Source organism: Gavia stellata, chromosome 4, assembly GCF_030936135.1.
Source record: "Gavia stellata isolate bGavSte3 chromosome 4, bGavSte3.hap2, whole genome shotgun sequence".
NCBI classification, from domain to species: domain Eukaryota; kingdom Metazoa; phylum Chordata; class Aves; order Gaviiformes; family Gaviidae; genus Gavia; species Gavia stellata.
The window spans coordinates 80,277,642-80,563,635 of NC_082597.1; the positions used below are offsets into that span (position 1 = coordinate 80,277,642).

Below are 285,994 nucleotides of genomic sequence, written 5' to 3' on the forward strand. Positions count from 1 at the left end.
TGGAGAACAGAATGATCCATAAACCAGAAAAACTTGCCAGCACTGATGTGCACACCACAAAAGTGAGCGACAGCACTCAGCTGGGACGTAACAGTGGGACCGATTTGGGGCAGAGGGGGTGGGGGGAGCAGCAGTACTGCCTCGAAGGCTTATCACGTTTTCATCCCCACTTCTCCGCAATTTTTCAACAAAAAAGTTATCAGCTATCCAACGATTTCTTTGCACCATACTTGCCAGCCCAAGATTGGTGAATGGCATCTGGCATCTTTGTCCGTCCATCCATCATAACAAATGTTGAGAATAAAATAAGCCATACGTCCTACGAGTAAAATAATTTAACAGATTTTGTTTCTCATGCAGGTGAAATACTTTCTTCAAGACAAGACAGCATCAACAATTTTGCAAAAATATGAAGGATTCACCCTGAACTAAAAAATCGTTTTATAAGAGAAAGGGAATAAAATACTCACAGTGCAAGTTTAAAACAACTTCCCATCAGCCAAAGGAAAAAAAGTTCTCAAACCAAAATTACACTTTGAACAGTCAAATTCCTAAGACTATTAAGATTACTACAGATTACATAATAAATAACAATTCCAGTTCAAATGAACAGTTAGGGACTGTTTTTTAAAGGATAAGGAAAGATGTACACAAACCTCAGGAATTTTGAAAATTATTGCACATTTGATTTTTTTTGAAACACAGTGGACCTACATGATTTATTTTATTTTTTTAACTCTCAAAAACACTCACATCCCAGCACTATTAATGTCACATCTTCAACAGGCTTACATTAGATGTAGTGACACATGAAAAAAAAAACAACCCACAAACAACAAAACAAAACATACACATGCAGGATCCCTTGAAAAAGGTGAACGATCTGGTCTTTTTCATATTGAATAGGACTCATTTCTGGTAATCCGAAAGAAAAACAAACAAACACACACATAAACAGAAAACCACCCAATTTGGAATTATTTTACTTATTAATTTTCCAATTATCTACAGCGTAAAGGCTAACTGTTGAGCCTCAGTTAAGTTTCTGAGTTATTAGAACACCAGTACATTTTCCAAATGGACATAAGTCACTACAAGGTTTACAAATTCCTACTCTTGTTATTCTTAATATTCTTATTCTATTAATTCATGTGTGGACAAGAGGATTCTTGGATTTCCAAAGTGTTAAGATTTTAATTAACACCAATACTATGAGTACAAGCAAGAGTTTTATTCATTGCTTTGACAGAACAACAAAGGAAAAAGTCTAAAATCCTACAACACTTTACATTTCTGTCACCTTCCACATACCCTGAACTTCCAGAATTCAAGCAAACACATCAGCCACCTTCTAGAAGCCTGAACTCTTTGATGACAGAGGAAAATGCCTATTATTGAGGAGTTCTGGAGGAATAAACAGTTTTAAAACAAACAAACCAACCCCCCAAAATCCCCAGAAACATGCGAACTATGTTTTTCCTCAACAGACCGGGTGGGGAGGAAGAGTAAGAAGAAAAATATAAAGGAGAAAAATACATTTTGGTATCAGAGAGAAGGAAAACAAATGATTTTTGATTAAGCAAAATTACATAGCTCGTTGATTAAGATTTTATGTCTCAAACATGATTACTTTTCAAATCTGACATCAAGAGCCCACACATGGCCCTCATAAACAGAATTAAAATTATAATCCCATTTCTACCACATTGATTATGTCATGAGGGAGTAATTCTATTTAGGTAATGTGATCCTGCAACAAGATACTAAGAAAAAAATCTGTATGAATGTTGCCATTTTCCATGTCTGCTTATATTAAAAACATTTTCTTATTGTTCTCTCCATATAAATAATGAAGCTCGAAAAGCATTCCATCTTTTAAACTGACATGCTTCTTTCTCCAAATTTATACCATTTTGCAAAGGAAACAAAGCATTACTAACTAAACCATCGCTTCCTTTAACCTACACTTTGAATAGTACATTCTTAAAACAGTATTCTATACCATTTTGCAAAGGAAACAAAGCATTACTAACTAAACCATCGCTTCCTTTAACCTACGCTTTGAATAGTACATTCTTAAAACAGTATTATAAATCAAATGGGAAAAGGTATTACAGTATTCCCGTTCTGTTCATAGACTGGTAGGTTTGACACCATTTCAAAATTGGTGGGGGACTGTGCCAATTACATTGAAATAGAAAAGTCTGTAGCAAGATAATCACAAGGAGACAAAAAACCCCCACCGTTATTTTTGTAACCATTTCACAGGAGAACATAGCGAAAAGGAGAAACAACAAGCTCATTTCTACTTGCAAACACCATCACAGTGTTCAGACCAAGTTCTGTCCACGAGGAGCAAAGATCGAGCCTGCTCACATTGTGAATCTCTTGCCATAAATATTTATAAACTACAAGAATATCTAGAGAGCTTAATGAAGGCTCTCTGTGTCAGCTTGCCTGCCAAATACATAAACAGGAAAAAGTTACTTAGTATTTAGGGTGTCAATACCTAGCATTTACGTACAATCCATTAGAGATGCAACGCTTTCCCCTTCCAAGCCTTGGACAGTTACCACAAAAGAACACCACAGCTTCTTTGTTTAGTGCGCTGCGTATTCTGTAACTCTGCAAACAGTATACTCTGACACTACACAAGTGAGGCACATAAAGGTTATTACTAGAGACTGTATTTCTTTCACCTAACAGCAATTACCCTCTAGAAGAGCCATCACTACAAAGCGCTCGGCACAGAAGAAGTGGAAGTACTCACTGCATGCTCATCCTAAACCTCATGTCCCCAACACCAACAGTCACCCTTGGCGAGCCACAGCGTTTAAGTTCAAGGGCTCAACTTCTAAGTAAGCAATGCCAACTGCTTTATATGAACGTGAACAGACCATCCCTGATGTCTGCAAGGCAGCAGCTCCCCTCCACATCTTTCTAAGCAACTTATATCACTTACCAGTAAAAGTCCATCTGTGGGAAATCCCTTACCAACATAAATTCCGCTTCACTGGCAACAACTGCCTTCCAAGTACAAACAGCCCCCACATGCCATCAAAGAAGTGGGTGGCAACAAAGAATTTCACCAGCCACGTGTAGTTTGCTAACCAAATCTCTCTCAGTTGAGCTGGCCGAAGCGTGAGGGCTCTCCCCAGCAGAACTGGGAGAGGAGCTGAGCCCGCTCCCCAGCAAGGCAGAGCCTCCGGCTCAGCCAGAAGCAGGAGCATGCAACAAAGCTTTAGTAACAACTGCCTTGCTGGTGCCACACAACAATAACACGGACCCTTCCCTATAGTACAAGGAAGCAGACTCTTTTCAAGAAGCCACCAGCAAAGCAATCCAAGCATTAAGCAATTCATAGTAAATTAATGAGGTTAAATATGCTGGGGACAAAGAATATAGTGTTTAAGTCTGCAGACTGGCTGCCAGAGGAGATAAATGGGGACAGATCACAAACTGAGACCCGTTTCTCCCTGTTTTCTTCCCCTACCACCAATCCCTCAGAAGGAAAAAAAATTATCTTTGCTCTACTTGATTTGAACTAAAAAGTAAATCCCATATTACGTGCACTGCAGCAGATATTTTTGAAGCTGGCATTTTTGAGATGCGACATCATCATAAAGGTGGATTACAGATGTCGAAAGGAATCAGATTTCTCCAGCTACCGAAGACAGAGAGTTTAAAAGGTTCCTATGCTCCAGATCCTGACCTATCTTCCTACAAAAAAAAAACCCTCTACCCATTCTACAGCTCCTAGCCAAATTCCTTACCTAGAACTCGGGGAATGCAGATGTAATCAATTCACTAGGGAAAAAGGAAACATGAATATGGTTAATGCCTCTCTAACCAGTATTGGTGTGAAACATGAACAAAGCTTTTTCACCTGAATATCTTTATATAAACTCCCACTGAAGGATACAAGAAGCCCGTCATGTGCATACACCTCTGACCAGATATACACAGCTTCACCCATATACCGGGAACTTCCCTGTATCTCCAGCGTACCTTGCCAAAAATGCTACTTCATCTTACCTTCAAGACGTAGCAAAAAATTCCATCAAACTTTCCAAGTCCTAATTTTTCAGTTTTAAAGAAAAGCTAAAGCAATCTGATGATAAGTGAACTATATCACAGAGATGCAATTGCAAAAACTATTAAAGTAATGGTGGATTTTGTAACACCTTAGATCACGCTAATTTTAGACTGTCCTCTGGAAAGATGAAAGAGGAAAATGCATTGGAAATCATGGCAGACAAAGGCACACTGATTTCTGAGGAATCATACAATGAAGAAACATGACTAGAATATGGTGATTCAAGCTCCGGTGAGGAAATAGACTGTGATGATTACCAACAAAAAAAAAAAGATATTTCAGTCTCATTGTCAAAACTGAAGTATTGTACAGTCCTAGGTGCAAAGCCCCTTTGCCTGAAGGGCAAAAACATAGCTCCAGCTGGAAATGCCACACTTCATCTCCAACCTGAGTGATTCGGAAGTAAAAAGCCTATTCCTTGTCCCCTTCTCTGACTTCTAGTACAAAAATACGTGTAAACACCTCCAATCACAGCTTAGCAAGTCTTGAACATTAAGCTCTTCTAAACTACATGCAAACGAGTCTATCTAAAAAGATACAAAAAAGCAAAGAAGATCTGTTTATCAAAAGCAAGTAACAACAGATTAAAACCAATTAAAATAGTAACAGATTAAACCAAACCCTCTTCTGAAAGCATAAGAGGGAAGCAGTAGTTTAAAAATGCCTGTTACCAAACAGGCATTTTCATTTCTTCACTAACTGACCTTAAGCACGGAGGTCTGCAACGTTCAGTATGTCTGCACAAACATCACTTACAAGATTCCTATTCAAACAAGAGCTTTATGCACTGCCTGCATGATCAGGGTTTAAAACCAAAACAAAACAGCAATTGCATGCTGACTGGAGAGTTATTTTTGGAAGAAAAGTAAGCCATGAATACTTGCAGAGGAAGAACTCTCTCTTTATCACTTATTAAAAAGTTGAAACCTCAGTTTCACACTTATCTGTAGCTCCCTGACAGATGTGATGCCGCCGCTATTGCCTCTTTGCAACTGTCAATTATCAAACAAGATCTTGATTGGTTTCACAGCTGTCATGAAGAATACAGCAAAGCTGCCATGAAGCAGCTCTAACTCACTCCTCCATACGTACCCTCAGGGAGCAGCTTCAAGAAGCACTGTTGATGGTCAGAGAGGAAGAAGCCCAATCCCCCAAATCAAGCCAGGGGCCGGGAGAGGAGAACAGAGAGTGTGACAAGGGTCAAGAGGTTCCAGGAAAGCGACTCCTTGCTTCCATCAGCCAGAATATGGAAAAAAAAACCCAACCCCAAACAACAGAACCTCCACAGCAAGCTGGCATGACAGTAACCTCCTGCCTCTTAGAAAGCCAAATACCTGCCCTGAAAACATCAGTAGGATCTGGCTCATCGCAGTCCTTGGATGACTTTGAAGGACAGGTGCCTTGCCCCGTGCATCCATTTCTGGCTAGAAACGGCCTGGTACTTCTTCAAGTCCTTATTAGTTTACAGGGCACTGCTCTTCCAGGTTACCAATTTTATTCCTTTCCAGGTTGGCAAACAAGTCTACCATAGTTTCCTCAGACTAATGATCACAGTTCAGTTGTTTTAAACCTCTGTCCATTTGCTTTTTTTAAGTCAACGAGAACAGGGAGGCTAGTTCTGCAAGCAGAGAGGATGCTGCAATCCACGAACATACGCTATTATATTTTCTGAGTTTCAGTCTCCAGCACTGCTGGCTTGGCATCCTTCACGGCACTGAATTCACAAACCAAATAGTGAACTTCATAACTTCACCTCTACTTTCATGTATAAACTTATTCATACTCATGCTGGCACTGCCTCTGCCTCATTAAGGAACTGCTGACACCTCTTCTGAACTCAACACATCTTATTCAAACCAATTCTACTTGCAAAGCTGTTGTTTATTAGGGAGGATGCATGCATGAAAATTTTATTTTTGTTTCTTCAGAGTTCAGCTGTTCCTGCTGTTTATCTCTATCTAAAGTAACAATTAGCCAGTAGGGAAATTACTATCATGTCACAAACAGAAGATTACGACTTCAGGTAGGTGATCAAACAGCAGGAGACCACGAACACAGAAGAAACGAAAATGCTGTTCGGATACAGACGTCCTTGGCAATAGACAAAGATGAGAGACGAGAAAAGAAACGACAGTCCGGATGGTTTACAAACTGAATGTTTCTTCAAAGTGACTTATTAAGCATCATCAAGTATACAAAAATTTGCAAAAGCACACGTCACTATTTCCAGATTTGAAGAAATTACAGTGGCAATATTACATGACATTAGGCATGACAGTGACTTCTGTGCTGTCATTTGAACTAGGTTGAACAGCAAGTTCGAGCCAAACGAATGGGTTATTAAGAATGGGTCTGTTCGTTACTTAATAAAATGAACTAATCGGGAAACAGTTTCTCTCTGTACTCCAGACACAACTTAACTTTTGAAAATTGAGGTTTTACTGCCACAATAGGAGTACGAAGTGTCACACAGCCCATTTAAGTAAGTATACTTGTATCTTTGCAAACAGGATACAATATGGCAAACAGATGCATAAAAAAAAAAAGGGCATGGAGGAGAGGAAAATTTTTGTTTTCCAGAGTACGGAGCAACTCGAGACTGAGCAGTTACTTCAACCTAAACCACCTTTAGTCTAGCTTTCATCAAAACACACTAATGTTGATGAATTTTCTAAATCAAAGTGTGATTGATTAACTGTTAGCAATTAACCTCTTCACCCAGTGAGTATGAAAAAAATACAAGTCACCAGCAAAACGATGGATGCAAACACCGCAGGTGATTTCTTCCCAGAAAGGCTGAACACAGAGAAATAGTTACTGTAGTTAAGTTTACAGCATTAAAAAAAAAAATCTCCTCGGTTTTCTTATGTCTTCTAAGACAAGAAATTTTGTTTGAGAGGGGAAGTGGAATACAAATTCTCAGCTGCGTTAAGTGACATCCCCTTGTAAGGCACTCGACGGCCGATTTAAAGCTGTATGAACACCCGTGGCAGTTCACCAGTGAAACACAAACTTCTCCCAAGTCCCAGCGCAGAGCCAGCACAGCTGAGAGGAGCATTCACCACTCTTCTCGCCAGCTCCGCACGCTCCCTTCGCTGCCAGGAGGCTTTCAGGGAAACACCAGTTCACGGGCACTTTCCAACCCCCAGCACCCCCCCAACGCTGAATCCGCGAAGCTCCGCGCTCCCCCCAACACCCGGCAGGATGAAACCCCACTCGGGGGGGGGGGGGGGGAAGGAGAGGAGCCTGGCGATAGGAACAGCGGTATCAGCCTGACACTGGCGTGGCCGAGCTGCTGCCCCGAGAGCTGCCTGCCGCCAGCAGCCAGCTCAGGGGGTGCGGGGAGAGACGGGGGGGCGTGTGCTGGTTTGGGGGGCTTGGGTTGTTTGGGTTTTTTTTTTAAAAACAAAGTTGAAAACAACAATGGGGCGGCGAGAGAAGCGGCCGGGGGCCGCTGGCAGGGCGGGCTGCTCCCCAGCGCGGCTCGGGCCGCCGGGCCGGGCCGGGGAAGTTGCTCGGGAACCGGGGAGGCCGCGGCGGCGGCTGGGCGAGAGCGCTGCCCCCGCGCCGGGCCCCGCGCCCCGCCGGCAGCCAGGCCTCTCCCCTCCCGCACGCCCAAACATGGCCCCTCGCCACCAACCCTGCAACTTTTCCCCCGGCCCCCCCCGCCGCCGCCGCCGCCCCGCTCACCTCTCATCAGGGAACAAAAACTGCAGGCAAGTAGGCTGCGCAGGACGGCCCCCATCTTCCTTCCCTCCTCGCTCTCACCGGCGGGGAGGCGGCGGCGAGGAGCAGCACCTCCGCTGCCAGTTCATGCTTCCAGGCGGGCGGGGGAGGTGGCGGGGAAGGGGAGGGGGGGGTTAGGCGGGGAAGGGCGGCCACGGAGCTTCCCTCCTCGCCGGTCCCTAGCAGGCCACTTGCCCCGCCGCGCCGCCGCGGGAGCGGGCGCTGCCCTCCATGCCGGCCGCCGCCTCACCGCAACCGCCGCGGCCGTTCCCCCATCCACCCCTCCGCTGGCTCGCCCGGCCTCCGCCTCCGCCGGGCGCGCACAGGCGCAGGGATACAGTCCTCCCTCCTCCTCCTCCTCCTCCGCCTCCTCCCCCGGCCCGGCCGCGCCTCCGCCTCCCCGCGCCGCGCCCGGACGGCTCCTGGCGCCCGCCCCCCGGCACCTCTCCCGTCAGGGAGGGAGCGGGCGGGCGGCGGGGTGGGGGCGGCCGCGCGCGCAGGGGGGCAGGCGCGCGCAGCCTCTCAGGGGCGGGCGGTCCCACACGCACGGCCGACCGCCCCGCGGCTGACAAAAGCGCGGCGGGCTCCGCGCCCCGGCGGGGCCGGGGAGGGGACGGTCGGGATCTCGGCGCTCCCCCCGAGGCGCCCGCCCGCGGGCAGGGTGAGGGGATGCGGCGGGGGGCGGCCGCCGCTGTCGCATTCCAGCGGGACTACTTGCTGCCCTTCACCCCCTCCGCCGGCTGAGAAGCGGCCCGCGGAGCAACACCGGGGCGGCCGGGACGGGACTACTTTCTGCCACAGAGCAGAAGCGGCGGCGGCGGCAGCACAAAGGCGGCGGCCGCTCCTCCGTCAGGTGAAGGCGGTTTTGGCTGCGGCTCGGCCGGGCAGCGCAGGGCCACCGGCTCCTTCCTCCTCCCTCGAGCCTTGCCCACCCGCCCGCTCTCCGGGAGGGGCTCGCTGGCACCTCCGAGGCGAAGGCGGCCAGGCCGGGCCACGGCAGCCCCTCAGCGGCCCCTCGGCCCTTCCCCCGGGCCCGGCGCTCGGGCCAGCCGCGGGCTCACGCTGGCGTTTAAGTATTTCTCGGCCTGCGCTGCCCCGCCGGTTGAATCAGAAACAAAACTGGGGGGGAACGGGCTGTATTATAAGCTTATCGCCCGGGGAGGGGGAGGAACGATACGGTAAAAGTAAGTTACAATTAATACCCCCGGTGTGGAGATCCACGAGCAGTAATCTTGGCTTTTTCCCAGAGCAGCGCTAGCAGGCGTTCCTTATCAGTAGAACTTGCTGCTTGGCTGATGTAATGGTGTTGGATTTGTTTCCCAGCGCTTTTTTTTTTTTTTGGGGGGGGGGGTTGGGTTTTTGTCCCCCTTGCTAAATTAAATGTAGTAGGCTGGGTTTGTGCTGCTTGGAGCAATAGTTACAAATAAAAAATAAAACGAGCAGCCAATGATGTGCTCTGTTTAAAGGTAACTTACTCTTTTCCCCTATTGCATCCATGTAAACACACCCTTTTCTTTCCGAAGAAGCTAAAAAGTTACGATTTTGTAATATACCCTCACGTAAAAAAAGCTTCCCTCCTTACCTACTTTCTTGCGTTTCCTCTAGATTAGAAGATCTACTTCAGGTTTTCTACAAGGAACATTAAATGTCTCCCTCGCGTTCTCCCTCCCTCATGGAGTATGACAGCTGGTTAGTAGGATAATGACATGAGGCAGAACAACATACAGCAAAATTTGAGGTCTTTACGTTCAGAAGTCTATTATTTTCAGAATTATTAGAAACTTACGGAAACATTTAACTTTTAATTTCATATCTGTTGAACATATATTTTCATAGCTTTTCTTGTGATTACAGCAGGAGATAACATCTGGGCCAGATTAAAGGCCCGGGCATTGTAGACTGACTCTTAACATCAGGCTCTTAGAGTCATATGATAATATCAGACTCTCAGCTTTTACTGGGGAAAAAACAAAAACAAAAACCACCCAGAACTTTTTACAAAAAGAAGTGTATTTCTAACCTTCAAGGTTGCAAAAAAACATTTTGAAAATGTAAACAATGCGACTCAACAGCAATACCTGCCCGAGGCCAGGTCTGCATTACAAAATGTTGTCCTTGACTCTCAGCTGGATGAAATCGCCTCCTCTGTTACTGCACTGTCGGCTGGGAGGATTAGCAAACTCGAGTAAGATCCACGTGGATAGCAGAGGGGAAGGGCTTCCCATGCAAAAATGTACGTAGACGGTAGGTAACCCACGTCTAACCCTTGCTGTCACCACTAGATTTTTCAGGAGCTGGCAGAAGGAGCACACCATTATATTTATTTTCACTGTTTAATTGGAGTCGGAGAAGAAAAAGAGGTTTGTGGGTTTATTTTCCTTATACGGTACACTCATAATGTTGCACAATCTGTGATTAACCTCTTAAGAAGTATGGCAGACCTGTCATGAATTCTTCTTAATCGCGCAGTGCACCGCTGAGGAGAACCTCAAGCTTGAACCCCCGCATCACAGAACACATTTCTTTACGTGCCGTTCCCTCTCGCTTCTTACCTGTTTTGCTGGAAACACTCTGGTGTCTTGACTATCCCCCTTGGGAGCCTGATCTGGTTGCTGTTACTCCTAAAGATGTCTTCCCTGCTGTCCGGGCTGACTGGTTTTATTTTTAGCTTTTGAACATTATATGCTGTCACCGCTCACACTGGTGCATAATTTGAGCCCTTTCCTTTCCTGCTAGGATTTCCTCTGAGCCATTTAATGATTATTGGCTTCACCCCCCTCAGCCTAGACCCTTTCCCCCACAACCTGCATATTCCAGCCCAGGGAGCCTTTTTTGAACCCATTTTTCCATCAGTATTTAGGATTCAAGACCAAGCCTATGTCGTAACTGTTTCTCAGCTTTACTTCTATTTCATACACATAGGATTAACTCCATGGCAGAGGTTTTTACAAAGTAAAATAGGAGGCAAGATTACCATACGCAGAAAAGCCTCCGACAGGCAAGGTGTCTCTGAGATGGTTATGTTCCTTTATTTGAGCTTAAAGTCAAAGTAAATGGAAGTGGAGAGGGAATGTCTCTTTCATTTTAGTAGGAACCCCGCCTTGTTGGATACAGTTATTTTCAATAACCTTGGAAAGAGAAATCTCGGTTTGCCAGCTTGAATCCCGTCTGAGGCTCCCACTGCTAAGAAACCTGCCCAGCCTTACCCTTACCTCCAGACTTAGACAGTGGCTCAATGATACAAGAGCTTTCAAAGGGTTTTTTTTTTATATTCGGGTTAGTTCCCTGGTTTGGTTGGTGGCCCAGCCTCACAAGCAGTTGTGTCAGCACACAGGAGAGCAAGGGACGGCAGCTGGAGCTCCTGAAACCAGCAGCGACTGCCAAAGTCACTCTAGCTTTGAACTGTGCCCCAAGTTCCAGTGGAGTCAATGGGATCTCTGTAGGAACGGGACTGAAGTCCCTAATGAGCAAAAGCTGTTAGGAGAAGATGGCTGCTCAGCAAATGAATTTGTGGCTGCCCACATCACAGAAACCACTATCGTAATTAGCGCTCTCGCTGAATGTCTCAACAAGAATTAATGGGCATGGCGTGGTGAAATCCTGGTCCCTCTGAAGTCAATGGCAAAACTTACCGACTTCAAAAGGGCCAAGGTTTCATACTGAAACTCTAGCTCAAGTCCTCTCTTGCCCCCAGCAGGAAAGTCTGCAGCACCGTAGCTTAGGAAATGGGACATGAAGTAGTGATAACTTCACCAATGATGCCTGTTACAACCATTGCGCAGATAAAATAGGACACCCCGACTCGCAGCATCATCACCTCGCCGCTTTGCCTAGGTCATACAGTTTATATTTACAAAGAAAAATGCTTCATCCAACGCTTCCCCAAAACAAGGTCAGCTCTAATAAATGTGATAGATATGCCTGACGAGGTGTATCCTGTTTCAAGAGTGCAATGGGTTCACCATGGTCTTCCTCCTTCAATGCACAGAGTCCCAGATCCTCTAGTCCTTTACCTAAAGTTCAGTAACCAGCAGACATACTTTTTCCCTCGCTTTTACTCCCATACCGTACAAACCGCACCATTTCACCAGGACATAGGCAGCTTACGAGCAGATTTCCTTGGACTGATGGTCGTGTCTCTATTCCAGAAATTTTCTCCAGGCCATGAGACCTCATTTGTCTTTGCTTTTACCGTCTGCAGGGTCCCGTCCCCCCCCCGCCCCGGTCTGTCAAACCACAGCAAAAACTAGCACTCCCGCTACTTCTGCGGCAATTTTCCCATCAAACATCCCATCAAGTCCCTTTTTTATCACATACAGAGCTGTCTCTTCTCCTTGCATTTCAGTACTACCTTATTTTCCCCCCTGGTAAGTATAATACCCATTCTTTCTTTCCCATCTCCTCTACCAGAAGAGGTTGCTTGGTGCCCAGGATGAGAACTGCGTTTCTTTGTGGCTAAAAAAAAAATCCTTACAACAAAAACTTCACAGAGAAGAAGGTGCTGGAGTTCAGCAGCCCATACAGGCAAGCTAGTCCAACAGCTATCCAGCGATATCCCCAAGGGGAAATATGAAATAAGATGACCTGAAAGGCTTGGGCATTTTCTTTATGCCTTTGGAGGAGCGTTTGGACTCCTGCTGATGGTGCATCCAAGGTCAGGCTGTCTACCTTCTACGTCTTTTCTCCTCTTCCATCTCCCAGGGAGTTGAAAACAGCACTGCCTGAGGATACGCTTCTTCAGTGGTCCTGTTTTCAGTGTGAGCCTTGCAGGATTCTGATTTTAATTTGGCACTGCCCACCAGACCACAGGGCAAGCCCAAGACTTTCCTTATGAATATTTAGCCGTGGCTACATTTCAAAGCCAAATTATAAAAATGTCATCTGAGAAAGTTACAGTTCTAAAATTTGTAAAGTATTTTAATGCTAGGTCGATACAGCGAAAACATCCTTTTAAAAGAGCTCACATTTCAGGCTGACAGACACCAAAACACTATTTTGTTTTAGTTTGCTCAAATTTTCAAAACTAGTCAGCATCTGGGCTCTATTAACCATAACGTGCGTGCCTTTTAAGCAACAACAATTTAAGAATATTTCCTTTTCAAATCCCTTTCATGGAGTTCAGCGTTTTGCAATATGCATCCATAATATTTAACAATTCTGCTTTGCACTGCAGCCTTTGAAGTTTAAAAATTAGTTACCGGTAAAGCGTTGTACATTTGCTCGCACTCTTTTAGTCACAGGGATTAATGACTAGAATTTATGCCTATGGTCAAGAAAGGTAAGTCACTGTGTCAAGGTAATTAGCAATCTTTCCTCCAACAATTTTCAATCTTTATGTAATGTACACAGTGTGACACACCATCTGTGCGTAGGAAAGAGCTCATTTGCAACTTGAAACAGCCACTTCTGGCCTAAAGTGCTGTACCGTGGAAGTCTAGTTGACGGCAAGCAAAGAGGCTCATCCCTCTCCAGTTCAGACTCTGGGAGGAAGATTCATATTTGTGTTTCATATTTATTTTTATATTTATATCCATGTTCATGTTCAATTTATATTTATATTTATATTTATATTTATATTTATATTTATATTTATATTTATAATTTGTATTTATATTTATAATTTGTATTTATATTATTTCTAGTCATACACAAATTAGTCTGCAATTCAGCCAAGACACTAAGCACCTCAAGAACGTGGCTATGGATCATCAACCGTGATACCTCTTCAGGGGTGTTGGTTTTATTAGCTCTTAGGTAAGTTCTCAAAATAGGCTGGAAAAGCAGGATGAATTCCTCAGAGCAGAAAAGCGTGCCCTCTAATGGTTAAACTTTAGGTTTAATGTCTGCCATGTTTGATGAAGCCTTCCTCTTTTAAGAGATTTGTAAGGTAAGGTCACACAAATACAAGATGTTGGAATAATTTATTATTTCAAGGAAAACACAAATCTTTTTTACCCTCTTAATTGCTTTATAGGTAGTAATTAAAAATAAGGGTGGAGGCATATCCTTGGTAACATTTTCATTAAATTACCATTACCCAGGATTTCTCAGAGAAAAATCGATGCCTCTGACAGTTCAGAACTATTACTCGTATTCTACTCGATAAGTTTTATGTTTCACTGTGGGAAGAGAGTCTCAAGGCCTGGAAAGGCAGCGTGCAGGACATAGATAAGTCCCCGGTTTATTTCAGAATCACAAAAATGATTGTGAATGCCCTAGAGCATGATACCACTCTTCAGTGAGTAAACTTCAAGGATAAAATCCTTACCTTTTTTTTTTTCAAATCTTTAAATCAACTAATAACAATGCAGATAATAGTTTTAATTAGTCCTTGCTCACTTCTCAACTAATGAAATCCCAAGCTCATCAACAGTGGCTGATTCTACAGTCTATCCTTTTTTCACAGGCCTTGCCAGTGATTTAGTTAGTGAATTTCTGGTTTATTAGAAACGCAGTGATCTTTGCATCAAAGCTATAGGACTTGGAGGGAACAGCTGAAGTGGCAACTGAGTGCCAAATTCTGCCCCCTCCCCGCTATCAACTGGCGGTGGTCGTAAGTGCAGGGTATGCTGAAACCACCCGTGCCTCCACAAAAGATACTTTAAATACAGGCACAGGACAGCAAAAAGCTCGGCGCACATTCACCCCGGCCATTAGCTGAAGTGTCTCCATTGATTTCATTGCGTGGTAGAGCAGGGATGAATGTGGGTCCTTAAGCTTGCACTGGCTCCGTATAGAAAGGTTTCTGTGGCTTATGGCCTGTAACTCATTCTTCATGTGATGAGGGGATGGAAGAGGCAATTATATATGATTGAAGCCTCATCCGCTGCTTTTCCATCTCCATTAGTTCTTTGAATAATTTCCTTACAGTGTAGACCTCAATAAAGACTCTTCCAGCACAGCTGGCAACTAAATGTAGGTAGCTGACAAAGGAAAACACAAAGACAGACCCACTCCCCAAATACATTTGTTAAAACAGTTGTGCCTGCTATAAAGATATTATTGAAGGATCATCGTATTCCGTTTTGGAATAATTAGATTATATTTTCTCCTCTCAAGAAAAAATAGTGATTAGCGTGAGGCTATCCAATCCATTCCTCCTCCTTCCTTCTTCCACCCCCTCCCCAGTCAAACCCACAAAGACAGTATTTGGTCACATGGTTCTTTGAATAAAAGACAGCGAATTGTGTCTAAATAGCCCTGACTCATAAAGCTCCTTCCAATGCCTTTTTCAGTGTCAGAGCTTTGCAGTTAATGCAACTTCTACTAATTTTTTTCCTTACTACAATTGTGAAAAATCTAATACCTTTAGAATGATCTGAAAAGAGCTTACACAGAACAAAATCCCCATTTAATCTTGGCATATTAAGGAATCTTTTCTTTGAACAATACATTTAAAATGCTATTTTCCCCAAACACTTCTTTTTTTTCCAGATAAGTAAAGCTCTAAGTGTTGAAAAAAATGATGATTTAGAGTCCTATCCTTCATTTGTGGTTTAGGAATCCTGGCACTTTAACTGGAGCAAATGTTAGTGAGGATACGTCCATCTTCCTATGGTACACTGTGGCAGTAAATAATTAATTCAGTACATCAAAAGGTGTTCCAGGCACCATGTTAAAAAAACCAATGGGATCCGCAGACCCAAACCACTTAAAGATAGGAGAAAAAAATGTTTGCAGAGAATTGTATATACCAGTTGTTTAGGTGTTGCTCCCACTTTGTGTACTACTCCTCAGTTAGTCATAGAACCATAGAATCATAGAATGGTTTGGGTTGGAAGGGACCTTTGAAGATCACCTAGCCCAACCCCCCTGCCATGGGCAGGGACATCTTCCACCAGAGCAGGTTGCCCAAAGCCCCGTCCAACTTGACCTTGAACACTTCCAACGATGGGGCATCCACAACTTCTCTGGGCAACCTGTTGCAATGTCCCACCACCCTCATCGTAAAAAATGTCTTCCTTACGTCCAATCTAAATCTACCCTCTTTCAGTTTAAAACTGTTGCCCCTTGTCCTGTCACTATAGGCACTGGTAAAAAGTCTCTCTCCGTCTGTCTTATAAGCCCCCTTTATATATTGAAAGGCCACAATAAGGTGTCCCTGGAGACTTCCCCAGGCTGAACGACCCCAACTCTCTCAGCCTTTCTTCACAGGAGAGGTGCTCCAGCCCTCTGACCATTTTCATGGCCTCCTCTGGACCTGCTCCAACACGTCCACGTCTGTCCTGTGCTGGGGGCCCCGGAGCTGGACGCAGTACTGCAGGTGGGGTCTCACCAGAGCGGAGTAGAAGGGGAGAATCACCTCCCTCGACCTGCTGGCCACGCTTCTTTTGATGCAGCCTGGGATACAGTTGGCTTTCTGGGCTGCGAGCGCACATTGCTGTCTCTCATCTGTCATCTACCAGTATTCTCAAATCCTTTTCTGCAGGGTTGCTCCCTATCCATGCATTCCCTAGCCTGTATTGATATTGGGGATTGCCCCAACCCATGTACAGGACCGTGCACTTGGCCTTGTTGAACTTCATGAGGTTCACATGGGTGCACTCCTCAAGCCTGTCAAGGTCCCTCTGGATGGCATCCCTTCCCTCCAGCGTATCAACTGCACCACTCACCTTGTTGTCATCTGCAAACTTGCTGAGGGTGCACTCGATCCCACTGTCTATGTCATTCATGAAGATATTGAACAGTATCAGTCCAAATATGGACCCCTGAGGGACACCACTTGTTAGTGATGTCCATTTGGACATTGAGCCATTGACTGCAACTCTCTGGATTCGGCCGTCCAGCAAATTCCTTATCCATGAAATAGTCCATCCATCAAACCCGTATCTCTCCAGTTAAGCAACAGGGACATTCTGCACATTCTATAGCTTTTACAAAACAGCAAGGTTTGGGCAACCTGCATTTGCTCTCACTTTATTTATTTGTTTTACCCCACTGAGTGATCACAATGTACAAGCAGAAGAGCTGTAGCTCTTGGTCTCATTCAGTGTCCCAGCAGCTCCCCCGATTTCTGCACAGAAAGTTTAGAGTACTCAGCTATGCATCTGCCAGTTCTTTTTATCATTCTTCCCATTAAATGTGTCATGGTTTATAGTTACTTGAAGACAAAATGTTTGAGACTCATGCCCATGGTGTAGCTGGAACACTTGTCATGGCTTTTTGAGACAAACAAGGGACAAAATCTGTTTTTGTCTGAGATGCTGGTTTTTAGTTCAATAGCTTCAGAAGGACCTCTTCATGAGCAAAAAGCGCTCAACGTTATGTAGCCCTGGGTCACAGAATCACAGAATCACTAAGGTTGGAAAAGACCTGTAAGATCATCAAGTCCAACCATCAACCCAACACCATGTATACTGGTTGGATGGTCAAGGCTCCAACATGTGACAAAAATCTCAAGGCCAAAACATGGACTTAAAACACCCCTCTCCATGTTTGCAGGAAGTCTAAAATGTAGCCGTGGTCATCCCGGAATGGAAATTAATTTCTTGATCAATGGTTTCTGATGTAAATAGCTTTTAGCATTAAAAGATGCCAGGTTTGGCTATCTTGAAGTTACTAAACTATGAGACTGAAATGATCACCCAGTAATTATTTTGCTACATAGATACCATTTCAAAAGAAAGTTTAGAACATCAAAATTCAAGATTAAAATATTCTTCAGTTTTAAACAGGAAGATCTGAAAACTAAAGCAAAACACAACCTAGGAAATAGAAAGGCAAATTCCCATTTTCTTTCCCTGTGCAAAACCTCCACTCTTGAACAACGTTGGATAGACAACAGAATGGCTGTGCAGAAAAGGAAGGTAGAGAGAGGATAGATACTGAAATGTCACAACTGGTGATAATAGGGTAAAATAAATACAAGTTGAGCTGAGTTAAAGATTGAAACAAGATTTCTTAAATTTAGGTCAAAAGCCAAATAAGAAATATGCAAGGTCTTTCCTGGAAAGACCTGTCTTGTTTTACCAGGTCCATTACGAGACCTGCAACCAAGGCAGTTTCTAACTAGGACTTAATCAACATTCAATCAGGTGAAAATTAACTAAAGGAAAAAAATAATCTGAGTCAGTTACAAAGTTACAAACTTTACCCCAAAAACAAGACTCGTCTTTTGAATTCACCTTTCAAGCCTACTTTCCTTCTGCGGTCTCAGCTGGAACGTAGGTGTCAGCCGGCAGCAGAGCTGGTACAAGGACCAGCGCGTGACTTGCCCTCTGACGCACGGTGACTTGCTGTTGTGCAAGGCCACGGACCCCAGCTGCTGCATCTGCCCACTTTAACTCCATCTGGATTGCTGCCCAGGACAACCTTCTTCTAAGTTCCGAACGCCTGATGTTTTACAAAGCCAGGAGACGCTCCAGACACAAGGAAGCAAGCTGCACTGTAACTACATGTAGCATGTATGTACTGTATTGGTTGCTCTTTTTGCTATTGCTGGGTTATGCAGGCTGAGTTCCTGGAAATCACTGTCATTACCAATTGATGGGGTAGCCAGTGGAGATGTCTGCTGTCACCAGTGACACCCGTTTTTGCGACTGCAAAAACATCATGGCACTTGAACTACCCTCAAACTCACCCTTGAGAGTGAGTCTCCAATGTATTTCTGGGAAAGCTTACGTTCTCTCTACTAGATGTAGCACGTGGACAGACTTCAGCGTTCAGGCCTGTCTCTTTTCAAACTCTACCATCCTTTACAATGTTCACTTGAATGGCATATACCCTTGCTTTATGTATTTGTCGGTGTAGGAAAGCCGCATGTGTATCTTGTGAAGTTTAGTAGGGAGCAGCGTAGCGTGAGCTGCTCTCACTCGTTTAAAACTATACCTCACAAACAATATCTTTTGCCCTTTCTAAAACAGAGTGCTCCATAAAGACAACATATAGCATGTGCCAAATCTGGAGTCTTTCCAGAAATAGTGCCTGAGTTATCACATGGTGGAAAAACATTTGAACTCCTTATTTCGTGCCCTGAAACAAAACAAGGACAACATTGTCGTAGTTAAATAATCAGAAGCAGCTGGGAAAACTGTCTTCAGATTCTTTCAGAAATTTTACCTCTGGGCTGAGAAGTCCTGTCATCCTATAAGGCAATTGTTTTGGAAAGTTCTAAGCCACTAAGGGGGAGGATTTGACTTACAGCCATAAACTCTGTGCTGGAGGACCTCCCACGGACACCAATGGGAGTTGCACGCACAAAGACAGAGCAGCACACGGCCGCTGAAGTAAAGGGATCATCTCATCCATAACTTACTTGGAGGATCCAAACTTACTTGGATCTTTACTTGGAGGATCCAAATAACTTACTTGGAGGATCCAAATCCTTACACAGAAGGATTTCAGTAGTGTCAACGGGAACTTGGATTTAGGGGTAGGGAAAAAAAGCTCTTTCATAAAAGCAAACAGAAAAACTTACTCAGAAACTAACTAAACAGCAGGCAAGCCTATAGGAAATCTGCTTCATAGTGAGGGTTTTTCTACCGTCTTCCTAGCACAAGAATAAATGTTTGAACTTTGTGCAAATTTTCAGTCTAGGTGTTGTTCAGAAGAGATGCAAAAGTCACGGTGTCAAAGTCTAAGCACCACTGATCACATCCTTCTTTCAGTGGAAGTGGGGGCACAGAGAAAACCCGGTGCTGCTCCCGGTGGCTTTTGAACATACGGCCGGAACTCAGCTGTTTCTCTGATGTGGCAGGTACCAAAGCACCTTAGAAGTACTTTGACCTTATTCAGCCATCCTTACCACCCTAGCATTTTGAAGAAACTCCTTTCAGGTCTTCAGAATGACTGCTTAAATCAGCCAATGTGTCAAAACGTGCCTATGGTTTAGCCAGTCTAACCTACAACATCTTGAAGTTGTTCTGGATGTTAACTGCTTGTTAAATTTCTTTGAGAAAATACAGACTGCACAAATTACCTGATGACTATGCCTGGGTGTTTCTTCTGTTGTCTGTATGATGGATTTTTCACTTTTCTATTAAAAACAAAGCAAAATAAAAATGAGAGTGATCAGAACACCTCGGACATGGCATATCTAAACTCTTTTGCCACTTAAGACAATGACATTTTATAGGTCGGAAGGAGAGGAGTAACAGGACAGAAGTTAATACACAACCCTCAGGGTTGTTTTTTTTTCATGAAGTGAGCCAATATACAGGGAACAGTGATCCAGTGTAGTTGTACTGAAACTTAAAAACACATTTATTCATTGTTTATAATATCTACCAAACACAAAGAGCAGCAGTTTTATGCTTTGCACTTTGATATCCTCAAGAAGTGCAGAGACCTAGAAGAAATAAGCAAATTTAGACTGTGAGATTAAGAGTGAGTGTAGGCTTCCTGAAGATGAAGAAAAATTTTTAATATATCCCAATCCTTCAGGGGACCTACCCATTGAGAGGCTGGTAAAGCATCTGGGAACAGCACGGACACCCCTGAAGGGATGTGCAAGACTTTGAAACGATGAGGGGATGCAGCTATCCCATAACTATCAATGAACAGGGAGGTAGAGAAGTATATTGCCTATATGAGAGAATGAGTAATGCATAGGAAGGGCCCAGCAGTCTAGGCCCATTTCAGGAGTGTGACAGAGCACAAGGTATAGCTCCTCTATATGAAGGGGTACTGGGTAGAAACTGTTGACTGCAATAATGGCAGCTGAAACTCTATCTTTGTATCAGCGTGGAGTATGGGATGGTGGGATCAAAGTGGTATCTGATGGTGTCATCAGATTCAAATCCACTAAGATGGTTTTGTAGGAGGAAGGAAAATAAGATTCAGTTTTGAAACCGCTTTCTTATGTAATTATTTTTTGGTTTTTTGTTTCTGTTGGTTGGTTAGTAATTTACTTGAAAGAATCCTGAGTATAAGCATTTTTTACAGTTGGACTTGATGATCTTAAAGGTCTTTTCCAACCTAAATGTTCCTGTGATTCTATGATTTCCTACTTGTACAGGAATTACAATACACTGAAGCACTATTTGAAGAGAATATGCCATACCGAGTTTGCAGCCCTTTGAGGTAGGGACTATGTGCTCTTCTCGTTCATCTCAAATAGATCTGCGGTTTATTTCTTTATGATTGTTTGCAGCAGTTATAAAATTTGGGCTTTCTATTTGCCTTACTGTGTAAGATCACAAACCAGTTCTGTTCACGACAGTCTATATTTACCTTATGTTTGCTCAGCACTATAAAGCAACAACATGAAAACAAGTCACTAAAGCATTTATTACACTCTCCGGGTGATTAAAGTCAATCAGCTTTGGGCCTCGAGCCATGACATAACTGGTTACCTTCAGAAAAAGCCACCCCAAGTGCACAGGTTGTCATCATATCGCGACGGCTGATGATCAAGTGACATGAGTGCGGTGCATGGTTAAGACCATAGCAGATGTCAATGGAAAAATAGAAAAGCGCACAGAAATTTTAGATAAACAGTGTTGAAAAGCATAAAAAACTGGATGGATTTTTTACAGTTACTATGTCTCACTCCCTTCTCTTTCATGATACAAAAACATTATCCAGACAAATAAATAAGCTCTGAAAACGCATATAATTAAGCAGCATAGTTGAAAGAATGATGATAGGAAATCTCTCTCTCCTGATCTGTTAACTGGCAATGCCAATACGTAACTAATAATGCAATCTGATTTAACATTATTAAAATAGAGAAGATAATATGCTGAGTTTTGTTGTCTTCTGCAGCTGTTCACTACCGCTATATGATACACTAAGAAGTTTTAAAAGAGTGCATACATAATCCTCCACCCAGAACCCTCCAACAAACGAAACAGCTTTCCTATAAAACATTTTTGCAACGAAATAGCCATTGATTGGAAAGTTAAAACCCGAGGTGATTAAAATGTTTTTAAATTGGCATCCTCAAAACTTGTCATTTCTATTTAATAAACTGTTGTTGCCCTCTAGTGTTCAAAGACAGCTTGGAAATGCCCCTCTAGAAAGATCCAGACTGGTCACCCAACAATTCCCTCTTTGCTCTTAATCCAACAAGACAAATGGATGGCAAAAAAAAAAAAAAAAAAAAAAAGGTAAGTGTTTCAGTACACCTGCCTGGAACCTACTTTTCTTTGCTCAAGCATAAAAAAGGATTTTTAATGGAGGAACATTTAAAGTTGTTTGTTTCACTCAAAAGTTGTGAAAGGCCACTTAGCTCGGCATCCTCACCAAATTAGTCACGGGACTGTGCACCTCTCTGCTTTACTTCTGCCATTCACTGTTCCTGATATACATTGCTGTTTGGGTGGAGGGCAAAGTTTCTAATGATATTAGCCAAATACATGCCCAGTGCTCTGAATGACTCTGAGATGTGTCTGCCTGCCTTCTCTTGAATGTATCTCTACTGTACCGTACCGTATCAATTAATACCAACCATCTCCCCCCTCAACAAATTAGTTATTAGAGCAGAAACGCACCATGAGGATTCAGGGGTTGTTCTCAGCACCTCTCCTGCAATGAGCTGCTGCGACAGCCTTAGCAATGTAGAAGGCGTCTCACAAAGTTGTAGTTCTTTTGAGAGAAAATTACAGCCAACCTCGGATCTGCGCCTATATTTTTACAGCCCACAATTGGGCCTAGTACTTAACATTTTATCAACTCATTTCCCAGAAATGTCATTCCCTCTCGTCATGTTCCTTGACCAGAAACCTTTGAAAATAGCTATTAAAAAAAAAAAAAGGAAAGAAACTAAGGTTAAACAAAGTGCAGTCAACAGACAAGCTGATGAACTTGAGATACTTTTCTTTTGTAATTTTGTTCACTTCTAAGAGGTTATCCAGTATGTTTTTCATTTAAGCATTGTCAGACTTAAACAGTGTAGAAGACCAGCTGGTTTTGTATCTATAAAGCAACTTGCAGCCCCCATATAGTAAGAATTCAACTTCTTGACATAAGGAACACTGGCTTTTCTTTGATCTTTGAATAATGGAATTTTCAGAGAATTTTCTGCATAAAGTTATTGTTAGAGCTCTGAGAAAACTTGCCTTGAGGCCATTTTTGGATCACGCCTGCTTCCCACTGCACGAAGCCTGACAGATCTAAGAATCTCTTGGACATGAGTCACGTTTTGTATTTTGTAATAGAATTATTTCCTTGTATTCATGAGGCACCCTTCCTTCTCTGTCTTGATGTTTGTTGTTGATTATGCTGCCTGCCACACGGATACTTTGAAATCTAGTCTTTCATTCTGAAAACAGGTTTAGACTGGGTGTACGTGAACAGAAACGTGAATAGTACGAACTGGAAGTTGTGTAGGGAGCAGCAGATGCTCACACATACTCTCACTCATCTCTTGTTGCAGAGGCGGGGAAACATACGGAGCTGCTATGCTTATTGCCGGTCACACGAAAATGACCCTAGAGTGAAGAAGGTGAGCTTTGAGAGCTGGTAAGAGCTCTGTGTCTTCAGGAGGGACAGCAAGTCCAGCACTATTGCAAGCAGCAATTTCAAGAGCCACCAGGCTGGTGAGGGAAGTACGAGAATGCCGGAAGCATGAAGGTAATTCAACCTTGTTCGTCTGCTCCTGCTGACTGTTGGAGACTTCTTTGAGGTTGGCACCCTCCTACAACAGAGCCACCATTTTCCTTTAAAACTTTCTTACTTCTCTTCAATCCCTCTAGATGTTCAGCAAATGGAGACCACACCTTTTCTGTGTCTTCTGCCAATAATACAGCTGTTGTCTTTGCTAAGCCCCCTCACAGGTTTCTGCCTGCTCTGCGATGAGGTGTTGAGTCTCAACTGTTAGGGATTTAGGTGTACTACAACAGATTCTCTCTCATGCATATGCCAAGACACTTGGTCATGACATTTGTCAGGAAAGACCTTGACTGCAGCTTGCTTTACTTTGGTATGATAAAAACTCTCTCTGAAACATACCACAGAAACCCAATGTGCTACAGGGTGGCGAGCTCTTTGGAAAAGGCAAACTCAAATTTGCAGCTAGTGGTTTTAAGGATAGCTTGCAACGTATGCAGAAAAAACCACTGAAGATACATATATACCCATAAACTATATGTAGCTAAGGGAAATTAAGCCAACTATGTTATGCGTACTACAATTTTTACTGTTTGTACCTAAAACCATTTGGATGCAAAGCTCTACTACTAAGTACTACTTTAAGGCTACAGATAGAGTAAATAAGCTTGCCAGACACCTGTTTAACACTAGGGTATTTGGGTGCAAATAGCATTGAAAACACTCATGCGCTGCACAGGTACTCAATTTATTAGGTGTACTTCTATGCCACTAATCTTGTCACAGTACAGATTAAGCTCTTCAAATGCTTCTTAGCTTAACTTGGATTGTAGTGTTTATTTTCCAGATTTAGTAATAAATCAAAAATGATAGACACTACAGTTCAGTGTAAAAAAAAGCAGTTCTCTTCACCAAAGCCATCTGCCGCTTTCCTGTTAGTGGCCAAAAAAGGAATCCATCCTCTTCTGAGATTTCAATATCTACAATTCCATTTCAGAGTTGTCCTCTCGAAGACAAGAGATGCTCCTCACAATCTTATCCCCTTCAACCCATCACACATCAGCGTACATTCCATTGATCAAGTAATCCAACCTGGTATAATGTCTCTTCTGAAGAGATTCGTGTATTCTCTTCCCCGTCAGTGTAATAACTAGTAAAAAGAATATCACCCCAAAAAGCAAAGCTGCTACAAGGCTGCTTTTTTCTCCCAGCTGAATGATACCTTTCCCTCTCAGAACGCTCTCTGGCAGGTAGCTTTCTGAATCAGATGGGTCATAACCCTGAGGGTTGTTTCGGGAAGCCGTAGACAGAGTGAAGCCTGAAAAAGGGAGGAGGGTAACATGGCTGGTATCGTTGGAAGAGACAACTGTTGGCTCGGGAGGGATGGCTGGAGTTCTTAGCCCTGATGGAGCAGTAGCAGATCTGGAATTCGTGGTCACCTGCTTGGTTGTAGAAGTAGAAGCAGAAGTTGTGGGACTGGAAAGAGGAACATGAGTGACAGCGATGCTGGCGGCAGGGGTACCAGGTTTAGCTCTAGCGGTCGCAGTAGGCGGAAAGGTAGCGGTGGTGGTGGTGACAGCAGTAGGTTTAGCACCACTAGGATGCAGAGAGGTTGTACGAGATTCCAGTTGGGTGGTACTTGTAGGCAGGGGAGTAAGAGTAGTACTGCTGCGTTCAGGAACACTAGACTGAGTGGTGGGGAACAAAGTAGAGGGCTTTCCAATTCGAGGAGCAGAAGACGTGTTTAACAGCCGGTTAATTACTTTCTGCGTCGGGATGGGGTCTAAGCTCTCAAGATGTTTTGCCCTTTGAAATTCAGGAAAAACTGCATGAAATTCGGTGTTGTCTAAATGCTTGGCCACGTGATTCTGAGGTTCAGATGCCTGATGAAAGACAGATTGTTGCAAAGCAACGGTACGATTCTGTCGGCTAGTCTGACTGCGAGAAATAAAGGCTCCAGCATCTGAAGACAAAGAATTTCCATTTGAAGAAAACTCCTCACTTTTGAAGGATGTCTCCTCCAGGTCATGGGTGTCTGGAAACAGAAAGGAAATACCAGTATTTAATTATTAAATCTATTTTTGACTACCACAGGCTTACTGTAACAATTTGTATTTCTTAGTGAGAGAGATGTAAGGGGGCTCCAGAAAGTAATGACTAATGAAACTGAGGCATCACGATCTTCCTTTCTTTAAAATATGCAGAGTGACTTTTAAATTCTGTGTCATAAGACCTGTCAGCCTCAAGCCTGGGCACACCAGACCCTGACTGCAGCTTCTTACAGAATTCACCTGTGCAGAGCGATCATCCCAATCCGATTGTTTTATACTCATATTGCACGCATGTACACGTTTATTTAGAGGTGAAAAGCAGAGTGAGTAGGCCCATTGCCTTCAAACCATTCTCAGCATCTGTCAGTTAAGAAGTACATATTACCAACCTCACTTGTATTTGCCAGTTGTACACATTTCCACCTAGCCAAGATGATTATATACTCCCCTTTCTTGTAATATCAAAGCACCCTGCGATCGCTCGACATAATTCAGTTCACATAAAAAACTGTCTTGTGATACAAGGTGGCAGTACTATCCCCATTTAATAGGCCATTTTATACACCTACTGATCTGTAGGGAAGACCTGAACTCCTACTGTGATGCTAGAAGAAAGACACTGCTCCAAGAGTCTCCAAGGCATTTGCAGTGAAGGCCTTTACAAGAAGCAGACTACACTTTATAATTTCTCCAGCAGTCAAAATGTATTCCTTGCAAACCAGGTGGGTGAATGTCATTTACTAGAATATGGAAGTGGGACAACAGCATTATGTGGCAGAACTTCCATAGGAATGATAATCCAAGCAGCTACTTGATTCTACACAGGTATTAAAGGCAGACTTTGTGTGAGCATGAGCTCTTGGGAAGACTGGCTGTTATCATTCAGATTTTATAAATGTATACATGCATATATATAATATATGCATATATATACACACACACAATCGTTATCATTCAGTTGCTGCACAGAACATTTAAAAGGGAACGTCCTCTCAAGTAGTTCTGACTCTCACTCATCTCTTTTTTTATAGAAACACAGAGGTTTGTTAACTGCACTGGAATTGAAATAAATAACAAGATGTCCATGACATTTTCACCGTCACTTTTTTCTCAAGTAGGAACTCTTATCTAGAGGGGTGGATTTATTTCAATTTTATTATACGTGCAAAGAAGCCTACTTGGCTGCTGTTTTAATATATATTTCCAAGCCTTAAGACTCCACAAAAAAATGAAACGCAAAAAAACCCCCAAACAAACCCAAAACCAACAAACCAAAAAAACTGGCAGTGCTTTAAACAAGAGCACAGCAAATACTTCCCTTGAATCATAGACACCAATTTTTATCCTAACCTTCCAGTCAGGCATCAGCTTGTTAGCAAAGTAAGATCCTAGATAGAGATAATGGACTCCAACCACAAGGTCTGACTTAGAGAAAAGCCATACTCTGTTTTTAGAAAGTGGCTTTAAATAATGAAACGTTCAGTTCTTACAGAATGAGAAAGTCTGTGGTCAAAGACACCCAAACTCTCAGCTGCTTCTGCAGCTCTGGACACATTTCGACCACAGAGTCGGTCCCCAGCTCACTTTTCCCCTGTTCCCGATGCAGTCCCGCGGACGCTCCCCACCGTGCGTTTAAACGAACAGCGGATGTAGCGTGACAGCTACAAAGCACTTGCAGCATGCTATGTCTTCTTCAGTTCGCTCGCCTGGGCAACAGCTAGAAAAGCACGGAGCATGCACGCAGCGTTGAAAGGACGGGTGGAGGGAGCACAGGGAGGCTATGTGACGAGTCCCATACGGGAGTTAAGTATCACTGCTACTCTGCAGCGCTCGGATTAGTTAACTGCCTGCACTAACTAATGCTACTCCACATTTTCAGCATCAAACATTGATTTTACAGTATTCTTTGTCTCCATTTGAGACTACAAGCTCCCAAATGCAACTGCCCCAGACTGTCACGTGCAAGATATAGCTGGGGTACTAGAAAAGATATGCTTGCTGATAGGAAAGAGCAAGGCACTACATAAATCAACCTCTAAAAAGAGATTAAAAAAACCAAAGTGGTCCTGCTGATATCTCAAATCCAATAAGCTGCATTAGAAACCAAACTTCAGGGTTGTCGCTCTTAAAAACAAACTAAGCACCTCCTGAGCATACTTTGCTAGAACCCACCGGTATCTCAGTGGGGTGGAAAAGGCAAACGCCAAAGTAGTACATGAAGAGCAGAAATCAGAAATGTTACTTCTTTTCAGCAATAGTTGTTTGCAACTGGGACCAGGAACTGTTTTACTTCCCGAGCCGTATGTTGTTTCCATTAGTTACCAAGCCACAAGAATAGTTAAAAAAAGAAAAACAAAATCTTATTACTAACATAGCATCAGTATTTTAAGTTGCTTTATTACCAACAGGGTATCTATCCCCCTTTTCATTTGGTTTTCAGTGTAACCACATGAAGATCCTCATGTGAAAAAACAGAGCTTGAAATGTTTATCAGTACCAACACTACGCAGGTGCTACCTTTGAAAGCTTGTTAGGAACATAAGGTAAATAAGCTAGCATAATCTTTCCATAATTCAATGTTCACAGAAGCTAAAAAATGCAAAATGAAAAATAGATGCTATGTGCAATCATGTTTTTAACTGAGCATTGCACTACATGCAGGAGGAAAGCACAAGCACGATTACATTTGTTGTTTCTTTGTTTGAAACACCCATATTCTTCTAAGGGAGAAAGAGCCGGAGAAAAGAATCATTCTAACGAGAATTTTACAGGCATGCAATTCATTCCTTGCACATTGCTTTTGCCCAATTCCTGTGTGATTGTGCTTGCACAAAAATATTTTGTAACATTATGTGAATAATCTTTCTACATATCCTGCTGTCCTTCCCTGCACAGTTCCTCTTGGAAAAGTTCTCTGTTTCAGCAGAAGTTCAGTCTCTGGAAATAAAAAATTTCCGCTCTCTCAAGCAGCCACACTGAAACCACCTTGTGAACTCTTGGCAGGACAGTCTTAATTATCAGTTTCTTATCTGAGCCGTTCAAGCAGGTTTGGTGCAAGTCAACGTCAGTCAACAAGACTTGCTATTAAAAATCCCACAGCACATGACAGATAGCAAGAAATTTCGCTGTGTGCAGCCCACATGCCATAAAGCTTAGAGCTTAGTCCGTTCGCACCTGCGCTTCAGGTTCCCTAACTGAAAGCAGAAAATAATGATTACTATTGCCAATTACTCGGTAACGTCACAGCGGTGCTCCGAGGCTTGCCCAACATTTGCTCGGTATTTCTGCTTGTGTGTATGTGGTATTCATCAGTGTAGCATGGATCCCTTGAAAACGCAGAGGGCTGCAACGGCATTGTTATTTCCATTGCTTTCAGCGATACCCTTCAGCATTACGTACAGGAAATTTTCCTTCTCGAATATATCAAGGTGGAAGCAGCTTCTGAATTCTGAGTTCTGAACCGCATGTGAAGGAATGTGAAGGAATTTCATAAGGGTCGGGATCTTATTCCAACCGGGAAGCTGGGCCCAGGCAGGAGCTCACCACACACTTGCCCATCCACCTCCCGCAAAGCCAAAGAGCAGCGTTTTCAAATTACAGTGCTTGGCTTAGAAGATTTCACTAAAAATGCAATCCCCAAACATTTTCTGGTCGCTACTGAAAAGTCACAGGTGCAAAAGTCATCTAGCGTGGGGATCGGCGGCTTTTACTATTATTTACCTCTAGTTATCTTGTAGCTCACAAATCCTGTCGCAGGTTTCATTGGACAAGCCTCTGTGCTAGGGCAGTAAAACAGGTAGCAGTTGGGATGTGCGCTTGTCCTCTGAGCATCAAAAATCATCAAATTACACTTCTTGCCTCCTGCAAAACATGATATATGCATATTTCAGCAAAAAGAACTTTCATACCATCTCGATAATAAGCTCTGGTCTGTTAAATCAGTTTTTCCTCCTGTGAGTAAGAGGAAAAGTACTGACATATAACATTCCTACAGGAAAAACAACCCAGGACTGCAAAAGAATGGCCCAGGGCCAATATACGAAAGGTCACACCTTCCTCTTCCTGTACAGATGAACTTGGGGAAATCATGAGTTTAATCCCTCATCCCCCCCTCACCTGCACCGCACCGGCACCACTTTATAGAGTAATTTCTCGCTTACAAATCCCGATAAATCTGAAAACCTCCTTGACATACTTGTGGGGAAGGAAATTATTTTCACGCTTTTCCCATCACATCCCAGGCATCTCTTGGCTTGTTGCTGCTTGGGGGGGGGGTTGCTTTTACCACTCTCATTTCTACTTGCTGCTGTATGTCCCACTGCTCCAAGAGCTTGATGCAAACCAGAGAAGGGTAAGCACTCTCATTTTTGGGTAAAATTAAACATCGCGCAAAATATCAGTTACTTTGTAGCGCGTCTGCTAAATACAGCTCACCATCTTGGAGTTTGGGGGTCTGAGAGTTTTTAACATTTAAAATTACCGCTGTTTCTTCGCTGCGACTATTTTCCTGAACGCTCCGGGGTCTTGAGTTAAGATCTAACGTCACACTTGGCAAAACGGGATAGCAGCCACAAGCTGTTTGCAGCGCGGATGAAAGGATAAATTAATGCTTCCGCACTGAATATAGAGAGTACCCTTCTCCCAGGCAACTTCAGAAGGCATTTCCCAAGCGTTGGCAGGCGGTAGCGGAGAAGACCGAGGAGGAGCCGGTTACCTGACAGCTCTTCCCCCGAGCAGCAAGCGCGGACACAAGCCTCTGGGGTTGGGGCGTACGCTGGCTCGGCGCCCCTGATGCCTTTGGGCAGAGATAAGTTTATATCCACGATGGCATTTGCCATTTTCTCGGCGGAGCACTCTTGGCTCAGGGAAGGGCCGGGCACCAGGCAGGCGATCAGCAGCAGGCAAACGGGCCAGCGGCTGCCGGCGGGAGACATGGCCCCTCAGGCGGGCTCTTCGCGGGGCAGGGGACGACGCCGGCCTCGGGGCGCCCCTTACCACGGACCTACCGGCCCCCCCCGGCCGGCAGCCGGAGCTCGCGGCGAGCTGGAAGCTGGGGAAGCCGCCGCCGAGAAACCGCCTCTCCTCCCGGGGCGGGGACGCGCTTCTGAGGGCAGCGCCGGACCGCCCCGCGCGGGCTCCGGGGCGGGAAGGGAGGGCGGGGGCACGTCCGGGAGGAGGGGCCGGGGGGGAGGCGGGCCTGCCTGGCTCCCCTCTTCCCGCCTGGCTCCCGGCTCCCGCCTGGGTCCCCCCTTCCCGCCTGGCTCCTGCCTGGCTCCCCTCTTCCCGCCTGGCTCCCGCCCGGCTCCCCCCTTCCCGCCCGGCTCCCCGGCGGGGCCGTCCCCACAGCGCAACTCCTCGCCGGTCCCGCGCGCTCCTCCCGAGCGTCAGGCGCTGAGGAGAAGCCGCCCGGCGAACCTCTGCGGAGGCGGTGGGCTGAGGTCGAAGCCGCGGTGAAAGCGATTAATCCGCGTCTCCCGGTTTAAAAGGATATGTGCCTATTGGGATGTCCGCGCAGGAGGCTGGGGGCCGCCCAGGCGGCCCTGCCCAAAGCACAGCCGGGCACGGGGTGTTTGCAGAGTGGGAGGTGTGCGGACGAGCCCGGCTGCTGGCGGCTTAGCCACTCTCCCCTCAACAGCCTTAGGGCGATTGCTTGCTTAAGTAATGGTTTGACTTGGAAATTTTTCATTTCCTCTGTTTAATTTCTTTTTTTTCCTTGTTTTTGGGGCAGTGTGGAGGAGTACAAGTGGCCCAGCGAGTAAGGAGTGCAAGGAGTAACGAGATTGTAAGATACACTCCTTCTTTTTTAGGTCTCTCATCCTTAGAGAGAAGGATGAGAATACTGTAAGTACTTAGAATAATTCAGTTGTCTGTAAATAAAAGACATTTTCTTTTTAGGGGTGCTCCGTTACCTGACGAGATACCAAAGGGCAGGTTATTTTACACATTGTAATGGTTAGGGTAGAATAACAAAAACAGAGAGCCTGGTTGCACCTCTGGCAGACATCCGCTGTCTACTTTAAAGAAACAAACCTAAATTGAGGTGCGATTTCTTGCTTCTCTGAGATCCTTCCCTGGAAGGGGCACGGTGCCAGCAGCAGCGGGGGCACATCCTGCTCCACCCTGCCCTGCTGCCGGCCCCGCGCTGTGCCTAACACCATGGACCCACGCCACGGGACGGGCGGCTGACTTGTTCTTCACACCCAGTCAGTCCCCGTCTCCTTTGTTAATCCAGCTGGGTGTTGGCTTTTATTTGGGCGTAAGTGTTTTAAGAAACTGAGCCCGTCATCTCATTTCACATCAAATGGCCGTTTTGGGGCAATTCCTAATGTTTCGTTGTGATTCTTGCACGCTTGGTGCTTTTTTCGGAAATTTTCAGCTACGCTTGTTTAAGAAAATGTTTATTTCTAGCCTCTTTTAGTAAACTGGTAAAATTATCTTCACCGTTAAAAGAAAAAGCTGTAAGAGAATGCAAACGTTTAAGGTGTCACCTATTAACCGTATCACACCTGTGCTATGCATTAGGCAGAGTCCCAGCTGCCACCTGCCTTTGCTTACATAGTGTTGGTGGAAGAAGCCGAGCTTAAAGAAGCTCAAAAAAAAGGCTGAAGCTCTGGCTGGGGTGGTGGTAACTGGAGGGTGAAGAAAATGGTTCTTCACTGGGACTGTTGGAATAGCGTTAAGGGTCGGGGGTGTCGGGGTGCTGGAACGATAGTGAATGTGGAGACCTGCACAGAGACTACTGTGATGACGCAGGAGTAGATGATTATGGGAATACGAGAAGGGCTGATGTGATATGTGATATGAGCAGGGTGGAAGGGATACTACAGGATGACACAACTGCCCTGGTCCAGCCACCGTGGCTTCTTTCCCCCCTTCCTATCTTTTTCTAGGGAGGGCACCCAACCTCCCTGAAGAGAGCAGAAGCAACTCAGCCAGGCTGCTGAGGTGCAGGGAAGCTGAGGTCCATCAAAAGCCACGCAGAAACCGCTGCTGCTGGCTAGGCGAGGGCCAGCCTTGCCCAGGGGCTGCTGTCCTCCCTTCCCCACTGAGATGGGAAGGAAGGGATGCCGAGAGAGGGGAGGGTGGTGGGACCGCATCAGCCCTGTGTCACGGTGCTACATCGCTAAAGGTGTTTTCCTGCCTCTGTAGAGCACTGCTCTGCTTGGGGGCTGGTGGCCCACAGGGTGAAACACCTGGACGCAGATAAGAGGAACTTCAAATATAGGTATTTGTACATTTGTGGGTATTCACACTCAAATATGCTACATGTACAGTTAACCCCCTCGCCCTCAAACTAGTCATTGTAAGCCAGTCTCAAGAGAGTCCACGAGTGTGGCGGTCGCGTTTTGTAAGGCTGGGTGGCAGCAATAAGGCCAAGGGGACTACCCCCGTCTAATCGGGACTGCACACCAACGGGTCACGACGCAGGGCCGAGTGGGTCAGGGCTGTTCCTGTGCCGTGCTACCCCCGTGCACAGCTTCTGCCTTAAGCCCTAGCCAGGCCCTTCTGAGGAACCTGCAGCTACATATTTAATACACCAGACAGTTTCAAATAATCCACTTATGTCAAGCATTGAATGTACAGAGTAAGTCATAAAGGAAAAGCAAAACTGATAAGAAAGTCTATAAAATATTTGCCAAGGCCCTTAAGTTGCTTGGGTCAATACAAACATCACATTTATATATTCTAATGTAGATATGTACAACCGTACACTGCTTCAGGTACATTAATTTAGTAGCTGCAGGACGCTACAGAGGACTTGTGTTACGTCCACATTAGAGGCAAAATAAAGAATTCACTTACACAACTAACACATTGAAATAGACCTTCATTTAATAATATTTTCAATGATCAAATTTCACATGGTAGACTCATATCTTGGTTGATAGGTACATCGAAACTCTTCCAGGTGGTGATATACCGCAAATTCACACTTTCACAAAAATAAATGAGAACGCTTCAGAGAGGAGTGAGAGGCCCATGACACAGAAGTGGAAAGGACGCAGGTTGAAGTTAAATGTGCTGATCCAATAAAGCTAATTTTAAAATTTGTCCAAGACTGATGGATAATGTTAAATGACATTATGGCAAGCACTGGTTAGGCTGCAGTCCTACAGACATGATGCGTTTTATCTTTAAACACTGTATTTATCTTTAAACACTGCCAGTCCTTCCTAAAAACCACTGAGACTACTCACAGGTGTGACTTTAATCATTTGTATGCATATTGCAGATTAGGAACTCAAGTTTGTAAACCGAATTGCGTCAACAACAGTTTGTTCTTCCCCCCAAACAATTACATTGCTTTCATACTATTTGTTTGTTATTCTGGCAGGAATCAAGCAGTTGTTCAGGTAGTTGAAAGAAAGGTCTATTATTATCAGGTTACAAAAGCACACGGCACAGCCTACAGCTGGCAAAATGTGGTGTCGGGTTGGGATTGCCTTCCCATAGCCTTGGTCTCAGTAACGGTTGTGAGGCACGGTTCCCACGAGATAGGAGCATTATTTTTGCGTTAATTGAATCTTGGTGGCAATTAGCAAAGGCAGCCAAGAGAAACGACGCTGCGTTCGGCGCAGAGCTTTCAATGAGGCTGGGCGTCGCGCGTGAGCCGAGGCTCGTTCAGAAGCTGGCACGCACCGGCGCTGTTCCGGATGTATAGGCAATTCTTCTGTCAGAGACAACTGCGTGGCTTCTTTGCTGATTTGACTGTCAAATAGGAAAATACTAAATCTGAAGTCTCAAAGTGCGTTTCCTTCTCCTTTTCACTTGGTTTTTTTTTTTTGCTTAACCCAAGTTGCCTGTGAACTTTTGGTCCGGGCTGCTTTTACCTCGCTCCTGGCCCAAGGATAAAGGTAGCAGCGAAGGACTCGCTGCCCTGCGGCGGACAAGGGGCTGCGCTTTTGGGGGTGCGATGCCTTCGAGCCCACCAAGTCAGAACAGCGGCAGAACAGCGTGGCCCTGCCGGGAGTGGCTTTATGGGGCAGTCCGCGACACAGACCCAGCGCTCTGGGGTTTGGCGGGTTTGCCTTAGGACAGAAAAATTAATATCCGTAATTAAAATAATAGATTAGCGCTGTTTTGCCAGCCCCCAACCTGAGGCTCGCTGCCGACTATGGCGGGGCAGCTTCCAGGAGGGCTGAGGCCCCGCGGGCCGGAGGCAGCAGGGAGCGGCCTCCGCCTCACAGCCGGCCTCCGCCTCACGACCTCCGCCTCACAGCCACCCTCCCCTCCCCTCCCCTCCCCTCCCCTCCCCTCCCCTCCCCTCCCCTCTGCTCCGCTCCCTTCCCGGCCGCTGCGGCCTCGGCGTTTACGCGGAGCCCCGCCCGCCGCGCCGGGCGGGGCTTGCCCGTGACCCGGGCGCAGACGCCGGCCGGTGCAGCCGGAAGCCCCGTCGGTGGGCGGCGGTGGCGGCCGCGGCGCTGCCCCCCGCGCTGCAGCAGCGTGAGGAGGTGACCGGCGCCGCCGCCGCCGCCGCCATGGGAGCGGAGCAGAGCGCGGAGGCCGAGGGCCGCCTGGGCGAGCCCAGCGCCTCAGGTCGGTGCTCGCCGCGCTGCGGGGCGGGAGGGGAGGGAACCGCCCGTTGGCGGGAGGCGGCCGGGAGGGCGAGGGCCCCCGCAGCGGGTTCCCCGTCCCTCCGGCGCGGCGGGGGGGGGGTGTGTGCCTGCGGGAGGGGGACGTGGTTCTGTGGCGGCGCAGCGGCCCGCTGCAGGGGCCTGGCGCAGCGGAGGAGGCGAGGGGCGGAGGCGGTTGCTGTGGAGAAGGGAACGGCTTTTTCTTCGTGAGGCAGCGGCTGGCGGCCGCCCGGCCCTTCCTCTGGGGCGGGCGGGGACGGCGGCGGGCCCGCTGCGGGCGGCGAGGGGGCACCACCCGGGTGGGGGGAGGCAGGGCCGGCGAGGTGGGTGCACCCCAGGGCCCGGGCGAGGGCCCGTCTGCCGCTGGCGGGGCGCGGGAGGGAGGGAGAGTAAGGAGGGGGGTGTCAGCGGTGCAGGTGTTCGGTCTGAATGTCTCCCTGCGAGCGATAGCAAGGAGTGTACAATGCTGAAACAAGCGTCCCAAATCTACTGGAAACTAAGCTGTTGAACCCACCCTTTTCTGTGTAAGATATCTGATAGCGTAAAAGAGCCTTACTGCGGTGGGATGCTGACAAATACACAGTGTTTGGTGGTTTTACCTTCATCGTTAAAACAAAAGCACGTCGGATTATCCCTGGAGTGAGAAGGCAAAATGTCTTTCATCAGCTGTTACCTGATTTTGAAAAAAAATTGCTGAACGTAATGGATTCACAGAGAGAGGGTGTGAAGGGAGAGTACCTCCCTTCAGTGATCTCAGAGATATGTTCGTGCTGTAGAAAATGTATCTCTGCTATGTTAAACATGGTAACATTTGCTTAGGGTTAAATTCTGATGGAATCTGCTTACTGATTTGGTCATTCCCTTTCCCCCGTATCCTTCCAGCATCTCCATCGCCAGCCAAGCAACGAGCAAAAATGGATGACATTGTGGTGGTAGCCCCAGGAACGCAATCCTCCCGGAATGTCAGCAATGATCCAGATGTCATAAAACTGCAGGAAATTCCAACTTTCCAGCCCCTTTTGAAAGGTAAGCAATTGTTTTTCCTCTGTTTTCAAAGGCCTTTCTTTTTTTTGTACCTAATGGGAGTGTGTGCTTTGTATATCCTGAGGTTCCTACTGAATTTCGTATTTCTGTTGATATTTTTCACTACCCCCTTGTTTTAAATCTTGCTTTCATTTGTTCTTTCATAATTATTCCCAGCCTTCTAAATGGCAGGTGAGCTGGTTTAGAGGCATGTGAGTAATGTTCTCTGCAGTCCACTGCAGAGGCCGTCTACTGTGGAGACAGTGCAGCTCCAAGCATGCCAGCTTGCCCTGTGCCACTGGTTGATGAGAGATGCCGTGTTATATTCTAACATATAATGGACCGCAGTCTCCAGTTTTTCTCGAGGCTCTTAAAACCATCTGTGTGTTACTCTCTCGGAGTCATAGCTACCTGTGTATGGATTCAGTTGCTTGAAATCAAGATATCTTTTGGGGGTTTCCAACCTAGAGCAGATTTTGTTCTTGTTTTTTGGGGTGGGGTGGAGGGGGGTGGGGTGGAGGGGGGTGGGCTGAAGCTTGTGTGGGTCCTTAAGCCCTGTGTTGACAACATCTGTTTATATCAGTGGTCTTCTTAAATTCCCCCTGTGTCTGTCTGTCTTTGTTTCTTTTGCTCACAGTTGTTTTTTCCTTTCTTCCCCTGCACCCATTCTTTGTTCCTCCTATTCTGTTCAAGGGGAAGTGAAGATTTAAATCAGAGTTGTCAAGCCTACAGTTAACCAAAAACTGTTTGTGGCCTGGCTTCTAGCTACCTCTTTTGCTGGAGGCTGCGCAGCGTCCTTAGTATCTGAAAGTCCCTTAGGAAGGAAGATGTCTGGAGCAGCCTGTGTGAATTGATTTGGTAAAAGCAGCCTGCTCCTGGGCTCCTCTCCCTGGAACGGAGTGGCTCAGCGAACTTGTGTGAATGTGCTGCGTAGTGAACACTCAGCAAGCTAATGGTTGGGTTTTTTTGTTTTTTTTTTAAATTAAAGGCCTACTGTGCATGTATACAGGCTGCAGCGCTTGCTCATGTCTTGTAGGCCTGCTATGACGAGAGGAAGGAGCTGGGATGTTTAGCCCTCCCTGCTGCTGGAAGAAATGTGTGGTCTTGTACAGCTGAGGGTTTAGGCACGACTGGTCTGAGTGTCACTGATTCATGCATGGCTGCTGGGAAGATACGGCAGCCACGTTGCCCTGCAAGCGTTACTAGAGGTGACCTAACATTACAGCATCACTTTATGGACAGGAAATCTTTACTACTTTTTTGTGTGTGTGTGTCTACTGCATGAGGACCCTGGAACATGACTGAACTTGTGGACACTATGGAAGCCCAATGGGCCAGATATTTGGCATTTTGTTGGGTACTGCTGGATAGGGGTCTAGATGTGCACAGCACTGACTACTGTTTCCAGCAGAAGGGGCAGAAAGATAGGGAGGCCGCTAAACTGGAGAAAAGCAAACATGGTTATTTTTTGGGCTGGTACTGCAGTCCCTCTTGACTGGGGAGACTGTGTGTGTGTATTGATTATACTATATATTTTTTTTCTGAAACTTTACGGAGGGTGATGTTGTCGAAATCTGTATTTGATTTGTTCCTGATGCTTTCACTGCCATTTTAGAATGGACTGTAAGATGCTGATGTTGGCGCAGTGTTCACGTCAGCAGCAGGCTGCGTCATTACCTGTGGACAGAGCATGCTTTGCCTGAGTCCTGCCTTGTCCGCAAGGCAGAACCAGGATCTTGCCAGTGGCAGTTCGGAATGTAAATGCTAGAATCCAAATCCACAAAAGAAATAAGGAAGTTCTAAATCTGGTCTCTCAGATTAAAAGATGCATTAACGTCTGGCACCGAGGTGGTTGTGCATGTATAAGAGCGCAATGACAAAGAGTTTCATTTCCACCCAGCCTCGAACTATGGTGAGCAAACCTGGTTGCATAAGAGCTGTGGAAGTCCTGGGAAGCGTGACTGGTGATCGCTTCTAGAGGTAGTGTTCCTGTATGGGTGGTTGAGGAGCAAGGATACAGGGCTTGAGGTGGGAAGTGAGAAAGAAGAGATAGCAGCAGCTATGTGGCTGAGATAGAAAGGTTGGAAGGCACTGCCTTGGATGGCCAGTCCAGGTCCTTTAACTCCTAAACATGCATGCGTTAAGTTGTTTGACGGGAAGTCGTCTTGGTCACTCGGTTGCTTTTTCTGGTCTTTGGACCTGAAGCTGTGTATGTATGGTAGAAACCTTCTTTTCTAGTTCTATCACTTGGCCTGCTAAGAGTTTCCCTATGAGTCTCTTGAGATGTGGTGACATCTGGTGACTGTTCGAGAGTATTGCATGCTTGATCACGTTCACTTTTGTGAACAGCTCCTTCAGCCTCAAATAGTTGTTAATACTTGAACAACAAGGCTGTGATACTTGTGTTCACTACAGAATGAAGTGTTGACTGTTGAGTCAGTTGGGTCTTGAGAGACGCCAGATCTGTCACAGGCCCACTCGAGAAGCTGTTCTGTTTTGGACCGGTCTCTTATCTGTATTCTTCACATGCAAGTTCATGTTCCTGGAATGGATGAAGAAGGGTACTATAGATCTTTAAGGACTTAATCTTAAAAATGTGTGTCTTGTGATCTATCAGCTTGCAGAACTGAAGGGGTAAACTTGTAGCCCTTGTGGGCTTCATTATTCTTTTCAGTTTCTCCTTGGCTAAGCAAAGCCAAGTGTTTTTATTTTGCTTTTAAGTCTCAAAAGGAGCCTAACAGTTAAATTAATGGACTGGGGAAGCACATGGTCATGAAGAGACTGCATGTTCTCGAGAGGCAAAGCACTTAAGAGCCGAAGCACTAGTCTCTTCTAGCCATATTGAGTTGAGTTTGGGACCAATGAAGCTGGAGGTCTTTAGCATTGTGCAGTCTCACTTGGAAGAAAATGCCGGTGTTATGTCTGTTACATCTTTTATACTAGGCTTTCCCTAGTAGGTAGCTTTTTCTACAGCAAAACTTGCACCTCAGAGTTACAGCTATGACTGTGTAGGGTCCTGAGTAGTGTTTGCCTTCTTCGAAGTTGTGTCGTGGTTACTGAGCATGCATAATAAGCAGTGTTTGAGAGGTCAGCATTTAAGCATCTGCTCATTCCAGTGTTTGAACCTGCCGGACATAGCCGTTTGGTGGGGTAGGTGCTACTGTGTTGAAGTGGTTGGGTAGCACCTACTATGGTGAGTCAAGGACTGGAGTGGCTTTTTTTTTTTTTAATGCCAGGGAATATCTTCTCCAGTGCTATATTCATGTGGATAGAAAGGGGAGAGCGTCCCTGATATGGTGGGGTTAGGAAAGCATTCCAGTTGGATGCCTGTTATTGCCATTTTTAAACATCAAATCCCAATCCCACCCAAATGGAGAGGAGAGGAAAACTACTCTTATCGAATGCACCTGGGAGTGAAGCGCCTGATGGTTGTTCTCCAGAAACTGCTATATATTTGGGGGTACAGAGAGGTCGTGTATGAATATTTTTTTTTTCCCCCTGAATGCAAAAAATCCTTCTAGTAGAAATGCTAGCAGAGAACGTCACTGTTTGATGAAACAAGAGGGTTTTTTTTTAATTATTTTTTTTTTAAAGTGAGAGGAAAGTGTGTAATCTAGACTCCTGGGAGCAACAGAGGAAGTCTCCAACTTCTCCCTGGTCACAAGCATTCCCTGTAGAGACCTTTTTGTAAGCAACACAGAACAAAACGTGATGTGCTGTTTCTTTTCTTTATGCAGCTTCCTGACGATATTTGCATGAAAATGAAGCTTCTGTCTGTTTTGTGTCCCTGGTTCTTGCAGTCTGTTCATAGCATGAAGTCATTGTCAGCTGTGCATAAAATCAAAGTCATCTTCTCTGTGTAATCCAAAATGGTGATACTTTCATAGCTCATGAACAACGCAGCCCATCTTATGAAGGTGTTTGGAAAAAACCTAAAAATGCAATTTTCCGTGTGGTCATGATTATGGAAGGTTGAGAAGGTATTAGTGTGGGATTTCTCTCAGGAAGGCTCTTACTAGGTCTGTAAAGTATCACCTCTGACCAGGGATTTGGCTTTTATGACCAGGAGATCCTTTTTTGAGGACCACTGGCAAGAGACAGGATCTGTTTGACAAAGTGCGGTTAGAGCATCTTTACCAGCAGGTGGGCTAACCTGAAAACAAGAGCGTTAAATTAGGAATGATTATGACCACAGTTAAGTAAGGAAGCAGTAGACAGGGTTGGAAAGCAAAAGGTGAATATTCTGATTTTTTTTTTCTATGCAGTTTTTCTTGGTAATTAAAGTAAGATGGGTGGGGTAAGGAATTAAACGTTGTTGCAAAGCTTCCCAAAACCTTTTGAAAAACGGTGTTTAGGCTTTAAGTTTGCATTGTGAAAACAGAATGCTCATTGCATTGTTCCAGAGGGCATCAGCATCTCTGTCGAGCCTCAAGAAGGATTGAGGTCTGTCTTTCTGGTAGCAGTGAACTGTTACAGTAAACAAAAAAGATGGCTGCATATAAAGGACCTATTAGTATGTGTTAGTGATATAGGAGATGTTCAAGAACTCGTCATCCACTACAAATATATTTCCTAATCTGTGCCAAGGTCAGCAAAATGTTCCCAAACAAAATGTTGGGAGCTTGATAGTAGGAACAAAAACTTGACAGGTGTATCTGTTAAATTAAAAGTCAAATTAAAATGGGATGAGACCCAAATTCTTTCTTTCTTGACTGATCAGTTCTGAGAAAGGGAGCAATACGTGGGTGAGGGTGGAGTGTGTGTGTCTGGGGCTCTGTTTTGGGCAGCTGTCTTATAAGTGGCATGCTCTAGATTTTGTAAGACAAGGTAAATCTTGTGAGTCTTTTTGAAGGAAGTCAATGTAATTGATACCCATTTGTGACTGTATCTTCTTGCAGGAAAAATGATTTAACTTTCGTTGCCAGTGGGTTAAAAGAAAAGCAAACGGTTCCAAAGTTTGTATTAGCAGAAAAGTCTTGTTACTTCTTAGCTATTTAGCAGAAACTGTGTCACAAATATATTCGAGGCTACATCAGTGGTTTCTGACGGTATTTATTGCCCGGTTGGTCATTTGTTTTGGAAACTCAAGATAAAAAAGGGTATGTTAAAGAAATGGACTTGTCTGTATGATGGTGACCGAAAGATTTCCAAGCAGCAATCCTTCTTCCAGGCATGTATCTAAAACAGAAATTTGAAAGAAATGAAGCCTAGAATGGAATCACAGAACTATAGAATCGTTTGGGGACCTTTTGAAGATCATCTAGTCCAACCCCCCCTGCCATGGGCAGGGACATCTTCCACTAGACCAGGTTGCTCCAAGCGCCGTCCATCTTGACCTTGAACACTTCCAATGATGGGGCATCCACAACTTCTCTGGGCAACCTGTTCCAGTGTCTTGCCACCCTCACCATAAAAAAAAAAAATAATTCTTTCCTATGTCCAATCTAAACCTACCCTCTTTCAGTTTAAAACCTTTGTCCCTTGTCCTGCCACTACAGGCCCAGGTAAAAAGTCTCTCTCTGTCTTTCTTAGAAGCTATATTTGGTCTGTGGAGGCTTTTTTTTGGAAATAAACTTGTTCCTGCTTATGACTAGAATTCTGTACTGGTAAAAGGTCTTCAGCATGAAGAAGCAAAAGAAACAGGTTACTGTCTCACTCCAAAGACACTGTGTGAGCAGCGCAGATCTTGTGATTAGTTTGCTCACCAGTCTCATTTCATGGTTCTTCTGGTCACCCCGCTGGTGTTGTGAGCATTTGAGACGTCCTGACTGGCTGACAAAAGGTGCCAGAAAGGCTGTGCCTTTCTGCTTCTGCTGGGCAAGCTCTGTCAGGTGTTAATTTTCAAGTGTCTCTTGTCATTTCCAAATCCCGTGATCAGTCCCGTTAATGTTACTGTGTCTACTGATGATATTGTACAGAGGACTCTCTGATGTAGGTTGTGAAGTAGCTGCTGCCGGTGTGATTAAACTGTTCCTGGGCTGTGCCTGGGTTGTCTGTCCAAAGCAATGGTTCCTGAACATATCTCTTTACTGTGAGTCTGCGTGTAGCTGGAAACTAGTTCTGCATGTGGGGGCCTTCCATCATAGCTGTGTGCTGCAGTTGTGCTTCGTTTCCTCTTGCTTTAACGTTTTGGGGTTTTTCCAAGGTGACAGACTGTTTGCTGCTGATGATGATTATACTGTATCAGGGACAACGTCCTTTTCAAAATCTAGGAAGAAAAATTCATGCCTAGATGGTAACTTAAGTGCCTCATGAAATGGAAACTGGACTTGGTTCTGTGTGCTGGGCAGACACCCTCTGGCTCTTCCTCAGCTGATGGCAAATGCCTTTGTGATGCCTTTGGTTTGAAGGCCGGCGCTGCGGTCTGTCAGGGCTGCTGCCCGCCCGGCACTGCAGGGAGGACTGTGACCTTCCTCTAGCTGGGTCTGGTACATTACAGTTAACTTGTAACTTGAAATGAACTTTTGCTAACCAGTCCCCTGTAAATACGAGCAATTCTTTTGTGCTGCCGTTTTCCTTGTCCTTTCCTCCTCATTTGGAGGAAGCGGTTGCCAGTATGGTGGTAGTACCCCTTGGAAGCATTAGTGGTACTGAGTACTGAGCATAAGTGGTACACACTGTGAGTTGACTGAATACGGGCTTGTGGTTATTTAGAGATAATTCAGCAGCCCCATCTGGTGTTCTGCGTTATCTATGGAGGCAATATTAATTAAACTAAAAAAAAATAATTTTTATGCGGGATATTTAATTGTTGAAGCTATTGCTGATCCCTGCTTGGCCTGCCGCACAAGAATGTGATGATACTGTTCTTTTTGTGGGTTTTTTTTTTTTGTCTGACAATCTTTGGTTTGTTGTATGCAGGTTCCCTTGAGAGCAGGGATTGTTTCTGTGCGTCAGGCAATGTGCTGATGTGTAACTGGAGACTGTGGCATTTGAACAGTTCAGGTATGGGTCCTGCGCTGAGACTGCTGATTGCATTTGCCATCATATGCAGGATGTCTTCTGTCAGAGGAACTCCTGATCCCTCCAGCACTGAGAGAAACAAAGTGAGCAAGGGATGCTGAGGCTCTTAGTTCAGGCTCACCCGCATTCCCAGGCATATCACATAGGAGAGAGGTGGCTTCTCTGCAGACCTATGGCAAGTTACTTGTGGTGCACTCCATTCCTCTGATGTCAGACATACCTGGTGTGCAGCTTGTAGCCATATGAAGGTTTTGGTGTGCATCCCCTAGCCCAATATATCTGGATTCTTGTCCTACAAATATTACTGCTGTTTTTGTCAGACTAGCAAAGCATGGAAAGAGGTTGCTCAGTAGGTACATTTCTGTCCTCAATGTTTTTAAGGACACATTAAGCAAAGATCCGTCAAGCATGAGTTAGAAGTAAATGAATAGATTGTGGCTAACCCACTGAGCTCTTTCCTTACTATGCTGCCCGTTACCCATATTTATGTTACTCCATTATTTATCAAGACAGGTATTTCACAAAGGAAAAAACGAGGGTTTTGCTCTGAAGAGTATAGTTTACCTGGCAGTAGTGTAAGAAGGAAACTGAAGTTACACGGCAGAAAGAGTCTTGAAAAGATAGGTCCAGCATAAGGAGTGTCCTTTTTGTCTCAGTATGGTTTAAAGTGAAAACTTGGCAATGGTATTTTTATTATAGCTGGTGCACGTCTTCAGTAGAGAAGCATAGGGAGATGCTGAGAAGTCTTCTGTGAGAGAGAACAGTGGTGAAACTTGTGCTGCTGTACTGATGCTGTGCCGACCTTTTGTTGTCCTCCGATCACAGGAAACATAAGCTTGTGTTAGGCAGCTTGAAAGGATTGTTTATCCCTTTGTAACTTTTTTGATGAGGTCACTTTTCAGACAGGAAAACTAATTATCTGAGAAATGTCAATGTATTTATCTTTCTGGCATAGGGCGTAGAGGAAGGATGAATGTTTAGAGTTTATTGCCTTTAAACATCTCACTCCTCAGTATTTTCTGCTGACTGACTTACATCCTCTCTTCTTTCCCTTACCTCGCTGTATGCTACTTCATCCATTTATCATCTAGGGAATTTAGCTAATAGCACACGTTAGTGAATTTTGTTCCTATAATTCTGTATGCATTGCAATACTTCAATCCTTGTTAATTCTGCCCCTATGCCTTACAGAAAGGATCTGTGTAGTGCAACACTCGACAGCATTGCTGAGCGTATAGGGCTCTAACAGAATTTGCAACATCCAGGTTTGTTGGATGGACCCCATGCTCATAACAAGGTCTGTGAAAATGAGCATGTTGGGCAGAAAGAAATACCAAGAATGATAATGTGAGTGCACATCTGCCTGGTGGGGTTTGTTTTGGTTGATTTTTTGGGGGGGTGTTTTTAGGCTTTTGGACCAGTATTCTGCATTACAGAGAGCTGTATCTCCATTTTGGTTTCATGACTCGAAACTAGCTCCCAAAAACAGAACGTAAAAGATGCCTCAGTTTTGAAGAAAACAGCTTTCCTTTCAGAAGACAGTTGGAGGACAGAAGGATGGTGGTGTCCTATTTCCATGTATTCCTCAGTGGTTTGTTGAGTATTTGGAGACCTGGACTAGCTCAATTTTGTGTGAGAGAGGATTTGGGTCTGTGGTTAGGTATTATCCAAACAATATGCTCAACAACAGCTGGGAGAGTATTAGGGAGTGTGGGTAGTCCGTTGCCTACCTTTCCTTCCCTGTCTCTTAGAAAGCTGTTCCACACTGTGTGGTATAATTTGTGTATTGTCAGATAAAGAATGAGTGCGAGCGTATCTGCCTAGACTATTAGCCCGGCCTCCTCTTTCCTGGATGAGTACTCTTAAGCTCCAGTTTCTGCTAAGTCTAATAGCTGTGACTCCTGTCTGGACCTTACAGCTCCTCAGACATGTATGGCTCTCCCCACCATCTTGCTGCATGTAAATAAGCTTTCGTGGTCATCGCAAGTCACCTGCAGATTCTCCTTCCTTTACCTTCACAGAGCTTCTGTGACAGATCTCCCCAGCTGGTCTGTACAGCTCTTGGGGTGCAGCTACCCCTTGGATACATTAGAAGATGTGCTGAGGAAAAATACCACGTGGTAAGGAGTTAACTGTGTCCTAGCTTACAGATTTGCCACACACTTTGATGAGGAGTACCTCCATGTTGGCCAGTGTACCCTGAAATCACTGTTAACTGGTTAAGGTGAAATGAAATTAATTATTTCTAACATCCAAAATATGTAGTGTAATTACAAAAGTTTATGGTATGTGTAATCTCTTTATGCCAAGAGGAGATTGGAAATCAGATGCATCTGACTGATAAGGTATAGGAGCTAGTGTGCTCTACTGGAGGTTAGCTGATGAATCTTTCTAGGACAAGGGTAAGCATGTGATGGGAAAGCACTTACAGAACATCTCCTTTCTTGTTTTGTTTGAGTCCTCAAAGGACTTCAGGCATCTAAATCTGGATAGACTTTTTTCTTCTTCCTTTCTCCTTCACATTTGTGTACTTTCATTCAGCATTACTGTCTCTGGCTTGCTCCTAAGTTAAGGCTTGCTCCTAAGTTAAGGCTTGCTCCTAAGTTAAGGCTTGCTCCTAAGTTAAGGCTTGCTCCTAAGTTAAGGCTTGCTCCTAAGTTAAGGCTTGCTCCTAAGTTAAGGCTTGCTCCTAAGTTAAGGCTTGCTCCTAAGTTAAGGCTTGCTCCTAAGTTAAGGCTTGCTCCTAAGTTAAGGCTTGCTCCTAAGTTAAGGCTTGCTCCTAAGTTAAGGCTTGCTCCTAAGTTAAGGCTTGCTCCTAAGTTAAGGCTTGCTCCTAAGTTAAGGCTTGCTCCTAAGTTAAGGCTTGCTCCTAAGTTAAGGCTTGCTCCTAAGTTAAGGCTTGCTCCTAAGTTAAGGCTTGCTCCTAAGTTAAGGCTTGCTCCTAAGTTAAGGCTTGCTCCTAAGTTAAGGCTTGCTCCTAAGTTAAGGCTTGCTCCTAAGTTAAGGCTTGCTTGAGTCTGTGACTGAAGGCCTAGTGAAATTTCTCTTCCTGCCTTCCCTGTTTGGTGTGTCTGTGGATATTTTTCTCTGATGTATATCCCTCTGTTGAACCTGATGTTTTATATTAACGAAAATTGCACACAAAGAAACATTCCTGTTAGAAACGTGTGTAGGATATATGTATACACACACACGTGAGTGTGTGTATGTGTATATATAGAGATAGATATTTGGAGTGATTACTTTCCAAGATTGCTCCTGCAGGGGTATTGCAACAGTCTTATTCAGTGGACTAAAGTCTGCAAAGTAAGTTTTCCCTCTGTAGGCTGGATGGGGTTGGAGAAAGAGAGGGGGACCTAATGGAAGCTCCCTCCTGGTGCCATTAGTTTTGTTCTCTCCTCTTTAGCGGGCTGCTGTGATACCTGCTGCTCCTTTCACTTTTGCTGTATTCTTCCAGCCATTAGCATCATGAAGTATTTCTGTTTACTAGATAGGAACTGCTGTATTATGTGTTGGACACTTGGCCATAGAGAAACAATAAGATTGTGTCTGGGACATGTCTGTCTTGCTGGGACTGAAGCATGTGATGAGACCTTGGAGTGGTGACTGAGTTCCTGAGGGAAACTCTGACACATGGACAGAAAATTTTAGTGTCTTTAGTTACTATGGCGATGAGCAATATAGATGTGTTCAGATAGAGATGCACAGGAAAAGGCCATGGGTGCTGCAACAAAATAGCTGACTCTTACTGAGAAATGTCTGCCATGTTGGAGGAAAGGATGAATGGTAATTATATATTTGAAACAGCACTTTAATGAGGAATCTGTGCTTATTAATATAACAGATTTCTCTGTTGCCATCATCAGTGGTCACTTCAGTTATGAAGAAATCTTACTTCCCTATCTTCTGGTGTTGAAAATCTAAAATAAATTGTAAGAAGAAAATGAGTTAGATGTACCAAAGATCACTTTGCTGTTACCTCCAGGATAGGTCTGCCATTAGGAACCAGTGAAACCGTCAACAGAAAGCACGAGGGAGAAAAATCTAAAATGCTTCTGAGCTATTCACTGCATCCCTAAAACTCCTACCTCTGTCCTCAAAAAAACCAACTCCAAAAATCCAAACCAACCAACCAAACAAAAACCAACCAAAAAACGAAAATACCCCAAACCCACAAAAGAACCAACCTGAAAGTATTTTGGCCTGCAGTTGCTATTCTAGAGCCCTGTTGCTTGACATACTTTCTTCCAGGTGCCTTCCCAGCAAAGATCAGTGAGCTGTACGCTTCCCAGTGGGCACAAGGCTGACGGACGGAAAGCAGCAGCTAAGCGCACTGTGCTGTTTAAACCTCATTCGTTCCCAGTACTGACCTGTAGTTGTGTGTGGTGGCAGGACATTTCTTTTAAATACTTTTTTTTTCTTCTCCCACACTGTAAATGAAAAGCTGAAGATGCACCAACGCACTCATTTGCCAACAGTTTTTTGTTTTTCTAAATTGTACCTACCAATATATGCCTTAACTTTGAATACTGTTCACTTTAAAATAGATTTATATATGTGTCTGTATGTTTGCATACACTAGACATACATGCTATATATAGTATGTATATACTATACCTACAAAGGATGTGTATATATAATATGTATTTTCTGTACATAGAAACTTTACATGTATAGTTTACTTCTTGTGATGCTGCTTGGCCCCCTGTTAATGTTCCTTTGCTTAACTGGTGGCTGTTTCTGGAATGCATGTGTCTTGCTGCTAGATCAGCAGCAGTCTTGCAATGAATTGCTTTTGAAAAATGAGTGTTTCTGTTTGATGTTAGGTTTTATAGGAGTTAATTAGTTTATCCAAGTCCAGAAGATTATTTGGTGTTAGGCCAATCAGTTTCCTGAGAAAGATTATGATTAACCAACAGGCACAGTGTAAATTATTAAACCCTAAGTCCCAGTTCTTGATATTTTTCAATTTTTTTTTTCTATGGGTGCTGATTCAGTTAAGTAACCATGGTCAAGGTAAAGGATGAGTGGATACTTCTATATCTACTGCCTGTCTGCAGTTAGCTGCACTTTCTATAACATCACATCATTCAAAAGCTCTGCTCTTGTCTTTATTTCCTTGCCCAGACACTGTTAGCAGAATAAAAAGCAGATTCCAGAAAGTCTTATGTATAGATAATACCCCCCTTTTCTAATTAAGAGTTTGACTTACTAAAATTATATAAAGATAAAAAGGTTATTAAGGTAGAAATGAAAAAACCCAAGTCTGCTCAAGCCCTAAACCTTGTTATCAAAGCAGCGTGGTGGGAGCTTAGCTTAACCATGTTCTCTGTGGGATTGTCTAAGATGGGATCAACAACCAAGCAGTAAAGCACAGGTCAGCAAGCTCATTGTTATAAAACCTTGAAGTTTAGAATCAAATTTGATCTGCCTCTATTCCTTTCTTAGGGCAGCTTAACAAAAAGGAAAAATAGGAGTTTTGTGCTTCATTTGGCTTGAACAGTGAGGTTTGACGTACTGAATTTTGTAATATTCTCTCTATTTTCCATCTGAGGCCAGTCATGGTATGCTTGTTTTAGTTGTCAGCACCCTTGCACACGTAAACCAGAAGATGCATAATTGAAGATTACGTACTGAATCCTGGGATGCAGATGATCTGCTGGAGATGCTGCTTTTCAATTTGCAATAGTAACAAAATTACTGGTAGTAATGTTTACTAGGAAGTGGAATTGCTGCCTGTTGTAGTTGTGCGGAAGCACCGCTCTGCCAGCGTGCTGTACAGCTGAACTTGGAAGCCTACATCATCCTGAGGCAGTGGTCAGTGAAGGGACTACATTAGTCATAGGATAAGGGGCAGGAGCAGACGCACATGCTGTAAAGCAACGGTTTGTTTCAGTAACAGATGTTCAGGGTGAAATTGCGACTTTGCCAAAGTAGAAGGCAAAAGCTCCTGTCAGCTCCAGCAGAGCAAAGATTTTTGTCCCAAAATAGCATGCATTTCTGTATAGTTTAAGTTTGTATGGTAGAGTGCTAAGGTTGATGTTTGAAGTTTAACAGTGATAAACACATTCTGGAGACAGTGTGGAAAGTTGCCCAGTAAGATTGTTAGATCTGACACTCCCATCACCCTCCCACCCGTAAGCTAGATCCACAAGGGACTTGGTTGTTCAGAAGATGGGGACATCCTTAGAGGTTTTGTGTTCACCTCTCTGTTTATACACTCTGTGTTAAATAACCACAAGCTAGAAAGCATTTGTAGCTCAGAAGAAGGGATTGGAGACCAGGATCTGCACTAATTCCTTCACTCTATCTCTCCGCCTTTTACTTATCCACCTCCCTCTTGGTTATTCCTTGGCCACACATACTGAGCTAAGGGGCTCCAGACAGCCTTTGGCATGAGAGGGGTGCTGCTGAGATGCTACTTAGCCCTCATAAATCCGTGGCATACTCTGTAGCAGGATTTTAGCGCCTGGGGAGATTATTATTTTTTTTTTATAGTGGAAACTTAACTTCCAGCAATCTTAAGCCACTTGAGAAATTCTGAAGATTGCACTGCAGTGATGTGAGTGCCTTTTCTGGGCTGATGTCTTGGATGCTTGTGGAAATTTTTGTTTGACGTTTTCTTCGTGTGTGTGTGTGTGAGTGGTTGAGTTCCTTGGGTACTTTTCCCTGTGTTGTACGTGTCTACTTCTCTGATGTTCCAAAATGTTTACTAACTGTAATTCTGGCACATTATTTCAGAGAAGACGCGTGATATGCCCTGGTTGGCCTTGATGCGTTCATTAAATGTAAAATGTCATGCGGTGCGACATCTCCTGCCTGAGTGACTCTTGTATTAGAGATCCACTTGGAGCTGGTTTGAGGTGCTGTATCCAACACATTTTTTCACTTGGTAAAGAGTTGAAGGGCAAAAGTAAGTGCACATGCTGTTATGAGAGGTATTTTTTTTATGAGGTTAAGAGCAAACAGTGAAAATACTAGACTGCTGTTTGAATTCACTTGTGTGTGGGTTTTTTTTTTCCTTTCAGTAGCTGGTGCATATAATTATACTCTTGAAATTTTAGGTGAGTTTGTTCTAAAGCAGTGACAATTGGGACTGTACGATTGCCAGTTGCAGTCCTCTAAATGATAACAGTGCGGATATCCCTTAGAAGTAACTTGTGTAACTTGCACAGACAGAAATACGGAGCGTGGAATGCAGTTAGGTGTTGCGGTAAAAGACCTGAGAAGCTCAGTCAATAAAGCTAGATTCTTTCCACCATGTTCTATCAGCCTGGCAATGATGTATTGAGCCCCAGGGAAAGGTGTAATAGCAGGTGGAGTACTGCCTTTGAATCTGCGTGCTAAGCTGCGGCCGGGAAGTCAAGGGGATGGCATCACAGGCTGCTAGTAAGTAACTCCACTGCTGCTGTGCAAGAGAAACCCGTGCGTTTCATGCCTCAGGAGTAATGAGGCGCAGCAGCAACCCTTCAACTCAGTGCTGCAATGTCCTTTCTTTGTTTTCTGATTTGCTGTTCTTTACCCCTGTAGTCCTTTGTTAATATGAACATTGAGACTTGGAAAGACTGCAGTCTAGGTCACTGCCACAGGGTGTCACTGGAATACAAAAGGAGTAGTAGATGGGATTGAAAAGGGCTGGAAACCTTGCTGAAACCATGCGTTGGAAAACTGCTTTCTCTTCAAGCTCTTTTTATGAACGTTTGTGTTCTAGTTGCGTTCGTTGTATCAAGTGACCAAGGTCTTGATGGCCTGGCTGGCAAGCTGGCTTTGGTACCAGCTGGACCTGTGAGCTGAGCCACGCGGTGCGGAACTGAGAGGCAGCTACAGGCTGGAACAGTACCGGGTCTCTGGGGAGGAGATGGTGCAGAGATCTTCAGCTGGAAGTCTTTCAGAAGTCTTTATGATTTTGAAAAATAGAAATCTTGTGTGACACTTATTTTCAGTTGTTGATACTAGAAGTTTTCTAAGTTTGTATAATAAGAAAATGAAAGTATAAATTGACAGTAAATCAGATGGAAGCACTTGAGGTTCAGCTCCTGTCCATGGCTACTGATCTTTGCCTCAGCACACCATCTGTAACCTAGAGTTTAATAGTATTTTCTTGGCAAGACTCTTTTGATCATAGGTGTGTTAAAGACAGAGGTGTTCGCATCCCAAGATACTTGTGCATAGTAAGTTTTTCCCCAGTGGCCCATTGTGCTGGGAAAAATGTTCATCCAGCATAGGGAATGGAACTGGGGGACTGATGCGTCTAGAAAATAATTGTAACACCCTCTCCTTCCCCCCAATCTCAGCGCAAAAATGTTCAGCTCAATCAGATCTTCTTTCCAGTTCATCACCAGCCCTACAAAGCAGTGTTGCTGCCAGAGCACGCAACATGGTATGAACTGAGACCCTTTAGCCTGGTGGGTGAGGGGAGAGGGGTGAAACGAGAAAGGGGAAAAGGGAAAGAAATTATGTATCTATGAAATGATGGCCTAAAATTTCAGACTTTTACCCCACTTTCCTAGTGTGTGTGCTGTTGATCAGATATATCTATTCAGCTTAAAATCCAATGCTTTGCTAATTCCCAAGTTGTTTTTTAGGAGAGGGAGGATAGGAGGGAAATGCCTTGAACCTTCATCTCTGTTGCCTTGGAAATGTCATTAAGATATCTTGTCTCAAGTCTATCATGCCAGTAAAAGCCCTTTGACTTTGCAAGGGATTTATGTGGTTCTCTTTTTCATTAATGGGAGGTGTGTACCAAAACATCTGGACATCAGCGGGAGAGCTATGTCCTTCACTATATGCTGTTCAAACCTTTTGGTGCTTGGGAAGGTGTTGGTGCTCACCAGGAACTTGAGGCTATAACCTATTTGCATATAACTGTTTTTTAAAAATGAAAATGCTAATATAGGCAACTTCTATGCTTGCCTAAACTTGTTTTCAGTGAGACACCATGCAAAATTGCTTGTGCGCGTTCTCCTCCCCTTGATCTCGCTGTTCAAAGTGAGATTGCTGGCAAGACGTGCCTCTCCAGCACTCGGACTTTGGTATAAAATTACTCTGAGTTTCCTCGTTTAAAATTCATTGTTTCTGCAGACTCTTTCTAAACTCATGTGCCAGCCATGAAGGATGGAAAGCCATGTTTAAGTTAAACCAGAAGCAGAGTGCCAAGGAAAACCCTTCTCCTGAAGAATCCCTTTCTTTTTCAGGTATCACCTGGCTCAGACAAGTGATCATCTCTTCATACTAGGTTTTTACTATGTTATGTCCTTATTGTGGTGGATTTTTTCCTGTGCGTGTGGGCAATCCTTCAAGGACAGGTTGCTTCTATGACTGACCCTGCCCAATGTCCCTCGGCATATTGCACCTTCTCTATGCCCCTTGTGTGTAACTGGAAGCTGACCTGGAGTCCGCTGCACTGCAGATACCACTTGCAGTTGTGGCAGTGTAAATGGGATGTTTCCAAAGAGCTCCCTGGAAAGTGTGATCGTCTTATGGATCAGGGCATTATAAATCATAGTGATCAAGAGACTTCAAAAAACATTATAACTTTCATCTGGCTGTATTTCAAGGAGTAACCCTTTGCTTTTAGTCCTTGGTGAGACCAAGGAGATGGTGTGATGTGCTCCAAGAAGCAGGAGATGGGTGCTGCAGTACATATTATCCTGGTGATATGTTTCCGAAGTTTTAAATAAAATCGCTTATGTTTTAAAATGTTCTTTTCAACATGATACCAACCACAAATAAACCTGCTGGAAAGGCACTGCTAACGCTCTTGGTGCTGACTGATCTGTCTTTGCAGGGAATGGGTCAGGGATGTTCAGCCAGCTGAGGAGGAGGATGGGCAAAATGTTGGTGAGGGTTTTATCAATTCTCATCCTTCATAATAGCAGTCTTAGAGGATTTCTGTCAGCTAAACAAAGCCTGAACCTAAAGGGAAAGCTTTGATTTTCCTTATAATCCTTAGGTCTCTTGATTTCATCTGTGTAAACACAATTTTTAGCTGTAATAGGAAGTGGAAGAGATACTAGAGATTGGACCTTCTTAAGCAATGCATGCTGCTTTACCTCCTATGAGATTAAATCTTGTTTTTTCTGTGATGTGAAAGTAGCAAAAAGATGATGATTAGAATGGAAGCACATATTTGCATTTATACATTTGTACAAACAGGATGACTTAGAGTAGAATACTTACTCTTGCTTTTTGTTGCCTCCCATTGTGAGGAGTCTTGTCAGCACTTCTAGTATTAACTGAAATTTGGAGTCATTTGGGTGGTGGCTGAGTTGCTTTCATTGCAATAGTTTGAAATTCTCCACTGTTCTATGTTTCCTTAGTTACCCATCTGATTTATTAGATTCTGTGGTAGAGAAGGCAGTAAGGAAGCATACATTAGTCATTGAGATTAGAGGCTTCATTTCTTTTCTTGAGCATTTTCATAGATGGTTTTTTTTTTTTTGTTAACCGAAATCATTCCCAAGCTCTGAAGTGTGCTTGGGTGTATGGGGGTGTGGTGGCAGAAACAAAATTGCTCTTTTATCAGGCATAAATCTAAACTTTGTACAGCTTTGTCCTCTTTGGAGCCAAGAGCCCAGTGAAGCTTCAAAGTGGATTTGACTGCACCTCTGCTTTTTGCCAACACAGGGTGGTCCAGAGACTTGAGGTGCCAGCATGGATTCGCTTTGGCCAACCTAGCACATGAGGTGCTATGGGACCCTGCTTCGGAGAGGAAGGGGATTTGGCTGTGGCTTCAAATTCTGTGGGTGGTTTGGCCTCTTGCCGCACCCTTGGCATCACAGAAGTTACAAAAAGCGCAAACCCATGGGGGCTTTGTCCATGTTGTCTTTGACATCTCACCAGTAAAACAAAAAGCCTGGTAACAAATGCAGTGTCTGATGAGTATCACTGCAGGCAGTTGGTATTTGCTTGCTTAATTTCCTCATAAAGACACCAGGAGATAAAAATTAGACTTTGGTTTACGTATTGAATTAGTCTCGAGTTGGAATAGTTTCAGGGGTCCACATGGCTAGTTTGATGGATTTTATTTATTTATTTTTCCACACTGAGTCTAATTAAACTAACTGTGATCCTGGCTTGGACAAATTGTGTGCAGATACTATGCAATACTCACAGCTTCTTATTGAATGACCAACAAAAAGAGAAGAATAGAATGTCATATTAATTCATTTCAAGCTCTCGTAATACCTAGCTGCCAGTGAAGCAGCATTACGTAGATGTGCTGCCTACCTGCTGACCTGTGTTAGGAGATAAATGTGATGCTTCTGTCTGTCGTTCCTTAGTCGTCAAGTGTTCTGTCTTCAGTGCCCGGATATTGGAGCATCTGCTGGTACCATTGTGAACAACAAAGCTAACAGTAGTCATTAACAAACTTTTGTGCAAAAGTGTGTTTCTTCTGCTATAAAAGAGATTGCTGTTCCCTGTGACCTCCTAAACTGTTGCTGTGCTACTACTTTGGACAACAGGGGTTTTAGGTGTCTCACTTTTAAAAATTATCTGCTGCTCTGGGGTATTTATGTGAATATACCCTCTGTGTGAAAGACCCTGCTACTTCAAAACCCTAATTAAAACCTTAAGTTAGATTTGTGCTCCAACTAGGTGTTGGTCTTTGCTGTTGCTTTTTTTTTTTAAGTTTGGAAGAAGTAGTAAGGCTCACACAGTCCTGTTCCGTGTGTAACAATTTTATAGATGTGTAGAGGTGTGTTGCTGACGGGAAGGGGTAGGCATCGACTGTCACTGCATGTTGAAATGAGCATGTGAAGTATTTCAAAGTCTGTTTGTTAGAAGTTTAGAAATTTCTGGACGTTGGTGAGGAACTTGATACAAACACAAGTCTTGTATTCACTAGGTTGTAATTATTACAACTGTAGTAAATATGGAATTTGATCAGTACTGAAACGGACATCATAGCACTTAATGTTTAATGAAGACTAGCATGTTAATAAATCACTGTATCAGATGTCAAAGGTACAGTAGGAAACAAAAATTAACAGATTTGAAGGGATGAAAACAGGCAAATTCTTCTGATGTAAAATGCAGAGGCTGGTGAGCTGTCAGTTTTCAAGAATGGATTTGGACTAATTTTTAAAAATACTGGAAGTCTGTTTTACATGATCCTTCTGTTTTAAACATACTGATATGCCTGACTCTTGCAGTGGTGGAGGGAGACATGGGGTTTATTGAACCTGGAAGGCAGAGGTTTTCCATGACATTGGTGTTGAGTTTCTCCAAATCAGCTTTTAAATATATTGCTCTCAATACTTTTTTCTGAAAGGCACAGGTTTTCTTGTCTTAAGAAATTCTGACCAAAAGTGTAAAAGCATTTAAAAAATAAACAGACAACATAAAAACCAAACAAAAAAAACAACAAAAAAGCCCCGCTGGTTGCAGCTACTTGCCTAAAGTATGTTTCTCCAAAGGGTCTCTTAAAATTGCATGGCTGTCATAACATCTAACGGGTGAGAAAAGACATGGGTCCAAAAGTCGGGTACCACGCCAACATTGCATGGTTTTGTACATCAATCACTTGAGGACATAAATTATTTTTTTTGTCTAATGATCTCTCGTACATCAACTGATGATTGGGCTGTAGTGGTGTTTTAAAGTACCTGTTCTTTATTTTAAATGCCAAATGCCTTTATTGGTATCTGAATCCAGTGACTTTTGTTGTCAGTGTTTGCATCTGTATTTGGATGAAGAATGTGAAGAATCAACCTAGCCATTCATGCCAGGCAATGGGACAAGTGTGGGAAGAGTAGATTTATTTTTCAGGTCATAGCTCTTGTGCAAAGAAAACTGTGGTGTTGTGGCTACCTTGGTAGCCTTGCTTGTGGAGGCAAGCATCTACAAAGGTGCGGGTTAACGTTTTGATTGCATCAACTATTTAAAATCTAAATTAAAATAGTTTTCCTGTGCAGTGAATCGACAGGAGCGAGTTAGATATAGAGGCGCTGTACCGCGGCAGTAGGACTGATGTGAAAAAGTTGATCTCTCAAGAAAGATGCAGAAAACTGGTTGAGTGAGTTGGCTAAAAATGGACTGTGCTCATGCGTGCCATCATGGTCAATGTGCAACAGGGAAAGATAAGGATGGTGCATACAGGACAAAAGAAAAGACAGAAATCGTTAAATATTGACAGATCAGGTATAGTTTTGGAAAAAGGGGAGAAACTGAGGATGTTTGTTTTCCGACCTCTAATCAATTAATATTCAACCAGTGGACATGGGTGACTCATCTCTACTATCTGTTCCTTGTAAATGCAGTTTTAAGATGAAAGAAAAATAGGGGGATCAGCATAACCAAGGAACTATCTGGGAAATAAAAAAGGGAAAACATTTCAGGCAGGCTAGGAACCTCAACTGGCTCATCATGGGCACCGCGGCTGGCGTGGGGAGAAATACCACAGGTTGTGGAGTGCGGTCACATTGGGGCCAGCTGAGATCAGCTTTACCGGTTGTGGAGCCGCAACCTCCCGCAGTTGAGTAACACTGGAGCATACAGGCTTACGGCTGCGGTTGCTACGTCATTGTCCATAAATCCGTCACAGAGATTTCCATCTGGAAACATCTGGCACCATGCTGGTTCAAACTAGCTGTCCCAGCTAGGTACTTCAGAACTAAGGAGACGCTTATCTTGGTGGTTTTAAGGCGAGCACATTAGCAAATTAGGTTCTGGACTTGATGCGGGGAAGATAACATGCAAAGAATTTATTGAGGTGCACGGGTTTCCCGTGAAGTGTCCCGGCTGGATTTGCTTCTACGCTTTGCTGACAAGCTTATCCCCTCAAAGTGTGGCACAGGCTGGAAGGGCGGCCGTGCAGCGGCTCTGGGTGGTGGCACGGTGGCAGGAGCAGAGGTCCGCCTGTCTCAGCTGGACCTGTGGACTTGCACCTCTGTGGCTTTCTGTACAAATATTTGGTGTTCCACTCTTTGATTTCCTGTTTGATTTAGTGAATTTACCAAAAAAGCAGGGGTGAACAAAACAGGCTAAGCTAATGATTTGGAGCTTTCTTCCTAAAAGCAGCAGAATTGATTTTTTTCTTTGGAAAGCAGTCATTAGAGGGAACTGAGGTTGAAAAAGATTAAAAAGTGCTGAGACTGTTTACAGACTTCTTGTTTAGAAACTGTTGTGATACTTTTGATTTCCCCCCCCCCTTCCTTATCTTCTTAACTCAAGGGGCTTAACAGGAGAACAAGACCTGTACTACTTCTGATTTTTGACTTTATTGACTTTACTGAAGTTTTTCAGATAGCAGATCAGACTATACTGTGCTAAACTACCTCTTTATTATCCTGATTGCTAGGCTTATTTTTCTCACTTAGCAAAATAAGGTACAGTGAAATCAAGATAAGAGCGTATTATTACATTGTTCAAGCCCTGAATATCAGAAAATAAAATGAAATAAATCATACTATGCAGTTGAAAACCACAGAAATCTCTCTCTGTCATTTTCCCAGCTTCTAGTCAGTACTACCATGCTTTAAATGAAATTTGCAGTATGTGGGGGTTCCTGTCTCTTCGACTGAAGTCTCTGTGCTTGTAAGAACAAAATAAATGTGACCTCTTCTCAAGCGCTTTTCTCCTCCTGTGGCCCACCGCACCAGTTACTTCCCCTTTGAAATACTTCCTTCACAGAATGGAGCCACAAATGCACCCTTGCGTGAAATAGAAGGGATTTGGGTTGATGGCATTCGGTTTTAAAAAAATAAGAGATTTTCTAGTATGTGAATTCTCAGAAGCGGGGGCATTGCTCAGGCGTGAGATGGTTGAGAGAGGCCAGACTAACAGATAGTGTGCTAAATTAAGTGTGTCATGGTATGCTTAATGTTTTTGTTGTGTAAGACTAGCTATTGGGTTGTTTCTTGGCATTAAAAACAAGTTCTGTATTTCATTATTACTACTCACTTTATATTAGGTATAGGTGGAGTCAATGTCTCAGCAGGATTGGGGCAGGGAGGGGGAATTGCCTTTAGCTCAATATTTACCATGCCCAAAAGGGTACTATTCAGCCTCTATCTTTCGCTTAATAGGTCAGATTAAACAAGCACTCCCTTGGTACTTGTGGATAGTTTATTATAGTAAAAATGAGAATGATTTCACTTTTCTTTCAAATATATGGTAAAAAGTCTTTGGACCTCAGGGTAATAGTCTTTATGTGCACACATGTAATGTTTAGATAGTTTTTTTTTTTTCCCCAGGACTTTTAATGAAATAGATAAGTTTCTCCAAAGCATTTGTCAGATTGGTATTTTCTGTGAGCACATGCAGCATGTATATTCATTGGTGTGCTTTGATTGCTTTCACTCAGCAATAACATTTACCTTTGATATTTACCTCTCCAAACTTGCTTCACCATTCTCATTAATAGGGCAGTTTTTGGAGAGCTTCTCCGACAGAAGCAATTCTGCAGGCGTGCTGGGACTGTGTCCTGCGAGGCTGCCGAGGAGCAGATAGGTTGCCGTCTCCTGAGCCACGGTTAGCTGTGTGCCTTCTGCACGCTGTGGTGGAGCAAGCGCAGCAAAAAAAGCAAAAGCAGGATGGGGTGGGATGCAGTGGAAAAAGGCGCTGGATCCCCTTTTTGGGCACAAAGCAAAAGAATCTGTGCCAAAGTCCTAGCTGTAATATGCCTCAACATACTGGTGTCGGCTGTACTGTAAGTACATTTCCACTCCCTGTGTGTAATGGTAAAATAAGGTAATGTCTCCATTCACAAACTTGCCGCACCATCTACTCTATTGTCAGTTTAAAACGGTCTCGGTTTAATTTAAAGGAGGGGCAAGAGTTCTGCTGTTGAGAACTTAAGTGCTATTTCATTAAATGTTGGTATTTTGCTCAGAGCTATTGCTATCCCACTTCACATTCTCAGCTGTGGGACGTTTTCTCCTGAAATGAAGCCAGGATGTGCTCACTTGCACAGGGCTGTGTGCAAATGCCTTTTGTTCCCTTGAGTCTCAGTTATCAAAGTTTGGAATCCGCTGTACCTAACTTATATCTAATTCTGTTCATTTAACATGCTAGACTTGTTCCAGCCAAAATGTTGGTCATGAAACACAGGGATAAGAAAATTTTAAGCTTAAAAGAAAATTTTTAAATTCTTCCACAGGAAATGTAATAAATGACCTTAAAATAGTGCCTTATCTCATGTTTATACTAAACTTCAACTCTTGTTTGTCTGTTTTTTTTGTTACAAAGGGAATAAACATTCTTTGTATCTGTAAAGATCAGAGAGCTGAAAAGACTCCTGTGTTCATGTGTGTTCTTTTTCCTTTCTATTTTTTCTTCACGGTGACATTTTAGATCTTGCCTACCTGAAGAGCCTTATCCTTAAAATAATACTTTGCATCAGGATGTGTAGTGGTGGACGAGCAGCTGCTCCCTGTGGAGCTTCCTGTAGTTCCAGGAACGCTCGGAGCCCGGGCCTCTTCTCCGAGGCTGCTCTCTCGCAGGTGCTGGCTCGGGTATTCTAAAACAGGTCAGGGAATGGAGATGTGCTATTCTAAAAGTGCTACTTTACACTGGCGTAAAGGCCACGGTTTTGCTGATATTGTGGGTCAAACCAGATAATTCCTTTTCAAATTAGGTTCGTTATTGGGTTTTGGTGGGTTTGGGGTTTTTTTGTCTTTGGTTTCAACAGTGAGCCTTTGAAACAAGACCTGGGATTTCCAATGATGTCATTCTGCTTAATAAAAATGCAAAAAAGTTAAGTAGCTGGTTTTGGTTTTCATAAATATTTAGCATTAAGTAGAAATGGATCATCAGGACTTCTGCACACTAGAAAGCAGTAAGACAAGTGATAATGCCAACGTTTTGGGTTTTTTATCTTCTTATTCTTTAACTATATGCCCCATGAGGCCTATGAAGCAAAAGACAGACTCGGTTAATGTTCAGATGGCCTCAGGTCACGCCGTAGCAGCTTTTGATTCAGAGTTCAGACAGGAAGATCTCAGTATTCTTGCCCTTGCAAGTATGGACTTGGAATGATACTGTTGTGAGTATCTTCACTAGAAAGAGCTCACAGTAGGATGATTCCATCAAAGATTGCAAGGTTTTGAAAACATCTGTTGCCTGAATGTAGGTAGGGGTTAATGAATTGTAAAATGTACATTTTGGTCCAAGGGGATGCCTTACATTCCCATCCTCACGTGAAGTGGCAGTGTAAAGATATTGAGGTCATCTCTCCTGTATAGGAAGGCATACTGTCCAAAACTAAAAAGGGAGAAAGAATGGTTAGATTGATTCTTTGCTCTTACAGTACAGAAGGCAGTTAATTGCTGTAGCCCCAGAGAGTTCTGCTCTTCTGAGGTGTCATGGAGGAGTTTGGCCTGACATTAAAAATACTTGCCCTTAGGCATGTTCTTGTTACGTAGTTAATCACACGCTCTAAAGGTGACGCTGTAGCTAATGGAATTTTTTAAACTTATATGGAGGGTTTTGTGTTTAACTCCTCCTTCGTCCCCTGCTGTGGGATAATAACCATAGGTTTGTGTTAGAAAACTGTTCTGTATTGAGAAACATATTCATCAAGTGAAATAATTTATAGACCTTTGAAATTTCTGTGGTTAATGTCGTTACTTTGGGATGTTGGCATCTTAGGGGTGTTTGTGGATGTGTGTGTGTATATATATATGTAAAAATGTATGTGTATGTACATGTATACACATGTGTATATATATGTGCATATTTTTAATGCTTGTGGTAGGTTAGGTAAAACACTGCAGGACGCAGAGAGGCAGATAACGTTCCATGCACTACAACAGATGGAACAAGGCTCCGTAGCTTGTCTAGTTCTGGCTGTTTAGATGTTAGAAGCAGTAAACCTTGTTGCTATCTAGACACATGCCTTCCTTGTAGGAGGTGATTTAAAAAAGAATTTCCTGTATAAGCTTACTTTAAAAGTAAATGCTAATATTTTCAAGAGAAATCAGTTATTTCGGGACCCTTTGGTTTTTGGATACTCGATTTCAACAATGTCTTTAAGCAATGTCTAAAACAAAGGCCCCTTTCCTCAAGCTGCAGCCCTCTGTGGTATCCTAGTAGTGAACGCATCTCTGATGTGCTGGGCTGCAGCTCGGTGTGCTGTAGGAAGCAGATGTAAAGCTTGAAGGGGTTTATGCTGCTGGTGGCTGCTGGTCATCACACCAGCACAGCTGGTAGGACAGGGCTGCCGTAAGGGGCTGTTGCACAAGGCAGACCTAGCATTGCAGTCCTCTTAGAGTAGGTCCTACGCTGTCCCCACCATCCATTCATCCTTCCTTCCGTTGCTCCTGACCTGGTGGACCTGCAGTGAACTGAGGCAGCGAGAGCGGACGGGGTTGCACCTGGGCTGGGGAGTTGGGTTGGTTCGTGGAGGGGTCTAACGAGTACCAGTGAGGATGGGACCACCTAGTCGGGAGCACAGGGGAGGTGTGGGGAAAGAGGACACTTACTTTTGGTGGCTGTGGACAGTTGGGACTGACTCAGCTGGTGGTTTTTACTGGCAGGTAAAAGTAACTAGGTGACTGTACACTGAAACGCGTAAAGGGGACTCCTGTGATCTGCTTTGCTGTCTCTGCTTCTGGGAATAGTAAAGTCAAAAAAAGGTTATTTTAAGAACATCTGAAACCACTGCAGCCTTTTATTCACTGACTATCTGTCCCTTTTCAGTGAATGTTAAAAACATGGTCACAAAGTTGACTTTCCACTGTCCCCTGCTTCAAATGCAAGTAAACAGTCATTGCGTAGTTGTTTTCTGATGTCTTTGAAAAGAAGCTATTTCTGCAAAGTGGATACAATCTGTTACCTGAGCAGCAGTCCAGTGCGTGGCTGAACTGCTAATCAATTCCTGCGTGGAAAGGATGCCTGGAATACAGTTCAGTAATGTTCTAGATCCGTCATTTCTTAATGGAGGGATCAGACTGATGCATTAGTTTTGCTTTTTGGCTACATCTAGCGAACTAGCACCTCATGTAGGATTTGGAAAAGTAAAAGAAGGAAATATGCTGCTTTTTTTTTTTCTTTTTGTTAAATGAGCATTTGATTCCTATCAAAATGACATTTGTTGCCTTGAAATTGTATCACCCTCTTGTATTAAAGTGAGGCAATCACTGAAGAACTGCAGGTTTAAAGGGTATTTGCTCTGAAAGCTTGCAGAAGGCAAAATTTCTCTGGCCTGTGCTAGCAAAATGCTTGGCTTGGGCTCTACCTGTAGGATTAGTACCATGGGAATTGTTGTTCACTTCTTATGTGCAGGTTGCACCTAGGGTTCGTGTAGTTCATTTGCCTGTGCTGATGGATGGGAGAACATTAAAATGATGCTGCGCACAACTGGAAAATGAATGCAGAGACTGATGGAGAGAGGCTGATGTCCTCTCCAAGGCGAAGTGAGACAGTCTGGCTCCGCAGGGTCAAGTGAAACGATGTAGCTTGAGCTGATGTAATAGCTCCCTCCTGTCCAAAGAAGGCGAATACACCCCCTCACATTCCTCCTCTGCATGCTGTTCCCCCTCCAGTCATCCTCATTGAGTCTGACATTTATCTGACCCTATGTAAAGCTGATTGTCTTGCTAACCTGGCAGAAAACTCCTTTTGTGCCAAGTTAATTTTCCACCGTTAATAAGCTGATTTGATTTACTGCTCCATCAGGCGAGTGCCCGGGTTGGTACAAGAGAGGAGGAAAGCGCAGAGCCACCCCTTTCCGATAATGGTGAACCATTAGGAGTGAGCTGATACAACTCCATGCCAAGGCTTCACTCCTGTGCCACTTAAGACGGTGTTGCTGCTTGATGACCCGGTCCCTTCCCACCTTTCCTTTGTACTGGCTCCAGCACTTGTTGGATGATGTGCTGAAACACATCAGCATCTAAGCTGCCGTGAAACCAGTGTCTCCAGGTGTGATAAAGCAGCTTTACCTGTGTTACTCTTGGTGAAACACAGGTTTTGCGGAGGGGTTTAACTCCCTGCTGACATTAGCCTGGTGTGCGCATACTGGCATCACACAGCACACGTGTGTCACGCTTTGCCTGTGCCTGGATCCTGCTCAGAACTCCAGGGCACATCGGTCCCTTTAGATGAGGTCATGCCTTCCATGTCTGATAGCAGCATTTGCTGGTTAAAATCTGTCTAATAGTTAGAGAATACTTTTGCCATTTATGTTGTCAGTCTCATGTATATTGACTGTTTCAGCTGAACTGTTTGATTTTTCTGTTCCAGCAAACTACAGTAAGAAATTTGGATCCAACAATAAGTCTCTAGTGGAATAAAATTAGATTTTTTTTTTTTGGCCATGACTCCAATCGTTCTGGATATCAAAGTCTCTTACTAATTCTTTTTTCTTTTTTAATGTCATAGAATAGCCTGTTTGTTCTTGGCTGTTTTCTTCTATTCCCCCTCTTCTCAAGTGGTTGCACAACTTGATGTTAAAATCAATAATTCCTCATTGATAATTGCTCTCAGGCTATGACATCAGGATTTTCTGGAAATAAAAATTCATATTGCTGATAGCAGACTATATGATTTCATTCTGGAAACTGGCCAGTACAGTTGGGCTCCCTGATGTACAGGATGCAAGGGAGGAGATGATACAGCACTAGTGTGTGTATGTGTTGGAAACATTCAGTCTGTGTTTTCTGTTGCTTTCTAGGGACTGCTGTGTTACAAGAGCACATCTTTAATTCGGGTGTGCTCTGATAAAACCAGAGCATCTCCTTGCTATTAGTTGTTTGAATATTTTGTTGTTCAGATACAGCTTTCCTGTTTTCTGCCTTTGCATTATTTTCGCCTGGCAGAGTGAATTAATTGCTTCTTAAAAATATTGCTCCAGGGATTAGTCTGCCATAGGCATCCTACTTCTCGCCTTTCCGCAATTCCTGATGGTCTAATTTGTGGGTTTCAGAGGCCTGATGCAGACCTGCATTGAGGCAGCACTCTGCTCTGAAGCAGATGTGTTCAAAAGGATTATTGGGAACATTCTTCGTTTGCACGTGGGCGGAGTGGGCTTGGTGTTCAAGCAAGAAAGACCACGGCAGGCGGCTCCAGAAGTTAGGAATTGCAATTAGATGCTGGAACAGTCGACCACAGGATGCTGATGGGGCCAAGAATTTAACAACGTTCAAAAAGGAGTTGGATGTTTGCTTAGGGGTTAGGAATAGAGGGAGTTGTCAGAATAAATGATTACCCAACATTTTGGAGGGAGTATCAAACTTTATGTTTTTGAGTCTGTGCTGGTTTCTAGGTGTCAGGCTGGGTTACCCAGCTTCTGCTGATTCTGGGGCTCCTAATATAGCAGAGGAGATGCAGGACTAGTCAGACCTCTAGTTAGTGATCCCCTTTGGCAGTTCTGTGTTCAGAAAACTATGCCCGAGGCTTTTGGGGACTGGGAATATCACATCTGTAGGTTTGGATTGCAATGCGGTGTCCTCTTGCTTTCAAGCATTTTGGGGGTGGACTGTCTGTGGTAAGGGAAGATACTTGCACCCTCAGCAGTGATACCATTCCTGCGTGAGCCTCCAAAGTGCCTTGGTGAGGAGTAACGTATGTTAGGAGCTGATTTTAGGCAGTGCAAGGCAGTGTCAGGGAGACTCAAACCAAACCAGTGAGGCAGAATCATTCTTGGCTAATAAAGCTATTAAGTGTATCCCTGCGCTCAGGCTGTACGTCTCCTCCAGACGAAAAGCCTGTATCTTTTGCAAGAGACTATATTGGGCTTTGTAGCTGTGCCTGCTCGTTCAATGTTGAGCTGTACCTCTTCACAAAGCTTGTCATTTCTAAACATGTTTGCCTCACATACGCATTGTACACACCTGAAGCGCTGAAGTGGTCCTTGGGGAGTGGCATGAGCACAGCGGGTTTATCTCCTGACATTCCAGCTGGCTCACCAAATGCAGTTTGAGCTTGAAGCTGAGTGAAGGCAGTCGCATTTTCCCTACTTTGTGGTGTTATCCCTGCCTCTCATGTAGCCAGACAGGGAGCTGAACCAACTGAAAACCTAACCCTACCCTCTCTAACACTAGTTTTCTTTCCCTGAACTAGCTTTCCACCGAGCTGTAGGACTGCCGGTGACAAGGTAAAGGAGAGGTCGGTACAATATGGCCAGTTGAATATGAGGGAAAGGAGCAGGACAGCAGGTTTGACTTAAATTGGCTTAACCTGTATGCTGAGATACTGGATTTCTTCCTATAATCCTAAAACGAGATGCAAAGCAGAAAAAAGTGGGGCTTTTATCCCCTTTCAGTCATTGAGCTTAGGCCTCCATGAACTGACTTCATCTGCAGAGAGGTTATTTATTTATTTTGCTGCCAGTTTTAAGGTGAAAGGAAACTGGTAAAAATGCTGCCTGAATTATAAAGTTATCCTATGGGTTAATTCCAATGCTTCTGCATAAAAGTGAAAAGGAGAGATTTTTTCATCCTCTTCCGATGTTTGCTGGAAGAACCTGTTGCAAACAAGGGCAGTGATATTGTCAAGGAACAGTCATTAATGTTCTCTTTAGCAGCAACAGCATAATTTCTTGATATTTAAATGTTAGGATCTTATACTATGCCTCTACCAGTTTTAAAAAAATCTTTAGGAAATGACAATAGGATGGAAAGAAACTTCCAGGATTTTAGAATATACAGCACGATGGATGAACAAAACCTTGCAGCATATGGCCCAATGGCTGTTGGGAAGTTGGCATGTGTCTGTAGGGAATGTCATAGGTTTTTTTAATCGTCTGAGTGACATGAGTAAAAGACAATGTTACCATCAATAAAGTATGGTTAATGCCAGGAAATTTAAGACTTTGTTTACATTGTGATTTTTTTGTGTGTGTGTGCGCTTCAGCCATAGTTGAGAAGTGGCTAGTTTCTCTAGAGCAAGGGTTTTCTGCCCTGTGGTTTTCTGTGTTTTGAACTTGTCTAGCTATCTGGCAGCGGTCAGGTGAAGGCTAACATCTGGGATGCAAACTGCTTGCTGTCTTCCAGTTTGTCTACTGAGATCACCCCTCTCTCTAATGGGACTCTTGCAGTGAAACCTGGAGGATGCACCCTGCTGCAAACCTAACTCCTCAACCCGTATTCCACCTGGTTAAACCAGGACAGATTGGTTAAAGCATGCAGAGAGATGATGGGGCAGCTACTGCAAAACATAGAAAGACTTACTTTCTTCTTTTCAGATTGTACTGAGACATCCTGGTATTCTGATCTCAAAACCAGTGGAGCCTGCAAAACATGTTTTATGGTATTGGCCTGGTGGAGAAGTGAGTGTATTCTTAAAGACTGGAGGTGGGGAAGTTGGAGATAAATAGCTATGAAGTTTGGTGTGCTCTAGGAGGGTAGAGGTTGGGATAAATGAGGCAAAAGGAGTGGCTTTCTGCCCCAGAGCTTGGAATGCTCTTGGTAAAGAGGACCAGAGAGGGGCTTGAGGCCCTTCTCTTGGAGGAGGGGAGGGCAAAGCTGCTCCTGTTAAAAAGGTAAGCTCCACGTGATTGTTGAAGCCAGTGGGTGCAGGTGGCAGAAGTTGCATGAGTGGGGGGGTTAGTAGCTAGTTCCTGTGTGCCCTCGGGGGAGTGTTCCTCTCATGCATGATTTTTAAGAACTTACGTGGGCATCACAGGAATTGTAAGTTGAAACGTCTACGTTTACCTCAGTTATCTCTAAGGAAAGACTTGATGTGGATTGAAGTGTTCTGGTTGAATGACAGCTGTCTTTATTAGCCTCAAGCACTGAAGAGTTGCATGCTAATCACAAAAATTGCCACTTAGGAATTTTGCTTTTTAGACAGAAAATCAAAAGGCAAATGAAGTAGTATGGTAAGAACACGTGTTTCCAAGCTCTCTGCAGACAGCGTGTCTACAAGTACAGGGGATAGTCCTATAACTTTGCTAATGCTATAAGAAAAAATACTACACGTTGTGAAACTTGCAGTGCAGTTATAGAAGTAGCAATGAGTCTAAACACGTGGGGTGGGTGCGTGCGTACATTCACACATACAACAGTAATTACAATAGTCTAAAATTCATGTCCCGACCACAATGATGTTGCTTCATTTATCAGTAACTAAGAAAGGAATTTGGCCCAGTGAATGAATTTGAAATGCTCTCAGTTGGCCTGAGTGATCCAGAAGCATTCCTTCATGTTATAAGAAACATGTGCATTTTATGTTCGCAGGTGGTGATTGCCGTATAGCAGAATGCAGAGTACTACTCCTTGCGGCTGCTGCTTCTTCTCTAACTTGGGCTGAACTTGACTAGTTTACATGAACCAAGTGGGATAAAAGAGTCATAGTGCAAGCACTGAGTTAGAGCTGCGAGTAAGTTAAAGTCCTGTTCTGGTAGCGATTCTTTGTAGCTCTCTGTCAAAAGGATATGGTATGAGCCTACTGTAAGGGGGTAACATGGAGTAGTTTTATAGTGTTCTTTAAGAGTAGTAGGGATTACATAAGTGCTGTTTGCAAGACATTGGTGCTCTTACAAAGCCTTATTTTTGTATTTGCCTGTTGCTCAGAATCGCTAAGGGTGGCAGGTGCCTCTGGAGACAGCCTGGTCCAATTCCCCTGCTTAAAGCAGGGTCAGCCTGAGCAGGTTGCTCAGGACCGTGACTGGTCGTGTTTTGAGTATCTCCAAGAACGGAGACTCCACAACCTCTCTGGGTAACCTGTTCCAGTGTTTGATCACCTTCACAGTAAAAAAACAAACCCAAACCAAAAAAAGCTTATGTTTATGTGGAATTTTCACAATTTCAATTTGTGTCCATTACCTCTTGTCCTTTCACTGCATAACCCTGAGAGAGAAGCCTGGCCTTATCTTCTTTACTCCCCTTCACTGAGTGGTCCCGGCTCTCTCAACCTTTCCTTGTATGACAGATCTCTAGTCCCTTAATCATCTCTGTGGTCCTTCACTGCACTCGTGCTCGTATGTCCATGTCTTTCTCAGACTGGGAAGCCCAGCACAGGACACAGTTCTGCAGAGGTGGCTCCCCCAGTGCTGAGCCGAAGGGAAGGATCATAGAATCACTAAGGTTGGAAAAGACCTGTAAGATCATCAAGTCCAACCCTTGATCTGCTGGCAACTCTTCCCAATGCAGCCCAGGATCTGTTGGCTGTCTTTGCTGCAGAGGCATGCTGCCAGCTCATGTTCAACGTGTCTTCCAAGGCCCGTAAGTCCTTCTCTGCAAAGCTGCTTTCCAGCCAGTCGGCCCCCAGCATGTGCTGGTGCCTGGGGTGATTCCTCCCCAGGTGCAGAACTCTGCATTTCATCTTGTTGCACTTCATGAGATTCCCATCAGCACATTTCTCCGGCCTGTTGAGGTTACCCTGAATGGCAGCACAACCCTCTGGTGTTACCAGCTGTTCCTCCCAGTTTTTGTATACTCTGAAATCTGCTGAGCATGCACTCTGTCCCATCATCTAGGTCATTAATAAGCCTGTTAAACAATATTTGCCCCAGTATTGCTCTCTGCAGTAACACCACTGGCAACTGGCCTCCAGCTGCGCTTCGTGCTGCTCATCACAACCCTTTGAGCCCAGCAGCTCAGCCAGTTTTCAGTCCACCTCACTTCCTGCTCATCCAGCCCATTTAGACAGTTGTATGAGGTTAAAAATCTGTGTCAGTAAATGAGGACCCATCAAACTATTGCTAGTTCAAAAATCCAGATAAATATTGCTGGAAACAGGAGATTAAAAATACATGGTAATGGAAAAGCAGATAAAGAAGGCTGCAAAAGAACAAGGAGAGGAAAGGAGGTGGATAAGTACAGTTTTGGGTGGAAGGGGAGTTCTGCTGATTAGCTGTAGCTTAGCTTTTCCTTTGTCTGTAAGAGACTTTGGAAGTGTGGACTGATACTTTCTTTTTTCTTTGGCGAAAAATAAGTGAAAATGATAGGAAGGAAAAGTTCACAATCTTGTTTGGAGATCTCAAAAAGCTGCTTAAAAAACCTGAGCCTTGCCATGGCTTAGTTTCACAAGGACAACTGGCTGAAATCAATGTACTGGATTCAAACCCTTCTTGTCCCCACAGGAGAACTTTCCTTTGATTATTGTTGATTTATACAAACTCTTCTCTCTCGAGTATGGGAAATGATCCAGTACTTAATAATTAGGCATTGTGAACCTCAAGGTTATGCATGTTATGTTCACGTTTATCTCAGCTTGTTCTGTTTAAATTGATACTAATTGGTTTTGTTGAAAGCAAAGCTTCTGATAAGATGTCTTCTTATCAGTGTTCCTGCTAAGCTAATTAAACCCCTGAGACAGCACTGCTATATGTTTTTTCTTCCTGTCGTGAAAAAAAAGTGTTTATTTTATTCACAGGCATATGAATTCCTGTATTGCAACTATCACCTCTCTTGTTACAGAGGGGTTTATCTTACTGGGAGGACAGCTCTGGCAAATTCTGCAGTCAATCTATCTGTTGAAACAAAACAGCCAGACACTGCCAGAGAGGTGTTGGTAGGCCAAATGCCACTATAATTAGATGGTTAATTATAGTCAAGGTCGTTTGGGAATTTGTGTGCCTGTCAGTATTTCTGGGACCAAACATCCCATTTCCAGATATTGGAAATACTCAAATACTTCAAATATCATAAACTGCAATACCCTAGAAAAGAACTCAGCCCTAAACCGAGCACAGGTGGGAATATCACCCGGGTTTCCTATGGAGCTATGTCCCTATGTATCAGCCAACAATTGTTTCACCTTTAGGACAGTGGAGCAACAACTGATGCGGTAACATCAAATGGATGTTTTGTACACCTTACAAAAAATTCTGCCTTTTCTTTTCCACCAAAGCTCTGACCGCTGAGTTAAGATATGTTTCAGTGCAAGTGTTTGTAATGAATTTGGTGCTAAAAATGTGCTTTGTGTATTCTGGAAAATCACTCTATTTTTTTAATTGTATTTTAGGGCTGGCATGTGTTGTTTCTGTGTGTGTAGCTCTTCTGTGCGTGCTTCGCTGGAGTGGTATTACATGTTCAGTTATAGCTTGGTAGTGTTGTTTCTGTGTGAAGTGTTGGTGCATCTGGCTGGCTGTTCAGTTGTGAAAAGTGACAGGACAACCTTGAGGGCAATCTGTTGCAGTAGCGATGTAGCATCTTATTAGGCCTTCAAGGCAAGAGGAGAATTTCTGTTCATTTAGATGGCTGTCTTATTGGGATCTGCTCTCTCTTTTCAGTACGTAGCACGTAGATTAATCTACTGGACCCTTCTTTGCAAAATATGTATTTGCAGGCTAGCTGATGACTTGATTTTTTTTAATTACTACTACTATTGTACGGTTTCAAAAGGACCGTTATGTGAAGAGGAAATAAGACCTTGATCTTCCCAAACATCTTTATAAAAGATAAGCAACCTTCTCACTGGAAACGGATTTAAAATGGCTCTCATTTGTTGTTTGAAGTGTAGTTGAGAGCCTGTATGTTCCTTCTTCACTGTTTGTTTGAGAACACGTTTCTTGCCTGACCTTGACTATGGTTGTTACTTGCACTCTGCCTACTTGTTCAGGGCACTGACATGATGATGAACTTCAATGGGAGCAGTCAAGGCTTTTGGAAAATGAGGCTGTGAGCGGAGGAACTGTCTTGCTTGTTAACATTTTCTGTCTGCAATAGAAAACAGTAATAATAAAGGAAGCATAAACCCCAGAAACTACACAAGGACAGAGTTTGCTGCTGTGTGAGAGGATGTTACAGGTAGCTCTGTGGCAGCAGGTATTGCTAACGTGTGAATTCGCAGGAGCGGCTGGATCCAAGCGATACTAGCTCCACCACTGAGAATTGGAGAGGTTGAAAAAACAAAGGACAGGTTGACTGACCTGTCTGAACACTGGATTCCTATGCTTTATTTTAAGCCAGGTCATCGCCTTCCCTTTCTTTCTTCTAGTAGACTCCTCTAAGTGATGGTGGCAGGGGGTAATTTCCTATGTTGGTTTTCCCCAGTATTTATAATGCTCTAGTACACTTGGTATGTGCTAATGGTAACATTTGAAAGTAATTTTTTTTCTTCGCTTGCTTTCTGAAGGTAATTGACCTTCGTTCTGTCACATATAAGCTAAAAGGACATTGTTTTTATAAGCTGTTCAGAACAGCTGCAACCTTTTCACGAACACCAGAGGAGGTTTTAGGACTAGTTTCCTAGAAAAGCGGGAGTCTGTAGGTTGATGCTGTAATTGGAAGGAGATGTTCTGGTAGCAGTCTTTTTCCTTCTGGAAAACTGTACAAATGGATTTTTATTCCTCCCCGATGACCCAAGGGAAGATGCGCTTGTAGATGCAATGTATCTGTTGTCCTGTAAGTTGAAGTTTCTATAGTGCTGCTTCTTCAGTGGAGTTGTAGACAGGAGCCATCCCCAGGCTAAAAGGTGTCTGTTTTCATTCTTCATTCACTGCTAGACACTTCAAGGCTCCTGACTTTTACTAAACCTTTTTGGTTTTGTCAAAATCTTCTCTCTTCCTTGCTTTAATAGATTGTCCATGGATCCCACGTTGCTGGGACAAACAGTAATGCATTTCATTCAGTCCTGGTTGCCTGAAGGCACAGGTTGGTGTACTTCGGATATATGTCAGCTTGGGTAAAATGCTAGGGAAGTGCATGAGGAAAAGCATCATATGCTTCCCTTTGCTCCAGAAAGGTGGTGGCTTGTGAGGAGAGGATGGAAAAAGGAGGGAGGGGAGAAGAGGAAAGCATCTGAGGTGCTTTATCAGATGGGGGTGAGCCCAGAAGCATGAGACAGCATAGATGCCAGATTTGAGCAAATATTGCTGAGTCTTGGTGGAGAGTGCTGCTGTGCAAGGAGAGGAAGGTACGTCAGCCCAGTAATCAGCTGTGCCTCTTCACTAACCTTTGAGCATGCTAAGCAAGAATATAAGAAAATCTGTACAAAAAAAAAAGAGACAATAAAGGTAGAAAATCCATAGGTCTGGACTCCTGAATTGCTTTTTGCGCACGCTTTGTTCATTTTTTTTTTTGCGCTTCTCCGCAGTATCAGCTTTTTATTGTTCATAGAGAGACAAACAGACTCTTGTTCCAGGGGGACGGGGGGTGGCGGGAAGGCCCGGATAAGCGGGGAGGAATGTCCTGTTCACTGCCTCGCTCTGGCTCCAGGTCGAAGACATGGGGGGGGAGGATTTCAATGTATAAGGAACAGCAAAGTGTCAGAAAACAAGCGACAATGAAAACAAAATGCAGCCAGTAACCTTGGGGCTCTGACACTGAGCAAATGTTTATCAGAGGAAGATTCTGCTGGACATCACCGGATAAGAATGAGTTGATGTCACTCTTGGCAAGGGCGGGAGCTCGGTTTTTTCCACACAAACAGCACAACACAGCAAGGGGAAAGGGGTGGGAAGGAGGGGAGGGGGAAGAGGAAGAGGAGGAGAATGCTGTTTGCTATAAATTGGGCTAATAAAAATACATAAAAGCATGCCTTGTTTTGTTGGAAGGAGTCTCAGTGCTGGGACATAAATAGACAAAGGTTAAGGATGCTTCAGGGCTCCTCCTACACTGCGGCTCTGAAGAGCTGTACGCAGATTCCTGACAGACGTTGCGTAATTTGCTTTGACTTTCTCCCAGTTGAGAGCGTACTATGGGCTCATTCCTGTGGCCCGTATTCAACAAAACCTTATTTGGCTTTAATGGGAATTTTTGCTGGAATAAAGAAGTTCAGCTTTTGTGACCTCTGGTAGCTTCAGTGCCTGGCCAGTGAATAGGAGAACCTCCTCTCGCCCTCAACCCCTGCATATCCTTCTTTTAAAGCTTCATCGTATTTTATACTTCAAGAAATGCAAAGTTTTCTCTGCAGAAAGAGAGACTTACACCAGGCAGGCAGCAGAACAGCAAAAGCCGCCTTCCAACAGGTACCACGCTGAAGCTGAGAAGTAACTAGTGGTATTTGGTGAATTTGATGGTGAGCAGTGTTGGAAAGCACCTCAGAAAAGGTGTAGATATAATAAGTGAATGTTGTGAAAGAGCAGTTTTGGAAAAAACAGCTTCTAAACCCAAAAAGTCTTCTAAAACCAAAAAAGCATGGGAAGCCATTAACAGCATCTAAAGTACGAACTGTCTGTACTGGAACACCTACCTATGAATGCTCTTGTAGACCGTAGAGGTGACATGGCTTTTTATTTTTTATTTTTTTTTAAACATACGACTTGGTAGTGTAAGGAGGCAAAGCTTTACATTTGACTCTCTCGTTACATGATTCCCTCAGGTATATGTGACTCTCCGGAAGCTTTTCAATTTGATGACTTCCTCCTAGATCACGCTATCTCATTCAAAAAATTCGGCTAGCGTGGCATTAATTGAATAGGTTTGAGTGCTTTCTGTCGAAGTGACCTTACTAGACATGTGCACGTTTCAGACCTCTTTTGTGATGACTCGGCTCTGGGTATGAGCAAAGAACAGCGCATGAGACTTCGAGGCAAGCTGGACAAGGAAAAGCCGTTGCGTTTTTGCTGGAGCCATTTAGAAGTGCAGGCAGTGTAGCTGGTAAGGAGGAATGGTCAGGTTTGTTGTGTGCTCCACTCCTTTACTGAAAGCTCTCAGAATCGAACAAACCATTTAACTGCTGCTGTAAGTGCCATCCTCCTTTCCCTAAATTAAGTCAGAAGAAGAAGAGGGGGGGAAAAAAAAAAATCACGTATTCCTTAACTAGAGAGTTGAATGAAAACATTTAAGGTACTAATGCATTTCTAGGAGAGTCTTAAGAACTCAAGGCTCCGGACTTTCAAGTTTTAACATGTTCTAAATTGTTCTGTTCCTTAATTTTAAGGCAGTTGAGGAGTTAGATACTGTTGTATGTTACTGTCACTCATGTGTCTTCTGTAGAGTTAGTTTTCCTATTCTCTTTCTCCCCCAGCCCAAGAAGAGATTTGTACATGTCTGCGCTACCACAGTTTGTTTTCATATTGCTTTTAGACTTTTTTGTTGGAGTTGAGATGTGGAGTCAACATGTTGCTGTGTATTTATATTAGTGAAAACAATAAATGCTCCATGATTTCAGAACAAAAAATGGTAAGACTCTGCTGTCATCACCCCTTTGGTTACAGATTCTCAGATGATCAAAATTCTTCCCCTACAACTTCTATAAAAATTATGACTGATCACCTTCTGCATCCCTTTTCTGAAACCTACCCCTGAGCCTATTTTTATACAATTTGAAAAAGCAGTGCTAAAATCATTGCAGAAGTGGATATACTTTTATTTAGGACCCTATACCGAAAGGGCATCTGGAACAGCTACTTTCTGTTTACAGCTGTAGGTTGTACAGCCATCCTGATGTTACCGTTGAGGCTAATGTGAGCAAAGTTTAAGCACGCAAGGTCTATTAGGTTCATGAGAAGCCTAAGAAAGTGTAGATTGCATCCTGTAAAAGAACCCAACGTCAAAATCATCTTCCAGTTGGTGAATCAGTGGTAGATGTAATAGAAGTCACTTAGACCTGGATTTATTTTTCATAGGACTTTGATATTTTGCTGGGTTCAGTATTACACTGGGCCTGATGGAGGGTTTTCTGAAAGTTAAACTGAAGCTACTGAACCTGCACACTGTGCACAGCAACAAGCTGCCGCAGGTATCGAGTCGGCGTGGGCCGGCTGTTCTGCAGCAGCTACCTCTTGTAGACCGGCAACGGTGAAGCGAGGCAGCTCATCTCTCTGGTCTTGACAAGTAAGTCACTCTGCCGTGCGTTTCCCCAAGGGAGACAGCCTGCGTTCATGGCTTGGTGCCATGGAGCTGCTGACTTACTGCTGCACTTTTGATCTGTGTTCCCAGGCTCTGAATCTGACTGAAAACTAGGAGGATTTCAGTGTAAAAGCATCGCCGCTCCAATGTGCGGGTGGGCTGCTGCTGAAAACTTGTCATCTCCCGTCACGGTGGGCTTGGTGGCTGCGCAGCCGCCGTCTGCTTTGATTGGGTGGGACAGTGCGGAGGACAAGCAGATCTGCTGAGGGGACGTGACTTTTGCTCCATCAGTCAGTTTGAGCCACTATGTCCCACAGCCGTGTGAGTGCTAAGCCTGAGAACGGGGGTGCTGGGCTCAGAGCAGGACACAGCCCTTTGCGAGGGAGGTGGGTGGGAGAGCAAGGGCCCCTTCTGGGGCCAGTTGGGCACCCCTAACCCTGCAAATGCCAGGGCAGGAGCTGAGCCTGCGTCTCTTTCCATTGCAGTGGAAGAGCAACCCAGCTCTGGTTGGTAGTGCAACACTGAGTGACCGCTTGTAAGCATCAGTGTGTGATCCTTCCTGCTTTTCAGATTGCTGAAGATTGAAGAAAGTCTTAGCTGCTGTCTCACGGGAATGCTGAGAGTCTACGATTTGTATCATATAACTATTACAAGAGCTTTAAAGATGCCAAATGTAGTGAAAAATAACTTTCTCACCTCCGTTGTTTAAAACCAGCAGCAAATGCAGATAATGTCCCACCAAATGCTTAATTTTCAATTGTTTTCATGTATGATCTTGAAAACTTAATTTGGAAGCATTCTACCTTTTTTTCTTTCTTTTCCTCTCCCTATTTTTGTAACAAAGAAGAATATTTGCCTGGCAACAAGGCTGTCTTTGGCTTTACAGCTCATTCCTTCCTGGTATTTTATTTCTTATCTGAAGTCAGAACCTTCTGCACAGAATATAATTAATTGCTGCCAGTGTCACAAACAAAATTGTTGTTTCAGATAGTGAGTGAAGAGAAATTGAGCTTTATGGGCATGTATATATATATATAACTGTAGAATAATGTGATTTTTCTTGAGGTGCCTTTCTGCCCAGCAGCGCGTTGCAGAGGGAGAGAGGTGTCTGGCTCGTTCCCTCTCGCTCAGGGGCTCCTCCTGGATGCTGCGGGATCCCGGGACCCTGGGTGCTGCCAGCAGAGCAGTCCCGAGGCAGTCGGGTGCCTTGGGGCTGAGGAGGTGGGTGCTGCCCCTCAGCTGTGGCAGGATGCCTGAGCTAGGGGAGCAAGCCTTGTTTCTCAGCGCATAAGCCGCAGTGGCTGAGAGTTGTAGATCTGCGCTCCGATTCAGGCCCCTCGTTAATCATTAGAAAGGTTACAGCGCCGGCGCCTCGCCAAGAGTTGTAACTGGCTTTGTGCACTAGCAGTACCCAACGGAGATGTGTTCATTGAAATGCTGTTAAGTTTCACTTACAGTAAACCAAGTCAGAAAGACTGTGGTTTTTATTTTTTTTTAAAGCCTTACCAGATAAAATACTCGACAGTTGAGTAACTATTCAGTGCTTTTAGTTTTATTTGGCTATTGTGCGTATTTTCTAGTGTTACGAGCAGAAGGAATTGACGGATGTCCTCACGTATCCGTAATTAACTGGCAGTATTCTGATGCTGTATGCATCCATAACATGATGTATTTTTCTTTTTCTCTTAGTGTATTCAGAGGGTGCTGAGAGATAGTCCTGCGCCTGGGGAGGATCTTAATAGTTTTGCATGCCAGGCTCTGCCCCAGATGGAGGAAGAATGCTTCTCTCTCTCCGGGTCATCCACAGAATGGGTGAGCTGATCTAACAGCTGAGAGGAGGAAGGTCATACCCATGGCTGTGCGTTTTGTGCCACTTTCCGAGGCTTGTTGGCCCCTTTGTGAGCCAGTTTGGCTTGCTGGGCTGATGGGGAACTAACAGCGATGAGTGGGTAGTTTTCAGGTAGATTGATGAGGTGGATCCATCTGTGGAGGAGCTCAGTGAGAACCAGAACCGGTACAAGGACGGGGCCTGGCCTGCATGGCAAGGAGGGGTGGCAGAGCAACAAGATCCACCCCGTTTTCAGTGGCAGAGAGCCCTAAGATCAGCTCAGGATGTAGTTTTCCGAGGGTACCCTCTTAAACAGGGACAGGGGGCTTTTCCTGACTGCTGGGAGGCTTTCTTGTTATGAAGACCTTTATAGGTCTTGTAATGGACCTTAAGCACCTTGAGGGAGACGTGATTTAGGATGAGCAAAGCTCCACCTACCATGTATGTACTTAGAGATGTTATGGTGAGGAAGTGAAGTTTTACTGTAAAATGACTGATACTTTCCATGACAGACTTAGGAAATAAGTTCGTGCTGTGTGTGAGCACACCATCTGCAGACTGTACATTAAAAAAAAAAAAAAATAAAATAAGGGGGGGATGTTTTTACAGCTGCACTGTTGGGGGGGGAGGTTTAAGTGGAGGGAGAAATGAATCGCTATATTCTGGGTATCTCTAACCATAGAGGGAGTGATGCACGCGCTTGGCGGAGCTGGAATGTGGAAGTTGTTGGGGCTGGCTCCAAGATGCGTCTCCCCGGGCTGATGGCCCTTGTCATTGTCTTCCTGCCTGGGGAGCCGGGGCTCAAGAAGCTCCCAGGCTCGCTAACCTCGCTGTTACTTGTTGTAGCTGATAAAAGTGGTACTCCTAGATTACCGGTACCTACGGTTACCTATAAGCACAGGATCACACAAGTGTGGTCATTAGGTATTCAACGCTTGTAGCAGCTTACTTCAATAGTAAGATGATGCTTTTTCATAATATTTTACTAGTGAGTTCATTTACTGAAGTGCAAAGCGAGTGTAAACCGTCTACTACAGAAGAGGTGCAGTTTGCTTGATTCTTCCCCCCCCGTGCCCCAGGGATTTTAAAACACTTCATGCTAGGGATTCTTTGTTGTGCTTCGTCTTTCTTCAAGGCACTTTGCCACTTGACAGTATTTGACAGGAGATGATAAACATGGTGGTAATACAGAGCACAGGAGGCCACTTATTTCTGTGTAACTGTTGAATGTTTTAGGTGTCCTAATAAGCCCCGCAAAGCTGAGTGATTAGTCTTTTAAACACACTGTCAGAAGTAAATAGTGTGTGCGTTGTCTCCTCCTCCTCTCCCCAACTCAGCCTTTGAGTAATTTCAGTATCCTAAGTTTAGTCTTTATAACTTCATGCCAGGTCCCTGTTTCCTTCTGGCCATGGAGAATAACACCCTTATATTGCAATACAATGCTGGGAACAGTAATAGTTATTTAGATGCTAATATCGCTGGGAAAATTACATCCATTGTATCCCTTGAGTTACTTCTAAAATAAGTTCTAATGGATGCAGAAAAAGAATTAAAACAGACCGAGAAGGAAAAGTGAAATAGTGCTTGAGTTTGGCTAACTTGAATTGGGAAGGTAGGCAAAAAACCCAAATACTTAAATGCAGGTAGGAGGGAGGACAGGGATGAAAGCATTGGTTCGGACTTCAGCAGTAGGCATTCACAGAAGACATGTCAGATGGTAGGATCATTTAAATAGAAAATGGATCTCCCTGAATAATTTGGACAGTGGGGATGCCAAAGAAAGAAGTTGAATTGTCTGAGGGCAGCCAGGTTCCCAAAGCGATGCTTCCTTGCTTTGTACTGGAGAAATGCAGTGAGTAGACCTTTTTCTCCTTTACTCAGTTGGACTTGCTAGTAGATAACCACTTACGCTAATAGTCCAGTGTGGAGGAATGGCTTAGTAACAAGGGACACGATCTGATTCCCATGAGCAACCCAGTCACTGATGAGAGGGAAGGCTCGGAGGAAACCGTTAACTGTCCTTGAAAGCCTGTTGTGATAAGAGACAGTGGAATGGTAAACAAAAAGAAGGAGCTACATCCACGAAGAGGAGAAGTGCTCCTGTGCGTGCACAAGAGCACTGTACCAATGACACTTGGCGCGTGAACAGAGGCTGTAAGTCAATTATACAACTGTTGCGGACGCGTGTTCTTGGCATCTGTCTATATATACTCTGTAAGCTTGAATAAAGGGGAGAACGACTATACTCATATTGAGATTTCATCGTTACTCCGGGTGGTTCTCCCTCTCCAACATCTGGTAGCAGAGGATGGTTCAGTTCGACTGAGGTCTCCGAGACTGCGGTAAGCAGCTAGAGGAGGGGAGTGGGAAACCACGGCTGAGGGAGGTGCTGCTCGGGCACAAGAAGTGGGGCAGACACCAGTGTGTGAGGTCGCTCCTCACCCCTCAGGCGCAGCAATGGAAATAGAAGCTGCGGCCACCTTGCTTGCAGGAATCCTCTCTAAGCGAGGGATTGAAGCACCTGTAAAGCGGCTGGTTAAGTTAATTAGGTTGGAACAGCGATGGGGTCATTTTTCTGACACGCACATGCTGTTTTCTGTCTCGGAATGGCGCGACTTTGGAGGTTAAGAGGCGGCAGTGCTCAAGTTTCTCCGACAGTCCAGTTAAACTTGTTATAAGAAAAAGTAAGGAGCGGTTACTTAATTTCTGTGAATAATATGCTCTACGAGCTATGTACATATGTGTTGCATCATTTAAAAAGTTTCTTCAGCCCCTCTTAGACTTTTCCACTCCTGAGTAGTCCAGCCATTCGTAAGTCATGTCGGTAAAGCCTTCAGAGAACAACTTTGTATGGTCCCCAAATCAGGCTTTTTAAAAATACAGGGCTTAGGCAATACGAGCTTTCGGATCATCTTACCACAGCACACAGGAAAAAACGGACTATCTAGTTTAAGAAATAAGTATCGTCCAAATTAAAACTTGGATGTGAAATGGCAGCCCACATTGCTAGCAAAGTGGCTGAGTGGTAAGTTGGGTCACATGTGAGATGAGATGATAAAGTAGAAAATGTCAACTCTGTTGCATTTATTAATGACTCCTGTTCTTCGCTGTGTTTTCCTGAATGTGCATAGCAGAGAGAAATTACTGTTCCTAGTACCTGCGGCCAGAAAGTGTCAATAGTATGTTTTAGTTAGTGCTTCTTTAATGTATATTTTAGGTAGTGCTCCTGGAAAAATGGTCAAAGGCCATGACATGGCAATAACTCTTGGCCATGACACGATTTTTACTACGGCAGTGTGCCTTGGCTCAAGCCCTTAAGGTTTAGCGCTGCAGTTGTAGTTGAGGTTATGGTGTTTGTCAGAACGGAAGTGAATGATTTTAAGTCTAACATTTGGCTGTATTTTGACCCGATAGAGAAGATCCCTGTGAGGAAAGGGGATGAAAAAAGTCACAGGTGTCTACTTGTTTGTGATGATCCAAACCCCAGGAAATACATGAAAAGTGCTGCTACATGCCAAATAGAAACTGTGTATTTCATGTGTATAAATGATGGTTATACCAGAATCAGCACTGTGCTTTGTTTGCGTTTGTAAAGCATCAGTAAAAAGCTTCGTCAACAGATCCTATTACTTATTTAAAAGGAACTCTTTCAGTGAAGCTATCTTTAAAGTTTTCTCTGCCACTTTTAAAACAGTTTTCTCCGTCTCTGGAGAAGAAAACTGAAGTCTTGGACTTGCAGAATCTGTAAGTAAATGGCCTGTTCATCTATCTTGCTCTGTGCCGTGCTGTGGCAGCAAATTGCAAACAGAAAACTCTCAAATTGACATCTGAACTAAAGAAAGTGCCCGAAAGTTTGTAGAAAACCAACAGACAGCAATATCGATTAATCTAATAAAAGATGTTACTGGTTGAAGAAGCATACCTTATTTACAGGCATGTTGTAGATGTAATCTGACTGTGAGCCTGAAGTGGCTGCCCGTTTTGCCTCAAATCATCTTTCCTGTAACGTGGTCTCGGGCACAAGGCGTACGAATAAGTTACCATGGAGAAAACTAGGTTGTGAACTCAAGGCTTGCAGCACTTCAGCTACGCTGCAGTAATTGCCTGTGTGTGTGCTTTTGCCTCTTCGTAAAAGGAGCAGAGTGTACTCTGCCCCCACTGAATTTACTTGGGGTTAGTGTGTGTACGCAGGCTGGCTAGTGTGGATCAGCAAATGTGCCCCAACTTTGCATGGGTGCCCTTGTGCTCAAAGGTGACTTTAGATGTCACCTTTCCTCTAAACCACTGAACACTGTTTTTTGGGGTTTTCGTGCTAGTATGTGCCTTGTCGTGTGGATAAATATCCATGCACTTTTGCCTAAAATAAAATAAAGATTGCCATAAGGCTAATCTTTATTACCAGTAATAGAATCAACTAAATTTTAGCTTGTGATTTTTTTTTTTTAAATTTTATTTAAAAGAAATTGAGTTTATTTGCTCCCACTGTCCCTCTTCTCTTCCCGTCTACAGCCTAGAAAACTTCGCATCTGTGGCAAATTTCAACCAAACTTTGCAGTGGGAGAGATACCCAAAAGGTAGTTAAGGTCCTATTATTTCAAGGAAGATGGGTGGAGAGGTAAAGTTGAGATTCTCTCAATGCTTTGCACGCATAAAAAAATTGAAATGACAGCTTGCTGTTGCTCAGGTGGAGAAGTCCCCCTCTGTTCTTTCCTTCCATATCTCCCGCCTCTCCTGGGACTAGCTCTACTTTTTGATCTCCTGGTGCTCTGATTCCTTCTGCTACCCTGGAGGAAAAAGAAAACCACTGGATTAGTTCTCTGTGGTTTTAGTGAAGTGAATCGTTTTCTGTGCAAGAGCCGTGGTGAGGAAGATGGGAGTTGGACCATCCCTTTTGTGGAGCATGTATGTGTGGGTCAGAGGGAAGAAGCTGTTGATTTGGCTCTGGTTGTCTTATGAACCTTTATTAGACATCTGAGAATCTGCGTGGGAGAGACCTTGTCGGTGCTCAACGCTGACAGTGCTGTAGGAAAGCGGGCTCCGCTGCTGCCCGCCCAGCTGGCATTTGGTATTTGAGGGCGAGGGAAGGGGAGGGATGTTCTGGCAGCGAAGTCATTAGGCCGAGGGACAGCAGTTTCCATGTGGGCTCAGATAAATCATTTAATCTCTTGGTGCCTCAGTTCCTCATCTTATAAAATGCCGTGAGTCTTCTGGCCATTGGGTTTGCAGAGTACTTAAGATAATGGGGTCAGCTGTAGCCTGCGGATATCACATCCTTACGTAATCAGATGATGGTAGGTCTTGGGTCTTTCTTGACATGTTTTCCAAAAAAAAAAAAACTGTTGCTGCAGAGTAAATACAGCTTATTGCATGACACAGGACCATTGTCTCTTACTTCCCTGTAAATTATCCCATCCATTTTTACAGACTTGTGCTTATTTTTATACTTTGGGGTCTGCCGCAAGAAGCTGGCCATGCAATATGTCAAAACACTCTTTTCAATATTACTTCTGTGCTCTAAAAGTAAAAAAAATCAGTGGGGAGAGGGACTGGGTAGAATCTTAGCTGCTTTTAGTTGACAAAGTGCATCTGTGTGCTTTTCTTCAGAGAACGTTGTGTACCTTTATCCCTACCTGAAGCTTCAAAAGAAGGGTATCAGTAGGCATGCTTCCAATTTGATGGCAACCGCTGGCGACTTTTTAAAGGTGTAATGCTCAGTAATCTCATACTTACAGACTGAAATCTCAGTGCGTGCAGACTGTGCACCATTTTCTCCTTTTGTGCATTCAGGTTTCTAACAATCCAAATGAGAAAGCATTTCTGATTTGTTTCTGTTTTGCTGTGCAAATTTTAATTTAGAAATTTTTTGCAGCAGTCTTCAAAGTCCCGGTCATGATCAGGCTCTGTTGTGCTAACCGCCGTACAGATCATACAAAGCATGGAGCAAAAGTCATCACATCAGAGAAGCTGCAAGCTTCAGTGGTGCAAAGAATTGTGTGCACATTATTGATGTATAGCCATCCCTATGTGACAGGAGAAAGCTTTAATGGTGTATAGAAATCTTTGCAGGATCTAGTCCAAAGCAAAAATGAGGCTCAACAGGAAAGCAGAAAAATCATAAACAAATACTCTTTTAGTGTAATTAATGACAACAAAACCCCCTCTGAATCACAATTTCTTCTAATGTGAATTATGTGACCGTAATAGGTAGAAATCTGTAGATTGTGAGGTTTTTGTCTTAGAATTGGAGCAAACCACATTTTTATAGACGCCTAAATGTCTTGAATCTTCTTAATGTTTGTTTTTTAAGACAAATGGTGGAAGAACAAAAGGGGACGTGATTTATATATCTTGGTGAGTAATGTCTTTCAGGCAATAGCTTACACTGTGTTAGGAGGCCGAGGCGCAGTATTCATATTGAGAGCGTATTTGAGCTCTGCGATCAGAAAAGTTGCCTGTTAAACGATGTGACAAGATGAGAGTCTTCAGCCCATCTGTCACCCATGCAGAAGTAAACGATCACATGGTACCGACTCCAAAGTAGAGGGAAAATCTGCTGTTACAGCCAACATTCCTTGCCATAATACAAATATGTTCTTTGCTCACATAATAGCTATTCAGTTTGCCTACAGTCATTGTGTTTCCCCATTAAAGTTCAAAGGAATTGCAAATACAGAGTTGACAAAGCCAACTTTTGTCTTGGAGTGAATACCTATTTTATTAAAAGGTGTTTTTATCAGTGTGATTTTTAGAAAATAAACTGGTCTGTGAAAAAGATCATGTGGTCATCCACATTTGAGCTTAAAGATTTCTGAGTGACTTTATTTTTATTTTTTTTGAAGTTTTCTTTATGGTTGACTTCCAGTAATTCTGTGTTCTATGCCCTTTTCTTAAGAGCTGGCTGGGTTTCCAAATTTGAGTGTATAAATTTTGATGTTTCTAACTGAGGTGTTTTTTTGTTTTGTTTTTTTTTTTAAAAAAAGGCTATTTTGACTCTTCAGGCTTTACTGAAAATGTAGTCTTTTCTCAGCCTTCAAGCATAAGAGAGGAAGTACACAATTAGCATTGAAAGTATTTAGTCAATAAGAGCCCTGTAAATCTGATTACTTTATCTGCTTGGAAGTGTTTTAATGCCTTTTATTCTGCTGCACACACACGTGCGAGTATTTCTTTTCCATAGGTCATATTACAGTCCTCCTGCATGGAGAATATATGGAAATGAGCTCTTTATCTCAGCTAGTAGCAAGTTGCTGCCTCCGAACTTGTGCAAGCAGTAACAGTCAAGAAAGAAGACTCGATCTTTAGGGATGTAATTTCATCTGTTTCTTGTGTGGATCTTTTTTTGGTACTTAGTTTGCCTGAAGGTACTGGCAAGACAATCTCCTTATGCAAACAGCAACAAGAAAGGCGATGGTAATAGTTAACTGGTGGCCACTGAGGCTAGACTTCATTTAAGATGCTGGCCAGACTGGGTAGCTTCTACCCAAGAGCTTTAGAAATGCTTGATGAGGCAAGTTGTGGGGTTGATAGTTTTTTAAATGTTCTTGGAACACAGGAAAATTCCTGGAGACTTGAAAAACACTAGTGCTTTTTAAGCTAAAAGTCATGCTGTCTTAATGAGGGTAAATGACATGACTCAATGCTATTATATTAATAGTAACCATAGTCTACTCAAATTCAATGAGGAATAGAAGAGCTGAAAAAGTTTTACTGTCTTGGATTAAATTTATGAAGAGGAGCTTCATAAAAAATGAGGGTGGTAAGAGGAGAAGTTGGGAACAGCTGAAAAAAGGTAAGTTGCAGGCAGTACAGGTGATTTTGAAGGGTGGTAGAGGGAAAAATAGTGTAGTTAAAGCAGTGTGAAGGGAGCTGTAGGCAAAAAGATATCCACACGAAAAAAGGCAGAAAGAAACTTGTGTTAGAAGAGCAAAAGATCACGAACTCTAGCAGGTTAAATAGGAAGGAAACCGGAACAGAAAATCCTTGAAAACAGCTTTCTGCTAGCATATACTTAATAAAAGCTTTTTAGATTTTCCAGAAGCTTGCTGAAGAGTCTGTGGGATTGTCTTCAGAGAAGAATTTCAGAAAAGCGAAATCAATTAGTTGAATCAGCATTCACTACAAAAGTAGTACGTCATTCTTTACAGCGATGAATGAGAATTGTTCACAGAAGAGGTTTTAGAAAAAAATGGTAATGTACACAGTAATAAACCTCCAGAAACAGGTACCAGAACCAGGAACGCCTCTGTAAAGTCGACAAGCTATTGCTAATTGTGGTGTGTAGTCTGTTGCTTCATTTAACCTTGCTCTCTGGAGGAGAGTTGGTGATGTGTAATACACTGTAATGTATGCTCTGAGAAAGGGTGTGGCTGATTAGTAGGTCCAACAAAGGAGTAGTAATTATAGAAGCAACTAGATTGTTAGAGGTCTAACCATTATACATTGCAGAAGAATTGACTTAGCTTTTAAAGAGGGAAGTCAGGCCTCAGGTTAGAGGTATTTACAGAGGTAATCAGAGAAACTAAGTCTTCTGTGGGAGAGGAGACTGATCAGTGGGCTTCTTGAGCTTGGAAAGACGATGGGGAGAAAGTACACCCCACTACAGATTTCTATTGTGGCACAGGACAAAACTGCAAAGTAGCAAGTGTAAAGCAAGTGAAAAGAGTTTTCTTCACGCTGTGCGTAAATAAGCATCTTATTGCCACAGGTTGTTTTGGAGGTAAATGTATACCATTCTAAAAGAATTAGTGAAATCTGTATCACGGCTTCACTTAGCACAGTATTTTGTGCCTGAAATTTTTATTAATGCTTTCTGGAGGCAGGAAGTTTGTGGAAAAGGAAGAACAACTGATAAAGCCATTGTTTTCTAAATGTCCACTGTTGTCAAATGTTGGAAGCAGTATTCTGGGCAAGGTAGACTTCTGGTCTGATTAAATAAGGAGTCACTTTTATAGTCCTCTCTTACATACCACAGAAAGATTGGTTAGCTGATGACAGCAACGCTTTTGGGCCTTAAAATTAGTAACAAGACCACAGCATCATCTGCTTTGCTGCCTGTAATAATAAATTAATGACTGTGGACCTATTGGTTTTCTTTTTGTAATGTCTGCTGTTCCTGGTTGAAAAAGGGGATTGACAATTGGAAATACAGAAGTCAAAAAGAAGTATTAATACTTTTCAGGTTGGAAAGCGCTTGAGTTGTTGCTGGCATTGTCTATTAAAGCAGCAGTACGTAACTATGGTGGGTTACTATGTTCTGTACGTATGTAGAATCAATATAGCATGTAAAGCATTTTTTCAAAAACTTCTAGTCATAAAAATGCTTTTTAGACTAACAGCTTTCCTCTGCTCAGTAGGATGTGATTTGTTGGAAGTGTATGTTGACCTGGAACCAACAAGGAGATGACTAAGTAGGAGGAAAATGGTTTTAACATGCCTCTGCTTTGCCAAGGAATATGGAAACAATAACAGATTTGTCAAGTCTGTGGGTCAGCTAGCCTTGTAGTGATATATGATATTTCTCTATGCATGACATGCTTGGTGTATTGGGTTGTTTTTAATAAAGCACCATTTAGAAGCTGAAATGTGAATCTTTCTTTGTCCCAATTGCTGTTTATCACCTTCACGGGCATGCTGTTTACTGATCAGAAGTATACAGAGTAGCTGGGAGATCCTGACTTCTCTTCATTGTGGCAGGCGCATAATGTGGTCTGTTGTCTTATTTGTTTTAGGGTGTAATTTGATAGCCAAGACTGTGCGTGTTTGGCAGTTGCCAAAGCATTTTTTGGTCCATGCACTAAAGCTCTGCAGTAGTCCTTCTCCCGTTTCCCTGTATTTGTTTTCCCCAAGCCATGACATTCTCCATGCTGCCTTTCCTTCTCGCGCTGGGGTATGCTGCATCACTCATCATGTGCCACGCAGTCTCGTCTCGAGGTTTCAAACAGTGCAAAGATGATTCCTGGTGTTCTTCCTTCTTTGGAAGAGAAGCAACAGCCTCAAAAATGAGTATTTAATTTAATAATAAATTAAAACTTTAGATGCTGTTTTCTTCCCATTTAAGAGCAGATCTGTGCTCTTGGGCGAGGGGAGGGAGTAATAATCACACAGACAAAATCACAGGAACACCCTTTCCTTGGTGAAGAAGAGGTAATAGCTCAGCAGTTAGTTGCTCTGAGATGTACTGGTGACCAGGTTCAAGTTCTGGCTGTTTCAAGAGTGAGCCTGAACCACTCAGTGACCTCTGTCTCTCCCCTTTTTGGCACTTGTAAGACTGACCTAATAAATATTTTGCTGGGACAGATATGATCTCATATCCTCTTACAAACCGCGTATAGACCGGTCACTGAGGGATGGCCCTGTTCAGTGGAGAGTTCAAAGTGTTGGGACAAGGCTTTAAGAAGGAAGCAGTGATTTTCAAGAGGAGAGTTGTTTAATAATACCTGGACGTTTGCAGTGCTGGCCATCTCTCTGCTCTAAAAATGAAGCTTTCTCAGTGCTGGATTGCTAGAGACTTTTAGCTATCTCCTCAATGTGCTGTTAGTATAGGAAAAAAGGACTCGAGCAACACCCTTCTTAACTCACTATCCTTTTCTGTGTCTTACTTTTGGTTCAAGGTTTTTCCTGCAGGTCTCAAGTTTTTCATGTGTATGGGGAAGTATGCTGCTGTCTCTTGAGTGCAGAGCTCATGGAGGAGGTATTGCATTAAACCTGTTTGGGCTTACTGCCTGCTGCTGGCGAGAGGAGAAAGGGAAGAGATCTGGGTTCTGTGGCGCGGGGGGGTCCTTTCCAGCCTTGCATCTCTCTGTTCTACCCCCGGAGCTTCCCTGGTAAAAGCTCTCTGGGATCTGAGTGGTTGCAGTCTCTCTTCCATGAAGTTTCAAGATGACTTACTGTTGCCATCTGCTCTTTTGGAGCAAAGATACTGACTTGCGGGAAAAAAAAACAAACAGTGAGTTAATAAAATCAGAGATTCATAGAACGGTTTGGGTTGGAAGGGACCTTTGAAGATCCCCTAGCCCAACCCCCCTGCCATGGGCAGGGACACCTTCCACTAGACCAGGTTGCCCAAAGCCCCGTCCAACCTGACCTTGAACACTTCCAACGATGGGGCATCCACAGCTTCTCTGGGCAACCTGTTCCAGTGTCCCACCACCCTCATTGTAAAAAATGTCTTCCTTACGTCCAATCTAAATCTACCCTCTTTCAGTTTAAAACTGTTGCCCCTCGTCCTGTCACTATAGGCGCTGGTAAAAAGTCTCTCTCCGTCTGTCTTATAAGCCCCCTTTACATATTGAAAGGCCACAATAAGGTGTCCCTGGAGTCTTCCCCAGGCTGAACGACCCCAACTCTCTCAGCCTTTCTTCACAGGAGAGGTGCTCCAGCCCTCTGATCATCTTTGTGGCTCTCCTCTGGACCCGCTCCAACAGGTCCACGTCTGTCCTGTGCTGGGGGCCCCGGAGCTGGACGCAGTACTGCAGGTGGGGTCTCACCAGAGCAGAGTAGAGAGGGATGTTAATAAAATGTTAATATTTATTGCATGGGTAATAAGTAGTTACTGTGAACAACAAAAAATGGTGGATCAACTTTTTGGCAACGGGAATTTCTGCCAGGTGGAAGGCTGCATGGCCTTTTTCATCCTGTTGTTTACTTTTTCCTTTCTTGCAAGCTGAAACTCTAAGCTAACTTGTTCTCTGGCATTGTCAGCATGAGCCCAGAGGTCTTTGGAGAAGCTAATTCCTTTTACTTCTCCCTACTGCATCACCCAAAATAACACCATAGTCTATCTTTAAGTGGCATATGTGGTTTGTTTTTTGTTGCTACTCCAAACATTTGTACTGGATTGTTTTTCCACCTCTGCTTTCTTATGAAGGAATTCCAGCTGAACAGTTAACGTCTCCCTTCACTTGAGCTTGTGTTTTTCTGGATAGTGAATTAGAGGCTCCTTACAGTTTATTAATTTTGCTTTTAGCATTATGTAACGCGTACAAGGTTGTAAATACATATGTACGTTTGAGTAGCATGTTCCTTTATAGCTCATTTTACAGTCCTTGGCCTATTCTGCTTCAAAATTCTCATAAGCAGTGTAAGTTGGCCAGAATGCACACTTCATGGTAATTAAATCTCTTAAATAGAGTCTAATTTTCTTCCTCCTCTTGAAGTTGTTGAGAGATTAGTAATAAAAGAAAATTAGTTGGTTGATAGCATCATGTATTTGATCGGTGCAGAAACAGGATAACTGCCGCAGGTGTATGGTGAACTCCTCATTCCTATGTGAACTTTCAACATATTAAAAGTTGACAACATTAATTGAGCATTTATCCTGACAAGATAATTTTACAGAAGATCAGAATTAACAAACTGACGGAGCAGCAGAACATGTAATGTATACATTTAAAAAAAAAGTCTTCCTTCATTGGGTTTGCTCCCATTAAAATTTTGCACTTCAGCTGAAAGTAGTCTTGAAAGATTTGCAGTTGATATTGCTGGACCAAAGATTTTGTTTGAGCTGATTCTTTCTAAAAGGTAAAAGAATAATTTGACTATTGCTAATACAGGGTTTTGCGACTAAATGGTTAAATGTCTGTTTCCTCTCCTGACCTCTTGACTCAGGCAGCACAATTGTAGTGGGCAACAAGTCAGTAAAACAAAATTATCTTTTTTTTTTTTCCCCCTCTTAAGATGAGGAAATAAAAGTTTTTCTGTGAAGAGTAATTGAGAGCATCCTGAGAGAATAAAATGTGGAGTGTTGATGAAAAGTAAACCTACTTCATCGTATCTGATGAAGTTGCTGCCCTAGTTTTGTTTTCAGTTCTGTCTGCAAATGTTTTCAAAGAGGTTTAACTTTCTCAAATTCATAAGATACTTCTGACTTATGTCTTGGGTTTCTATCATGTTCTTGTGTTTTGGCAAGAACTCTATGTCACAATTTGTAGCGTCCAATAGGCATGGGGGCCATCCAAAATAGTTTCCATTTCCCACTGAGGTACGTTCTTAGAAGAACTTTTCCAATCCAAATAACTGGCATTTATTACTTTTTTTTTTAATTGCTTAGTGTGATACTTGCTTACATTTGCTGTTTTAATGTCTTTTCCTGTCTGTAAACTGAGCCCCCAAGGGCACATGCGTGTAGGCACTGAATTCGGTTTACGTAGCTTGACGGATGTTTTGGGAAAAGCAGATTGTGTGTATGTGCTGTTTGTCACAGATGGTGTCCCAACAAGAAAAAAGTCGTGCTAATGCTGAAGGAAAATGAAATGAAAGCAAGTAAATTAAATAGCAAAAAAAGGATGGCCTTAGGGTTTAGCATCATTTTTTTCCAGCAGCTTTGGGAAAAGCAGTCAGTATAGCACATGTATGCTTGAGCTCAGCAAAGTTTCTCAAGTTGCGCTATGTAGGCAACAAACAATGGGCAAGAGAAATTTCTCAGGACAATTTTGCTCCTCTGGATATTAACAGTGTCCTAATTTTAAGTCTAATACCTTTTTTGATGAGCTTTTTGTGAAGCCTGGTCATGTGGGTAGTAAGGGTCTTAAATCTGTATGTAAAAAGAAAAAAGTATATTGCTAGTCTTTGGAATTGTAAAGAAAAAGATGATGAAAGAGTTCTGAAGCTTTATAAAAGACAAGGTAGGCAAAAGATGGATGTTTCACCCCTAATAATTTAACTTAGGCAGGTCTTTTTTAAATTCAGTTTTGTTTTGGGGGACTTGGGAATTTCTAATGATTTTTAGAGCTCACTAGAATCACACTGTCAAAACCAGAAAATAGTTTGAGTCCTGTGCCCGTATGGGAATGCAGATCTCGGCTCCTTCTCCTTCTGGCGCACGTAAATGGGGAAGGAGGTTCACTTTTCAGAGTTCAGGATTGTTGAGGAAGGAGAAGAAACAGGACTCACTTCATGCAGCACATCACTGAAAACCAAGTTGATGTGCGTTATGGACCTGCAGTTAGAGTCTGTGTTTAAGTTCTGTTGAGGAGCGCTAAGCTGTATGGCAAACTGTTCTTAGCACTGCTGTAAATCCTAAACATCCATAAATCTTCAATCCATGCCCTTCCCACTTTTAGTCTTCACTGGACTATTACATTGCTACAGTCCATTCAATAGTCTAAGATCCTGAACTAGTTTTTAATTACCCCTTATAAAGCTTTTCTTCTGGGTTTGTTCTGTTGCCTCTCGGCTTGCAGCTGAACTAGTTATATGAACAGTCAGATTAACTCTGCTCCTTCCCTTGCCTTGTAGGGCTCCTCAGTGGACAGACCTCTCCGACCAACACCAAACTGGAAAAGCTGGACCCCCAGCAGGTGCTGCAGCTGTGTCTCCGGTACCAAGATCATCTTCACCAGTGTGCAGAAGCGGTCGCCTTTGATCAGAACGCGCTCGTGAAACGCATCAAGGAGGTACTGCCCGCGGCATGCCTGCTTCTGGTGGGGAAGGTCTCGGGGCATCGGCGTTGGCCGTCTTGCGCTATGAATGCAGGTGCTTGCTGTAGATGGCCTTGGGTCACTTGCAGCAGTCCGCTTCAAAGTAAACCCTGTAGAGAAACTCGGTGAGTGTGCACTTCAAGCAAAAATTCCTGGGTTTGGCTGTGGTTACTGTTAGGTGATGTGTTTATTGGTTATGCTCTGTTTCCTGGCTGTAAACAATGGGTGTTCCTCTGGTATGGCTAGTGCTGCAAATAACTATTGAAGAAGTAAAAGATGACTGGAATTTTTAAAGGCAACATTCCTTATTTAGATCTGTATGCTTAACATTTTATTATGCATCATGGTTAAGCTCTAATTTAAGGAAAGAAATGGTTATCATAACATCTTCTATGGTTGGAGAAGGTAGTATTTCTTTTTTCTTCTATGGATTTGTAGAGCTAGACTCTTTTCAAAGCCCATAACATGCTGCCTCTTCTCTGATCCGTATGGGTGCTAAAAAAGATCTTCCTCTGCTGCTGTTTTTACCACAAAACCATCATTTGAAAATCACTGATCTGCTTAAATATTCAATGATACTGTTGGGGAGGAAATTAATTCCTGGGCCGAGCATCCTGCTATTGGATTGTCTTGCTCATGTGTGTAACTACTGATGTTGGAAGCAGTAGGATGGCTGACAATTTCTTTTTTTCTAAAGTCAAGACAGATTGGCATGAGAAGAGAGGCTGTTTGAGAGTGTTTTCTCACGTATTCTCAGATGTCTAGAAGAACTGGTGAATGCTGCATATGTCAAAAGTCTGTGAGACCAAATACCTTTCAATGTTGAAAGAAAACTTTTTGAACAGGTGGTTAATTTTTATTCATGCACTATAAACAATGACCTTGATTCATTGTTGCTGTATTGGCTTAGAGTTAAGAAAATCCCACATGACAAACTGGGTAATAAATTTGATTCATGGGCTGTTTTGAGAAGCTGCTGTCATCATGAAGTTGTAAGTCCAAAATAACGTGGGAGCCATTAAAAAGGCCTTTTTACTTTGGTGTATCAAGATCTGAGGCCAGCTATTACACAAGATGTAAAGATATTTGCAGATGTTGGTGACTCAGATCACACAATCTCAGAAATGGGATTTAATTGCCAGCCTAATGACAGTGTACTGCATTAATCCAAGCACATTGTAATTCTTTTGGCTGTTACAGTGTGAGAGGGAATATCGACATGATTTAAAGTCATGGTAGACTCTACCAGTGCAATCTGCACTACTTGGATTTGCCTTCTATGGGGCAAGTTGCAGACTGTCTTTCAAATTAGCATTGGTGATGTTTTCTTCCCGTTCATAAGGCTTATGATTTTTTTTGTCCATGTGAAATAGATACAATGATGATATCGATATTGTCACTGACTGACTTTATCACAGGCTCCTCTCTGACAAGGTGAGGGAGAAATGGGTGAACCTGTGACTTGGACAACTGACAAGTCAGTTTGGTTTTTTTGGTCAAAACACTTAAGTAACTTCAGATGCTTTCAATCCCTCTGCCAGATCTGGTGGGTTTTTACTGTTAATTTTCCTAATAATTTTTAAATGTTTTTCTTGCATTGGTTGTTCTGCGTGTGTGTTCTGGAGGAGCCGGGTGGGACCCGCTCAGCTTAAATCATTCTTGCCAAATTGTTTGGGCTCTCCTTGGTACAGTAAATTGAACCGCTGTTGACAGATGTTGACAACAAGGGGTGCAGCTGAACTGGAGCAGGGTATGTCTCTCGTTACAAGTGTAGACAAAGGAAATTGCGTTTGGCTGCACCCATTTGTCAGCGATGATTTAGTTTTGCTGTGCAGACAAAGCTTTGGCCCTTGGTAAGGAGTAAAAATGAAAGAGAAAATGAAGTGTATTGTGAAAAGCATAACGTGTGCATGAGATGGACAGTAAATTCTTTTTAGCCTCGTTTTAGTAGTCAGTATTTCCCTTTTCCTCTCGCACAGTAAGCATTGAAGTGTTTTTCTTCCGATAACAAACAGACTTACCAAGTGATTGATGCTTTTAACTTTCCTAGAAAATGTTGGTGAGCTTCACTCCCCAAATCCTGCCATTTGTCTGAGGTATGTTTGCTTTTCAGACTGTCGCTGACTGTACTCAGTGTAGTAACAGTCCTACTGTATAGTATGCTATAGTCATACTGCCTGCAGCCAGGATTTATTTTTTTTGTCTTTCCTTGACAAAATGTCCCAGGGCAAATATCTTTTGCTCATTTGTCTGTGTGGCCAGAAAAAAAATTCCCTGGTTTCTGGCAAAACTCGAAAGTACTGTTGTAAATTTATTGGTCCTCGATAACTCATAATTGACTGTGGTGGTTTGTAAATCGGCACACAATCTGAATTAAAATGGTTCTTAATAGGAAAGCGAATAAGCTAAGGAAAACAAAAACCTTGTATGCCAGTAGTTAATGCAGATCTAAGTAGACCCATCTGTGCATTCCCTTACTTTGAGGACCAAAACAGTTTAGCTTTGCTCTCCATTCCATTTCCCAGTTTAGCCAGAATTTCTCTGCAGTGTGTTGGCTGGATCCATATCTGCCCTTAAACATAGAACCTGTGTGACTTCCAGGTTGCTGTGACTGTTCTCTCTCAAGAAGAAATACATTTACCCAAGTGTTTCCTTGAAGGGGAAGGAATTGAAGGTGTGATTGAAGGTATGATTGACTCAACCGCCTGTCTTCAGCAGTTACACTTACTTGTACCCAAAGTGTTGGTCTTGGAAGGGATTGATTTTTATCACAATAGGCTTTGTCTTCACTGCCAAAAAAAAAAAAAGTATGTGCTTGCATCTTTTTAGGGAAAAATAACCACTCTGCATTAAATATTATGTTTCATATTAATTTTTGGCAGCTGACTCACCATCTGTTGCAATACTGCATTAATTCTAGGACCACTGAAATATTTAGGATTCTTCATTTTTTCTCCTTATCGGTTTGAAAAACAACAGAACAGCAATTTGGGATTTATGTATGTGTTAATCCAGGGTTATGGCATCTCACAAAATTTGACAGTTTTCAAGAAAAAAGCCTGTGTGCAGCATTTTCTGGGTAATTTGTCTACTCTCTGGTATTTTGTAGGATGAAAATTTTTAGCTTACTGGATGACTCACCACATTATTGACTTCTGGGGGCATTCTGTTCAGATGCATCTGGGAATGGGATCTAGTCTGTCTACTGATGGTATGTTGGACCCACATGAGCTTGTTATATGTGTATGCTAGGAAAAAGGTGCATTTTTAAAACCCATTAGATAATGTGTTATAAAACACTGAGATATAAATGGTAATTATAGCTAGTTAACCGGTTAAACTGATCTTACTGCACCTTGGAGCTTTCACCGGTGTGTTTAATGATGGGGACAGAGTTGACAACGTGCCTTACGGAGAATGTAGTACTTCAGGCTAAAAATTGCAGGGGTGAACCATGACTTGCTAAGCCAGGATAAAACAATCTCATTCTGCCTATTCTTGGGTGTTGTATACAAAAAAAAAAATATCTCTTTGGTGTATATCTGCACGAGGACAAAAAAGCTCAACTGCAGTGTTCTTCCTTTGTTTCTGTGGTGGGTTTAGTGTCCTAGCTGTAGGCAGGAGGTCTTGAGCTGCGTGTGCTCTCTTTGCCAAGAGTGTCTGCCTCAGTTTTGCGATCTGTAAAATGGAGGCTTTCTGCCAAGACTAGTTTGAAGGCAAATGTTGACCAGCGCTAAATATTAGGTATGACTGGGGAGAAAGAAGCAAATGAAGCAGGAAGAGGGCTACTTTACATTAAGTCCATATCATTGGAGGATGTCTTTTTTGGGTGGCAGGGAGAGAATTTGGAAAGTCATCTGATAGGGGATGGTGAATAACAAGGAATGGGAAACAAGTAGGATAGCTAAAGGCTGGGGAGCAGAGCTAAATTTTCAGAAAGGACCCATGATTTTGTGTGCCTCCAAAATTGTCTAGTTTCAGTGTCTTAAAAAAGATTATTTTTCATGCGTTAGATGCTAAGCTTCTTAAAAATCACATCTTTCAAAATAGCTGAAGCTGAGTATCCAAAAATTACTAGTCTCACTTGAAAATGTAAGCCTAGCTCCTTTCTCTGAAAGCAGAAGTGAAGCTGAAAGCTGTCTAAGGTCCTTTCAAAGGTTTGAAAGAAAAGGTCTTCAGTATTTCTTACTAGACTTGCAATGTTAGCAAAGGGGGTGTGCTACTCAGAGGATCCTATATACCCTTAATACATTTCAAGCACAGTTGCCTTTAAGTGGATTACTAGGAGGGCTTTTACACTTTGCCTTAAAGCCAAATATCAGTGCAGTGTATCTGTAGCTTTTATTGCCATAGGCAACCCAGGCTGACCGTAATTTTGAAAACAGAACACTTTTACAATACAAAATGAAATTAAAAATATCTCAGTCTAAGCTGACACATGCCTATGGGAAAAAAATTAACACCTTTTCAAATAATAAATGTTAATTTTATATTTTTAACAAATGTGGTGGTGGAATAGTTAAACAACTTTTGTCCAGGCAGGCATTAATATCAGTAATTGGTTTGCCATATAGCAAATTAGTGTATGGCTTGTTTCATACCTGTAAATTCCTCTTTGGGAATGGCTCGTTATTTTGAAGAAATATTCCAGAATAAGATGTGTATGCATTTGTTTTCTTTTTTCTTTACCAGCTTGCTGCAAAAAGTAATTGTAATGGGCTTCTCTAGTACATAGTTAAGATGTCCAGAAATACAGCCCTTAATATTTGGAAAGTAAATAATTTTTGAAGACACGCATACACCACATTGTGTCTCCCAATACATTTTAGCTGTTTAAAATTACAGATAGGAGTTAAATCATTATTTTATATAAGTAACAAGTCTAGTGCATTTGACAGACCAACAAGAAAAGCCCTTTAAATACAAGCATTATATACAAGCACATTTTAGCTTATCCCATGCATTTAAGACTCATAAATTGTCATTCAGCCATTCGTGTCACCACATGTGTGAAGTAAAACATGCCCAGTGATTTGGGGATTTAGGAATTTCAGTTTCTTTTTTGTGAATGCCTTGTGGCTTTTTGACCTTTACAGCAACTACGTTGTTTCTGTGGCATTGAGTGTTTCTTTTATTGAAGAGACCTGTCACCTAGTGGGAAAACGTGCTGGGGAATGTGACCTGCAGAGATCATCAACGTGGTTTTGTTCCAGCCTGAGGAAGGATGGGTTTGCTATGGGCAGGGCCTGTGGCTTTGAACCCCTCTCGATCCAGAGGCGAGAGCGCTGGCAGCGGTAGGGACCGCTTGTAAAGGTTTGACATTCCCCAGCGGGAATTAAAGGACAAAGTACGTTGAAGGTGGTGATAAAGAGAAAAGCTCTCTAAGTGTGGGAAGCAATTCCATCACCGGGAGTGAATGGATGAATGCTGGGCCAGAAACCTGGGAAGGACGTTGCCTGGCTGGGGGCTAGGTTGGTGCAGTGCAGGATCCCATTAACCAAGGCGGCAGTTGGGCTCGGCGTGCGTATCTGCTGCAAGCACTCGTGGCTCATACTGGGCGATGCGCCACTATCGCTCTTCTTAGCTCCATCCCTCTCTGAGCAGAAAGATTTAGAGCATCTGGGATTCATCCCATGCTCCAGCCACAGTTGACCAGTGTCCCTTCAGAGAATGGACTCAAATGAAAGGGAAGTTTTGTGGAGGTGGTTTTTGGTTTGGTCTTTGGGTTGGTTTCTTTTACTACTCTGCTGAGTGAGGTGTTTGTTGCCATTCCTGTTAGTTACGCTTTTTCTGTAGGTGGTATCAGAGCTGAGTTTCGAAAACTATTTGTGAAACCTGTTTTCAGCAGACCTGCCCCAAAAATGATGCACCTTCTGACTAAACTGAATTAGGTCAGCAAAATATGAATGGCCTCACCAAGTCCAAAGTGCTTCTTTGACTTCAGGCCTTTGCTTCAAGGCCATGTGCTCAGATGGATCAGACCACTAAGTTACCTTCATCCCATTAAAGGGAAGGGCTCAGGGGATCAGAAGTAAGCCTGTTAAACGAAGCCTGGCAAAAGTGAAAATGGAAATGTGTTTAGTTTTGACACAACGTATAAAGACCTTCTAGATGAGGCTGTGTTAACTTGCAAGCAAAATTGAGCCTTTTGGTTCACGGACTTAAATTAGCAATGCCCCAAATCCAGGGAAAGAGGCCTGAGGATTCCTTGGGGTGCAGTATTTCTGAAATGGGTAAGAACCTGGGTTGAAATGCCACTTGTATTTTCAAGGGATTTAATGCCACGCTGCCATGCCTAGCTAGAAAAGCTAGGGAACATAGTGTTCTGCGAAACAAAAATCAGTACCTTAAATATAGTCTTTGGCATCTTGGAATGACGAGATTGATGAGGACCGTGGCAATCTATCAGGCTCTTTATAAATAACACTTCATCACAGAAGAGAGGAGAAATAAAGACTGGAATCTTAACTCAGCAGGCACCATCATGCAGCAATAAATGCGCAGGGTTGTTAAGCTGGAAACTACCTTCATGTCCTCTAGTTGATCTTGCTCATTTTTCTCCAGCCTGATGTGCAAGTAGCTTGAATTCTCGAGTGGTGGGGTGATGTCTTAACCAGCCAGCATCAAAATGGGAAACTGCTTTTGCAAAAACTTCACAATTGTTACTTTAATACATAGAATGAATGTCTTGCTGTGTATGCCCGAGGCAGATGGCCAGTGCTCTGTTGTATGTGAACTTTATGAAGTGATCTAGCAGTTATTAAGGAAGAGGAAAGATTGTTCGCACTTGTGACAGCCTGAAATCTGTTGTGCTAACGTGCGCTGCTTCATTTGGTGTCGTAAAAAAGACCAGTCCCTCCCTCCTAGAATATACGTGTGTAATCAGTTCCAGCACGTTCCCTTCTCTTGTGCTTTGGTTTCTTACGGCCTTTTGAGAAAAGATCAAAATCCTTTCCGCCACCAAATTTCCAAGAAAGAGTAGAAAATTAAGCTTAAACAAGCATCTAGCAGTCAGAAAGGTATGCATTATTATAGAACTTAGGTGCTTAAGAGACTGGCACGGAAGATTGGAAGTCTAGCATGCTAAGCCTTATATTAACGCTTTCATCAGGATTAGTACATGGAGTTTATGATTATCAGGTACCAGAAGGAGTAGAACTCAGTTTCTTCTCACAGCCTGTTTAAACTAGGAAATAGAGTTTCTTATTCTAGCTGTGTTTCCCCAGGTGGAAAAAAAACCAACAACAACAACCGAACAAAACACACACCACCATCACCCCCAAAACATTGTAGATCTTCCAATAGGAATAAGAAGTATTGAAGTCCATTCCAGAGTTAGCAGACTTGATATTGAATTTGTGCATGAAACAGATTTGAGATACGAAGAAAGCAAATACGAGCCTGGGCTGTATCACGCAATGTACTCCCACCGGTAATAGGAACATATTGATTGTATTGCACCAGGCTGTGAGACGAGCTTGCCTGACACACCGTGCGCAGCTCTCGCTATGTTCAAGGAAGGTGAGTTCATAGTACAACAGAAGGGCTATAAGGATGTAGGGGGTGTGGAGAACGTCTGGGAGGAAACTGGAAAACCTTTACTTGTTTGGCTTAGTCAAATGAAGACTGAAAATGGTGTGATTTCTCTTTCTAAATAAGTCTGGGGTTAATGTAGGTTGAATGTGGTCTTCTCCCTCCCTGCTGGATTGTGTTGATACAGGAAAAGTCACTTTACAGGCTTTCATTCTTAACGATTACCTCCTGTTTCAATGTTGAACTGAAATTTTCAAGGTGTCAACTCTACCCCTATGTGAGAATTGACAGGAGGTGTCAGGAATGTTAGCTAAAAGCTGTTCAGCAGTTTGACGTTCATTTTAGATAGGTTAGCCAGTATTATTTGCAAATATTTGGAGTTGCACTGATGACTTAAAGATGCTAGGTGGTAGGCTAGGGGAGCAGGGTTGACCTTGTGTTAGCAGCCCTATAATTAGCATTCTGATAACAATCAGATGTGATCTGCAGAGATGACTTCATGTTGAAAGTATTACAAAGCCTTAGTGCAAGTAATCTGTCCATCTTGCTTTTTATGAAGGGTAGGGTTTCCTTAATGTTTCTGTGCCATTGGGGCATGAATGTTTCTGTATGAGAACATTATTAGCCATTATTTCAACACTGCTCTAGAGGTATGAAACATATCATTTACTAGTAATTAATTTGTGCGGGCGTCGTTCCTGACTGGATGTGTCATCTACCTCTGGAAGCCTGGATAAAGTGCTGAATTATAGTGTAGTAGAATACCCTGTAATCAAGTGTATGAACTGTGCTAAACTGTGATACAGTGGACAAGAAATAAGAATTTTTTTTTTTTTTTCCAGAAGAGAAGGTGATGTATTTGAAGAGCAATTGCTGGGACTGGCAAATTATCTAAAAGATAAAATCCCAAATCAGATTAATTTCAGCTGAAAAAGGTGCTCAGGTAGTTGGTGTAAAACAAATCAACGTAACAGCAGTATATGTCAAGGAATTTATCAGAGTTTTTAAGGTCAGAAAGGATTCTTGGGTCATAGCCTTTCCTTTTGCTTAATCCAGTCCATAGAATTTAATTCTTGCTTATGCCTAACCTAGGCTCCATGGGAACTGAAGATGAACTACTTACTTTTCAAGTATAAGTTCTCCTGCCAGGTCATAGTGTAAATTTTCAAATACCTTCTTGCTTTTGATCAATTTGTTCTAGAGATCCATTTGTAGACATAAACAAGGAGAGAGAAATACTCAGCCTTCTGTGAAACTTGAGGCCACTGCAGCTCAATACAATAAAAATGGATGCTCACAGTGGATTAGTTACCGCTACTCGCTCATTGAACTTCTGTCTGAATCATTGATTGGTGGTGGTGGTATGTACTCTTGTTATCATATTTTGAACAACAGTCTGTAGCCACAGAAGAGCTTGCTATGGAAATGATCAACAGTGCTCAAGATTTCCTTGAGGCTTTCCTGAAGCCAAAGACTTACTATCGGATGTTGTGACCTCCAGAAAAGTGCTGGGACATTTGAGCTTCAGCACTGTGTAAGTATGGTGGAGTCAGTCTTGAAAGTAGCTTTTCTGGGAATGAAGGAGTAGATCCTCCCCTTCTCATCATCACTGGGAGGTACTTGGCTCATTTCATGTTCTGTTTGAACGTGAAAGAGCTGATGTAGAGCTCCAAAAAGATCTTTGAGAAATTTTTCAGATTCTCAATGGCTAACATTGTTAGAGCTGATACACCTTTGAGTTTCCCTGGTGAGAAGTTGATTTGGACATTTTGTATGAGAACTGTGGCTGTCAGGGAAGGAGCAAAAGCTTCATCTGGGCTGTTAGATGTCCAGAAATCCCTGATTCCTGACTGCTGGGCTTGTGCCCCTGCACATCTCATGCTTCAGCCTTCTTGCGTCTATACAGGCCATCTGCACAGCACATGGGAGGTATGTCTGATGCAACCAGATGTGTTGGACTGGCTGTGTAAATGTGGCCGGGTGCTTGAACCCAACTTTGTCTGCAGTTCCCCAGACAAAAAAAAAAGAGGGAGTCCTAGATAATCCTTTTACCACTTCACAAACTGTAGGAAATGGTTAAAACTCAGCTCCTTTGCATTCTCTAAGAACAGATTTAAGACCTTTTTCTTCTTAAGTAGTGTTCTCTTCTCGAAAACGCTTTCTTCTAGTATGTCTAACCCTGACTAAATATGGCAAAGGTTAGCATCCCCTTTTGAAAAATTTTGGAAGACCTTCTGTAGGACATCTGGAAAAGAAGACCTACAGCTATCAGGTCCGAAGTGTGAAGCTGAGAATAGTATCATTAGATCAGATGGCTTGCAAATGCTGACTATTTTAGATAGCACTTTTTCACTCTGAAATGAGAACAGTGGGGTTTTCTGAGAAACATCTCATTGATAGTGGTCATATCTTTTGAAATCGAAGCTTATTCTTGATAGGAAAACCAACTTGCTTAAAGCTAGTCATAGAATAGTTTGGGTTGGAAGGGACCTTAAAGATCATCTAGTTCCAATCCCCCTGCCATGGGCAGGGACACTTTCCACTAGACCAGGTTGCTCAAAGCCCCGTCCAACCTGGCTTGAGCACTTCCAAGGTTGGGGCATCCACAGCTTCTCTGGGCAGCCTGTTCCAGTGCCTCACCATCCTCATGGTGAAGAATTTCTTCCTTACATCTCATCTAAATCTACCCTTTTTCAGTTTAAAGCCATTACCCGTAAATGCCCTGTAAAAAGTCCCTCTCCAACTTTCTTGTAGGCCCCTTCAGGTACAGGAAGGCTGCTATAATGTCTTCCTGGAGGCTCCTCTTCTCCAGGCTCAACAACCCCAACTTTGTCAGCCTGTCCTCATAGGAGAGGTGCTCCAACCCTCTGATCATCTTCGTGGCTCTCCTCTGGACTTGCTCCAACAGGTCCATGTCCTTCTTATGTTGGGGGCCCCAGAGCTGGACACAGCACTGCAGGTGGGGTCTCACCAGAAGGGAGTAGAGGGGGAGAATCACCTCCCTCAACCTATTGGTCACGCTTCGTTTGATGCAGCTCAGGACACAGTTGGCTTTCTGGGCTGCGAGCGCACATTGCAGGGTCATGTTGAGCTTCTCATCAACCAACACCCCCAAGTCCTTTTCCTCAGGGCTGCTCTCAATCCATTCTCCGCCCAGCCTGTATTTGTGCTTGGGATTGACCCGACCCACGTGCAGCACCGAGCGCTTGGCCTTGTTGAACTTCATGAGGTTCGCACGGGCCCACCTCTCAAGCCTGTCAAGGTCCCTCTGAATAGTCATTCTGACATGTTAAAAGTACAGAACTGAGATTTGTGATAAAATAAACCCCTAAAGCTAAATAACATTTGCAAGTGCTGTTGTCCTGTAATGTTCAAGCTCTGGCTGGATATAGGAGTGTTCTGAATGAGTAATATGGCAGCAATGTGAAACGGGGAAATGAGGGAATTGAAGGCCGTGCTTTGTAGCAGAATTATTAGGTAGTCTGAAATAGAGTTGTGCAAGTTATCATGTAAGCAACAGCTCACTCTGTAACAGATACAGATTTTTCTTTCTCTCGGAGCAGCTAATTAAAGACAGGCTAGGAGTTTCTGATTCGTTTCTGTGGATTTGTACCCCACAAAAGAGAGGTTTTGTGAGGACGTTGTACACACAGTTTCATTTATCTTACGTATTGTCTGTGTGGTTTTTTGTTATTTATTTTTCTTAAACTTTGTCATTTAGGAGAGGTATGGAAGTATTTCTAACGCTTTGAATGTAACAAAACGTTTTTCAGTCTTGATAAATTTTAGAGATGACCTTTTAGATGGATGTGGATTGTTCTATGAAAGCAGTGATTTAAAGCTCTAAAAAAAAGTGTTCTTACTAGTTAAAGTCAATGAGCTAGAAATTGTTATAATCTTTTCTTGGTGACATTTCAGAAAACTTGCTGATAAAATCAGATACTTTTTTTTTCCCCCCCTAAGAATCTTGTGTATTTAAAAGTCTGACAGCAACAGCAAATGCTGAGTTAGGGTCCAGGAACACGTGCAGTAGGAGAGATGGTGCTTCTCTTCACATGGTGGTTCTGCCGCTTCTGTGACTGTCATGATGAAGGGTCAGGCCAGCGAGCGGATGGGACAGAAGACCAAACCACTGAAAAAAAGAAAGCCTGGGAAGACCAAGCTTGTTTTGTCCCCCCCTTCCCCTGACTTATGTGCAGAACCGATCCCATGATCATACAGCTAATTTGAAGGTGAGGCGTGGGACTGCTGCTTTGCAGCCTGAGGTTGCATTGGATTTTATGTAATGTGAAACTGTGCCCCGAGTTTAACTTGTTTATGTTATGGTTTAGCTGTTTTGAGAGAGAAGGATGAGAAGTAGCTGTGGTGTTGAGGGAAATGTAAGTAAAGAAAGTCCAGTAGAACAGGACTGCGATCTAAGATGTATCCAAGCTGGAGAGCTTGGCTGTAGCATCTACGGCACCAGATTCCAGATGGATGCTGGTTGTCGGGCTTTGCTCTCAGTCTTCTCCCACCTCTGTGAAGTGGGACCCTGCTTGTTCAAGCACTTGGAAGTCCACTTGTTCATTAGTGCTGGGTGAGAGGTAGGTATTGTTTTAATCGTAGCTTTAGGACTCTTTTTTTAGCAACAGCTAGCGATAGCAGTCATAACTTAAGCTTGGGGGACTGCCAGTTGGCAGAGGGATGCTGGTAGCTTTCAAGCAGGGAAGGCTCGAGTCGGAGCTGAGGGAGACCTGGTCTGCGGAGGTCAGACCGCAGAGTAGTGACAAACATATCCTGTCCCATAACGCAATGTGCAGGAAGGTGGAAAAGCTAATTTCAGGAACGAACCTTCTGATTCTTTTGAATTCTGAATTCTTTTGTGCAATCCAAGGCCTCCCAAAATAGTTACATCGATGTTTCAGGAGCAGCAGCCTATCTTACACTATCGTGGATCTACTATAGCTTTAAGGGACCAGGTATGGATTTAACTGTAGATCTTTTGAAGTAAGTAAGGGCCCTGACGTACCTGTTAACATTGCTAAAAGTCAGTGTTAGAGCCAGTTAAAATGGTTACTCTTCGTTCTCTAACTCAACTGCAGTCTGTGCAATGCTTAGACTGAATAACTCCTTGGCAATTGTTTACAGCAATGACAAATTACAGAAGGAGCAAAAGGAACGTTTTGGCATGGGATTAATTCTTGGATGTGATAAACAAAACTTAAACACAAATTATAATTGTTTACCTGACAGTGGTGCAGAGAAAGGGTACTCATGAGAACCGTACTCATGACCAATGCCGAAGAGAAGGACGTGGGATCTTTGGCTGGGCATCTCTGTTTTCTATCCTGGCAAAGATGCTACCCAGTAAGTTTATCACTTAGCAGTGTGTGGGATGAGTGGGAGAAACAGAGGATGTTCCCATCATCAGGAAGTCATCACGATCTATTGTGCTAACTTTGCGTGACATTATCAAAGAGAGAGGGGAAGAGAAAAAAACGCCATTCATTGAGCGCATTTGTTTTCAAGCAGTACAGAAAGAGGAGCTGTCTTCAGTTTTAAGTGCGTTGATTGAAAAGTATTTTCACACCAGCACATCGTGACTAATATTCCATGCAGTCATGTTCCCGCCTGTCACTTTCTGATGTGGTTTTTGTGCAGCTGCAGGAAGGAGTTCATTTAACCCCAGCCAGGCACCTGACAACGTGAACGGAGAGGCTGCTTGTGCTTGGAGCTCTGTTCTAGCAAGTGAACTTTCTGGAATAAGGATTGCGCCTGAATTGCCGTGGGTTTTTTTTTTTTTGAGTGGCAGTCATAGGGGATGGGAGCTAATGACAAATCGTTAGGGCAGAGTGGCCCAGGACAGATGGATGACTAGCTGAGCTCTTGAAGGCTGTTGCTGAGTTGGGGGGAAGCAAAACAACTTCTTGCCTTACTGGCATTTTAAGGAGGGAGTGGAGAAGCTGGGAATGACAGAGCATCCTCTTATGAGATGTATTTGTTTCGTTATGAATGTCAGCAGTGCCTCTTTAGAAATTTGATTCCAAGTTTAATGAACTTCTGATTGCGTTTGCACATTCTGCAACCAGGGAAAATTTGTCTAACTGCAATTTTCAGTCTCAGTCGTTGAACTAACAAGATGTGACCTCTGTTCCGGAGAGCGCAGGACACTTACATGCCCATGACAGAGGTGCTATAAAGCCACGCCAGGTAAGAGGTGTATATATAGGGCACTGGTTTGTTTTCAGCGTGGTCTCTTGAAAAGAACTGGGCAGTGTCCAGTGCTGACCTCAGTCTTTTTCTGGGCTAAATTAATGTCTTTATTCTGCTTGGCAGTGTGGGCCAAGAAGAATTCTTAAACGAATGCAAGAATTTGTGGTGTGCAAGATGTCTGAAAGTACCCTCAATTGTTTTTGTGTTTCATCCGTGTGGTGTTCCAGATGGGCCCGTGTAACGCAGAGGAGTGTCTGCGAGCCCTTACTGGATGACGATGTGAATGGTGTAGCAGGAGGGGCTGTGCTGGAGCCCTTTGAAGTGGGGGAATAGCCATCTTGGGCTGTTGTTGGAAGTAATTATGAATCTGTTTTCATTTGAGGAAAGAAAAGCCCAGTAGATGTCATTTCATGTTTAAAATGTGAAGCTGAGGCATAAATTAGTGTCCTGCTGCTACTGATCCACAGAGGAGTCACAAGCTTTGAAATAGAAACAGACCCAAATTCTGAATGTCACTGGCTGTACAAAAAAAGTACGTCATGCTGGAAGGTGAGTTTTAGGCTTGTCCGTTTTTATGATACTGTACTCCTAAAAGAAAAACTGAAAAAACCCTTCTATCCTTTTTGATGTAGGAAGGGGAAAAAAAATCCTGTCTTCTACTCTGGGCATATCCAGCGTCAGGTTTGCTGCTTTAACAGGAGGAATTATTTTTTGAAAGAAAGAAAATGTCCATTGGGAGCTTTCACCCCTTCACTGAGAACACATCTGGTTTTCTTCAAGACCAGACTGGGCAGAACCTCTCACTTTGGGGAGGATTAGGACCAGGACCTCAATGTGCTGGGCTCTGCCCTCTGCTTTTGTTCTGTTGCTTCTTAACAGGCTTCAGGTCCAGTCTTTTGGCTCTCTAAACTCGTCTGTAGCTGTAAGTTGGGGATGATGCTAGCTTGGTGATGTCTGAAGGAGAAATTGGTGATGGTGAAGCCATCGAGGGGCTGGTGACAGCTCCACATCTGTCATGGCTTATGGGTACAGGGTGGTGACCTGTCGATGGGGGAATCGCCCGCAACTGTGGTGGCCTGGAGTAGTGGGAAGCTTGAAGCAAGCAGAGCAGAAACAATGGCTCAAATAAACACTTGCAGATGGTTGTAGGGCAGTGGAAGAGCTGCTGGCTCTGAGGCATCTTGCTCTGCTTCCCAGATTGCTTCTCAGCCAGGGATAGGCAAGAAGGCTGAGACCTGAGTGTTTTTCAGAAGAGACTCTGGCAGGGCCATGCGTATGGGAGGTGGGAGTTGATGGGCGCTGCTCAGAGAAGGCAAATTCACTCACCTGACCCTTGAGAGCGTCTTGAAAAGCGTGGACTGCCTCGGCTGTAGGCAAGGGCGCACACTCTAAGCTCCCCTTCTCCAGATGCTTTTTATTGCTACTGTACGGCATTAAATAGATGAGAATTAAGCGGCTTCTTATGCGCGTTCCCTGTTCATTGCAGATTCCCAAAGGGCAGTTTTAGTCTCTGTGGTGGATAAATAGGGCTGACCCTCCGAGTCCTGCAACTGAAGTCCCCATCTGAGCGCCAGAGGAACAGGACTGCGTGCCAGGAGAGGTAAAAGCACAAGGTCTGGCACTGGAGGAGCTCGCTTGGAGGGGGAGGAGGCAGGAAGGATGTAAGTGTGTATTTAGGCCGGCTTCAAGGAAAGCTGCAAAGAGGCATTGGCATTTATATACGGGAGTTAACACACAGGGGTTGGGTTTTTTTCCTAGCTAAAAACACCGGGTTCGATCTGAGTAAAAATTGGTCTTTCCTCACACTCAACTTCAATCCCCCTTATTGTGTCGCTGGCTGCGCAGCCGCCGCGGCCTCCCTCAGCAGACAAACGTGAGCGCTAGGTGTAGGGAAACCATAGGAAACACTCACTTCCACCCTTTCTCTTTTTTGTGAGGCAGCTTTTTTTATAGCTATTGTCAATGTGTCCAAAAGTAGCAAAGAGCTTGGAAGACCGCTCCGCATTTCTTCCTTTCGCTGGTCAGCTTGAGCTTCTCCCCGTGTTCCCCTCCAGTAAGTGGACGTTACTGGTATTTACACAAGGAACCTAAAAGTCAACAGATGAAAATTATTGAATGGAGAGAAAAAGGGGCCTTTGGGGTTTTTTTGTTTCAGAACTCAGTAGAGGCACGCTTTGCCTCTCACACAGCGCTGTGAGGCCACGTGGAGAACCTGCCTGGGGAGGAGAACTTGAACACCAGAGGAGGTTTCTGCCTGGGTCCCCATGCTGCTCAGTTTAATGAGGCGTGCTGGCTTTTGGCAGGTTTCCGACTGGCTGCCACTCCACCCCACTGTCTCTCATTAGGTAGGACGTTTTTAGGCGCTGGATTGAATTTACTTCCACCCAGTGCAGACCTGGTGGTGGTCTGCTTTTTACACACTCCAATTTACAGAGCTAGCGCCAAGCTACTAAATTATTAAGCTGGGGTTTTAATAGAAACCCCTGTGTAGGCTTAAATTGTTTCCACTCTATTTGGAGTTTCCTGCTCTGCTGGTTTTTATTTTGTCCCGTGCATGAAAGCGTGGAGGGAGGAATTCACAGGAAAGCACAGAGGCAAAGAGGAAGAATTCGGCCTGAGAGCACTAGAAAGTACAGACAAAATAAAAGGTTAATTGGTACTGTATCCAGCTCTGATGGAGGTGATAGGAGAAGAAAAAAATGCTTCCTAATCCCCATGACAGTTCAGCGGAAACTTGTGTGTTTGTTTTCAATGCTGTTTGTAACTTAAGTTTCTCAATAAAATATTTTCTTGCCTGACTGTTTTTTGTCTTGACCCCTTCCCCAGGGCTTGAAAGGGACATTTCTCAGCAAACGCAGCTCCCCTAGTTTTTTCCCCCAGTGTCAAACCCCGCTGCCACCAGCGGGACGGCAGTGCTCGGTCAAGTGAGGTTTTCCCTGCTCGGTGGGGGATCCCCCTTCCAGCTTTGCACCCCTTCCACCCAGTCCTTCCCTTGCTGCAGGCTCTTTCCGCACCACTGCGCGCTGGGTCAGGATTACACTTGCTCATTAAGTGCTATGTAAGTTAGATCTGGTCAGCACGGCTTGTTTTTTAGCAGTGCACCCATAAATTTGTGTTGTCCTTGATGACAGGTAACGGTCGCTCTCCTCCACCGAATGGGTTGACTCTGTTACACAGTTCAAGTGGGGGATGTTGTCTGAACTGGGGGCTCCTGGTAGACCGGGAGTACTCAGCGGTGATTCCCTGAGGCCGCTTCATCGTCAGCGGTGACCTTCCTCTGGGGGGTAATTAGATGGGAGAGGTTAGGAAAAACAGTGATAAGAGGAGGCAGCGGGCTAAAACTGGTCAGCGTGTGCCCGCTCCTGCCCTTCGCTCGGCAGCCACTGTGGCCGGGCGCCAAGTCCCGTGCGAGGAGACCTCTTTCCACCATGACAGAGCGTGGTTGCAGGATGCGTTCCAACTGCTCAGACATACCAGTTTGAAGAACCATTATAGTGGAGCAACTGGGGTTGTCGAGCACAGCTACAGCAAGCCGAAGCAACCAGGCTTCAGGTGTGTGCTTGAGGGCTTGGAGCAGATCTATTACCAAGCTCTCTGAATATATGGTATAGCTTACAATGTGTAAACTGGCTTAAACCATTTGCCTTGGCTCACGTGCGTATGGTACTAGCAGCTATCGGCTGAATCCCGCCTGGAGTTTACAGGTCTGGCTGAAGAGAAAGTTGGGCTGTGAATTCTAAAGGCTACCTTCGTCACTCAGTGGCAGGAACAGCACTGCAGTTCCTGTCATTGTAATCACGCTAGAGCTGTGTTTGGGTACTTACTGTGTTTAATTGCATGGCTGATTTACTTAATGTCTCTCCTGGGGTCACTCATAACACATTTATTTTTAGGATTCGGGGAAATTAGGGACACTAGCAATCTGTTGTGGTTCTCTCCCAAGGCAGGAGTTTTCCAGACGACGATGGTAAGAACAGCAGTGGCTTAGTCGCAGAGTAACCTGGCTAAGCCGATGAAATTAGTACTGGCAACTATGGTAAAGCTTAATGCTTGCAAAGGAATGATCTCCACTGAAAATATACTAAAGGTGTAAGCGGAGGCCATGAGTTCTCTGGGTTTGGATAACTTGGAGGATATGCGTATAGTTTATTGGGAAATCCCTGGCAGTGCCTCTTGGCCTTCAACCCTGTAAATAAAGAATTTTCTGATCAAATACTCAGCGTTTGGGTGTAGAACTGAGGTGGTCCTATGTCCTTCCTGGTGCACAGCTATGAATCATTCTGTTTCACGACAAACTTGTGTCCCAACGGAGGAGCTCCTTTGTACCTGGCTGGTAGCTCCAGTGGGGCGTCTAACATGCTTCTTGGTTGCTTTTAGGAAAACCGACGTGCTGAAAAGCCTGTGGTAACAGTCGGCCTAATGTGCCTCGCTCTGCTTGTTGTTTTTAAACAGATGGACCTCTCTGTGGAAACTCTTTATAGCTTCATGCAGGAGCGCCAGAAGAAGTATGCCAAGTATGCGGAGCAGATCCAGAAGGTCAATGAGATGTCTGCCATCCTCCGCCGTATACAGATGGGCATCGACCAGACGATCCCGCTGATGGAGCGGCTGAACAGCATGCTGCCGGAGAGCGAGAGGCTGGAGCCCTTCAGCATGAAACCCGACCGGGAGCTAAAGTCTTAGCTGATCCGGCAGGCTCCCCCTCCTCACCTTCCATGCTCCAGCGTTCAGCACAGACGCTCTTCCAACGGGCTGGGCTGGCAGATGTTTGGAGCGGACGGCAGTGCTGCCTGACTCTCTGCCAGGGCATCGGAGGAAGAGCAGCGTCAGCTGCCAGAACTGCGCAGCCAGGAATCCAGGAGCTCCCTGGTCCCGTCGTCTGGAGGAGAAGATGATTTACCATTCTTTCATCTCCCTCCTCTTGCCCTCCTGTCTCCTTTACCACTACCACCGCCCGTGCCGAGACATTTGTTTCATTGCTGTGACTAGATTGGGGTTTACAGAGGAGTTTTTCTTTCATCTGATTTTTTTTTTTAACTAGAAAAATTCAAAGGGATACAGGGTGTGACAGATGCTCTAACATGGCTTCTGTGCCACTGGGGTTTAGATGATTAGATGGCTGGCAGGTATTTCTGAGATCCCCTGGCCTTGGAAATACGTGTGTTTTATAGGTGAAAGTGCGGGAGCAAGGAACTGGCTTATTAAAATCTGCCTATTATCATAATTAACATGGTTTGCATGGCAGGGTTTTGGCATGCCCTCCTCGAGGCTCCTGTTTTTATGGGCTCGCTAATTTATGAGGCTGTAAAGGAATAACTGTTCCAGATATGTACGTCTGCTAACGTTAAGCAAGCCTTAGTGTTCCTCTCCCCCTTGCCTTGGCAATGTCCCCATGCCCCAGCTGGTGGCATTTTGTGTCCCTCACCTTGCACAGTGATTCTGACAGGCACTGGCACTGACCTGCTCACTTTGCATCCCAAAGTTGGACACAAGGTGTCATTTTTATTGGGACACTCTAGTTATCTTGGTGCTGTCTTTTTCTACCAGAGGGATGCAGTTGTTTCTTTACCTTCAAGTGTATGGAGTTGGAGGAGGGAAGATACGAGAAGCCCTTTAGATCTTCTCCTCGGCTTAGCTGCCATCATGCCGAGAGCTTGCCTGAGCGCGGTGTTTAATGACTGAAACCCCATGGCCCTTTGGGACCGCGCTCAGCGAACTGCTCCAAAGGCAACAGGACGTTCTTGCCTTCTCCCAAGCCGAGGGCCTAGCTGGAAGGCAGGCAGCGTGTCCGTGCTGCCCGGGCGCTGGCCTGGCCCGTAGCAGATGGGTTGGTTGCCAAGTCCGCCACTGCTCTGCTGGCTGCAGGCAAGTTGCAGCACCTTTCTGAGCTTTGGTTTCTCCCTGTATAAAATGGGGGGATATTCTACACGCTGCTGTAAAAATATTTACGAATCTAGAAATGTTTAACAGCCTGCGTCACCATTGCGTGGCAGCTCTTGTCTGCAGCAGAAAGGGCATGAAACCAGAAGCGAGGAGTTTGCTGGGTCAAGGATAAGTTTGTGTGTGTTTATGTTAGTTCCAGGATGCTGTTGCTGGCGACGAGGCAGAAGTGTGCCCGTGAACCCCAAGGGTTGTTGTACATCAGGAGCGCAATTCCAGTGGTGAGGACAGCTGTCTGAGAGAGTCAGTGTGACAACCCATCTTCCAGTACAGCACAAGGCTAGGTGACTTGCCAAAGGTGACTTGCTTCGATATCTCTTAGTACTTAAGGGTATGTAATCAGCAAAAGATGGTCTCTAAGCATTTGGGAGTAAGAGCAAGGTAGGTTTTTGACAGTATTAATTGCTGCCTGGTGGCAGGAAGCAACAGCCGCGTTCTGTTGTTGCATTCCCAAAGGCCGTGTAGCCTAGGGTGAATTTTGTGACGCAGACTGCAGCCGACTTAGATGTGTATCTGAACCGTAGCAGTGATAGGACCCCAGGGCCTGCTGGACGCTGTCTGAAAGCAGGGTCCCATAGAAATGAAGCCCCCTGGAATGATGCCCGAGGAACAGCGATTGACTGCTTGAGAAGAGGGCAGGGAACGCAGCAGATTTTCTAGTAAAGGCAGCAGAGCGGTCCTGGTTGTCTACTGCTTCCACCCCAGAGTTGTTACATAGTTGTATATACATACGTGTATGCTGTATGTTGCACGGGATATAACATCAGGCTTCCATCCTTGCTCATGCGTCCTGCAGTATTTTGCACTTGGCTTGTTAAAAGCTTACATGAGACTTAAGCAGGTTTTCATGGGCTGTTGTCATAGCCATGGCCATGAGGGTCCTCATTGTCCATCACTGAATATGTCTCTGCCTCCGGCCATCAGACACACCAGAATATTCAGCGGCTTTAAATAGCAGCTGCAGGCGTTTTTGTCCTCCTCGTCCAGATGATGCTGTCTGGAAATTTAGAATGTGCAACATTCAGCCGTCTGCCAGACGGGATCATAGATATCCCACACCCTGGCGTGCTGGAAGCCTATACCAGTGGGAAGATCCCGATATTGGATCTTGAGGCAGGGGCTAGGCTGCAGATGCTCTCTCCTGTAAAGCTTCTAGGCATTTGGCCTCAAGCTATTAAGTATCAGATCAAAGCATTGCTCCGTGTGGTGCTAATGAGGGCAGGCGAATAGTGTTCCTGTCTTGAAAGCTGCAGGAGCGAGGGCTGCAAATCGGTCCCTTCCTTAGTTGCTGTAGAACACCTAGACATTGGGCTGATAATGGGAAAAAATGCTTCTTCCTATGAACACCCGCCTTTAAGGTTGTGGATGTGCTGCTGGGCCTCCCAGCTGGAACTTTCTGAGCAGAAGGGTAAGTTGTAAAAAACGGCAATAGCGTGACTAGAAAGAAATCAGAGTTGAAACGTGAAGGTTGATCTCTTCCAAAGCACGCAGGTCATCACCCTCACTCCCCAGGAGATAGTCTCTTGCATGGGTACTGTCAGGTAATGTGCACCCTCTAACTGTTCTCAAACGATGGTTTACAGTTTTATTTAAAACATTGTCACTGGCTTCGTTAACTCCAAGTCTTTGGACCTCTTGCTGAGGGGAAGACATACCCTGCCACGTCGTCTTGAGCTGCTTGGGTGCTCCTTGTTCGCTTTGCTCTGCACGCTGCTTTCAGCTTCATCTCAGATGCAGGTGATGCTCAAGGGGAGACTGGTGCTTTACTCCCTTTCCTGCTGTTTAGCAGGAGATTTGAGATGTGACTGGAATTACCTTTCTGCTTACGAATTCCCTTTTCCAAGCCAAACGCTGTTGGAGAAGGCCTCAGGTATCTCTCACGAATGTACTAGCCATTACTTCTACCACAAAATTAGCGCTGTGAACAGAGAATAAACTGCTGCGCTCCACTGAAAACAAACATTTCTGCCCTTTTCTGCTTTCTGGGTGGGGTGCGGTCTGGGGCGCAGGCTAAGCTTCTCGATACGCAATCTTCTGAAAAGCTGGAGAACAGGGTGAGTTTCGGGGTCTGCGGTTCCCCGCTGGCCTGAGCTGCTCGGGTTCTTCCCCGACTCTGCTGTTGCGACCCCCCCCTTTGTGCTGGCGCTTGTTGCATCCTACGCTGGTCAGTGTGCTACACCCGCAGAAGGGGTGTGCTTTGTTGTTTCCGTTGTTTTTGTAATTTAATGCATTGACAGGGTGCTAAAGTGCCAACCTATCTGCAGGGCGATTTCTGTGAAGACCCAGTGAAGGGGACAGAAAAGAATTGTGGGGTTTTTTTTTAAAATATATGTATTTTAAATTAAATATATTTAAATATATTTAAATATTTAAAGTGTATTTTCCCCTCCTTTTAAGCTTTTACACAGAAGGAGTAGAAATACACCTTTTCACAGGCCCACTCATTGCATGAGCCAGCCCCTCCCTCTCTGTCAGACTGCGTGCCAGGGGTTTCCTGAGGAACTATTGTAACGTCCCTCCTGTTCCGAGCTGCCAGAGTGTATTTCGATTACCAGCCTCGTGGCTGAGCGCTCCTTGGTTTATGGGTTATTATCCTGTTCGCAGACTTGCTCTGCTTTCGGCTGCCTATGTGCTATGTGTCCCACAGCTCCAGCATTAAAACGTTTGGTACCGCTCTTTTCCCAGTGTGTTGTTTCTCTGATTGCCTTGCCTATTCTTCATTTACAGCGCCCCACTCCTTGCTGCGATGCCTACGGACAGTACGCACACCTTAGCGTGGGAGGTCGTATCGTAGCTTTACTGCTTTGTACGCAGAACCCACCTTCGTGCCGTGGAGATGGCTGGTTTCAGCTGCCCTGGGGCTGCCTCTGCCCGGGGACTGTAACGAAATGTGTGTCCTGGAATGAAAAGAAATGTTGGGGTTTTTGGTTGCTCTCCCAATTCTGGTTGGCACTGATGCCCAGTTGAAATAAATGACGTGCGTGGCGGTGCTTGTGCCTTGCCAGCAGTGGGGTGGGACCGTGGTTCAGCTGGCTGCCTACCTTATCTGTGTGTGCTGGCAGCCTCTTGGAGATAAAGAAGAGGGTCTGGGATTGATGGCCTCAGACACTTGATAAGACTGTGGCTTCCCCATGCAAAGCACTCGTGGCGTGAGACACGCTCTGCCTGTTTTGTTAGGGCGCTTGCACCTTGTGTGCACCCAACAGCTTTCCTAAGATTCAGCAGGAAGAATAAACATGAGCAGCAAAGTATTTCTCATTTCTCCCCGCCCTTACCTGCCTGTCAAAAAGAGGCGATGTCCTGATAGATACTTTACATCGGTTCTTTGCCAGATCGCAGAAGGAACTAGAGCTGGGCAGCCTTGGGCAGCTTGGCTTCCAGCCTGGCCCCTACCCTGCCGGCGGCTCCTCTCCTCCCGATTCTTCGTGCATCGGGTTGGTTTGTACTTTTAGCCAAACTTCAGCCTCTTTTCAGCTGGTCTGTAGTACTTCTCCGGGGGTTGTCGACTTGCTTTCAGCTGCCACAGGTAGGTTTTAACTTCTTCGTAATGCGAGCCTGCACAGGACAGCAAGGGGACACGGAAAGGAGGATAGCTCAGCCGGGGTCCCCAAAGCCAGCCGAGGCAGCTCTGAGGTGGTCGCGGGTGTGCTCGGCATTCCTTCAGCATTACGGAGCTAGTCCTAAGGCAGGGGAGAGGAGAGGAGCGTTCAAAGGGCAATTCTTAATGTCAGCTGCCTCAAATAACCCTTTTGTCTTTTTAAAAGCTTTGTATTTTAACAGATGGAGCACTGACATGGGGAAGCTGTAGAGGTAATGAAATACAATGGCCCTACTGTAGGACAGTAACACCACCAGGAATAAATGACGACGGCTGTAGATTTTGTCAGGACCTTGCTGGGGGTGTTCCCGATGTAGCCTTCAAATGAAGCATTTGATTCTGTTCTCTTAATTCTGATGCAGGCTGAATTGCTGAGAGGCACAGCAATACTGGAGGCTCGATGGAGTGTCACAGAGGTTGTTAAAGACCAAGCAACCGGTTTTCAGCAAGATGATAGCAAAATTTTGGTTTTTAAAACAGCAAGGGGCAGGTGCTGTAAGAAGAGCTGATTGCTGTTTGCTGAGGCAAGCCCAGCTTTGAGAACATTCTGTGATGGAGTTGTTTCCTGCAGGAAACAGCTCCATGCTAATAAATTTAGAAAATCAGTGGTTTAGAGGAGAATAAGTGAACGTACCTGCAGGAGAACGCTCTTTTCCTGGCATTGGGAAAGCAAAAGCGATGATAGACTCTCACCTACTGCACAGGGGGTGCTGCACCAAAGAGAGAGGCAAACGTACAGGGTTTTGGGGGTGGTTTCAGTTTTGTTGTGCTTAAAGTGATCTGATGCCCCAGCCTCATCGCTGCCTGCAATACATCACACTTCGGCTTTGTACAGCAGTGCGCGTGGTGAGGGTCCCTGCGAACAGCAGCTGAAATCTGCACCTCAAAGTGAGCGTTCCCTTCCAGCGTGGCTGTTCTCTAAACGTCCGTTTTACAGCATTTAACGTGCTAGGAAAGCAGCCCCAGCCCAGAGGGGTGGCTGTTGCGGGCTAGAAATAGCTCCCTTTCCTTTTCTATTTATAGTGGCTCTCGTTAATATTCTCGAAGTGCAGAATAGCCGAAGGCTTCGCTGCAGAAACACTTCAGTTTGCCTTAGAGCAACCGTTTGGGCCCAAGAGCCAAGACGTTCTCTGTAGGCGCGGTTCAAAGGGAAAGGCCAGTTGCCAGGCTAAGCCGATATATTACGAACACCGTTATTCTACCTGAATTCCCAGTTGCGGTTTTGTGTGTATAGTATAACAGCGGTATTGTATTATAAAGCTATAATGTCTGAAAGTACTAGAATAACTCTAGTTTTATCTCAGAAACTTTAAGAACAAATACAGGCTAGCTAGGTGTTTAGTCAGGGTATGGCTATCTAGTCACAATGTCTAAGTAGGCAAGTTTGGCTGAATCTCAGTAATTTCAGATTTAAAAAGGGGCAGGAACAGCCTTACTAGGAGTCTGTGCTGTCCCCAGGAGAAGTGCCAGGCCACTGTTCTGGGCTTTTGACATTGCCACTTCCTCGTAGAAATCAATTTAAAACTTGTGCTGTGAATCAAAGCGTAATGAGCAGCTAGCCGATGAACGTATGGTGAGTAAAAACAGCAGCCCCCTCAAAAGTAGGGCTACCTGATCCATGCTGGGGCAGGTTTGCCCTGTTTTCAGTCCACCTCACTCTAGGAATTTAACTGTGATGGCTAAATCAAGAGCCCGGTGACCTCAGGGACCCCTTCCCAGTAATGCCAGTCAGTGAAATGAAAATTAAGCGTTGATGACGTTGCGTGAGACACATTGGGTTTTGGTGGGAGATGGAGTCGGACTGTCTCTTTACAGAGCTGCCTACTGGCAGGGGCAAGAGCGGAGGGATGGAGGAGCAAGAGCGGAGCGAGTCCTGCAAAGCAGGCAGGAGGAGGAGTGGTGAAAGTGGAAGTGCACGCTTCAAAAACCCGACCTTAAAGGGAACAAGCAGTTCGTATGAGGGCTAGTCTCACCTACTGAGATCAGAAGTGGACTTTGGAGTAGGGTGAGGGAAGCTTGAGCAGGTAAACCTTAGAAGATTGTCAAGTGAACCTGTTCTGTAGGACAACGAGCTGGTGCCATTTAGGTCTAGTATTGTGCGTGGTACTCGGTTTACCGTGCAACGGGTGCAAGCTTTCTATGTACTAGGTGGTACGTCTTGTTCGTCCAAAGCAAGCGTAACACCCCACGCAGATTGTTACTTGTGCTGTGGCTGACGGTATGGTCTCCTCCAGGGATGCCAAAGATTCTGCATTTCCCTTTCTGAGATTATGTGTTAAAATTATCTTTAAAAAAAACGCTTCTATTACTGGACCTGAGTTTGAAGATGCCATTACACAAACTTATAGGTCTGACCTTTGCCATTTAAGGATATAACCTTAGCAGCCATATTCTACTGCAGGATTTAATTTTAATGTATGCTACATTTGTATAAGCTATGCTCTGAAGGAGCAATGAGGGGCATACCCCTCCCTCAGCAATCAGAAGTCGCTCTGAATGCTTCAGGACTGGCCCAATCAGTCAAAACAAGTATTTAAACAAGTAACTAAATTCTTCTTTAAAGAAGAAGTATGGGAGGCAAGAAAAAAACCCATGTAGTCCATCCTAGATAACAATTAATTTGAAATACTTGCTTCAGAAAGACAGTCACGGGGGGGCAACGGCACGAGGCATTGTAAGGCGTTAATGCAGAGAAGTGCCGCTGCTGCTGTTGAAGGGAGCAGAAGAGGTGGGGTGAACAGGAACAGGTAAGAGGCTGGAACTGTTACCAGTGCTGTAAAATCACCGCTGCTCGCGACGAGCGGTCCAAAGCTACCCAGTCTGTGTCATTCGTTAACAGGCATGCATCTGCAAAGGATACAGAGGACAAGGACGAGCCCCCTGCTTGTCCTGTGTGCGGGGGAGCGGGTCCCGCTGCGGGCAGGTAACGCACACTCCACAGCCAGAGGCACACAGGCTCCTTCCTCAGCCGTTCTATATAAACAGGTACCATTTTTGATTTTATTTCATCATAACATACAGGTAATGCTCATGACACAAGATGAGAAACTCCCATCTCTCTGAACCATTTAAACAGCTTGCCATACACCAAAGAACGTTATATTCATATTGAACATGTACACATTTCCCCCCTCACATCCTCCACTTTGCTTTCCAAACTGCTACAAACCATTTCCAGCATTGTTCAGGTATGGGACACTTGTTCAGACAGGAGACAGGGGGTTAAGGCTTCCTCCTACAGGAACCCGTCCCCTAAAAATACTGAGCCTACAGCTTTGATTCAGTCAGTGACTATAGCGTATTGGCAATCACAAGGAGCCAGAAGACCAGGTTTCAGTTCCTCAGAAGGCGATTAACCAAATGAAACCCAAACGTACATATCTGTATGTATAGAGAGAAGGGGAGAACACACGTGTGAAGGAGCATGAAAGACAGGAAGATTCTGCTTCTGCCTCTAAGGATTGGTTTGTGTTAAGCCCCACTTAGACATGAGCGTTTACTGAAATCTGGCTGAGAGGAGCACTGCTAATTTGTTTACGTACATATATACACACGCAGAGTGTGTATATATGCTGAAAATAGCTGTAATGTAATCACTTTCACCTGATACGTAAACAGAGACAAGTGGCAGTATGTTTAATGAGCAGCCAAGACCTGACATGCTTTCCAGTGTGGTGTCAACCTGTCCCTGGCCCGGACTCCCCCTTCTTCCACCATCTCATACATGGGGCACGAACACAGCCTCTGGGGTCAGTTACTCCTGGTGCTGCCGCCTCTCTCTCTGTGTCTTTTGCACTCTTTACGACCAAGTCAATCAACGCTGTAGTTTACGATCAAGTCAATTAATGCTGTAGCTTTCAGTGCTATTTTCACCAGTCCGCTGTAGGAAGTTAAAGTCACATCCTAGCCACAAAACAAAACAATGACAAAAATCTTCTCCACTTTTCAATATAGTAAACCTGAGATTTGAGTCACAAACTACCTAAACTTACAGTAAAAAAAAAAAACAACAAAACCACAAACACCAAGCTGCTGACTTGAATTAGGGCTTCAGTTTGCTGCTGACAGTTTGTGTCTTTTTTTTAAAGTTGTTGGCCAGGGGTAAGTGTTTGTTACATGTGATTCACAATTTTCAGCTGCCTGCACTGAAAGGGGACAAAACAATATTAGTAATAGAGTTTCCCCCGACACGCATGTTCTGAGGGGCACTGGGGAAGACCGAGCTAACACGTGCAGCTGCCATGGGAGCAGGAAGGATGAAGCTTCTCGCTGTGCTTCTGGTAGCATCCCTCGCTGACCGCAAACCTCTTGCGGCAACACGAGCGCTCAAAGCAATTTGAGCGGCGGCAGCCCAGGTCCTGCAAGAATGGTGAGCTGGAGGGGAAGCAGCTGGTTCGCTGTCAAAAACAACACAAGAAGGGCTGTGCCTCATCTCCCAGGAAACACCCAGCTGGCAGCAGGGAAGCGACGACTCCTCGAGCCGGTGTGTTCCCTGGGGTGGTGAGGGTGAGGACGCGGTACCGGCCTGCAGCAGCACAGCTAGAAGCGTCTGCAGCCAGATCACGCATCAGCGTGCGGGGAAACTAAGGGGACAGAGGACAACGGCCAGGATCAGGATCCTTTGGAGCCGTGAGCGCGGGAGGTGAGCAGCCTTCCCATTAAAGCTGTCTCTTCTCAAACCCCCTTCCTTTCACACCGTGCTATGGGATGGGACACTGGAGGTCACCTTCTGTTTTCCTTGGACAGCCAGCCAGACTGCTCTTCCTCTGATGAAGTCAGCAAACCTAACAAGAGGCTTCTCTCTCCAAGTCCCCACGGTTTGAGTGAGGATGTTGGGATGGAAAAAAAAACCCAGCCACCTGAATTGCCCCCACGCTGCAGCTGAGCAGAACCAGCTCTGAAGAGCAGTTCCTTAATGGTACTGCTCAGTTAAGGACAAAAGCCCATTTTTAGCTTTAAAAAACACAAAACAAAAAAACCTTCAAGAGCCATCTATTGCATTGTCAATTGGCAAGAACAGGATGTTGTGGTATTGTACCAGCCGCTTCTCTTGCACGTAACCCTAAGTATTAACCACTCCGGTATAGCTTAGAAGCCAAAGCAGCTACCCCTCTCCCAGAAGCCAGCTTAATATATTAAAAAAAAATAGAAATACTGCTTATTTTATGTTTCAAAAGACTGGGGGAAACAGTCGTAAGTATGGGTCATTTGTCTTTTTTAAGAATTGCTGCTGAGCCAACTGAAACACTTGTGCGTAGACAGCTTTAAAAAAAAATAATAAAATCAAATGTGGCTAGTCCTTACTTGTTCACATTGCTTATGAACTGACTACCAGCAACTGGCAGCCATAAAGCCCTAGTTTACTTTTTATGTTTTTGAGGTACTGGGTTTTTTTTTTCCTCTGAAGCAGCTCTCTAGCGCATCACCTGAAGCCCATCCATTAGAACAATAGTTACACCAGTATTTACATTTGTCTGAACTGTGTGTTCAGACCAGCCTTGCTGTAACCAGACCCTACGTCCTTTGGAATCGCTCCCGGTCTCCTTTCTTACGGGGAAAAGGTCTCCCTCCAGAGGTTGGCTCAGTGTCAGGGCTAAGGTGCACTGGTGAGGACGTGGGGCGTGAGGAGGGGAGAACATATTAGCGTTGATGGGTAGGGGCGTGTTTCAGTGGAACCAGAGAAAGGGTTTGATACCAAGAGAGCTTCCTTTTTAAAAACCACTGAAAGGATGTGCAATCCATTGCATACAATTGCTTCCTCTGTCAGGGAAAGATCTTTGAAGTGTTCTGCCCTTCTCCAGGAAAGGGGAGGAGATAAACCCAGCGGTACACTCGGTCTCCTCAGGCAGATGCTCACTTGTCCCTTCTTCGCTGTATTAATCTAGTCACTGCGTTCACACTGAAGCCTCGCATTTCTTCCCCCCACCCCTCCTTTTTGCACAGAGTTTGTTCTTTTCAGATTTACAGGGACCTCTCAAACACTGGGGGAGCAGCCTGGAGGGGGAAGCAACTCCGATGCAGTCACACAAGCCTGCTGCCCCTCAAGACACTTCAATGATTTCCATGCTGCCTGAAAAGCTCGACTGACTGCCTACTTTCCCCAGTTCTTCTCTGGATCTGTTGTCCGACATGATGCTCTCCCCAAACTCCATCTGGCAGCTTCTGCGCTTGAACTGCTTCTCAAAAGAGCTTTCCTCGTGCCAGCTCCGCCTGGAGTCACCTCGGTCACCCTGCTTTGGCCTCCTGCGCACAGCACAGGCCTGGTCACAGCCCGTGGGCAGCTGACTACAGCTGTAGGCAGAGTAAGCAGCGCTGTTCCCATAGATGGCGGAGGCAGAGTAGAAATGCGAGGACTCGGTTGCAAAATACCAGCTGTTGGTAAGGGACGTAGCCGATGTCTGAGGAGCCAAGATGTCCGAGTGCCAGCCTTTGAGGCCCAGCCCAGCAGCAGACTTGGCCAAATGCTGCTGGCTGGTGGAGAGACCGAACAAGAAGTTCGTTCGGTAGTTGTCTTCCATGCTCCCGCTCCGGTGGAGGGGGTAGAGGAGCGACCGCTGAGTGGTGGCACTGCCGCCGGCTCTCCCCAGGTGTTGCCGTTTGCTCTGGCTATCCAGCTGCCAGGTCTTCTGGGGCTTCTTGGGAGGGTTTGCTTCCTCTTGGTCAGGGCTGGTTTCTGGGGTCTGCTCCGAGACCTCCTGGACAGGGGAGAACTGACACAACTTGCTGCTGCCCTCTAAAGCAGTCGCGTGTTTGTAGTATTCCAGGGTGTCTTCGGAGGAGGCAAAGCCCTGAACCGCTGCAGTCACGCAGTTGCTACTTGCCGAGTAGGATACAGATTTGATATCCAAAGAAAAGGAGCGCTTCAGCCGGTTGCTGTCCTCCACCTTATCTAGGGAGACGTGCAGTCCGTTTATGCCCTGTACCAGCGGGCCATCTTCCAGAGGGGACAAGTGCCCGTGTGGCGCACTGCCGCAGTCCGTCAGCTTCTGTTCCACGATCTCGGAGGTAGCGGTAATGCAGAGCTGGTTAGTGGAGAGGCTGCTCTGCCCAGCTTCTGGGACCAGCATGTGCTCGCTGCTTTTTTCCAAATGCAGAAGTTTCAGCTTACTAATATGTCCAGGCTGACCGCTCTGGTTCTTGATCTTTTTCTCAAAGTCCAAAAGCTGGCCCAGAAAGTTGAAGTTGGGAGAAATGGTTGGCCTTTTTTCTTTCACAAATCTGGAAAGAGGGGACAAACAAAACAAGAATTAAGTTAAGGACCTGCGGCTCAGACCTGAGATAGCATTCACAACAATCGCTCTAGGGTTAACAGCCTAATCTTAACTTGTCACGATGCCTGGACTGAGGTTCAGTCAAACACAGGAAACATGGATTTAAAAAAAAAAAAAAAAAGGCTGCTTTTAAGCACGATAACCCTGGATGCTCTCAGTTCTCTCTTAGCTTACTTAAAGGTGGCTATAAAAGGGAAAAGAAAGCATTCTTTTTACCTCTTTATGATGTCCACAACAAGGTTTGAGGGAATCATTCTCCTTATTTTACTTCACCCGTGGGATCTTTGGTTTCTGACCAGAGTTAAGAGCTCCTCAAGTTCTGCATGAACAGCATCAGAGCTCTAGCCAAGAGACCTCAGCCTCCCCTGCACCGCAGAAAGCTGACCACCTTCCCCACGTTCCTTTCACCGCTCTCATGCTGTTATTGCAGGGAGCGCTTGCTACCCTGTTTGTCTGTGTCAGGCAAGACAAAGAACTCTGATATATAATCCTTCCTTTTTTTTTTTTTAAAGCATTCCTGGAACTATGAAGGTACCAGATGACAAGGGAATTAACAAGGGAAGAAACCTTGAAGAGCTAAATCTAGTACAAACACACATATAATGTATCACTGGGAAGATTAAATATTATTAAAAGCAAAAAAGTATCTCTGGGGATGCGTACAGAAGGTGAGCATGCGGTCATTAAAAACAGCATGAAAAAAAGTCAAAGGTGTACTTGTGCGTATATCTATAACTGCAAGCAAGCACATGAAAAATACCAAACAAAACTTGCCTTTATTTAATTTTTTTTAAGAAGTTGTCAAACAACAAACACTAGTAGGAATAGTCGAGCTGACATGATGACCTGGAAGATCAGATTGCATGAAGTGATAGTGGAAACTCCCCACCATGAAGTGCCAACACCAGCAAATGGAGAAAACCAGTAAGTCACCTCACAGGTGAGATTCTTCAGGTCGATCTCCTAGCGTTGAATTTGGGAGCTTTTATTCCAGTGTAAGCAATTTGCTCACAAGAATTCATACAGTCTTCATTCATTCTTTTCCAGTCAAAGCTGGTTGTGCTTGTTGTTGGATTTGTTATTTAAAGCAAGATCCTTCTGGTCAACACTGCAATTTCTGGCCCGTGTTCTGGTAGCCTCTCCCTTCTGCTTTCTCCTCGTTTCACCCCAAAATATTGAGCAGTCCTAAATTTAAAACTAGCTTTATAAAAAACAAAAAGGGTTCAAGAATATCTGCTGGATTCCCCTCCAACAAGTTTTAAGGCTTTGCAAACTTTCTCATTTCAAAATATATGCCCTTTTTTCCAATTGGAAAACATGCATAACATTTAATTCTGATGTTTGTTTCCCTTGTATCATCTATTATATAAAAGAAAATATTAAAAATGTTTATTCCCTCAGATCTTCTACTTCAAGTAACAATGTCACCTTTTTATTTTTATCTAATGACTTTCATTAACTCAGAGAAAAGTATTTTTCTTTCAAGCTTTGGCAACAAGAGATCCCAAAGCAATGAGTGAAATGTGCTGCAGACTGTTCTCACTAAGCTGTATCAAAGGAAATAGAGCAAAACATAATCTACATTTCACAGTAGTTGTTCAATATCAACAGTTTAAGGAGAAAAAGGCTTAGGATGATTAGTCCTTCACACTCAGTTGACACTTTGGTTAAGAAACAAACTAGAATTTAATGCAGAGATTTCATGGAGGAATTCGGAAGCAGCACCTCAGAAGTTCCCTGAAGCGTGTGCATTTTAGAAGTGTTGAGTAGTCTACAGCTTCACCTCCAGACCACTACAGCCTCAGCCCCGACAGGTTTTTTTTAAGCGAATCAAGCTCCTACCTTGCACAGTATCCATCCATACCCACTAATTCATCCGTATTATCTATACCCGTGTAACTGGGAGTTCTCGCCTACACCTCTTAACCAAACCTGTCTCACCATACATGTTGAAATTACTGCACAACACCAAACTGTCAGCAGGCTCTCCTGAGAAACACGGAAAATTTCTAAAGGCAATGGGAGATGGTTGTAGTTCAGGCACCTCTTACATGTGCTTTTTTCACTGCGTACGTAATTACGTTCATCAATCAGCTTAAAAGAAAACGCCCCATGGAAATCACGCTCCACAAGGGAGTATCAAATGGTGTTTCAGAGATCGTAATAGCAAACACGCTAGTGATTTGGAAGGTACTCCTCTCCCCATGCTCCAGCGCAATTGTTCAAATGGCTTCTGCACCCCGCGTGCTATAGCGATGCGTCAGCTGTGCCAACTAGCATAGAAAGCCCATCAAAAAGAAACCCATCATTTTCTGTACAACACAACAGAGCAGGCTGTTAAATAATGAAATACAGAAGTCAGGGTAAACTGCAACTGTAAAGTGTTCACAGTCCAAGTACAGACACACGGGATTTGAAAGCTTAAAAAAGGGGGGGTGGTGTGGGAGGCTGGTCCCACAAAAATTCCCTGATGCCACAGAGAGCCAACACTTCAAAATACTTTCTGGTTGAGTTTAATAGCAAGGAAGCAGCTTTTTTGATTCCTAGACATTTCACCTGCAGGCAGTTCTTTGAGAGCATTACCAAATACCAAAGTGAAGTCAAGAGCTCCAGCCTAGCATTTGTCATAAGTGTGATGATAAATATCCTCAGTTCTCTTTCTTTAACCCAATCCGTTCCATTCTCTCTCTGACTTACAAGATATTGTTATGTGTGCGTATGTATGTACATACACACACGTTTAATAAGCAGTTTAAATTCCATGCATTTGCCTACTCGGAGCAAAGACCAACATCAGCATTTTGCAGGTGGGGAATGAATATTAGGTGTACGATGCCTACACAACACCGCTAATTTGTTTATGGAGGAAGCCTACATTTAAAACTGGAGTGTGCCGGGGCCAGTGAACTATCGGACGAAAGAACATGTCTGCTTCTACCCTTGGTCATATAATCTTTTATTCTTTACCTTAAAAACAAGCCAACAGGCACAAGAATTATTAATATGAAGGGAAATTTTCTCCTTACCTGTAAGCTTCGTCTAAGGACATATCCATTCTCTTCATGATATATGCAATAGCGATTGTGGCAGAGCGAGATATTCCAGCTAAACAGTGCACTAACACACGGCCATTTGATGCTTTTGCTTTTTCTGCATAGCAAAGAGATTGGCAAGTGTCACACTCAGCAGCATCATACCATGATGGAAAGTTTGCAAAGAAAGCAAGGTTACTTAAACTTGTTCAAAACTTCCAAATTAACTGCTAGCTGCATATCTCATGGAAGCTTTAAACAAAAATCACTTATTTTCTCTAGCACTGTATAGCATTGAGTATAGAAAAAGCATGCGACTACACACAGGAAACATACTGCAGTTACAGCATACCGCATTTTAATGTGCACATAAACAACCCTAGTCAGATGTCTGGGAAAGGTGATTGTTTCTAATTTTATATGCAAGTAAAAAAGCAAGCATTCACGATGGAACAATGCGGCCAGCTCAAATTTGGCTAGCTCACTTCTCAAAGCTAAAGACAGGATCTGTATGTCCAATTTTCTAATTGGCTCTCTGCAGGCATATATCAGGCATCAGCTAGGTTGCCAGAAAGCAGAGTTGTGCTCTTAAAAAGTGTCTTTGTTCCATAAGTGCTGGAACGCGCAGCGGCAGCATCTCCCTACGTTATTTTGCCTCTCTGCTTCTACAGCGATGGCGATCATGTACATAGATCCTTAGGGTATTTTCATACCACCCAGAAAGCATTCAGGTCTTCTCCAGGAAAAACAGCAAGGCAGACACACAAAAGGAATCCAGAAACTGTTCGAGAGACAGAATTTAAGTTTTCTTCTCACCTATAAAATCGACTGATTTATCCAACCAAGGCAAAATTTTCTCACAAAAGCTGTCGTTCACAGGCACTCTTAGGAAATGGGATTCCGGAATAAAATCGGGCTTTGGACAAGTATTGCTGGCGTTTAGTACGTAGCCAATATCATTCTGCTGCATCAGCTCCTAGGAAAGAGAGAAAGATTAAGCCTAGCGAAGTCAAACGGTATCTTTGGCACATTACAAAGAAGCTATGAACCCAAAGCACATCATCAAGCTAAAACCCAAACTGGAATTCATGTTGGAATTGCTCTAGCTGTATTAGGGGCATTCTTTTCCAAAAAAAAAGGAAAAAGACACTTCCTCAGCTTTTAATTCTTCAAACAACTTTTAATGAGACATCCAGCGTGTCCAAATAACAAATGGACTGCAAAGCCCATACAAACAGCGATAACAAAGCACAGACATAATGGTACCTTCAGCTACCATTGAAGCATCACTTCCAAGAGAAGAATTTTTTGTTACTTTGGTTTAAATTCCCACCGTGCAAGCTGACAACATAACCAAGCACTTCCCACGTGTAGTTTGCTGACCCAAATACTTGTTTTCTGGATCACGTATCTAAGACTGAGGTTGCCCCATCACAGATATTGGTGAGAAATACGAAATGAAACCGATGCCTTCTGCAGTCACCTCTGAAAGGGTCCCGGTCTTCCTTGTTTCTAAGGCAACGTGCAAAACTCACTCAAAACCTTGAGAGAAAGAGCTGAGTAAGAGCTAAAGACCTTGAATTAGACCACTTTCACACAGCACGAACTGCAGTTTTATAGGAGCTCTGCTTTGTGGGTTACGATTTAGTTGCTCGTATTTCAGTTTCCAGTCTTTAGTCCTCTTGCATCTCAGAGATTATCACAGCAACAAGCAAAGAGATTCCAAGTGTAAGAGTCAATTGGGCTTTTTAAATAAGTCAATTTTCATGACTTCAAATAAAAAAAAAAAAAGGATACTCTTTTCCACACCTTGTCACGCTCTTTGTATTTAGAGTTGTGCAAAGTAGTATCTGATGTAGGAGGTACCTTAGTGCCAAAACATGTGAAACAAGTACTAGAAAACTAGAGATGGCTCTACCAAAACCATCCAGTCTCCTGCAAGTAAGCATCTTGACACAGAAAAGCAATTAAGCAGGCTGGAGTAATAACGATCAAACAACTTTTCCGGTTCAGATATGATATGGCAGTAAGTAAGTGACACGCAATACTATGCCTGGACTGTAGTTACACTGAATACAAACATTGGGGAGCTTTTGGCCAGATTTCTATGGAAACTAATGTCTGAATCTAAACAGAAACAGAAAGAAGCCAAAAAAATTCTGATTTTAATCCTGTTGCTTTTATAGCAATTATATAAAAAAGAAAAGTTACATCAATCTATGGGAGCAGTGGCAAGAAAGAATTCTTACACTGCAGATTTCAACTGGAGGACGACCAGTATGAAAATACGGTTGTGAAGCCAAATGGTCGCTTCTTCCCCATATGTATTTTTTCTGCAAGCGTAAGGATGTTTTGGTGAAGAGGAACAGGGATACGGCTATTTAGCTGAAGAGCCAGAACACTATCTTGTTCAAATCAGAGCAATTTAAATAATGATGTGTGATATTTAGTATACAGGTACCCCACACGTATGTTACAGTGTATGTAGATGGGATGAATATGCACACACACACACGGAGGTATATGCATGCATATATTAAATGTTCAGTGAGAACAAAGGAGTGCAGGGGAGAAGGGAATCTACCTCTGTCATTTAGAGAGGGAAGTGTATACAACTGCTACTGGCTGCCTTTTAAACAGGGAATTTACAGGAATCTCTGCTAGCGAGCTGAATTTTATTGTCTGGAGCAAAATGAGCAGCTCCTCCAAACTTTCATCCGAAGTCCCTCGCATCAGCGCATTCAGAGGTGCCTGAAGGTGGGGGCACCTTAACCTAACGAACATACATTATATCATAAACATACCCATCCAAGGGGAGCAGGAGATGACCAGTTACTCACAGAGCAAATAATCAAGAAATGGAATTTGCAGCAATGATCAAAAAACAAAAAGAAATGGCTGGATGTGTCAAAATAAGTTCTCAGCCTTGCTGCTTCTTACCCTGCTAGTTTCCTAGGTCACGCTCCCAGTAAAGCTCAGCTTCTCATCAATGACAACAAATTCTAATGTCACTGATTTCCCCCTCTCCCTTCCTTCACGCCTCCCCAGCTCAAGCAGCAAGCTCCCTTCAGCTCTGCGTGCCTTTCATAGCCGGCTCCGTTGCACCTTCCTTTAGCTCTCATACACCGATAGACCTAAAAGTTTAAAAGCAGGAGTGCTGTAAGGAAGTAGGGGAATATTTGGAATTATCCAGAGAGGGAAGGTATTGGGAATGGGGGTTTTGGCACAGGGGACTAGCTACTGCTAGACCTGCGGTATCTTACGTGTGCAAGGGAGACCCCCGGTCCCCAGCATCTCTGCCTCACTGTCCTGGGCTACACAGCTTTCCCCTTGTAGGATCGCAAGCTCTTCAACTTCCGTAGAATCAGTATCTGCTTTAGATCACTATGTTGAAATACTGCCCCCAAAGCAGCTCACCTACCCTTGTCGCTGCTTGAAGGTGAGCGAGGAGCAACGGGAATAGCAGGTTCAAAAGTACATGCAGGGTCAGGAACATTATCATGTATAAAGGAGGGAGGCGAAGAAGGTATCACTAACAAATGGACGGCTGTGATGCATGTTTGATCAGAATATAGCGAAGGGGAGGCTGATGAATTTAGAAGAAGAATAGAAAACCTTCTTATTTCTTTTAAAGCATAAGCACTGGTGGGCCACACAGTCCAACCGTCACAATTCCACAGTAATGCAAGGTTTCTGATGTGGAATTGATTATTCAATGGGAAAGAGAAGGCTGCAGATGCCAAGTCTGAAATCTCCGAGCCAAAAAGACACCCAAAAATGTGTTAGTGCTTGTCTTTCTTTGAGACTAAGGCTAAAGAAAGAAGTTATGCTTCCTTCTGTTCAAAAGTATCAGTCGTTCCCTGTGCAACACGCTCCAATATAATAACCGTAACAGTGCCTTCATTGTAAGGCACCCAAGAGGAAGCAGTGAATTACGATGGGAGGAAGATCCAGAAATCCTAATACTAACAACTTTGTAAAAAGAAGGTAAATGCTCTTTTGTCAGCTTATTTACATTTTATGACTTGTTTAATCTGAAAATTAATGGCACCCTAAAATGTTATTTTGTTCCAGGAAATAAAATCCAGGTCTGGAAGAAAAGAAAGAGAATAGTTATGTAAGTAGCAAAGCAGAAAGTTTTACAGTTTAAATGCTGGTACAAAACATGAGATATAAGTGGGAGGCTCATTCAGGCCTATAACCACAACACAGATTTTTTTCTGTTATACTAACTTTCAGAAAACACTCTGTCACTCCAGTCCTGTATAGGTTAGAGTTTAGTAGGTCTTTCTTTCAGAAAGATCAACAAAGATCTCCTGTCAAAATACGTATCATATCCTCTTGGCGATGCCACCAATATATCACACTGAGACCCAAAAAGTAAAATTAACTTTTCTGTTAGCCAGAGTAAAATAAAGCTGTTAATCGAGAAAAAAAGTCTGCATTTTGTAAATGCGTGCATTTAGGTAAAGCAGCAGCACTGATTATCAAATTATTAAAGAACACATGGGAATGCCAGGTCAGAACTTATGAGATTTTTAGCATTTCAACCCTGCAACAAAGTATTATGAACATTTTCAGAGTTAAGCATTTAGACAGAAATCTGTAGAGAAAAAAAAAAATCTCCTGAGACTTTTCTGAAGTGATCATTAATTTCGCTAAAGGACACAATCCAAGCAGTCGTCTTTGCACATCTGTCATAAATAAAGCGTTATCAGCAGAGGTATTAACGGCAAATAGCATTAGTATGCTTAAAAGGTCATGAATACAGATAGTCCTGCAACAAGACAAGCATTTCCCTACCCGTGCACTCAGAGATAAGCTTATAAAGATCCTGACAAGATAAGCTCATCTTGATAAAACATGCTGAATATTCACGTCTTTAAATCGTCAGGTTGAACAGCAGTGCAGATTCAGAGTTCTTTTTGCAGATATTTTTGAGACATCTAAATTTTAGAGAAATCAATGTGTCTGGTCAATGGAAGGTATCAGGGGAAATCACAGATAGCATTTGAAGGCAAAAATAAGGTCAATGTATACAACTACATCAATAGTTTTGTGAATCTTACTAGAATTTTTCAGAAAATAATTTAAAAAAAATCTGGACTTGAATAAAAAACACCAAACCTATTCTGATCTTAACAGAAGGCTGACTTCTTGTCCCCAGTAGCCAACAAACCAGCAAGGCCATTAAGGCAGAGCATGCAAACGTAACCACTTACCAGCTCCTAGACTGTCCTAACAGACAGAACTTTGCTACTTATCCCTGGTTTTTGTTTCCCACCCTTCCCTTTTGAACGGTCTTCGCTTCCCAGCTTTCTTACCACATATCGGTATTTCTGGGCTCTCACTGTAGTAAGAGACATCCTCCTTGCTCTCCCCCAATACCCCTGCGTAGGAGCCAGACTTCCCCAGAAGAAAAGCAAGCGGCAGAGACCTGCCGATCGTGTTTCTAGCGTGCTGGTCTCTAGCTACCGCTAACTTTGAGTTGAATCAAGAAACTGAAGAAACCCAGGAAAGTGGGAGTTGCCTATAGTTGGGAAAACTACGAGGCAGAAATCTTAGTTTATTCCCACAGCTTCTTTAGGTTATAAAGGTACCGATACGTAATATGGAAGCCATTCCAGATTTTCCACAGGCAGTCACCGAAACTGAAGAGATAAAATAAGCTATCAAGACACTAAGGTCTACGTCAGTGCAGCGAACAAGTGACATGCTCAGAATAAAGCATTGCCTACTATTCCTTCGAAGTAAGAGGAAAAAGGTATAAGCAACAAGCAGATCTGCAATCTTAAGGTATTTGTCCTAAAATGGATAAGAAACCTAAGAGATATATTAGTCATCTATGGAAGAACTTCCATAAGACTGACTGTCAAGGATAACAGCAGGCGATAAGAACTTTACTGAACTTTCTGTGGATTGTATGCTGTCGTTTTTGTAGTTCTGCATAAAAAAATGGAAACCACAGCAATTCTTGATCATAACTCCCCAGAATACGTGAGGAAGTGCAAAGCTGAAACTCCTGGGGGTCCTACATTAATTCTAAAGTATCTGCAGCTGCAGCGTTTCCTGAAGTCTGATGGACACATGCCGAAATAACATCAAGATTGTAGATTAATAGGCAAGAGAGCCACCACCAGGTCTAAACTCTTCCTGGTGTGGAATTCCTTGGCTGGGCGCCAGGTGCCCACCAAGCCGCTCTATCACATCCCCTCCTCAACTGGACACAGGGAGAAAAATACGACAAAAGGCTTGTGGGTCGAGATAAGGACAGGGAGATCACTAATTAATTACTGTCACGGGTAAAACAGACTCAACTTGGGGAAATTAATTTAATTTATTACCAATCAAATCAGAGTAGGGTAATAAGAAATAAACCCAAGTCTTAAAACACCTTCCCCCCACCCCTCCCTTCTTTCCAGGCTCAACTTCACTCCTGATTTCTCTACCTCCTTCCCTCGAGCGGCACAGGGGGACGGGGAATGGGGGTTGCGGTCAGTTCATCACACGTTGTCTCTGCTGCTCCTTCCTCCTCACACTCTTCCCCTGCTCCAGTGTGGGGTCCCTCCATAGGAGACAGTTCTCCACCAACTGCTCCAGCGTGGGTCCTTTTCACAGGGTGCAGTCCTTCACGAACTGCTCCAGCATGGGTCCTTTTCACAGGGTGCAGTCCTTCAGGAACAGACTGCTCCAGCATGGGTCCCCCACGGAGTCACAAGCCCTGCCAGCAAACCTGCTCCAGTATGGGCTCCTCTCTCCACAGGTCCTGCCAGGAGCCTGCTCCAGCGTGGGCTTCCCACGGGGTCACAGCCTCCTTCAGGCATCCACCTGCTCCGGCGTGGGGTCCTCCATGGGCTGCAGGTGGATATCTGCTCCACTGTGGACCTCCATGGGTGCAGGGGCACAGCCTGCCTCACCATGGTCTTCACCACGGGCTGCCGGGGAATCTCTGCTCTGGCACCTGGAGCACCTCCTGCCCCTCCTTCTTCACTGACCTTGAGGTCTGCAAAGTTGTTCCTCTTAACATATTCTCACTCCTCTCTGCTGCTGTTGTTGCACAGCAGTTTTTTTCCCCTTCTTAAATATATGTTATCCCAGAGGTGCTACCACCGTCGCTGATGGGCTTAGCCTTGGCCAGCAGCGGATCCGTCTTGGAGCCGGCTGACACTGGCTCTATCGGACACAGGGGAAGCTTCTAGCAGCTTCCCACCCCTGTAGCCCCCCCGCTACCAAAACCTTGCCACTCAAACCCCATACACCTGTAGACAGCTCTGCCACACTCGGGGCTTACCAGTAGCAGTTGCGGTTTTAGCCTCCTCCAGCCCTATAATGAAATTCCTGACCACTGCTACCACTTGGATTCCTTTCCTGGTGAGGCACACACGCTGTGCCTGTGCCCGACACCTATTCATAGGCACCAATTTACTGCAAGGAAAGGGAACAGCCTCTTTCATCCCTCTGGGATTATTCACTACTTAAGAGCCACAGCACATCCCAAACGAAGTAGCACATCCCTGGCCCTGGAGGAGAACGAGGAGAACAAGTTGCCCCTTCACTCCTGCTGTGACCTAGGATAGCACTCGCCGTTCACACATTGAAACAAACAGCATGAAGGCATCTTTCTAATACTCCACCATTTAAAGCAAGGAAATTTTTTTTAATTACTTAGTTCCTGCTGTCTTTCTTCTGGGGACCACAAATTACTTTTGTGGCAGGAAAAGTAATAAGCTGCTTTGACATCCATCACAAGTAAATCGAGTTTGAATTGCTGCCTTGCTACCTGGCAGTAAAGACACATAAGATTTTAAAGGACAAAGTAAATACAATGACTGCTGACTATCCTCCATACAAAAGATTTTTCTGTGTACTCTATTAAAGCACAATTACCTTCTACATGATTGACTGAGTGTCAAAGATCCCCTTAAAACAATTGCAAAAAATCCAAAAATAGCATATTAACAGCCAGACTGGGATGGAGTGGAAGTAGAAGAAACCAGTGAAAGTTATGATAATGGTCAAAGTATATGAATTTGATCCAATTATAGGACATTATTAAGCTGTTCCTGTCTTAAGTTTTATACATGGATAAAAAACATACACATAAGCCTTGCACATAATTAAGGCACTCCTCCCTTCTCCCCATCCATGTATTTAATGCCTGCTTATGAAGGCTGTTGGAGATTCAACTAATAAATAGGACTGTCAGATAATATGGGAGGCAAAAGGGCACACGCATCAGAAGTAATAAAAATTCCCTTGTGAAGGGAGCCAGGATGTAGACTGGAAGCAATACGAATTGGTCTCTTCATGGAGGCAAACATGGATATACATGGGAATAAAGACCTGTAGCCATTTGAGACAAACTCTTTTAGACATCTTATAGTCCAGCACCCTGCAAATGCTATACTTGATGACTTTGCTGACTATTTTAAGTATACCAGAATGCCCTGGGCCATTCTTTAGGAACAGAAATTATTAAATGCACATGTATTTAGAAATAGTAAAAGTTTCTTTGTGCAGTGCTCCCACAAAAACTCGTTTTAAATGTCCCCACTGATTGTCCAGGTCTGAACATTTTATTAGGTGTATGAAGATTTGTTTGCAGTAGTCCCTCATTATAAAATTCATGGTATTTAAGTGCTATTTTTTCCAGCACTTGAAGGAAATACTAAAAAACAGACAATCTTCCTTTGTCCTACTGTAACCATTAATATATTAACATCCAAAGCTTGTCAAAACAAACCAGAGCTATACACAGGAAACTACCTCACCTGCTATAATGGCAGATTTGATAGTTTGCTGTTGGTTGACAGGTTACTGAGGAAGGTACCATATCATCTTCTCCAAGATGAAGGAGAGAGGAAACAAGAGTTTAGTATTCCATGACACGTGGATTAATTATATGGTCTGTATATCATTAGTCCTCACACAGCTTTCCATGGCTTATGCACAGACAGCTATTATCTATATCTGCTTTAGATGTTTTATAGCTGTAATGATGCAGTATGATAGAAGCATGGACGAAGACACGTGGAGATTATATAGTCATCCATGTAAACAACATGACACCCAGAACGCTCACCTTGTTGAGGACATCCCGCTGACACCCAAGATAGAGATGAGGCAGGATTCTGGTTGGGCCAATGTTGGAGACAGGTAGGCAGGGTTGAGAAATGCAAGTAGGGACGAGCGTGGATTTTCCTTCACAGAGACCGGGGAAAGAGCTGGAGAACTCAGCAAACCCACCTGTGAGAAGAACATTATGTATTTATTTTACATGCAGTGTTGTAGGCGTCGGTGTCCATACCAATTCTCAGAAAGCAGCATTTGTTGCATGAGGTGGGGAGGTGTTAAGAGGCAGCAGGAAAGCCTTAACAGAGGAACTGTACGTGTGCCTTTTCCAGAGGTACCAGGACGGTGCAGAACCATCCACCAGCAGGCAAGGCCTGGAGGTGTATTCTCACTCTGCCTGGAACATTTATTTCTCTCTCTCTCCATTCCTCAGAAGTTTTTAATACTTCTTCCCATTTTTAATGATACGTGGAAATGAGACTTTAAAAAAGCAGCCACAACACCTACCACACCAAAAGCGCACCCACACCTTTTCCCCTCCGCCCCAGCAAGCTGTTTGCTAAACACCTCCTTCTCCTGTATTAGGTCTATAATTAGACGTCATTAAGAAAAAGTAATGTTTACTCAACTTGGTAAAAGCATCAATATGTGGTTATTAACGTTTGCTTTTAAAATCCTACACTCTTATTTTCTACGCTGCTCCATAATGAATATATTTCATCCAACACACCGGAAGAGATTTCGTCTTTCAAAACCACACCAAGCCAAGGCTTCTCCATCTCAAGCGAGGGAGGGCAGACTACAGGGGAAGACTTTGCCCAGCCACGGACTCCCCTAGCAAACCACCACAAGTCTCTACTACCTTTACTTCTAGCTGGTTCTTCATCTGCACCACTTATTAGGCCCTATCCATACTACAGCTCCAAAACATTTTCATTACCCTTTCCCACCACTGCATTAAACCACTCAGGAAAACTAGAGTGGAATGACTGATAACACTTTTAAATCCACCTAAAATCCCAGTGGCCATCAGAAATGCTCCTAGCCTGTTTCACCACCAGCATGGCACAGCTGCTATGGAACATGAAGGGAATAAAAAGCGAGGCTGAGACTGCTCTAGACACAAATACATACAATGCAGCTCAAGCTCCCTTTCTTTTTCTTGCTCAGCTAGTTCCCAGCTTCCCTCCCATCACAAGGGCTGCATTATAAACCTCTGCTACCAACTGTGGTCCAGCTGGCCTTACCCACAGTTAGAAAACAAAACCAAAGAAACCTCCAGTGACAAACTTACACGTCGACTAAACACGTTCTCACAAAAGCTAGCTAGCTTTGTCCAAGCCTAGCTAAACCCCAAGCTCAGCTCATTCTCATATTTCATCTTCACAAACTAGTCTGAAGAAGTGGAGGCAGCTGCTTAAATCAGTATGTTACAGACTTTTCTTGACTGTTTTCACCATTTAACAGCCAACTAGGAAGGGTAAAAGGCACAAACCATAGTGAAAGTCCCCGATTAAAGCACGGAAACAAGTGGAATTTTAAGTGAAGGAAGAGTAATTATAACCTGTGCAGAACAAGGCAACTTTTTATCATCAAGGAAGTGAAGGATTAATGTGCTAAATCTGCCAAATGCTATGTTCGCTATTATTACAGTTTGAAGACATGAATTAAAATTATTCAGGAATAAGATAATGTACTGTTTTGTCAAGGCTTGCATTACCATTGCTTGAATTATGCCTATTCTTTGGATTTTAAAATCTGTATCTTTAGTAAATGTAGGAAAAAACCCAAGGTAATAGCCATGTGTGTAACAGCCCATTTTCTCTGTTAAACAAAAAAGCCAGCGAGCAGTTTTCAGAACAAAAGTTTTATGAACGGCGATCCCTGATCAGTCTCCTGACTTACAAAAAAAAAAATCACTTGTCTATTTTGTTAGCTAAGTGATTTTAGACAACTATGAGAATGCTCATCATAAGAATATGAGGGTGATGTTGGACTGTATGGGATGGGCGGGGGGGATGCTAAGCTAAGGCACTGCCCATCACAGAGCCATACCCCTAAACTGAAGGGGGGTCTAGGCTAGGGACACAGTAAAGGTTTGGCTCTGACATCTTCTATTCCTGTCAGCTGGGTTTCCTCCTCCTTGCTTTACAACTGCCCTGTTCAGGAGCACAGATGCTGCTCGTTCGATGTATCAATCGAATGACAAAAGGAGTTTGCAAAACAATTCTCTCGCACACTTGCTAAATTTTCTTCTGTACTGCATAATGTTTTGCCCTGTTATAGGAAGCGATCCTTGCATTTACAGGCATTATATGCCTCTCAGATTAAATTTAATGTAAGATACGGTGCCCAGCAGTTCCTTGAGAGGTTGGGGGAAGAAGGGAAAATCAAGTATCGGTCTTTGGTTTCATTTGCCTATTCTTTTTTTCTTGGGAAGCTTGTTGGCAGCTTTCTAGAGCCTCTCTCTGACACAGCTGGAAATAGAGAAGTGACTCTTCTTCCTTACAAAGAAGCAGCACAAGTATAAAAAGGATTTTACATCTGCGCTTTCTTTGCAAAAGGCTACAGCGGCAAAGTTCAACAACAACAACAAAAGAATGTTCCCAACTACCTACGGATTGGTCTCACTTCTGTATGAACACTGCAACAAGAAATTAAGCAAGAAGCTAGTGTGCAAAAAACCTGAGATTTTGGAAGATGGAACCCACGCTCTGTCATCCTAAGTGTAAGGAGCAATTTTTTATTTTATTTTTATGCAAGGGCTCTGTCAAGGCAAGCTTGAAGTGATTCAAGATTAGATGCTTCAACACTTCCTCTGGTACATTCATCCCTTCAAAATCATGTTTCTTCTTTCTACTCACGCTTTGCTAGTAAGATGTTGCTTCAGTATCTTTACAACATGAATTAACAACCACAAAACTCTCAATCGGATAAGTCTGACATTATATTACCAATCTTTACACATGCTCCCAAGTGAGCCCTCCTTTCCTTTGAATATATTTTAACCTGGTATTAGTATCAGTAGTGAACTGACTTGAAAAAGCATGAAATCGCTGACTTGTTTCAAATATTAATCTATCCTCCCTGCCATTTTCCATAACCATTTCAAAATGTTAGTTGCTTTTCAACAAATCTGGCTTTGATTTATGGCACTCACAATGGGAAAAATATGTTCTAGGTCAGCATATATTGAAAAATTGCTTTTAAAAAACCACAAAGAAACAAAACCCATACCAACAAAATGCACTTTTGTATGTATGGTGCTAAACTAATGATTTCTTCTAGTGCAACAAACACAGTATCATGGGTCTGGAACAATGGCATCCACACGTATGATTACCGAGCTGTCGTGTCACTATGAGCCTAACTTCTAAGGAGCTGCACTCATCACTATTTGCTTGCATTGAATTACAAAATGCATCTATTTTTTTTAAATATATAGATAGATATATTAAAAAAATACCAGCACCTAAAGATGTGTAGAAAAAAGGTATTTTTCATGTGTCTCTCTTTTCTAACACAGATTATGGCCCCCATGAGTCCCCAAAACTGAAGTCTATGCACAGTCTACATGAGGAGCCTCTTATGAGAAACGTACTTTAAGCACGCAGGCTACCTGTACGTTCCTGTAAATGAAGCAGACCATCCTCAAAAAACAAGCTTTAAACATTTAGAAAAATTAATTTAGTGTACAGTGGGAATGAAGAATAGAAAACTGAGCCTTAAAAGAAAGATGGGACTGGTTTAGTTTCAAATTCTGTAATTTGAGGATGACCTTTGCATCAAGGGAAATTTCATCTTTAAATCTCCTTATCTACCTCAGTTGGAATAGGGCTATTGGCAGCACTATGCAGTTTGTTTTAATAAGAGAAAATACACTTTTCTTCTGGAGCTAGTTTCTAAATAACACCCTTTCTCCCACCACTACTCCAGCCTCTGCAAATAAATCATCAATCAGGAAAGCATGTTGAAACTGGGGGGGAAAAAAAATCCACAGGTCATTAACAGAGCTATTGGGTTAATAAAGTTTCACTGAAGGCTTTGATAAATGTAACTGGCCCTGGAAATAGATGACTGACAAATAACTCCAAAATATTCTCTCCTAAATAGCTTATGAACCATACGGGTTTTCCGTATTCTTGATGGTGGAGCTGAGCTGAAACAGCTCTCTTGCCATTCAACAGGATGAAACCACTTCTTGTCTATTTGAATGTTAGGGACAGAGGAAGGAGGAAACGGAATAACTTTTACGTGTTATCCGTATATGTATATAATTTTGTTTGTGTCCAAAAGCCTTCGGGGCGGGGGGGAGGATCTTTTTAAAGTTCTTTGCTCTACTTTTTCTGGTATTGATGAATTAAATGGAAGACTCTTCCATCAGCACTCATGCAATAGTTCAATGACATCTGAAAACCTTGATGGTCAAGCAAGATAAGCAGCACAATGCATCTCCTTCTTCAGCTTTAAATAGGCAGTTGCTTCTGTCATGACTGCACATACGTAAGTCATTGTATCCTCTGGCTGGTAGCAAGTAGCTAACCGGACTCTAAGTCTGTCTTACTTGCATAATAGGCCCTACCCAAGTTTGAAGGAAAAAATCTTTGGGGACGATGACTTCCATCATTATGGGAGCAAATTAAAGCAATATGAGACAGAAGTAATTTCAGACTACCATCTAATATATTTTCCAACATGAAAGCAAAAGATACCAAAGTAGCAGTGGTAAAATGTGATGTTCGGCTGGTTGTCCTCTACGCTTCTGAGACAAAAATCAATTAAGTTCCGCTCTAATTTTAGATGATCCATCAGAAGATTGCACAGTTCTGTAACTGCCCCAAGGTAACTCAGCTCTTGCTTAGGTAGCTTATTAAAATGAACAGACTCGCAAAATTATTTCAGTTTTAACTGAGTGACAAGTATCCCCTGGCTGCAGCACGTTTAATGAACGGCAGCACCGTACCGCATTCCAGTGCCGACTTGTTCTGTTCACTTGTGGCTACAACTCACACAAGAGTTTCTACGAAACCATGTTAAGGTGCCAGGAGCTGTCGGTGGTTTTGCAGCCTAAGCCCTTGTGCGTGTGGCAGACAACCCAACACCTCCTAGGTCTTTACCGTACAGCCCGCGTTTCTTGCTTACAAGCCTCCACATCCATTAGCAGAAATTTGGCAAGATCCTGCAACACGCTCAATTACCCTGTTGCTATGGTTCTGCAAAGTGGTGACTACAGACTTCCCTTTGATCAAGACACTACTGTTTCCTAACCACGATTGTGATCGTAAAGGTATGATTGTTAAAGGAATCGTGGTATCAGAAGTTTTGGCTCCCTTCTCAGCCAACTCAGGAAACAGAATAGGGACAAACCCAGAAGGGATGAAAAAGTTTCAGCAAACTTCCACAATAAAAGTTATTCTTTCTTATAGATTCATTGCATAAATCCTTGTATAAATAAAACACCCAACTAACCTTGCCAGCAGTGGGAGGAGGAGAGTGAGAGAAGATGGGATCAGGTGGCAACAAGTGATAGCTAGAGAAATATTGATTTGGGAAGGGGTACCTTTCATTAAGGGAACAGAATCCATCCAGATCCTTATGACTATTAAGTTTAACTACCATCAGAGACAAACCCTAAATTAATACAGAGGAATAACTACTGAGAACCACAAGCATTTACATCAGCTCATCTCTGTTATTTTACACGGAAACAGACCACCGTGCTGCCAGTTGCCATGCCGCAGTTGCAGGGACAGTAGCTCTGTAAACCACTATAGAGGTTTGCAAATGAAAGGCTAGTTAAGCCCTAAGCTCTTGATTTAAACACTTAATACTGAGTTGTGAAGTGTATGTAACATTTTACTGGTTTTACCCAATGCTCAATAAAACCACTCCAGTTAAATGACACCATAATAGGACATAAAACTGGCAGGGGGAAGTGGTAGATGTTTCCTACGCTCTTTCCATGTTATGCTGCTTTCAATTCCTCCTCCCTGTCCTTATATTTCCTTCAAATGGGTCAAACCACTCAGAAATGTAACCATAACTAGACAATAAAATTTCACAGGAAACATACCAATTCTGAATTAAAAGCTAAAAGCATTTTTCTTTGGTTATAGAAGGCCAAGTACTTGTGAGACTGATTTGGCATGGGGAAGAGCCAAAAAGATAAGCAGAAACACCAATCTACTAAAAATTCAGTTTCCAAAATGCAAGCGATGTTCTTCATTCACATCACCACACATCCCTTCCGTACACAAACACAGGTTACTCAGCTTTGGCTTTAGGATACCATGGCTGGTCCAGTGAAATTTCATCTGCTGTTGAGCAGATCAACATCTGCACCTACTCTTCACACCTCCCTCACCCACCAGCCCAGTACCCCCTTTGCTCTCCTGCCCTCTGCCCCCCCCAGATACTTCTCCTTTTCTGCAGGGTGCTGGGAAGAGAGGAGAATGCCATTTTCTCCTCCTACCAGCTTTCAAAGTTCACCTTGAGCAGCTCACCAACGCTTACATGACATACTACCGTCACTGGGCTGTTGGCTGGCTGTAATTACCAACTGTTACGTTAGCCAAACAGGCCTGCTTCGGTGACATCTCCCCTATCCACACATATTTAATAAGTCTTTCCTTTGCATTCATATTGAATATAGCACAGCTGTTCCCTCATACATTCATCCTATGTCTCAACTTGCACATACCTTCATCCTGTGTCTCTAACACACAGAAAAATCCATCATGAGGCAATAGTAACATCTCTTTAAAGTTGCTTTTAAAATTACTGTTGAAACAGCCAATTCTGTAATTCCTTGCCATCCCCAAGTGTTTGCAGAGATCTGCACCAGTAGTTTTATCCTTAAATCATCTAGAGATAGCTGCTCTTGCTAATCAGGCAAGTGCATACTGACAAAGTGCAGAAAGGAACAGAGACCTGACTACACTTCAGAGAGGAGGTGGATTAAGGTTGGGCGTGAAATTAAAGTGCAACAGCTGACGTGCCCACAACTCTGCAGTGAAAGGCAAACACGAAAACAGGGGACCTTCCCAGTAGGTATAACTTGCTTTTTCTATATAACTGTCTAAGTATGGAGACAGCTCCTACAAAGAGGAGAGCTGTGTGCATATACACATTCTAACAGTAAAAAACATAACCAACAAGCTTACACTGCGTTTGTTCTGGGAGGATTTCTTACTACTTCTTCGTAAAGGCAGTCATGAAACATAACTTGGAATGAAAGAAAGATGAGAAAATAGGTGTTCACATCACTTCATGTGTTTCCTATAAACCTGTCAGCTAAAGCTCGAAGGAGAACGCCAGCAAGGGCTTTTCACACCCAGAGTCTGGCAGCAAAGTCGAGGCGGAGGGGAGAAGGGATTCAGCTAGAGAAGGGGTTGGTAACTGAGATGAAGGTGCCAGCCAGTTTCTCCAAGTAATGGAGACTGATCCTAAAGACCAGAAGAGCAGCTTTCCACTTTCACACTGAGCAAAAATGTTTTTCAATGAAGTAATTCGAGGGGCTGTAAAAACTGAAGAATCCCACCAGTGTCCATCTCGTGGTGGATCCTCGGGTGGCTATTGCCGCCGGAGCTCCCAAGGGCCCTTCTTGCATTGCTGGGGCCCACGCGCCACTGCTGCTTGGTCACACCGGCAAATCCACAGCCAGCTCAGCTCAACCCAAAACTACTTTTCAGCAGGAGATGCTAATTTGAGGCTCTGCACTGTACCGGTGCTCATTTCCATAGGGCTTACAAGCACTTGCGTTATTTTTCTCATTTAATTACTCCTTTTGTCAAACCCTACTGAAGCTGAACAACAAGCTTAAACACCTTTTGTGGGTGACAGCAGAGAGACAGACAACATGGCAACTCCTATGAGCTTAGCTTCCCTAAAACTTCAGGCTGAAAAGCCTATGAAGTGTTTTCTACAACATCCCCGCAGATCCAGTTGGCCCTGCATCTCTGTGTGCTTCACACGGGATGCGCAGAAAGACCCTGTCTCGTGCTCCTGATGGAGAAATAAGAGTGAGTGAATGTGTCTGGTTTTCACAGGTCATGGAGTCTGCTGGAAAGGACAATGCACACTGGTAAGAGAGCAAACTTCGGCATTTCTCTTAAGTGCCATTCAAATCAGATGCTTCTCCACCCCCCCCCCCCCCCCCCTTTGGATTCTGACCGTTCAGAAAAGGCCAAAGGGAGAAATTAGGTTTCTTCCATGAATTCTTGAAAACAGACTAGAAGCAACTTCCCTCCTGGTCCCACAAGACCTAATCGTCTGCCAGGTCACAAGTGTTAACTCAGCGTCAAACACAATTATTTTAAAGCAGGGAGTGGAAAAGGTCTAAGACCCAAGTGATGAGTCAAAAAACAAAGACTACATGCATGTACTAGGAAAGGATTGCAAGAAGCAGACTAGGAAGCTTGTGGATTTGGCAGAAGATTCCACCATCTTCGTTAAATCCAGAATTTGCATCTTCATTAATGCCACTAATTAGTAATAAATTTTATATAGCCATATACTAATCAATATAAATATTATATTGGTATCCCTTTCTTAAGGAAAAGAAGAATTAAAAACCAGCAAAATTTGCAACTGCCTTTACAATATAATACTTAGACCTTGTAATTTTAAGTAAGCCTTACCAAACTTCTGTATTCAAAGGTATGCAGTGCAGTACATTCATGCTTAGCTTTTTCCCCCCTCTTCTCCTAATAGCAATTTAGCATTTGTTACTGTAAATACTGATTAGCGCCAGCACATAATGTAACATTACTGAAAACTATGCTAAAAAAAAAAAATATCAAATTTAAACAGCACTATAGCAAAGACAAAATATACAAAACCCTAACTTTACCGTTTACTTTGCCTCCAGTCAGATCAGAGGCTCTTAATGCTGTGACTTAACAGCACTTTCGCAGTCACATTCCCATCAAACATTAAAATGTTTACCTAAAAGCTGCAGTATAGATTTTTCCCTTGCCGCAAGGAAGGAAAGTTGTAAACTTTCTGACTCAAAAGTTTTATGAATCTACAATGTTTCCACTCTGTTTAAACGAGCTGCAGACCTCCACAGGCCATTACAATTCACGCATTCCAGCTCCGCTCCGCAGGGATGCTTGCCATTTTCCATTACATAAGCTCAGGCTGGAGAGCCCGGTTAGGAGCGCTGCCATCCCCTTCCCGTCCCCTCTCATCAGCCACGGGGAGTCCTTCCACCGGATTCAAGGTTTCACGGTTTGGGAAAAGCTCGGGGTGTTTTTATTACGGCGGCGTTCAGAAAGTGGCCCCGTTATGCCAGGTGTTTTACAAGCACAGTAGCAAGGGAAGTTCTTTGCCCTGGAGGGTTTCTGCCTTTGGTAAGACAAGGTTAATAAGCAGGTTAAGCAAACAAGGCTTGGGGGGGGGCGAGAATGGGGTCAAGCCCCCCCGCCCCAAGCAGCATACAGAAAAGTCAACCTAACGACAAGTTAAGAGAGCACATTGGACAGTCACGCTTGCCCTTTCTGCCTTTAAAGAAAAAAAAATAAAGATACTCTCGTCATAATTTCAGTCAATTAAGTTTCACAAGCATCCAGAGGTATCCAAAACAAAAGCAAACTTAACAAGTTATTCTTGGGTTTGAGAAATGTTATGAGAGCTCCACGCTAGTCAAACTTTGCTCTCTCTCAAAAGACAGCAAGTGGATACACATCTGAAAGTAATAAACCCTACTCCCATTCTTCAAGTGCTTAAAACAATCATGGCACTAAATGAACACTCAAAGCTGCATTTTAAGTACAAAGGGTGGGAGGATATTCGCAGAGGACTGGCTGTAGCCAAGGGTACTAGTTTTTCTACGCTCTCATTAAAAATTCGATGGAGAGGGAGACTTTTGAAGAGGGCAATTCAGAGCTAAGCTCCCCTCTCGCTCTTGTCTCCTCCCCACCGACACTGGCCATACTCCATGGGTTACGGGACCACTTAAGGAATGCTGCAGTCCCTCGGCAAGGCTTTTACCTCTTTCTTTAGAGACTTGCTTCTAAGGGCATCAACCAGCCAGTGTATCAGGAAAGCCAGCATCATTGTGCAACTATCCTTCCTTCTCTAAACACTGCCAGGATATTTAACAGCTCATTCTCGCTATAATTATTTCAACTTGCAGATAACGCAATTATTTTAATCGATGACCACCATTTGAAGGTGTGCTCTTCTCCTTGAGGCACTCTGCAAAGACTTACTTACAAGAAATGCTCAGAACTTCAGTCGGCCACAACCAAAAGTTATTAAGCTCCAAATCCAAATGTTAAAAGGTGTTGGGGTGTTAGACAGGAATTAACAGCACAAACCACAGCTACCTCCTCATGCCATCTTTCAGTCCATACTGGGTATCCTCCTACTTGGCGTACGGGACTGCAGAAGTGGAAAGGAAAGCTCAGTCTTGCAGCCCTGGTCACTTCAGGAGATAGAAATGACCAGCTCTACCTATAAAAGCATATTCTTAAGATCTCCTGCTCCTCTGCCACAAGGCACGTTTTTTCTGGTGACAAAGCAGGGAGAGAGCACTGGGCTTTTTTCCATCCAGCTGTGCTTTAGGCAAGTAGACACAACACAATGGTAAATGTACCCTAGAGATATTGGCATTTTTATACTAGGATTCCTGTAAACGGACTTCCAATTTCAAATCTTTTTAAGAAAAACACCAGTATAAACAAGACCGCAGAAGAGTTCCTGCCTTGTTTCCTTCTCCTTGCATCCTCCATGCAAGTCTTCCATTTTGTATACACACTTTGTTAGGTGAGGGACAGGTCAGGGGGAAACAATGATTTGGGAAGTTCCAGCAAAAACACACCTTTTGCAGCAGTCCCTGGCTAATCACTCACTATTTTGTTTCCAGGATCTTTGCCTGATCTCACTGAACTCATTCTGTTTGCTGTTTCTTTACATACTCAGTTTATGACTTCATTCATTGTCCACTGCGTATGTCACCTGCATTTGTCACTGAATACAAAATTAATAATCTGTGTCTTTCTGCTTATTATGGTAGCTTCGTGCTCCGTAGAAGCTTCTCAGAGAGCTCTTGTGAAAGCACAATCCATTAAATCATGTTATTGCTGACCTTTTTCATAGGCAGAAGGGTAGCAGAGATTAGTAGGCACTTCACCACTTGGACCTCAGTTACCTGCCAACACCACTTTTTTACGTGGTGGCTGTACCCACAGTCCAACCACGGTTTTGGGAGGGAGGCGTACAGCTCCCCGGCTGGGTGCTCAGTGGTTCTGCAAGCTAGACGCAGGCTTCACGCCAGGCACCTAGAAAATCTGTAATTCTCTACTAGTCATTCCCTTAATTACACAGATAACTTGTGTAGAAAGTAGCACGTAGACGTTTATGGACCCCTTTTCAAGACAGCTCTTATCTGACTTGAGCGTAAGACCAGTTGTTCTTTCCCAGTAGTCGTTATGTCATCCATTGAAGGATGGCAGCTTCGTCTCCAACCGTGAAGCAATAGAAAATATACAGCTTTGTATACAGAACCCTGATTACATCTACAGATCAGGTGGATGCTATTGAATGAGAGGCATGGCTCCAAAGGAATACAGTCACGTACGGATCTACACCTCAGCATACAGGCACTGGAGGGTAAAACTGTACAGTCAATTGTAGAAGCCCACAAAAGGCTTCCAGCATATTTAACCCCACTTCTGCCCATACACATTATGATCTGGTACATTATGTAAGTTTTCCATACTGGTTGTTCTCGGTGGCATTGAATACTGCAGTACATCAAGTCTAAGTGGCAATTTAGTGACTGACAGAAAAATATGTCCTTCATGGTTTGCTGGCAAAATACACTCTGGTCTTGCAGCACTAAAAAAAATTCTTAGAGAGTTCAATGAGACTGTTTCTATGATCCTGCATTACAGTACTCTGAAGTTTAGCTAGTCCTTCTTGGACATTTACCATTGCTCCACATCTACCCGAGTACAAGAATTCTTGCTTTTGGTTTCAGTTCAGAGCCAGTATAGTGTTTCTGTGTTAGGCTATTACAATTTTTAATGTCAGGTTGGAAATACAGAAAGGTAGGGATTTCTGGTTGTTTTCTTTTTTTTTTTCCCCCCCCCCCAGAAATCCTTCTGTTTGGCATGAGTTTTCTGTGGAAAAAAAAAAAAGGTCTGCTTCATCTTCATCATGGGCAACACTTGAAAGGTAACCATCACGAAGACATCTGTGCTTGCACAAATAGCAGTAAACCAGATTAAGAGAAGTAGGGAAGAGCAAGTGTTTTAGGAAAGTAGAACATGAATCATTTCCTTTGGCATAGTGGAAGAGAATTTAAGCGAAACTCTTGGCGTTTACCACCTTAATAATGCTAATTCATCAAGCAAGAAATGGTAGTCTCTCTTAACTGTTTCTGCTTGCTCTGCAGAAACATCATAAAACACTGTAACTAGAAAAAGGAGTCCAAAAAAGTAAACCCAGTTCTCAAAATATGAGTAGAGAAGGAATCAAGTCACATCCCCGTGTTTTAACTCAGCAGAGTAGATGCAATGATGGGAGTGGGTTTAAGCCTTCAGTACCCACATTTCAGTATTTTGTGCACGGTTAAAAATTAAGAACCAAAACAAATACTTAAATTCCTGAGAACGTTCCCCACCAGATTATAAATATTTTTATGAGGTTAGATCAAGAGCTTAAACTAATTGGTAAGGGTTCCTTTGAGGTCTTTACATTAGTTACTTCAATGAAAAACAACCTCCAGGGTAGAGCATACCTTTATACAGAACCTAAATAAAAAAACACCTCACTGAGTGCTCAGTAATGGGGGGAGGCAGGAAGAACAGATGCAGGAATTTCAGAAATTTCTTAATTGCTTCTTATTCTATCTCAACAAAAAAATATTTTCCTACCCCAAAATGTTTATTTAAGGTCACTCTTTTAAGTAATCCACATTGAGTGGCACAGGGAAAACTCAAGTCCAAAGGTTTTTCTTTTTACACAGTGCACTGACCCCTACTCTCATTATGGGCCATAAACGTTTATGAGAGTGTTGTCTCAGCAAGCTGATGACGAACATTTCATCTAGTTTCCTAGAGCCACGTATCAATAAACTCAAGGAACTTTCCATAAGACTGAATCTAGCACCTTCTCCTTCACCCCACATCCCAAAAGGTTTGTTGCATCTGTGTGTTTGTTAAGTAGCTAGTTTTTTAATAGAAGTAAGAAAACAACAGGACTGTGAAATGTATTTTTCTTACGTAAGGATTAAAATCGGAGCAAACGCATTATAAGAGAAGGAAATGCTAGAGAGCTGAAGCAATAGAGTTGACATTAATTACTTTACTACCGATTCATCTTAGTTGGGTATATTTCCTGAAATAAGCAGTTACCTGTAATAGATCAGTAGTAAACACTTTCATTCCCCTTTTGTTCTTATACTCCTGTACCACTGGTTTTAAAGCCATCAGTTGTTTCTGCATTCATAAATATCCCCATCACTATCTATTCAGCCAAAAATAAGATGAAATTCTCAAATCTAATATTTGCTAAAAGAAATGCATTTGACATGGTAAAATAAAAAATCCCCCTCTCTAGAAGGAGGGGTTTAAACACATTAGATCCCCTTTCTCTCCCTCTAACACCCAAACTAACCCTTACCAGCTGCACGTGGCTAAGTTCACCTCAGCTAGCTAACGTGCGCTAGTATCTTGCGTGTGGTTCAAGTTGCATTTTCAGCTTGAACAGACAACTACCACATGCTAGAAATAAAAACAGAACAGAACAAAACAAAGCAATTTCTTACAGTATCATTAAGATACATGCAACTGTCCAGACTATGCACTGGGGAGCTGGGAAACACTGCCTTCCTGGCACTGTCCATTCCCACAGGAGCCACAGGCAAGTCAGAGGATGAAGACACTCTGACCACCTCCTTCGTGGGGTCCAGCAGAGGAAAAAGAAGATCAAAGCCATATCTCACGCAACTAATCTATAGAGGGACAGTAAAAGGAAGGGAAGTTTTGTGATACTCTCCGTTGCTTGGCCTTATTAAGGATCCCCCCCCAACTCCTCCCTGCCATGAGGTCAAATTCTTAGTTATTAGATAGCTGTGTCTCTTTCCACCATGGAAATTAAGTTGTGAATAGTCTGTATTGCTGCATGGATCTGTAATACGCTTCTGGTTATTAAAAAATCTCAGGACAGACGAGCAGAGTTGGGTATCTGAACAATAAAAGGGTTTTTAAGAGGCATGAACTGCTTCTAGACTGGCCTGTTTTTTAAATAACAGTTTTAAATTTAAGGGAGTATTAACCACATATTTCAGCGATCTTACATTAAGCATTTACTGTGCCTAGACACCATACATTTACTTGGTGGCCCATATCGAAGCAGAGTTACTTAATCTAATATTGTAGTCCATGATGCACAGGTGTAATTCTTACCAAGAGAGCAAAGAAAACAGAAGCACCAAACATAGCTAAAGCAAAACCCTACTTAGTTTTCTCTAATTACAGCTCACGTGAGCACCAAATGCACCTGTCCAAGTGCAGAAATTATTCATTTTTCAAAATAGTTTGCGAAAAGTTCTCTTAGTAACACAACCACCTCCCTATCACTTTCATCTGAAGTCCCTACAAACCTCAGTGAAACCTTCTTGCTAAGAGGACGCATCTCTGGAGTTCTTTCGCTTTTCCTCATCATTATTCAGTCTCTGTCTGTAGTTTTAACATTTCAGAGACTATGTGTACACTTCATTAGATCACTGATGGAGTCACTGCAATGGATTTCCTACTTGTATTCATCATCCCCTCTTCTTTCAGCCCTAGATCTACTTCATGCCCCTCCTTGTTCCTTCTTGGGAACACTGGGTCTACTGTTCCATGACTGAAATAACAACACAAGCACACGTTAACACCAACAAATCCTGTATTATAAGGACTTGAATTTCTATGGATGCTTTGACCTGGGATTTTAAGGGGGGGGGGGGGGGGGAAGGAGGGGGAAAAAAAAAAAAGGTGGGGATGAGGGAGAAGACCGAGTATACTACTGCTTAAGAAGCTGAAGTTTAAAAAGTCATACAAAATACTGTCCATAACTCTGGATGATCGTTTCTCTTGTTTTGTTGTAGTAGTTACCAATTCAGCCAGGAAGAGATTTTCCTCCTAGCACGTACAACACTTAGAAGACCAGGGAAGAACATTCCTTTTACTATTTTTGACCCTAAAATAGCAGGCATATGCATCTAAAAAACCCTGTATTGATCAATTTCCATTTACACAGCACTAACAGCGTAATATATCCCCTGTAAGATGCAATTTCTAAGCATTATACATATTATGAGTGTCACTACATGCTTAAAGAACTATAGAAAAAGGTATGCTATAACTGAAGTTTATACCAGCACCGTTGCAAAACTGTGTTCACGTCAGCTCTAACGATAGCATTTCCTTTCTTCTCCTTACTCAAGTGTTTCGGTTTTTTTCTTGGTACATCATACCTGAAAGCAGATAGACAGAGCTGAAGTTCTTCTCCAGTTTGCCCAGGAGCACAGTAAGAAAGCAGTCAGGTGAGAGAGAGGTCACATCTTTCGAGCTTTGGTCATACACCACCACTTCCTGCTTGCAATCAATTTCAATCTGAAACACAAGTAATTCCAAATAAGATAGAAAGGAGGAAGATGATTAAAAGCACCACATTATCACCTGCATCAGGGTTCCCACATATTTGCTATGCAGCAGTTCAGATAGATAGATTTCTTATGTAGTTCTATGCAAAACAGTTTTTATTTTATACTTAATATGCCTGATCAGATTTAACTCCTTTGAGAGTTTTTACATTGATTATTTGGTCCAAGTTGAAGCATACTGTAAATTTCTACCTTAGGTAATTGTATGTCACTTGTAAAATGCTTTACCTTCAGCTAGGTTGGTTGGTTTGTTTAGAAACTAAGCTTTTTAAAAGAAGGCCCTACCTTGGCTTCTGCTTCTGGGTTTTTTGTGTATAAACAGTAAAGAGACCTTAAACTGCCTGAAACCACACACATTTTAGCCATCTATACAAATTTATGTATAAAGTATGCTTCAGATAGTAATAATAATAATAATACTAATAATAATAGACTTCAGATTTTAACATGTCAAAGCAAGAACATAATAGATTACTTTTGTAACCAAAACATTTGAAACAAATACCAATGGATTAAAAATCAAAACACACATAGCTACACATTAGGTTTAACAGCTTAGATGGGTTTTTTTCCCCACTAGTAACACTATTTAAAAAAAAAAAACCCAACAAAAAACAAAAAACACCCAACAACCCATCAAACTGCTCACACAAAAAGTATTTTAAACAGCAAGTAGGAGCCAGGATTGACAGAGCTACAGTTTCTTTGCAAACTGTACAACCACTTGCTAAGCAATCCCCGCCACCACAGATCCCAAAGAATCTGTCGAAGTTTAGAATGAGAATGTTTCCTGCCTTAATTACATATATTTAAGGGACTGTGCTTTGCAAGGCATACAAGAAGCCTGAGAGCATTTTTTCTGAGTAATTTCTAAATCCCTCCCCATTACTCTGTCACTTAGGGGAGAGCAGGCTACAAAGAGTACCAAAGATAATAGTAACCAACACCCTCTTAAATCAGGTAAGAGCTCAGCAAAACTCAGCCCCCCCAATTTTGTTTTTTTAAAATGAAATACCTAAAGAAAAATTATTACAAGTTGGTTTCCAGGCTTTCCTTTAAACAAATACAAGGAATAACAGGAAAATGACCCCTACCTTGTGTTTTGCTGAATGCTGAATGAGCTCTGTAATCAAAACTTTGTCCTGCTGCAGCCTCCGCTTCATAAGCTTGGAGCAGTTGATGTTGATGGCATCCAAGATGTGGGACGTATTGTATTCCACAAAGGGGCGGCTATCAATCAGCAGCAATTTTTCTGTACCACTCTCCAGCAAAGCCACCAACTTCTCGGCGACAATGAGTTGAGTCCTGATCATCTCATCGGCCATGACAACAATAAGGCCTCTTTCACCACCTCCCTCTCTAATTTGCTGCGATGATGTAATGGCTGTGTACTCAAAGGCTTAGCCACACCATTGTACTAGAAGTGTATGAGGTCATGCTGGTAGTGACTGGCAAAAGAAAAGTTAAACCCATTTTCAGAAAGAGCTCTTCAACTGAATGTCTCCTCCTGCTTCCAGTTGATGTGCCGTTACAAAGGGTTCATTCCACAAAGCAGCCCCTCACATCTGATTCATCGGGAGATGACTATGGAGTAGCCATTTCACAATTCAAACAAAAGATGCTTTCTGGCTGCCGCTGCATTACATCATTCTTTACCTTTGCTCCCACCCATCAGCTTTACACCGGACTAAGAGCCTGTAAGAAGGGGAAGATAAAAAAAAAAACAAAACCACAAACCAGATGAGGCCATGCAAGTTTGCAGAACAAAACATTCAGCTCTGAAGTTAACTCCACACTGGTCTGTACCATGTAATAAATACACTCCTGAGAAGTTCCCCTCTCTGCTGTATATGCCAAACACCTAGAGAGAGTACTTACAACTACAGTCTCTGAATCTATTCCAACAATCTTGCCTGGACAATTACCTTGTATTTCAGGCAACGTACCCTGTCTTAATTGCAGACTTTTGTTGCCACTAGCTCTGCCTCTTCACAAGACTTTCTTAGAATATAATTAAGAGATACTGCCCTAAATCATGGTATTCCTTTCATTAGCAAAACTAATTAGATGCGTTTCAGCACTTCACCACTTAGTAAGAAGTTGTAAAATTAGTTAAGATACATTTTTAAAGTTTAATGCCTTGGAAAGTATTTCACAAACCAGCACTGCAAGTCAGGGAACTGAAACTGTACAAAAGAAAGGACAAAACTTACATCCACCTCTCTCCTTTAAGAACATGGTTGAAGAGAAACGAGAAGAACAAGATGCTACATCAGGACACAAGCATTTTATTTGAATTAATCACCAGGCACAGAACAGAGGCTTTGTGAATACGCTACTGAAAGGTAAAGCGGTGTGCATTGTCTCTGGCCCTTCAGGAGCAGGTGGGACAGTTACGTGAGGTGCATTACACTTTTCACACATGCCGTATAATACCTGAAGCAAACTACACTTTTGTAAAATTAGATCCTGACAGCATCTGAACGACATCAGCCTAAACGGTGGCAGCAGCAGAGCAGTAAATAAACCACCTGAAATGTTTCACCATCTATTTGTATTTCTGCTTCACAGTTGTCCTCAGGCTTTTCAGAGTCTCCCAAAACACACTTTGATGGAACAAGTCCCTGTGGGAACACTCCTCGGAAAGGAGCCACCACAGGGCTTCATCCGTAAGGGATTTAGCTGCACTTCGGTGCATATAGTGCTGCAGCTATAGATCCAACAGAAAACACGAGTCAACTTGCTTTGCTCCCACAGTTCAAAACTTGGTCTCTTAGTGCAATCGTGGATATTTACAGAGACAGCCGTCTATATAAGACTGCAAACAACAGCTCCAGAGGAAACACAAGCCACATGTTCAGCTGCCTCAGTAATCAACTCCAGCAAGAGGAGACAGCTGAGGGTGGCGACTTCTTCAACCGAGGTGGTGGAGCTCACAGGTTAGAGCCTGTACATGAAAGGACGAGAGTTCCTCACCTCGTTAGCATGGCAGACTGTTTGGAAATGAGCAATCTGGGCTCAAATCGGTGCAGGGTAAAACCGGCTCAGCAAGAAACCACATTTCCCCAGTTTGCACGTCTCACACCATCGCATTCCCTTTTCCTGTTTGGGGAAGCAATTTTACGTCACAAAACTATGCAACACCTCTTGCACAAGGCAAAGCGTACCTTCAAGCGAGTCTTATCTCAGTTCTGGCCCATGCCACCCTGCCTGTGACCCAAGCAGCCCTTCCACCTCTGCTTTGTCCCAGCCAGCGGAAAGCAAAGTAACACAGCGGTCACAAAACTGAAGTGGCCAGATGAAGAAAATAGAAATCCAATTGATTGACACTCTCGAGGCAGCAAAGCATTTGTAAACAGAAGCAAGTTATGAGGATGCATTTTCCTGGATTCTTAATGCACATATGGGTACATATGGAGAGGGAGATGAAGATTTTATATATTGAAAAAAAAAAATACATCCTCAGTTTAACAGGTTCAGCTGGAAAACTTGCATTTTACTTAAAAAATAGCTTCAGTTTGAAATGTTTGTTCTATATCTTAATTGCAAGAGAAGTCATGAATTCAAACTAATTTATAGGTAGTTTATTAAAAGTCCTGTTACAGCAACAGGTCAGTTGTATTTAGCAATGGGAAATCCCAGGTCAGCAGATGTTCTACTCGTTAGATATATCATACAAATCTAAATATACAAAATCTTAAATTAATTAAATTCTGAAAAAAGTACAAACTTCACTTTAGCAACCCAAAAAAGAAAACTGAAAGAAACTTATTTCGTGCGAGTTTCATGTAGCAATACGAGGAAAAACACCAGGTTTCACATAAACAGCCATTAGATTGACAAAATGTGATTTTCTATCTGCCCTGACTCTACTGCTATAAAGTCAGCGCTTTTAAGCTTGTCCAGATAAATGGAACCGTATAGCAGCGAAATGCATATTGCTCTAAACCTCAAAAATTATTGGAAAAATTACTATACCAAGTCTTAATTAAACCTGTTAAAAAAACCAACCCTATCTTTGCAACCTGGTTGGCAGGTGTGCTCCCGCTCAAAGAGCAGTCATTATACACTGGCCTCAGGGCTCTCTGTAGACAGGCTGGAAGGTATCAAAAGACTATGCCATTATGCAAGGGGGGGGAAAAAGTGAAACTTGATAGTTATGTCCATTTTTTTTTCCCAGAGAGAAAAAAAGTATTCTGCTTTTTTTTTTTTTTTTTTGCTTCTCTTAACATGTCCTGTCATGAATTTTGATTCTCCTTTATTCATATCAAAGGCTGCCAGATACCAAACCCACTGAACTCAATGAAAACTTTTCCACTGGCTCTAGTGGGAATTGGCTCTAGCTCTTTTGAGCTAGACAGTTTGTTTGTGAACTAGACAGTTTGTTTTGATGGGTAAATTGCTGACTTAAAGTCCAAGCAATAACAAGAAAATAAAGCAGCTGAGAAACTACAGAACTCTAAACCAGAGCCTGTTAAAAATGCATAATCTTTAATTTTCAACTTTCAGTTTCAGTATATTTCTTATCTTCTAAGTGCTTACTGCTCGCTGTCTCAGCCTTCACTCTCACATGATAGAAGTTTGTTTCAGAAGACCCTTAAAAAGAACTCAAACCAGTCATATATGATGAGTGGGTAAAGAATATGTAACACACATAAGGCAAGCGGCCTACCAGTCAAGAATCCTTTTCGATAACACTATTACCTTAATGTATAGCTATGTGTTAAGTTTCTGAAAGCATTCTGCCCATGGCTTGAAAGTAATAAACTTTGCAGTAACGTCACCTCAAGTTATTGTGACTAAAATCCTATTTTGACAGGAACAGCTCCATTGGGCAGGGAAGGAACAACATTTTTATCAATTACAGGGTTTTGTTTTGTTTTCGTTCTCTCTGTTTCTGGTACTATCAGACTTTGGGACTCTTCCTTGTGACTTATCTCAACAAGAGAAACTGGGAGACTCCTGCTTTAAGTAAACACTAGAGCTCTCCTCCCCTTCCTGGTGACTGCTCTTACCTGTCAGCCACTATGAGGTGTTGAAATAACTGTTTCATTTCTCATCATAGCTTGTAAAAAGGCAAAATTTCAGCTTCTCGACTGTTCTCTTTCTGCTGCGCTACTCATGACTTAGATCGCAATGGTATGTATTGACACCATAGTGTCTCACAAAATGATGCAACGTAATGCTTCGCCCTAAATAGGCCATTATGTTGCTGATCTTCAAGCTAGGAAACCATCTTAGTCACAGGATGTTCTACACTGAAATCAGGATTACGGAAAAGTGAGCCGTAATCGAGCTATGAGAATACTGCATGAAGTCACTCACATACACATTGGTAATACTGCACGGCTTCTTCCTCCTTGTAAATGAACTGCAACGTGTGGCACTGCTTGTTACCTCTTCTTTTAAAGAAGAAAACTAAACTTCTAGTTTGACAGTGAGTTAAAGAGATCTGTTCCACACTTGCCTGGTATCTTTACAGTTTCTCCATATTGTTTCAAGAACTAAAACAACAGAAACCCTACTATCTTCCATACAAACAACGGTGGATCTCTAATATGTGCAATGCTGCCACAGAACCACAGGATCCCTCTTCGCCTCAGGGATTCCTGTCCCCATCCCAGACGGCTCAGATGGAGCAAAGCAGGCAAACACAGAACTGGAAACCTGGCACTTCAGTTGTGTGTTTGATTCTTCAGTCAAAATAACTCACATTTTGTATGCACTCCTAATTTCTCCTTCTATCACTTTGACTCCAAGCAATTCCCTTACATCATAGTAGGATCCTTGTTTGAGTTATCTCAGGCTTTATCTCATATGACAGCAACTATTTTTTAAAAAGAGGCAGATGCAGCAAGAATATACTTTAAAAACCTCTCAGAATGACACTCTAATTCTACCTCGTTTAAGGAACTGGCAGAGAACTCCTAGAAACCCTTGCTACAATCTCTAAAAGACTTCTACCTCACGTACGAAGATAACCTTAAAGTTGAACCTTGGTGTCACAAACGCTCAGCAATTTTGTTCCTGACGTCACTAATGCCTGCTTTGTCAGGTACCTACAGCAACGCTCCCACGCACGTTACTGCCGCACGGCAGAACGCCAACAAAATAACTTTACAGGGTCTGAACATTAGAAGGTCCTGAAGGGCAGCTTTGGCATACTCCACCTGAGAGAGATGATTTTTAAACCCATGTATTTTTCCACTGTCTACAGGCAAACACATGCACATATGAGAAAAAACACTGTCTTCCCATACAAATTCCCTTTCATGTTCCTCAGGATGGACACCAGCACAAAAAAAGAAACCCAAAAGCTGAATGAAAACACAGAAGTTGGAGTTTGTGAACTGCAGGACGCATGCCACTGCTGGCACATCAGCTGTTTTCAAAGCAGCATTTGGCTTCAGTGTCACTGAGCTGGGAGCTGCCGGTGGTTCAACAGCCGGTGCCAATACCATCAGCACCAGTCCCTAGCACCACAGCCACACGTGATACTCAGCAAACAAGCCTACACAAACTCCTGCATCAGAGAGGAACTCCTGATCTAGGGATCACAGGGTGAATTCCCACTCCTGCGATTTGTTTCTTCTTCCCCCGCCAACATCTATGACAGCCACAGCATTCCCTCACCAGACTCAAAGATGGAAATAAAAGTTGTTCTGAGCAGATGCTTGTAACCTGTGCTATCAGAGATTGAGTGACAATTAAGGAAATAGAGGGCCAATCCTCGCTCAAGTTGCTACTCATCAGTAGCGAGAAACACAAAGTGTCTACGGAGCACATGGGAAATAAGATTTTTAAGTGAAAGTGAGGAATGGCTGTACTACTTCTGAATTCAGCAAGCAAGCCAATAAGTTCCAGAGATTGACAACTGCGTAATAAAGTGTAAAGTCTAGGAAAAAAACATAACTGAGGTTACAAGAAGCCTATGTCTTGCCTGCCATTGTGCAGACCACACAGGAGTGAGTTTACAAATGTTTGTGATTTAAAAGAAGAGCTCTGTTCACAAGGGCTTGTGTTCCTCAGCTGAGGGGAATGAGGGTGTCTTTTGGCTTTCCGGATGACTCAAGCAAGCGTCATCATCTCACAAGCACATCATTTCCTCACGTTGGCTGGGGCGTGGAAGAACACAGACTTTCCCTCACCCTCCACAGCACACTCCACTTTGGTGCAAGAGTGCAGAGCAGCAAGGAAGACACTCAAATTAAAAAAAAAAAAAAAAAAGAATCTGTTTCTAAATGTCATGTATGTACCATGTTCATAAAGAGAAGCAGTTTTAAGAATTTCACCCTGCTTTCCTTTGCTTATCTATATGATCAGAATGGCTTCTCCGTCCTCTCCTACTTTGAGCACATCTGTACTTTAGGCCTATATATGCAGACAGAATGGAATAGTGTTAATTTTCTCTTCCTTGTAGAAACAGCAGCCACGTGCATTTTAGATTACACACAGTACATTCACGAAAAAAGGCAAGTATTTTTTTCCAATGGATTATACATGAAGGAGAATTTTCTGTTCAGTGCTCTATTGCCCTTCATCCTACTTGACTAACTACTTACTCAGTTTTGATTACTAGGTCTAAAGAAAAGTCATCCCGTTTCATTGTGCTCACCAACTGAGGCATGGAGATACAGAGTCAGAACAGAAATCAGCTTCCCACAAATAAGCTGCATAAAACACCTCCAGTTTAGATTTTTAAGCTATTTCTACACCTACTGCTCAGTGACATTTTTACCACCAGCGTTCTAAGATAGCCAGGCTAAGCAAGATGAATGGACCTTCCATTTAGATAGTGGTAAAATACTGCTTTTTATACAAATCGTGGTATTTGAAATAATATAGTCCTTTCTACTACAAAAAAACCCAAACCAAACCACCAAAACACCACATCTTGGTGCCCTACTTAACATAACCCTCAAATATGTTCAATGTTCTTGAAAATATTATCCATGCACCATTACCAACTCTGAGCAATGAGCCAGATTATCATCATTTGCATTTACCGAGAAGCCAACCTCTTTGACATTCACTGTGGCATAATAAACGTTTATTACGTGTTATAGCAGGGAAATCTGACTGATAGAATGTGAGCTCATGGGAAATGTTAGAACATGCTGTTGAGATGTTACAGCACTCTATTCAACAGCTCAGAGACTATTTGGGAACTCCCTTCTCCCCCCATACAAGCAAGAAGCTCTTTCCATTTCAAAATGCTTCTTCATTGTAGGTTCACAGGATATAGTTCTGTGACACCTAGAAGGAAAGCTTACCTAATCCACTCCAAACAAATGCTACGATACATAACATTTTTAGTTTTCCATCGCCTGGGACACTGGGCAACCAGGAAAAGTTTCAATGGATTTTTAAAAGATTATTCTCCCTGTAAGATTTCCAAGTCAAAGCAACTGAAAATTCTGGAGTACTTTTATATGAATTCATTATTGTTTTCATGTCAAAAGCAATTACTCACCTACATTTAAGTCAAAATCTAAATGGGCTGAACAGGACGACACAGGGTGGTCCACATACAAAGAAAGGCCAGCAGCGGGAAATACCTAAACATAGGAAAATAAAATTAAAAAAAAAAAAACTTTATTACAAGTAAAAAAACAAACCCACCACAAAACAGAAAACTGATTTCACACTTTCAGTGTAGCCATTTGCTGTAAAATTCCCCCAAACACATGAAAACCTAGGTGAAAAAAGAGAGCTATAAATGCTAGCATTCATTTTAATGGAAAGGATCTGAAATAGAAAATTACATTATACTGATTCTCTAAAAGAAAAAAAAATAAATCACAGCAAAGCTCTTCACCATCTTTAAAAAGAAAAAAGAAAATAGTTTAAGATCCTTAAAAACAGAACCAAACAAAGAAACGAACCAAACTTCCAAACAATTTGACACATCTCCCTGCTAGAAAACCAATCTGTAACTAGCATTCATGGGTGACGCGTTTGCATGAATACAAGCAAATTCACAAACTCTTGTTCAGTATCCATTAATATAGGAGATTGCCATAAGTCAGTCTGATTACAGCATGGACAAAGATTAGCGAAACAGAATATCTCAGGTAATTAATCCCACCTCATCACACGCTAAAAAAGTCAGCACTGGAAACTGGTAACACTGGCGTCACCAATCATTACGTATAGTCATACACGTACAACCTCTGTGCAAACTACCTGCTGTTCCTACCTGAACAAATTAAATTATAACCTTTACATGAGGAACTGAAAATAAACACATTAGTGTCAATTCCAAACCGTTTCCTGGGCAGCTAAAAACAAGATTCAAATCATCGCTATCAAGAGATGACAGCTCCACATAATCACTGTAACATAAACCATGATAATAAATTCTTGCCAAGCACTGCCTTATTACAAAATCCAGGAGCAGCTCCGAATCGCGTCGTGAATGATATGACAACCGCGAAGAGCCACCACAGCAGAGGGCTGAGCACATTATGACAGTGAGTGAACAGATTCAAAACCCACGTCACCTCGCGAGGAAAGGTGCTACAAGAATCACCTCTCTGTCTTTAGGCAACTGCTCTAACAACCTTGCAAACTCCAAGAGTAGAAGATAACGAAAGAGTCTGCTACCCAGACCACGCTCTGCTCACTGGGACGAACACCTTGACTGGGACCCGCGTGTTTGTCCCTGGGAGGTCCCAGGCTGGAGATCCTCTCACTTGCCCATCATTAGCACATCGGCGTACGCACGCGAGAGGAGCAGGGCAGAGAGGTGGGTGAGAAGATCTGTTGAAGACTGTGCCACGTCCGTGTCTCCCCTGCCTGCTCCAACTGGCAGATACCCTTTCGAGCCCCAGGGAGAGGCTCCGCAGATCTCCCTTGCTCCTTCCCCTAGTCCAGCGGCAGAAGGCAATGGAGAACAAAGAGAAAGCTCATTCATCCTACTCATCGTATTTGTCGCTATCCCCGTTTCTAATCTCATCACTGGGAATTAAAACTAACCTAGTGCTTAAGACCGATTAGGCTCTGCCTAGAGACAAGACCCTGTGATCAGAGACCACCTTGTGATAGTCCAAGGAAACAAAGTACTGGGACAAAAAGCATTTACCTTTTTGTTCCTTAGCGCTTCACGTGCAGTTTCTGAAGTCTCTCTGAAAACTGCCAGGTAGTCTTCCCATTCACTAGTACCTGCCATCCATGCCTCTCCAAAGTCCTTAAAATAAACTAGCTACCACCTCAGGCAACCATATACTGGTTTTCCCACTTTAATGAATAGAAGTAAATGAGGAGTTTAAAGCAGCCCCCAAGAGCCCTCATTTCACCATTGGGTACAATTAATTGTGCTCAAGAGCAGATGAGAAACAAAGCATATACTTGAATTCAACATAGTTTACTGGAAGGAGGTGTCACATTTTTAGAGCAGTATCCACTCGTGATTGAAGACTGAGCTGCTGCAAGCTCAGCCATAAGCATTAAGCGCATTTGGAAATTCCCTGGCAATGCTGTTAAAGGAACAGACATTTCCTGTAATTTTCGGAAACATTTTATATCTCCCCTCCTCCTTTTTAGCCTTGGTGGTAAGAAGGGGGAGGGAGAGGATACCATATTACCATTAAGCGAAATGTGAATGAGCCACCCAAGTTTAAAGTGGAAACTTCAGCTATTTGTGCTTAGGAGAGAGTTTAAAAAGAAGAAGTCTTTCATCATTAAGAGGCCAGGATTTTTCTGCTGACTTTAGGAAAAGAAATATACATCCTTTCAATTAGGATGAATTACAAAAGGATATAAACTTGCCTTTTTACTTACTTCTGGCAAATAAGAAGTCCTCCAGGCCTTATTTAAATACCTTTTTCTATTTTCCGGAATTAGAAATGGAAGCTTTTTTCCCTCCTTTCTTGCTCAGGGCCTTCCCTCAACTGCAGCTAAACGAACCCAACTAGTCGGGTCACACGAAGCGTTCCTCCCAAAGCTACAGAGCTGCGGTGCATCAAGCAAGCTAGAAGCCAGGGAGAGACTCAACAGTCAAGCGTGACAGCATCCTTCTAAGGACCTCAGTACCTACCTCTCCTTTCCTAAAAGTTTAATCCCGTCCTTCTTAAAAATCTAATCTTGTATGAAGTATCTGGCACAAAATTTATACAATTTACAATAAGTTATAAAATTATTTTATTTATCTATGTAATCTGAGTCTGAAGAGATCCAACCCAAAGCCACAGCACGTAACGTAAGAATTCACAAACCGAATTAAAACTGGAGGACAGCTACCTATCCTTACAAAACACAAGACAAGTGCTATTTGGGTCCTGTACACCGAACGGTGAAGATTCGTCATTTATTTGTGACAACCGGCCAAGTCCACGCCTGCCAGTCTCTACCAGCAACTGTATTTTAGCTCTCGATTCAAAGACACAAAGTACAAAAAGGGAAAACCTTAAAGTGTTGAACTACTTTGTAAGTCCTCAAGCTGTTGAAATTCCAGCATATCCTTACTCTTTGTAGAGCAAGACTGTTTTACAGCAGTCCCTTTCATGACACCAAGGTTTCCATCTACTACACAATCCGCACACCCCGAACCGACTGACCGTGTTCTGCAGCTCTGCAGACCAATACGAACCGTGACTTTTGTATTTTACATGGTCATCTTTTTGCTGAGAAACACATTAAAAGGAGGAGTGCTCCAAAGAGTAGTGCCACATCAACATCAGGCACAGCAGTTATAATAGTCCGTGCTATTTCTTTAAAAGGCTTCCCATGAAGGAAGGTAAGATGGGACCTCAGAGTCTTCAGATAATGGTTAGCCTTTAAGTTTAAGGCCTTTTGCCTAGTGAGAGACTTTAAAGGGGAGACGTTCAAATAATATAGGCCTGCAAATAAGGAGCCAAAAATTTAAAAAAAAAAAAAGGCAACTCTGATCTGCTTTGTGGTCACTGTATGATGAAAACAGAAGGTGGATCTGAAGTCTTCATACAAGAACCAGGACGGATTAAAGGCAGAGGATAATGACAGTAATTTTATTAGGGAAATAAATCAGAATAGCTTCTGGGCAAGGCAGGGGTGAATTTCTTGCAACAGACTTTTTAATGACTCTTCTCTTAAATTAAATTGAATGACTAAAGATCACAGTGAGTCAATCTCCTTTAAGAACAGAGATGTGTAAACTGCTTCCATGGTACGGGTTAAAATGTTCTGGTCTTTCACCCATTTGAGGAAATGACACCAGTTCTCCCGGAAGGCAACATGCACATTCAACCCCTTCACATTAGGGCATGAGAAAGTTTGGAAGGAATTTCTTTTATTTTTTTTTTTTTTAAACTGTCAACATTAATACTTTGTTTCTTCCTGCTTGTGTCCGAAAATACAGTGCTGCACTGCGCTGCATCCATGTCCTGTCAGCTGTACAGAGAAACATCTAGAAGTTTAAAAAACCATACCTAATAAGCGTTAATTAAGTCTGTTGTCAAACTCATTTAAAAAACCCCCTGCATGCTCAATACAAAATTAAATATTATGAGCAGTGTATGTTACATAGTGATAAAAGCACAGAGAAGCATCTTCAGAAGGGATGCTGGGCCCAATAAAACATCAACATTACATGTATGTAAGCTCAGTCCTACTCAGTAAAGCAGTTAAGTCTAATTGGGTTTCTCCTTAAATGACATTTATATGACAAGAAAACATAATTGATGGTGAAAAACACTGAGTTCACAAACACAGTACAGCCCCACTGTCTTGAGGTGGGGTTAGAGAAGGAAATATAGAGGTATATGGTGTGCGGCAATGGCTCCCAGTTCACGTGGTGGAATAATTCATGTTGTTTGGTGTTCCTAGAAATTAAACAGTTGCAGTAATCCACTTAAGAGGTCTCCCGTTCTGGGCAGTGCAGAGTAGGAAGGGGTTCAGGCTATGATATGGAGTGACTGCTGAATTGCAGATGAGGCTCAGAAAATAAATTAACAAACTCCTAGATCCAGACAATTGGGACCCAAATCTCTCACCATGGTGTAAGACTCCCGACAGCTCGCACACTGGGAACAGAACATATTTTCATACCTAATTTGTACCCACAAAGGTAATTCTGATGGCCTGCTTATTACAATTGCTTTCAAATTTTAAATTTAATTGACAAGATGGTGCCAACAGGGTCTCAGTTCAGGAACAGAAACAGAAGTCATGGTATGTCACTGAGCTACGCTCCAGGTAACGTGCCCTGGTACGTCTTTCCCAAAGGATCCCAAGTGTTTGTTTGAATTTGAATCATGTTATACAAGACCTGCAGCAGTGCCAAAGCCACATTTCTAGCATGGTAACTACACGGCTGAAAAAAGAAGCCATATATATCTTTACAACGGAAGGAGAGAGCAGAGGGTGACTTATCTTCCCCAGCTGTACCTCTTACATCACTATAAACATTACCATTTAAGTAGAGGAAGAAGAGTGACATAACCACAAAATACATTAATCCCCCTTATGAGTGACTGACAAAATGTGACTGCCATTACACCTAGTTTGCAAGAATTAAAAGGGACCGGGATTTTTTAAATTTTGAAGAGCAAAAGCGTGCAATACCAAACCGAGGGAGTAAATTAGCCTTAGTCAAAGACCAAGCTCAACAAGAAATGTTTTGTAGTGACCTCGCTGGGCTTCTAACAGGACTTTGAATAGCAAAGAGAAACAAAATATATTCCCTTAAATTACATTTGTATTATGCTGTTTGAAGTGTGCTTATGTGTATGCACAGCTCCGTACAAATCTATAAACAAGATTTTATATAGAATTTGTAGAGGTGCTCTGTTTTACACAGTCCTTTAAAAAGCAACCAGAAAGGCACTGATTGTTGTCAAAGTAATCCCAAGCCAGGAGAGTTCAATATACTTCTGCAATAACTGAAGTAATGTATCAACAGAATGGATCAACTTCACTGCATGTGCAGCCAACTAAAACACTTGGAAAGAGTATATCATCTGCAAACTGCAAGATCCTTGCATTCATAGAATCGTAGAATCGTTTAGGTTGGAAAAGACCTTTAAGATCATCAAGTCCAACCTATTTATTAGGTATTCCGCAATGGAAGAAAGGCCAGTTATTTGTCAATGATCATGAATACTTCAATAAATAATACTGATTAGTTTTATAATAACTTAGTGATTATACATAAATTCCTGTTGATACTGCTGGCAAGCATTCTGATCATTTTCAGACAGACTTCCAGTCTGCATGTGAGCAGCCCATAGGAACGAGTTAGGTTTTGCTAGGCAATCCTGAGGTTTTTACCTCCAGGAAACTGATCCTGAAGGATAAAGGTATACGATGGGTGGTCCTTAATCACTTCCTTTATGTGAAGATTGAGGTCAGAGAGGAAAAAGAGCCAAGGAAGGAAGTCTGCAGCACCCCTCAAACACACACACACCTTCCTGAACAACTCCTTTGACAGTTTAGAGGGTTAACTTGTAGTTTAAATTAAGTAGTCAGAGGTTGGGATAGAAATAAACAGCTTGCACAAGCAACACACTGTGCTATTAAGTTTTTAGAAGTGACTTAAAAATTAGGTCAGTCTAATTTGTGGCTGATACTTTGTTCTTTCACTACTATGAACTCACAATGATGTCAGTCTCATGTTCAAACATGCCACATTTAGCAGCGTACAGGCTTCCTGAGAGACTCTCTCAGCCTTCCTTTGTGCAAAAGGCTTCTGCCAGATTCTTAGCTCATACTTCACTGACTCAGGCATGCCACTCCAGTTTCAAGGGAGTTACACTGGCTTCCCGTCAAATGCTGCACAGTTTGGGGTTCCCCCTCCCCCCCCTTTTTTTTTTTAACTTTACTAACTAGAAGTTTAAGAACATGTGGCCATATTCAGGTTACCATTTGAGGCCTCACCTTCTTTAGACAACATCCAGAAGAGAACTGCCCATTAAAAGGTGTGGGAAACAGCTGCTTTTGAACTAATTCAATCCACCTTTCAATACTTAAAGGGGCCTTGTAAGAAAGATGGAGAGAGACTTTTTACCAAGGCTTATAGTGACAGGACAAAGGGTAATGGTTTTAAACTGAAAGAGGGATAGATTTAGATTGGACATAAGGAAGCTTTTGTTTTGTTTTGGTTTTTTTTACAATGAGGGTGATGGGACACTGGAACAGGTTGCTCAGAGCAGGTATGGATGCCCCATCATTGGAAGTGTTCAAGGTCAGGTTGGACGGGGCTTTGGGCAACCTGGTCTGGTGAAAGATGTCCCTGCCCATGGCAGGGGGGTGGGATTGGGCGATCTTGAAAGGTCCCTCCCAACACAAACCATTCTATGACTCCATGATCTTTCCCCATCTTTACCTGATCTAAAGAAATCCTAAAAGTCCCTGTATTCTACCCAAATTCAGCTAACTCTTGAGGATGCAAAGCATCCCACTGAATTGGGACTTACTACAGAAATGCTTCTTATGCAGCCACCCCAAAAATACCAAGCACGCTCACATACAGAAGCTAATCTGTTGGCGTAACTTTTGATGCTCAATTATTATTTCTGACACAAAACTTGCTGTGGGGTTTTTAAGCACGCTAGCAAAGACGACAGCTTGTGAAGCACAAGGATATTGTATGTTTGTCCAGCTATAAAAATTCAAATGAGCCTTGGACCCAGCAGTAAGCTTTTGCAAATATCTTTATCCAGACCCAAGTGAAGCAGCTGTTTGAACTGCCACTGCTGCTTGTTTTACTTGAATGGTAAAATTAAACTGAAAAAGCTAAAGGAGAGATTTTAAAAGCAGTAATTAGTCCCGTCCACGTCTCACCCGTCAGGGAAGACCCACTCTGAGGTGCCACCCTTCCTCTCCCCCACTGTTGCCCCACTCCCCCATCCTCTCAGATGGGCCCAATCAGCCTTTTGTGTGGCTGCTCTCTAACTTGAAGGCATAAAAAAAATCTCAGGTAGGAATAAAGGAAAACCACCTAAAAATACAACAGTAGCTAGAAAAAAACCCACAGCAGGTGACTGAAAATGGCCATCTGCAAGCTCATTCTTGGTTCTTAGCCCAGACTCTCACACTCTCTTGTTCATGATGCTGTGTTTCCCGACTGGTACAGATATTTTTATTTGTTTTTTGTTTGTTTGCTTTAAACTATCATGTCAGCATGTTCAAACCTATATTACACATCCATGGAACAATGCTATTGCATGAATGCTTAACATGGTTAGAAAAGCATCCCACTCTGTCTCAAGAAAAGATGCATTATCTCACCGTCATTTCCAGCACCACATTAAATTCCAGCTACTCTATGAAAGAAAACATACAGACGTGGTTCACAAGAACTGCATATCCAACAGATCCTCAATATTACTGCTGTATCTGCAACTGCCCAAGGATACAGGAAAGGCAAGTCTTGCAGGGAGAGGTGACATCTTTTATGAGACCAGTTAATACAGAGTGATAAGGAGAGGGAGGGCACAAACTCCAGAATGCACGAGCCCTTCCTCACACACACGGACGTGAAACAGAACCAAACGGTGACACAGAAACAAAAGCCAAGGATTCCAAAACATCTCAACATCCAGCCTGTCCCTCCTCCCAAACAGGAAAAGAAGAAGTCCAAAGCACATCCCGAAGTATGTCATAAATTACCCAATGAATCATACTCCTCATGGAAACTGTCTGGCTGAAGCCACACCGCTGAAAATGCACGACACAAGACAGAAAGAAACCTAAAAGATACCTTCAAAGAAAGAATACTCCCCTCTCCCCGAATCCTTGGAGTTAATGCCAAAACAAGAAAATCCTGGAGTCATCACAGAGTTACTAGATTTGTGGTACATTTTTCCCATAAACAAACTAACTTTTCTCTGGATTATCAAGTTGTTGTTTATTATTATTAACTCAAACTTGACCTAGATTTAGCTTTATATTCACAGCTTTTGTTTCAAGCTTGAAGTAGGGTTTGTGTTTGTGAAGCCTTGCTTGTCTTCCTCAAACTAGTCAGTTTAAACAGAAAAAAAGTAAAAATCCCTCTCCTTACAAACTTTTCTTATAGCCTGTCTGGAAAAAAGTTTGTATTTTCTGGGGGAAAAAAAAACACACCAGAAGAACAACAACCACAAAACAAAAATCACAGACACAAAAAACCTATACAAAAATGCTAAGTTTCCTTAAAACTGTTTTTCAGGCTACTGAAAAACTTCCACCATTTCCAGGTACAAAGAAAATCGTACCACATCATTCAAAATTATAGAACTAGATTTCATCCTACAAAGCTACGAGAAGTAACTTTAAAGCAAAACCCAATTTTCTACAAAACCAGATTTTTGTTTCCTTCAGTTCCAAGTTGACTTAAAGGTATCAGTGACAAAGATAAGCAGGTGAGATTAGATGCATTTGTCTTCACAAAGTCATGACTGTGATAGATACAGTCACTATGTTTGTTACCTGGGTTTTTTGTTTGCTTGGGTTTTAATTCCGTTTGGATTGCAAAGACATGTTAGCTAGCTACTTTGCCTCCTAGAGTGGTGCATGCAATTTAGCTTCTCCATGGGAATTCCGAGCAGCATGAAAAGACTGACCCTGGTGGCTTCAACCATGGAGTCATGGCAAAAAGACACCCAACAGAAGCCAGTTTCTACCAACGAATGCTGAAAGCGTTTCAGATGCGCAGACTTAGGCGAGAAATCTTTTCCAGCAAAGACTTCATCCCCGACTGCAACTGCCCTCTCTGATAGGACTTTAGCACAGGTCAAAATGTGCAGGAAGAGAGTTGAACGCAACCACAGAAGCGGAGGTCACCAGGAAAGAGGGGAAGGAGAAGCACTCCTCCCACCCCTTCAGGCTTCTTCCTCTGCAGCCAGCCACCAGGCTCAAGCTAGAGCAGCAAATGCCTAGGCACACACTTCTGAAACCAGATAATCCATAACCTGGGAGCTGGGCAAAGCCAAGCACAAATCCAAATAATTTTTTTCAACATCCAAATTTTAACTTAGCTTAGACTGCTTTGGAACTGGCAAAATAAAAAAAAACCTATGACTTAGACCTAGGAGAAAACGTATCTAATCTACCTGTAGCTACAATGCCTATCCAAGACTAAAACATTCTTCCTAATCTTGTTCTCACCATCAGCTTAAAGCATAGTTTTGCCAAGGTTCAGCTTTCTGGCACTCTATTGAAAGCATAACCACATAAGATCTTCTTGCAAACCAGCTTTAGGTTTGGCAGGGAGACCACCTGGAATCAAATGTGTGCCTTTTGGTATGCCTATGGCCATATGCCTGAATTTTAGTCAAAAAGCAAGAAGCTGCAGGGATTTTAATTTTTTTTAAAAAATGTGTTTGGCAGCTCAATTCTCCTGATATTCCATGGGCACTGAGCATGCTTCAGTGCAGGGACAGACAGCGTGCAGAAGAGATGCTTTAAATCTAGGACTCACAAGCTAGCTCCGAACCAAACCACCAACTTGGTGCTCAAACTAGCTTCGATAGAAAGGTGGGTTTATTTGTGCAGGCTCACCCCACAGCATGGCTAGAGCTTTCCATACCCCGGTTAAACACTTTCTCCACGGCACTTCCCAGGGTAGGGCAGATGGACTAGGCTGAGCATCTCCATCTGCACTATCCCTCTCGCTGCCACGTCCAGAACGATTTGTTCTGCAATTATTGCTGTGTGCCGTTACAGTACCAAACACCAGAGAAAGCAGATCATCTCTTAAGCTTCACAGAATCACAGAATCGTTAAGGTTGGAAAAGACCTTTAAGATCATCAAGTCCAACCATCAACCCAACCCCACCATGCCCATTAAACCATGTCCCGAAGTGCCACATCCACACGTTCCTTGAACACCTCCAGGGATGGTGACTCCACCACCTCCCGGGGCAGCCTGTCCCAATGCTTCACCACTCTCTCCGTAAAGAAATTTCTCCTAATAACACACAGACAGCATAAGAAATGGAAAATAATCCTACCGTGAGCACACAGAAGTTGCTGCAGACGGCAGGGGTGGCCTGTATATGGAGTTGAGTGAGAAATATACTGGAATAACTGAAGGAGAGGAAATACACACTAGTGCCCGAAAAAGATGAACCCGGCCACCAGATATTAATCCACCAAAACTACAGCTGTCCCCAAGAGTTGACACACCTTTGGCTTTAAAAAGACAAAGTGTGCAGTGCTTGGATGGGAAAGGGGGACTTGTCCAAAGAATTCCTGCTCGACTGGTACAAACGGACGGTGTCCGCTGCATGGATCTAAAGATCCAAAGCCCTGTGGCACAGTTTGAAGCGCACCATTGCCCCCCACGCTAGACTTCCGTAGCTTTTTGGTGTGTTTAAGGTAAAACTCAAGTTAGTAACTCCTTCCAGCAAGTCTGTAGAGTCAGTTTTGAGAAAGCACCAGCGTGACGATTGCTCATGCAGTCTCAGCACACCGTCCTTGTTCTTACGCAGCACAATAGGGACGTTCCTTACATAAGCACCTTCCTTGGGGCGGTACTCGCTCAATCGAGGAGTAATTATTTAACCACAATTCCGTCTGCTTTGCATTACCGTTAAAATAATCTTATGCAAAAAGGTAAGAGCTTGGCTATGAGTCCTTAGACCAAATATTCACTTACCAGTGTTGTGCTGCTTGCCAGGTCATTGCTGTTTGTACTTTAGAAGCTTGCACCAGACAGATCGTGCCAAATCCCAAGAACTTTGTCATTAAATGAAAAAATTTAAGCCTAACAGTAGGAAGTGCTCTCCATGCTTTGCTAATCTTGTCAAACTATACTGTACAGACAATTACAATTAGTAAAAGTATTCTTAGGAAGCTTAATGACAACTTTGGAGCCATGGTTTCTCTGCTTCAGGTAGACTGGAACGAGGAAAACAGCGGGGAACAAAGTTTCTCCTGCTGTACTTTAGCCCCTCATAAACACAAAAAGGTCTCCCAAGGGAAACTTCCCACTCCAGACAGCAATTTAAGTGGTACAGATCTACCCAGGAACATCAGCTTCTCCTTCTGCCTTCCCATGGGCAACACCTTTACTACCAGCACCTGGGCTTGTAACCACAGAAAAGCACAATCCTGTTCTGCATTAACTACTTCAAGGCATTTGAGGTGTTTCTTCTGAAAGGAGTGAACAGACAAAGCTCACCAGCTCCAAGAAGAACATCTGAAAAAACACTCCTGCTGTCACCACCCAACAAAGACAGAGAAGTGCAATAAAATGACCTACTTCTTCACTGCATTTTGTATCTACTACCGCATATAGAAACTCCCATGACTTAAAGCAGTGGCTCCCAGACAAGCTGCTGAATAGTCTAGGTAAGTATCTTTTAGCACATTTCTATTTTGACAAAACCATAGTCACATCCGATATCCTTTTGGTGAAAAACTGACATCAAGTAAATGATTTACTGTCTTAGATTTTAGTTAATCTGGCCCTTTGTGATCATTTACACCTAAAAAGAAATGTGAATTCTAACTATGGCTACCTTCTTTAGTATTTTTAAGGCACAATCAAGTCCTCCTGGGGCCTGTCACAGACTGCCTATCCATCCGGTAAGGCTAAAGGCAATTCCCACGGTACTTCACCCAACCCTTGCTCTTTTCAGACATTTAAATGCATTCAGGTTTATCCATGAGAAAGCTTCTTTAAAGAGCAAGCTCCATGTCTGAATCCAGCAATTAGATTATCAATAGTTTCAGGCACAGACAAGTTGGCAAAATCGATCTCTGAACTGCTCATGCCCCAAGCAGGAATGGTGCGTTGTATCCACCATGGCAGAAGCATTCAGAACATTACAAAGAGACCAGCCAACGTGTGAAGAGCCTGGAGGTAACACTTCCATCAGGTTTACTGAGATAAGCATCTTCCGATTGTCTCACAACAATTAAGAAAACCTTGAAGTTGAATAATTGCAAAGGAGAAGAGCAACTCTGGGCCACCTTTTACGCTTCATGGGTTTCAACTAAACCATAAAGAACAGGAGATTAAGCCTCCTGGAAGGTCTGGTAATTTTGTTACCTTATTTATACTATTATGATGATCAATTGTGTTTTGATTTTAATTTTTGAATCCAGAGATGAGTTACTTAATCCATTACAAAACTACAAGCATGTCAAAATCTTTTCAGGTTAATGGCCACGTTAAGAGATCAATGACTTTCCGGCACCTTATACAAACAGCTCAGTGAAAACCCACCATTAACTGTTAGCATCTGACGGGCCTTTTAAAGACAGGGACAGATCTGAAAATTCAATCCGCAAACTTGCCAATTTGTTGTATCTTTGAGTTTCCTTAAAAAAACCACCCTGAAAGCGAGTCTCAGTTTAACACATATATGTGCACTACTTCATTAAGTTCATAGAGAACACAGTAACAGCAGCAGTCAAAGGCAAGCCCTGCTGGAGCAGAATCAAGTTTGCATGAAGTATGTTTTGGGGACTGTCAGGAACCACCACATGTAATCCCATCACTTTGACATCTCGTCTCATCTTAGATTTCTGTCTCTAAATTTAGATCTGTTAAAACCTCCACAGCAAAACCTAATCATATATTAAGGAAACAGTCACTGCTTGTAACACAGTCTCAAGAGAGAAAGTAGAAAGACAGGAATTAACACCAGAAGTTACAGAAGAAAGGTGGTTTTGTTTGTTTAAGACTTACTTTGAAGATGTCATCTTGTGCATGCCAACTGTTGGCAGTCATCAACAAAAATAAATTCTTGCTGTTAACAGAGTAGCTGAAAAGACAGGCAACTTAAGATGTTACTACACTTTCTTCTGGATTTTAACCACCACGCGTTGCAATAAAAACCACGACAGAAAGAAAACATGATTAACTGATGGCCAATCTAGAAAAATGCATCACTAGCTAATGGCTTCACCTACAAATCAAGTCACTGCATGTTTCACTCATCTCTAGTACCCTCCTGATGGAACTCAAAAATCTGCTACAGCTGACAGACTCCCGCTTTTTGCATTTCCCTTTCCCATCAACTTACTTCATCTCATGACGGATCTCTCCCTAGACTTCTACATCAAAGCTAGAGTTGTATCCTGCCCTTTTGTCCGCTTGGTAGACAATTTAAACACCATAGATGGATGAAAAATGCTCACCTAGGCACATAATCTCTTTTTGCTCGTAGCACAGTAGTACTTCCTTTGGCCTTGAATATGCTGCTCCCACCAACGCAGAACACTGCAGCAAATGTGATTTGCCAGACCTGTTCCTTTGACCAGATGAACACATCTCATTTTCTTCTTTGGCTGTATGAGGTAACATGAGACATCCACCTATCTCCTTCCAAACACTGCCTCAAAACCACTTCTTTGCCACAATGTCTGCAAGGACTTTGGCATCAGTACTAAGACCATTATGTCAACCAGAATTGCCTAGGTGAACACCATTCCTCTCTGCCTGCGGGACCACCATACACAGCAGAATCCCTGGTCTGCGACCGGCCTCCTGGGTTCTGTAATAAAATATCTGCATTACTGCATGGAAGAGATACTCTAAAGGAAAGTGTATATTAAGTAAAAATAAGCTGCAACTTTGGTTTTAGATGCCAAAGCAAACAAGATTAGTACTCCATAAAGAAAATAACGGAGTTATTTATCGCTTTGGAGTTCTACCAAGTATTTGATACAACCAAGCTAAAGCCTAGGATTTTAGTATATTTTCATTACAACTTGTTTTTGAGTAATTGGGTCTCAAGACAGCACTGATTTTTGCAGAAGAAAGATGCAATCTCTAAAACCTTTTCTCTACTTCTGGAGTAACACTTATTAATCATCCCATTTCACAACAGTGACCTTAACAAAAAAAAAAAAAAGGAAACAACAAGTATTTTGATAACAAGTTTTCTGTGCTTAGTGTTTCACAACAATTTTATGCTTGCAGAGATGCCATGCCATTCTGGACAGAGTATTTCAAAATGGAAACCTATCAGGAAGGAATTTAGAGAATCATGCTCCCCAAATGAAGGGAAGACAGCTGATAAAGAAGCAGAAAGTGCATTATACTATCAGTGCAGCCTTCCTTTAGTTGGTAAAATGGCAGTGGCATTACATTTGAAGTCAACTGAAGCACTCTGTATATGAGGAACCATAAGTTGCCATGAAGATTGATGAGGAAGAGTCTTTTCCTAGGGGAAAATAAAAACAAACAAACCCCAAGAAGACTGTATGTGGCTGTCAGGAGGAGGGGAGGAACAACAGGAAGGAGGAAGAAGTCGCTATGAAACTGGCATCTTTAATTCAGGAAGACATCAGAGCTCTTGCAGTTCCCACAAACGAAACAAGGAATCACATAGTTACTGTGGAAAAGGGGGAAGAGTCAAGCCAGTTCTGTTTAGAGAAGGAAGTAAGGGGAGTACCATGCCAAACGCAAGAGGAATTTAATCTGACGAAGGAGAATCTACATTTCCATTCAGCCTTTGAACCATGGCAGGCCATGCCAAGGGACATTTTTTGTTCTGTGTTTGTTCTTTACCTGAAAATAAGAAACTCAGCTTTTCTCCTGCTCCTCGCTAGAATGATCTTAGTACTATGTTGGAAAGCCAGTTTACTGTTTGCATTAGCTCACCACTAAATGACAGTGGCCACAATACAACCGAGTTCACCACACTACGAAAACTAGTATCATGCCGTTACATTTCAGAAATGGTGATTAAGACACCGCCGGTCCAAAAGTCCTCAATTCAAGGAGAAAGAGGAAATTAAAAGCTGCATGTTTAGCTCCCAGCTGAGTCTGGAAGTTGCGGAAGGTATACATACCACTTCACAAGGAAAGGGAACAGGAAGCCAGGGAAGAAAAGAGTCATTATGTTTAAATGGTAACATTTTCGTGAGGTTACGCAGGCCAAATGAGCATATCCCAGAAAAATGTGAATCCAAGCCTGGGTAAAGAAACAGAAAGCAGGATAAATGACAGCAGCGGGGGGGGGGGGGGGGGGGTGGGGTGGGTGGGGAACGACGGACCAACAAAAAAAAGCCTTAGGACAGCAAAGAGTATCAGGTCGGAAAAACATATCAAAATAATACGAAAAATCGTAAGAGCTGATGCACAAAAATGGAAGGGTGCAATTAAATGAGATACTAGCAACTAGGTAACAATAGCTGAGAGAGCAAAAATAGGTTTCTTCGCAAGAGCCTCTCCCACACAGGATGCTGGCAACAGGTAAGTTTGAGATAGACTAAGATGATCTACTGCCAGGATCGACATGTCAAAAGAAGAGAAGAAAAAAACCAGATTGATTAACTAACAGTAGGTCACCATGTCCTCAAGATTTATGAGAGAATTACAGAACGTAAGGGCTGAGCAGATAACAGAAATATGTAATGCTTATTAAAGCGAGCTATTCCAGCATGGGTACAAAGTGTTTGTAAAACATGCTATAGGTGACAGAAAAAAGAAAAAGAAAGGAAAAAAATAAGTAAAAATCTGTGAACTTCAGTATTAGAAAAACCGATTTAAAAGTAGCCATACAGAACCTTTGGCAGACCTGATGATAGGCATAAAGGAACATAAAGCAAGAAATAAGGAAGGACGCAGAACCACCCTTCTCCATCTGACCCAAACCCACCATTAAATTTGCCCACGTGTCTTTGAGCATGCCAACTCAATTGTTTAAAGGAACTTTATGTAGACTTACTAGAAAGTCCATTTTGTAATCTATAACAAAAAGTTCCAAAGAATCTAAATTTTAAGATAAACATAATATTTACAACCGTATGCACACAGCCATTCCCCACCACTGAGGAGATGGAAAAAAACTCAGAGGAGTAGTAGAGAAAAAAAGAAGACAGACAAATTGATGTCTCTGTTGATAGAAACAATATTGGACACAGTTATTGGAAATTAACCACTTGTTAGGTTAATTCTTTAGCTTTGCACCTGGCTGAATGGCAGAGCTGTGTCAGACAGACAGGCTACTTCAGTTTTTTGTTTGTACAAACCCACATGCAAATTTGATGCAAGTCAGCAAAACTCCATCTGCATGGTCTGAAAAAAAAAAAGAAGTCTCTTCCCTGAATGACAAAAGCCCTCAGTTGCCAAAATGCCACCAAGAACAACACTAGTATCGACATGCTGTAGGGACAGCAGCTTCATCAGTAGGATGCTCTGGATTCCTATCTGCCCTATACATGATCTTCTGCAACACCATCTCTTCCAGTGTGGATGCCATTGCATTACAGCAATGCAAGCAGCCATACAGCGACAGGAGCTCTGCAGAGCCGCGGCTGAACCAGCAGAACTTTGTTACTCTAGGCAGGATCCCAAGAAGATGATCCTGGTATCAGCATACTATTACTCAAAGTAAATGTAAAGAACACTCAGAAAACCCAAATGGTTTTGAGATTGAAATCATACAAAAAATACAATGTTATGATTAAAAAGAAGTCAGAACTCCCCCACCCCGCTCAAGAGGAATGGGAGTACTAAATCAAGTTCTAGGTTTAATCAACACCTCCCCCAGAGCAGTGGGCAGAGATGACACAAGCAATTAACAAGTGAGAAAAACGAGAGTTCCATATGAGAACTCTGAAGACACTGGTACTATTTAAATTAATATGAGGTGAAAAGGAAAAAAAAAATAAAATCAGACAGTGTAAAAAATTAATAGGCATTACTAGCCACCCATTCTCAAAGCAGAAAACAGACTTTTCATTTTATCAAATAAGTATGATACCAAGGAAATGCTTTCAAGTTTTCAGTAAAAAGGGATTAGGCTTTCATTTCAATTTCCTTTGAAAGACCAAGTAAAGATCAGAAATCACAAGCATATTCAAACAAATACATCACAAGCTAGTGAATGTGCAAAATTTATCTGCCTACCTCAGCTAGTTATAACCACTAAAACTACATACTATGTGTTCCATGAAGAACATGAATCCAGATCTTAATTCATTATACCTAGATGTAGCCTAAGAAGGCTTATCTGCAAGGCTGTTTTGCTTCGCTAGCTAATTAATTGCTTTTCTTATCATAAAAAACATTGAGAAATCACTTTGAATGAAAGCTTTCTAAGACAGAAGCTGCGCTGGACAGAATGTGCGTGTATATATACATATTTGCATGTGTTCATATATAGAGAGATACACAGTTTATATGTAGGTGTATGTATATAAAAACACACACTCACACACACGTCCTGCCACTGTTTTGAAGGAAAAGCATCCTGACAGAACTCAAGTTCTAAACTTGTCAGGTGACAGACAAGCAAGAGTTGCCAATAGAGCACAAAGCTTTCGGAGCTCTGGGAAGCCAAGCCAAGCCGAGCCAAGCCAACTTGAACACACAGCGACGAAGAGCTATCAGGTTTTTAGCTTCAATCAATGGTACCAGTCTTAGTCTCCAGTGGGTGAATCCACGTAACAAATACACTTCTTGCTGCCTCTGCAGAAAGACAATCTTGGAAAGGAATTCCTCTGAGTTTCAACAATTCCCTCCAGACTACCATGGGCTGCAACAGGCTTACTTGCACTGCAGGACACAGGTAACTCCTGTGGACACCCTCATGACTTGGCTTCTGGGCCAAGCACACAGGAAGCCCCCAAACAAGGACAAAAGATGGGTCTCTGGAACAAGAGGAAATTCTTCTGCTGGAGCACGCCGGACTAGTAAACCACGAAGCCCATTCCTACCCCCTCAACACATCAACAGGAGGCAAAGCCCACCATATCTTTGGCTGCTCCAAGAACTGCTGTTTCAGAGCATCAAATGCACAACAGGCACCCAACTGAAAGGGCAGACTGAGGGGAGACACTCCATGGGAGCTTAAAACAAGCTAAGTCAGGGCTACCAGAGAACAGCCATGTCCCTTATGCCAGCTCACATGTTAATTCAGTGAGCTGACTTAAAGAGCTAAATCAGTCACAAAATAACTGTACAAGCAAGTAGAATAAACAAACACATAAACAAACCCCATCCAAATAATTTTCAGCCGTTTCTGGTTCCCAGCTCTGGCTTAGTGTGGGATCCTGAGAGCCATTAAAAGAGTGAGTTTGCAATGACAGAGGCTGGGAAGAGAAGAGAAGAATCACAGTAACCGTGAGCATTTGCTGTTACCTGCCATAGAAACGCACGCTACGTTGCACTAACTCGAGAGAGCTCCACCAGTTTCAGTGGATCCATGCCACCGTTCTCCCATTTCACTTCTACTGCTGCTGAACCTATTTCTTTCAGTCAATAAGGGTAATAAGAAGTTGGGCAGAACGCAGAAGAAAGGAGAGGATGGCCTACAGAGTATTTTACTCTAAGGCTTGTCTACGTGTCAAAAAGGCAGATAATTTAAGGTCTGGCATGGAGCGAATGACCATCTAGAGCCTATGAAGCAAACAGTTTGATGGATTTCTGGTCTGCTTCAAGCAAAACATAAACAGGTTAGCTCAAACAGCACAATAGGCTAACTTGTGAGTTCATTCTCTGACTCGGCCTCAAGTGAAGTACGAGCAGTCACAAAAACTACTCTAAGCAGCAGCCGCACGGCAGCAGCTAGAGGCAGAGGGGCTGTGTCAAGCAGCTGGACTTGGTAACCTTTTCTACTAGCACAGCTGGAAAAAGACACTTTGTCAATAGCTTTTAGGCTCCTGTTCCTCTGCTTGAGGTTAAAGCTCCCTGTAGCACTGACTAGTTGTGTTTACAAAGCACTCGCACCAGTGGCAGCACGTAACATAACCCAAAAACGTTAGAAGACAAACAGCTGGAACATTTGTACCTGCAACTTTGTTGGAGGACATCAGCCTCTTGAACTGGACACGTTCTAGAAGCAAACAAAAATTTGCCAAGTTTTTTGTTTGTTTGTTTGTTTTAAAGATAAACGCTTCTCTTCCATCTAGAATAGCTACATACATACCCAGTTCAAAAAAAGCCAAGGATAAATTACTAACAACATGAAGAAAAATAGCAATTCACAACAGAAGTGTTTAGACAGATCATTGTCCCCACTCTTCTCAGCTGCATTGAAAGACATGTCTTTACACGGACTTGGGAGCATGCTATTTCAAGCCTTAGTCTCTGAACCTTACAAATTTCCAACATGAAGTTATGGTCTATAGTGCAACATTTTGCAGTCAACTCATTCTTAAATACTTACAAATGCCTAGCGATAAAGACCAAATACACAAACCCCCATAATATTTATTATTCTCCCAACAGCCACCGCATATTCTAATCCAGCATTTCTAGTTTTCAATATGTATTTTCAGTTACATGAACTATAAACTAAAATACAGACTCAGAAAGACAAAGCACACAACTTATTAGTGTTTAGCAATCTTTAGAAGATATTTTCTAGATGCACAAATAGTATTTACTACTGCGAACCCACTGGAAGCTACACCTTTCCCTGTACTTTCTATAACTTGCCATTAGACTTCATTTAGACAGCCTGTCAGATGGCTTTTCCTCATACACACAGAAAATAACTCTTCGGTTATCTACTACTACACGCTTAGTATTACTAGCAAAAGTGGAGCGATCCTATCCTGTTGTCACATTAGAACTAAGTTTTCTGTGATTTAAAAGGCTCATTTTTATGTGCGACTAATGCGGAACCTTTTTCTTTCTTTTTAAAAATATTTTTCATCTCTGTTGACACACCACTTTCTTCTTTTATCCCCTTTATTAGCCCATATGGTATATTTTTCTAACATCTGATCAATACCTCTTCTTTTCCATTATCCCCTACTTCTTCTGTCTCTCTAGCTCTGTTCCTTAGGCACATCTCCCTTTCCAAGTATTTTTCACAATGACAAAAGACGACCCTAATACAACACAGAGCTTTTGAAACTGGGAATACCTTTTGAAACGTCAGCTCCAGAAAGTGATAAGCCTGAATATTTTTCCACTGTAGTGCAATTTAACCGCATTTTTAGTAAAAGCAGAAGGGTCACAGCTCTGTCCACAGACATCAGAAGATAGTACTGCATTTCGTTTAACCATTTAAACATAAATAAGGACTAATTCTGCAGAATTCTGAATTCAAGAAAGCCTATTTTACTGCTGGTGGAGAAGCTGAAAGATGTGGTTATATGTTGGTGGTTTAATTATTTTACCTTCATCATGTCCCAAAGCAGCTGATTTACTTGATGGCCGTCCCACTCCACCTGTCCAAAAAAAGTAATGCTATTTTCTACCAATAGGTAGACTTCTCCAGCTGTGCTTTGATGTTTAACAATTGACATTTGAAAGGGAGAGACCTTTCAAGGAGGAAGTTATGCTTGTAGATTCTCACTTTGCCAACATAAACGGAAAAAACAGGTAAGTAAGTGATAAATAGCTAAGTAAGAATAATGCTTGACTGTACTGAAAAGCAATATTACCAGTTGGGCCAAATATTAAGCACTCAGTAGAAATCTTTTACGTTAGTGGATATAACAAAAAGATTTTTGTAAGTGTACTTCATAATTTAGTTAAGCAAAGATATATAAAAATGTGCTACCACCAGATACCTACTCCAGTATCAGGCAGGTTCCAGGTCAGGGAAAGCATAATATTAAGCGTTTTCCCCTTAGGACCTCTAACATGCTTAAATTTTTGTTTTCTTTCTTCCTTTTTTTTAAGCCAAAATTGGACTGGAGATCATGCATGTCAATACTGAGGTATAACTATTCACTGAGCATGTACACACGCAAAAAATTAAATGCTCAACATCCCTCCCAAGTTAATCCACAACATAAATTCTTGGCTTTGAAATATTCAAAGACTTAAATCATCAACACTGTCTTGAATTTTTTTTTTTTAATTATTCATCAAGCCACGAAAGCCATTTTTCTGCCAAAGTCGACAGCCTCTTCAAGGAAAAGGGGGAAGAAAAAAAAGAAAGAAAAAGAAAAGCACACCATCGAAGGACTTTGCAGCCTTTAAAAACCCCCAAAACAGACACTGCGTCTCTCTACGCTAGCATTTGCTAACAGTGTCACTGTACTCAGCTTTTTTTGTGTGCCTGCCACTAAGCAGCACGTACAGATACTCCCAAAGCTTCCTGAGAGGACAAGACCTGAACCTTTAACCTGAATCAGTCCCCCTTTCCCCACCCACCCACCTCCCCTAATGCATTACCTCCTTATTGTTGACTGAAACAGTAGACAAAGTCAGCGACTGAAAAGCACATTCTGCCTATTTTAACGCAAAATCTTGAAAATCCTCACCACAGCTCAATGAGAAAGATTAGACGATCATTGGTTGAACCCTCTCAAAATCCTGTAACTAAAAGAGAAAGATTTAGTCTTAAACAGCAGCTGTATTTTCACTTAGCTATGCAGACATTTCATAGCCACTCTGCCATACTGGCTTATGTCTGGGCGTTTGAATAAAAATAGCTAATGTGCTTGCTTGTTACGCCATTAAATAAAGTGCACAAAGGAATTGCCAGTACCGTTTTTGCCCATGAAAGGCAATGGTCATTAATAGCTTGTATTTGCAGAAGGGCTGTCAGAGGAACAGCATGCCTGAGCTTCCTCCACAGCTTTCTATAGGTTTGACCATACATGAGGCGGCAGGGGAAAAGACACTACCCATTTCCTCGTTCCAGAACAGGTCACACCTGCAGGAGAGTTGGCAAGTCATGCAAGCCTCAGCTGGAGAAAAAGATTTGAATCCTGTAAATTTGAGGGGGCAGAAAGATGTGGGTCTCTTCATGGAAAGAGTATCTTGGGAAAATGTGCAATGATAGTATCAGTTAGTATTTCGACACTTTTCTCTTGCTGTCCTGACTAGTATCTTGGAGATTTGCACTTGTATTACCATTCTTTTTCATCCATTTTTTGCTTGAAGGAGTTAACTTTCTTTCAGTAATATTTTGAGAGGAAACAGGGAACAAATGGGCTACTCGTACAATCATGTCCGGGCTGGATAAACAGATTTTTCAGGTATCTTCAAATAGGTCCACATGGAAATCACAGCAGACAGGCGAAGTGAGCCATGCTAAGGAAACAGGCTTTGTCACCTGGATGGTATCCAAGCGTGGATCACCTAACAAGCAGAATGGAGGACTGAGAAGCTGACAGCATGCTCACCGGGTGCCAGCCACGAGAAGTCAGGGATTTTCACTAGCTGGACAGGAGAGCTCACTCCACTGACCAGGAAAAATATATCATCATACATACTCAGATGAAAAGTTACATGCAAGAAAAAACAAAACAAAACAAAAAAGGGAGATACTGAGAAACAAACACTAAGATTACTGCTGCACTTTTTTGCTGGAATATTCTTTGTCCTTGCTTAAAAACTGGGAAAGCTTTATGAATCTTTGTTGAAACCAAGATGAAGTTTATTCTGTTTGCTCCCCAAGTGTTCCCAGTCAGAGGTCTCTACCTACATTTTCTTATTTTAGAAAGGCACTTCTGAGTATGATGGGGTTAGAAGAGAGACATGTAACACAAAGTTTCTTCCCCCTCCAGCTCTCTTCCCTCCCCAGTTTTCCAGAGTTCCAACAGAATCCCATTGAAACTGTCAGGGACAGCAGAGCTGGAAAGAAAGAGAAAACACTGAGTCCCAAGCATAATTTTTAAAGAAAGAAGGTATGAAATCCCAACACCTAAGCAGGTTTCCACCTGTAACAAAATACTTGTGGGAAATGTAGAGATGATAGGTGCTACACTTATTCCAGGTAGCATGAATACAACGAGTGGAAAGTAATCTCGTGTCTGTTCTTTAGGCAAATATTCTTGGTGCTTACGACCCACCTTTGAAAGTAAGGCTTGTTTCAGTAGCGGGATGGCATGCTGAGAGAAGCTCTCTGAAGTGCAGTTCAGACTCTTTGCATGTATTTGGAAGATGGTTAGAAGATGGATGGTTTCCATGCTTAAGGGACTGTATAAACTTAGTGAAATACGCACTATCGAGAAAGTCACTCCCCTTCAAGCACCATCTTGCAGGTAGAAACTCAAGTCCTGACATGGGATTTGAGTCTTTAAAGTCTGGGGCGAATGATTCTTACACCTAGCAATCAAGAAGCAAAAACAACACTCAGGCTATTAAGGCTGTGGTGTTTATATCCCTAACATTATAAATTATTCAACCTTTAAACATGCTTTACTAGGGGTTCAGTAGGAGCAAAACACAGAACCAAATCAATTTTATTCAGAATAGTGTGGAGGGAGAGTTGCTTTCCTATTTTGAGAGCATCATCTATGCTACACATGCAGAGCCAAAGCCTTCTAATCCAGCAGGCTGAATACGTACTAGATATTCAAACTCAAGAACGTGTGCATAAAAGGAATTTCATACAATTAGTCTCTGTTGTCCTCCTCGGTTTATGCTCTCTGTAAAGTTCTCATTCCAATGTTGCTACATTACACACTCAGACCCATCTTTTTGCCTCCTGCAATGCCTTCAGTAATATAGAAAACATTAGACAAGCAGGAAAGGATGTCTAAAAAGAGGATATTTGTACAAGCGACTGATCTACCATTTAGTCAACAAACAGGCTCATTTCACAGTCATTATAGTAAAGCAAAATCAAGTGAAGCACGATGAAAACCGGTAACACTGGTTTAGTCTCAATATTAGAAACTGTGTGTCATAGTTTTCTGCCAAAGTAATGTAATGGAACACAGTTATGATTTTATGAAGAAAAATTTTCATACTATTTTAGCAGACTAGCACCCCGGATGGCATGTAAAAAGATCTTACGGAAGAAAAAAATTACATTCTCAACTAATGAAAGCCTCTGCACACCTCCATTTGAGTATCTTTATTTGCTAAACAACTGACAGAAGTTTGGAACTTAAGCTTGAAACCCAAGGAGAGCACAAATTTACCTGAGGAGGTCCGTGCAAGGAACTGATCCTAGTTTCTGAGAAACAGGATGAAAACTTGTACTACACAGGACAAGATTAGTTCCAAGAACACACTAAAGAGAAGCTGTAGAAGTTACTGGTGATGTATGGCTCATATTGCGACCAAGAAAAGAGCAGTGGTAACTGACTTCCTCTCAAAGAAGGACCTTGTTTCAGCAGTCCCTTTCATATATTCCCGCAGGACAAACGTTACAGCTTTGGACATTGCAAGCACAGAAAAGCAGCAGCACGGGAGCTCGGGAAGGTCCGTGTCAGAAGAGATCCTTCTGCATCCCCGCAGCCCCACAGGAAACCTCCCGTCACTGAGGCAACACTCTTTCCCCTCTTTCCTCGCCTGCCCAATTATTAATTTGGGTTGGTTTTTTTTTTTTTCAGCTGCCGGAGCATTTTGTAGGGACACACATGGAAAGCTGCCAGCCTTCCCAGAGCCAACTCCGAGTAGGTCAGTCTTGGCTCAGCAGCAGACCACATAGCGCAGCAAAAGGAAACACAAGGCCTTGAACTCACGCCCATCTTCCCTCTCGTCCTCCATACACACACCCTACACGCAGATTTTCTTTGATCGCTGAGGAACAGTAATTCACTGGTGGCCAACATCATCTCCACTGGAGACCGTGGTAGCTGCCAACAGGCCCTATCCATAAGCAAACCAAGAACTGCTCCGTTTAAAACTATGCAAACCCAGAAGTTAAGGTGCCAAACTTTACCATGAATGTGTATTTTTGGCTTCCTTCAGGTGTTAAGGGAAGTTACAGAGTAACTGTAACGAAGATCTCTTATTTGGAGCTGCCAAGCCAATCTAAAGATGAGGTCCGGTGAAGGAGAGAAGTGGCGATAGGAACTTCCCTGTTCCCACGGCCGTGTCTTCAGACGGCAGCAACGCTGCGGTGGCAAGGGGCATCTCAGCTTCTAGCCTTGCTCCAGAGCCAGTTTCATCTCAATTAGCTTTGGTATCAGGGCGGTGATACTATTACACTAGTGATAAAGAAAACCCTGAGGATAAGGTCCCCCAAGTAACAACTAGGAAGTAGCCTGAAGTTCAGTGTTCACTTCACCTTCACGCAAATGACTCCTGGTCTTCAGTTAATCGTTGGCTTTAGTCCGAGCCGACATCCTGATACACATCACCAGGCCACCCATCACCTACGGCTTTTGATTCATGCAGAAAGTAGAGGCCACGTATGTAATCGACAGCCCTAAGGAATGACGCATTGTTTATGAAGGGGAACACCAAATAAATGAAATATTACCAATATATGTAGTTACTGGTATTTAAAATATTCTACCCTTTATGTCACTACACTAAATCTGGAAGCAATCCCTAAGGAATTGTAAGGAAAGTCAATGTAACACTCAACACATCAGGGACCTCCCCGTTACCCAGAAAAACACCTTCTTGATAATTCTTCTTAAATAATCACAGACGTACCATTACACAACCATGCACAAAATACTACAAGATTGCAAGAAACATTTAGTCATTTGATGAGCATAACACCCAATCTGTAGAGACAGATTCACAGGATCTGCAGGCCAAACCCACGTTTCTTCCTAGGGGTGAAACAAAAGCGAAAAAGAAAAAGGAAGGGATGTGCCAATCCTTCCACACCTCACCCTTTGACAGTAACTACTCTACGCCATCTGGCTATTAAGGATTGTCAGCACTTGAAGAATATCCATGATGCTTTCCTGACTGCTCTTACAGGAAAGAAAAAAAAAAAAAGAAAGAAAAGGAAAAAAAGTCCTAGAAAATTCAACAGACATATTATCAAGTGAAAGCTATCACCCTGCCTCCTTTTTCTTGAGGGAAAAAATGCTTCAAGTATGCTTACTGCATTTCTTAGAAAATCTGTATTTTGGAAACAGTGACTATTCCTGAACAGGTCTGGGATTAAGGTGTCGAAGTTTGAAAAGACAGGTGACTGAGCAAGGCCCTCACCCTGCACACAGCTCTTCCTGCACAACGCATTGGAGCGGAGCTCACTTGAAGACCAATGCAAATAACAGAAATCAATGGCCAATTTGCCTATTCGGCATTTCTCACAGAGGTCTAGAAGAGAGCCTGAATTTGCCCTCCGAAGGTTTCTTAAGGCCTACATGAATCGCTTATCTTAAAGGCAGCAGAGCGGCTGACCCGTCCCACCATCCAGTCTCTAGTAACTCCGTACGCCTTCTCTCACCCCGTCTCCAGCTGCCGGCTGTGAATACGGAGGCACAGGACTCCCGGGGCAGAGTCGTTGTGCCAAGGAAGGTGCACAGGCACATGGCAGATACAACCGCAACTCCTCCCACGGGCTGAGGGCTGGCGCAGACCCCAGAGGAGCCGGGGCTGGCTTGGGAGACAGAGCTCCCAGCGAAATCCATTTAACACATTCCTGCACAGCTTCTGCCGATACCGTTCCTATGGACAGTTGAAGCTATTCTAGCCAAAAGCAAACATCCTTGCCAGGCTGGCTGCCTTCGCTGAAAGAAAAGCATGCATTTTACAGAAACAAAGATAAATTGAGCTTGCTTTCTCCTACAGAAGTTTTCTTGGTGTGACTTTCTTCCATTATATCTGCTTAGGTAGCTAACAAAACCAGACCTCCTGGAGCAGGAATGTATTTATGTATTTTTATACAACGCGTTGTGTTTTTAAATGCTTGCTTGGGCTTTCTGGACCTTTGCACATGTATTAAACCATACAGCATTTTGCAGCTACCACCTCTAATTAGCACAGGAACTGGCACCTTCTTTGCTGCTTTTACTTACTTGTTCATTTGAAAAGAGATTTTGAAATTGTGTATTAAGATATACTGAAGCACTATTGTACTAAACAAGCATAGTGACCAGAGTTTATTACACCTCAGACGTTTTCTTTATAGGTTCCTTCCTAAAAATATTAATAAGCATACTCAGTAAAGTAAATGTAGGATTTACTTTTGAATATCGCTATTCTTTGTATCTTTTGTCATTAAAATTTAAAGCTAAAAATACACATATAACCCCCCCCCCCCCGATGCATACTTGCTCCACATTCAAATAGAAACCCCCAGACAACCAACATAAACAACTGTGATGAATGCTTCAATCTCCAATGGGCAGTGGGATGAACACCATAAAAAGAAATTAAGACTTACTATTTTTCCACCTCCCCTCAAAACACAAGAGTCTAAACCAACTCCTGTTTGGTCAGTTGTGACTTCGTAAGCTCTGTATCTACCAAACCACACGCTGCCAGGAATAGCATAAATCTTAAAGCAAGGATTACAAAATCATTTTGGGGTTTTGGTTGGGGTTTTTGCTTTTAAGAACCCCAAGACACATCCTTACAAGGAGAAACAGTTCAGTCTGCTTTTAGCTTTCAAAACGAGCACAGATCTATTTATTCTGCTGGGTATACACCGAATGTTTGAAAAAAAAAAAAAAAGTTAGTCATAGGTCAGACAATACAGCTCGCTATGACTACACCCTTCACTTGAAGGAAAACCGAAAGATCGATTTTCTATTTCAACCAGCTGAAACGTGAGTAAAAAGAAAAGTAAATTCTCCTGGCTTTTCTTTCCTAAAAAAAAAAAAACCAGCTTGCCATCCAACATCTACCCCAACGTCTTTGGCCGCTGAAAAAGAATCCGACCATTGGTCAGGCTGTGCAACAGGCACATCCCATACACCTTGTTGGGCGCGCACTGACGTGCGCTCAACTCCTCATCCCCGCTGCTTCTACGGGGGAAAAAAAGCCACCAGGTCAGGAGAGGGTATCTGTCAGGCCACGTCCTGGCACCAGCCAGGGAGTTAGGAGTTCAGGCGAGCGCAATACCAGGTTAACAATTTGCTTCGCTCCTGGACTCCACGGCAGCCCTCCATTTTGTCAACTGCCTCAATTTAAACGTTTTCCAAGTTGAAGGCAGAACTTCCAACATTTCCTCGGGAGCCCTGCGGGGCTTTAAAGCATCCTCGACCATTTTAAGCCGTGGAAAGCCTATTGGGAGCCAGCAGCGTTTAGAACCGCAGAGGCGCCCGCCGAAGCTTACCCACGACCTCCCCGGACATCCCCTGCGGAGGGTTTCGGGGCGCGCTGAAGCAGCCAGCGGGCTCTCGCTCATCCCTTCCAGCGGCGAGCTGCCTCCCCTTCCCCGCACAAAAGGCGCCCGCCTTTCCCCCCCCCCCGCTCTCCCCTGCCTTTACGAGAGGCAGGTGGATATGGGGAGGTGAGCGAGGACGGGACGAGGAGGCGGCAGGAGCCGCCGCGGGCTGCAGGGAGCCGGCCGCCCCGCAGCAGGTAGGGGGAGCGCGGGGCGGCCCGCCGCTGCCGGCACCGTACCGTACCCCCCTCCCGCTCCCCCCCGCTTCCTTACCACCTGCGGAGGCGGCCGGAGCCTGCCCGGGCCGGGGCAGCGACCTGTCCGCTGCGGGCGCTCTCCTCCGGAGGTGAGGGGGCGGCGGGGAAGGGCATGCGGGAGGAGGGAGGGAGGGCGCCCGCCGCCCGCCTCTCCCTCACCTCCCTCCTCCTCCTCCTCCTCCCCGCCCAGCCCAGCCCTGCCCGGCCCGGCCCCCCCCGCGCCCCTCGCCCCCCTCCCGGGCTGGCTTCCCCGGGGCGGCCCCGGGCGAGGGGGTCCCTGCGCTCCTCCCGGCACTTACTGTTTCACCCCCTGCCTCTCTCTGTCTGTCTGTCTGTCTGCCTGTCCCCTCGGCAGGGATAAAAGTTGTTGCCACCGGCCTCGCCGCTGCCGCCTGAAACAACTCTGTCTCCTTCAGCCGCTGGGAAAGCGCCTCTTTTTCCTTCTTCTTCAATAGGAAACAAACAGCAATTAAAAAAAAAAAAAAACCACCCAAAAACTATTCGGCTCTCTTAAGAGCGGGAAGCGTGAAGGTGGGAGGGAAAAGGAGAAGAAAAAGGAAACATTTGGAGCTTTTTCCCCCCCTCTCCTTCTTCTTCCCCCCTCCCCCCCCAAGATGGCTTGAGAAAATTAAAAGGGGACAGTGATGGGGCGGAGGGGGGACACAGGGAGAAGGGGGGAAGTTTGGGGGTTGGGGTGGGTTTTTTTTGTGGTGTTCGTTTTGGTGTCTTTTAAAGCCTTCGGTTCCCAGAAGGACCCGAAGGATGACAAACAAACGGGCAGAGCAGGCAGGCAGAAGGAGGGGAGCGAGCGGGAGAAAAAGAGTTTTTGCTGGTCAGTAAACTTCAAGCTGCTGGGATGAGGTCATCGGTGTAAAAATAAAGCGATGGCGTCATTTGAAACCAATCCCAGTGAATGAACTCAGCCGGGGGGTGAAGGTGGGGGGAGAGGGAGAAGGAGAAAGAGGAGGAGCGGGGAGAGAGGATCCCTGCGGGGAGACGGCGGCAGCCGCCGCGCAGCCCCGGCAGCGGGAGGCGGTGGCGGGGGGGGGGGGGGGGGGGTGTCTCACGCTGTACCATGCTGTCACCGCGGGGGACACGCGTCCGCTGCCCCCGGCCTCCCGCTGAAGCCGCCGGGCCGGCCCCTGGGAGGAGCCGGGACCGCGGAGCGATTCAACCCAGCCGCCGCCGCGGCCCATCCCCGCCCCTCGCCCGGCCGGGGAGGCAGACTCCGCCTCGGCCCCGGCCCTCGCCTTTCCCGTCCGCTCTCCGCGGGGCTCGTCCCGCCTCAGCGCGCCCCTCCGGCCCCGGCGTCGGGGCCTGCGCTCGTCCCCACAGCGAGGCGGGCCCGGCGCCCGGGGCCTGGCCGGGCATGTGGCGCAGACGACGCCCTGGCGAGCCCCTGTCCCTCAGCGGCCTCCGCGGGGTCGAGTCGCTTTGTGCTCGGTGCCGCCGGCTGAAGGGCCTTCAGTACCGCAGCGAGCAGCCCAGGGGGCTCCAGAAATGGTGGCCTTCTCTCCTAAAAAGTACCCGCGGGGCAGGATGCAGAACGGTTAATGGCGTCAAATCCTCCTGCGGGAGTGTTGGTGTGGGCAGAGCGCCCTGAGGGCTACACGGGGCGTTGAGGGCCTTCGCCCTTGCTACATAAAAGAATTCTTTAAAAAAGCTAAACCAAATACCTTGAGGAAAGTGAAAGTTAAGTCTAAACAGACACAGAAATACAATTATTTTTGTCTAACGCGTATCTCGTCCGGCTAGTACCACTGTTAACTAGCGAGGTACATCCTTCAGGGGTGTGATGGGTCTCTTACGTGATGTTATGTGATCTTATGTGAAATCTTACGTGATGTCTCTCTTACATGTCCCTCTTCAGGTACACCAGAACATTCTGCGGCCCTCCTTCTCCCTCAGAGGCATCGTCACTAAGGAGAGCCTGCCAGCGCTGCTGGGTTCGCAGCACGCCTTACGTGGCAGAATTCAAACCCTGGTCAGTCACCTCCGTTGGCTTTCGGATCCCTGTGCCAGAAACCCTTGGAAGACAGCCTGAGAAAGAGGATTAACCCCACGGGTCCTTACGTTCTTGCTGGCTGTCTCTCCAAACGAAGTGTCTTGGGAAAGGCACGCGGCTATCAGCCACAGTAAAACGGTTCGTCTGGTTGGTGTTTCAGGAAGGAGGCAACTCTGAACAAATTAGATGGTGGTGGGCTCTGTCCTGGCAAAATTGACCAAGAACCAGCTTGACAAAGGGCCCGGTGTTGAGAAGTCGCGAGCTGTCTCTCATGAGGAAGCCCTGTTGGCACTGATATTGAGCCATCATGTCCTCTGCAAGTGAGTGCAGAGCATGTGGGGGAGAGACAAGTCCGAAGAGAAGCCCAGTCTCCATAAGACAATGACAAAAGACAGATCAAAAGCAGCAAAGAAATTGTGGTAAAGCAATTTATGTCAGTACGTTCGCTATTTTGCACGTGTCTGTCTATTAATAGCTGAAGAGCAGTTCTGCCTTTTTGTCTCAATTAACCGGTGGCCCTGAAGATACCTTTTGCAAACTCCCAAAGTGCCCACAGTACTGAAAGTCTGCGTGGTTAACTGCCGGTTAACGGAGCTAGAACTGACCCATTTCGATGAAGGGGATCAGAGAGCGTGCCAGAGAAACTCGAGGCGACAGCCAGTGCCCCAGCTTATTCAGACCAGAGAAGTGCAGGAACAAATAGTTCCAGCACGGTTATCCTCACAAAGAGAAGTGGGGAGCAGCGGAGAGGGGCGTGTGGTGAGGAGGAAAGACATTTCAGTTCTCTCTTCCCTTTTGTCATCTCAACTCGGTAACACCTTACGTAACTGTTATTTTGGTTTTTTAATTGGGAGACTGAAAAAGTTTCCTCACTGTAAAACTGTAAGAATAAAAAATACTTGTGATCCTTTTGGAATATTTTTATTTTTAGCTGACAAAAAGGATCTGTACAGAAAAGTCTAGGACAGCAAATTAAAGCTTTTTCAATATAGAGTCAGGATTTTTTTTTCCCCCCCCTAATGTAATAAAAAGTGCGACTAAACCACAGTGATACCACAATTAACTCCTGCAGGTTGAAGTTATTACTAAGAATAACTTTTTCTTTTCAGCTGAGCTTGAGCTGAGAGTCTGATCTGGGAGCGCATTGTGGTGTGAAACAGTACGAGTTTGTTGCTAACCTGAAGACACAAACAGAAGGAGTGTGGAGGACTCAAACACGGCAGCATCTGCCCTCGCTTCACGCAGATTAGCGGCCGCGTCCTTTACCTCCTGTTCGCGATGGGCAATGTGCGCGTGTCGGCAGCTGACATGCCTCAGCTGGCAGGTGGTCACTCGTGAAGGAGCAGTAATTCGTTTGCGTGTCAGAGTCTAACTCCAGCTTAACTTTTTTTTCCCCTTGAAAGCCTTTCATTCCTCCCTACCGCTAGCACAGCAGGCTCCTGGAAACTATCTGAACTGCGGGCACAAACAAGGGAGAGAGTCAGGCCTTAGTTTGGGAAACACCTGAACCATCTGGGAGAGGGACTGCCTGGATTTGCTAGTGTCCCTGGCGGCTGACCTTCCCTCCCCGGGTTTTCAAAGATCCATCAATTCCATGAAAGTATTTTGCTACATTTCTGGGAATGGATTTCTTTGGCCTCGGTGCTCACTGCCCCCTCTTGGCAAAGCGGTAAGGAAAGAGTTAATGCTAGCGTCCCTTTCTTGTGCTTCCTTATCAAGCTCATGAGATAAGAAGACCTGAAGTGTCTATAGGGGGTAAAAGAAGGGCAAAAGACATTATGGTGGCTATCCAGCAGGCTATGCAACAGCACTCGACCTTTGACATTCCCCCATGTCCTACCAGTTCACGTCCTGCTCCTGGCAGGAGCGGCTGTAAGTGTGTCACCCCTCACTGCCCCTATTGCTGGGGGGGCAGGGAGGGGGAGTAGGTGGGTACTTTCAAGAGCTGGAGGTTATGCACCTTGTTTACAAAGGTTTCTCTTTATTTGTTCGTAAAAGCTAGCATAGCTTTTTGTTCCTTTTCCAGCTAATGGATTTTGTGGCACTCCACTTGGTTAATCAGTTAGCAGTGATTAAACAGGGGAAAGACAAATGACAGCCTGAGTAACGTCATCGTGTTTTCTGCGCAGTGGAAAGGAGTGGTTTGCCAGGGGAACCTCTTGCGAAATAAGTGAGAATGGAACGTAAAGCACAGAATTTACCGTCCTTTAAAATCCCCTTGTGGGTGCTCACTTCCTCCACGGGCTGAAGTGGGGCTGCTGAAGAGGTTACCGTTCCCAGACAGCTCCTGGTTGCCATCACGGCTGTCTTCTGCCAAAGGTTACCGCCTCTCCTACCTACCTGCGAGCTGCTCACGCAATCCCCCCCAAACTCGTTTCGGCCAAAGTCAACCCGAGTAGTTTAAATAGTGGATGTCAGCTGAACTGGTTTGTTTTGGCTGAAATGGATTAGGGGAAACCCAAGTCAGCAGATGGGAAGTGGGGTGATGACCTTTTCACGGACAGCTTCAGGGGCACTGGGTAGTTTGGCCTAATCTGCTTTCAGAGCAGACTGCTGTACCAGACATAACTGCTACCGACAGCTCTTCAGGGTATTTAAAAATAGAAGGGTTGCCGAGATACCCACATTGAAACATTCATAGCATTTTTAGATACTACTAGCGTTGTTGGCATAGAGAGCAGGGTACGGCAGTCGGAGCAGCGCAGGGTTGTGGGAAAGCAGCAATGGGAACATGAGGATTTGGAAACTGGTAGGAATACAAGATGTAGGGCTGAGAGTGGGGAAAGAGCATAAGAGAGACAAAAGTTTGCAGATAGACATCAGTGGGAGATCACAGAGCTCAGTCTAGGGAGGAGGAATTTGAGTAGTGTGGGAAGTGCAGGCATCAGAGACGTAGGGCACAGAGTAGCAATGTTCAGGGGGAAAACAGTGAGTTGAGAACAACCAGTATCTCCCCATTCTTCCCTTCCATGTGTGCATCAGACCTTGGGAAGCTCTACCCCTCTGGAAATTGCTTAAATAAGAATAGCCTCACTATTCTGTCGCTGCAGGTAGTTTTCGTACCTCTACTTCTCCGTAGCTTCTCCAGGACCGCCAGATTCATAGCATGTCAAACAAGCTGGGGTTAGTAGGCAAGTGGAGAGGTCTAGGTTCAATGCAGATACGTGTTTTTCAGCTGGGATGAATGTAAGACAAGATGGAGCAATATTCTTGTTCTCTGTAGAACAACAGCGGGCGATTTGGAGCAGTGGAAGAGAAATGGAGCATTACAAGAACCAGAGCAGCAGAAAGTACAGAGAAAAAGGAAGGCGAGCATAAGCTCTTTGCTTCCCTGTATCTCCTTACTTCATAAATCCTGTACCCATTATTCAATAGGAATTTACGTGAGCCCTATCTTTATAGTTTCTGAGTACCCTTTATTTTTGTAAAAGTCTTTTGTGGGAGAGAGGAGTATCATCATACCATGTTTTATGGATATCAGAATGAGTTACTGAGGTAAAATAACTCCTTCAAGGTCGTATAGCAAGGTGGTTGCAGATCAGAGATCTGAACCAAGTTCTCTTAAATTCCACATCTAAGCACTTACTCATCCTTCTCCCTCTCCTCTCTTCCATCTCTCAAAAGAAATAGTCACATTTTTACTTACCTGAGTAGGCACATTTAGTAAAATTAAGCACTTGCACAAAAGTTTGTTGGCTTAGTTTGCAATGAGAGAGACACACACATGGAAAAAGGCTATAAGTGAGATAGACAACAGAAGACAATGAGAAAAGACAAAGGAAGAAGTCATAATAATTTCTGATTCTATGGATGGGCTTTATAAAGCGTAGGGGCTTTTGATCAATCCTAATCATCTTAAAGAGGAAAAAAAAGCAGCTGTTTTGATGGTTAAGCCACTTCCCTGTGAAACAGCAAGATTAAGTTTTGAGAAGCCATTTGAAATTGGAGATTATAATAAATATTATTTCCAGAAAAGGAGCATAATAACATATCATCAGGAAACAAAATAATGAAATACTGTTCTCAAGAAGCAGCAAGTCAGACAAATCTACAGCAACTTGAGAAACTAAACTAGTAGCATTTCTCACTTTTCTGTATATCTAAAGAGAAAATATTTAAATAACAACAACAAAAAATGAGTGATACATTAAAAAAAAAAAATCACAAACACATTCCAGAAATTAAGATAATTGTCACAACAAACACCCTCCTCACCTTCTTTCTTTCAGCTCTTACTCACTGCTAGTCACTTGTCTGTAGGCTGGTGTACTTGTATTGAAATCAACTTGTAATGGGCTGTAAGCACAGATGGTGTAAATCATCATTGCTCAACTAACACTTCAGTTGCTATGCCAATTTATACTATCTGGAGAGTAGCTTTGTATGTTCATGTTTTGTTTGTGGCCAATGATGAATCAGAACTAAAATGTATTTGTGTTATGAGGGCAACATAAAATGTATGAGGTCTTTGACTATTCATATCCTTCTTTCTAACTACTTGAATACTTTAAATTATGTGAGAGTATAGTAATTACCAACCTTAAATACATTTTGGACTTTTTTTTTCCTTATAATGAAAACTTTTCTTAAGAGTACCAAGAATACGATGAAAAAGGACAGCGTCCATAAAATGCTTTAAAGTTGTGATATGTGAAATGTAGTCTGGGTCAATATAAACCATTAAGTTCAAAGTTACTGTCTTCATAGCATGCTAAAGCAAGCTCACAATCAGGAGACTCGTTTAAAAGTCTGAATGTAGAAAGTGAATTAATAACCCGTGGTATTAAAGACCAGTTTATTGTTATTTTTATTCATTTACTTTAAAATATCTTTATTTTCGAGACATGTACACAGGAGAGGAGATTTTCTGACAGTTTTAGAGTCTTCACCATTTCTCCTCATCCATTTTGTTGTTTCTGCCTACCTTTAACAGCTCCTGACACCTATGGATATCCTAAGCCTTATGGATTTGATAGGTTGCTGTTTGTTTCATTTCTATTTCTAAGGTGCAATTTGGATGTTGCACTAATATGCAAGTGAAACTATATTGTTATTCAAATGGATTGTGAAAGAGATGCATTTCTCTTTTGTGGAATCATTAAAATCTACTTAATAGATAAAAAGAGCCTCATATCAAAAAAGGAAAAGACAGACAAACCGATAATGGAAATGAAAAAAAACTTGAGTTCTAAAAGGGAAAAGAAACCCGAGTTAATTACTATTTATTGTTGCTGTGGGAAAGAAGGGCATGAGCACCACAATGACCTGCATTTATAAGCTTTCATTCATACAAACCTTTAAGTGGATAACACCCAGAACATCAATATTTTGGCCTCCCAGTAAAAACATTCATAAGGAAAAAAAGACTGTTAACTCTGAAGAGTGTCTTGTTTTGTTGAGTGCACTGGTCAGAAGATTGTCAGTCTGGTACTAGCCTAATTGTCAACAACAGACAGCAGGGTTTGTTGAGAAGGACAGGTGAAAATATCAGGTTACATGGAAAAGAAGCATGTGAAAATTTCAGAGCGTGTCATTTATTTTTTTTTTAGGATGCAAGGTTAGAATATGCCTATTTTAGTAGCAATCTGAGTTCAAAACTCTAAGGTGGAGGTGAGGTGAAGGACTGCTTGTTTATTTTTATATTGCCTTCTTGACTACTCTTCCGATGCTCAGGAGCAAGCTGCCTTCTGTGTATTAGGTATGGGTACAACTCTTTTAGCTCTACAGGAGGGTTGAAAATCTCACGCTAGCATTTCTGCTTCAAAGCAGTTTGCCACTTCTTCTCCTTGTAGCCGGGGAATAATCATAAACATATTAAAAATGTTTAAACCCTTGGTTTATGTTCAGCCTGCAAAAAGAAGGGCAGAAGATCAGTGAGGGTGAAGCACAGGGCTGCAAACCCGATGTTTTATTTCCTATGTGAAGGTCTGCCTTGGACTTCTCATGACTTATTTGAAGCTGCACCCACTTACCTCAGATATAAATTTGGCTTGTTGACTCTCCGGTCATTAAAAAATTGTTTCAAGCCACTGATCAAATGATGATGAGTTCCAGATAAACTTACACTGAAGAATGTGCATCTTCATGACCATTTGAAATCTAAATGGGATATTATGAAATCAAATGGGGCAGAAGATTTTTTAAGCAGGGGAATTTCAAGTAGAGGATACGACTTTCCAAGACATTATTTCTTGGCAACTGTGTAAGCTCAGAAGAACTTCCTAGTCAGGAACATATGAGGACAGATTCTTTTGTGAGCCAGTCAGTGGAGACATTTATGGGAAAATGGTAGATGCAGTTTGTGTTCCAGAATATAAAAGGAAAAAGAAGTCCCTGTTAGAAGGGCGTATCTAATTACTAAGTTGCAGAAACTGTATGTTTGTTCATCTGTTATTTTGTATGAGGACTTACAATTAAATGATGTCGACTACAGTTTAAGACAAATGGTTATTATAACTGATGATTCATTTTAAATACCTTCTTACCGTATAGTGCTGGCAGGAGATCAGGATGCAGTTGCACAAATGCTGTAAGCTGGACATCACCAGAAGAAGAGCTTGGTCCCCCATTTGGTTTACAGCATGTGAATGAAGAAAGGCTTGAACCACTGCCGAGGAGGCGGCAACATGGGAACAAGGATACACAGCAATCGGTAGGGAAAGAGTGAACCAACGTGTATCAGTGGCAGTCCCTACTCGCAGAGGGAGTGTACAGAGCTTGAAAAGATGCAAGCAGATGACTTGGTTGAGCCCAACTAACACGTTGCCGATGCCAAAAGGAGATGCTGCAGCTGACAGTTGCCTACCCTCTGCTTCTGACTGTGAGCTCCTGCCACTTTCCTTGCTGTGGATCTGGCATTGTTATAATGCAACATGAGCCGATTCAGCCTGCTAATCCAGCAGAAGTAGAGCGAGTTACTCTTTTTGACAGTCATTGGGTTGACGTTTGCTGTCTGACAATATTAGAAAAGAGCTCTTTACAATGAGGGTGGTCAAACACTGGAATGGGTGCCTAGAGAGGTTGTGGCTTCTCCATCCTTGGAGTTGATCAGTGCTGGAATAGACAAGGCCCCAAGCAACCTGATCTAACTTGGGAGCTGGATTTAATGTTGAAGTTGGCCTTGCCATCTTCAGGGACCAGCTGGCCTCCAGAGATCCCTTCCAATGTGAAGTATTGTATGGTATAGAGGGGGCAGTCGTGATTCCTGTATCTTGTATCCTTATTTTACACTGAGAAATCTCAGCGCATCAGTATCCCTGGCTGAAAATTTATCTGTCAAACATTAAGGAAGTCCTGTCATTATCATGACATTTCAGTGTATAAATTTCTATGTATAAATTTCTATGAGCAAAGCTATTTCAGGAGGAAGTTTATTTGGATGGTATAAATCAGTACTTTAAAAATATAAATATTGTGACGTTGATCTCATTATTGCTAAACCAAACATTATAAAGCCAGGTTATTAAAAATGTATTTATACTGTAAAAATTACTAAAGTAACATGTACACAGTTAAAGTTTACAAACAAGCTTAAATTTATGTTGAAGAGAGACTCTACAATAATCATATGATAATACATAATGTATTTTAACTGGTCCAGATTAATCTCAGTGGGTGTTAAAAACATACTCAGATTCTGTCTCTACTTTGTCTCTCTGTGTCTTGCCTGTGATACAGCATGGCTTCTGAATTTTATTGGACCAATAAAAGTTGTTGTGCTTAGCAACTGGACTTTTTATGGGAGCAAACTACATTTACATCTATTTAGAGGCCCTTTCACATTGGTAGGGGTGTGAAAAAAGACCCTGGAATAAAATGAGTCAAGGCTGTATATATGTAATTGAAGGAAAGGAGGTATGAAATCCTTCAACAACAGCAAAATCCCTAGTAAGAAGTGCATACGCAAATATATCTTTAAAAAATCCCAGAGTTTTATTCTCAACCACACACCTCCCTCTCCATAGTTGTCCATGAGATGATAGTGTAGCTGCACAGGGTATATTTACTTACAGTTAAATGTTCCTCAACGCTTCTGGAGTGGTGCCAAAGGGCTGTATTGTACCATTCTTTTGTTTCTTCTCAGTTGTGCAGCCAGATTGTGAACTTTATAAGCCAAAACCATACAAAGACAGCAACAAAGCCATCTAAATATTTTATGAATTATTATCATGCCAAGGAGGCTTATAATTTTTTGAAATTATCTCCATTTTATATAGACTGTCAGCACAACGCATTCAGGGACATGTGTCTTTTCTGCATTTGAGGACAAACCAGTACAACCCTATCCTGATCAGTAAGGCACCTATCTCGTTTTCAGTGTTTTACGCAGGTATGCTGAAGTGGTTTGAGACTCTAGCCTTTCAAACAGACTTTTAAAATGTGCTTCCTATGGCACTGCAATGTATTTTGGCGGGAACACGGCCATAGACTCCACATTGTGTTCGGAGAGAAGTGCAAACACAAATGCAACCACACTGCGAATTGTCTGGCACTAGGGGATTTGGACCTGAGGTGGGCTGAGCAGGTCATGCAGGCGTTGCCCCACAGTGCCCACCAAATAAATGCGTTGCAGAGAAATTTGCCTCAGGGTGCTTGCCTGCGCAGATCGTTTCTACACGGTGAGAATCTGTACTGCACTGGCAGCGACTGCAACCTGTCTGGAACTACATGTTCTTTGCAGAGACTTTTTTCTATACCAGATATTAAGTGAGTTGCTCCAGGTACATACACAGCGGCACTTTTCTAGGATGCCTGGATGCCCTGTAACACGGGCATTAAAAGTAGTAGTCTGCTGCCAAAACTGATGCAAGAAAATCAGGAATTGAGACAGACGAGACCCCCAGTGTAAGTCACAAATTCCAGTTTCATTCTTTGAATGGATGTGTAGGACACCAATCACCAACTTAAGTGGTGAATCAACCATTCTTTATTGAAACTAGGAATTCAAAAGTCATTTGTTTTGTTTGGACTTCATTTTCAAAATCCCGATTGTCTCCAAAACATGCTGGGTCTGATCGCTAGTTTAGAGCAGCTAAAGATCTCATTCTTAAGGAGCGCATCTGCGCCGCCTCATAGCTTCTATACTCAGTTGAAAGTTATGTCCAAGTGGGAGTCAAATGCTGACAGCAGAAAGCAGACAATTGCAGCTTGGCGGTATTCTACATTTGTGAATCTCTCTTGTGCCTGGCCAAAGCATGTGTGGAAGAGGAGTGAACTTGTAAGAGATTCTGCCCCTAAATCTCCACAGGGAGCAGAAATGATAAGAATCAGGCTTGCTCTTTCAGCACATCTATCTGCAAATAGCTACAGTATAATACAAACAGACATAATAATCCAGTTTATTTTGGACGATTGATTAATGGGAACATTACTCATATACTCAGTGCATGACATTTCCTATTACTTGTTCATATCATTTGAGAGTTAAAGGATATAAATACTTAGGAATTTGCCACCAGTTGGGTCACCACCTGTCTGCTGAACACATTAAAGGGGGAAAAGGGTGAGTTGTATTCCATGTAAGAATGCTGTAGCTATCTGAGGGACTCTGAGTAACATTGCTGACACTGTCAGGGGAAAATTTTCCATAGCAGTCTCAACACAGATTCAGCAATAGGACCTTTTCTCCCTGACGTAGCTAGACATTTGAAGGACATTGAGAAAGATGGAGGTAGAGGGAAGGGAATGATTTCACTGAAGCAAGTTTACAGTGCTCTGGGGCTGACGATTTTTTCAATAAGACAAGTCACTAGACAGCTAAGGACTATAGATATATATATATGCAATCAAAGTGAACATTTAGCAAACAGCTGTTGATACGTATATAGATTAATTGCTTCTTTGGTTAATGTTTATACCTGACATTGTAACCGTTGGTTAATAAATAGCTCATTTGCGTGAAGAACTGGAGATGGTAAAAACAAAAAAAAAATCTGTAACAAACACACATGCAAATCCCCCACGTGCATTTCTTTTTGTGAAATACTGGTCAAACTGATGGCAAAGCTATTCTGTAGCATCACATCACTTGGTCCTGTAAAATGACTGCTGACGGGTCTATTCACGGCGTCTATAATTAGCTACTCACCTCCAAGTTTCAGTGATTTTGAGCAGCAGACTGATGTAAATGCTTTAAATCAGCCTCTGGAGACGCCTTTGAAACCAAGCAGACTAACACCTGACATGGGCATCAACATTATGTACTTATGTCAGGCTTTCTCCTGCAGCTTAGCCTGGGCCTTAACACCCTGGAAAATGCATGGAGACAACTCATTGATGTCATATTTGGAAACAGATAGCTGTGGATCTCATGGGATCCTGGGAAGGATGAAAGGTCCTCTTGCTATAGGTCTACTGCCCTTGAATTACCTCACAGCATCATTTAACTCTTTTCTAGAGATATGCCCTGTTAGACAGGAACTACTAATGGTCCCTTGTGGAGTGCCGTTCAGAAATTAATAGAGCTTTAACATACGCTGCTCCTGGGTCCGACAGCAAAACTATCAGAGAACATGCAGGAAAGGGTCACAGTGCCACAGGGAGCTTCTGTTGCATGCAGAACCACACCGCACAGTCTGACTGTGAGGTTTGTAACACACGACAGCGGAGATATAAATGGAGTAAGCTATTTCATATCATTTTCTGAAACTCTAGTGTCAGGCCCCAATTCTGGGGGACAATATAGTCTCCAGTCCCAAATTCTTAAGGGAAATCCTGAGGTAGAAGCTAAAAAGAGACCACTTGTTTAAAAAACAGTTAGCTTGATTTCAGTACATACTAGTGTTTCACAGACCCCATCTCCCTTGGATCAGTCTTGTCTGAAATTTGTTTAACAGTATTGTAACATTCAAAAGAAAAAATAAAAGTCCACAGTGTGTTTTTTGATTTAAAATACAGTCCTTTTAGACACAGGGGAAAACCCCCAGATCTTGTACTTTAATGCTTTTTGCAAACTAGGCAGTATTTTCTAATTTTGATCTTATAATTACAAATAATCCTCCAAATCTTCCAACAGTCGCCACAAATCAATTATGCTTTCAAGTCAGAGATAGTCTGGAGCTTACAATTATTATATTTATATGTGAATGAGAAGGAGAAAATTAGTAGATGTTTATATGCATTTGTAGTCAATTTTCTTGATTGTTATGTTTTTCATATGATAGTTTGAGAACTAGCAGTCTGACTTGCGAATTTAAATGCCATTTCTTCCAGCAAAGTCAAGACTGAAGTGAGCATAGTCAGAGTAGCAAAAGGCTAAAAGGGCAATAGATCCTCCAAAATAGCTGTATTGTGCCATAACCCTGGGGACATGCCCGTGTCTACACTAAGCTGGTGCCACACTTGGGCATCCTGGTCCCCTATCACAAAGCAGGGCACCTGAATATGACACGGCTCCCGTCAGGACGATGCATTCAGGTTCCCTTTGCACGGAAACTGGAGAGGAGAGAAAGGAGCTGGCTCTTACCTAGGTCTCACCTAGATACTGGATGTGATCAGGGTGTATGCCTGACTGAGGAGCTTAACAGAGCTTCTGGGTCTCTCATTTTAGTTGTTACCTAAATCACTCCAAATGCCTGAGAAGCCGTTCCAATTTGCTGTGAGTTACCAAGAGAGAAGCACAGGACCATTTACATTCATTGTTTAGGTATCAATAGTACTTCCCAAGGAAGGTGACAGAGCATCAGGTCATGTGAAACTAAAAAGAGAAGTTTAAGACTATCTGCACTTTTTTACTGGGTCACACATGGTCCACTCGATAGGCAAAATTTTGCAACTTCACTGAAGTGAAATGCAAAATTTGGTCAGGCTATTTTTGTAAATGCATGCTTAAAAGTAATTTGTTCTAAAACCAACCTACTCAGGTGAATCAAACCATGGTAGCTCCAGCCATGTCAAAAAAGTGTTACCTGGTATTGTTCTGCCCCTTCCATCTGGCCACGCTTGCTGAGCATGATCGTGTCCATCTCTTAACTACTGCCAGGTGCCATCACGGACATGTTTGTCAATGAGGGTCGGTCAGCTCAGCCAGTTCAAGCAAAGGCTTATTCAGAGAAGTGGAGTAGATTGTTGGCCAAGGGGAAGGGCAGGAGAGGCAATATAGGCAAGGGAAAAGAAAACTTGGTGGTTGTTTCAGGACATATTGGTGGAGCAAGAGCTCTGCGACATGTCAGGAAGATTTTGAGAGCAGGGGAGAAGAGAGCTGACAGCCTGTTAAGGGTCTCTGTGCTTTGTTCTAGATGTTGGTCAAACAGCACATTTTTATTTCCCCTGTATGGATGGGCAAGGCAGGCAGCCTGCCAGCTCCCAAAAACCTGCTGCTTATTTTGCTTGTTGCCTCGAAATAGCCCTGCGAATGAGTTTGTGTTATCCAGGAGTGTGTTCTTGATTGTTAATAGAACACTTTTCATGGTGCAGCCTTTGATCCTGTAAGTAACTTCTCTTCACATGAACAGTCTCATTAAACACAAATCCGGTTAAACGCAAATACGAGTCTCATCAGCAGTTACAACAATACTAGGAAATCCAATATTCTTAAACACAGTTGCAAAACAGAAGCTAGCCGATATGATGCTGGCTTAAGATGGAGTGAGCAGTGCAGACCAGGGCAAAGCACTGTGTTTGATGACCTGACCCTTCACATGAAACGCAATGACATTTCATAAAGTAGTCCAGGTCATCATAGAAGTCCTCTGACCCAGTTACAACGCAGATCCAGCTTGCCATACGAGTCCTTCATTTTGTGCTCAGGCTATGCCGAAACCTTGCTCATGCCCTTGAACAAGACAACAGTATCAGACTCAGATTAGTAAATGTTTTGAGTGTGAGCACAGCCCATGCCATAGCATCTGGGTCTGGACAAAACTGCTTAAAATGATTTTAAGTGTTGCAGAAAGCAACCAGAAATACTTTCACCAGAATGGCCAGCTACAGGCAGCAGTTTTTGGCTGGCTCTAATAGGTATGCATATGCAGGCATATTTGTTTGCGTAGGCCAAAGGGGAGAAGCGCGTTGCAAAATATCTTAAGAACAAAAAATGATACTGAGCTGAAGTGGATTTTTAAACCTCTTGAGAATGAACAATATGCTTTTTTACTAAACCAGTTGTGCATAGAGATCAATGTACACAATTAAAAGAAAAAGACTAATCCTGCTGTAAGTTCACCTCAAGTATTTCATGAATTTCACATGATCCACCCACTTTTTTCTGTACCTCTGCAATTACCATATCAGCAGCAATAATTCTCTGTTGTTCAAGTGCCAGATACAACATGGCTCTCACATTCCTGAACGTGGCATATTATGCTGCTCTGTTTGTTTGTTGTTTCGGAACAAGATTAAATTTTATTCACTTGCGCACCGCATTGAACTTTAACCCACTCTTCGTCATCTTCTTAATCAGTGATTTGTTTGTCTTGCTCTTTGGTTCTCAGTTTTTTATATTTAGTTTAAATTCTGCATGAAATCCATGTTATTCAAATGCCTTTTTGAACCATTCCTAGTTTTCCACCCTATCTTACTTGGAACTATCAATCACATGCGTGAAGTATAGAGCATCTGACTTTTTTTTCTGCCTTCTACTAGCTAGTTAGAAAATGGAAGTAGCTCATTTCCAGCTGCAGCATGAACATTTTCATGCAATAAAATTTACAAATAGCTGATCGATTCAGCAATAGAAAAGCTTCAGGAGCACTGTTTCAAGATTTTGCTTACATGGGAAAGTTATTTTGGCTAGATAAAGCTATAACTGTTCTCTGTGTCTGTGTGTGTATGCAGAGGACGAGCCGATTATTCCATATTAACTTATTTTGAGTCCATTTTACTTGAGAAGTTAATTTGCAATAGCTAAACAGGAAGAACTCCCCTTGTAGACATGACTTCAAGCATTTGAAACTACAGAAGGTGCTCATCTTGTCACAAGGTAGAACATTTAGCAAATAGGAGAGCAAACCCCTTATCAACACTTAAGTATACAGTGTCTAGCAAGTAGTCACAGATCAGGCTCCCAATGTGCTGTGCTTTGTTCAAACACTGATTAGATTTTTAAAATCAGCTTTCAAAGAGCTTGTATTTTAAATAGAGTTTTCTTTTAATCATACCAACGAGGTGATCAATCACTGTACTTGTTAGCATGTGCTGTTCATGTGTTTACCAGGTCTTTCAGAGCTTTAGCATATATAGCTTATTTCTCTAATGTAAAAAAAAAAAAATATATCTGGTATACTTTTATCATAGTTCTGTAAGGGACAATAAGATATAGACTCTTATGTAAATAAACATTTTTGTCACTCCCCAGTGACAAATAATTTAACTGATGGATATAAATGACAAGTTGAGGGTGATCTCTGTCTCAGTATCAACAGTCTAAAAACTGAAAGACAGGGAGTGTCTTCCTGTATTTCCAGAAATGTTTCTTGGGTATCAGATTAAAGGGTATAGGACAATGCAATTTCTTTATTTGTTCTACAAAAAATCCAAGGATTGAAAGACGGGCTATTCTTGCACAATCTTTCCCCACATGGCAAATGAGTTAGCATCTCTATTAAAGCAATTGGCATCTTGATACATTTGGAAAACAAACAAGAAAATAGCTTAATGTCATCCTTGTTTTCCCATCCATGAATGAACTGATCTCAAAGGCTCTGAATCTGTGAAGACTCCACAAATGGACAGTGGAGCAATTTCAACAAAATGCTGAGTCTTGATACCCACAGGTTGCAAGATTTATTCTTATTTCAGGCAGTTTTTCAGAGGAACAGGTTTCCATTTGCCCAAATTAAAACATTTACCGTTCTAGAAAGAGAGAATAAACACCTCTTTTAATAAATATAATTCATTTGAGCAGGGAACTGCCAAGAGTTATTGTGTAAGACAATTTGTGACATTGGGTTTAATACAAGGTAGTGTTTCCTTGGTGTGCATCACTATGGTTGAGCAATAAAACCATCAGGATGTCTCAGAGAATCGCTTAGGAATGAGCACTTACTAGGAAAAATAGTAACCTGCAGTTAGTGAGGGTGAGCTGGTCTAGTACACGGATCATCTGCCTTTATTTTAACCAAGGGAGTTTTACTTAAAAAACTTAATCCACTTGTGAGTCTTTGGGGGTCAAAATGGTGACCTGTTAGACAACACAAAAAAAAGAAAAGCCCTGCTGGGTCAGACCATGGGTCCATTTAGTTCCATATTCTGTCTCTGGGAGTGGCAGGAGGAGACACTTTTTAGGGAGACTATGTGAACTTGGCCTTTTTCTGTGCTCTGCTCCTCTCATACATCCCCAGTATCTCAAACTGTTAGATTAGGGATGGTGGAGAACACAACCCTTTAGTACCTCTTTATGAAATATAAATCTAATCCTTTTTTGAACCTGCTGAACTCTCTGCCTTACAATGTCCTGCGGCAGTAAACTCCAAGAGTTCAGTATTTGCTTTGTAAAGTACTTTCGTCTAGCTGTTAAAATTGGTTTAAAACATCATAAGCTTGTGCACTATATATGTGCATATGTATAATATTCAATTCCGTTCACAACTGTTGTGACAGACTCCCATTCAATTTGCATGTTCGTATTTATCCAGGAGGATGGCATAGCTGTAGCAGAAAAGCAGACTGAAATGCATATTTTGAGTTATTGCATGCTAAAATATGGAAGCTCTTAAAGTGTTTAGGCAGGGAACTTGTGCTTATCCTGGTCAGAAGCTGAGCGCTCTGCTTCTTAAGTGATATAAAGCAGAATGGGTAGCGTGGGGTAATCTAGTGGAAGGAAAAGATGCAGCTGTAACTTTAATTTGCTGGTTAAAAGGATTCTGGCCTTTCTGAATCAGCATCAGGGCTCTGTCTAATCTCCTTCCTCCACTCATGTTGCAACAGAGGGTTGCCTAAGTGAGCTATGTTGGCTCTTTGCCACTCAATATTTCCCTTCACCAGGGAAACCCCCAACTGGCTTTTAAAGCCAGCTTTATGGCCCCAGGATAGTGCCAAAGGTGGTACGAGGCGCCTCACCACCTTCTTCAAGAATTTGAAGGCAAAAATGGGGGAGGGGATCCCAGGAGACAACCTGGGCAAGCTCATAGTGAGCTACTCCTTCCACTTTATTAGCTGATGCCTCTTGCTTAAGATACTGATCATCCCTGCTTTTTTATGATTCTTATTTCAGGGGCAGAGTTGCAAGAACTTATTCATCGGTTTTGGACAGGCGAATAGGAAGCAGCGTGCGAACTGCCTTGTCTTCGACAACTGAAAAGCAGATAAGCTTATAGAAGAAAACACTTCTGAAAGTGCTTTGTCTCTGCCATCCAGAAAGCATATCCCTCCAAGAGGAAGGTCTGTGATTCAGGGGGAAAATCCCATGACAAAGCCTTTAACCCTAACAATTGCATGTAAGAGAGATTAAGTCATGGGAAACTCTTGTGAACACAGTTGCATGAATAAAAAGAAACATGCAGCAACATGAAACATGCCTGGCTTCAGGTTTCGCTGCAAACTTGAAACACGGACCACATTTGCAGAGTTGTTCGCTGGGGTACATGCGTCTTTTGAGCAAGCAGGGGCCTAATTTCAAAGGAGCTGGTGTGTGTGTGGGGGCACAGCTTGTCTTTGCATCAAATGCGTTCGACATTGACCTTTTCTGGTATGTGTCGATGTGAAAAGGAGAGGAAACCTGTTATTCTCAAAGGATTACGGGGACTGCTTCTTTAGATTTGGGGTGGCTCAGGATCTCGGGCCCAGGACTCCACGCAGCGTCCCAGTGAGCAGGAAGACTCCATTCTCTCCTCAGGAACTCGAAGGGCAAAGCAAGGCGAAGGACAGCAGAAACTTGTTTCTTTTTTTTAATGCTGAAGCCATCACACGGCTGCTCAGCTGGAACCTTAACGCCTCTGTAACAATCACCAGAGGCTGCTGTGGGGCTGGGCTGCAGTCTAGTCTGGACATGGAGGAGAAGGAAGCACCGGTGGTAGTCACAGCGGCAGGGAAGATGGGGGTTAAAATTTGGGCTCGGAGCTCGAGAGAGCCTGTGGGAGAGGCAGGACCGACAGCCACCCCCACGGAGGATAAGAGACAGAGGAGGACTGGCCGCGGGCCGCCCGGCCTCCCGAGCCCCCGCCGCTGCCGCTGCCGCCGCGTCGGCTGGGGCTGAGGAAAACGCCCGCCTCTGCTGGAGGCAGGGACGGGGACAGCCCGCCCGCGGCGAGGCGGGCAGGCCCTCAGAGCCTTCTGGGAAGTGTAGTTTTCCCGCCCAGCTGGGCGGGGACCAATCGCCGCCCCGCTCCCCGCCTCACCCCTGCGGGGCCTGCTGGGAGTTGTAGTTCATCCCGCCCTCCACCTCGGCAGCAGCCAATGGCGGCGGAGCCGGGCAAGACTACCCTTCCCAGCGCGCACCGCTCCGCCGCCGCTCCCCCGCCCGCCCAGCGCGGGGCGGGGCGGGCGGCTGTAAACAAACAGGGCGGCGGGCGATGGCGGCTGCTGCGGGCCGCGCTGGGGGTCTGTGAGTGCCGGTGTCCGCCGGGGCGGGGACGGGCGCGGGCGGCTCCGGTGCGCTCCCCGTGCAGGAGCTGCGGCGGTGCGGGGCCGGGGCTGGCGGCACACATGGATGACAGCAAGGTAAGGGGCTGCGGGGCCCAGCCCGGGGGCTGGGGCCGGTTTGGAGCCGAGGGCTGCCGGTGAGGCGGTGGGTGGGTGCAGGGAGCCCGGGTAGCGCTCCTGCGCCTGAGCCCGACGGCTTCGAGCTCCAAGCGGTGTGCAGGTGTGTGATGTAAACCCCCACAAAGCCTCGTAACCCTTAATAGATGAGGAACTGCGAGTGCTGTGAGTGCTCCTGCTAAAGGCTTCTGAAGTAAACGTCTCTGAGATCTCTTGAAGGCCTCTGGTCGCTGCCCGTAGGAAGGAGGGGTTGTCTCCGTCGCTCTCCTCGCTTGTCGCCTGCAATGGAACACAGTGCTTGGACGCTGCTTCTGGCTTTTCCTTAAAGCTCCAGGCATGGGCCAGAGGCTGGATACAGACCAGTGGTCTGATCTGGTGCGGTGGATCCTGTTCCTAGAGCACCCTGAACTTCTTACATAAATAGCAACTATGGAAAAATGGTAAGCTATTAGGGTAGGAGCTTGGGTTGCAACCTGGCGATGAGTGCTGGTGCTTCGATTTTTCCTGCGTCTTCTTATGAGAACAGCACAGTGGCATCCCTAAAGGTACGGGTCTTCCATTTAAGCAGAGCGAAACATCAGAAGATGCGTGAGGAATGCCTCCTCCGCCTGCTTGCACCGGCGTGCCCCTAAAGCAGGAGCTACGGGGCCCGTCTGGGGACTGAGAAAATAACTGCTGCGTCCACTCAGTTCAGCGTTTCGCAAGTGAATCTCCCAGATGAGTTTGGGTATGTCAGCTCAGGAGAGGGGTGGTTATGGTATTATCCTGGGTTTTGTGCTGGAGATAGCTTAAGTCCCCAGGAGTGCGCCAGGTGAAACCACACTTGAGGTAGACTGTGAGGCAGCCGTCTTCTGACTCCTAATAAATCCTGAGCTTGGCTTGAGTAGTAAAACTGGTGATGTGGTAGTGACAGGCCTGTGGTACCTTGTCTGTTCTCAAGCCGCCTGGTTTTCTTCCCACTTGAATTTTACTAAAACAAAATCGCACTGCCTGTGCTCATCTGCCTTAATTCAAAGGGGAAAAAAAATATTTGATGTGATTTCTTAGGGAATGAATCTAAGAAACTTACAAGCGATCAATAATTTGGCAATACAGAATTGCTTTATGATGCAGCAACACGATCCATAGAATGGGTCGTAAGTATATGTAAGGTTTATGATGATTTGCCGAAATAACATATATACTATTTGGTTTTATTGAGGCCTTGTCTGAAAGCTGCAAAGGAGCGTGGCGGGAGTCTGCGTCGCTGAAGTCAACAAAATGCTTGCAACTGTGAGAACTGCCTGAAAGTTTATGTAATCAGGGCAGTAGTCTAGAAGATCCAGAAGATTTAATTCTGGATGCATATGTAGCTCATGAGTATTAGCTGATTTTTATTTCTTTTAGTGTTAAGAAGACTTCATTCCTCCTGTATCACAATTAACTTGTATGTAACAGATAACTTCAAAATTTTTCATTTAAAAAATAATTTTTGATCTGTTGTTGTGTTTTGTGAAGTCCTGATGATCTACTTTTTCTGAAGCATTTTTGGATGCATTTACAAAATAAAATAAATTTTCTCATCAAGTCAGGAAGACAGGTCTTTGCTCCTTTTTTCCTTAGAAAAATTGATGTTGAGCGAAGAAAAAAAAAAAGCAGAGTGGAATATTTACTCTTCCTCTATTCAGTCTCAAGTACAGTTTCCTAGTATGATGTTTTTATTTAATACTTATCACTGGGATACTTGCGAGGACAGTGGCATTGAAAAGGGTCCTGCCCAGAACTACTGGGTGTGCCCGTATCTAAGGAAAACTTTGAGAATCTTTGTTACCTCAGCAGGTTTTTTATTAGTTAATAACCTTGGGTGGTACCTGATTCTCATATCTTCTACTGAAAATAGCCGATACTCATCAGTAAATGCCTGTTGCTCTGAAAGGCTTCACTGTAGTTGTTTTGAAGGGCTGCGGTTCCTTTCAGAACAAGTTCATGAGGCTGCAGATTGCTCAAAGTGTCTGATGGCTCCATTCAAGAGTTCCAATTTCTCTTAGGGGGAACTTGTCCTTTTTCACGTTGCTGTGTCACGATGAGGCAAGCACTATTTATACTTCATTTTAGAGCCAGTGTGGTCTTAACAGCTTGAGCTAGTGTGTCCTTGAAATCTTCTGAAAGTTCCACTGAGTCATGTTTTCCTCCTTATTGAGAGGGTTGGCCTGTGTGATCGAAGAGTCTTATCTGTGAATTGGGCAAGTGTGGTGGTGAAAGGAATCTTCCTGTGAAAACTGAGATAACTAAAGTACATTAGTAGTGAAGTAACCGTTCTATAGCAGCATCCACCCAAGTTCAGCGTTTTCCTTCATCTATGTGACATAAAGAATTTAGAATTGGGCTTGTAGGCTGTAATGCATGAAGAATTAGGGAAAACATTATAATTTAGCCGTACCTGGTTTAAGAGAGCCATCGAAAAATGATTTGTCTTAACGTATTCCTTAAAATGGGAAGGAAATAGTAAGAAATAAAGGGAGAGGTAAAATATCTGAACTTCAGATCTAGAAAAGTTTCATGCTCCAGTTTTAAAGGATGTTCTTAAATTATACACACAAAAAACCCCAACCAAACCCAACATATGACCTTCTCTTCTTCCTCCTATAGAGCTGCTCTGAAACTAGGGCTTGCTCAGATATTGGTCTCACTTGTTACTGTGGTTTGAGCTGTTGGTTGTGTAAGGGAAAGAGTTTAGTGGTGCAGCTGTTCCTTGGCGATTAATTTCTGTTAAAATAACACTTATGTATCTCTGAAGTATTTAGACACAGGAAAAAAGGAGAAATTCTGTCACTGTGATTTCAGCCTTTATAGGTGAAATTACTTGGTTAGTTTACAAGACTACATATAACTTCCTATGTATTTATTATATACATTGAGAAGCAGCGGGTTTGTATTACCGTAAGAAGTATTTTTCACGTTTGTGTTAGTTGATAAATAACTCTTGTTGGTAACTGTTAAAATACAGTTCTACATAGCTAACTGCAAGCTTTTGTATTAATTATAGAAGTTTTTATAGGGTATACTTATGTGAGTAATTCTCAGTTTATGGGTGGAAATGAGAAACACAAAAAATCCTTAACATCAGATCACTTTTTTGTATTCCAGTAAAATTAAAACCAAGCAAACAAAACCCAAACCAACAATAAAGTTTGGGGTTGCCCACTTTTATTACAAATATTCTTGTCCTGTAAGGAAAAGATAGCTTTAGTTTTCAAAAAGTTTAGATGAAATGTATTTGTCTTCAAACATATGCTTAACTGAGCCAAAACATGAATGAGTAGATTGAGTTTTAAGAAAAAGTGCATTTTGGAGACAAATGTTATATTTAAAATGGTATTTTTAAATTTAAATAGGGATTTAAAAAAATGTATAGTGCATCATTCTTAATCAGTGGAATGTAGGAATTGATTACTTTTTTGAATGGGACTGAAAATTTAGTGAAATGCACCCAACAGCTTTATAAAACGCTTTGCTAGTTCAAGGCAGCTACTTATATATGTTGAATATACAAAGGAAGGTGAAGAAGCAGGCTTAGGAAAACTTTTTGTTATCCAGTTGTGGTGACAATAAAACAGTCTACTCTTCAGATCTTTTTTTAAGAGAGTAGATGTCAATCTCTTGCAGTTGTTTCAATTCCAGGTTAGTTTCTTAACTTTGAACAGGCTGGTTCTTGGTTGTTGGCTTGCTTTTGCTTGTAAATAAATTGCTGCATCCTCTATAATGAAGAAGTAAATTCCTTTATACCTGTGAAAGAGGCTGTGGCTGTTGAAAGTGGGTCTCCAGCTCAGATTGTTTGCTTTCCATCAGGCTGGTCCCAGGGCTTTGGGCAAGGACGTTGGTCTTGAGGTCTGACTATTTCTAAACTTCCACAAACTTGCAATGTGTGAAGTGAAAGAGAAGCTTTTAGATAGGTAAGTTCGGAGTGTTTTCAGGTGTTAACTGAGTTTGAGAAAGCAAAGCCTCAGATATAAATGCCCCATATGAACAGTCTACGTATGGATCGAGCAGCTGTCGATGTCTTGCTCTGGTGTTCATACAGCCTTTTCGTTTTGGAGGAGCATTTGGTGATAAGGCAGGGAAAGGCCACAGCAAAATGCTGCACGTGAGGACTTGCGCTGCTTTCCCCACTGCCTAGCTTTGAAACATCAAATACCTGGTCATGTGTGAGCCCGAGGGGAATTTTACTGTAAGTCATAATGACATGGATGCAGACATCCCTTGGAGGGAGTGTGGGATCAAGTCAGATGTGAAATCTTGTGCTTAAAATAGAGGGCTTGATGGGTCTTCATTCATGAGATGTCTTCTAGCACGTCCCTGCCTGTGACCCTCGCTGTTGTGGGCGACTGGGATCACAAAGAGGGGGGCGATCTCCCAGGCGATCCTGGAATCAACTCTGAGGAATGCTCAGGGACTGAGAGCTAGTGTGGACGGCGAAGCACAGGATCTCTTTTCATAATAACCTCAGTTGTTAAGGAGGTGGGTTACTATGTTTTCATCCTTCAGGACTTTTTCAGAGTATACAGGTTTGCAAAGTACTGGAGACTTTTTCCATCCCCGATCATGTCTGAATGTGTTCTCATTGCTGCTTGCTTGGAAATACAAAACCTAAATAGCTTTGGTTATAATTTGAGATGGGCAATTTCAAACCATCAAATGTTTTAACAAGTCTCTGCTCAGCATCACTCAGATGGCATGTCCGCTTTCTCACATTTGCAATGGGTAAGTAAAATGGATGAGCTTAAACCCCATAGAAGAGTTTTATTTCATGTTTGCAGGGGCCTAAGAGGATATATGTAGTATAGCGTTAGTTGAAATAGGCAACAAGAATGGTCAAGCTCCAACAGAGAGAGGTTTAAGGAAGTGCCCGGGCTCTGTTAGTATAAACTGGGAGAAAGCGTATGGATGCACTTCCACACGTGAGGCTGTCAGTCCTTCCTGGGGGGACGAGGAGGACTGTCCCCTGTTGAGCAGTAAGGTGGCATCTGGCTGATTGCTGCAGGGTCTAAGTAGCGATTCCTACCCTGAACCTTAATGACTGAACCCGTCTTGATTTGTGGACACCTCCATAACACTTTATGAAAACTTGGTATTTATTCCTACCTTATACTTTTTAAAAGATAGACATTTCAGCAAAGACAGCTCTCTTTACACTTCTGTGCTAAAGATTTCCTTCTTAGTACATTAATCACTTTGTATGATTAGACTTTTAGGATTAATGTCTATTGACATACCTGCTTAAGACTTAAAGTGTTTGCTCACGAAATAATATCTTACCTTTTTGGATCATTATCGGATGCATTTTGTCTGCTGGTGAAAGTTACCTAAATAACCTATGTAAAGCACATAAAATGTCATGCAATGGAAGAATAACCAGCGTATTTTCTAGCTCAGTTATATACTGCTACTGTGAATGGTATGCTGTGACTTAGCAGATCAGATAACTTCATCTTTATTACGAGACTTGTGACTAAGTTAATTTGATTACTGATTTTGAGAAAATGTTTGTGAGCATGAACAGATTTCTTCCTCCTCTATTGTAATGAATGCAGTGCTTAGGTTTTATTTCCTGCTAATCATTTTTATAGTTTTATATAAATTCTGTAGATGATCATCAGCTCCATGCTAAGTTAAAATTCTGCAGACCTATACCTTCAGCCACTAGTGCAACCAAGAGTCTGCTTAAGATGATTCCTTGAGCTGGATCTCCAGCACTGGTTGATGGAGCACTTAAGAGCTACTTGTTTATCTGTGAATGAACTGAGAGCTGCTGGAAGATGCTGAACTGGTCAAAGTGATCAGCGTTGCTGATCAGTAGTGCTGAACAGTGCTTCAGATAGTGCTGTTTTAATCTGCCAAATTGTTCAAGACCTGCAGATGTCACGGTGAGGCCAACTTTATCGCAATCTTCTATCCGAGTAGCTCAGTTCATCGGGGGGTGTGAATGTTAGTGGCCATATTATGTTTGTAAATCCTTCCAAAGGAGGACCTCTCCATCACGCAATCTGCCAGTGCTTCTGTAGAGATCTGCCGAATCCCTCTAATAAAAAAAAAAAATCCAGAAATCTAAAGGTTTTTTCTATATCAGGGCAAGTAATTGCAGCTATTTCCAATTCCAAGTCAAATAATTGTGTACCTGAACACTGATGCCGAGCAAGAATGATGTTACAATGTAAGTACTGTATTAAAAAGGGAGGGACTTAATTAGGATATTAGGAAAATTTAATGCATTAAAAGATATTAAGAAAAATTTCTTTACTGAGGGAGTGGTGAGACACTGGAATAAGCTGCCCAGGGAAGTGGTGGAGTCCCCATCACTGGAGGTGTTCGAGGAATGTGTGGATGTGGCACTGCGGGACATGGTTTAATGGGCATGGTGGGGTTAGTTGATGGTTGGACTTGATGATCTTACAGGTCTTTTCCAACCTTAGTGATTCTGTGATTCTGTAATATTGTTCTGAGTCTTGATTACATATGACTCCCTGAAAAGAAACCAAATCCTTACTGCTGAATGCTAATAGATCCTATCCCCTTATAAGCTCCCGGGGAATACAAAGGGAATAAAAAATGTTTGCTTGCTTGTTTTTTCTTGGTCTGGTGTCATGTTCAACATCAACTAGCGCTTCTGCTTTGTCTTCTTTCTGTCACATCAGCATAGCAACTGAGTAGGCAAACATGAGTAGAAGCCAGGGAGATACGGTAATGTGGGATGGTGGTAAAGGATTTGTCAGGCCTTTTTTTCCCCAGCTGGGTTGCTTAAGGTTACAGCAGGAGCCTCTAAATATTGGTGAGGAAAAACCGTTAAGGATGCAGGATTTGATTAAATCGCTTATCAAGCTAGCTGTGCAGGGTGATGCCTAATTGTATGATAAACTCCAGTTCAGGATCCACAAAGACAGTATGAGTCTTTTGGGATGGTGTGAAGGCAGATTATTAGGGTCTTGCTGCTTAAAGTCAGAGTTGAAAGGGAAGGAAGCTTTTCATTATTTCTATAGTCCTGGTGGTTAGAGCATTGGCAAGCAACAACCCAAGAGGTACAAGCCTTTTTCCTCCCGTAAGAGAGCTTGTGCGCAGGGCTGCTGCAGTGGTAAAAGATCTTGGGGGAGAGAGCAATTAGTACGCCTGTCTGTAGAAAGCTCTCTAGAGTGACTAAAGGGGAAGCAGTTAATTGATAACAGTGGATCCAGGATGCTGTTGCAATATGCCAAGCAGTCTACACCGGTGTCTAATTGCCTTGCAAACTACAAAGTGCCTTTAATTGTTTTATGTCCACGTCTCTAGATCTGTCCATAAAAACATGCCTTTAAATTCAAGTTTGCACGAGCTCACTTGGTATCTTATTGGTGTTAATGATCCACTCTCCCTTGCCCTTTGTATGCTTTCTGTATTGATATGACCCCTCCCTTGAAAAAGGTATCAGCTACATATAAGCATACACAAAATGCTTTAAAATAACAGGTCCTTAGAAAGAAATTACTTTAAGAGATTGTGGTGTTGGATGGATTTAACCGCTGTGAAGCTGTGCTGTTTGCAAGTGCTTTTCAGTGCAGGTGCCTGCCCAACACGCTGCCTGTGGAAAGGTTGAGTGCTATTTCCAAGTAGTTTTAGCTTGTTGGTTGTGAGAAAAAGCGTGGTAGCAACTAGTCACCTGCCTGACGTTCTGGTGGAAGGGCACGACCGTGACATGCACAGGACTAAGACTCAAGTTATTATTTTGTTCATGCAGCAGTATGAGGTGGGACTCCAAGCTCGAGTGCTAGCCCACTCTTCTAGAGGGTCAGAGCTCAAAGAGTGGCAAAGGTTTTTTAAAGAGAGCTGGAGTGTATGTCTCTACAAGACCTTATCTAGCTCTTGAATTCAAAGGTTTACTTTAAACTACCTTGCGTTGGCACAGAAAAACCTCAGGTGCTAAAAGTCTTTGAGAACTGAAGTACTTCGGCTGTAGTGTAGAACGTAATATCCAGAGATCTTTCAAGTGCAAGTAATAATAGATAGCAAATTGTGAGTGCTTGTGGGAAGACTGTGTAGTTCTAACTCCTACTGAGCTGGGAGTATAAGTCATACCACGCAGAAATGAGTCTGGTTCCACGCGAGGACAGAGCCGCGCTTGTCGTGCCTGAAAGGGGACAGTCGCTTTCCTTTCTTCAGAGCTTCCTTCCCCCTTGGCGATGGCTGGTTTAGTTTTATACTATTTTGGTGATTATAGTGTCTGAACTAGAAGATCTTAAGGAGAGCACCTTGGTGGAGTGAATGAGTTATTCAAACTGTATTCAGCAGTTCAAATGTAAAAGAGATTGATTTTTTTTTTCTTTGCTTTTCTGAATGTACTATGTTTGTTTCATTATCACTAGATGTCCATTAAGTACTTTCTGTTCCTCCATTTGCTTATGGTAGGCAGCTAGTCCTGAATAAATTAGGAGAGGCAATATAGAGAGGGTAGGATTATGTTGGCATGTGATTGTTGACTCAATTTCCAAAGAAAGAATAGGCTCAATTGTATAATCCTTTTTTTCTTCATTCTAGCACATCAGTTCACTGTGTTATTGTTTTTATTGCAGCTTGCTAAGTTTGTAGAACTAGCAACTTCTTTGAATGTCAAAGCTGACTTATTTTGTAGCATCACACAGTAAAAAGTGCCCTTTTTTTATTATGAACTCTGATATTTTGAACACTACCTATTAGAAAAAGTACTGTCTATACACAGCATGGCGAAACACTAAGCCAGCAGTGAAATTCTTGTACGTAGGTGTGTGTTAGGTGTGTTTCTCCACACCCCCTTCATTCAAACAGTGTGGTCAGAATACAAATAAAGAGAAATCCTCGTTTCGGAGGCGAGGTGGGCTGGGTGGCTGATGTAATGCTTACAGGGCAATACTACCTGATGGCCAGTGTACTGAATTTCAGACCATATTTTAAGACTTTCATGTGCCATGCTCTCATGTTAAGAGTAAAATATTTGGGTGGGGAAGTGTAAACATTGAGGAAACTATTCCCTTCTTTTTTATTTGTAGCAAGAGAAGCTTTCTGACCTGTAAAAAAGGAGCCACAAAGAAGAGGGGGAAATGACTGCAAAACCTGCAGTCTGTAGGAGAAGAAACTTGGGGCTTACAGTTCTGCAAGGGAAATCTATTCTAGGTGCTGCAAGAGTTGAACATTGGGATAGATTGCATTTTCCAGTATTGTTTTGAAGGTAAGAGTGGTTTGGTACAACTGGAACAGAGGCAGCAGAGGTAGGACTCAGTGTAACTGAGTTCCCTGCTTAGTAAAAACCCTCCGCAGATTCCTTTGAAAGAAATCAGAACTGAGGAAGCTCAGATGGCTAGTGAGTATTTCTGACAAGTTTCATCTTTCGAGTAGGCGGAAACGATGGTCATTTTATTGCAGCAAACCTAAGTTTTGGATGATATTGATATAAATAAATATTTTTTCTTCCAAATTGAAGTGTTAAACTCCATAGTACTTGCCAACTCTAGAAACACTATATCAGGGCAGGAGTTGTTGGTAATAATAAAACAGTTTTGCTATGAATTTGACGGATTGTCTCTGTCTCCTCGGTGTCCCAGATATCCTCCCAGATATCTGGAGTAGTGTGTCCTGTTTTAGGCTCCACAGAACAAGAGAGAAATGGAGCTACTGGAGGCCGTCCAGCAAAGGGCTGCTAAGATGATGGAGCACCTCTCCTGTGAGGACAGGCTGAGCGGGCTGGGACCATCTAGCCTGGAGAAGAGAAGGCTCAGGGGACCTCATCAGTGTGTACAAATACCTGAAGGGGAGGGCGTAAAGAGGACTGAGCCAGGCTCTCTTCAGTGCCAGAACCAGAGGCAGTGGACACAAACTGAAACACAGGAGGGTCCCTCTGAACATCAGGGAACGTTTTTTTTACTGTGAGGGTGATCGAGCACTGGCACAGCTTGCCCAGAGAAGTGGTGGAGTCTCCCTCCTTGGAGATACTCAAAAGCTGTCTGGACATAGTCCTGGACAACCAGCTGTAGGTGGCCCTGCTTGAGCAGGGGGGTTGGACCAGATGACTTCCAGAGGTCCCTGCCAACCTCAACTGTTCTGTGATGCTGTTCCTCCAAATCAGATTAGTAACATTTACAATCGGACTGCTTAAGCACTGACTTCAATATGGAGTCATATCCCTCCCTTTTGTTTTTGATGCTGTCACTGAAAACTTCATACATCAGCCCCCTAAACAATCTACGTCTTTCCTCTGTTGCTCAGATTCAGTGAAAGTATATGCAAAATTTTTTGCTTAAGACACCTAGTAGGTGCAATGACATGGTTCCAGCACTCGCTCTGCAGAACAGGATCTTTCATGTACCCTTCCTTTCCAGGTGGTTGGAGGCAAGGTAAAGAAACCAGGCAAGCGAGGCCGTAAACCAGCCAAAATAGACTTGAAGGCAAAGCTTGAAAGAAGTCGTCAGAGTGCAAGAGAGTGCAGAGCCAGGAAGAAGCTGAGGTACCAGTACCTGGAAGAGCTGGTTTCAAGCAGAGAGCGAGCCATCTGCGCTCTTAGAGAAGAGCTTGAAATGGTGAGAAACTATCATTTAACCTAACCCTCAGTATTATTTGGGACCTGCCCTTGTGGACATTTGTTCTTGAAATTACTGTGACTGAGAGTGGGATTTGGCTAGCCATAAGGTATCAAAACATCAGTAACAGATGTGCTCAGCTGTTTGCCTACTTCGCGTGTTGAATATGAACCCCTTGTCGCAAGTTGTCTGCTGGTTTTGAACTGCAAGTAAGCAAAGAAAGTGCCATTGCTGATGAGTCTGTTGTATTTGAAATGTTTGTTTTGGAAAACCTCTGACAGGTAGAAAGAGGTAGAGGGTGGAAAGAGATGTGTTAAAATCTCAAGGGGGACATACATCCTTGGTGTGTCATAGCTTCCCACAGACCTTTGTCTCTGTTGGGGAGGTTGATTCTTGCAGGATACTCTCTATGTAGATGGTTGCACAGATGTCCTGTGTTCCAGCAGGTATAAGATGGGTGTCTTGGCCAAATAAGCTGCATTAACCAAAGAGAATGTTTCATCTGGAAACAAACTCAGCTCCTCAGTGATACTGAGATGCCATTGAAATCTCACTGGAGCTGAGGATATTATTTTGACCTTGCATTAGGTTTGTTTGAATAGGCAGGGCTAATCACCACAAGTGAATAGGGGTAGGATTGGGTGGAAAGTCAGCCAACTGACCACAGGTTTTTCAGTGTGCTGCAGGGTTTGCCAATGACGAATTCAAGATGAGGGAACTAGGAATAAGGCACATGTGCTGTAACCGTGCCTTGTACAATCAGAAAGGACCTCTTAATAGTCAATCAGCCCCAGAGTCATGTGAAATATTTGTTTTTAATAGGCCATGAACTGGAACGGTATTCTGGCATGCCAGCAGCTAGAAAATGCACAAAGTGTTCCATGTTGTTTAATAATTACAGTATTGTGTCTAGTACTGCCACTGAGTAGCAGTTTATTGACTGAAACAGGATTTACTGAGGCCAGGTATGCAACCATGGACACGTGCTTAGCTCATTAGTGCTCTGCAGTTCTCTAAGAGGCTTCAGCCCAGTAAATTCAAACCTTAAATGAATATACCGGAAGGGAAAGATTACAGTTCTGTTTTGTCTGCTAATGTGATCCTGGCAGTTTGCTAATGCCTATTGTGTTTGCATATTTCAGTACAAGCAGTGGTGCATGGCGATGGACCAAGGGAAAATCCCCTCTGAAATAAAAGCCCTGCTAACAGGAGAGGAGCAGGGCAAAGCACAGCAGAACTCAATCAAACTTGCCAAGGCTGGGAAGACAGAAGCAAACAGCAGCAATCCCTGTGAGTATCCAGCCTATGATTAATTCCTATTTTGTTACATCTTTTGTGGCGTAGGAGGACGGCTGTGGTGTAGGAAGAAACATAAGGATGTGTTTCTGGGCACAAATAGTTGATTGAAGCGAAGAGCTTAGTGGGTGGTACAAAGACTCTGTGTAATGTTTACATGGACAACACAGAAATTACACTAGCTAGGAAGCTGGGCAGTTATTTTAAAGGAAGACTCAATCTTTGTGTTTCACCAAGGCCTGTGGAGACCTGTGAAGATCCGAGACCTTAATCTTTTACAGCATTCTCTGTTTTCCTAATGCAAGGTAAACAGAGCACATAAAACATAATTTAATTTTAAAAACTCCGTCAAGAAAACATTATTCTAGCTGCAAGCACTCAAAAGTGAGAAATGCTGGACTTGGGATTTCCTGTGGAGTCTTCTTTCTGCCTCATTTGTGCTTGTCCAGGGAATGAAATAAGGTTCTTCTGGGGATTGAAAGGTGAAAAGATCATGTGATATAAAGTCACATTCCTGATAACGTACGTGCAAAGGAACAGAGTTAAGGTGTGGCACGGGCAGTTCTGTATCTCACATCTTCTAATTTTGAAATATTTCATGCTACAGGTTAAATTACAGTTTACTGTCAATTTTTTGAAAAATATGAATTCCTAGCTTTATGTTTTTAAGAAACAACATGAAAACCACATTTGTAACTGTAACCATCTTCCCCCATCGTGCATCATTCACAGGAGGCCAATGCAGAACCTTCCGCACTGCAGCAGAGATAGCATGGTAGCTAGCAGAAGAATGCTGTTGTCAGAGAAGTGGATGCATCCCCGGGTGCAGGGGGAAGGATCCCAGTCCGCTGTCTTCTCTTTGCTCCTCCCCACATGAAACTCTTTGATTGTGGTGTTCCTAAGCCTGCGTGGAGTGGGGTTTTGGGGGTAATAGGTGTTTGTGTAAGTGGAGCCTTGTTCTTCCTTTCTCTACACCACCCTCCCCAAATACAGCTATGGCAGCTTTTGGGCATTCCCAATAAGAGATGGGGGCTGCTTTTGTGTCAGAGCCCAGAATTAGACTGGCTTTGTGGTCAGTAGTTACATGGTTGGTAACTGTTGTGGGAGTATGAGAGGTTCTGTGGAGAGAAAAAAGAAAAAAAAAAAGGCAAGAGGAGGATCTTGTAACAGCTTTGCTAAAGCCAAACGGAGTACTGTAGGTCAAGGAGAAGGAACTGGATCAAAAGCTTTCAGTCAGAAGGTTTATAGTAATGTAAATTGTAACCTAAATAAAGGTGTTGCTTTCAGCATCCTTTTATAATGCAGCATGTCTTTTATGTTATTGGGACTCTTAAAGTGAGGTACTAGCTACATTCCCTGCTTCTGCTCATACTTCTTTCACAGGATGTGTTTCCCACCCCCCATGCTCCCGCTAAGATAGTCAAAGCATGTCCCTCCACCTTGCTTCCAGCAGTGGAACAACTGCCATCTCCTCCCACCCATCGTGCCCTGCTATCTTTCTGTATCTACCTACACTTTGGGCCTTAGTATCTTTCTAGCCTGCAACTTAATATGAATTCTGCTGTGCTATCCTGGTTTCCCAGCCAAAGACAATGCCGAGAACTGGTAGCAAGGAAAACAAGTTGCATCAGTTTGGTTTTATGATAAGAGAGGTGATGGCAAAAGTCTTGTGGGCTGATTTACTCATCCAAGATGTTGACAGATAACCTGCTGCTTTCATTAGACAGCTCTTTCTCCTGTATATGCTTTTTGTGTGTATATGATGCAATGTGGAGAGTGGAGCTCTCGGGATTTTCAGTGGGGGTTTTGCTTGCTTATTCTCTGTTTTGGTTGTGACAATGTCTTTCTCTGTATTTTATGAAATGCATGGAACATTTTTTAATCTTATGTTCTCTTCTTTGTTTCATAGAATAAATGTTATAATGAATGACTTTGCTAGACTGAATGTTGCCTTCTTTTTATTGAACTAATTGGGTCTGTTTAGCATTATGTCAATTCAGGATTAGTCAAAAGCACTGAAAATAATAAAGTGCCATATTTCAGTGTACAGCACAGTTGCTTTCAGAATTCCATTCTGAGCACTCATATACTAATCCTAAAGGCATGTTTTTAAATTTATTCTTTAGACCCTCCACACATGTACTTACTTAGCAATTGCTAGAAATGTTGCGTAGACATGGAAAACTATTATGAAAGGTTAAGTAACACTGAAGCAGAGATGGGGAGGATATGAAGGTGTGGTCCCCCCCCATATTTTAAGCTCTGAACTGCATTTTGTCCTGAAAGATAGAAACAAAGCCAACCCATAAGTTTGGGAATTTTTGTCTATGTTGAATGCTTGCCTGTCCTTTTTCTGGGTTCTCTGGAGGAAAAAAACTAGGCCAGATGTCCAGAACTATACTCTGTGAACCCTGCAGTTGGATTTTGTAACATGATCATGCCAGAAGTGTAATACATTATTTTTGGTTAGCATTAGACTTACACAGTCTAGTTTCAAATGTAAACCATGTATTGTAATTAAACATATATTTCAAAGGTTATGTGTATAGTTAAGTGTCTTTCTGAATCGGGGATGTAGAAAACGTGCAGAGGAGTTACGGTATGCAAGACCAGAACAGCCCCACTCTGCACGAGGTTATGTGACAAATGCAGTTCTGATCTCACCAGAAATACCCCATTTGCTCTCTTCCTTCCACTCTTTGTTTCACTTTCTGTGATACCAAACAAGAAACTTCTCAGGAGTTAAGTTTTCTTTTATGGAGGAAGTGGGGAGTTGGAATTTCTCATTGTGATGAGCAATAGTTTTCATCTGTTCCTCATCACAGTGCCTCCTGCTTCCTGGCTTAGCCGGCAGTTGGCATTACAGGATTGTGTTTGGCAAGCCTGGGCCCCGCTCTGTGGCACAGGTAGTGGCATCCATGTTCTAACAGGTTTTTTGTGCTTCGTGCAGATGGGACAGGAGGCATGTTACAGCCTACATCACCTTAAACTGTTTCCTTATTTGTCCTGCAGGCCAAAATGTGGGACACAGAGTTAGAGGCTCTAACTGCTCTAGATCCTGTAGTTCATTACGCAATGTAGAATTCCCAGCAACAATCATGAATTAGATGAAGTTGTGTGGCTTCCATCATGTAGCAGATCATATAAATGTTCTAGCTTTAGCTGGATCTCTGGGAGTCCTTTATTTTGGAGTTTGAAGTTCCGCAGTTCCCCATGAAAACTGACAGAAATGTTGATGGTTCGTGCTCATTTGGTACTCTAATGCTTACAGTCTTCATCCCCATTGAGGTGGCTCCTGGAAGTGATGCAACTAGGTCCTCTGACCCGGAGTCTGATATAGTACCCTAAATAGCGGAGGATGTCTTATCCTCTCCTTGTGTAAGATGGGTACAGCCTTCCACCCATTTCTCCTGCAGTGAGTGTGTGCAGCTGGTTCTCTCTCACTAACACTGAAGAAAGGAAATAAGCCTGGAAATGCTTCATTGTCCCACTTGCCCTGGAAATCTAATGGTCAGCTAGAACCATTTGCCCAGCTAAAGGTGGGTATCTCTTGGAAACTATCCACAGTCTTCCAAAAATGCTGTCTGTAGTATTTGGTATTTATAACAATGCTAGGACTCTGTAAGGTGTAGTGAGATTGAACTCAACTCATGCTGATGGAGTAAGCACTGTACAGTTGCACTAATCTTTTTGGAGAATTTAACCCAAGGATTTACCAGATAGTGGAAAACTTGATAAGAAAAAGATGTAATAAGTCTTGTCTTTTTAATCCCAAATATACGCTTGGGGCATAGAATCCTGAAAAATGAAGTGGATACATTTAATGGACTTGTCACTTAACTGAGAACGTTTTGTAATTTTATGTGTTTTAAAAAAAATCATGGTCTGCTTTCATAATCTGATATTAAGTGTTTGCCGAAGAATCTGCATTCTATTAAATGCTTTTCAAAAGACTATTATATCAGAGGTGTTTGGTTGTGGGGTTTTTTAATGTATTAGATACATTTCAAAAAGCTTTTCTCTTTCTTGACAGCTGAAACCATGACTAGCTTTGGGACAGTGCCTGTGACTGACTTGTTTTTCCTTTTTTTCCCTTTTACATTTTAGGGTGAAGATTAATCTACATCAGTAATGAATCTAGTTCTTTCTGGCATCCCATGAAGAGATGGAGAAGATTTGGCATCATAATTCCATTTGCTACATTCCAAGAAATTATAAACTCTATAATTAGCTATGAAATTACTCCTAATATAAGGACCAAATGTCTGAGACCAGTCTAAAAATTTAGAGAAGTCAGAGGAAAAGCTGAAATAAGAACCCTAGTCCTTCTCATTATGCTTAAGAGTTACAGCATGAGTGACAGAGGATCGGCTGATACAGAAATCCCTGTTGTAGGTAAGGAGGGTAGAACACCAGCTTGTGAGTTTCCTGCTGTTAGTGCATTAATTTCTCTGTAAGTTATGTCAATAACTGAATTTCTTGTATGACTCTCTTGTGGATTTGTATTAGAAAACAGAAGCTTCTAATCCGCAGTAAAATATGAGGTATCCCATACTGAATAGCGAAGCAGTGGACTAAAGTTCAACTGATGCTGTATTTATGGAATGTATAGATTTGTATATTTAGATATGTAAGTAGAATTTGTAGTGTCAGTTATAGCCATTGCCTTAAGCAATTTCTGCAAAGGCTGCTGCTTGATATTATTTATACGATTATTTGTATTTTCTTTATCTTACCCACTTTAAATTGTAACTAGAAAATGCTGTCATTGTTCAGCTAATGATTTTCAGCAACACTTCATTTTTAAAAAAAACAATTTAAAAAACCCAAACAATTGACTTTTGGTTTCTTTTTTTCCTCCAGAAAAAGCACTTGGGAGGTAGAAGTTTTGCTTCCACAACTAGTTGAAGATTAGCCCTGCTTTTTTGTGTGTCTGCCTGTAACTCTCAACTGGCTTAAATCAGTACTACTAACTAACTGCTGCTTCAAGCAATTCTTGTGTATGGTCTCTGTGTATTAGGGTGGGTAATGGTGACATTCTTAACTATGCTGCAGCTGATAGGTATTCTGATGAAAGAAATTTGTGAGTAAATTTGGATTATCAAACTCTATTTTCGTGAGACAAGGTGCTTAATGTGAGTAGAAGTAGCGTGCTGTGAAAGGTGACTTTTTCCCTACCTGCTTTCTCATGGCAACTTTCAAAATACATTTTGATCAAGCAAAACAGTGCTGGCGACAGCAATGCTCCATATTCCTGTGGTAGAGCATACCAGCAGAGTCCTCCAACTTCACCATCTCCTTATGTAGCACGCTCCGAATGCCTGCTGATGTAAGAACAATTCTTTCCTACTCCCTATCGAACACAGATCCTGCCGTGTTGCTAGGTCAATGTTTTCTGTTTTGCATTTCTGGGCTTTTTCTTTCCTCTCCCCTTTGAAATCTACTTTTTGGTATGCATTCCTTTTTCCCTACAGAAAGAGTCTTCTGTGAATCTCCTTTCTTCTCCAAGTGGCCTGGCAGCTATTTTCAAAAGCCGTCAAGGGTTCCTTCTCCAGAGGACTACATAAAACCGGGAGTTACTCTGCTGTTTCTCTCTGCCTCTGCACACACGCTGTACTGCGCCCACCAACTCCCGCTGAATAACCCTTCTGCATTTTAAGCTCTTGGTAACATCAGGGTAAATATCGCTTCTGCAGCGCAAACTCTTAATAGTATCATCACCCTTTTGTAGCTCAGGACCCACTTCTTGTTTCTCTGCATAGCCTAGCAGAAGCAGTGCTGATATCAGCTCACCCCAGAGCGTTTTTTTGCTTGTTCAGATGTTCTTCTGTTTAGCTGTATGATCAGGAGGAAGGCAGCGCTGTTAGTAGACAGCAATGACGACGTTGTTCAGTTGTAGATGTAGGGCATGTGTTGAAACAGTTCTCCTACTCACAAAGCTCTAAGTCTTTCATTTGAAACATTGAGATTCAGATCATTCTGTTCCTTGCATTTCTTTAAAATTCCAGGTTGCCCAGGATTTTCACCAGTGACAGTGTTCTCAAACAAAAGGGTAAGTTCAGCTTGGGTTTACATACCTGAAACACTTTATGGAGCTGGGGGGGAATTCATTCGTGAGAGGGGAAATTTTGGCCCAAGAGCCTTTATCTCATGAACATCAGCTGGAAGAGGTTCCATCAAAGTAAATAGAATAACAGTGTTAGTTTTCCATTTAAACCTCAAATCGTGTCTGGGATCTCGGATAGAGGAAGGGGAAGGAGGTATCGCCTAGATTTCTGATCAGCTAATTATTTGCGTAAACCTTCACAAGGTGATAGCTCGCTTGTACTGCAGGGACCTATTGCTGAGAACAGAGCGCGTTGCCGTTCTCACTTCAGCAAGCTGCATTTCTCATGACTTTACTCTTAGGTTTTCTCGCCTTCTGAAATAAAATAGCAATTAGCTTTTTAATTACTTGTATACCAATGGAAACAAAGTGGATTGCTGCGGGTGTTTGAGAAACAGCCAATTAACTACTTCAGCTTTCTGGATTTACGTAATCTTGTGTCTTTTTGCAGTAGCCGATTAATGTTGTCATCTTTTCAATCCAATGCCACTAAAGGAGTGGCATTGTTAATGGAACTGATATTGTCTACACATGCTGGCAGATAAAATAAGGCTGATTGACAGCTGGAGAGTGATGATAAAGGTTGTCTGTTTTAATCCCTCTGCCGCGAACTTCTCTCTTGTGGAATGAGCACAGTTGCAGTTCTGTGGATGTATTAACAAAAAAACCGTAGGCAGAATGATGAATGGCCTCTTGTGATTGCTTGCATTCACACCGCATTTTTTCTGAATCATGCTCTTTGCCTGAAATAAGTCCTATAAACAAAACAAATGTGCCTGTTATTAACACAGCTTTCCCTTGGTCTGTCAGAAATACTATCACCAGCTGTAACTTTAAAAATCACCTGTTAACATGGATTAAAATGATTTTCTTTGTTACTGTAAAAATCTTTTTTTCCCTGTCTTCATTAGTATACAACTGTTTTCAGACATCAGTGAGAATTTTATAAAGTAGGAATTTCAAGTTAGTTAGAAAGGATGGGGAGAAGTGCTGGGGTTGTCAAGGATGCTTCTAAGCAGAATTTTTTCCAGGTATGCCATTTTTTTACCATGCTTAATTTGAAGCTCTACATGGAGATGGTAAGAGTAGAACAGAGGATCAATAGTGATGCACTCCAGTTTCTTTTTTGTCGTGGGCAGCTTTCCAAGGAGCTTTCCAAGGAGCATTGGGAGCTTTTGAGGTCACATCTTTACTATAGCAAGGAGCAGGGAAAACTCAGCTAGTAGTGTTTCTCCTGCAGTTATCAGGCTAGAGGAAAGTATCAAGTGTGGGGCCTGTGCTTGGCAGCAATCATTTGTCCTGAGAGTAGCTGACGCTTGGAAGCCTGGACCCCTGCAAACTCCTCTTTTGCCCTGAGAAAAATGAAACTTGAGTTCCTTTTCATTAAACATTCATTAAAGAATTAATCTAGGGTTTCAAGTTCTCCTACCTGTGCACCAGCTTTTCTTTTCCATTCAAACTTTTCTTGTAGTGAGTTGTTGCTTTCGCTCCCTCCTTTAAAGATTAAAATATTGTTACCTGCGTCAGAGTGTATTTCTGGTATTGCCGGGGCCACTGAAGGACTGTTTTCTCAAACTCGTTTTCCTTTGGCTCTGATTGAACTGGGCCTCTTTAAGAGTCAGGGTGGTTTTTTTCTCATCTGAAAGGCAGGAACTTCTTAAACTGCTCCAACCTGATCACTTGAAACCATGCGCTTAAATGATACAGAAGCTCATAGCTAGCATCACTAGCATCCTTTTATTTTCCTCCAATGTTTGGATGCAGAATGAATAAATAGCACACTTGTTTTTTCTCTTTTATCTTAGCTTTAATAATGCTAACATATTCTGTTTTCATACACTGAAATCACAGGAATGTTTGCATGGTAAAATCTCACGGGAAGGGATTTTGACTGTGTTGCTCTAAAGCGATTTGTTCTGCTGGTAAAGTTCCTACAGTCTGATTTCCTTTGAGTTTGTGATCTTTGCTTTAGTTTTCCCTTTCCTTCACTCAGTGGCCGCAGCTGCCCCCCGTTTGCCTGACCTTCAGGGATGCTTGCAAATTGACTGGTGAGCAAGAACCCGTGCCGGCCGGCCGGTGCGATGCTCTCGGAGTACAAAAAGGGTGATGAAGGTCTCTTTTGCTTTCCCCTGCAGGTGGATGGGTTAGTCTGATCAGCCCTAGATTCGTTAGTTCTCCAAACTGCGTTAGCTTTATGACTGCCCTTTCAAATTGAGTTGACGTTGGCGAAGGGACTCATAAGTTGCTGGTGCAGCCTGACTGCAAACACGATTGCCTAAGCCCTGGTTCCCCAGCAAACCAGGCTGGGACTTCTTTTTCACCAAAATGAGCTTGGGTGTGCCTGAAAGTCTAAGGAGTTCTTGGTTCCAGTTCTACATTTTGGATCCATTTTGACCACTGTCCATCTAAGTGAGAAGACTTCTGTGTAACCAGAGTGGTTGAAGAGCCTGGAGATTGCTCTGTAAAGCTGAAATCAACAGCTCACTTACGCTGGGATTTCAAAATTTACAGCTGTATTATGTTGGTGGGTGAAAAACCTTTTCCTTCAGGGAGTTTTATACATATATGGCATGTGAGAAATTTCTCAACAAATGAAAAATAGATGATTTTCTCTGCTAGCACTTCCTGAGATATTCTGTAAAATACCCAAACTGAAAAAGTCGTTTCTGAAAGTGGTGTTAATTAAAACTGAATATTTGAATGGTAAAAGTCTAGCCAGGTGAGCTTGAAACCCTAATATTCAATTTTTATGTCTTTGGCTTGGAAGTAGGAGCATTGCTGCTCATTTCTTACACAGCCTCTGCCCCTATAACATTTGGAAAACTTTCTCATGTGCTATCAGTTTTAAAGGCCAGCTTTTAACCAGCTGAAGATTGTATATAAATTAAATGAGGGTCTAAATTAAATGATGACTGCAGCCTCTTTACATAAGCTCTCCTGCTGCAAGTGTACAGCAGAAGGTTTGGCACTGTGGAGGTGTTTTACAGGTGCCTCCTATGAGATATTTGTGAATAGAATGTCCTAATCTAAGTTATGCTCGATGTTTCTTTTAAGCCAAAGGGGGTTTATGTTAAGTTAAAATGATTTTGTGTGTGTGTTTTCCTTCTTTGTATCTTCATATATAGTGTGCTGCTGATTGCCCCTGGTTAAATTTAAAAGCCTTAGAGAAATAGAAGTGTGTTTTTAGGGAAATTTAGAAGAAAGTCACCCTGAGAACTAAGGTGAGAACACTACTGGTCTTGCAATCATGAGGAAATCACAGGGAAAAATATTGAATGTAAGGAATGAGTTACAGTCAGTGCTCTGTAAAGGTGAGGAGCGCTTTTATTTCTAGATCAGTGTGGCAGGTGGATAGTTGGGTTCTGCGGGGAGTTTTTCTCTCTACAGATCGTTGTATCTCCCTCACCAAGCAGGAGTTAAGCTGGGAGGACTAAAGAGAGGTACCACCTCCCAGGAAGCTTTCTGCGTGCTGATGTTGAGGTTGCACTGAATTTCTTTCTGCGTTATGTGCAGTGAGAGCTGGAACAGTGCAAGGTTGGTGGTATCTGACATCCCGTGCACGCTCTGCTCATACTACAGACGTCATTGCAATTAGTATGTCCCTTACAATCTCGCAGCTGTGCTAAATCTGTGGGGAGCATTGATAGGTCACTGAAAGGGTCATTTTTGATCAAAAATGTTCCTCCTGTGTCCTCTCACAAACCAAAATTCCACGATGGCATCTAATACCTGAAATATAATACTCAAATGTATTTTAAAAGTGTTTACTAGTATGACTAGATTTTTTTAATGGAGGAAAGAGATCATTATTTCCCTTGAAGGCAGAACTCCAAATGCTTTGTTACCTTGATAGGAGTTTCTCGTGACAGCTGACATGATCAACAAGCACAAAATGGTCTTTGAAGACACAACTAGGTAACTTGGCCATCAAAACCCATGTTCGGCTGTCAGAAGCTGGCCAATAATAGCGTTAGGATTTGTGGGTGGCAGCCCCTACCTGGGGGCGATGAACGGCGTGGTGGTGGAAAGGCAGCGTGTCTGTCATCGCCCCCAGGACTGGAGCTCTCTGGTGGGACTTACGGAGATGCTGTTGTAGGTTCAAGAGCAACTTGTGGAGAGCCACCCTTTGCCGTATCGCCCTCCATTGAAGTATTTTCGATTAGCTCTTTATATGTCTATCTGACTGGTTTCTAGCCTGTGCTGAAGTGGTGGCTGCCTTCTGCTGGTGTCCTAAGATTATGCATGGTTTAGCTTGAAAACTCAGTGCTTTCTGCCCCAGACTGGTGCTGGCAGCACAACTCCTGATCTGAGGGCCAAGGGCCGCATCCCCAACATCCCTCTTCTAAAGGAAAAAAATTTACAACCTCAAGCCTTCATTCTGAGAAAGATGCCCTGGATTAATAAGAAAGACCAAGTCAATAATGTGGCAAGAGCTGTTTCGGAGTCTGCAGAAAGCCTGACAGCAGATCAGCTCCCGGCAGTGCTGTGAGTCAATGAGAAACTCACGGCTACTCCTGCTGCATTTACAGATAACTGGTAAATAATCTGAAATCTTGCTGACTCTGGTTATCACTTAATCGTTTTCTTTCCTGTATTTGGATCGATACAGAGAGGGACTCTACAGAGTACATGTTGCAGTGCAGACAGGAAATCTCCAGGGCTGAAGAGAAGTGCTGTAGTGCCTTTGGAAATAAGATGGGTAATTACACCCATCCGTGTGTGGCCTCTGCTGTCTAATTCTACAGTGCCTCAAAAAAAATGGGAGTCCTTGATCAGTCCCTCCTCCCCAAACATGGAAACAAAAGCATCTCTTGCTCTTACTTGTACATGCAGTGAAAAAGCTAGTGTCTGGCCAGGCATGAGACAAGGACAAATTAAATTATTTGGTGATGTAATTTCTTTTTTTTTTTTCCCTATTCCCCTGCAAATGTAGGACCAAATCAAGAGCTGGTCTAAAATGGTTGAGATGCTGAACACAAGGGAATTACTGCTGTCTACGCCACTTCTGAATTTTATCCAGAGACCAGTTTCGTGAGAAAACTGAAAGGAGACTTTGTGCGTGTTAGCAGTAGTGTAGAATAAATCTGTGTTTTAGTTCAGGCTGCTCACCAGAAGGTGACATTTATATAACAATCTTCCAGTAGGTGTGTTATGTTTTACTAGAAGCCAGTTCAAATAAAGCTTATGTAATTTATAATGGCCTATTCCACAACACTTGCTAGGTTGAAAAGAGCCAACTAATAAAGACGTATTAACTTACAGAATCACTTAGGGGGCTAATAACCCTTCCTTTGGGCGTATGGGTCTGGCTTTAATAAACTTTAAATCTGCTTTTTGTCCTTTTAAACAGGAAGGATCTGATAGTGAGAAAGGTTGAGCACTCAGAATTTCAGCTAAAATCGATGGCGTGCGTTCAACACCTTGGAAAACCAGCCCCTAAATCAATGTCAATTGATTCTGAAGTCAAACTGGTTGAGTTGAGGAGCCTGGAAAAACTCGGGGGATGCTTAGCTGGGCATATGGAAACTCTTAAGTCCAATTATGGGTGATAGCCACCTTGCTATCGCCTCCGGGAGGCTGGCTGGAAAATAGGTTCAAGCGGTGGGTGTCTCTGCTTCTCGCTATCTCCCACCCCTCAACTGGAAATTTTGAAAATATGTTTAACTAAAAATCCAACTTTCTGCTGAAATCAAAAGGGGGGGGACATAATTTGACAATTTGTAATAGCAATTCCCAAGTGTAAGCCACTTAATACCAAAAGGAAACAGCAGTGATGGAATGTCCACTTAAGGGGTGTCCGCTTAATGGAAAAAAAAAATGTTTAATGGTTGGCGCTGTGTCATGTTCTTACGCAGAAAACATTTGAGACTAAGGAGCTACGGAGCCGGGAATCCTCTCTCCCAGAATTGCCTCTTTGCAGATGGGGTTGAGATATGTTTGTGGACGGGGACTTATTGTTTGCTCAGTGCCAAACCTGCTCTAGTAACTTCTGCCAGCTTCAGCCCACGTCTGCACGCTGGTTTCCTCCTTGCTACACCTGCGCTCACGGGCACGCACGCCTACCCACGCAGGAGCAGTGGTCGGCATCCCGGGCACCCAACCAGCCTTTCTGGGGTGCAGGGGTGTCTGCCTCGAGAGCTGTATGTAACTTCAGGGGCAGGCGCTGGCTATTCCCACATTAAATCGTGTTTCTTCAAGGTGCCTTTATCTGAGTAGCATTGCTTGGTCCTTCAGCCCTCATTCATTTTATTATTGTGTTAGTTATATCGCTAGAGCGATCTGTTGGCAATGAGGAGTTGTGAGGGAGCGCAGTGAGATTTGCTTATATTAATCCGGCAAATCCTACAGCATTTCCCATTTCATGCTTGGATAATGCATGATCTTCCTCCTGAGTCTCTGGCACCTCTGGGGCTTTGGCAGACCAGGAGGTACCTGGCGGTTGGGGCTATCAAACCCATCCATCGCTTCTAAAATGACGGAAAGAGCGGAAAAGATTTCTCCTTGCTCTGGCACCAGGTCAGCACTTATCAGTCTCCACCCATCTCACTACAGGTTTCCGAAGTCAGCTCTAAGCATGGCGTAGCTGCCATTTCAGCTGTCAAGCTGCCAAATATTTTCCATCTTCAGCACTGTACCATGGTGTCTTCTTCAGCTCTTGCAGCAGCAGCAGCACCACGCTGCCAGTGGCTGGGGGTCATCTGAAGGGCTGGAGCATGCCAGCAGCCTTTCTTCAGGCATCTCTTCCAGAAGCACAGTGTTCACCAAGACATGAGCCTGGACAGCCGATGGGGTAAGGGCTAGGGAGGGTTTGCAGGACTTGGGAAAGGAGGGAGGTAGGAGTGAGCATGGGCACCCGACGTACAGGCATGTCACTGCTCCTTTCGCTTGTGCAGCGTGGTGGAGGCTGGCTTTTCAGACCAAGGGGTCTGTCAGCTAGCCAGCAATTTAAGCAGTGGGTTTTGGTTGATTGTTCTGGGAAAATTTTTTAACTGTAGTGAAAGCCACGTCGTATGGAAGTAGAAATCGGGAAGGTTTATCAGTATAACTGCATAAACGGACGGCTGCGTGGGCAAATGCCTTCAAGTTCAAACACGGCTTATGTTAGCGAAAATGTGTTCTTACCACTATAGTTTTGGTTAAAAGAAGCTACACGAGCAGAGTCACGCTTACTCTGATCCAACTGTGACTGGGCTTTTACTGATACAGAAAGGTGGTTCAAGAAAGCCAACCTCCAGGCTTCACTCAGGGTCGCAGGGTCGGTGAGGCCCGTGATTTCAGGGCAGAACTGCCAACTGTTTCAACCCGGGGACACTGTGTCCCTAGCTATTGTGTCATGGGTGTCCTGGACTGTTCCTGGCCAGCTTGTGTAGTTTTACAGCTTCTGGGAGGTGGGGAAACGCGGTTGAGTTCACAAGAGGGAAGGTTGCACGGAAGTCTGTGGTTTCACGTCCGCTGGTGCCTTCTTTGGGTTTTGTATGTGAAATGACGTCTGGCGGACTGCGGGTCTGCATCATGGTGCTAGCGCCTTGGGGATGGACTGCCTCGCTCCCTCCCTTCCTTTTCGGCGACGGAGCAAGCCTGAGGGCAGCAGCCCTCGCACATGGTGGCTACAGCAGTATTTTCCTTCGTGATCTGTAATGGTCTGAGACCTGCTCCTCGCCTGAAGGCTGGAAGTGGGCTGTGCACTGGCAATGTTCACTGGAACATCTTCGGGGACCGACTGTACAAGGACTCACTGCCTACAGTCTCTCTGGATACACCTCGACAGGACAGTGGCTGTTACGGCCTGTCCTGGCCGTGGTGCTCAGATAACGAGGCTGCCTCATGCACTCCCATTCACATAGACTTGAAGGAATATGTGTCCTGGGTCCCTCTGGACTCAGACCTGGTGGGAGGTGGGTAACCATGACCCTGTGGTCCTCTGCGACCTCAGGGCTCATTCTGTTCAGTCCCGTTTCTTTAATAAAACTGCTAACCAAAAGAACAACTGTTGGGTTTCAGTCTCACAACCCAACTTCAAAAATAACGTTGCAAAGTTGACCTGGCCTGCTTACCCCAGATCTGATTTTACTGTGTCAGGGGTAATTAAGTGGCAAAGAAAAACTAAGCATACGGTGATGTTTCAAGGAGAAACAACCTGCTCGGGACATGAAACACATAGAAAATATTGGTCTTGTCTCATTTTCAAGGTCCTCTCTCCCCCCACTTCATGGGAATTTTTGCTAATGGCTTTAATGAGAAATATCAGATCCTTATTTAATGGGGATTTCTGAATTTGTGCAATACATACTGGAAGTGTTCCTGCAGTCAGTAAGGATTCTTACAACCATACTTAGTGTGGCAGAGGAGGAGGAAGGAAGTTTTCTACCATACATGCAGGAATATTTCTCAACAAAGGAGTTTCCCCACCCACATTGCCAGCACGAGAGTCTCTTCAGAGGATGTCAGTTTGGGGCTCCACCACACGTGTGCTTCTGCTCCCTGCTGACGGGAAAGGGAGATACTCAAGCGTGTTTAATACACCCTGTAGTACTTGCTGCTCTTGTTATTAACTTTCATTACTGCAGCACTTTAAGGCCCCAGGCACGAAGAGGAACCCAGCTGTGCCACATTTGTCTAAAAGCAGAAGAAAAACATAATCCTTCTCTGAAAAGGTTGTGGCTGAGGATGTCTCTTTCAAACGTACAGCGGGGAGCTTGAGATTTTGAAATAGGAGTATGTGGAGGGGTAGCCGACACCCGCACGCTGTCTTCTATTGCCGAGTTTAACGCCTGGGATTAAAGCGTCCACAACGCTTTTAGGGTGACTGGAGTGTGAAATGCCTGCTGGTAGTCTGGGCTTGAGGATTCTTGGCCTTGCCCTGGCTGCTACATCAGGGCGCTCCAAGGAGAGCCTGGTCTGGAGCCGGTTCTGTGCAAGAAATGGCTGAGTAGGAGACTCTTCAATGTGGAAGAGAAATAACTGTGATAATATGCGATAGAGGTTTACAAACCCAAGACTGGCACAGAGAGAGTGGGTGGGGATCAACTATTCACCATCTACTGACTTTGTCAGAGCTAGTTGACAAGAAAATAGAGAATAGGAAGGAAGTGCTTCAGATCCTCAAGTGAAAAGAGGACAAATCCTTGATTCTCAGGCAAAACTCTCCTGAAATCCGGTCAGATGGTGCCTGTACAAGCAGGGTGAGGCTGCTTGTGTTGTCTTCGGGACTTCGTGACTAGGCCCATTCTAGACCTGCTCTGGATTCACTGAATGGCACCACTTTTTGGCAGCTACCCTGTGAAGGCTGTTGTATTAGCAGTGACTGCTGGAGGTTGGACAGAGGTAGGTGTTAGGAAACATCCCTGTAGCTTCCCTGCTTCTAACGCTCTATCCCCAAGCACCTGCTGATGGCTATGGTCGGCAACAGGATATTGGGATGGACGGACCTCTGGTCTGAACTCATCCTCTTCATGTTGTAAGACGAACCTTCCTTTGCAGGGCCAGCGTGTGGGTGCCCGTGTCCCCCACGCACAGGCACCGGTGCCCGTTTCTGACGAGCACGTCGCCGTGGCGGGGTGCGGGAAGGGGACGTGATACACCCAGTCAATGCCATGCTCCTTGGCCCAGGTGTTAATGAGATTGTTTTGGAAATGAGTCCCGTTGTCGGATTCAATTCTTCCAGGGGTGCCGTGTCGCCCTAAAACTTGCTTTTCAAGGCCCAAGATAGTGTTCTGGGCAGTGGCATGGGTCATGGGGTATGTTTCCAACCATCCAGCCGTTGCTTCCACCATTATAAGCACATGCTGCTTCCCGTGGCGGGTTCATGGTAGTGGGATATAATCAACCTGCCAGGCTTCCCCGTATTGATATTTCAGCCATCCTCCTCTCTACCAAAAAGGCTTTTGCCGCTTAGCTTGTTTGATTACGGCACATGTTTGACATTCCTGGATAACCTGTGCAATGGCATCAATGGTCAAGTCCACCCCTCGATCACGAGCCCATTTGTATGTTGCATCCCTTCCTAAATGTCCTGATGTGTCATGGGCCCATCGAGCTATAAATAGCTCTCCCTTATGTTCCCAATCCAGATCCACCTGAGCCACTTCAATTCCAGCAGCCTGGTCCACCTGCTCATTGTTTCGATGTTCTTCAGTGGCACGACTCTGGGGTATGTGAGCATCTACGTGACGTACTTTTACAACCAGGTTCTCTACCCGAGCAGCAATATCTTGCCATAATTCAGCAGCCCAGATGGGCTTACCTCTGCGCTGCCAGTTGCTCTGCTTCCATTGCTGTAGCCACCCCCACAGGGCATTTGCCACCATCCATGAGTCAGTATAGAGATAAAGTACTGGCCATTTTCCTCGTACCCTTCTCAGCTTGCTCAAACAAGTTTGGGGTCAGTCTGTCTCTGTCCACAGCCGAGACACAAGCACACATGGAGGGAGCAAGATTATCTTCGTATTCTCGGAGTTGCCTGGCCAGTTCATCTATAGTTGGTGCCTCAATGTCTGTCCAGTTCGTTATCGCCAGGGTGTGGGCATATGACATCGCTGCATTTCATACAAACTTTCGCCACACGGACCGTGTGCCCCGGATTTCATCCGGGTCTTTGCATGCCTGGTCATTATAGACCACCTCCAACACGGCTAATTCCCTCAGATACTGGATGCCCCCCTCAATGCTGGTCCATTTCCTTCGAGAATTTGCGAGTTCTTCCTTGGAGGGATACATGTCCTTCACACTTGACAGGAGTCGCTGCCAAAGACTGAGGACTCCTGCCTTTTTTCCAATCCCTTTGTCAATGGCCTTATCCTTCACAAGGCATCCCAGCTGCCGGGCTTCCTTACCCTCTAATTCCTGACTGCTGGCCCCAATATCCCAGCATCGAAGCAACCAGCTGAGAATTAGCTCACCTGGTTGACGGCTAAAATCTTTTCGCATATCTGGCAGCTCACTTAGGGATAGGGGGCGGGTGGTTTCTGTCTCATTGATTATCTCAGTCTCTTCTTCCTCCTGTTCTTGTGGCTGCTCTGCTGCAGAACAGGCTGCCTCTTCTGATTCTTTCTCCCTCTCAGGAGAAGCTTCTTCATCCCTTACTAAACGAGCTGGCTTCCGCTTCCACTGTTTCTTTTTAGTTATAGGGGCGACTGATACAGTGCCTGGTTTATTTCCCCTCTCTTCTCCCTGAGGGTGCTGCACAGTATCGAGCAGTGTTTGGGTCATCTGTCCCGGCTGTGTCCCCTCCCAACTTCCCGTGCCCGCCCAGCCCACTCACCGGTGGGGCGGTGTGAGGAGCAGAAAAGGCCTTGACTGTGTGTGAGGCGGTGTGAGGGGCAGAAAAGGCCTTGACTGTGTGTGAGGCGGTGTGAGGGGGAGAAAATGCCTTGACTGTGTGTGAGGCGGTGTGAGGGGCAGAAAAGGCCTTGACTGTGTGTGAGGCGGTGTGAGGAGCAGAAAAGGCCTTGACTGTGTGTGAGGCGGTGTGAGGAGCAGAAAAGGCCTTGACTCCGTGTGAGGCGGTGTGAGGAGCAGAAAAGGCCTTGACTCCGTGTGAGGCGGTGTGAGGAGCAGAAAAGGCCTTGACTGTGTGTGAGGCGGTGTGAGGAGCAGAAAAGGCCCTGACTGTGTGTGAGGCGGTGTCAGGAGCAGAAAAGGCCTTGACTGTGTGTGAGGCGGTGTGAGGAGCAGAAAAGGCCTTGACTGTGTGTGAGGCGGTGTGAGGGGCAGAAAAGGCCTTGACTGTGTGTGAGGTGGTGTGAGGGGCAGAAAAGGCCTTGACTCTGTGTGAGGCGGTGTGAGGGGCAGAAAAGGCCTTGACTGTGTGTGAGGCGGTGTGAGGAGCAGAAAAGGCCTTGACTGTGTGTGAGGCGGTGTGAGGGGCAGAAAAGGCCTTGACTCTGTGTGAGGCGGTGTGAGGAGCAGAAAAGGCCTTGACTGTGTGTGAGGTGGTGTGAGGGGCAGAAAAGGCCTTGACTGTGTGTGAGGTGGTGTGAGGGGCAGAAAAGGCCTTGACTGTGTGTGAGGTGGTGTGAGGGGCAGAAAAGGCCTTGACTCTGTGTGAGCGCTGCTCAGCAGTAACTAAAAGATCCCTGCTTTATCATCATTGTTTCCAGCCCAAATCCAAAAGACAGCCCCATACTAGCTGCTCTGAAGAAAGTTAACCCCATCCCAGCCAAAACCTGCACATAGGAGCAGACCTCCCTCCCCACTGGAGCAAGCCAAAGTGGCCTCCAGAGGAACTGCTGGCAGCTTGTGGAGCCCGGGCGTACATGCCCACAAGGTCTAGGTGCCGACCCCCTTGCTGAGCTGGGCTGTAGGGCTGGCCCAGCTGCCCTATCAGCCAAACACCTCCCACCACCCTTCCCTGCCCCGCAGCCTCGCGCCCCGTGCTGGCGGAGCCCGAGGTCAGCCTCTGCAGGGCCAGCGTGTGGGTGCCCGTGTCCCCCACGCACAGGCGCCGGTGCCCGTTTCTGACGAGCACGTCGCCGTGGCGGGGCGCGGGGGGGTGCAGAGGAGCCCCCGCCTCTCCCCGCGGTTCCCCGGCCGGCACAGCCTGTGCCGTTCCCCTGCCCACCAGCACCCAAGCCCCGTCGGGTCCTGTTGGGTGGTTTTCCCACTGCGCCGGCAGAGAAAGAGCAGCAGGAGCCGGCTCCACCTGCAGCCACAGCTCCCTGCCAGCTTGTCTCCTCTGGGACGCCTGCCTCTCAGGGACCTATTAGCACAGGCACCCGTGGAGGATGCCGTCAGGCGAGCCTGGGACTGCGGAGCTGGTTTTCCTGCTCCCGTTTGGGAAAAAGCGCTCTTTGCAGCAGGTGCCAGAGCCGTAGCTGAGAGGAGGGGACTGGGGCCAGGAGCCACGCTTGCTTGAAGAGGTGGCGAGTCCCCGGGTGCCTGCTACAGCCGTGGCCCCTTTTGATCAGCAGGTCTTCTCGCAGGTGGTGCCCAGCCCCGGCGCCTGGCTGCGGGCAGCAGGCTGGGCGTAGAAGCAGCTTGCGAGGAGGCGGGGAGGGCAAGAGCAAGGGCAGGACTTTGCTCAGGCGCTTTGGCCCCCGAGAGCTCTGGAGAGGCGCAACGCCGAAGGTGCAAAAGCGTCCAGTGCTGGCCTGATGCTGAGCCTAGCGGGGCAGTGGGAATTTTGCCAGGGCCGTCAGTGGGCTCAGAGCTGTGCCAGCATTGCCCACGCATGGGCATCTTACCCGTGGGGGCTGCACAGGAAGGAAAAACCCAGGGCAAAAGTGTTCCTAGGGATAAACGGAAAGGAAGCAGAGGTGGCTTTGGGTGGATTTATGCATTGACAGGGGGTGGCCAACGTACCGGGATTCAGCAAAGCCGTGTTTTTCCTTGCCCTTTTTCCCTACACGCAGAGAGCGTAAGAGCTCTTCTGCTTGGTGAAAAAGCGATGCTCGTGACTCGGGAAGAGTAGCTCCAAAGAGCAGAAGGTAACGGAAAGGAAATAGACCAGACACATCGAAATCAACGCATTTAATAAAACAAAACATCTTTTTTTCTTCCCTAAAAGCTGTGTCAAAAATACCTAACTCTACATTGTTTCAAAACGGAGAGAAAGCTCCTTGGTCTGGGGTACACTGTAATTTTTCAAAGCAATGAAGCCAACTAGACAAATGTATTTGGAGGATTGGACTGAATAGGCCAGGCAAGCTTTTTTTCTTTTGCTTCTCTGTTAAAAGCGTCATAGATGGAGTCCTTGGTGACAGGTTTGGCCGGAGCTGCTTCATCTGCGATGCCAACGTGATTTTTCTTGGCTATGCAGGAACTGGTGGTGATGGTGTAGGTGTTGCTTCTGTAGTATTTCATGGCGGACATGCAAAATGTTTCTTTCAGCCCTCTTCTGAAGTTGGCATTATAGATGGAGTAGAGGGTGGGCTTAGAGGCTGACGAACTGAAAGAGATGCAGGTGATGGCCAGGAAAACCACGGAGCTCATTCTGTAGTCTGTTTCCTGCGGGTGCCACAGCTGCGCCACGTAAAAAGGGAGCCAGGACAGGAGAAAGTCCACGTTTAGCATTAAGAACATCTTGATGGTTTTCACTTTTGCTCTTGGGACAATATTCGTCGTCCTCCTGACAGCCCTACCGTCGGTGCCTATCCTCCAAATGTACTTGAAGACCTTCCAGTAGAAGAGGATGATGAGGATGGCTGGGATGAAGAACACCACGCAGAGGTGGACGATACCGTAGATGGCTCCTTCCCAAGAATCAGGGAGGAAAAAGTTGCAGTGGTCGTCGCTGTTGGAGCCGTAGAAGAAGAAAGCCGGTGACGCCAAGAGAGCATCAAAGAGCCAGCAGGCCAGAATCATCTTCTTGGCTCTCTCCCTCGACACTTTGAAGGTCAGGGGGTAGACGATCGTGTAGAATCGGTCCAGGCAGATAGAGAGGAGCACGTAGATCTGGACTCCAGGGGCGAGGTACTGTACGTACCTGACCAGCTTGCACATCACGTTCCCCAGCACCCACCTGCCGTAGGCAAACTGGAGCAGCACGAAGGGCACGCTCGCGACGCTGCTGAGAAGGTCTGCACAAGCCATGGAGACCACAAAATAGTTGGTTGTGGATTGTGTCCTCCTGCTCCTGTGGATCACTAAGCAAACGAGAGAGTTGCCAAAGACGGAAATCAGCCACAGCGCTCCCAAAACGGTGCCGGCTGCTGCAATTTCCCCCGGCCTCGGCTCATACTGCAAGACAGGGTGGTCCCTGCTTGAGCCGGGTCCCGGGGGTGACTCCGCCATCTCGTAGCCAGCCGGAGAGATGGAGGCTTCGGGGAAGCTCTTGTTCTGCAGCAGGAGCAGTAAGGTAGGGAGAACCAAAGGAGCGCTGCTGTTAGCCATGCTGTGGGCCAACATGGCCACGTCTCTTGCTCAGGCTGCACAAAGAGAGAAGAGAAAAGGCTCTATTTAACAAGCAGGTGTGACAAACCTACCCTGAGCAATGAAAGGTAACTTGAAGTAGTACAGGGGCTGCTTAAAGGAGCCGATTTCAGGGAAATGGTCCGAAAGATGCGGTGAGCCTACCTGGGCCAGCGGAGGCCATTCAGTTTCATGCAGATTTTTATGAATTGCCTCTGACTGTCTTAGGACCGGCCTTTCTGCCCTCTGAAAGAGAAATCTGTCCCTTTCACAGCAGCAGACCGAGGCGCAGGTTCGCCAGTGCTGGCGACCTGCAGACCGAGCGAGCGGATTGTGCCCCACTGACCCCAGCAAGGAGCCGCACCTCACGGTGTCCGTGGAAATGGCAGAGACCCAGACCAAGAGTGTCCCCGCTCCCTTGACTTGAGAGGAATCCGTCAAGCGGATAGGCAAAGGAGGCTTTTCTTATCCCGAGAGGTGGAACGGGCAGCACCATTTTCCACGACAGTAACAACTTCATTGCTAAGGAGACTAAGCAGGCAAGCCCTGCTCCCACCCAGTCATTACCACCATTGGTGCTAATATCCCTAAGAGCCCTGCATCTTTTTGTTTCTGGACATAACTTGGGAAGGTAAGTGAGGTCTGCATTTGAAGGCAAAGGCAAAGGGAAGAGGATCAGAGCGGGAGGCCTGGCACCAAGCCGGGTGGGCGCTCCTCACCCGGCATCCTCCTCAGCCCTTCCGCAGGGAGGAAATTGCCATCAAGAGCTGGACATTGTCTACCCTGGCCGTCAACGCTGTCCCCGCACGTCCTGGCCTCCTTAGTTCCCTGCCCAATCAAGGGTAGCATTTCCCGTTGGCCCCCTGAGAAGCCGGTGGCGCGACAACCTCCCCCCAAAAGCTGCAGAAGGCTTTTTGATCAAGGGCAGAGTTTTGATTGAGAAGGCAAGCTGTGGGGAGGAGGTAAATGCCCTCAGGCAGCTGAGGGGTGGGGGGAGCCTTTTGGTTTCCAGCAGCGGAGCCTCGGGTCGTGTCGGTGTAACCGTCACTAGATGCGACTGCCGTCGGCTGCTGCTGCCTCTCTGTGCTCCAGAGAAAACCCGGGGAGAGGGTCGATGTCCTTACCTTGGTCAGGGAGCGCCCAAGCAGCAAGTCTGACTCTTCAGAGCTCACCCTGTGGAGGCCGGCTGTCGAGCGGAGCCCGTCCTCCAGCAGCCTGAAGGCTCTGCAGGTCTGTGGGCGACCCAAGGGCCAACTGAAGGGTTGCCATGAGCAACTGGCCCCAACACAGAACACAGAACACAGAACACGGAACCTCTGCCCACAGCTGTGGGCTTGCTCAGAGCTTGCTCAGCTCCGGGCAGGGACCCGGTCGCCTTGTCTTGGCCTTGGCGCGGGCCAAATTTCTGCCCTCAGGACGCCTCTGTTGACATGACCTGCGGGTTTGCAGGGGTGCGGGGGCTGCCAGATGAGTCTTGCCCCTGCTCTTTTCAAACGCGCCTGGCTCAGCTTACAGTCCCCCCTTTCTCCTTTGCCTCTCAAGTCGGTCCCCTTGGTGCCTTGCCAGACCCTTGCAGTCCTGCCTCCTTCTTTCCACCCTCTGTGCAGGCATTGCCTTGCCTGGGCACTGATAACTTGGCCTTCACGGCTCGGAGCCCAGGTAGTGAACGTCACCAGATCGCTGAGCACGAGGCACAAAAAGAGCTTCGAGCTGGGTTTGCAGGGGATTATGGCTCTGTTCGCTGCCAAAAAGCTCACCGCCAGAGACGGGTAGCAGTTGAACTTGGGGGCCCTCCCTCTTTACCTCTCCAAAGCGGCACCGAGCAGTCGTCCAACGTGGACGCTCGTTGCTGACTACAGCACCGCCCCTCCTGCTGGCACAGGCAATAATCCGTCTGCTTTTGGACGGTGCTTTTCACCTGCCTGGAGGCTCGAGTGACCTCTGTACTTCTGAGCAAGCTCTGAAATAGAGCTCCTGGGACCTAACCGTGTTGTTGCCTCATCCTCATGATAGGAGCAGACCTCCCTCCCCACTGGAGCAAGCCAAAGTGGCCTCCAGAGGAACTGCTGGCAGCTTGTGGAGCCCGGGCGTACATGCCCACAAGGTCTAGGTGCCGACCCCCTTGCTGAGCTGGGCTGTAGGGCTGGCCCAGCTGCCCTATCAGCCAAACACCTCCCACCACCCTCCCCTGCCCCGCAGCCTCGCGCCCCGTGCCGGCGGAGCCCGAGGTCAGCCTCTGCAGGGCCAGTGTGTGGGTGCCCGTGTCCCCCACGCACAGGCGCCGGTGCCCGTTTCTGACGAGCACGTCGCCGTGGCGGGGCGCGGGGGGGTGCAGAGGAGCCCCCGCCTCTCCCCGCAGTTCCCCGGCTGGCACAGCCTGTGCCGTTCCCCTGCCCACCAGCACCCAAGCCCCGTCGGGTGCTGTTGGGTGGTTTTCCCACTGCGCCGGCAGAGAAAGAGCAGCAGGAGCCGGCTCCACCTGCAGCCACAGCTCCCTGCCAGCTTGTCTCCTCTGGGACGCCTGCCTCTCAGGGACCTATTAGCACAGGCACCCGTGGAGGATGCCGTCAGGCGAGCCTGGGACTGCGGAGCTGGTTTTCCTGCTCCCGTTTGGGAAAAAGCGCTCTTTGCAGCAGGTGCCAGAGCCGTAGCTGAGAGGAAGGGACTGGGGCCAGGAGCCACGCTCGCTTGAAGAGGTGGCGAGTGCCCGGGTGCCTGCTACAGCCGTGGCCCCTTTTGATCAGCAGGTCTTCTCGCAGGTGGTGCCCAGCCCCGGCGCCTGGCTGTGGGCAGCAGGCTGGGCGTAGAAGCAGCTTGCGAGGAGGCGGGGAGGGCAAGAGCAAGGGCAGGACTTTGCTCAGGCGCTTTGGCCCCCGAGAGCTCTGGAGAGGCGCAACGCCGAAGGTGCAAAAGCGTCCAGCGCTGGCCTGATGCTGAGCCTAGCGGGGCAGTGGGAATTTTGCCACGGCCGTCAGTGGGCTCAGAGCTGTGCCAGCATTGCCCACGCATGGGCATCTTACCCGTGGGGGCTGCACAGGAAGGAAAAACCCAGGGCAAAATGTTCCTAGGGATAAACGGAAAGGAAGCAGAGGTGACTTTGGGTGGATTTATGCATTGACAGGTGGTGGCCAACGTACCGGGATTCAGCAAAGCTGTGTTTTTCCTTGCCCTTTTTCCCTACACGCAGAGAGCGTAAGAGCTCTTCTGCTTGGTGAAAAAGCGATGCTCGTGACTCGGGGAGAGTAGCTCCAAAGAGCAGAAGGTAACGTGTGGGAAGGCAGGATGCGGGCCCCTGGGTTGGTCCTGTGCAGGGCAGGATGCGGGCCCCTGGGGTGGTCCTGTGCAGCTGATGGATCAGAGCTTGTTCTGAGAGAGACAAAGACGGGCCTGTGGAAAATTACAAGCGAAGCAATAAATAAGGGCTACGTGGCAAGGACTGGGCGTCCTTGAGAAACGGGGATGTAGATAACAAGTAGTTATGATCAAAGTAGAAGGGAGTTATACAGCTGCTCAAACTGCAAGTAGAAGAACATAAACAAAAGTAACTTTTAGGCTCAGCCAATTAGGATCTAACAAGTAAGCGCGTATTAGGTCTAACGGTATAAATATGTGTTGCTTGAATAATAAAGGCGGACTATGCTTTATCACTCATATTGAGTCGGACGCATCCGTTCCTTCAGCCGCGAACCGTCGGTCAACTCCTGGCATCGGGGAACTCCCGACATCTTCGGGAAACTCCCGACAGTAACGGAAAGGAAATAGACCAGACACATCGAAATCAACGCATTTAATAAAACAAAACATCTTTTTTTCTTCCCTAAAAGCTCTCTTAAAAATACCTAACTCTACATTGTTTCAAAACGGAGAGAAAGCTCCTTGGTCTGGGGTACACTGTAATTTTTCAAAGCTATGAAGCCAACTAGACAAATGTATTTGGAGGATTGGACTGAATAGGCCAGGCAAGCTTTTTTTCTTTTGCTTCCCTGTTAAAAGCGTCATAGATGGAGTCCTTGGTGACAGGTTTGGTCGGAGCTGCTTCATCTGCGATGCCAACGTGATTTTTCTTGGCTATGCAGGAACTGGTGGTGATGGTGTAGGCGTTGCTTCTGTAGTATTTCATGGCGGACATGCAAAATGTTTCTTTCAGCCCTCTTCTGAAGTTGGCATTATAGATGGAGTAGAGGGTGGGCTTAGAGGCTGACGAACTGAAAGAGATGCAGGTGACGGCCAGGAAAACCACGGAGCTCATTCTGTAGTCTGTTTCCTGCGGGTGCCACAGCTGCGCCACGTAAAAAGGGAGCCAGGACAGGAGAAAGTCCACGTTTAGCATTAAGAACATCTTGATGGTTTTCACTTTTCTTCTTGGGACAATATTCGTCGTCCTCCTGACAGCCCTACCATCGGTGCCTATCCTCCAAATGTACTTGAAGACCTTCCAGTAGAAGAGGATGATGAGGATGGCTGGGACGAAGAACACCACGCAGAGGTGGACGATACCGTAGATGGCTCCTTCCCAAGAATCAGGGAGGAAAAAGTTGCAGTGGTCGTCGCTGTTGGAGCCGTAGAAGAAGAAAGCCGGTGACGCCAAGAGAGCATCAAAGAGCCAGCAGGCCAGAATCATCTTCTTGGCTCTCTCCCTCGACACTTTGAAGGTCAGGGGGTAGACGATTGTGTAGAATCGATCCAGGCAGATAGAGAGGAGCACGTAGATCTGGACTCCAGGGGCGAGGTACTGTACGTACCTGACCAGCTTGCACATCACGTTCCCCAGCACCCACCTGCCGTAGGCAAACTGGAGCAGCACGAAGGGCACGCTCGCGACGCTGCTGAGAAGGTCTGCACAAGCCATGGAGACCACAAAATAGTTGGTTGTGGATTGTGTCCTCCTGCTCCTGTGGATCACTAAGCAAACGAGAGAGTTGCCAAAGACGGAAATCAGCCACAGCGCTCCCAAAACGGTGCCGGCTGCTGCAATTTCCCCCGGCCTCGGCTCATACTGCAAGACAGGGTGGTCCCTGCTTGAGCCGGGTCCCGGGGGTGACTCCGCCATCTCGTAGCCAGCCGGAGAGATGGAGGCTTCGGGGAAGCTCTTGTTCTGCAGCAGGAGCAGTAAGGTAGGGAGAACCAAAGGAGCGCTGCTGTTAGCCATGCTGTGGGCCAACATGGCCACGTCTCTTGCTCAGGCTGCACAAAGAGAGAAGAGAAAAGGCTCTATTTAACAAGCAGGTGTGACAAACCTACCCTGAGCAATGAAAGGTAACTTGAAGTAGTACAGGGGCTGCTTAAAGGAGCCGATTTCAGGGAAATGGTCCGAAAGATGCGGTGAGCCTACCTGGGCCAGCGGAGGCCATTCAGTTTCATGCAGATTTTTATGAATTGCCTCTGACTGTCTTAGGACCGGCCTTTCTGCCCTCTGAAAGAGAAATCTGTCCCTTTCACAGCAGCAGACCGAGGCGCAGGTTCGCCAGTGCTGGCGACCTGCAGACCGAGCGAGCGGATTGTGCCCCACTGACCCCAGCAAGGAGCCGCACCTCACGGTGTCCGTGGAAATGGCAGAGACCCAGACCAAGAGTGTCCCCGCTCCCTTGACTTGAGAGGAATCCGTCAAGCGGATAGGCAAAGGAGGCTTTTCTTATCCCGAGAGGTGGAACGGGCAGCACCATTTTCCACGACAGTAACAACTTCATTGCTAAGGAGACTAAGCAGGCAAGCCCTGCTCCCACCCAGTCATTACCACCATTGGTGCTAATATCCCTAAGAGCCCTGCATCTTTTTGTTTCTGGACATAACTTGGGAAGGTAAGTGAGGTCTGCATTTGAAGGCAAAGGCAAAGGGAAGAGGATCAGAGCGGGAGGCCTGGCACCAAGCCGGGTGGGCGCTCCTCACCCGGCATCCTCCTCAGCCCTTCCGCAGGGAGGAAATTGCCATCAAGAGCTGGACATTGTCTACCCTGGCCGTCAACGCTGTCCCCGCACGTCCTGGCCTCCTTAGTTCCCTGCCCCATCAAGGGTAGCATTTCCCGTTGGCCCCCTGAGAAGCCGGTGGCGCGACAACCTCCCCCCAAAAGCTGCAGAAGGCTTTTTGATCAAGGGCAGAGTTTTGATTGAGAAGGCAAGCTGTGGGGAGGAGGTAAATGCCCTCAGGCAGCTGAGGGGTGGGGGGAGCCTTTTGGTTTCCAGCAGCGGAGCCTCGGGTCGTGTCGGTGTAACCGTCACTAGATGCGACTGCCATCGTCGGCTGCTGCTGCCTCTCTGTGCTCCGGAGAAAACCCGGGGAGAGGGTCGATGTCCTTACCTTGGTCAGGGAGCGCCCAAGCAGCAAGTCTGACTCTTCAGAGCTCACCCTGTGGAGGCCGGCTGTCGAGCGGAGCCCGTCCTCCAGCAGCCTGAAGGCTCTGCAGGTCTGTGGGCGACCCAAGGGCCAACTGAAGGGTTGCCATGAGCAACTGGCCCCAACACAGAACACAGAACACAGAACACGGAACCTCTGCCCACAGCTGTGGGCTTGCTCAGAGCTTGCTCAGCTCCGGGCAGGGACCCGGTCGCCTTGTCTTGGCCTTGGCGCGGGCCAAATTTCTGCCCTCAGGACGCCTCTGTTGACATGACCTGCGGGTTTGCAGGGGTGCGGGGGCTGCCAGATGAGTCTTGCCCCTGCTCTTTTCAAACGCGCCTGGCTCAGCTTACAGTCCCCCCTTTCTCCTTTGCCTCTCAAGTCGGTCCCCTTGGTGCCTTGCCAGACCCTTGCAGTCCTGCCTCCTTCTTTCCACCCCCTGTGCAGGCATTGCCTTGCCTGGGCACTGATAACTTGGCCTTCACGGCTCGGAGCCCAGGTAGTGAACATCACCAGATCGCTGAGCACGAGGCACAAAAAGAGCTTCGAGCTGGGTTTGCAGGGGATTATGGCTCTGTTCGCTGCCAAAAAGCTCACTGCCAGAGACGGGTAGCAGTTGAACTTGGGGGCCCTCCCTCTTTACCTCTCCAAAGCGGCACCGAGCAGTCGTCCAACGTGGATGCTCCTTGCTGACTACAGCACCGCCCCTCCTGCTGGCACAGGCAATAATCCGTCTGCTTTTGAGACGGTGCTTTTCACCTGCCTGGAGGCTCGAGTGACCTCTGTACTTCTGAGCAAGCTCTGAAATAGAGCTCCTGGGACCTAACCGTGTTGTTGCCTCATCCTCATGGTAGGACGTCGTGGTTGAAGCCCAGCTGGCAACTAAGCCCCACACAGCCACTCGCTCACTGCCCCCAGGTGGGATGGGGGAGAGAATCAGAAGAGTAAAAGTGAGAAAACTCGTGGGCTGAGATAAAGACAGTTTAGTAGGTAGAGCAAAAACCGCTGAGCATGACGTCATATGGTATGGAATATCCCTTTGGCCAGTTGGGGTCAGCTGTCCTGGCTGTGTCCCCTCCCAACTTCTTGTGCCACCCCAGCCCACTCACCGGTGGGGCGGTGTGAGGAGCAGAAAAGGCCTTGACTCTGTGTGAGCCCTGCTCAGCAGTAACTAAACCATCCCTGCTTTATCAACATTGTTTCCAGCCCAAATCCAAACCACAGCCCCATACTAGCTGCTATGAAGAAAGTTAACCCTATCCCAGCCCAAACCAGCACATTCTCCACCCCTTATTCCATACCATTGACGTCATGCTCAGGTCTCACACTATCCAAAACGTTCTCATTTCCTACCATCACCGTTCCCATCCTTTGCTATAGTACACAGATATCATTCCCTTAGTCTATGGACCACCCCTGTGAAACATCTGTAAAATGCCCACAAATGTCCATTGAGTTCATTTAGTCCATGACTTTGGGCTCCATCTGTTATGGTGGTCACTCAGGACAGGAGAGATGTTGTATTGCATGGAGTTACTGGGCACCACAGCTAGCTCAGGTCAGGTCACTGCTGCACTTGCACTGCTTCTTGTAAGGCTTGTCCTCCATTAATTCAGGTGGTTCCTGCTATCGTAATTCCTGTAACACATAACTCAAATTATGGATTAGTTTCACCCAGAATTAAATCACCTTGAGGTACACACTGGACTCCCCCATCCTTCTGCATTACCCACCAAGCGCACCCAGGTCCTTGAGCAAAACCAACCCCCTTTTCCTGAGGAAGGAATAACCCAGACTGTTTTTCCCAGCAAGTTCCTTATACGTACTACGGGGATCTTATCTCCTTCCACAGTGCGCAGGGGTTTTGATTGGGCAGGGCCAGGTCGAGTGGCAGAGCGTCTAGTGTTAACTAGCCAAGTGGCTTCTGCTAAATGTGTTTCCCAATGCTTGAATGTCCCAGCACCCGTTGCTTTCAGTGTCGTTTTTAACAGTGCGTTGTATCGTTCAATTTTCCCGGAGGCTGGTGCGTGGAAGGGGACGTGATACACCCAGTCAATGCCATGCTCCTTGGCCCAGGTGTTAATGAGATTGTTTTGGAAATGAGTCCCGTTGTCGGATTCAATTCTTCCAGGGGTGCCGTGTCGCCCTAAAACTTGCTTTTCAAGGCCCAAGATAGTGTTCTGGGCCGTGGCATGGGTCACGGGGTATGTTTCCAACCATCCAGCCGTTGCTTCCACCATCGTAAGCACATGCTGCTTCCCGTGGCGGGTTCATGGTAGTGGGATATAATCAACCTGCCAGGCTTCCCCGTATTGATATTTCAGCCATCCTCCTCTCTACCAAAAAGGCTTTTGCCGCTTAGCTTGTTTGATTACGGCACATGTTTGACATTCCTGGATAACCTGTGCAATGGCATCAATGGTCAAGTCCACCCCTCGATCACGAGCCCATTTGTATGTTGCATCCCTTCCTAAATGTCCTGATGTGTCATGGGCCCATCGAGCTATAAATAGCTCCCCCTTATGTTCCCAATCCAGATCCACCTGAGCCACTTCAATTCCAGCAGCCTGGTCCACCTGCTCATTGTTTCGATGTTCTTCAGTGGCACGACTCTGGGGTATGTGAGCATCTACGTGACGTACTTTTACAACCAGGTTCTCTACCCGAGCAGCAATATCTTGCCATAATTCAGCAGCCCAGATGGGCTTACCTCTGCGCTGCCAGTTGCTCTGCTTCCATTGCTGTAGCCACCCCCACAGGGCATTTGCCACCATCCATGAGTCAGTATAGAGATAAAGTACTGGCCATTTTCCTCGTACCCTTCTCAGCTTGCTCAAACAAGTTTGGGGTCAGTCTGTCTCTGTCCACAGCCGAGACACAAGCACACATGGAGGGAGCAAGATTATCTTCGTATTCTCGGAGTTGCCTGGCCAGTTCATCTATAGTTGGTGCCTCAATGTCTGTCCAGTTCGTTATCGCCAGGGTGTGGGCATATGACATCGCTGCATTTCATACAAACTTTCGCCACACGGACCGTGTGCCCCGGATTTCATCCGGGTCTTTGCATGCCTGGTCATTATAGACCACCTCCAACACGGCTAATTCCCTCAGATACTGGATGCCCCCCTCAATGCTGGTCCATTTCCTTCGAGAATTTGCGAGTTCTTCCTTGGAGGGATACATGTCCTTCACACTTGACAGGAGTCGCTGCCAAAGACTGAGGACTCCTGCCTTTTTTCCAATCCCTTTGTCAATGGCCTTATCCTTCACAAGGCATCCCAGCTGCCGGGCTTCCTTACCCTCTAATTCCTGACTGCTGGCCCCAATATCCCAGCATCGAAGCAACCAGCTGAGAATTAGCTCACCTGGTTGACGGCTAAAATCTTTTCGCATATCTGGCAGCTCACTTAGGGATAGGGGGCGGGTGGTTTCTGTCTCATTGATTATCTCAGTCTCTTCTTCCTCCTGTTCTTGTGGCTGCTCTGCTGCAGAACAGGCTGCCTCTTCTGATTCTTTCTCCCTCTCAGGAGAAGCTTCTTCATCCCTTACTAAACGAGCTGGCTTCCGCTTCCACTGTTTCTTTTTAGTTATAGGGGCGACTGATACAGTGCCTGGTTTATTTCCCCTCTCTTCTCCCTGAGGGTGCTGCACAGTATCGAGCAGTGTTTGGGTCATCTGTCCCGGCTGTGTCCCCTCCCAACTTCCCGTGCCCGCCCAGCCCACTCACCGGTGGGGCGGTGTGAGGAGCAGAAAAGGCCTTGACTGTGTGTGAGGCGGTGTGAGGGGCAGAAAAGGCCTTGACTGTGTGTGAGGCGGTGTGAGGGGGAGAAAATGCCTTGACTGTGTGTGAGGCGGTGTGAGGGGCAGAAAAGGCCTTGACTGTGTGTGAGGCGGTGTGAGGAGCAGAAAAGGCCTTGACTGTGTGTGAGGCGGTGTGAGGAGCAGAAAAGGCCTTGACTGTGTGTGAGGCGGTGTGAGGAGCAGAAAAGGCCTTGACTGTGTGTGAGGCGGTGTGAGGAGCAGAAAAGGCCTTAACTCTGTGTGAGGCGGTGTGAGGGGCAGAAAAGGCCTTAACTCTGTGTGAGGTGGTGTGAGGGGCAGAAAAGGCCTTGACTGTGTGTGAGGTGGTGTGAGGGGCAGAAATGGCCTTGACTGTGTGTGAGGTGGTGTGAGGAGCAGAAAAGGCCTTAACTGTGTGTGAGGTGGTGTGAGGGGCAGAAAAGGCCTTGACTGTGTGTGAGGTGGTGTGAGGGGCAGAAAAGGCCTTAACTCTGTGTGAGGCGGTGTGAGGGGCAGAAAAGGCCTTGACTGTGTGTGAGGTGGTGTGAGGGGCAGAAAAGGCCTTGACTGTGTGTGAGGTGGTGTGAGGGGCAGAAAAGGCCTTGACTGTGTGTGAGGCGGTGTGAGGGGCAGAAAAGGCCTTGACTCTGTGTGAGCGCTGCTCAGCAGTAACTAAAAGATCCCTGCTTTATCATCATTGTTTCCAGCCCAAATCCAAAAGACAGCCCCATACTAGCTGCTCTGAAGAAAGTTAACCCCATCCCAGCCAAAACCTGCACATAGGAGCAGACCTCCCTCCCCACTGGAGCAAGCCAAAGTGGCCTCCAGAGGAACTGCTGGCAGCTGGTGGAGCCCGGGCGTACATGCCCACAAGGTCTAGGTGCCGACCCCCTTGCTGAGCTGGGCTGTAGGGCTGGCCCAGCTGCCCTATGAGCCAAACATCTCCCACCACCCTCCCCTGCCCCGCAGCCTCGCACCCCGTGCCGGCGGAGCCCGAGGTCAGCCTCTGCAGGGCCAGCGTGTGGGTGCCCGTGACCCCACGCGCAGGCGCCGGTGCCCGTTTCTGACGAGCACGTCGCCGTGGCGGGGCGCGGGGGGGTGCAGAGGAGCCCCCGCCTCTCCCCGCAGTTCCCCGGCCGGCACAGCCGATGCCGTTCCCCTGCCCACCAGCACCCAAGCCCCGTCGGGTCCTGTTGGGTGGTTTTCCCACTGCGCCGGCAGAGAAAGAGCAGCAGGAGCCGGCTCCACCTGCAGCCACAGCTCCCTGCCAGCTTGTCTCCTCTGGGACGCCTGCCTCTCAGGGACCTATTAGCACAGGCACCCGTGGAGGATGCCGTCAGGCGAGCCTGGGACTGCGGAGCTGGTTTTCCTGCTCCCGTTTGGGAAAAAGCGCTCTTTGCAGCAGGTGCCAGAGCCGTAGCTGAGAGGAAGGGACTGGGGCCAGGAGCCACGCTCGCTTGAAGAGGTGGCGAGTGCCCGGGTGCCTGCTACAGCCGTGGCCCCTTTTGATCAGCAGGTCTTCTCGCAGGTGGTGCCCAGCCCCGGCGCCTGGCTGCGGGCAGCAGGCTGGGCGTAGAAGCAGCTTGCGAGGAGGCGGGGAGGGCAAGAGCAAGGGCAGGACTTTGCTCAGGCGCTTTGGCCCCCGAGAGCTCTGGAGAGGCGCAACGCCGAAGGTGCAAAAGCGTCCAGTGCTGGCCTGATGCTGAGCCTAGCGGGGCAGTGGGAATTTTGCCAGGGCCGTCAGTGGGCTCAGAGCTGTGCCAGCATTGCCCACGCATGGGCATCTTACCCGTGGGGGCTGCACAGGAAGGAAAAACCCAGGGCAAAAGTGTTCCTAGGGATAAACGGAAAGGAAGCAGAGGTGGCTTTGGGTGGATTTATGCATTGACAGGGGGTGGCCAACGTACCGGGATTCAGCAAAGCCGTGTTTTTCCTTGCCCTTTTTCCCTACACGCAGAGAGCGTAAGAGCTCTTCTGCTTGGTGAAAAAGCGATGCTCGTGACTCGGGGAGAGTAGGTCCAAAGAGCAGAAGGTAACGGAAAGGAAATAGACGAGACACATCGAAATCAACGCATTTAATAAAACAAAAGATCTTTTTTTCTTCCCTAAAAGCTGTGTCAAAAATACCTAACTCTACATTGTTTCAAAACGCAGAGAAAGTTCCTTGGTCTGTGGTACACTGTAATTTTTCAAAGCAATGAAGCCAACTAGACAAATGTATTTGGAGGATTGGACTGAATAGGCCAGGCAAGCCTTTTTTTCTTTTGCTTCTCTGTTAAAAGCGTCATAGATGGAGTCCTTGGTGACAGGTTTGGCCGGAGCTGCTTCATCTGCGATGCCAACGTGATTTTTCTTGGCTATGCAGGAACTGGTGGTGATGGTGTAGGCGTTGCTTCTGTAGTATTTCATGGCGGACATGCAAAATGTTTCTTTCAGCCCTCTTCTGAAGTTGGCATTATAGATGGAGTAGAGGGTGGGCTTAGAGGCTGACGAACTGAAAGAGATGAAGGTGACGGCCAGGAAAACCACGGAGCTCATTCTGTAGTCTGTTTCCTGCGGGTGCCACAGCTGCGCCACGTAAAAAGGGAGCGAGGACAGGAGAAAGTCCACGTTTAGCATTAAGAACATCTTGATGGTTTTCACTTTTGCTCTTGGGACAATATTCGTCGTCCTCCTGACAGCCCTACCGTCGGTGCCTATCCTCCAAATGTACTTGAAGACCTTCCAGTAGAAGAGGATGATGAGGATGGCTGGGATGAAGAACACCACGCAGAAGTGGACGATACCGTAGATGGCTCCTTCCCAAGAATCAGGGAGGAAAAAGTTGCAGTGGTCGTCGCTGTTGGAGCCGTAGAAGAAGAAAGCCGGTGACGCCAAGAGAGCATCAAAGAGCCAGCAGGCCAGAATCATCTTCTTGGCTCTCTCCCTCGACACTTTGAAGGTCAGGGGGTAGACGATCGTGTAGAATCGGTCCAGGCAGATAGAGAGGAGCACGTAGATCTGGACTCCAGGGGCGAGGTACTGTACGTACCTGACCAGCTTGCACATCACGTTCCCCAGCACCCACCTGCCGTAGGTAAACTGGAGCAGCACGAAGGGCACGCTCGCGACGCTGCTGAGAAGGTCTGCACAAGCCATGGAGACCACAAAATAGTTGGTTGTGGATTGTGTCCTCCTGCTCCTGTGGATCACTAAGCAAACGAGAGAGTTGCCAAAGACGGAAATCAGCCACAGCGCTCCCAAAACGGTGCCGGCTGCTGCAATTTCCCCCGGCCTCGGCTCATACTGCAAGACAGGGTGGTCCCTGCTTGAGCTGGGTCCCGGGGGTGACTCCGCCATCTCGTAGCCAGCCGGAGAGATGGAGGCTTCGGGGAAGCTCTTGTTCTGCAGCAGGAGCAGTAAGGTAGGGAGAACCAAAGGAGCGCTGCTGTTAGCCATGCTGTGGGCCAACATGGCCACGTCTCTTGCTCAGGCTGCACAAAGAGAGAAGAGAAAAGGCTCTATTTAACAAGCACGTGTGACAAACCTACCCTGAGCAATGAAAGGTAACCTGAAGTAGTACAGGGGCTGCTTAAAGGAGCCGATTTCAGGGAAACGGTCCGAAAGATGCGGTGAGCCTATCTGGGCCAGCGGAGGCCATTCAGTTTCATGCAGATTTTTATGAATGGCCTCTGACTGTCTTAGGACCGGCCTTTCTGCCCTCTGAAAGAGAAATCTGTCCCTTTCACAGCAGCAGACCGAGGCGCAGGTTCGCCAGTGCTGGCGACCTGCAGACCGAGCGAGCGGATTGTGCCCCACTGACCCCAGCAAGGAGCCGCACCTCACGGTGTCCGTGGAAATGGCAGAGACCCAGACCAAGAGTGTCCCCGCTCCCTTGACTTGAGAGGAATCTGTCAAGCGGATAGGCAAAGGAGGCTTTTCTTATCCCGAGAGGTGGAACGGGCAGCACCATTTTCCACGACAGTAACAACTTCATTGCTAAGGAGACTAAGCAGGCAAGCCCCGCTCCCACCCAGTCATTAGCACCATTGGTGCTAATATCCCTAAGAGCCCTGCATCTTTTTGTTTCTGGACATAACTTGGGAAGGTAAGTGAGGTCTGGATTTGAAGGCAAAGGCAAAGGGAAGAGGATCAGAGCGGGAGGCCTGGCACCAAGCCGGGTGGGCGCTCCTCACCCGGCATCCTCCTCAGCCCTTCCGCAGGGAGGAAATTGCCATCAAGAGCTGGACATTGTCTACCCTGGCCGTCAACGCTGTCCCCGCACGTCCTGGCCTCCTTAGTTCCCTGCCCAATCAAGGGTAGCATTTCCCGTTGGCCCCCTGAGAAGCCGGTGGCGCGACAACCTCCCCCCAAAAGCTGCAGAAGGCTTTTTGATCAAGGGCAGAGTTTTGATTGAGAAGGCAAGCTGTGGGGAGGAGGTAAATGCCCTCAGGCAGCTGAGGGGTGGGGGGAGCCTTTTGGTTTCCAGCAGCGGAGCCTCGGGTCGTGTCGGTGTAACCGTCACTAGATGCGACTGCCGTCGGCTGCTGCTGCCTCTCTGTGCTCCGGAGAAAACCCGGGGAGAGGGTCGATGTCCTTACCTTGGTCAGGGAGCGCCCAAGCAGCAAGTCTGACTCTTCAGAGCTCACCCTGTGGAGGCCGGCTGTCGAGCGGAGCCCGTCCTCCAGCAGCCTGAAGGCTCTGCAGGTCTGTGGGCGACCCAAGGGCCAACTGAAGGGTTGCCATGAGCAACTGGCCCCAACACAGAACACAGAACACAGAACACGGAACCTCTGCCCACAGCTATGGGCTTGCTCAGAGCTTGCTCAGCTCCGGGCAGGGACCCGGTCGCCTTGTCTTGGCCTTGGCGCGGGCCAAATTTCTGCCCTCAGGACGCCTCTGTTGACATGACCTGCGGGTTTGCAGGGGTGCGGGGGCTGCCAGATGAGTCTTGCCCCTGCTCTTTTCAAACGCGCCTGGCTCAGCTTACAGTCCCCCCTTTCTCCTTTGCCTCTCAAGTCGGTCCCCTTGGTGCCTTGCCAGACCCTTGCAGTCCTGCCTCCTTCTTTCCACCCTCTGTGCAGGCATTGCCTTGCCTGGGCACTGATAACTTGGCCTTCACGGCTCGGAGCCCAGGTAGTGAACGTCACCAGATCGCTGAGCACGAGGCACAAAAAGAGCTTCGAGCTGGGTTTGCAGGGGATTATGGCTCTGTTCGCTGCCAAAAAGCTCACCGCCAGAGACGGGTAGCAGTTGAACTTGGGGGCCCTCCCTCTTTACCTCTCCAAAGCGGCACCGAGCAGTCGTCCAACGTGGACGCTCGTTGCTGACTACAGCACCGCCCCTCCTGCTGGCACAGGCAATAATCCGTCTGCTTTTGAGACGGTGCTTTTCACCTGCCTGGAGGCTCGAGTGACCTCTGTACTTCTGAGCAAGCTCTTGCACTGCTTCTTGTAAGGCTTGTCCTCCATTAATTCAGGTGGTTCCTGCTATCGTAATTCCTGTAACACATAACTCAAATTATGGATTAGTTTCACCCAGAATTAAATCACCTTGAGGTACACACTGGACTCCCCCATCCTTCTGCATTACCCACCAAGCGCACCCAGGTCCTTGAGCAAAACCAACCCCCTTTTCCTGAGGAAGGAATAACCCAGACTGTTTTTCCCAGCAAGTTCCTTATACGTACTACGGGGATCTTATCTCCTTCCACAGTGCGCAGGGGTTTTGATTGGGCAGGGCCAGGTCGAGTGGCAGAGCCTCTAGTGTTAACTAGCCAAGTGGCTTCTGCTAAATGTGTTTCCCAATGCTTGAATGTCCCAGCACCCGTTGCTTTCAGTGTCGTTTTTAACAGTGCGTTGTATCGTTCAATTTTCCCGGAGGCTGGTGCGTGGAAGGGGACGTGATACACCCAGTCAATGCCATGCTCCTTGGCCCAGGTGTTAATGATATTGTTTTGGAAATGAGTCCCGTTGTCGGATTCAATTCTTCCAGGGGTGCCGTGTCGCCCTAAAACTTGCTTTTCAAGGCCCAAGATAGTGTTCTGGGCAGTGGCATGGGTCACGGGGTATGTTTCCAACCATCCAGCCGTTGCTTCCACCATCGTAAGCACATGCTGCTTCCCGTGGCGGGTTCATGGTAGTGGGATATAATCAACCTGCCAGGCTTCCCCGTATTGATATTTCAGCCATCCTCCTCTCTACCAAAAAGGCTTTTGCCGCTTAGCTTGTTTGATTACGGCACATGTTTGACATTCCTGGATAACCTGTGCAATGGCATCAATGGTCAAGTCCACCCCTCGATCACGAGCCCATTTGTATGTTGCATCCCTTCCTAAATGTCCTGATGTGTCATGGGCCCATCGAGCTATAAATAGCTCCCCCTTATGTTCCCAATCCAGATCCACCTGAGCCACTTCAATTCCAGCAGCCTGGTCCACCTGCTCATTGTTTCGATGTTCTTCAGTGGCACGACTCTGGGGTATGTGAGCATCTACGTGACGTACTTTTACAACCAGGTTCTCTACCCGAGCAGCAATATCTTGCCATAATTCAGCAGCCCAGATGGGCTTACCTCTGCGCTGCCAGTTGCTCTGCTTCCATTGCTGTAGCCACCCCCACAGGGCATTTGCCACCATCCATGAGTCAGTATAGAGATAAAGTACTGGCCATTTTCCTCGTACCCTTCTCAGCTTGCTCAAACAAGTTTGGGGTCAGTCTGTCTCTGTCCACAGCCGAGACACAAGCACACATGGAGGGAGCAAGATTATCTTCGTATTCTCGGAGTTGCCTGGCCAGTTCATCTATAGTTGGTGCCTCAATGTCTGTCCAGTTCGTTATCGCCAGGGTGTGGGCATATGACATCGCTGCATTTCATACAAACTTTCGCCACACGGACCGTGTGCCCCGGATTTCATCCGGGTCTTTGCATGCCTGGTCATTATAGACCACCTCCAACACGGCTAATTCCCTCAGATACTGGATGCCCCCCTCAATGCTGGTCCATTTCCTTCGAGAATTTGCGAGTTCTTCCTTGGAGGGATACATGTCCTTCACACTTGACAGGAGTCGCTGCCAAAGACTGAGGACTCCTGCCTTTTTTCCAATCCCTTTGTCAATGGCCTTATCCTTCACAAGGCATCCCAGCTGCCGGGCTTCCTTACCCTCTAATTCCTGACTGCTGGCCCCAATATCCCAGCATCGAAGCAACCAGCTGAGAATTAGCTCACCTGGTTGACGGCTAAAATCTTTTCGCATATCTGGCAGCTCACTTAGGGATAGGGGGCGGGTGGTTTCTGTCTCATTGATTATCTCAGTCTCTTCTTCCTCCTGTTCTTGTGGCTGCTCTGCTGCAGAACAGGCTGCCTCTTCTGATTCTTTCTCCCTCTCAGGAGAAGCTTCTTCATCCCTTACTAAACGAGCTGGCTTCCGCTTCCACTGTTTCTTTTTAGTTATAGGGGCGACTGATACAGTGCCTGGTTTATTTCCCCTCTCTTCTCCCTGAGGGTGCTGCACAGTATCGAGCAGTGTTTGGGTCATCTGTCCCGGCTGTGTCCCCTCCCAACTTCCCGTGCCCGCCCAGCCCACTCACCGGTGGGGCGGTGTGAGGAGCAGAAAAGGCCTTGACTGTGTGTGAGGCGGTGTGAGGGGCAGAAAAGGCCTTGACTGTGTGTGAGGCGGTGTGAGGGGCAGAAAAGGCCTTGACTGTGTGTGAGGCGGTGTCAGGAGCAGAAAAGGCCTTGACTCCGTGTGAGGCGGTGTGAGGGGCAGAAAAGGCCTTGACTGTGTGTGAGGCGGTGTGAGGAGCAGAAAAGGCCTTGACTGTGTGTGAGGTGGTGTGAGGAGCAGAAAAGGCCTTGACTCCGTGTGAGGCGGTGTGAGGGGCAGAAAAGGCCTTGACTCTGTGTGAGGCGGTGTGAGGGGCAGAAAAGGCCTTGACTGTGTGTGAGGCGGTGTGAGGAGCAGAAAAGCCCTTGACTCCGTGTGAGGCGGTGTGAGGAGCAGAAAAGGCCTTGACTGTGTGTGAGGTGGTGTGAGGGGCAGAAAAGGCCTTGACTCCGTGTGAGGCGGTGTGAGGAGCAGAAAAGGCCTTGACTGTGTGTGAGGCGGTGTGAGGGGCAGAAAAGGCCTTGACTGTGTGTGAGGTGATGTGAGGAGCAGAAAAGGCCTTGACTGTGTGTGAGGCGGTGTGAGGGGCAGAAAAGGCCTTAGCTCTGTGTGAGCGCTGCTCAGCAGTAACTAAAAGATCCCTGCTTTATCATCATTGTTTCCAGCCCAAATCCAAAAGACAGCCCCATACTAGCTGCTCTGAAGAAAGTTAACCCCATCCCAGCCAAAACCTGCACATAGGAGCAGACCTCCCTCCCCACTGGAGCAAGCCAAAGTGGCCTCCAGAGGAACTGCTGGCAGCTGGTGGAGCCCGGGCGTACATGCCCACAAGGTCTAGGTGCCGACCCCCTTGCTGAGCTGGGCTGTAGGGCTGGCCCAGCTGCCCTATCAGCCAAACACCTCCCACCACCCTTCCCTGCCCCGCAGCCTCGCGCCCCGTGCCGGCGGAGCCCGAGGTCAGCCTCTGCAGGGCCAGCGTGTGGGTGCCCGTGTCCCCCACACTCAGGCGCCGGTGCCCGTTTCTGATGAGCACGTCGCCGTGGCGGGGCGCGGGGGGGTGCAGAGGAGCCCCCGCCTCTCCCCGCGGTTCCCCGGCCGGCACAGCCTGTGCCGTTCCCCTGCCCACCAGCACCCAAGCCCCGTCGGGTGCTGTTGGGTGGTTTTCCCACTGCGCCGGCAGAGAAAGAGCAGCAGGAGCCGGCTCCACCTGCAGCCACAGCTCCCTGCCAGCTTGTCTCCTCTGGGACGCCTGCCTCTCAGGGACCTATTAGCACAGGCACCCGTGGAGGATGCCGTCAGGCGAGCCTGGGACTGCGGAGCTGGTTTTCCTGCTCCCGTTTGGGAAAAAGCGCTCTTTGCAGCAGGTGCCAGAGCCGTAGCTGAGAGGAAGGGACTGGGGCCAGGAGCCACGCTCGCTTGAAGAGGTGGCGAGTGCTCGGGTGCCTGCTACAGCCGTGGCCCCTTTTGATCAGCAGGTCTTCTCGCAGGTGGTGCCCAGCCCCGGCGCCTGGCTGTGGGCAGCAGGCTGGGCGTAGAAGCAGCTTGCGAGGAGGCGGGGAGGGCAAGAGCAAGGGCAGGACTTTGCTCAGGCGCTTTGGCCCCCGAGAGCTCTGGAGAGGCGCAACGCCGAAGGTGCAAAAGCGTCCAGCGCTGGCCTGATGCTGAGCCTAGCGGGGCAGTGGGAATTTTGCCAGGGCCGTCAGTGGGCTCAGAGCTGTGCCAGCATTGCCCACGCATGGGCATCTTACCCGTGGGGGCTGCACAGGAAGGAAAAACCCAGGGCAAAAGTGTTCCTAGGGATAAACGGAAAGGAAGCAGAGGTGGCTTTGGGTGGATTTATGCATTGACAGGGGGTGGCCAACGTACCGGGATTCAGCAAAGCCGTGTTTTTCCTTGCCCTTTTTCCCTACACGCAGAGAGCGTAAGAGCTCTTCTGCTTGGTGAAAAAGCGCTGCTCGTGACTCGGGGAGAGTAGCTCCAAAGAGCAGAAGGTAACGGAAAGGAAATAGACCAGACACATCGAAATCAACGCATTTAATAAAACAAAACATCTTTTTTTCTTCCCTAAAAGCTCTCTTAAAAATACCTAACTCTACATTGTTTCAAAACGGAGAGAAAGCTCCTTGGTCTGGGGTACACTGTAATTTTTCAAAGCAATGAAGCCAACTAGACAAATGTATTTGGAGGATTGGACTGAATAGGCCAGGCAAGCTTTTTTTCTTTTGCTTCTCTGTTAAAAGCGTCATAGATGGAGTCCTTGGTGACAGGTTTGGCCGGAGCTGGTTCATCTGCGATGCCAACGTGATTTTTCTTGGCTATGCAGGAACTGGTGGTGATGGTGTAGGCGTTGCTTCTGTAGTATTTCATGGCGGACATGCAAAATGTTTCTTTCACCCCTCTTCTGAAGTTGGCATTACAGATGGAGTAGAGGGTGGGCTTAGAGGCTGACGAACTGAAAGAGATGCAGGTGACGGCCAGGAAAACCACGGAGCTCATTCTGTAGTCTGTTTCCTGCGGGTGCCACAGCTGCGCCACGTAAAAAGGGAGCGAGGACAGGAGAAAGTCCACGTTTAGCATTAAGAACATCTTGATGGTTTTCACTTTTGCTCTTGGGACAATATTCGTCGTCCTCCTGACAGCCCTACCGTCGGTGCCTATCCTCCAAATGTACTTGAAGACCTTCCAGTAGAAGAGGATGATGAGGATGGCTGGGATGAAGAACACCACGCAGAAGTGGACGATACCGTAGATGGCTCCTTCCCAAGAATCAGGGAGGAAAAAGTTGCAGTGGTCGTCGCTGTTGGAGCCGTAGAAGAAGAAAGCCGGTGATGCCAAGAGAGCATCAAAGAGCCAGCAGGCCAGAATCATCTTCTTGGCTCTCTCCCTCGACACTTTGAAGGTCAGGGGGTAGACGATCGTGTAGAATCGGTCCAGGCAGATAGAGAGGAGCACGTAGATCTGGACTCCAGGGGCGAGGTACTGTACGTACCTGACCAGCTTGCACATCACGTTCCCCAGCACCCACCTGCCGTAGGCAAACTGGAGCAGCACGAAGGGCACGCTCGCGACGCTGCTGAGAAGGTCTGCACAAGCCATGGAGACCACAAAATAGTTGGTTGTGGATTGTGTCCTCCTGCTCCTGTGGATCACTAAGCAAACGAGAGAGTTGCCAAAGACGGAAATCAGCCACAGCGCTCCCAAAACGGTGCCGGCTGCTGCAATTTCCCCCGGCCTCGGCTCATACTGCAAGACAGGGTGGTCCCTGCTTGAGCCGGGTCCCGGGGGTGACTCCGCCATCTCGTAGCCAGCCGGAGAGATGGAGGCTTCGGGGAAGCTCTTGTTCTGCAGCAGGAGCAGTAAGGTAGGGAGAACCAAAGGAGCGCTGCTGTTAGCCATGCTGTGGGCCAACATGGCCACGTCTCTTGCTCAGGCTGCACAAAGAGAGAAGAGAAAAGGCTCTATTTAACAAGCAGGTGTGACAAACCTACCCTGAGCAATGAAAGGTAACTTGAAGTAGTACAGGGGCTGCTTAAAGGAGCCGATTTCAGGGAAATGGTCCGAAAGATGCGGTGAGCCTACCTGGGCCAGCGGAGGCCATTCAGTTTCATGCAGATTTTTATGAATTGCCTCTGACTGTCTTAGGACCGGCCTTTCTGCCCTCTGAAAGAGAAATCTGTCCCTTTCACAGCAGCAGACCGAGGCGCAGGTTCGCCAGTGCTGGCGACCTGCAGACCGAGCGAGCGGATTGTGCCCCACTGACCCCAGCAAGGAGCCGCACCTCACGGTGTCCGTGGAAATGGCAGAGACCCAGACCAAGAGTGTCCCCGCTCCCTTGACTTGAGAGGAATCCGTCAAGCGGATAGGCAAAGGAGGCTTTTCTTATCCCGAGAGGTGGAACGGGCAGCACCATTTTCCACGACAGTAACAACTTCATTGCTAAGGAGACTAAGCAGGCAAGCCCTGCTCCCACCCAGTCATTACCACCATTGGTGCTAATATCCCTAAGAGCCCTGCATCTTTTTGTTTCTGGACATAACTTGGGAAGGTAAGTGAGGTCTGGATTTGAAGGCAAAGGCAAAGGGAAGAGGATCAGAGCGGGAGGCCTGGCACCAAGCCGGGTGGGCGCTCCTCACCCGGCATCCTCCTCAGCCCTTCCGCAGGGAGGAAATTGCCATCAAGAGCTGGACATTGTCTACCCTGGCCGTCAACGCTGTCCCCGCACGTCCTGGCCTCCTTAGTTCCCTGCCCCATCAAGGGTAGCATTTCCCGTTGGCCCCCTGAGAAGCCGGTGGCGCGACAACCTCCCCCCAAAAGCTGCAGAAGGCTTTTTGATCAAGGGCAGAGTTTTGATTGAGAAGGCAAGCTGTGGGGAGGAGGTAAATGCCCTCAGGCAGCTGAGGGGTGGGGGGAGCCTTTTGGTTTCCAGCAGCGGAGCCTCGGGTCGTGTCGGTGTAACCGTCACTAGATGCGACTGCCATCGTCGGCTGCTGCTGCCTCTCTGTGCTCCGGAGAAAACCCGGGGAGAGGGTCGATGTCCTTACCTTGGTCAGGGAGCGCCCAAGCAGCAAGTCTGACTCTTCAGAGCTCACCCTGTGGAGGCCGGCTGTCGAGCGGAGCCCGTCCTCCAGCAGCCTGAAGGCTCTGCAGGTCTGTGGGCGACCCAAGGGCCAACTGAAGGGTTGCCATGAGCAACTGGCCCCAACACAGAACACAGAACACAGAACACGGAACCTCTGCCCACAGCTGTGGGCTTGCTCAGAGCTTGCTCAGCTCCGGGCAGGGACCCGGTCGCCTTGTCTTGGCCTTGGCGCGGGCCAAATTTCTGCCCTCAGGACGCCTCTGTTGACATGACCTGCGGGTTTGCAGGGGTGCGGGGGCTGCCAGATGAGTCTTGCCCCTGCTCTTTTCAAACGCGCCTGGCTCAGCTTACAGTCCCCCCTTTCTCCTTTGCCTCTCAAGTCGGTCCCCTTGGTGGCTTGCCAGACCCTTGCAGTCCTGCCTCCTTCTTTCCACCCTCTGTGCAGGCATTGCCTTGCCTGGGCACTGATAACTTGGCCTTCACGGCTCGGAGCCCAGGTAGTGAACATCACCAGATCGCTGAGCACGAGGCACAAAAAGAGCTTTGAGCTGGGTTTGCAGGTGATTATGGCTCTGTTCGCTGCCAAAAAGCTCACTGCCAGAGACGGGTAGCAGTTGAACTTGGGGGCCCTCCCTCTTTACCTCTCCAAAGCGGCACCGAGCAGTCGTCCAACGTGGATCCTCGTTGCTGACTACAGCACCGCCCCTCCTGCTGGCACAGGCAATAATCCGTCTGCTTTTGAGACGGTGCTTTTCACCTGCCTGGAGGCTCGAGCGACCTCTGTACTTCTGAGCAAGCTCTGAAATAGAGCTCCTGGGACCTAACCGTGTTGTTGCCTCATCCTCATGGTAGGACGTCGTGGTTGAAGCCCAGCTGGCAACTAAGCCCCACACAGCCACTCGCTCACTGCCCCCAGGTGGGATGGGGGAGAGAATCAGAAGAGTAAAAGTGAGAAAACTCGTGGGCTGAGATAAAGACAGTTTAGTAGGTAGAGCAAAAACCGCTGAGCATGACGTCATATGGTATGGAATATCCCTTTGGCCAGTTGGGGTCAGCTGTCCTGGCTGTGTCCCCTCCCAACTTCTTGTGCCACCCCAGCCCACTCACCGGTGGGGCGGTGTGAGGAGCAGAAAAGGCCTTGACTCTGTGTGAGCCCTGCTCAGCAGTAACTAAACCATCCCTGCTTTATCAACATTGTTTCCAGCCCAAATCCAAACCACAGCCCCATACTAGCTGCTATGAAGAAAGTTAACCCTATCCCAGCCCAAACCAGCACATTCTCCACCCCTTATTCCATACCATTGACGTCATGCTCAGGTCTCACACTATCCAAAACGTTCTCATTTCCTACCATCACCGTTCCCATCCTTTGCTATAGTACACAGATATCATTCCCTTAGTCTATGGACCACCCCTGTGAAACGTCTGTAAAATGCCCACAAATGTCCATTGAGTTCATTTAGTCCATGACTTTGGGCTCCATCTGTTATGGTGGTCACTCAGGACAGGAGAGATGTTGTATTGCATGGAGTTACTGGGCACCACAGCTAGCTCAGGTCAGGTCACTGCTGCACTTGCACTGCTTCTTGTAAGGCTTGTCCTCCATTAATTCAGGTGGTTCCTGCTATGGTAATTCCTGTAACACATAACTCAAATTATGGATTAGTTTCACCCAGAATTAAATCACCTTGAGGTACACACTGGACTCCCCCATCCTTCTGCATTACCCACCAAGCGCACCCAGGTCCTTGAGCAAAACCAACCTCCTTTTCCTGAGGAAGGAATAACCCAGACTGTTTTTCCCAGCAAGTTCCTTATATGTACTACGGGGATCTTATCTCCTTCCACAGTGCGCAGGGGTTTTGATTGGGCAGGGCCAGGTCGAGTGGCAGAGCCTCTAGTGTTAACTAGCCAAGTGGCTTCTGCTAAATGTGTTTCCCAATGCTTGAATGTCCCAGCACCCGTTGCTTTCAGTGTCGTTTTTAACAGTGCGTTGTATCGTTCAATTTTCCCGGAGGCTGGTGCGTGGAAGGGGACGTGATACACCCAGTCAATGCCATGCTCCTTGGCCCAGGTGTTAATGAGATTGTTTTGGAAATGAGTCCCGTTGTCGGATTCAATTCTTCCAGGGGTGCCGTGTCGCCCTAAAACTTGCTTTTCAAGGCCCAAGATAGTGTTCTGGGCAGTGGCATGGGTCACGGGGTATGTTTCCAACCATCCAGCCGTTGCTTCCACCATCGTAAGCACATGCTGCTTCCCGTGGCGGGTTCATGGTAGTGGGATATAATCAACCTGCCAGGCTTCCCCGTATTGATATTTCAGCCATCCTCCTCTCTACCAAAAAGGCTTTTGCCGCTTAGCTTGTTTGATTACGGCACATGTTTGACATTCCTGGATAACCTGTGCAATGGCATCAATGGTCAAGTCCACCCCTCGATCACGAGCCCATTTGTATGTTGCATCCCTTCCTAAATGTCCTGATGTGTCATGGGCCCATCGAGCTATAAATAGCTCCCCCTTATGTTCCCAATCCAGATCCACCTGAGCCACTTCAATTCCAGCAGCCTGGTCCACCTGCTCATTGTTTCGATGTTCTTCAGTGGCACGACTCTGGGGTATGTGAGCATCTACGTGACGTACTTTTACAACCAGGTTCTCTACCCGAGCAGCAATATCTTGCCATAATTCAGCAGCCCAGATGGGCTTACCTCTGCGCTGCCAGTTGCTCTGCTTCCATTGCTGTAGCCACCCCCACAGGGCATTTGCCACCATCCATGAGTCAGTATAGAGATAAAGTACTGGCCATTTTCCTCGTACCCTTCTCAGCTTGCTCAAACAAGTTTGGGGTCAGTCTGTCTCTGTCCACAGCCGAGACACAAGCACACATGGAGGGAGCAAGATTATCTTCGTATTCTCGGAGTTGCCTGGCCAGTTCATCTATAGTTGGTGCCTCAATGTCTGTCCAGTTCGTTATCGCCAGGGTGTGGGCATATGACATCGCTGCATTTCATACAAACTTTCGCCACACGGACCGTGTGCCCCGGATTTCATCCGGGTCTTTGCATGCCTGGTCATTATAGACCACCTCCAACACGGCTAATTCCCTCAGATACTGGATGCCCCCCTCAATGCTGGTCCATTTCCTTCGAGAATTTGCGAGTTCTTCCTTGGAGGGATACATGTCCTTCACACTTGACAGGAGTCGCTGCCAAAGACTGAGGACTCCTGCCTTTTTTCCAATCCCTTTGTCAATGGCCTTATCCTTCACAAGGCATCCCAGCTGCCGGGCTTCCTTACCCTCTAATTCCTGACTGCTGGCCCCAATATCCCAGCATCGAAGCAACCAGCTGAGAATTAGCTCACCTGGTTGACGGCTAAAATCTTTTCGCATATCTGGCAGCTCACTTAGGGATAGGGGGCGGGTGGTTTCTGTCTCATTGATTATCTCAGTCTCTTCTTCCTCCTGTTCTTGTGGCTGCTCTGCTGCAGAACAGGCTGCCTCTTCTGATTCTTTCTCCCTCTCAGGAGAAGCTTCTTCATCCCTTACTAAACGAGCTGGCTTCCGCTTCCACTGTTTCTTTTTAGTTATAGGGGCGACTGATACAGTGCCTGGTTTATTTCCCCTCTCTTCTCCCTGAGGGTGCTGCACAGTATCGAGCAGTGTTTGGGTCATCTGTCCCGGCTGTGTCCCCTCCCAACTTCCCGTGCCCGCCCAGCCCACTCACCGGTGGGGCGGTGTGAGGAGCAGAAAAGGCCTTGACTGTGTGTGAGGCGGTGTGAGGAGCAGAAAAGGCCTTGACTGTGTGTGAGGTGGTGTGAGGGGCAGAAAAGGCCTTGACTGTGTGTGAGGCGGTGTGAGGAGCAGAAAAGGCCTTGACTGTGTGTGAGGTGGTGTGAGGGGCAGAAAAGGCCTTGACTGTGTGTGAGGTGGTGTGAGGAGCAGAAAAGGCCTTGACTGTGTGTGAGGCGGTGTGAGGGGCAGAAAAGGCCTTAACTCTGTGTGAGGCGGTGTGAGGGGCAGAAAAGGCCTTAACTCTGTGTGAGGCGGTGTGAGGGGCAGAAAAGGCCTTAACTCTGTGTGAGGTGGTGTGAGGGGCAGAAAAGGCCTTGACTGTGTGTGAGGTGGTGTGAGGAGCAGAAAAGGCCTTGACTCTGTGTGAGGCGGTGTGAGGTGCAGAAAAGGCCTTGACTGTGTGTGAGGTGGTGTGAGGAGCAGAAAAGGCCTTGACTCCGTGTGAGGCGGTGTGAGGAGCAGAAAAGGCCTTGACTGTGTGTGAGGTGGTGTGAGGGGCAGAAAAGGCCTTGACTGTGTGTGAGGTGGTGTGAGGGGCAGAAAAGGCCTTAACTGTGTGTGAGGTGGTGTGAGGGGCAGAAAAGGCCTTGACTGTGTGTGAGGCGGTGTGAGGGGCAGAAAAGGCCTTAACTGTGTGTGAGGCGGTGTGAGGGGCAGAAAAGGCCTTGACTGTGTGTGAGGTGGTGTGAGGGGCAGAAAAGGCCTTGACTCTGTGTGAGCGCTGCTCAGCAGTAACTAAAAGATCCCTGCTTTATCATCATTGTTTCCAGCCCAAATCCAAAAGACAGCCCCATACTACCTGCTCTGAAGAAAGTTAACCCCATCCCAGCCAAAACCTGCACATAGGAGCAGACCTCCCTCCCCACTGGAGCAAGCCAAAGTGGCCTCCAGAGGAACTGCTGGCAGCTGGTGGAGCCCGGGCGTACATGCCCACAAGGTCTAGGTGCCGACCCCCTTGCTGAGCTGGGCTGTAGGGCTGGCCCAGCTGCCCTATGAGCCAAACATCTCCCACCACCCTCCCCTGCCCCGCAGCCTCGCACCCCGTGCCGGCGGAGCCCGAGGTCAGCCTCTGCAGGGCCAGCGTGTGGGTGCCCGTGACCCCACGCGCAGGCGCCGGTGCCCGTTTCTGACGAGCACGTCGCCGTGGCGGGGCGCGGGGGGGTGCAGAGGAGCCCCCGCCTCTCCCCGCAGTTCCCCGGCCGGCACAGCCGATGCCGTTCCCCTGCCCACCAGCACCCAAGCCCCGTCGGGTCCTGTTGGGTGGTTTTCCCACTGCGCCGGCAGAGAAAGAGCAGCAGGAGCCGGCTCCACCTGCAGCCACAGCTCCCTGCCAGCTTGTCTCCTCTGGGACGCCTGCCTCTCAGGGACCTATTAGCACAGGCACCCGTGGAGGATGCCGTCAGGCGAGCCTGGGACTGCGGAGCTGGTTTTCCTGCTCCCGTTTGGGAAAAAGCGCTCTTTGCAGCAGGTGCCAGAGCCGTAGCTGAGAGGAAGGGACTGGGGCCAGGAGCCACGCTCGCTTGAAGAGGTGGCGAGTGCCCGGGTGCCTGCTACAGCCGTGGCCCCTTTTGATCAGCAGGTCTTCTCGCAGGTGGTGCCCAGCCCCGGCGCCTGGCTGCGGGCAGCAGGCTGGGCGTAGAAGCAGCTTGCGAGGAGGCGGGGAGGGCAAGAGCAAGGGCAGGACTTTGCTCAGGCGCTTTGGCCCCCGAGAGCTCTGGAGAGGCGCAACGCCGAAGGTGCAAAAGCGTCCAGTGCTGGCCTGATGCTGAGCCTAGCGGGGCAGTGGGAATTTTGCCAGGGCCGTCAGTGGGCTCAGAGCTGTGCCAGCATTGCCCACGCATGGGCATCTTACCCGTGGGGGCTGCACAGGAAGGAAAAACCCAGGGCAAAAGTGTTCCTAGGGATAAACGGAAAGGAAGCAGAGGTGGCTTTGGGTGGATTTATGCATTGACAGGGGGTGGCCAACGTACCGGGATTCAGCAAAGCCGTGTTTTTCCTTGCCCTTTTTCCCTACACGCAGAGAGCGTAAGAGCTCTTCTGCTTGGTGAAAAAGCGCTGCTCGTGACTCGGGGAGAGTAGCTCCAAAGAGCAGAAGGTAACGGAAAGGAAATAGACCAGACACATCGAAATCAACGCATTTAATAAAACAAAACATCTTTTTTTCTTCCCTAAAAGCTGTCTTAAAAATACCTAACTCTACATTGTTTCAAAATGGAGAGAAAGCTCCTTGGTCTGGGGTACACTGTAATTTTTCAAAGCTATGAAGCCAACTAGACAAATGTATTTGGAGGATTGGACTGAATAGGCCAGGCAAGCTTTTTTTCTTTTGCTTCTCTGTTAAAAGCGTCATAGATGGAGTCCTTGGTGACAGGTTTGGCCGGAGCTGGTTCATCTGCGATGCCAACGTGATTTTTCTTGGCTATGCAGGAACTGGTGGTGATGGTGTAGGCGTTGCTTCTGTAGTATTTCATGGCGGACATGCAAAATGTTTCTTTCAGCCCTCTTCTGAAGTTGGCATTATAGATGGAGTAGAGGGTGGGCTTAGAGGCTGACAAACTGAAAGAGATGCAGGTGATGGCCAGGAAAACCACGGAGCTCATTCTGTAGTCTGTTTCCTGCGGGTGCCACAGCTGCGCCACGTAAAAAGGGAGCGAGGACAGGAGAAAGTCCACGTTTAGCATTAAGAACATCTTGATGGTTTTCACTTTTGCTCTTGGGACAATATTCGTCGTCCTCCTGACAGCCCTACCGTCGGTGCCTATCCTCCAAATGTACTTGAAGACCTTCCAGTAGAAGAGGATGATGAGGATGGCTGGGATGAAGAACACCACGCAGAGGTGGACGATACCGTAGATGGCTCCTTCCCAAGAATCAGGGAGGAAAAAGTTGCAGTGGTCGTCGCTGTTGGAGCCGTAGAAGAAGAAAGCCGGTGACGCCAAGAGAGCATCAAAGAGCCAGCAGGCCAGAATCATCTTCTTGGCTCTCTCCCTCGACACTTTGAAGGTCAGGGGGTAGACGATCGTGTAGAATCGGTCCAGGCAGATAGAGAGGAGCACGTAGATCTGGACTCCAGGGGCGAGGTACTGTACGTACCTGACCAGCTTGCACATCACGTTCCCCAGCACCCACCTGCCGTAGGCAAACTGGAGCAGCACGAAGGGCACGCTCGCGACGCTGCTGAGAAGGTCTGCACAAGCCATGGAGACCACAAAATAGTTGGTTGTGGATTGTGTCCTCCTGCTCCTGTGGATCACTAAGCAAACGAGAGAGTTGCCAAAGACGGAAATCAGCCACAGCGCTCCCAAAACGGTGCCGGCTGCTGCAATTTCCCCCGGCCTCGGCTCATACTGCAAGACAGGGTGGTCCCTGCTTGAGCCGGGTCCCGGGGGTGACTCTGCCATCTCGTAGCCAGCCGGAGAGATGGAGGCTTCGGGGAAGCTCTTGTTCTGCAGCAGGAGCAGTAAGGTAGGGAGAACCAAAGGAGCGCTGCTGTTAGCCATGCTGTGGGCCAACATGGCCACGTCTCTTGCTCAGGCTGCACAAAGAGAGAAGAGAAAAGGCTCTATTTAACAAGCAGGTGTGACAAACCTACCCTGAGCAATGAAAGGTAACTTGAAGTAGTACAGGGGCTGCTTAAAGGAGCCGATTTCAGGGAAACGGTCCGAAAGATGCGGTGAGCCTATCTGGGCCAGCGGAGGCCATTCAGTTTCATGCAGATTTTTATGAATTGCCTCTGACTGTCTTAGGACCGGCCTTTCTGCCCTCTGAAAGAGAAATCTGTCCCTGTCACAGCAGCAGACCGAGGCGCAGGTTCGCCAGTGCTGGCGACCTGCAGACCGAGCGAGCGGATTGTGCCCCACTGACCCCAGCAAGGAGCCGCACCTCACGGTGTCCGTGGGAGTGGCAGAGACCCAGACCAAGAGTGCCCCCGCTCCCTTGACTTGAGAGGAATCCGTCAAGCGGATAGGCAAAGGAGGCTTTTCTTATCCCGAGAGGTGGAACGGGCAGCACCATTTTCCACGACAGTAACAACTTCATTGCTAAGGAGACTAAGCAGGCAAGCCCCGCTCCCACCCAGTCATTACCACCATTGGTGCTAATATCCCTAAGAGCCCTGCATCTTTTTGTTTCTGGACATAACTTGGGAAGGTAAGTGAGGTCTGGATTTGAAGGCAAAGGCAAAGGGAAGAGGATCAGAGCGGGAGGCCTGGCACCAAGCCGGGTGGGCGCTCCTCACCCGGCATCCTCCTCAGCCCTTCCGCAGGGAGGAAATTGCCATCAAGAGCTGGACATTGTCTACCCTGGCCGTCAACGCTGTCCCTGCACGTCCTGGCCTCCTTAGTTCCCTGCCCCATCAAGGGTAGCATTTCCCGTTGGCCCCCTGAGAAGCCGGTGGCGCGACAACCTCCCCCCAAAAGCTGCAGAAGGCTTTTTGATCAAGGGCGGAGTTTTGATTGAGAAGGAAAGCTCTGGGGAGGAGGTAAATGCCCTCAGGCAGCTGAGGGGTGGGGGGAGCCTTTTGGTTTCCAGCAGCGGAGCCTCGGGTCGTGTCGGTGTAACCGTCACTAGATGCGACTGCCGTCGGCTGCTGCTGCCTCTCTGTGCTCCGGAGAAAACCCGGGGAGAGGGTCGATGTCCTTACCTTGGTCAGGGAGCGCCCAAGCAGCAAGTCTGACTCTTCAGAGCTCACCCTGTGGAGGCCGGCTGTCGAGCGGAGCCCGTCCTCCAGCAGCCTGAAGGCTCTGCAGGTCTGTGGGCGACCCAAGGGCCAACTGAAGGGTTGTCATGAGCAACTGGCCCCAACACAGAACACAGAACACAGAACACGGAACCTCTGCCCACAGCTGTGGGCTTGCTCAGAGCTTGCTCAGCTCCGGGCAGGGACCCGGTCGCCTTGTCTTGGCCTTGGCGCGGGCCAAATTTCTGCCCTCAGGACGCCTCTGTTGACATGACCTGTGGGTTTGCAGGGGTGCGGGGGCTGCCAGATGAGTCTTGCCCCTGCTCTTTTCAAACGCGCCTGGCTCAGCTTACAGTCCCCCCTTTCTCCTTTGCCTCTCAAGTCGGTCCCCTTGGTGGCTTGCCAGACCCTTGCAGTCCTGCCTCCTTCTTTCCACCCTCTGTGCAGGCATTGCCTTGCCTGGGCACTGATAACTTGGCCTTCACGGCTCGGAGCCCAGGTAGTGAACGTCACCAGATCGCTGAGCACGAGGCACAAAAAGAGCTTTGAGCTGGGTTTGCAGGGGATTATGGCTCTGTTCGCTGCCAAAAAGCTCACTGCCAGAGACGGGTAGCAGTTGAACTTGGGGGCCCTCCCTCTTTACCTCTCCAAAGCGGCACCGAGCAGTCGTCCAACGTGGATGCTCGTTGCTGACTACAGCACCGCCCCTCCTGCTGGCACAGGCAATAATCCGTCTGCTTTTGAGACGGTGCTTTTCACCTGCCTGGAGGCTCGAGTGACCTCTGTACTTCTGAGCAAGCTCTGAAATAGAGCTCCTGGGACCTAACCGTGTTGTTGCCTCATCCTCATGGTAGGATGTCGTGGTTGAAGCCCAGCTGGCAACTAAGACCCACACAGCCACTCGCTCACTGCCCCCAGGTGGGATGGGGGAGAGAATCAGAAGAGTAAAAGTGAGAAAACTCGTGGGCTGAGATAAAGACAGTTTAGTAGGTAGAGCAAAAACCGCTGAGCATGACGTCATATGGTATGGAATATCCCTTTGGCCAGTTGGGGTCAGCTGTCCTGGCTGTGTCCCCTCCCAACTTCTTGTGCCACCCCAGCCCACTCACCGGTGGGGCGGTGTGAGGAGCAGAAAAGGCCTTGACTGTGTGTGAGGCGGTGTGAGGGGCAGAAAAGGCCTTGACTGTGTGTGAGGTGGTGTGAGGGGCAGAATATGCCTTGACTCCGTGTGAGGTGGTGTGAGGAGCAGAAAAGGCCTTGACTGTGTGTGAGGTGGTGTGAGGGGCAGAAAAGGCCTTGACTGTGTGTGAGGTGGTGTGAGGGGCAGAAAAGGCCTTGACTCCGTGTGAGGCAGTGTGAGGGGCAGAAAAGGCCTTGACTGTGTGTGAGGTGGTGTGAGGGGCAGAAAAGGCCTTGACTCCGTGTGAGGCGGTGTGAGGGGCAGAAAAGGCCTTGACTCTGTGTGAGGCGGTGTGAGGGGCAGAAAAGGCCTTGACTGTGTGTGAGGTGGTGTGAGGGGCAGAAAAGGCCTTGACTGTGTGTGAGGCGGTGTGAGGAGCAGAAAAGGCCTTGACTGTGTGTGAGGTGGTGTGAGGGGCAGAAAAGGCCTTGACTCTGTGTGAGCGCTGCTCAGCAGTAACTAAAAGATCCCTGCTTTATCATCATTGTTTCCAGCCCAAATCCAAAAGACAGCCCCATACTAGCTGCTCTGAAGAAAGTTAACCCCATCCCAGCCTAAACCTGCACATAGGAGCAGACCTCCCTCCCCACTGGAGCAAGCCAAAGTGGCCTCCAGAGGAACTGCTGGCAGCTGGTGGAGCCTGGGCGTACATGCCCGCAAGGTCTAGGTGCCGACCCCCTTGCTGAGCTGGGCTGTAGGGCTGGCCCAGCTGCCCTATGAGCCAAACACGTCCCACCACCCTCCCCTGCCCCGCAGCCTCGCGCCCCGTGCCGGCGGAGCCCGAGGTCAGCCTCTGCAGGGCCAGCGTGTGGGTGCCCGTGACCCCACGCACAGGCGCCGGTGCCCGTTTCTGACGAGCACGTCACCGTGGCGGGGCGCGGGGGGGTGCAGAGGAGCCCCCGCCTCTCCCCGCGGTTCCCCGGTGTCGTGGTTTAAGCCCAGCCGGACTAATCACTACACAGCTGCTCACTCACTCCTCTTCCTCAGCTGGACAGGAGAGAGAAAATATGAGGAAAAGGCTTATAGGTCGAGATAAGGACATAGGGAGATCACTCACCAATTACCATCATGGGCAAAACAGACTTGACTTGGGGAAATTAGTTTAATTTATTACCAATCAAAATCAGAGTAGGATAATGAGAAGTAAAACCAAATCTTAAAAAAACACCTTCCCCCCACCCCTCCCTTCTTCCCGGGCTCAACTTCACTCCTGATTTTCTGCCTCTCCCCCCGAGCGGCGCAGGGGGACGGGGAATGGGGGTTGCGGTCAGTTCATCACATGTTTGTTTCTGCCGCTCCTTCCTCCTCACACTCTTCCCCTGCTCCAGCGTGGGGTCCCTCCCACAGGAGACAGTTCTCCACGAACTTCTCCAACGTGGGTTCTTCCCATGGGCTGCAGTTCTTCACGAACTGCTCCAGCATGGGTCCGTTCCACGGGGTGCAGTCCTTCAGGAACAGACTGCTCCAGCGTGGGTCCCCCGCGGGATCGCAAGTCCTGCCAGCAAACCTGCTCCAGCGTGGGCTCCTCTCTCCACGGCTCCACAGGTCCTGCCAGGAGCCTGCTCCAGCATGTGCTTCCCACAGGATCACAGCCTCCTTCAGGCATCCACCTGCTCCAGCGTGGGGTCCTCCACGGGCTGCAGGTAGATATCTGCTCCGCCGTGGACCTCCATGGGCTGCAGGGGCACAGCCTGCTTCACCATGGTCTTCACCACGGGCTGCAGGGGAATCTCTGCTCCGGCGCCTGGAGCCTCTCCTCCCCCTCCTTCTTCACTGACCTTGGTGTCTGCAGAGTTGTTTCTCTCACATATTCTCACTCCTCTCTTCTCCGGCTGCCGCTTCCCGTTTTTTTCCCCCCTTCTTAAATATGTTATCACAGAGGCGCTACCACTGTTGCTGATTAGCTCAGCCTTAGCCAGTGGCAGATCCGTCTTAGAGTCGGCTGGCATTGGCTCTATCAGACATAGGAGAAGCTTCTAGCAGCTTCTCACAGAAGCCACCCCTGTAGCCCCCCCTGCTACCAAAGCGCTGCCACGCAAACCCAATACACCCGGCCGGCACAGCCTGTGCCGTTCCCCTGCCCACCAGCACCCAAGCCCCGTCAGGTCCTGTTGGGTGGTTTTCCCACTGCGCTGGCAGAGAAAGAGCAGCAGGAGCCGGCTCCACCTGCAGCCACAGCTCCCTGCCAGCTTGTCTCCTCTGGGACGCCTGCCTCTCAGGGACCTATTAGCACAGGCACCCGTGGAGGATGCCGTCAGGCGAGCCTGGGACTGCGGAGCTGGTTTTCCTGCTCCCGTTTGGGAAAAAGCGCTCTTTGCAGCAGGTGCCAGAGCCGTAGCTGAGAGGAAGGGACTGGGGCCAGGAGCCACGCTCGCTTGAAGAGGTGGCGAGTGCCCGGGTGCCTGCTACAGCCGTGGCCCCTTTTGATCAGCAGGTCTTCTCGCAGGTGGTGCCCAGCCCCGGCGCCTGGCTGTGGGCAGCAGGCTGGGCGTAGAAGCAGCTTGCGAGGAGGCGGGGAGGGCAAGAGCAAGGGCAGGACTTTGCTCAGGCGCTTTGGCCCCCGAGAGCTCTGGAGAGGCGCAACGTCGAAGGTGCAAAAGCGTCCAGCGCTGGCCTGATGCTGAGCCTAGCGGGGCAGTGGGAATTTTGCCAGGGCCGTCAGTGGGCTCAGAGCTGTGCCAGCATTGCCCACGCATGGGCATCTTACCCGTGGGGGCTGCACAGGAAGGAAAAACCCAGGGCAAAAGTGTTCCTAGGGATAAACGGAAAGGAAGCAGAGGTGGCTTTGGGTGGATTTATGCATTGACTGGTGGTGGCCAACGTACCGGGATTCAGCAAAGCCGTGTTTTTCCTTGCCCTTTTTCCCTACACGCAGAGAGCGTAAGAGCTCTTCTGCTTGGTGAAAAAGCGATGCTCGTGACTCGGGGAGAGTAGCTCCAAAGAGCAGAAGGTAACGGAAAGGAAATAGACGAGACACATCGAAATCAATGCATTTAATAAAACAAAACATCTTTTTTTCTTCCCTAAAAGCTGTGTCAAAAATACCTAACTCTACATTGTTTCAAAACGGAGAGAAAGCTCCTTGGTCTGGGGTACACTGTAATTTTTCAAAGCAATGAAGCCAACTAGACAAATGTATTTGGAGGATTGGACTGAATAGGCCAGGCAAGCTTTTTTTCTTTTGCTTCTCTGTTAAAAGCGTCATAGATGGAGTCCTTGGTGACAGGTTTGGCCGGAGCTGCTTCATCTGCGATGCCAACGTGATTTTTCTTGGCTATGCAGGAACTGGTGGTGATGGTGTAGGCGTTGCTTCTGTAGTATTTCATGGCGGACATGCAAAATGTTTCTTTCAGCCCTCTTCTGAAGTTGGCATTATAGATGGAGTAGAGGGTGGGCTTAGAGGCTGACGAACTGAAAGAGATGCAGGTGATGGCCAGGAAAACCACGGAGCTCATTCTGTAGTCTGTTTCCTGCGGGTGCCACAGCTGCGCCACGTAAAAAGGGAGCCAGGACAGGAGAAAGTCCACGTTTAGCATTAAGAACATCTTGATGGTTTTCACTTTTGCTCTTGGGACAATATTCGTCGTCCTCCTGACAGCCCTACCGTCGGTGCCTATCCTCCAAATGTACTTGAAGACCTTCCAGTAGAAGAGGATGATGAGGATGGCTGGGATGAAGAACACCACGCAGAGGTGGACGATACCGTAGATGGCTCCTTCCCAAGAATCAGGGAGGAAAAAGTTGCAGTGGTCGTCGCTGTTGGAGCCGTAGAAGAAGAAAGCCGGTGACGCCAAGAGAGCATCAAAGAGCCAGCAGGCCAGAATCATCTTCTTGGCTCTCTCCCTCGACACTTTGAAGGTCAGGGGGTAGACGATCGTGTAGAATCGGTCCAGGCAGATAGAGAGGAGCACGTAGATCTGGACTCCAGGGGCGAGGTACTGTACGTACCTGACCAGCTTGCACATCACGTTCCCCAGCACCCACCTGCCGTAGGCAAACTGGAGCAGCACGAAGGGCACGCTCGCGACGCTGCTGAGAAGGTCTGCACAAGCCATGGAGACCACAAAATAGTTGGTTGTGGATTGTGTCCTCCTGCTCCTGTGGATCACTAAGCAAACGAGAGAGTTGCCAAAGACGGAAATCAGCCACAGCGCTCCCAAAACGGTGCCGGCTGCTGCAATTTCCCCCGGCCTCGGCTCATACTGCAAGACAGGGTGGTCCCTGCTTGAGCCGGGTCCCGGGGGTGACTCCGCCATCTCGTAGCCAGCCGGAGAGATGGAGGCTTCGGGGAAGCTCTTGTTCTGCAGCAGGAGCAGTAAGGTAGGGAGAACCAAAGGAGCGCTGCTGTTAGCCATGCTGTGGGCCAACATGGCCACGTCTCTTGCTCAGGCTGCACAAAGAGAGAAGAGAAAAGGCTCTATTTAACAAGCAGGTGTGACAAACCTACCCTGAGCAATGAAAGGTAACTTGAAGTAGTACAGGGGCTGCTTAAAGGAGCCGATTTCAGGGAAATGGTCCGAAAGATGCGGTGAGCCTACCTGGGCCAGCGGAGGCCATTCAGTTTCATGCAGATTTTTATGAATTGCCTCTGACTGTCTTAGGACCGGCCTTTCTGCCCTCTGAAAGAGAAATCTGTCCCTTTCACAGCAGCAGACCGAGGCGCAGGTTCGCCAGTGCTGGCGACCTGCAGACCGAGCGAGCGGATTGTGCCCCACTGACCCCAGCAAGGAGCCGCACCTCACGGTGTCCGTGGAAATGGCAGAGACCCAGACCAAGAGTGTCCCCGCTCCCTTGACTTGAGAGGAATCCGTCAAGCGGATAGGCAAAGGAGGCTTTTCTTATCCCGAGAGGTGGAACGGGCAGCACCATTTTCCACGACAGTAACAACTTCATTGCTAAGGAGACTAAGCAGGCAAGCCCTGCTCCCACCCAGTCATTACCACCATTGGTGCTAATATCCCTAAGAGCCCTGCATCTTTTTGTTTCTGGACATAACTTGGGAAGGTAAGTGAGGTCTGCATTTGAAGGCAAAGGCAAAGGGAAGAGGATCAGAGCGGGAGGCCTGGCACCAAGCCGGGTGGGCGCTCCTCACCCGGCATCCTCCTCAGCCCTTCCGCAGGGAGGAAATTGCCATCAAGAGCTGGACATTGTCTACCCTGGCCGTCAACGCTGTCCCCGCACGTCCTGGCCTCCTTAGTTCCCTGCCCCATCAAGGGTAGCATTTCCCGTTGGCCCCCTGAGAAGCCGGTGGCGCGACAACCTCCCCCCAAAAGCTGCAGAAGGCTTTTTGATCAAGGGCAGAGTTTTGATTGAGAAGGCAAGCTGTGGGGAGGAGGTAAATGCCCTCAGGCAGCTGAGGGGTGGGGGGAGCCTTTTGGTTTCCAGCAGCGGAGCCTCGGGTCGTGTCGGTGTAACCGTCACTAGATGCGACTGCCATCGTCGGCTGCTGCTGCCTCTCTGTGCTCCGGAGAAAACCCGGGGAGAGGGTCGATGTCCTTACCTTGGTCAGGGAGCGCCCAAGCAGCAAGTCTGACTCTTCAGAGCTCACCCTGTGGAGGCCGGCTGTCGAGCGGAGCCCGTCCTCCAGCAGCCTGAAGGCTCTGCAGGTCTGTGGGCGACCCAAGGGCCAACTGAAGGGTTGCCATGAGCAACTGGCCCCAACACAGAACACAGAACACGGAACCTCTGCCCACAGCTGTGGGCTTGCTCAGAGCTTGCTCAGCTCCGGGCAGGGACCCGGTCGCCTTGTCTTGGCCTTGGCGCGGGCCAAATTTCTGCCCTCAGGACGCCTCTGTTGACATGACCTGCGGGTTTGCAGGGGTGCGGGGGCTGCCAGATGAGTCTTGCCCCTGCTCTTTTCAAACGCGCCTGGCTCAGCTTACAGTCCCCCCTTTCTCCTTTGCCTCTCAAGTCGGTCCCCTTGGTGCCTTGCCAGACCCTTGCAGTCCTGCCTCCTTCTTTCCACCCCCTGTGCAGGCATTGCCTTGCCTGGGCACTGATAACTTGGCCTTCACGGCTCGGAGCCCAGGTAGTGAACATCACCAGATCGCTGAGCACGAGGCACAAAAAGAGCTTCGAGCTGGGTTTGCAGGGGATTATGGCTCTGTTCGCTGCCAAAAAGCTCACCGCCAGAGACGGGTAGCAGTTGAACTTGGGGGCCCTCCCTCTTTACCTCTCCAAAGCGGCACCGAGCAGTCGTCCAACGTGGACGCTCGTTGTTGACTACAGCACCGCCCCTCCTGCTGGCACAGGCAATAATCCGTCTGCTTTTGAGACGGTGCTTTTCACCTGCCTGGAGGCTCGAGTGACCTCTGTACTTCTGAGCAAGCTCTGAAATAGAGCTCCTGGGACCTAACCGTGTTGATGCCTCATCCTCATGATAGGAGCAGACCTCCCTCCCCACTGGAGCAAGCCAAAGTGGCCTCCAGAGGAACTGCTGGCAGCTGGTGGAGCCCGGGCGTACATGCCCACAAGGTCTAGGTGCCGACCCCCTTGCTGAGCTGGGCTGTAGGGCTGGCCCAGCTGCCCTATCAGCCAAACACCTCCCACCACCCTCCCCTGCCCCGCAGCCTCGCGCCCCGTGCCGGCGGAGCCCGAGGTCAGCCTCTGCAGGGCCAGCGTGTGGGTGCCCGTGTCCCCCACGCACAGGCGCCGGTGCCCGTTTCTGACGAGCAAGTCGCCGTGGCGGGGCGCGGGGCGGTGCAGAGGAGCCCCCGCCTCTCCCCGCAGTTCCCCGGCTGGCACAGCCTGTGCCGTTCCCCTGCCCACCAGCACCCAAGCCCCGTCGGGTGCTGTTGGGTGGTTTTCCCACTGCGCCGGCAGAGAAAGAGCAGCAGGAGCCGGCTCCACCTGCAGCCACAGCTCCCTGCCAGCTTGTCTCCTCTGGGACGCCTGCCTCTCAGGGACCTATTAGCACAGGCACCCGTGGAGGATGCCGTCAGGCGAGCCTGGGACTGCGGAGCTGGTTTTCCTGCTCCCGTTTGGGAAAAAGCGCTCTTTGCAGCAGGTGCCAGAGCCGTAGCTGAGAGGAAGGGACTGGGGCCAGGAGCCACGCTCGCTTGAAGAGGTGGCGAGTGCTCGGGTGCCTGCTACAGCCGTGGCCCCTTTTGATCAGCAGGTCTTCTCGCAGGTGGTGCCCAGCCCCGGCGCCTGGCTGTGGGCAGCAGGCTGGGCGTAGAAGCAGCTTGCGAGGAGGCGGGGAGGGCAAGAGCAAGGGCAGGACTTTGCTCAGGCGCTTTGGCCCCCGAGAGCTCTGGAGAGGCGCAATGCCGAAGGTGCAAAAGCGTCCAGCGCTGGCCTGATGCTGAGCCTAGCGGGGCAGTGGGAATTTTGCCACGGCCGTCAGTGGGCTCAGAGCTGTGCCAGCATTGCCCACGCATGGGCATCTTACCCGTGGGGGCTGCACAGGAAGGAAAAACCCAGGGCAAAAGTGTTCCTAGGGATAAACGGAAAGGAAGCAGAGGTGGCTTTGGGTGGATTTATGCATTGACAGGGGGTGGCCAACGTACCGGGATTCAGCAAAGCCGTGTTTTTCCTTGCCCTTTTTCCCTACACGCAGAGAGCGTAAGAGCTCTTCTGCTTGGTGAAAAAGCGATGCTCGTGACTCGGGGAGAGTAGCTCCAAAGAGCAGAAGGTAACGGAAAGGAAATAGACGAGACACATTGAAATCAACGCATTTAATAAAATAAAACATCTTTTTTTCTTCCCTAAAAGCTGTGTTAAAAATACCTAACTCTACATTGTTTCAAAACGGAGAGAAAGCTCCTTGGTCTGGGGTACACTGTAATTTTTCAAAGCAATGCAGCCAACTAGACAAATGTATTTGGAGGATTGGACTGAATAGGCCAGGCAAGCTTTTTTTCTTTTGCTTCTCTGTTAAAAGCGTCATAGATGGAGTCCTTGGTGACAGGTTTGGCCGTAGCTCGGATATCTGCAATGCCAACGTGATTTTTCTTGGCTATGCAGGAACTGGTGGTGATGGTGTAGGCGTTGCTTCTGTAGCATTTCATGGCAGACATGCAAAATGTTTCTTTCATCCCTCTTCTGAAGTTGGCATTATAGATGGAGTAGAGGGTGGGCTTAGAGGCTGACGAACTGAAAGAGATGAAGGTGACGGCCAGGAAAACCACGGAGCTCATTCTGTAGTCTGTTTCCTGCGGGTGCCACAGCTGCGCCACGTAAAAAGGGAGCCAGGACAGGAGAAAGACCGCGTTTAACATTAAGAACATCTTGATGGTTTTCACTTTTGCTCTTGGGACAATATTCGTTGTCCTCCTGACAGTCCTACCGTCGGTGCCTATCCTCCAAATGTACTTGATGACCTTCCAGTAGAAGAGGATGATGAGGATGGCTGGGATGAAGAACACCACGCAGAGGTGGACGATACCGTAGACGGCTCCTTCCCAAGAATCAGGGAGGAAAAAGTTGCAGTGGTCGTCGCTGTTGGAGCCGTAGAAGAAGAAAGCCGGTGACGCCAAGAGAGCATCAAAGAGCCAGGAGGCCAGAATCATCTTCTTGGCTTTCTCCCTTGACACTTTGAAGCTCAGGGGGTAGACGATAGTGTAGAATCGGTCCAGGCAGATAGAGAGGAGCACGTAGATCTGGACTCCAGGGGCGAGGTACTGTACGTACCTGACCAGCTTGCACATCACGTTCCCCAGCACCCACCTGCCGTAGGTGAACTGGAGCAGCACGAAGGGCACGCTCGCGACGCTGCTGAGAAGGTCTGCACAAGCCATGGAGACCACAAAATAGTTGGTTGTGGATTGTGTCCTCCTGCTCCTGTGGATCACTAAGCAAACGAGAGAGTTGCCAAAGACGGAAATCAGCCACAGCGCTCCCAAAACGGTGCCGGCTGCTGCAATTTCCCCCGGCCTCGGCTCATACTGCAAGACAGGGTGGTCCCTGCTTGAGCCGGGTCCCGGGGGTGACTCCGCCATCTCGTAGCCAGCCGGAGAGATGGAGGCTTCGGGGAAGCTCTTGTTCTGCAGCAGGAGCAGTAAGGTAGGGAGAACCAAAGGAGCGCTGCTGTTAGCCATGCTGTGGGCCAACATGGCCACGTCTCTTGCTCAGGCTGCACAAAGAGAGAAGAGAAAAGGCTCTATTTAACAAGCACGTGTGACAAACCTACCCTGAGCAATGAAAGGTAACTTGAAGTAGTACAGGGGCTGCTTAAAGGAGCCGATTTCAGGGAAACGGTCCGAAAGATGCAGTGAGCCTATCTGGGCCAGCGGAGGCCATTCAGTTTCATGCAGATTTTTATGAATGGCCTGAGTATTTTAGGACCATTGGTAAAATAATAGATGTATTGCTAGGTAGAGTTTCCACTCTTGGAGTTAACCATGTGGTTGCGTTCGTTCTATCCTATCACAGGTATAAAATGGAAAAATACTTAGTATTAGCGCCTATCCATTTAGAGACACCGTATTGGGGCATTATGCTCAAAATGTGTCCTTTCAGTCTTGCTATTGACATGCAAAGCCTATTGCTCATTAGAAACAGAAAGTCTTTTTCTGTGTCTATGTTGGGTGAATGCTTAACTCTAGAGTCTTGATACTGTTCGAGATAAATCCGGATTCAATTAATGACCTGAAGATGAAAAACTTCATCCCAGAATCCCAATGAACAACTTCAAAAAGCCACCAGCATCCTCCTCAGCTTTCCAATTGATCCAAATTCTCAGCTTTGTTTTCTGAGTTTTCTTTCAATGTTTTGCTGATGCTTTTTGCTCTGCCTTCTCTAGCTCTGCATCTATGACCTATTACTTTTTCCTTGTCTGCCTACTCAGAGCAGTGCCTGACAGCACAAAGCCACTGGATGAATCTGGGATCTTGCTCCTTGCACTGTTTTGCATGTCATCTTCAATAATGCAATGCAAAAAAATAGTCAGATGTGAAAGAAGAGAAAATGTATTAATTGCTTGACATGGTTTGAGAAGATTTTTTTTCCTCTAGCTTTTGAGACCCTGTATTCATTAGCTGTGCTTAATATAACATTGCATGTTTCACATGAACAGGCTTGATGTACAATCAGCTGCATAGCTCGGGCATAAATTTAGCATGCTTGAAAATTCAGAATGAGTTTGAGAGCGGCACAGCACAGCTGCATGGACATAGCCAGTCTGCATAGCAGCCGGGCTGCCGCAGAACCCCGCTGCACCTCTCCTCGCACCATGCCTGGCTGCTGACTCGGCATCATCGGAAAAGTGGGCCAACACATGAGTCACCAAGGCTGCTCCCAAAGCAGCTGGCCTTATTTAGCAGCTTTCGCATGCAGGTAGTGTCTGGGAGCTGAAAACATGACTCAGGTTAAGTTGGACTTGTAGTTAAAGCAGTTGGAGGCTAGTGACAACTGGGTTTGTTTCAGTGGGGCGTGTTAAACAAGGAATTTTGCATGTCACGGTCCTGTCACAATCACACTTGGAGACATCAGCAGTGAGACCAAGCATTGGGTGTCGTGGGGGTTGAGTTCCTGACTGCCTGCAAGGGGCACCGTGCATCTGAGCCTGCAGATGATACCCTGCCCCTCGTCCCATCTTCTGCTGGAGGGCTGGGCAGTGCTGCCCAGCCTGGCCTTTGCTTTCCCCTCATCCTTAGCTGCCTTCCCTCATCATTTTCTTAGTAGCTTTGCCTGGAAGATGATTCCTGGTTTCTCAATCAATTCCTGTTTGTCTTTCCCCACCCTCCGTCGGGTGGATCTGCTCCCCTGGAGATACCCTGCCATTATCAGCTGTCTGCAGGGTATTTGGGCTGCTGTCTCTGGCAGAGTGGCAGGACGCATTGACAGTACAACCTGCTAAATTACACATTAGAATTATCTGTAATAGAATAATACATGTGGAGCCTATTAACCAGGTAGAGAAGAAGATTATGGCCTAATTTTCTTCCTTAATTTCCCCTTCTTGCCATGCAGAAGTATGTGCCATTTAAAAACAGCCAGCTGCACAAATGAAGCTCAGGAGAAGAATAACCAGATGGAATTTCTTGACTGATATTGAGGAGTAGGGGAAGTCAGGTACAAGAATGAAACGACCTTCCTAAGCCTTTAAAATGTGCAGACTTGCTAACAACTGTTCTCACAATATTTATCCTGGTAAGCCATATCTGCTGTCTGTGTCTTTTCGGACCTGAGACATTTAATTATGCAGGTGGGTAAGCCCAAAAATAGTTACAGGGTTGTAGCACTCGAATAGTACTTTTTTCTGTTGCATTTTGCCTACAAGTCAGCTGAACCACTGTTTACTGGAGAACACAGGTAGCCTGCAAACATAGAATCATAGAATCGTTTAGGTTGGAAAAGACCCTTAAGATCATCGAATCCAACCATAAAACCTAACACTGCTAAGTCCACCACTAAACCATGTCCCTAAGCGCCACGTCTATGCGTCTTTTAAATACCTCCAGGGATGGTAAAACAGAAGAGGCACCAAACATAGGTGCAAGTAATACCATATTTTGTGATTTTTTCTTCATTGGAAAAATCCAAAGTCATTCAGCACACTGCCCACAAGATCCAGGAGAAAATATAAGTGCAATAAGAGGGACTTTAACTACCCTGAGCATAGGATTGCTCTGGTTGAACATCAATTACTTGGTTTAGTTTTTTAAAAAGAAAATGCTATCTGATTAACCAATGTGCTCTGAGATTCCTGCATTCCTAGTCATAGATAATTTTTCCTTCTAATGAACCAGAAGCTGATCTCCTTTTATATTAAAAGATCTCTATTCAACCCTATTTTTCCTAGGTGGCACTGAGATCAGAATCGTGCCTTGATTTAGCACTAAGAACCTTAGTGTCCATAGCCCAGCATATCTTTTTCTTCTGTGGGCAAGTCTGTTTTTTATAGTGGAGACTTAAACTTTTGCATTATGAGTAGTGCTCCTCATGGGAACATGAGCGTGAAAAAATCTGCATGGGTCTGGGATGTAAATAACTAGAGATTCTGTATCTTGCTACATTATGAATCTCCAATTCCCATGCCCCCATTTGCTGCCTCGCTTACTGAAATATGATTTAAGTGTTAGTGAACTGTTCAATTGCAAATATCAGATCTGTAAGAAAACAGCGATGAGCTCTTTACCCTCCCTCTGCCTTGCAGGTCAATAAGCAGGTATTAGAAACACAAAAATAAAAAAAAAAGCATTGCAAATTATTATTATTATTATTTTTTTATTATTAACAAAAATGCTTTTGTTTTACTTTCCCTTTAAACATATGTAACACTGAGCTGAGTGAAAAGTTACTTTCTAGTAATTGTGAGTCTCCATGGATGCAGCAGTGCCAAAAAACTCACTTTTTCTTTTGAACATTTTAGAGTGGGAATCCTTTTAAAACTGGTATAAGGACTTCCTGTATTTCTGTTTAAAACCCTAAATTTTGTGCATTTGCTTGGGGGAAAAAAAAAAAGGCCATGTGAAATGACTCATAATCATCAAAGAGGGATTTCCTGGTGCCACAGTTCCTATTTTATGGACCTTAATTTGCAGTTTGAAGGTCCAAACACTCAATTTTCAGGGTTATCCCTTTGGGTTGATAGCAAAGGAAACATATTCTTGCTAACTCTCCAAAACAGTTCTGTTACTTAGAGAAGAAGTATATGAAGGCACAAGAACTTCATAAAATCGCTGTCACATCTACTTTGCTGTTGCATAAAGCCCATATGGCATAGTTACTATGTGTTTGCATCTTTACTGTCCTGTCTAGAAATGTAGTGTCCATTGCAATTTGGAAGAGTAAAACATAGTAAGATTCACAAAGGAATGCAATAAATGGCTTTTTAAATGTTTAATCAAAAGAATAAACTTTTTTTTTCCCCCAGCCACTGTTTTTCAGGATTAAAAAAGTAGTTAAAGAAACAGATCATTGTACATTGCTTAACCAAGCATGAGCAGAGGGGCTTTTTTATTCAACATATTTTACCTCTCCACATCATAACTGCAAAACAGTAGGCAAGCTTTGGCCCAGCAAATTATTTCAAAAGCATTAAGCTGGTCCTTTACTCCTTAAACTTCCGTCTCTGAAGAATATCTCAGGAATAGCTGCCAGACTGGAAGAGGAATGCTTCATCTAACTGAGTTTAATCAACATTAGAAGTGGGAGTAAATTGAATCAGAATGGGGGGGCTTTTGTCTGGGTGTAAGATGCTAAGATTTGCCTAAATTCAAATTGATTACCCTGTGTGTATATCGTCTCAGTGTAATAATCCTTTTCTAGAAGAGCACAGAGTCTTTTAACCTTTCTCTGTTTCTTGCTATGCGGTGATGTCTGTGTGCATATTGAGGCCATTTAGTACTTCTGCTTCCAGTGGAGGAATGCGGATACACATGCTTTTGTAAGCACACAGATTCCCTGCCAGTTCTTTTCTCTGGTCTAGTGCTCAGAAAAATGCTCAGCTATTCGCCCTGTTCCTCTTACGAAGGCTTTTCTATTCTCCGGGTGGCTCTCCTGAGCAAAGCCTGAAAATCTCTCGAGGTGAAGTGTGTTCTTCCTCACTCTCTGCATTCCAGTGCATGGGGATAGAAAACATCTGCCCCTCTTTTATCAGGAGAGTAAAATACTTTGAATGCAACAAAACTTTTGAGATCCATGCCCATATCTCATACGTTGCTGCCTGCTCCCTGGCTCTACCCAGCTGGTGGAGATTCCAGTTCTGCAGCATGAGTAGCTAAAGGTGACATGACTAGAAGTGTGGATAGGCTGTTCCACAGATGAAGCTTTCAGTGCCGGTGTGGTCTCATCTCAACTTATGGTAAAAACATCTGAACTGAACTGATAAGTCGATATACATTATTGCATCTTATATCAGCATCTGAGAGCCTAGCCTGTATTGCAGGGTGAGGTCATGGGAGCAGGAAATATGAATGGAATCAAAGAAAGGAAGGAAATGTTCTTAATTTCCAGCACATCTAAAGAATGTATGTTATACTCTGCTACTGCATGAGCATGAATCTAAACAAGATTTTTCTGCTCTATGCTTGAGGAAAGTAAGGGCAGCTAGACAGTCCCTTTGCCATCAACCTTCATCGACTCTTCTGTTCTTTCCTGACTATTTTAACAAGGTATTAAAGCTGACAACAGGGATATAATACTGCAACACTTGCTGGGATTGGGGCCAATTTATATTTCTTGTACTTGTTGCTTGAGGAAGAATCCTTTTCCAGCTTTATCTTTTTAACTGAGCTTAGTAAGTGGTGAGCCATAAAGTAACTAACTAGACCAAGAACAGGGTCCATCTGTCTTGGTCCATCTATTGCTTCTGGGTCTATCAGCTCACATCTGGAGTAACTACTCTGACTGCAGACCTGTAGCACTGGGTCTGAGGCCTGGCCCAGGGCAAATCCATGGGGCATGATTTTGATGAACATTCAGGATTCAAAACCATGTGTAAGTCACAAGTTACTGCATATTGGCGGAGTCTCCTTAAGAGACAGTGCCATCTCTTGAAGCTTACTGTGGTGTTAAAGGTTCTAGTAGCAATGGCTTTTTCCCGCATCTGAAGTCAATGACTTTTACTCATGTATTTACCGTGGCTTAAGACTGACATGTAGGCAGTCACTGTAGGTCTATTCACCTGAGGTGAGTTGCTAAGACCCGGTAGTTTATTCATGCATCTAAGCCCTAAGAGTGTGTTTATTCTCTGTTGGTGGTGGGAAGGAGCCCTTACTGTAACTGCCGATCCCACTTACACTCGATGTCATGCTCTGGTTCAGGTAAAATATGAGCCAGATTTGTGCTCATCACTACCCAGATAGACACCCTCACCTCATCAGTATCTGCAGAGTGAGGGAACAGGTAACTCTCTTCAACCAGGGCTATGCTAAAGCACACATGGAATTTGCAACCCTCAGATCTGTAGAGAGGATGACCTTTCTGAAGAGATGGGCAGGGTCACCTACAATAAGAAATTAATCCTCCAGTGTCTGTGGGGTAGGGTCATCTGTAAGGCCCAGGGAGGACACAGCCTTCCGTCCACAGACCTGGGCTGCACCGAATGAATTGTTGGGTTTGCCACAGCCTTTTGACAGCCTGATTCTTCGATCTGTCTCCTCTACTCTTGCCCGTGGCCTGGTCTGGCTAATCATAGGAGACACACAGAGCACAGTGCTCTGGCTACTACCTCATGAGCATAATGAGTGCAACACACTGTTTACAAAGAGGTACGCAGTGGTTATGAGTCTCCTGTTACAGATGTAACTCTTCTTCCCCAAAGGAAAGACCCACAGAGTTTTAAGTGTCTCAGAGCTTTATTCTGTCCTCCTACTGCTGGGACTAGTAGGCAAAACTCTAGATTAGCACTGATCTAAAAAAGAGGGCAGAACCCAGATCTGCGCCCAGTGTGACTGTGGGGGCATGAGAAATTGGGAGCAAGGAGAAGAGGGACAGACCTCATTTACAACTCTGCTGTCAAAATAGTTTCTACCTACTGGAGTTGTCCAGGAAGGGTGTGGAGAAGCTTGAAATACAGCTTTGCAGGCTGCCT

The 285,994-nt window shown here is 45.3% G+C and overlaps 10 protein-coding genes, 1 long non-coding RNA gene and 1 pseudogene across 11 annotated transcripts; 2 read left to right on the forward strand and 10 right to left on the reverse strand.

Annotated features, from left to right (window-relative positions):
- Positions 1–24,363: 24,363 nt before the first annotated feature.
- Positions 24,364–30,296, reverse strand: MANSC1 (MANSC domain containing 1). The gene is made up of 3 exons (XM_009821921.2): positions 30,077–30,296; positions 29,083–29,223; positions 24,364–25,346 (listed from the first exon to the last, which is right to left on the reverse strand). Exons 1-3 carry the CDS (start codon positions 30,294–30,296, stop codon positions 24,364–24,366), a joined length of 1,344 nt encoding a protein of 447 aa, XP_009820223.2.
- Positions 30,297–34,841: 4,545 nt separating this feature from the next.
- On the forward strand, positions 34,842–112,105 carry BORCS5 (BLOC-1 related complex subunit 5). Its single transcript, XM_059816518.1, has 4 exons — positions 34,842–34,899; positions 35,820–35,963; positions 90,612–90,769; positions 108,971–112,105. Exons 1-4 carry the CDS (start codon positions 34,842–34,844, stop codon positions 109,199–109,201), a joined length of 591 nt encoding a protein of 196 aa, XP_059672501.1. The 3' UTR covers positions 109,202–112,105.
- Positions 112,106–117,060: 4,955 nt separating this feature from the next.
- On the reverse strand, positions 117,061–150,535 carry DUSP16 (dual specificity phosphatase 16). The gene is made up of 6 exons (XM_059816891.1): positions 150,187–150,535; positions 148,904–149,042; positions 133,442–133,605; positions 125,176–125,335; positions 124,354–124,477; positions 117,061–121,274 (listed from the first exon to the last, which is right to left on the reverse strand). Exons 1-6 carry the CDS (start codon positions 150,415–150,417, stop codon positions 120,098–120,100), a joined length of 1,995 nt encoding a protein of 664 aa, XP_059672874.1. The 5' UTR covers positions 150,418–150,535; the 3' UTR covers positions 117,061–120,097.
- Positions 150,536–150,629: 94 nt separating this feature from the next.
- On the reverse strand, positions 150,630–186,201 carry LOC132316932 (uncharacterized). Its single transcript, XR_009483964.1, has 3 exons — positions 186,166–186,201; positions 157,566–157,650; positions 150,630–150,787 (listed from the first exon to the last, which is right to left on the reverse strand). It is a non-coding gene; the product is annotated as an uncharacterized LOC132316932 (long non-coding RNA).
- Positions 186,202–205,691: 19,490 nt separating this feature from the next.
- On the forward strand, positions 205,692–218,408 carry CREBL2 (cAMP responsive element binding protein like 2). The gene is made up of 4 exons (XM_059817032.1): positions 205,692–205,749; positions 216,144–216,341; positions 217,484–217,631; positions 218,370–218,408. Coding segments are annotated over exons 1-4 (363 nt in total). The 5' UTR covers positions 205,692–205,734; the 3' UTR covers positions 218,372–218,408.
- An 18,934-nt stretch (positions 218,409–237,342) lies between these two features.
- Positions 237,343–238,587, reverse strand: LOC132316967 (probable G-protein coupled receptor 19). Its single transcript, XM_059817112.1, has one exon. It carries the CDS (start codon positions 238,585–238,587, stop codon positions 237,343–237,345), a length of 1,245 nt encoding a protein of 414 aa, XP_059673095.1.
- Positions 238,588–242,509: 3,922 nt separating this feature from the next.
- On the reverse strand, positions 242,510–243,754 carry LOC132316965 (probable G-protein coupled receptor 19). The gene has a single exon (XM_059817110.1). It carries the CDS (start codon positions 243,752–243,754, stop codon positions 242,510–242,512), a length of 1,245 nt encoding a protein of 414 aa, XP_059673093.1.
- A 7,153-nt stretch (positions 243,755–250,907) lies between these two features.
- LOC132316961 (probable G-protein coupled receptor 19) lies at positions 250,908–252,153 on the reverse strand (annotated as a pseudogene).
- Positions 252,154–258,452: 6,299 nt separating this feature from the next.
- On the reverse strand, positions 258,453–259,697 carry LOC132316963 (probable G-protein coupled receptor 19). Its single transcript, XM_059817108.1, has one exon. The coding sequence runs from the start codon at positions 259,695–259,697 to the stop codon at positions 258,453–258,455; it is 1,245 nt and encodes a 414-aa protein (XP_059673091.1).
- A 7,231-nt stretch (positions 259,698–266,928) lies between these two features.
- Positions 266,929–268,173, reverse strand: LOC132316966 (probable G-protein coupled receptor 19). The gene has a single exon (XM_059817111.1). It carries the CDS (start codon positions 268,171–268,173, stop codon positions 266,929–266,931), a length of 1,245 nt encoding a protein of 414 aa, XP_059673094.1.
- Positions 268,174–273,641: 5,468 nt separating this feature from the next.
- On the reverse strand, positions 273,642–274,886 carry LOC132316964 (probable G-protein coupled receptor 19). Its single transcript, XM_059817109.1, has one exon. The coding sequence runs from the start codon at positions 274,884–274,886 to the stop codon at positions 273,642–273,644; it is 1,245 nt and encodes a 414-aa protein (XP_059673092.1).
- A 3,438-nt stretch (positions 274,887–278,324) lies between these two features.
- On the reverse strand, positions 278,325–279,569 carry LOC132316962 (probable G-protein coupled receptor 19). Its single transcript, XM_059817106.1, has one exon. It carries the CDS (start codon positions 279,567–279,569, stop codon positions 278,325–278,327), a length of 1,245 nt encoding a protein of 414 aa, XP_059673089.1.
- Between the last annotated feature and the right edge of the window lie 6,425 nt (positions 279,570–285,994).

Bases quoted from the DNA above. Each gene is read 5' to 3' on its own strand.
- LOC132316965 (XM_059817110.1), bottom strand. From the start codon at position 243,754: ATGTTGGCCCACAGCATGGCTAACAGCAGCGCTCCTTTGGTTCTCCCT.
- BORCS5 (XM_059816518.1), top strand. From the start codon at position 34,842: ATGGGAGCGGAGCAGAGCGCGGAGGCCGAGGGCCGCCTGGGCGAGCCC. The intron at 34,900-35,819 runs GTCGGTGCTCGC...GTATCCTTCCAG, and splicing joins GGGCGAGCCCAGCGCCTCAG to CATCTCCATCGCCAGCCAAG. The intron at 90,770-108,970 runs GTACTGCCCGCG...GTTTTTAAACAG, and splicing joins TCGTGAAACGCATCAAGGAG to ATGGACCTCTCTGTGGAAAC.
- LOC132316966 (XM_059817111.1), bottom strand. From the start codon at position 268,173: ATGTTGGCCCACAGCATGGCTAACAGCAGCGCTCCTTTGGTTCTCCCT.
- LOC132316963 (XM_059817108.1), bottom strand. From the start codon at position 259,697: ATGTTGGCCCACAGCATGGCTAACAGCAGCGCTCCTTTGGTTCTCCCT.
- DUSP16 (XM_059816891.1), bottom strand. From the start codon at position 150,417: ATGGCCGATGAGATGATCAGGACTCAACTCATTGTCGCCGAGAAGTTG. The intron at 149,043-150,186 runs GTAGGGGTCATT...CTTGTGTTTCAG, and splicing joins AGCATTCAGCAAAACACAAG to ATTGAAATTGATTGCAAGCA. The intron at 125,336-133,441 runs GTGAGCGTTCTG...TCTCTTTCCTAG, and splicing joins AGCGGGATGTCCTCAACAAG to GAGCTGATGCAGCAGAATGA.
- LOC132316964 (XM_059817109.1), bottom strand. From the start codon at position 274,886: ATGTTGGCCCACAGCATGGCTAACAGCAGCGCTCCTTTGGTTCTCCCT.
- LOC132316967 (XM_059817112.1), bottom strand. From the start codon at position 238,587: ATGTTGGCCCACAGCATGGCTAACAGCAGCGCTCCTTTGGTTCTCCCT.
- MANSC1 (XM_009821921.2), bottom strand. From the start codon at position 30,296: ATGTCTCCCGCCGGCAGCCGCTGGCCCGTTTGCCTGCTGCTGATCGCC. The intron at 29,224-30,076 runs GTAACCGGCTCC...CATGTTTTGCAG, and splicing joins CTCGGGGGAAGAGCTGTCAG to GAGGCAAGAAGTGTAATTTG. The intron at 25,347-29,082 runs GTAAATAATAGT...TTCTGTTTCCAG, and splicing joins GAGCTACAAGATAACTAGAG to ACACCCATGACCTGGAGGAG.
- CREBL2 (XM_059817032.1), top strand. The intron at 216,342-217,483 runs GTGAGAAACTAT...TGCATATTTCAG, and splicing joins TTAGAGAAGAGCTTGAAATG to TACAAGCAGTGGTGCATGGC.
- LOC132316962 (XM_059817106.1), bottom strand. From the start codon at position 279,569: ATGTTGGCCCACAGCATGGCTAACAGCAGCGCTCCTTTGGTTCTCCCT.